Below are 273,191 nucleotides of genomic sequence, written 5' to 3'. Positions count from 1 at the left end.
TGCCCGATGACCGCTGGGATAGGCTCCAGCACGCCCGCGACCCCCGTGGGGACAAAGCGGTACAGAAAATGGATGGATGGATGGATTTAAAAACATTGCACATTTATATTTGTGAACGTTGAATAATGCTTGAAAAAATGTTTTTATTTAGGTTCAATTATCGTTTGGTTAATTTTAACATCAAAAGGTGTATTTATATCGGCAGGTAACATAAGTATGACTGAAACCTATTTCTGTATTAAAAAATGTCAACTTTCACACCCTGGACCATCACGAATCAAATGCATTTTCACAGCATCCTGGAACTACACAAAGGTAAGATTCACAGGTTAAATGTACTGAAGAGAACCTCAATGTTGAATAGATGTCTAAATGTTCAAATGATCACTAGCTGTTAGCGGTAATCGTGCTAATAGCTATTAGCCATCATTCGAACGTCTACTCAAACGTCTAAAAAAACGTTCACATTTAGACGTTTCATCGACGTCTGTCCCGTAGACGTCTAAAAGACGTCTAATAGACGTCTATGCCATAGACGTCTATAGCTAGACGTCTAATAGACGTCTGTGCTATAGACGTCTATAGCATAGACGTATATTTGTTACACTTTTAAACCATTTTTAGATGTGTTTTAGCCGAGACGTCTGGTTAGCATATAGACGTCTAATAGACGTCTATTAGACGTCAAAATGCTCGCAGGGATACTTTAAACATTTAACACCTTGTGTTCCCCAAGAATAACACAAAACCTTCGAAGCCATTCATCTGATACAACTATTCAAAACACACCCACAAGAAGTCAAAACAGAGCGCACAGCTCGAAAATCAGCAGAAAGACTGACGCTAATGCTATGAAAATGAGGGCCTCATAGACACGCAATGATATGAAAGTGAAATACAGTATTATTTTGTGTCATCTCAAGTTTATCACTTTACTGTGTCTTTCCATAGATTGAAGGAACTGAACTATAAACGTAACTTAAGTGTTTTGGCGAATCCCTTTCTATATTGACAAAAGATTTCTGAAACACTTGTCTTTGAACAAGCAGGACTTTGCCCTCAGATGTGGGAACACTGCTTGAAAAATGAAATTTAACCAGGCAGTTCTTTGAGGTTCTAATGCTTGGGTTAGCGCGATGAGTTGTGTGACTTGATGCATACAACAACGGAACATTTTGATCGCTCCACTTTGGTATCCTTGAGTTGTTTGGACTACAAAAGTCCCAGAGTAATAAAGTTGGTGTATTTGCGAAACCGTTTGTCCAAACCCATTACCTTGTTTGGTGATCCCGCCTCAAAGGATGTAACGCAATAGATAAAAATACGTAATAGAAAATGGAGTAAAAAAAATACCCCCCTCACAGTTCATAAAATAATCTCTGCAACACCTCGAGCCACCTTTACACTTTTCTACAATCTTGGGGACTCCAAGTGCACAATAAAATGAATATAAAAGCAAAAAATTTGGATTTTCCGTGATAAGTCTCAAAAAAAGAAGAGAGACATTTACAGCAGAAATGGTTGGCAGGTGGGTGGAGGGAAGGATAGATAAATGGGCGAGTGAATGGATGGATGGATGGATGGATGGGAGGATGGATTGATTAGACGGATGGACAGACTAGAGCAGGGTTCTCACTCATGTCTGGCCTGCATTAAGTATCAACGAACAGGCTCAAGTATTTAAAAATGAATACTTTTTCACAATCACTTTTCCAGTTAACACAATCTTATTTAAAGTTAAGTTATTCTTTTATTTGTCCCACATGAGAAAATACCAGTATACAGCAGCTATAATTTAAGAAAATGAAAAAGAACAAACAGTTCAGAACAATAACAGTTCTTCAGAAGGTGGGGTGACCCACACCTCTCTCATCCATTTTGCATACTCTACAGCAGGGGTGTCAAACTCATTTTTGTTGCGCGCCGCATCGTCGTCAGTTGCCTTCGGAGGGCCATTATGACTGTCAACCCAAATAAATGTATGAACGCCTCATATTATATACGGTATGAACGACACAACAAATCGATGAATAACTCATTTTCAAATCTGAAACAAGTAAAACATATTCTAATATTTTGAAAAGATAAATGGTTAAAAATGCTAGCAATATCTATTTTTCAAAAGTGAAGACAATTTGCAATTTTAAGCACTGACATGAATTTGATATGTCTTCGTGGGCCACATAAAAGGATGTGGCGGGCCATATCTGGACCCCGGGCCTTGAGTTTGACACCTAGGCTCTACAGCACGTCTAGTTGAGTAATAACATCTGATTTCTTGACCAACACAAGAAATCTAGTCATTCAAGACATGTTGGTATCAAGCTATTTCTAATGAGTGCTGGTCCAGCTTGATGGACAGGAACGGTTCAGGACACGAGGCCAACTCAGATTTTCCAAGTTTTATTCAAATTTCAATTTCAGCTACAGCAGAGCAGCCTTTAGCCTCTTTTCGTGTTATCATGTAGTACACCCTATCACTGTGGACTGCCGGTATTATTTTTGAAGATAGTCGATTAATGTTTCTGCTTTGAGGTTGAAAACCTTAAAAAAAATTAAGGGAAAAAAAATGGGAATTTTTCAACTAACTTGTTAAATAAGGATGGGTTTAACCCAAGATGCTCCATCTGAAGTAGAAATTGCCATATCACGAATAACAAATTTTCTTTACTTTTACTTTTTAACTTAAATGTAGAAATGTTTTGAAATAACCTTGGCATTTCTAAACACTTATTTAAATGTATTGAAAATCAAACATAACTCACCAACATCCCTGCACTTCTCTCGCTGCACTGAATGAATGTGCACACACCTGTTTTTATCTTGCCTGCCACCACACCTGTTCCAATTAGGCCAATTTGGGCAATTTCATGGGAGTATTGTGAACCAACTCTTATGTTGGAGCTTCATCTTATGCCAAATAAACATAAGAAGGGAAATGACTAAAGTGAAAGAGGTGATGAAAAGATATTTTTTAGCTTTTCCGCCTTTGGCAACACAGTTAGGGTGCCCCTATGCTCAACACCAACCAAAAAGCATTTTCACCTCTGTTTTTCTGGAAATTGGCCGTTCTTATCACCAAGCTTCGACTCCACCGCAAAAGACATGACTGGGACTAGGTGATAGGATATCTTTTCCTTCTGCTTGGTCTCACTTCAACTACATTTCGCTGTAAAAAGTCAGAAGCCAGCGCTATGGTAGACCATTAATGATTGAAACAATGACAGAAATGACAGCAAAAAACATGTGGGCCTCATATTGAACTTTGATGTCAACTAGGAGGCTGCAAAATATCACCCTGCATATGGCCTCCAGGCTGCAAGTTGGGGACTACTCCTCTGGAGCAAATACAATATTAAAGTGCCGATTGAGGTGTCTTAATGAAATTTACTTGTTTTAACGAAAACACAAATCCAGTGAATGTTTATTTATCTTTAAGGGAAATGGTGGAGAAAAGAAACAAGTGAGTCACATTTAATATTAACAAAGAAAAATATAGAAAAACTGACTTCATTTTGCATATGAAAAGCCATTAAAATGCTGAGTCAGTGTCTAGCATACCTATGATAGTTAAAACCGTCCAATCTGTAAAAATGAGCAATTACAAATGACATATTGGTAACCAAAAAACAAGACCCACTGAAACATTTGCAACACACTTGTGACATATTCAGCAGTCATTAGATTCGTAATCTGTTGAAACCCATTATTGCCATCTGGTTGAAGAATTGCAGCAGCTAATAGTAACTCCAGACAATCAAGCAGTTAGTGATGGCTGTGAGGACAAAATGATCATAGGACAGTCTACATCCTTTTCTATTGAGGATAACCTGAGAGAGACATCTTCAGTAGTTTTAGTCATTGGCCTAACCCAGTGCTTCCCAAATAGTGGGGCGGAACGGCGGAGAGAGACGGACATAAGAGAATTGAGTTACACGAAAGCTAAGACAAGGAAATATGACGAAGCGTATGTAGCGCTCGGCTTCAGTGTGACTATGATGGGAGACGAGGAAAGACCGTTGTGTTTACTGTGCCTTACAATGTTGGCAGCGGACAGTATGAAGCCAAATAAATTAAGACGGCAATTATAAAGTCATTGCACCCCAATCACGCTGATAAGATGCCAAAGGGTTTTCAGTGAAAACGGGCAGAATATTGCGAACAATCATCCCACTTTGTGAATGCTACTTCAGTCAATCAGCAAGCACTGTAAGCATCATATAAAGCAGCGTACCAAATTGCTCAGTGCAAAACAAAACACCATTGCAGAAGAGCTGATACTACCTCCAGCCGTGGATATGGTCTCCGTCATGTTGCCTCATTTTGATTAAAAAAACTGCACAAATGGTTTCATTAATTTTTTGTTTTGTAGGTTAAAATATTTTATGTATTGTGCTCCTGAATTAATATTGCTGATTACTTTGAATTTAATATTATTTATTGCTGTTATTTAATTTAATATTATGTATGTTATTATTTATTTTTTTTCAGCATAAAATGGCAGTTGGTCAAGAATGTTTATAGTTTAAATAATTATAATTTATTTTTTAATTTCAGGCAAAGTGATGCACTTTGAATCTGTTCTGTTAGACCAGTAGTTCTTAACCGGGGGTGCTCACACCCCCTAGGGGTGCGAGAATGCTTCCTAAGGGGTGCGAGGATACCCTGGGGGAAATTTACAATTTTTCAGGGATAATGGTCGGGTAACTGCAAAAAGTGAAAAATTCTGGAAATCAAGAAGTCATTGTGTTAATTGGCATTAGGGATAATGCTAATTAAGCCTTATAGCTGTAAAGTAAACCAATTATTATTATAATAATTATTCAGGGTTAGGGTTAGGGGTGCGAGAACTGGTTGGTGAATTGAATGGGGTGCGAACAAGGAAGAAGGTTAAGAACCACTGTGTTAGACTAAAAAACAATGGTAATTATAAAGGTGTTCTTCATTGTAAGTTGATCTTTATTTTTTATTTTTTATTTGTTTTTCTTTAATGTTAATAACATGGGGTGGGGGTGCGAAATGTTTTCTTCTCCCTAGGGGGGGGGGCATCACAGAAAACAAATGAGAAGCACTGCCTAACCCTTTCTTTGGTTCATCAATGACAGTAATTAATGGCCTAAAAAACATTTCTGATAAACAAATGAAAATGTTGGTTGCAATTAGTGCCTAACTGACGCATTGAAGATTGTCAGCTGTTTGTCAGCGTGTCCGTTTATAATAAACAATGGTTGCCACTAAAATTACTGATGCCACTAAGGTAACTGTCCTCCAGTGAGACCATCCACGGATTACACCTTCCTAAAATAAAAGACAGAAAAAAAGATTAATATCTAAATCAGTGCAGCAACATATTCATGATTACTACAGGTGTTAATGTAAGTATACTCACCCAGCCTCCCTGCTGAACAAGCCAAGAGTAGAGTTTCTCTCTGATAACCTGGAGTACCCAGCTGATTATAAGTCTGATGTTTTCAAGATGATTTGTGGTCAGTGCCTTTGAAATGAAACACATTTAAACATAATATACAATAAATAATTAATGGAATTAATAGAAACACATACATAGGGCAGCTCAGTGGACTAGTGGTAGAGCAGGTATGGGCAAACTACGGCCCGCGGGCCACATCCGGCCCGCGGGACCGTTTAATCCGGCCCACCAACCCTAAATAAATTGTATTATTAAACTTTTTTTTCCCCTCCGTGAGTCGTCACCTTATCGTGGTGGAGGGGTTTGCGTGATCCTAGGAGCCATGTTGTCGGGGGCTTCATGGTAGGGTCACCCATGGCAAACGGGGTCCTAGGTGAGGGGCCAGACAAAGCACGGCTCACAGAAGCCCCTTATGACGATTGAAATAAATGGACTTCGTTTTCCCTCGCCCGGACGTGGGTCACCGGGGCCTCCCTCTGGAGCCAGGCCTGGAGGCGGGGCTCGATGTCACCTCTCTGGCTGGAAAGGAGCCCGAGCTGGTGTGCGAGGCAGAAAAATTCCGACTAGATATAGTCGGACTAGCCTCCACGCACAGTTTGGGTTCCGGTACGAGCCCTCTCGAGAGGGGCTGGACTCTCTTCCACTCTGGAGTTGCCCACGGTGAGAGGCGTCGAGCAGGTGTGGGTATACTTATTGCCCCCCGGCTGGGCGCCTGCACATTGGGGTTCACCCCGGTGAACGAGAGGGTAGCCTCCCTCCGCCTTCGGGTGGGGGGACGGGTCCTGACTGTTGTTTGTGTCTATGCACCAAACAGCAGCTCAGAGTACCCACCCTTCTTGGGGTCCCTGGAGGAAGTGCTGGAGAGCGCTCCTTCTGGGGACTCCATCGTTCTACTGGGTGACTTCAATGCTCACGTGGGCAATGACAGTGAGACCTGGAAGGGCGTGATTGGGAGGAACGGCCCCCCCGATCTGAACCCGAGCGGTGTTCTATTGTTGGACTTCTGTGCTCGACATGGATTTTCAATAATGAACACCATGTTCAAGCATAAGGGTGTCCATGTGTGCACTTGGCACCAGGACACCCTAGGCCGCAGTTCGATGATCGACTTTGTAGTCGTGTCATCGGATTTGCGGCCGCATGTTTTGGGTGAAGAGAGGGGCGGAGCTGTCAACTGATCACCACCTGGTGGTGGGTTGGCTCCGATGGTGGGGGAAGATGCCGGTCCGACCTGGCAGACCCAAACGCTCTGTGAGGGTCTGCTGGGAACGTCTGGCAGAATCTCCTGTCAGGAAGAGCTTCAACTCCCACCTCCGGCAGAGCTTTTCCCACGTCCCGGGGGAGGCGGGGGACATTGAGTCTGAGTGGACCATGTTCCGCGCCTCCATTGTTGAGGCGGCCGACCGGAGCTGTGGCCGTAAGGTCGTTGGTGCCTGTCGTGGCGGCAATCCCCGAACCCGCTGGTGGACACCGGCGGTAAGGGATGCCGTCAAGCTGAAGAAGGAGTCCTATCGGGCCGTTTTGGCCTGCGGTACTCCGGAGGCAGCTGACAGGTACCGGATGGCCAAGCGGAACGCGGCTTCGGCGGTTGCTGAGGCAAAAACCCGGGCGTGGGAGGAGTTCGGTGAGGCCATGGAGAATGACTTTCGGACGGCTTCGAGGAAATTCTGGTCCACCATCCGGCGTCTCAGGAGGGGGAAGCAGTGCAACGTCAACACTGTTTACAGTGGGGATGGCGTGCTGCTGACCTCGACTCGGGACGTCGTGAGTCGGTGGGGAGAATACTTCGAAGACCTCCTCAATTCCACCTACACGCCTTCCATTGAGGAAGCAGGGCCTGGAGACTCTGAGGCGGATTCTCCAATCTCTGGGGTCGAAGTCACTGAGGTAGTTAAAAAACTCCTCGGTGGCAAGGCCCCGGGGATGGATGAGATCCGCCCAGAGTTCCTAAAGGCTCTGGATGTTGTGGGGCTGTCATGGCTGACACGCCTCTACAACGTTGCGTGGACATCGGGGACAGTGCCTCTGGATTGGCAGACTGGGGTGGTGGTTCCCCTCTTTAAGAAGGGGGACCGGAGGGCGTGTTCTAATTACAGGGGAATCACACTCCTCAGCCTCCCTGGTAAGGTCTATTCAGGGGTGCTGGAGAGGAGGGTCCGTCGGGAGGTCGAACCTCGGATTCAGGAGGAGCAGTGTGGCTTTCGTCCTGGCCGTGGAACAGTGGACCAGCTCTACACCCTCGGCAGGATCCTCGAGGGTGCATGGGAGTTCGCCCAACCAGTCCACATGTGTTTTGTGGACTTGGAGAAGGCGTTCGACCGTGTCCCTCGGGAGGTTCTGTGGAGGGTGCTTCGGGAGTACGGGGTGCCGAGCCAACTGATAAGGGCGGTTCGGTCCCTGTATCACCGATGCCAGAGTCTGGTCCGCATTTCCGGCAGTAAGTCGGATTCGTTCCCAGTGAGGGTTGGACTCCGCCAAGGCTGCCCTTTGTCACCGATTCTGTTCATAATTTTTATGGACAGAATTTCTAGGCGCAGCCGAGGCGTTGAGGGGGTCCGGTTTGGGGACCTCAGCATCGCGTCTCTGCTTTTTGCAGATGACGTGGTGCTGTTGGCTTCTTCAGGCCGTGATCTCCAGCTCTCGCTGGAACGGTTCGCAGCCGAGTGTGAAGCGGTCGGGATGAGGGTCAGCACCTCCAAATCCGAGTCCATGGTCCTCGATCGGAAAAGGGTGGAATGCCCTCTCCGGATCGGGGATGAGATCCTGCCCCAAGTGGAGGAGTTCAAGTATCTTGGAGTCTTGTTCACGAGTGAGGGGAGGATGGAGCGTGAGATCGACAGGCGGATCGGTGCAGCGTCGGCAGTAATGCGGACCCTGTACCGGTCCGTTGTGGTGAAGAGAGAGCTAAGCCAAAAGGCAAAGCTCTCAATTTACCGGTCGATTTACGCTCCTACCCTCACCTATGGTCACGAGCTATGGGTTGTGACCGAAAGAACGAGATCTCGGATACAAGCGGCCGAAATGAGTTTTCTCCGCAGGATGTCCGGGCTCTCCCTTAGAGATAGGGTGAGAAGCTCGGTCATCCGGGAGAGACTCGGAGTAGAGTCGCTACTCCTCCACGTTGAGAGGAGCCAGATGAGGTGGCTCGGGCATCTTATCAGGATGCCTCCTGGACGCCTCCCTGGGGAGGTGTTCCGGGCATGTCCCACCGGTAGGAGACCCCGGGGACGACCCAGGACGCGCTGGAGAGACTATGTCTCTCAGCTGGCCTGGGAACGCCTTGGGATCCCCCGGGATGAGCTGGATGAAGTGGCTGGGGAGAGGGAAGTCTGGGAGTCCCTCCTAAAGCTGCTGCCCCCGCGACCCGACCCCGGATAAGCGGAAGAAGATGGATGGATGGATGGATGGATGGAAAATAAAGCCTAATATGAACTTTCCAGTTTTCAAAATGTTTTCTTTTTATTGAGCAAACCGCAAGAAAATGAATAATCTAGCTCTAAAAATGCAATTGTGAACATAAACAGTAGCAATGTGCATCACTGAGGACAAGCGCAGAAGGCACGCGAGGCTGGCAGCGAGGGAATAGCACCAACCGATGCAGGTGTTGAAACGTGACAATATTACGTGCCTGTTCTTTTATTTACTGTAAAGGTACAATACATGCATTGAACTGTGTGGGAATGGTTAATAAGGGAATGGAAAATATTTATGTGGTGTAAAGGTATTGGGGAGGGTTTTGCAAAGCCTTAATATTGTGTAATCGACCACAAAGCAACAGGAGATTCATGCGCAACCGTGCCTCACTTTGGTTTGTCCCCCGGGTTAGTGAAGTGTTAATCCTGAAGGTGGACACTTTGCATTGCTTGACAAGGTAAACCACATGTACCCTCTAGCGGCTTTCATGAAACACTACATGAATTTCAATACGATGGTGTTGAAATTAATAAATAACAATACAGTAATCCCTCGCTACATCGTGGTTCGATTATCGCGGGTTCACTACATCGCGGCTTCCCCCCCCATATAAAAAATCACAATTTTAAAATAAACCTTCTAAATTGAGGAATTATGGCACGAAAGTTGCCCACACGCCGGCAGAAGGTAGGGAGTGTCCACACAATTGCAGTATGTACAATTGTACCTTTTTATAAAAAAAGTTATAAAAGTTATAATAATAAGAGTTCTACAAACATATTTACAGTATTGTACCTTGTTATAAAAATATATATAATAATAAAAGAGTTCAAAAACATATTTACAGTATCTACACTTGTACCTTGTTATAAAAAAGTTGTTATAATAATAAGAGTTCTAAAAACATATTTACAGTATGTATACTTTAGCTACATATAGTACGTATGTCTCACGCACACGCGCGCACGCACGCGGACACACACACACACACACACACACACACACACACACACACACACACACACACACGTATCATGTTTATATTTATATTATTTATACGTTATTTTCTGTATGTCATTTATACTACGTATTAATATAGTATTTACATACAAACTATTATTTAATGTTCTAATGACTTATATGGTTTAATATATACTTATTGATACACAAGCCGTGTGTATGTTAAAAAAAAAGGGTGACACTACTTCGTGGATTTTCACATATCGCGGGTGGTCTTGGAACCAATTATCCGCAATAAATGAGGGATTACTGTATATACCGTTTCTACTTCACGGATCTTTGTTTGTTGCGGGTGGTTCTGGAACACATCTCTCACAATTAAGAATCGGTGTACTTCAAATATGACGACCGAAACAAATTTAAGATTACAAAAAGTAAACCCTATAATACAGAGTACAAATACAACTTAAATATGATGAAAATACATAGATTTGGCTTTCACTTTTGACACCCACTGTGTGACAAGGAGATATTTCATGCATCACTGGCTTGTTACCTTGTAAATGAGTCTGTATGCTAGATGGAAGAGAGCCACAACACGACCCCAGTTGATGCCATCAGCAAAGATGTTCCTAGCCACTTTCATGAAAATATCCCGAGCACAGTTTCCTTGAACTTGGTTGATTAGTCTGAAAATGAGACAGATAAAAAGTAAAGACTTGCAATAAAATGAACGGTCAACAATTTTGAATATCTTTTATTTCACTTCCAACATCATACTCAAGAGGTCCAGGTCCACAAGTAAGTTTAAATAAAACCCCACTTCTTGCATTGTTCTTTTATTAATACCGTAAAGTGATTCCCATAATATGAGTACTACTCGTGGTAATTAAGTAAAGTACATTAAGTAAAGTATATTTGTATTTAGTATTTTCATTTCTGTTTAGTTTTACAAATATGAATTTATTAAATTCATACATTTAACTTTTGTGCAATGCAGTTTTAATTTAATCACTATTTAAGTACTATATTTAAACACCAGGTATTGTATGTTGAACTTCATAATGTTGCATTAGCTTACAATTATATCAAATACATTACATAATAATACATACATTAAAAATGTTTTTCTTGTACTCGAAGTTATTTAGGTACTATTTTCAGAAGGCTATCCTTTATTTTTGTTCTTTGTTTTAAATGTCTTTACTTCTTTTATTTTTAAATGCTTTTAAATGTTGTACAATGGAGCCTCGGTTTTCGAACGTCCCGGTTCTTGAACACGTCGGTATTCGAACCAAAAATTCGAGATGCTTCGGCTGTCGGACGAAATTCCGTTGGCGAGCCTCGCGAGAAGAGCCGAGAGGACCCGCATGTCAACTGACTCCGTTTGTTATTACAATCTCGTTACTCTGAGGATTGCATCAACTCTAATTATGCCTCTAAAGAAGCAAGTGGGAGCAGTAAAGCCATCCTAAAACACAAAGACGCTCTTAAAACAATGAGACAGTGAGCGCCCAGCGCGCTGCAGTTGCGCGATCGGACAAAATTAAGCTCCCTGCGCACTGAGGTACACTTAAATTTAGGAAAGTACATCTGGACTTTAAAAATATTTTCTAAATTTCAGCGACGGCTCTGTCACAATAATGCGACCATCGGTGCAATTGCGCGGTCGGCGACGCGCTACGGTTGCGCGTTCAGCGGTGCGCTGCAGTTGCGCAATTGGACAAAAATCCGTAAATGAAAAACTGCTTAAAAAAGGCTTTTTTTTTGGGCTTGGAACAGATTAAATTGTTTTCCATTATTTATAATGGGAAAACATTATTCGGAATTCGAACGATTCACTTCTCGAACAGCCTTCTGGAACAGATTGTGGTCGAAAACCGAGGCTCCACTGTACTTGAAATGATGCACTGTATAAATAAAGTTGCCTTGCCTATAATTCCAAACGTATTTAAAAAAAAAAAAAAATCAGTAAAATAACAATTTTGAATTTTCAAAACCAATAAAATATTAAACTTAAATTGTTTTAACGTACAAATATGGTTGACATAAAGCTAGTTATGGGAAAATGAAGCTTCAAATTTGATTCATGGACCTATTTTTTTCACTCCTCGAGATGCCACTCTATTCAACTGTGGGCTGAGTTGCGATTTCTTAAACCACTTTATTAAACAATCAGTTCTATCTAGAGGTGTCAGAAATACATCAACTGGTTCTTGAAGAAAATTTGAGCTTTCATTTTCCCTTCACTACACAGGGCTGGGAAGGAGCTAGTGGTGGGGTTGGATGAACATGAAGTGGTAGAAGGCAGGACAGGATTAACACCGCGGCTAGTAGAGATGAAAGAAATGGACAGCTTGTTAGTTGAAGGAACTAGCTTGCTTTATATGATTTGCATTTAAGAGACAGAATCAATTACAACTGCGTCTTAACAGAAAATTAAATAAAACCTTTGAGAAACATTGGACATGTGACCACATTAAATAAAGCAGGAACCAGTTAATCTGTTTAAAGCATACCGTTGGAGCTCTGCATTTCGGTTCAATTCATCAGCAATCTTAAGTAGTTGTTCCACAACTTCTTTGATTTGTGGATCCTGTTGTTCATTTGAACGTCCACCCAAATCCTCAGAAGTAACTTGTCGACAGGGGTCTTCTGTATTTATTCTCTCAATCACATACCTGTTATTAACAAAATATGTATAGTAAAAAGGTTAATCAATTGAATAGACAAATACTTGAGCAATAGAACTATTTCAAACAGTTACAAAAAACCCAGACTTGCATGGGTCTGCTAAAAATCTCCTTTACAAATTCCCCCAAAAACTGTCACACAAGAGACGTTACATTTTTTATTGTGTGAAGGCGATGGCCTTCACACATATGTTATTCTACTCCATTCACTTTATTATTATTATTGTGTGAAGGCCTTCACACATATGTTATTCTACACCATTCTCTATTATTGTGTGAAGGCGATGGCCTTCACACATATGTTATTCTACACCATTCTCTATTATTGTGTGAAGGCGATGGCCTTTACACATATGTTATTCTACACCATTCTCTATTATTATTAGTGTGAAGGTAAAGACCTTCACACTATTGTTATTGCTGTCCTTTATTATTATTATTATTAGTGTGAAGGTGAAGACCTTCACACTATTGTTATTGCTGTCCTTTATTATTATTATGGTGTGAAGGCGAAGCCTTCACACATTGTTATTCTTCTTTATTATTATTATTGTGTGAAGGCGAAGCCTTCACACATTGTTATTCTACTTTATTATTGTGTGAAGGCGAAGCCTTCACACATTGTTATTCTACTTTATTATTATTATTGTGTGAAGGCGAAGCCTTCGCACATTGTTATTCTACTTTATTATTATTATTATTGTGTGAAGGCGAAGCCTTCACACATTGTTATTCTACTTTATTATTATTATTATTGTGTGAAGGCGAAGGCCTTCACACATTGTTATTCTACTTTATTATTATTGTGTGAAGGCGAAGGCCTTCACACATTGTTATTCTACTTTATTATTATTATTATTATTGTGTGAAGGCGAAGGCCTTCACACATTGTTATTCTACTTTATTATTATTATTGTGTGAAGGCGAAGGCCTTCACACATTGTTATTCTACTTTATTGTGTGAAGGCGAAGCCTTCACACATTGTTATTCTACTTTATTATTAGTGTGAAGGTGAAGACCTTCACACTATTGTTATTGCTGTCCTTTATTAGCGTGAAGGTGAAGACCTTCACACTATTATTGCTGTCCTTTATTAGTGTGAAGGTGAAGACCTTCACACTATTGTTATTGCTGTCCTTTATTATTATTATTATTATTATTAGTGTGAAGGTGAAGACCTTCACACTATTGTTATTGCTGTCCTTTATTATTATTGTGTGAAGGCCTTGACACATTGTTATTCTACTTTATTATTATTGTGTGAAGGCGAAGCCTTCACACATTGTTATTCTACTTTATTATTGTGTGAAGGCGAAGGCCTTCACACATTGTTATTCTACTTTATTGTGTGAAGGCGATGGCCTTCACACATTTGTTATTCTACACCATTCTCTATTATTATTGTGTGAAGGCGATGGCCTTCACACATATGTTATTCTACACCATTCTCTATTATTGTGTGAAGGCGATGGCCTTCACACATATGTTATTCTACACCATTCTCTATTATTATTATTGTGTGAAGGCGATGGCCTTCACACATATGTTATTCTACACCGTTCTCTATTATTATTGTGTGAAGGCGATGGCCTTCACACATATGTTATTCTACACCATTCTCTATTATTGTGTGAAGGCGATGGCCTTCACACATATGTTATTCTACACCATTCTCTATTATTGTGTGAAGGCGATGGCCTTCACACATATGTTATTCTACACCATTCTCTATTATTATTATTATTATTATTATTGTGTGAAGGCGATGGCCTTCACACATATGTTATTCTACACCATTCTCTATTATTATTGTGTGAAGGCGATGGCCTTCACACATATGTTATTCTACACCATTCTCTATTATTATTATTGTGTGAAGGCGATGGCCTTCACACATATGTTATTCTACACCATTCTCTATTATTATTATTATTATTATTATTGTGTGAAGGCGATGGCCTTCACACATATGTTATTCTACACCATTCTCTATTATTATTATTATTATTGTGTGAAGGCGATGGCCTTCACACATATGTTATTCTACACCATTCTCTATTATTATTATTATTAGTGTGAAGGTGAAGACCTTCACACTATTGTTATTGCTGTCCTTTATTATTATTATTATTATTAGTGTGAAGGTGAAGACCTTCACACTATTGTTATTGCTGTCCTTTATTAGTGTGAAGGTGAAGACCTTCACACTATTGTTATTGCTGTCCTTTATTATTATTATTATTATTATTAGTGTGAAGGTGAAGACCTTCACACTATTGTTATTGCTGTCCTTTATTATTATTATTATTATTAGTGTGAAGGTGAAGACCTTCACACTATTGTTATTGCTGTCCTTTATTATTATTATTATTAGTGTGAAGGTGAAGACCTTCACACTATTGTTATTGCTGTCCTTTATTATTATTAGTGTGAAGGTGAAGACCTTCACACTATTGTTATTGCTGTCCTTTATTATTATTATTATTCTACTTATTCCGCTCACTTTTTTGTCCGTTAACTACTTCCACATACTTCAACCGATTGACTCCGTTCCACTTTTCACTTATTCCAAATATTCATGACATAGGTGCTTACATTTTTTTTGTTCGAAAAATTTTCCGTTTTCACAAAATTCACGATTTTGTGGCATTTTTTTCCCCATTCATTCTTAATGGCAGATTCAACATTTCACATTTTTGTTGTTCCAGTTTGAAATTCACTTATTTCAACACATTCAAATCACATTGGGGACATTCCCAAACTTGCCAAATTCAAAAATTTCACGTTTTCACTTTTAAAATTTGCACAAAATTTTGCAAAATTTCACAAAATTTAGTTTTTCACTTCTAGTTTCTACATTTTTCCACCGATTCAACTCGTTCCAACTTTCAACTGTTCATCTTTTGCCTACCTATTCCACACCTTCCCACTTAGCAAAATTTCCAAATTTTCAATTTTGAAATTCACACCAAATTTTCCCAAAATTTAGTTTTTCCCTTCTAATTTCTACATTTTTCAACCGATTCAACCCATTCCAACTTTATTCACTTTGTTCACCTTATGCTTACCATATTCACCCCCTTCACCCCCACTTCCACAATTCAACCCTTGACCCCCACTTCCAGAGTGGCGGCCATCTTGGATTGACCCTGAAGTGCCCCAATGAACCCGGAATGAACTGGAAGTGCCCCAAATCAAACCGGAATTGACCCCAAATGAACCGGAAGTGACCTCAGGTAAACCGGAAGTGACCCCAAATCAAACCGGAAGTGACCCCAAATCAAACCGGAAGTGACCTTTTTCAACCGGAAGTGACCCCAAATAAACCGGAAGTGACCTCAGCTAGACCGGAAGTGCCTCTAATCAAACCGGAAGTGACCCAAATAGACCGGAAGTGACCCAAATCAAACCGGAAGTGACCATATTTCAACATTAAGTGCCCTAAATACCTACATTTGCGCTAACTTTTGATAATTTTGCCCGATTAAACCCATTTCAACATTTTAACCCCAAAAGTGAACCTCCTAAAGCTGTTTTTTTTCCTTTTGTTCCAAATTTCAAAAAATTTTGGTGCAATTTTTTTTCTTTTAATTCCCATTCATTCTCTATTAGGATTCAAGATTTGCTCTAACTTCTACATTTTTTAACCGATTCAACTTGTTCCAACTTTGAACTGTTCTTCTTTTGCCTTCCTATTCCACAACTACCCACTTACCAAAAATTCTCTACAATTTTGTTTTTCTAATCTAATTTCTACATTTTTCAACTTATTCAACCCATTCGACCTTTCAACTGTTCATCATTTTCCTACCTATTCCACAACTTCCCACTTACCCAAAATTCCAAATTTTCAATTTTGTAACTCACACCCAATTTTCCCAAATTTCCTTTTTCCCTTGTAATTTCTACATTTTTCAACCGATTCAACTCTTTTCAACATCATTCTGCAACATTCCCCAAGTATTTATTCAACCTCTTCACCTTCACACGCAATTTCTTCAGGAATTGCAAATTCTAGTTAGTGTGAAGGTGAAGACCTTCACACTATTGTTATTGCTGTCCTTTATTATTATTATTATTATTATTATTATTATTATTCTACTTATTCCGCTCACTTTTTTGACGCTTAACTCCTTCCACATACTTCAACCGATTCACTCCGTTCCACTTTTCACTTATTCCAAATATTCATGACACGGCTGCTTACATTTTTTTTGTTCGAAAAATTTTCCGTTTTCACAAAATTCACGATTTTGTGGCATTTTTTTCCCCATTCATTCTTAATGGCAGATTCAACATTTCACATTTTTGTTGTTCCAGTTTGAAATTCACTTATTTCAACACATTCAAATCACATTGGGGACATTCCCAAACTTGCCAAATTCAAAAATTTCACGTTTTCACTTTTAAAATTTGCACAAAATTTTGCAAAATTTCACAAAATTTAGTTTTTCACTTCTAGTTTCTACATTTTTCCACCGATTCAACTCGTTCCAACTTTCAACTGTTCATCTTTTGCCTACCTATTCCACACCTTCCCACTTAGCAAAATTTCCAAATTTTCAATTTTGAAATTCACACCAAATTTTCCCAAAATTTAGTTTTTCCCTTCTAATTTCTACATTTTTCAACCGATTCAACCCATTCCAACTTTATTCACTTTGTTCACCTTATGCTTACCATATTCACCCCCTTCACCCCCACTTCCACAATTCAACCCTTGACCCCCACTTCCAGAGTGGCGGCCATCTTGGATTGACCCTGAAGTGCCCCAATGAACCCGGAATGTACTGGAAGTGCCCCAAATCAAACCGGAATTGACCCCAAATGAACCGGAAGTGACCTCAGGTAAACCGGAAGTGACCCCAAATCAAACCGGAAGTGACCCCAAATCAAACCGGAAGTGACCTTTTTAAACCGGAAGTGACCCCAAATAAACCGGAAGTGACCTCAGCTAGACCGGGAGTGCCTCCAATCAAACCGGAAGTGACCTAAATAGACCGGAAGTGCCTCTAATAAAACCGGAAGTGACCTAAATAGACCGGAAGTGACCCAAATCAAACCGGAAGTGACCCCAAATGAACCGGAAGTGACCTCAGGTAAACCGGAAGTGACCCCAAATCAAACCGGAAGTGACCTTTTTAAACCGGAAGTGACCTTTTTAAACCGGAAGTGACCACAAATAAACCGGAAGTGACCTCAGCTAGACCGGAAGTGCCTCTATTCAAACCGGAAGTGACTCAAATAGACCGGAAGTGACCCAAATCAAACCGGAAGTGACCATATTTCAACATTAAGTGCCCAAAATACCTACATTTGCGCTAACTTTTGCAAATTTTGACCGATTAAACCCGTTTCTACATTTTAACCCCAAAAGTGAACCTCCTGAAGCCGTATTTTTCCGTTTGTTCCAAATTTCAAAAGATTTTGGCGCAATTTTTTTTTCTTTTAATTCCCATTCATTCTCTATTAGGATTCAAGATTTGCTCTAACTTCTACATTTTTTAACCGATTCAACTCGTTCCAACTTTCAACTGTTCCTCTTTTGCCTTCCTATTCCACAACTTCCCACTTACCAAAAATTCTCTACAATTTTGTTTTTCTACTCTAATTTCTACATTTTCAACTTATTCAACCCATTCCACCTTTCAACTGTTCATCATTTTCCTACCTATTCCACAACTTCCCACTTACCCAAAATCCCAAATTTTCAATTTTGAAATTCACACCCAATTTTCCCAAATTTCCTTTTTCCCTTGTAATTTCTACATTTTTCAACCGATTCAACTCTTTTCAACATCATTCTGCAACATTCCCCAAGTATTTATTCAACCTCTTCACCTTCACACGCAATTTCTTCAGGAATTGCAAATTCTAGTTATTAGTGTGAAGGTGAAGACCTTCACACTATTGTTATTGCTGTCCTTTATTATTATTATTCTACTTATTCCGCTCACTTTTTTGACGCTTAACTCCTTCCACATACTTCAACCGATTCACTCCGTTCCACTTTTCACTTATTCCAAATATTCATGACACGGCTGCTTACATTTTTTTTGTTCGAAAAATTTTCCGTTTTCACACAATTCACGATTTTGTGGCATTTTTTTCCCCATTCATTCTTAATGGCAGATTCAACATTTCACATTTTTGTTGTTCCAGTTTGAAATTCACTTATTTCAACACATTCAAATCACATTGGGGACATTCCCAAACTTGCCAAATTCAAAAATTTCACGTTTTCACTTTTAAAATTTGCACAAAATTTTGCAAAATTTCACAAAATTTAGTTTTTCACTTCTAGTTTCTACATTTTTCCACCGATTCAACTCGTTCCAACTTTCAACTGTTCATCTTTTGCCTACCTATTCCACACCTTCCCACTTAGCAAAATTTCCAAATTTTCAATTTTGAAATTCACACCAAATTTTCCCAAAATTTAGTTTTTCCCTTCTAATTTCTACATTTTTCAACCGATTCAACCCATTCCAACTTTATTCACTTTGTTCACCTTATGCTTACCATATTCACCCCCTTCACCCCCACTTCCACAATTCAACCCTTGACCCCCACTTCCAGAGTGGCGGCCATCTTGGATTGACCCTGAAGTGCCCCAATGAACCCGGAATGAACTGGAAGTGCCCCAAATCAAACCGGAATTGACCCCAAATGAACCGGAAGTGACCTCAGGTAAACCGGAAGTGACCCCAAATCAAACCGGAAGTGACCCCAAATCAAACCGGAAGTGACCTTTTTAAACCGGAAGTGACCCCAAATAAACCGGAAGTGATCTCAGCTAGACCGGAAGTGCCTCTAATCAAACCGGAAGTAACCCAAATCAAACCGGAAATGACCATATTTCAACATTAAGTGCCCTAAATACCTACATTTGCGCTAACTTTTGCAAATTTTGCCCGATTAAACCCATTTCAACATTTTAACCCCAAAAGTGAACCTCCTGAAGCCGTTTCTTTCCTTTTGTTCCAAATTTCAGAAACTTTTGGTGCAATTTTTTTTTCTTTTAATTCCCATTCATTCTCTATTAGGATTCAAGATTTGCTCTAACTTCTACATTTTTTAACCGATTCAACTCGTTCCAACTTTCAACTGTTCCTCTTTTGCCTTCCTATTCCACAACTTCCCACTTACCAAAAATTCTCTACAATTTTGTTTTTCTACTCTAATTTCTACATTTTCAACTTATTCAACCGATTCCACCTTTCAACTGTTCATCATTTTCCTACCTATTCCACAACTTCCCACTTACCCAAAATTCCAAATTTTCAATTTTGAAATTCACACCCAATTTTCCCAAATTTCCTTTTTCCCTTGTAATTTCTACATTTTTCAACCGATTCAACTCTTTTCAACATCATTCTGCAACATTCCCCAAGTATTTATTCAACCTCTTCACCTTCACACGCAATTTCTTCAGGAATTGCAAATTCTAGTTATTATTATTCTACTTATTCCGCTCACTTTTTTGACGCTTAACTCCTTCCACATACTTCAACCGATTCACTCCGTTCCACTTTTCACTTATTCCAAATATTCATGACACGGCTGCTTACATTTTTTTTGTTCGAAAAATTTTCCGTTTTCACAAAATTCACGATTTTGTGGCATTTTTTCCCCATTCATTCTTAATGGCAGATTCAACATTTCACATTTTTGTTGTTCCAGTTTGAAATTCACTTATTTCAACACATTCAAATCACATTGGGGACATTCCCAAACTTGCCAAATTCAAAAATTTCACGTTTTCACTTTTAAAATTTGCACAAAATTTTGCAAAATTTCACAAAATTTAGTTTTTCACTTCTAGTTTCTACATTTTTCCACCGATTCAACTTGTTCCAACTTTCAACTGTTCATCTTTTGCCTACCTATTCCACACCTTCCCACTTAGCAAAATTTCCAAATTTTCAATTTTGAAATTCACACCAAATTTTCCCAAAATTTAGTTTTTCCCTTCTAATTTCTACATTTTTCAACCGATTCAACCCATTCCAACTTTATTCACTTTGTTCACCTTATGCTTACCATATTCACCCCCTTCACCCCCACTTCCACAATTCAACCCTTGACCCCCACTTTCAGTGTGGCGGCCATCTTGGATTGACCCTGAAGTGCTCCCAATGACCCTAGAATGAACCGGAAGTGCCCCAAATCGAACCGGAAGTGACCTTAGGTAAACAGGAAGTGACCTTAGGTAAACCGGAAGTGACCCCAAATCAAACCGGAAGTGACCTTTTTAAACCGGAAGTGACCTTTTTAAACCGGAAGTGACCCCAAATAAACCGGAAGTGACCTCAGCTAGACCGGAAGTGCCTCTAATCAAACCGGAAGTGACCCAAATAGACCGGAAGTGACCCAAATCAAACCGGAAGTGACCCCAAATGAACCGGAAGTGACCTCAAGTAAACCGGAAGTGACCCCAAATCAAACCGGAAGTGACCTTTTTAAACCGGAAGTGACCTTTTTAAACCGGAAGTGACCCCAAATAAACCGGAAGTGACCTCAGCTAGACCGGAAGTGCCTCTATTCAAACCGGAAGTGACTCAAATAGACCGGAAGTGACCCAAATCAAACCGGAAGTGACCCCAAATGAACCGGAAGTGACCCCAGGTAAACCGGAAGTGACCCCAAATCAAACCGGAAGTGACCTTTTTAAACCGGAAGTGACCTTTTTAAACCGGAAGTGACCCCAAATAAACCGGAAGTGACCTCAGCTAGACCGGAAGTGCCTCTATTCAAACCGGAAGTGACTCAAATAGACCAGAAGTGACCCAAATCAAACCGGAAGTGACCCCAAATGAACCGGAAGTGACCCCAGGTAAACCGGAAGTGACCCCAAATCAAACCAGAAGTGACCTTTTTAAACCGGAAGTGACCTTTTTAAACCGGAAGTGACCCCAAAAAAACCGGAAGTGACCTCAGCTAGACCGGAAGTGCCTCTAATCAAACCGGAAGTGACCCAAATAGACCGGAAGTGACCCAAATCAAACCGGAAGTGACCCCAAATGAACCGGAAGTGATCTCAGGTAAACCAGAAGTGACCCAGAATAAAACCGGAAGTGATCTTTTTAAACCGGAAGTGACCTTTTTTAACTGGAAATGACTCCAAATAAACCGGAAGTGACCTCAGCTAGACCGGAAGTGCCTCTATTCAAACCGGAAGTGACTCAAATAGACCAGAAGTGACCCAAATCAAACCGGAAGTGACCCCAAATGAACCGGAAGTAACCCCAGGTAAACCGGAAGTGACCCCAAATCAAACCGGAAGTGACCTTTTTAAACCGGAAGTGACCTTTTTAAACCGGAAGTGACCCCAAATAAACCGGAAGTGACCTCGGCTGGACCGGAAGTGCCTCTACTCAAACCGGAAGTGACCCAAATAGACCGGAAGTGACCCAAATCACCCCGGAAGTGAACTTATTTCAACATTAACTGCCCTAAATAGCTACATTAGTCGCTAACTTTTGCATTTTTTGTCCGATTGAACCCATTTCAACATTTTAACTCCAAAAGTGAACCTCCTGAAGCTATTTATTTTCGTTTTGTTCCAAATTTCAAAATATTTTGGCGCAATTGCTTTTTCTTTTAATTCCCATTCATTCTCTATGGAGATTCAACATTTGCTCTCACATCTACATTTTTTAACCGATTCAACCCGTTCCAACATTCAACTGTTCATCTTTTGCCTACCTATTCCACAACCTCCCACTTACCACAAATTCCAAACTTCAAATTTGAAATTCAACCAAATTCTCCAAAATTTAGTATTACACTTCTATTTTCCACATTTCTCAAGAAATTCAACTCATTTCAACATCATTCGCCATCATTCCCCAAGAAGTGATTCAAAGTCTTCGCCTTCACACGCAATTTCTCCAGAAATTGCATTTTCTAGTTATTATTAGTGTGAAGGTGAAGACCTTCACACTATTGTTATTGCTGTCCTTTATTATTATTAGTGTGAAGGTGAAGACCTTCACACTATTGTTATTGCTGTCCTTTATTATTATTATTATTATTATTATTATTATTATTCTACTTATTCCGCTCACTTTTTTGACGCTTAACTCCTTCCACATACTTCAACCGATTCACTCCGTTCCACTTTTCACTTATTCCAAATATTCATGACACGGCTGCTTACATTTTTTTTGTTCGAAAAATTTTCCGTTTTCACAAAATTCACGATTTTGTGGCATTTTTTTCCCCATTCATTCTTAATGGCAGATTCAACATTTCACATTTTTGTTGTTCCAGTTTGAAATTCACTTATTTCAACACATTCAAATCACATTGGGGACATTCCCAAACTTGCCAAATTCAAAAATTTCACGTTTTCACTTTTAAAATTTGCACAAAATTTTGCAAAATTTCACAAAATTTAGTTTTTCACTTCTAGTTTCTACATTTTTCCACCGATTCAACTCGTTCCAACTTTCAACTGTTCATCTTTTGCCTACCTATTCCACACCTTCCCACTTAGCAAAATTTCCAAATTTTCAATTTTGAAATTCACACCAAATTTTCCCAAAATTTAGTTTTTCCCTTCTAATTTCTACATTTTTCAACCGATTCAACCCATTCCAACTTTATTCACTTTGTTCACCTTATGCTTACCATATTCACCCCCTTCACCCCCACTTCCACAATTCAACCCTTGACCCCCACTTCCAGAGTGGCGGCCATCTTGGATTGACCCTGAAGTGCCCCAATGAACCCGGAATGAACTGGAAGTGCCCCAAATCAAACCGGAATTGACCCCAAATGAACCGGAAGTGACCTCAGGTAAACCGGAAGTGACCCCAAATCAAACCGGAAGTGACCCCAAATCAAACCGGAAGTGACCTTTTTAAACCGGAAGTGACCCAAAATAAACCGGAAGTGACCTTAGCTAGACCGGAAGTGCCTCTAATCAAACCGGAAGTGACCCAAATAGACCGGAAGTGACCCAAATCAAACCGGAAGTGACCTTTTTAAACCGGAAGTGACCCCAAATCAAACCGGAAGTGACCTTTTTAAACCGGAAGTGACCCCAAATAAACCGGAAGTGACCTCAGCTAGACCGGAAGTGCCTCTAATCAAACCGGAAGTGACCCAAATAGACCGGAAGTGACCCAAATCAAACCGGAAGTGACCCCAAATGAACCGGAAGTGACCTCAAGTAAACCGGAAGTGACCCCAAATCAAACCGGAAGTGACCTTTTTAAACCGGAAGTGACCTTTTTAAACCGGAAGTGACCCCAAATAAACCGGAGGTGACCTCGGCTAGACCGGAAGTGCCTCAAATCAGACCGGAAGTGACCCAAATCAAACCGGAAGTGATCTTATTTCAACATTAAGTGCCCTAAATAGCTACATTTTAGCTAACTTTTGCAATTTTTGTCCGATTAAACCCGTTTCGACATTTTAACCCCAAAAGGGAACCTCCTGACGCCGTTTTTTGTCCTTTTGTTCCAAATTTCAAAATATTTTGGCGCAATTGCTTTTTCTTTTAATTCCCAGTCATTCTCTATGGGGATTCAAGATTTGCTCTAACTTCTGCATTTTTTAACCGTTTCAACCCGTTCCAACTTTCAACTGTTCATCTTTTGCCTACCTATTCCACAACCTCCCACTTACCAAAAATTCCAAAATTCAAATTTGAAATTCAAACACATTCTCCAAAATTTAGTATTACACTTCTATTTTCCACATTTCTCAAGAAATTCAACTCATTTCAACATCATTCGGCATCATTCCCAAATAAGTGATTCAAAGTCTTCGCCTTCACACGCAATTTCTCCAGAAATTGCATTTTCTAGTTATTATTATTATTATTCTACTTATTCCGCTCACTTTTTTGACGCTTAACTCCTTCCACATACTTCAACCGATTCACTCCGTTCCACTTTTCACTTATTCCAAATATTCATGACACGGCTGCTTACATTTTTTTTGTTCGAAAAATTTTCCGTTTTCACAAAATTCACGATTTTGTGGCATTTTTTTCCCCATTCATTCTTAATGGCAGATTCAACATTTCACATTTTTGTTGTTCCAGTTTGAAATTCACTTATTTCAACACATTCAAATCACATTGGGGACATTCCCAAACTTGCCAAATTCAAAAATTTCACGTTTTCACTTTTAAAATTTGCACAAAATTTTGCAAAATTTCACAAAATTTAGTTTTTCACTTCTAGTTTCTACATTTTTCCACCGATTCAACTCGTTCCAACTTTCAACTGTTCATCTTTTGCCTACCTATTCCACACCTTCCCACTTAGCAAAATTTCCAAATTTTCAATTTTGAAATTCACACCAAATTTTCCCAAAATTTAGTTTTTCCCTTCTAATTTCTACATTTTTCAACCGATTCAACCCATTCCAACTTTATTCACTTTGTTCACCTTATGCTTACCATATTCACCCCCTTCACCCCCACTTCCACAATTCAACCCTTGACCCCCACTTCCAGAGTGGCGGCCATCTTGGATTGACCCTGAAGTGCCCCAATGAACCCGGAATGAACTGGAAGTGCCCCAAATCAAACCGGAATTGACCCCAAATGAACCGGAAGTGACCTCAGGTAAACCGGAAGTGACCCCAAATCAAACCGGAAGTGACCCCAAATCAAACCGGAAGTGACCTTTTTAAACCGGAAGTGACCCCAAATAAACCGGAAGTGACCTCAGCTAGACCGGAAGTGCCTCTAATCAAACCGGAAGTGACCTAAATAGACCGGAAGTGCCTCTAATCAAACCGGAAGTGACCCAAATCAAACCGGAAATGACCATATTTCAACATTAAGTGCCCCAAATACCTACATTTGCGCTAACTTTTGCAAATTTTGCCCGATTAAACCCATTTCAACATTTTAACCCCAAAAGTGAACCTCCTGAAGCCGTTTCTTTCCTTTTGTTCCAAATTTCAGAACCTTTTGGTGCAATTTTTTTTTCTTTTAATTCCCATTCATTCTCTATTAGGATTCAAGATTTGCTCTAACTTCTACATTTTTTAACCGATTCAACTCGTTCCAACTTTCAACTGTTCCTCTTTTGCCTTCCTATTTCACAACTTCCCACTTACCAAAAATTCTCTACAATTTTGTTTTTCTACTCTAATTTCTACATTTTCAACTTATTCAACCCATTCCACCTTTCAACTGTTCATCATTTTCCTACCTATTCCACAACTTCCCACTTACCCAAAATTCCAAATTTTCAATTTTGAAATTCACACCCAATTTTCCCAAATTTCCTTTTTCCCTTGTAATTTCTACATTTTTCAACCGATTCAACTCTTTTCAACATCATTCTGCAACATTCCCCAAGTATTTATTCAACCTCTTCACCTTCACACGCAATTTCTTCAGGAATTGCAAATTCTAGTTATTATTATTATTCTACTTATTCCGCTCACTTTTTTGACGCTTAACTCCTTCCACATACTTCAACCGATTCACTCCGTTCCACTTTTCACTTATTCCAAATATTCATGACACGGCTGCTTACATTTTTTTTGTTCGAAAAATTTTCCGTTTTCACAAAATTCACGATTTTGTGGCATTTTTTTCCCCATTCATTCTTAATGGCAGATTCAACATTTCACATTTTTGTTGTTCCAGTTTGAAATTCACTTATTTCAACACATTCAAATCACATTGGGGACATTCCCAAACTTGCCAAATTCAAAAATTTCACGTTTTCACTTTTAAAATTTGCACAAAATTTTGCAAAATTTCACAAAATTTAGTTTTTCACTTCTAGTTTCTACATTTTTCCACCGATTCAACTCGTTCCAACTTTCAACTGTTCATCTTTTGCCTACCTATTCCACACCTTCCCACTTAGAAAAATTTCCAAATTTTCAATTTTGAAATTCACACCAAATTTTCCCAAAATTTAGTTTTTCCCTTCTAATTTCTACATTTTTCAACCGATTCAACCCATTCCAACTTTATTCACTTTGTTCACCTTATGCTTACCATATTCACCCCCTTCACCCCCACTTCCACAATTCAACCCTTGACCCCCACTTCCAGAGTGGCGGCCATCTTGGATTGACCCTGAAGTGCCCCAATGAACCCGGAATGAACTGGAAGTGCCCCAAATCAAACCGGAATTGACCCCAAATGAACCGGAAGTGACCTCAGGTAAACCGGAAGTGACCCCAAATCAAACCTGAAGTGACCCCAAATCAAACCGGAAGTGACCTTTTTAAACCGGAAGTGACCCCAAATAAACCGGAAGTGACCTCAGCTAGACCGGAAGTGCCTCTAATCAAACCGGAAGTGACCCAAATCAAACCGGAAATGACCATATTTCAACATTAAGTGCCCTAAATACCTACATTTGCGCTAACTTTTGCAAATTTTGCCCGATTAAACCCATTTCAACATTTTAACCCCAAAAGTGAACCTCCTGAAGCCGTTTCTTTCCTTTTGTTCCAAATTTCAGAAATTTTTGGTGCAATTTTTTTTTCTTTTAATTCCCATTCATTCTCTATTAGGATTCAAGATTTGCTCTAACTTCTACATTTTTTAACCCATTCAACTCGTTCCAACTTTCAACTGTTCCTCTTTTGCCTTCCTATTCCACAACTTCCCACTTACCAAAAATTCTCTACAATTTTGTTTTTCTACTCTAATTTCTACATTTTCAACTTATTCAACCCATTCCACCTTTCAACTGTTCATCATTTTCCTACCTATTCCACAACTTCCCACTTACCCAAAATTCCAAATTTTCAATTTTGAAATTCACACCCAATTTTCCCAAATTTCCTTTTTCCCTTGTAATTTCTACATTTTTCAACCGATTCAACTCTTTTCAACATCATTCTGCAACATTCCCCAAGTATTTATTCAACCTCTTCACCTTCACACGCAATTTCTTCAGGAATTGCAAATTCTAGTTATTATTATTCTACTTATTCCGCTCACTTTTTTGACGCTTAACTCCTTCCACATACTTCAACCGATTCACTCCGTTCCACTTTTCACTTATTCCAAATATTCATGACACGGCTGCTTACATTTTTTTTGTTCGGAAAATTTTCCGTTTTCACAAAATTCACGATTTTGTGGCATTTTTTTCCCCATTCATTCTTAATGGCAGATTCAACATTTCACATTTTTGTTGTTCCAGTTTGAAATTCACTTATTTCAACACATTCAAATCACATTGGGGACATTCCCAAACTTGCCAAATTCAAAAATTTCACGTTTTCACTTTTAAAATTTGCACAAAATTTTGCAAAATTTCACAAAATTTAGTTTTTCACTTCTAGTTTCTACATTTTTCCACCGATTCAACTCGTTCCAACTTTCAACTGTTCATCTTTTGCCTACCTATTCCACACCTTCCCACTTAGCAAAATTTCCAAATTTTCAATTTTGAAATTGACACCAAATTTTCCCCAAATTTAGTTTTTCCCTTCTAATTTCTACATTTTTCAACCGATTCAACCCATTCCAACTTTATTCACTTTGTTCACCTTATGCTTACCATATTCACCCCCTTCACCCCCACTTCCACAATTCAACCCTTGACCCCCACTTCCAGAGTGGCGGCCATCTTGGATTGACCCTGAAGTGCCCCAATGAACCCGGAATGAACTGGAAGTGCCCCAAATCAAACCGGAATTGACCCCAAATGAACCGGAAGTGACCTCAGGTAAACCGGAAGTGACCCCAAATCAAACCGGAAGTGACCCCAAATCAAACCGGAAGTGACCTTTTTCAACCGGAAGTGACCCCAAATAAACCGGAAGTGACCTCAGCTAGACCGGAAGTGCCTCTAATCAAACCGGAAGTGACCCAAATAGACCGGAAGTGACCCAAATCAAACCGGAAGTGACCATATTTCAACATTAAGTGCCCTAAATACCTACATTTGCGCTAACTTTTGCAAATTTTGCCCGATTAAACCCATTTCAACATTTTAACCCCAAAAGTGAACCTCCTAAAGCTGTTTTTTTTCCTTTTGTTCCAAATTTCAAAAAATTTTGGTGCAATTTTTTTTCTTTTAATTCCCATTCATTCTCTATTAGGATTCAAGATTTGCTCTAACTTCTACATTTTTTAACCGATTCAACTTGTTCCAACTTTGAACTGTTCTTCTTTTGCCTTCCTATTCCACAACTACCCACTTACCAAAAATTCTCTACAATTTTGTTTTTCTAATCTAATTTCTACATTTTTCAACTTATTCAACCCATTCGACCTTTCAACTGTTCATCATTTTCCTACCTATTCCACAACTTCCCACTTACCCAAAATTCCAAATTTTCAATTTTGTAACACACCCAATTTTCCCAAATTTCCTTTTTCCCTTGTAATTTCTACATTTTTCAACCGATTCAACTCTTTTCAACATCATTCTGCAACATTCCCCAAGTATTTATTCAACCTCTTCACCTTCACACGCAATTTCTTCAGGAATTGCAAATTCTAGTTATTAGTGTGAAGGTGAAGACCTTCACACTATTGTTATTGCTGTCCTTTATTATTAGTGTGAAGGTGAAGACCTTCACACTATTGTTATTGCTGTCCTTTATTATTATTATTCTACTTATTCCGCTCACTTTTTTGACGCTTAACTCCTTCCACATACTTCAACCGATTCACTCCGTTCCACTTTTCACTTATTCCAAATATTCATGACACGGCTGCTTACATTTTTTTTGTTCGAAAAATTTTCCGTTTTCACAAAATTCACGATTTTGTGGCATTTTTTTCCCCATTCATTCTTAATGGCAGATTCAACATTTCACATTTTTGTTGTTCCAGTTTGAAATTCACTTATTTCAACACATTCAAATCACATTGGGGACATTCCCAAACTTGCCAAATTCAAAAATTTCACGTTTTCACTTTTAAAATTTGCACAAAATTTTGCAAAATTTCACAAAATTTAGTTTTTCACTTCTAGTTTCTACATTTTTCCACCGATTCAACTCGTTCCAACTTTCAACTGTTCATCTTTTGCCTACCTATTCCACACCTTCCCACTTAGCAAAATTTCCAAATTTTCAATTTTGAAATTCACACCAAATTTTCCCAAAATTTAGTTTTTCCCTTCTAATTTCTACATTTTTCAACCGATTCAACCCATTCCAACTTTATTCACTTTGTTCACCTTATGCTTACCATATTCACCCCCTTCACCCCCACTTCCACAATTCAACCCTTGACCCCCACTTCCAGAGTGGCGGCCATCTTGGATTGACCCTGAAGTGCCCCAATGAACCCGGAATGAACTGGAAGTGCCCCAAATCAAACCGGAATTGACCCCAAATGAACCGGAAGTGACCTCAGGTAAACCGGAAGTGACCCCAAATCAAACCGGAAGTGACCCCAAATCAAACCGGAAGTGACCTTTTTAAACCGGAAGTGACCCCAAATAAACCGGAAGTGACCTCAGCTAGACCGGAAGTGCCTCTAATCAAACCGGAAGTGACCTAAATAGACCGGAAGTGCCTCTAATCAAACCGGAAGTGACCTAAATAGACCGGAAGTGACCCAAATCAAACCGGAAGTGACCCCAAATGAACCGGAAGTGACCTCAGGTAAACCGGAAGTGACCCCAAATCAAACCGGAAGTGACCCCAAATCAAACCGGAAGTGACCTTTTTCAACCGGAAGTGACCCCAAATAAACCGGAAGTGACCTCAGCTAGACCGGAAGTGCCTCTAATCAAACCGGAAGTGACCCAAATAGACCGGAAGTGACCCAAATCAAACCGGAAGTGACCATATTTCAACAGTAGGTGCCTTAAATACCTACATTTGGGATACCTTTTACAAAGTTTGGCCGATTAAACCCGTTTCAACATTTTAACCCCAAAAGTGAACCTCCTGAAGCCTTTTTTTTTCCTTTTGTCCCAAATTTCAAAAAATTTTGTTGCAATTTGTTTTTCTTTTAATTCCCATTCATTCTCTATTAGGATTCAAGATTTGGTCTAACTTCTACAATTTTTAACCGATTCAATTTGTTCCAACTTTCAACTGTTCATCTTTTGCCTTCCTATTCCACAACTTCCCACTTACCAAAAATTCTCTGCAATTTTGTTTTTCTACTCTAATTTCTACATTTTTCAACTTATTCAAGCCATTCCACCTTTCAACTGTTCATCATTTTCCTACCTATTCCACAACTTCACACTTACCCAAAATTCCAAATTTTCAATTTTGAAATTCACACACAATTTTCCCAAATTTCCTTTTTCCCTTGTAATTTCTACATTTTTCAACCGATTGAAGTCTTTTCAACATCATTCTGCAGCATTCCCCAAGTCTTTATTCAACCTCTTCACCTTCACACGCAATTTCTTCAGGAATTGCAAATTCTAGTTATTATTATTATTATTCTACTTATTCCGCTCACTTTTTTGTCCGTTAACTACTTCCACATACTTCAACCGATTCACTCCATTCCACTTTTCACTGATTCCAAATATTCATGACACGGGTGCTTACATTTTTTTCGTTCAAAAAATTTTCCGTTTTCGCAAAATTCACAAAATTCCGGCAAATTCTTCCCCATTCATTCTTAATGGCAGATTCAACATTTCACATTTACGTTGCTCCAGTTTGAAATTCACTTAATTCAACACATTCAAATCACATTGGGGACATTCCCAAACTTGCCAAATTAGAAAATTTCACGTTTTCACTTTTAAAATTTGCACAAAATTTTGCAAAATTTCACAAAATTTAGTTTTTCACTTCTAATTTCTACATTTTTCCACCGATTCAACTCGTTCCAACTTTCAACTGTTCATCTTTTGCCTACCTATTCCTCACCTTCCCACTTACCAAAATTTCCAAATTTTCAATTTTGAAATTCACACCAAATTTTCCAAAAATTTAGTTTTTCCCTTCTAATTTCTACATTTTTCAACCGATTCAACCCATTCCAACTTTATTCACTTTGTTCACCTTATGCTTACCATATTCACCCCCTTCACCCCCACTTCCACAATTCAACCCTTGACCCCCACTTCCAGAGTGGCGGCCATCTTGGATTGACCCTGAAGTGCCCCAATGAACTCGGAATGAACCGGAAGTGCCCCAAATCAAACCGGAATTGACCCAAAATGAACCGGAAGTGACCTCAGGTAAACCGGAAGTGACCCCAAATCAAACCGGAAGTGACCCCAAATCAAACCGGAAGTGACCTTTTAAAACCGGAAGTGACCCCAAATAAACCGGAAGTGACCTCAGCTAGACCGGAAGTGCCTCTAATCAAACCGGAAGTGACCCAAATAGACCGGAAGTGACCCAAATCAAACCGGAAGTGACCATATTTCAACCCTAAGTGCCCTAAATGCCTACATTTGCGCTAACTTTTGCAAATTTTGCCCGATTAAACCCATTTCAACATTTTAACCCCAAAAGTGAACCTCTGAAAGCTGTTTTTTTTCCTTTTGTTCCAAATTTCAAAAAATTTTGGTGCAATTTTTTTTCTTTTAATTCCCATTCATTCTCTATTAGGATTCAAGATTTGCTCTAACTTCTACATTTTTTAACCGATTCAACTTGTTCCAACTTTGGACTGTTCTTCTTTTGCCTTCCTATTCCACAACTACCCACTTACCAAAAAATCTCTACAATTTTGTTTTTCTAATCTAATTTCTACATTTTTCAACTTATTCAACCCATTCGACCTTTCAACTGTTCATCATTTTCCTACCTATTCCACAACTTCCCACTTACCCAAAATTCCAAATTTTCAATTTTGTAATTCACACCCAATTTTCCCAAATTTCATTTTTCCCTTGTAATTTCTACATTTTTCAACCGATTCAACTCTTTTCAACATCATTCTGCAACATTCCCCAAGTATTTATTCAACCTCTTCACCTTCACACGCAATTTCTTCAGGAATTGCAAATTCTAGTTATTATTATTATTCTACTTATTCCGCTCACTTTTTTGACGCTTAACTCCTTCCACATACTTCAACCGATTCACTCCGTTCCACTTTTCACTTATTCCAAATATTCATGACACGGCTGCTTACATTTTTTTTGTTCGAAAAATTTTCCGTTTTCACAAAATTCACGATTTTGTGGCATTTTTTTCCCCATTCATTCTTAATGGCAGATTCAACATTTCACATTTTTGTTGTTCCAGTTTGAAATTCACTTATTTCAACACATTCAAATCACATTGGGGACATTCCCAAACTTGCCAAATTCAAAAATTTCACGTTTTCACTTTTAAAATTTGCACAAAATTTTGCAAAATTTCACAAAATTTAGTTTTTCACTTCTAGTTTCTACATTTTTCCACCGATTCAACTCGTTCCAACTTTCAACTGTTCATCTTTTGCCTACCTATTCCACACCTTCCCACTTAGCAAAATTTCCAAATTTTCAATTTTGAAATTCACACCAAATTTTCCCAAAATTTAGTTTTTCCCTTCTAATTTCTACATTTTTCAACCGATTCAACCCATTCCAACTTTATTCACTTTGTTCACCTTATGCTTACCATATTCACCCCCTTCACCCCCACTTCCACAATTCAACCCTTGACCCCCACTTCCAGAGTGGCGGCCATCTTGGATTGACCCTGAAGTGCCCCAATGAACCCGGAATGAACTGGAAGTGCCCCAAATCAAACCGGAATTGACCCCAAATGAACCGGAAGTGACCTCAGGTAAACCGGAAGTGACCCCAAATCAAACCGGAAGTGACCCCAAATCAAACCGGAAGTGACCTTTTTAAACCGGAAGTGACCCCAAATAAACCGGAAGTGACCTCAGGTAGACCGGAAGTGCCTCTAATCAAACCGGAAGTGACCCAAATAGACCGGAAGTGACCCAAATCTAACCGGAAGTGACCATATTTCAACTTTAGGTGCCTTAAATACCTACATTTGGGCTAACTTTTACAAAGTTTGGCCGATTAAACCCGTTTCAACATTTTAACCCCAAAAGTGAACCTCCTGAAGCCGTTTTTTTCCTTTTGTTCCAAATTTCCAAAAATTTTGGCGCAATTTTTTTTCTTTTAATTCCCATTCATTCTCTATTAGGATTCAAGATTTGCTCAAACTTCTACATTTTTTAACCAATTCAACTCGTTCCAACTTTCAACTGTTCATCTTTTGCCTTCCTATTCCACAACTTCCCACTTACCAAAAATTCTCTGCAATTTTGTTTTTCTACTGTAATTTATACATTTTTGAACCGATTCAACCCATTCCAACTTTATTCACTTTGTTCACCTTATGCTTACCATATTCACCCCCTTGACCCCCACTTCCAGTGTGGCGGCCATCTTGGATTGACCTTGAAGTGCCCCCAATGAACCCAGAATGAACCAGAAGTATCTCAAATCAAACCGGAAGTGACCTTAGGTAAACCAGAAGTGACCTTAGGTAAACCGGAAGTGACCCAAAATCAAACCGGAAGTGACCCCACATCAAACCGGAAGTGACCTTTTTAAACAGGAAGTGACCTTTTGAAACCGGAAGTGACCTCAGCTAGACAGGAAGTGCCTCTTACCAAACCGGAAGTGACCCAAATAGACCGGAAGTGACCCAAATCAAACCGGAAGTGACCATATTTCTACATTAAGTGCCCTAAATACATACATTTGCACTAACTTTCGCAAATTTTGCCCGATTAAACCCGTTTCAACATTTTAACCCCAAAAGTGAACCTCCTGAAGCCTTTTTTTTTCCTTTTGCCCCAAATTTCAAAAAATTTTGGTGCAATTTTTTTTTTCTTTTAATTCCCATTCATTCTCTATTAGGATTCAAGTTTTGCTCTAACTTCTACATTTTTTAACCGATTCAATTCGTTCCAACTTTCAACTGTTCATCTTTTGCCTTCCTATTCCACAATTTCCCACTTACCAAAAATTCTCTGCAATTTTGTTTTTCTACTCTAATTTCTACATTTTTCAACTTATTCAAGCCATTCCACCTTTCAACTGTTCATCATTTTCCTACCTATTCCACAACTTCCCACTTACCCAAAATTCCAAATTTTCAATTTTGAAATTCACACCCAATTTTCCCAAATGTCCTTTTTCCCTTGTAATTTCTACATTTTTCAACCGATTCAACTCTTTTCAACATCATTCTGCAGCATTCCCCAAGTATTTATTCAACCTCTTCACCTTCACACGCAATTTCTTCAGGAATTGCAAATTCTAGTTATTATTATTCTACTTATTCCGCTCACTTTTTTGACGCTTAACTCCTTCCACATACTTCAACCGATTCACTCCGTTCCACTTTTCACTTATTCCAAATATTCATGACACGGCTGCTTACATTTTTTTTGTTCGAAAAATTTTCCGTTTTCACAAAATTCACGATTTTGTGGCATTTTTTTCCCCATTCATTCTTAATGGCAGATTCAACATTTCACATTTTTGTTGTTCCAGTTTGAAATTCACTTATTTCAACACATTCAAATCACATTGGGGACATTCCCAAACTTGCCAAATTCAAAAATTTCACGTTTTCACTTTTAAAATTTGCACAAAATTTTGCAAAATTTCACAAAATTTAGTTTTTCACTTCTAGTTTCTACATTTTTCCACCGATTCAACTCGTTCCAACTTTCAACTGTTCATCTTTTGCCTACCTATTCCACACCTTCCCACTTAGCAAAATTTCCAAATTTTCAATTTTGAAATTCACACCAAATTTTCCCAAAATTTAGTTTTTCCCTTCTAATTTCTACATTTTTCAACCGATTCAACCCATTCCAACTTTATTCACTTTGTTCACCTTATGCTTACCATATTCACCCCCTTCACCCCCACTTCCACAATTCAACCCTTGACCCCCACTTCCAGAGTGGCGGCCATCTTGGATTGACCCTGAAGTGCCCCAATGAACCCGGAATGAACTGGAAGTGCCCCAAATCAAACCGGAATTGACCCCAAATGAACCGGAAGTGACCTCAGGTAAACCGGAAGTGACCCCAAATCAAACCGGAAGTGACCCCAAATCAAACCGGAAGTGACCTTTTTAAACCGGAAGTGACCCCAAATAAACCGGAAGTGACCTCAGCTAGACCGGAAGTGCCTCTAATCAAACCGGAAGTGACCCAAATAGACCGGAAGTGACCAAATCAAACCGGAAATGACCATATTTCAACATTAAGTGCCCTAAATACCTACATTTGCGCTAACTTTTGCAAATTTTGCCCGATTAAACCCATTTCAACATTTTAACCCCAAAAGTGAACTTCCTGAAGCCGTTTTTTTTCCTTTTGTTCCAAATTTCAAAAAATTTTGGCGCAATTTTTTTTCTTTTAATTCCCATTCATTCTCTATTAGGATTCAAGATTTGCTCTAACTTCTACATTTTTTAACCGATTCAACTCGTTCCAACTTTCAACTGTTCCTCTTTTGCCTTCCTATTCCACAACTTCCCACTTACCAAAAATTCTCTACAATTTTGTTTTTCTACTCTAATTTCTACATTTTCAACTTATTCAACCCATTCCACCTTTCAACTGTTCATCATTTTCCTACCTATTCCACAACTTCCCACTTACCCAAAATTCCAAATTTTCAATTTTGAAATTCACACCCAATTTTCCCAAATTTCCTTTTTCCCTTGTAATTTCTACATTTTTCAACCGATTCAACTCTTTTCAACATCATTCTGCAGCATTCCCCAAGTATTTATTCAACCTCTTCACCTTCACACGCAATTTCTTCAGGAATTGCAAATTCTAGTTATTATTATTCTACTTATTCCGCTCACTTTTTTGACGCTTAACTCCTTCCACATACTTCAACCGATTCACTCCGTTCCACTTTTCACTTATTCCAAATATTCATGACACGGCTGCTTACATTTTTTTTGTTCGGAAAATTTTCCGTTTTCACAAAATTCACGATTTTGTGGCATTTTTTTCCCCATTCATTCTTAATGGCAGATTCAACATTTCACATTTTTGTTGTTCCAGTTTTAAATTCACTTATTTCAACACATTCAAATCACATTGGGGACATTCCCAAACTTGCCAAATTCAAAAATTTCACGTTTTCACTTTTAAAATTTGCACAAAATTTTGCAAAATTTCACAAAATTTAGTTTTTCACTTCTAGTTTCTACATTTTTCCACCGATTCAACTCGTTCCAACTTTCAACTGTTCATCTTTTGCCTACCTATTCCACACCTTCCCACTTAGCAAAATTTCCAAATTTTCAATTTTGAAATTCACACCAAATTTTCCCAAAATTTAGTTTTTCCCTTCTAATTTCTACATTTTTCAACCGATTCAACCCATTCCAACTTTATTCACTTTGTTCACCTTATGCTTACCATATTCACCCCCTTCACCCCCACTTCCACAATTCAACCCTTGACCCCCACTTCCAGAGTGGCGGCCATCTTGGATTGACCCTGAAGTGCCCCAATGAACCCGGAATGAACTGGAAGTGCCCCAAATCAAACCGGAATTGACCCCAAATGAACCGGAAGTGACCTCAGGTAAACCGGAAGTGACCCCAAATCAAACCGGAAGTGACCCCAAATCAAACCGGAAGTGACCTTTTTCAACCGGAAGTGACCCCAAATAAACCGGAAGTGACCTCAGCTGGACCGGAAGTGCCTCTAATCAAACCGGAAGTGACCCAAATCAAACCGGAAATGACCATATTTCAACATTAAGTGCCCTAAATACCTACATTTGCGCTAACTTTTGCAAATTTTGCCAGATTAAACCCATTTCAACATTTTAACCCCAAAAGTGAACCTCCTGAAGCCGTTTCTTTCCTTTTGTTCCAAATTTCAGAAACTTTTGGTGCAATTTTTTTTTCTTTTAATTCCCATTCATTCTCTATTAGGATTCAAGATTTGCTCTAACTTCTACATTTTTTAACCGATTCAACTCGTTCCAACTTTCAACTGTTCCTCTTTTGCCTTCCTATTCCACAACTTCCCACTTACCAAAAATTCTCTACAATTTTGTTTTTCTACTCTAATTTCTACATTTTCAACTTATTCAACCCATTCCACCTTTCAACTGTTCATCATTTTCCTACCTATTCCACAACTTCCCACTTACCCAAAATTCCAAATTTTCAATTTTGAAATTCACACCCAATTTTCCCAAATTTCCTTTTTCCCTTGTAATTTCTACATTTTTCAACCGATTCAACTCTTTTCAACATCATTCTGCAACATTCCCCAAGTATTTATTCAACCTCTTCACCTTCACACGCAATTTCTTCAGGAATTGCAAATTCTAGTTATTATTATTATTCTACTTATTCCGCTCACTTTTTTGACCCTTAACTACTTCCACATACTTCAACCGATTCACTCCATTCCACTTTTCACTGATTTCAAATATTCATGACACGGCTGCTTACATTTTTTTCGTTCAAAAAATTTTCCGTTTTCGCAAAATTCACAAAATTCCGGCAAATTCTTCCCCATTCATTCTTAATGGCAGATTCAACATTTCACATTTACGTTGCTCCAGTTTGAAGTTCACTTAATTCAACACATTCAAATCACATTGGGGACATTCCCAAACTTGCCAAATTCAAAAATTTCACGTTTTCACTTTTAAAATTTGCACAAAATTTTGCAAAATTTCACAAAATTTAGTTTATCACTTCTAATTTCTACATTTTTCCACCGATTCAACTCGTTCCAACTTTCAACTGTTCATCTTTTGCCTACCTATTCCACACCTTCCCACTTACCAAAATTTCCAAATTTTCCATCCATCCATCCATCCATCCATCCATCCATCCATCCATCCATCCATCCAATCATCTTCTTCCGCTTATCCGGGGTCGGGTCGCGGGGGCAGCAGCTTTAGGAGGGACTCCCAGACTTCCCTCTCCCTAGCCACTTCATCCAGCTCATCCCGGGGGATCCCAATGCGTTCCCAGGCCAGCTGAGAGATATAGTCTCTCCAGCGCGTCCTAGGTCGTCCCCGGGGTCTCCTACCGGTGGGACATGCCCGGAACACCTCCCCAGGGAGGCGTCCAGGAGGCATCCTGATAAGATGCCCGAGCCACCTCATCTGGCTCCTCTCAACGTGGAGGAGTAGCGACTCTACTCCGAGTCTCTCCTGGATGACCGAGCTTCTCACCCTATCTCTAAGGGAGAGCCCGGACATCCTGCGGATAAAACTCATTTCGGCCGCTTGTATCCGAGATCTCGTTCTTTCGGTCACGACCCATAGCTCGTGACCATAGGTGAGGGTAGGAGCGTAAATCGACCGGTAAATTGAGAGCTTTGCCTTTTGGCTCAGCTCTCTCTTCACCACAACGGACCGGTACAAGGTCCGCATTACTGCCGACGCTGCACCGGCCGCCTGTCAATCTCACGCTCCATCCTCCCGTCACTCGTGAACAAGACTCCAAGATACTTGAACTCCTCCACTTGGGGCAGGATCTCATCCCCGATCCGGAGAGGGCATTCCACCCTTTTCCGATCGAGGACCATGGACTCGGATTTGGAGGTGCTGACCCTCATCCCGACCGCTTCACACTCGGCTGCGAACCGTTCCAGCGAGAGCTGGAGATCACGGCCTGAAGAAGCCAACAGCACCACGTCATCTGCAAAAAGCAGAGACGCGATGCTGAGGTCCCCAAACCGGACCCCCTCAACGCCTCGGCTGCGCCTAGAAATTCTGTCCATAAAAATTATGAACAGAATCGGTGACAAAGGGCAGCCATGGCGGAGTCCAACCCTCACTGGGAACGAATCCGACTTACTGCCGGAAATGCGGACCAGACTCTGGCATCGGTGATACAGGGACCGAACCGCCCTTATCAGTTGGCTCGGCACCCCGTACTCCCGAAGCACCCTCCACAGAACCTCCCGAGGGACACGGTCGAACGCCTTCTCCAAGTCCACAAAACACATGTGGACTGGTTGGGCGAACTCCCATGCACCCTCGAGGATCCTGCCGAGGGTGTAGAGCTGGTCCACTGTTCCACGGCCAGGACGAAAGCCACACTGTTCCTCCTGATTCCGAGGTTCGACCTCCCGACGGACCCTCCTCTCCAGCACCCCTGAATAGACCTTACCAGGGAGGCTGAGGAGTGTGATCCCCCTGTAATTGGAACACACCCTACGGTCCCCCTTCTTAAAGAGGGGAACCACCACCCCAGTCTGCCAATCCAGAGGCACTGTCCCCGATGTCCACGCAACGTTGTAGAGGCGTGTCAGCCTTGACAGCCCTACAACATCCAGAGCCTTTAAGAACTCCGGGCGGATCTCATCCACCCCCGGGGCCTTGCCACCGAGGAGTTTTTTAACTACCTCAGTGACTTCGACCCCAGAGATTGGAGAATCCGCCTCAGAGTCTCCAGGCCCTGCTTCCTCAATGGAAGGCGTGTAGGTGGAATTGAGGAGGTCTTCGAAGTATTCTCCCCACCGACTCACGACGTCCCGAGTCGAGGTCAGCAGCACGCCATCCCCACTGTAAACAGTGTTGACGTTGCACTGCTTCCCCCTCCTGAGACGCCGGATGGTGGACCAGAATTTCCTCGAAGCCGTCCGAAAGTCATTCTCCATGGCCTCACCGAACTCCTCCCACGCCCGGGTTTTTGCCTCAGCAACCGCCGAAGCCGCGTTCCGCTTGGCCATCCGGTACCTGTCAGCTGCCTCCGGAGTCCCGCAGGCCAAAACGGCCCGATAGGACTCCTTCTTCAGCTTGACGGCATCCCTTACCGCCGGTGTCCACCAGCGGGTTCGGAGATTGCCGCCACGACAGGCACCAACGACCTTACGGCCACAGCTCCGGTCGGCTGCCTCAACAATGGAGACGCGGAACATGGTCCACTCAGACTCAATGTCCCCCGCCTCCCCCGGGACGTGGGAAAAGCTCTGCCGGAGGTGGGAGTTGAAGCTCTTCCTGACAGGAGATTCTGCCAGACGTTCCCAGCAGACCCTCACAGAGCGTTTGGGTCTGCCAGGTCGGACCGGCATCTTCCCCCACCATCGGAGCCAACCCACCACCAGGTGGTGATCAGTTGACAGCTCCGCCGCTCTCTTCACCCGAGTGTCCAAAACATGCGGCCGCAAATCCGATGACACGACTACAAAGTCGATCATCGAACTGCGGCCTAGGGTGTCCTGGTGCCAAGTGCACACATGGACACCCTTATGTTTGAACATGGTGTTCATTATTGAAAATCCGTGTCGAGCACAGAAGTCCAACAATATAACACCGCTCGGGTTCAGATCAGGGGGGCCGTTCCTCCCAATCACGCCCTTCCAGGTCTCACTGTCATTGCCCACGTGAGCATTGAAGTCACCCAGTAGAACGATGGAGTTCCCAGAAGGAGCGCTCTCCAGCACTTCCTCCAGGGACCCCAAGAAGGGTGGGTACTCTGAGCTGCCGTTTGGTGCATAGACACAAACAACAGTCAGGACCTGTCCCCCCACCCGAAGGCGGAGGGAGGCTACCCTCTCGTTCACCGGGGTGAACCCCAATGTGCAGGCGCCCAGCCTGGGGGCAATAAGTATACCCACACCTGCTCGACGCCTCTCACCGTGGGCAACTCCAAAGTGGAAGAGAGTCCAGCCCCTCTCGAGAGGGCTTGTACCGGAACCCAAACTGCGCGTGGAGGCTAGTCCGACTATATCTAGTCGGAATCTTTCTGCCTCGCACACCAGCTCGGGCTATTTTCCAGCCAGAGAGGTGACATTCCATGTCCCAAGAGCCAGCTTCTGCAGCCGGGGATCAGACCGCCAAGGTCCCTGCCTTTGGCTGCCGCCCAGCTCACATTGCACCCGACCGCTTCGGCCCCCCCCCCACAGGTGGTGAGCCCATGGGAAGGGGGACCCACGTTTCCATTTCGGGCTATGCCCGGCCGGGCCCCATGGGCGAAGGCCCGGCCACAAGACGCTCGCCTTCGAGACCCGCCTCCAGGCCTGGCTCCAGAGGGAGGCCCCGGTGACCCGCGTCTGGGCGAGGGAAAACAAAGTCCATTTATGTTTTTCATCATAAGGGGCTTGGGTGAGCCGTGCTTTGTCTGACCCCTCACCTAGGACCCGTTTGCCATGGGTGACCCTACCAGGGGCATGAAGCCCCCGACAACATGGCTCCTAGGATCATAGGGGCACGCAAACCCCTCCACCTGTAAGGGAACGGACAGTACAGCCAAGTGCGTAGCGACGGACTTTATTGGAGAAGGGGATGATGGGAACAGCTGGCGCTGGAGCGGCGATCGGGCTGGAGAGGACAAACGATTCTGCGGGGGTTCCAAATAGTCAAGCGAGTCCGTATCTTCGGGACTGATGAGCAAAGCAGCATCAAGGGACAGACTGACACTCAGGTCTGCGCTGGCGGCGCTGATATAGCGCTGTCCATGAGCCCGTGGCAGGTGACGGCGATTCCATTGACAGGGGGGCGTGGTCCTGTCGCCGGTGGCACCAGCACGTGACAGAACCCCCCCCACAAGGGACGGCTCCCGACGTCCCCAGGAACCAAAAACAAAAAAAACAAAAAAACAAAAAAGGAAGGCAATTCCCCGGGCGACCAGGTGGGGGGGTCAGCACACCGCCGAAACGTCCGACACCTCGCCAGACGCAGGATCGACGGACGCGGGAGCAGAAGACCCCGGCACCGGCGGGCAAGACCTCCCCTCGTCCCTCCTCGGGCGCCCGCGCCGAGGACCCGGTTGGTCCAGATGGCAGCGATGGAACTCCGTGATGAGCGAACGGTCGAGTATCCAGCGGCTCGGAACCCAGGAGCGGTGCGCGTCGTCGTAACCCTCCCAATCCACGAGGTATCCGCGATCGGAGCAGGGAGCGGACAGCGTAAGCCGGGCCCCCATCAACGAGCTGGGGCGGCGGCGGCGGAACGGGCGCCGGCGCCAACGTGCTCTCATGGATGGGCCGCACACGGGACACGTGGAACGTGGGGTGAACCTTCATGGACTCTGGAAGGAGAAGACGGACTGCGGCCGGGCCAATCACCTTCTGAATAGGGAACGGTCCAACAAAGCGGGGCGCCAGTTTGCGGGATCCTGCTCGCAGCGGCAAATCCCGCGTCGAGAGCCACACACGCTGCCCCACTCTGTACTCCGGAGCCGGTGTCCGGTGCTTGTTCGCCTGGCGGGCGTAGCCTGAAACAGAGCGGAGAAGAGTGACCCGGCCCCTCGCCCAGGCGCGATGACAACGGCGGACACAAGCCTGGGCCGACGGGCACGCCGCACCACGCTCCTGGTGGGCGAACAAGGGTGGCTGGTACCCGAAGACGCAGTGGAAAGGCGAAAGTCCAGTAGCCGAGCTGGGGAGGGAATTGTGAGCGTACTCTACCCAGGGGAGCTGTTGGACCCACCCGCGCTGGTCCCCGGCGGCCATGCATCGGAGAGACCTGCCCAGTTCCTGGTTCAGGCGCTCCGCTTGACCGTTGGACTGAGGGTGAAACCCCGAGGAGAGGCTGGCCGTGGCGCCGAGGAGTCGGCAGAACTCCGTCCAGAAGGTGGAAGCGAATTGAGGTCCTCGGTCTGACACGATGTCTTGTGGGAGGCCGTGGTGGCGAAACACCTCCCGCACCATGATGGACGCCGTCTGCTTCGCAGATGGGAGCTTAGGCAGAGGGATGAAATGCGTCATCTTGCTAAAACGGTCCACCACCGTGAGGACCACCGTGTTTCCCTCAGAGGGGGGGAGGCCCGTGACAAAGTCGATCGACAGGTGAGACCAGGGACGCTGGGGGACCGGCAAGGGTTGAAGCAGCCCGGCCGGAGGACGAGTAGACGTCTTGTAGCGGTTACAAATTTAGCAGGCTCTGACGTAATCGCTGGTGTCCACTTGCCAGGTGGGCCACCAGAAACGCTGTGCCACCACGTACGTCGTGCGTGCCGCGCCGGGATGACAGGCCAGGCGTGAGTCGTGCGCCCATTGCAGCACGGACGACCGCAGACCTTCAGGGACGAACAGGCGACCCTCCGGGCAGTTGCTGGGGCCGGGTTGATCGCGTGATGCGGCTTCCACTTGGCGTTCGATCTCCCATGTAAGAGCCGCCACCCGAACTGAGCTCGGGAGGATAGTGGGAGGCGGACCCTGTCCCTCCTCCCCCCCAGGAAACAAACGCGACAGGGCGTCCGCCTTCGCGTTACGGGAACCCGGTCTATAGGAAAGAGAGAAATCAAACCGGTCAAAGAACAGAGCCCACCGTGCTTGTCTTGCGTTCAGCCTCTTGGCCGATCGCAGATACTCCAAGTTGCGGTGGTCGGTCCAGACGATGAACGGAGTGGTGGCGCCCTCCAGCCAATGCCGCCACTCCTCCAAGGCCAACTTGACGGCGAGGAGCTCCCGATTCCCGATGTCATAGTTTCGTTCCGAGGCCGACAGACGGCGAGAAAAGAAGGCGCACGGGTGGAGGCGATCGTCTTGGCGGCTACGTTGAGACAACACCGCCCCGACACCCACGTTCGAAGCGTCCACCTCGACCACGAACTGTCTGTCGGGATCGGGAACCCTGAGGATGGGAGCGGATGTGAACCTCCTCTTAAGCTCCTGAAATGCCCGTTCTGCCCGTTCCGTCCATTTGTACGGGGAGGCGGGGCTGGTAAGGGAGGTGAGGGGCGCGGCCACCGTGCTGTATCCACGGATAAAACGGCGATAAAAGTTCGCGAACCCTAAGAACTGTTGCAGTCGCTTGCGTGTTTCGGGAACAGGCCATGACGTGACCGCTTGCACCTTCCCAGGGTCCATCTCGATGAATCCCTCACGCACCACATAGCCGAGGAATTTGACAGAGGAGGCGTGGAACTCGCACTTCTCCGCCTTCACGTAGAGCGAATTCTCAAGGAGACGGCGCAGCACCGCCCGTACATGCTTGATGTGCTCAGGGAGCGAGCGGGAGAAAATGAGGACGTCGTCTAAATAAACGAACACGAATTTGTCCAGCATGTCTCGTAGCACGTCGTTAATCAGTGACTGGAAAACCGCTGGGGCGTTGGTGAGCCCAAACGGAACCACCAAGTACTCGTAGTGTCCGCTCGGGGTGTTGAAAGCCGTCTTCCACTCGTCTCCCTCCCGGATGCGGATCAGGTGGTAGGCGTTGCGAAGATCCAGCTTGGTGAAAATGGTGGCTCCCTGAAGGCTCTCGAAGGCGGAAGACAGAAGAGGCAGAGGGTATCGGTTCTTCACAGTGATCTCGTTTATTCCCTGGTAGTCGATACACGGGCGTAGCATGCCCTCCTTCTTCTTCACGAAGAAAAACCCCGCTCCCGCAGGTGAAGAGGACGGTCGTATGATACCGGCTGCCAGGGACTCCCGGATGTATTCCTCCATAGCCCGGCGCTCAGGAGCGGACAGGGAGTAGACGCGTCCTTTGGGAGGGAAGGTGCCGGGTAACAGCTCGATAGCGCAGTCGTAGGACCGGTGTGGAGGAAGAGAAGTGGCCCTGGCTTTACTAAAAACCTCCTTGAGTTCGTGATAAAACGCTGGGACATTGGGGATGTCGGGACTGTACCTCGGCGGGGCTCTGCTGAGTGGGCTGGTGGCCGCCCTCAGGCACACCTGATGGCAGCGTTCGCTCCACTGCCGAACAACCCCCACCTCCCAGTCCAGCACCGGGTTGTGCTGCCGCAACCAAGGGTGCCCCAGTATGAGCTGCTGTCCTGGGAGGGAAAGAAGAAAAAACTGGATGGTCTCGTGGTGATTGCCCGAGAGCAGTAACTTAATTGGTTCCGTCACGAAAGCCACCTCGCCGATCAGACGGCCATCAATGGCACGTGCGGGAATAGACGGGCTCAGAGGGAGGAAGCCGACACCCCACTTGCGTGCCAGGCTAATGTCCATGATGTTCCCCTCCGCGCCGGAATCCACCAAGGCCGCCACGTTCTGGTCGCCCGCCGCGAGCTGGACGCGTGCCTGTAGCGTGAGCGTGCTGGGGCTGGGAGAGCCGGTGCTGGTCGAGCTCACGCGGATCCCCCGACGCCGCGTGAGCTCCGGCCTCTTTAACGGGCACCCCGCTACCCGATGGCCCCCCTCCCCACAGTAAAAACACAAGCCCAGTGAGGGGCGTCGACGGTGCTCCTCCGAGGGAACCCGAGCCCCTCCCAGATCCATGGGCTCGGCGGGTGGTGTGGTTGGCGGGTCCCCAGCAGACGGAGGAATGTGACCACACGGGTTTCGCGGGGACCTCCTCTCCCGATCGCGCCGCCGCGTCTGGATCCGCCGGTCTACTCGGGCCGCCAAGTCCATTGCGCCCTTCAGGGTTCGCGGGCGATCGTACGCAACCAGTCCATCTTTCATGTACTCAGCGAGTCCGTTTAGGAAGGTGCTGACGAGCGCCGGCGTGTTCCATCCGCTGCTGCCGGCCAACGTCTGGAACTTAAGGGCGTACTCTGCGACCGATCGGCTACCTTGACGCAGCGTCGCCAGTTCCTTGGCGGCGTCCTAGGCGGCGGATCCCAGGTCGAACAGGCGGAGCAATTCCTCCGCGAAGGCGTCGAAGGAATCGCAAGCCGGGGCCATCCTTTCATATTCGGCCAGGCCCCACAGCCGCGCCTCGCCCGTGAGGTGGGTTAGGACGAACCCGACCTTGGCTGATTCCGACGAAAACGTGATTGGCTGGAGGCTGAACATTATGCGGCAGTTCGTCACGAATGCCCTCACGTGCTTGGGATCGCCGTTAAACTTCTCGATGTTGCCAAGGCGGGGCTCCGGGACGTCCACGAGCGTCCTGGCCTCGGCAGACGAGCGGTGCGGGGGTACCGTGACAGCCGGGGACGCAGCCACCGACAGTCTCTGGAGGGCTTGGGCCATCTCCTGCTGCTGTAGCTGTTGCTGCAGACCAACCTTGATCAGGTGCCGGATGTCGGCAGACAGGCTGCTGACGGCGGTCTCGGCTCGCTCCAGTCGACTCAATGCCGTCTCGTCGTTCGCTGGCTGCATAGCGTTGGTCAGTCTGTACTGTAAGGGAACGGACAATACAGCCAAGTGCGTAGTGACGGACTTTATTGGAGAAGGGGATGATGGGAACAGCTGGCGCTGGAGCGGCGATCGGGCTGGAGAGGACAAACGATTCTGCGGGGGTTCCAAATAGTCAAGCGAGTCCGTATCTTCGGGACTGATGAGCAAAGCAGCATCAAGGGACAGACTGACACTCAGGTCTGCGCTGGCGGCGCTGATATAGCGCTGTCCATGAGCCCGTGGCAGGTGACGGCGATTCCATTGACAGGGGGGCGTGGTCCTGTCGCCGGTGGCACCAGCACGTGACACCACCAAGATAAGGTGACGACTCGCGGAGGGGTAGATTGATTCCGGTGGAGTTAATTTAACTCGGGTCGTTAGATTACGGACGAATCTCCGAACCCGGCTAAGACAAACCCGTTACCGGGAAGCCGGGGGCACCTTATTGAAAGAGGTGCGTTTGACAGTGGCTAATGCTATAATGATAGCTGCTATACGCACGAGGCTATTTCGTTTCAAAATAGGCTGCTCCATTAATGTTTCGAGTAAATTTACGGAACAATATGGAAGAAAAACATAAGTAGGCAGTACCAATGTGTAAGATCGAACTTTAGTCAGTTCCGATCATTTTATAAGACATAGTTTGAGAAACGCGATTGTTTACAGAGGGCTCATTGGTTATTGCATACCGCAACCCTAGTCACCCTCAGTTTGTTGCAGTATAGCTTCTATTTTATGTGCCTTTTAATCCGGTGCACCATATATATGAAATGATTTCTAAAATAAAAAATTCAATGAGGGTGCGCCTTATAATCCAGTGCGCCTTTTGGTGCAAAAAATACGGTAATAGAAAATGGAGAAAACTGAACCGAGTAAAAAATAGCCCCCAAACAGATCATAAAAGTATCTCTGCAGCACCTGGAGGGATATATGACACAATAAAATGAATATAGATGCAAAAAAGTGGATTTTCCATATTTCAAGGGCTACTGTGCGCCCAGTAAAAATGAAGCCCTGTGCAATGATTAAAATGGCTGCTTGATACGAATTCTAAAACCTTTTGCCAGTGCAAAATAAAATGAATCATACAATGTGAGACAGAAAATCAAATCAACAAGACAAACATTTATTAAAAAGCAATGAAAAGGGTTTTGTTAAAACTTACCCTCTGAGGACAATTGCTCCCTGCTCTAGGATGGGATCATCAATGACATCTGTTAAAGATGACAGACACACCTTCAGTTTAACTACCCACAAAAGATGTGAACATATGGGTCTTACATCAACAGTTGTGGGAGTAATGTGTTACTTTTGGAACAATATATTACATTTAGGCAGTAACGATGGAATATAACAAGTTACTCAACATGTTTCTGTAATTACTACAGTAAATGTGTCACGCCCGTGCCACAGCACGCTCGGCCTGCACTTCACTTGGCCACACCCCTTTCGTTACCGTAATGTCTGTCACCTGCTTCCTCTTGTTACCCGGTGTATTTAAGCCCTGCCCGTGTGTTTCTCCCTGTCGGTGTCTACTGTTGTGTCCATTCCTGTTCGTGCCCAGTGTTCCTGTTCTTGTCATCTGGTTTTCCCTCGGTCTGTCTGAAGGCTCACGGTCAGAATTTGTCCAAGGGGACTTCATGTCGGTCAGTCTGTCTGTTTTGCTGGCCGTGAGTCTTCCTCCCGTCTGTGTCGTCGGTTCCCCACCTGCCTCCCTTCCAACTCCTTTTCCCTGCAATAAATCCTGGTTCAAGCTGCATTTGGTCGCCCTGGCTCAACTCATTCCTGACAAAATGAGTCCTGTAACACAAGGGTCCCCAACCTCCAGGCCGGTACAGGTCTGTGGATCATTTGGTACCAGGCCGCACAAGAAAAATTAAATAACTTGCATTATTTCTGTTTTATTTACCTGAATCTGAACAATCTTTTATTTTGAAAAAAATGGACTGGATTCTCTCCTACACCTCGGTGATGTGAACAAAGCATTACTCATGTTATGTTGTGGCCGCGATGTTATGAGGACGCTGTTAGTGAAGTTGCATAGGAATACACAGTGGATTCATGTTTATTATCATAATATACTGTGGTGTTCGCATGCAGAATTCACCCACGGAACTAAGGATTGAGGGGTGATTTGGGAACGTGGTGTTAATGTGGTAACGCACTTCTGTTGTTGTTCTTCCTATTCCTCATTTTACGAGTATGTTCAGTAGAGTCTTTTGCGACACACTTCCTGCGTCTCCTTTCCTTCGACACCACAATACCATTGTTTCTGCATAGGAAAAATTTTCAAGGAAATTCTGGTCCACCATCCGGCGTCTCAGGAGGGGAAAGCAGTGCAACGTCAACACTGTTTGCAGTGGGGATGGCGTGCTGCTGACCTTGACTCGGGACATCGTGAGTCGGTGGGGAGAATACTTTGAAGACCTTCTCAATTCCACCTACACGCCTTCCATTGTGGAAGCAGGGCCTGGAGACTCTGAGGCGGACTCTCCAATCTCTGGGGTTGAAGTCACTGAGGTAGTTAAAAAAACTCCTCTGTGGCAAGGCCCCGGGGGTGGATGCGATCCGCCCGGAATTCTTAAAGGCTCTGGATGTTGTGGGGCTGTCATGGCTGACACGCCTCTACAACATTGCGTGGACATCGGGGACGGTGCCCCTGGATTGGCAGACTGGGGTGGTGGTGGAGAGTGTATTCCAATTACAGGGGAATCACACTCCTCAGCCTCCCTGGTAAGGTCTATTCAGGGGTGCAGGAGAGGAGGGTCCGTCGGGAGGTCAACCTCGGATTCAGGAGGAGCAGTGTGGCTTTCGTCCTGGCCGTGGAACAATGGACCAGCTCTACACCCTCGGCAGGATCCTCGAGGGTGCATGGGAGTTCGCCCAACCACTCCACGTGTTTTGTGCACTTGGAGAAGGCGTTCGACTGTGTCCCTCGGGAGGTTCTGTGGAGGGTGCTTCGGGAGTACGGGGTGCCGAGCCAACTGATAAGGGCGGTTCGGTCCCTGTATCACCGATGCCAGAGTTTGGTCCGCATTTCCGGCAGCAAGTCAGATTCGTTCCCAGTGAGGGTTGGACTCCGCCAAGGCTGCCCTTTGTCACAGATTGACAGAATTTCTAGGCGCAGCCGAGGCGTTGAGGGGGTCCGGTTTGGGGACCTCAGCATCGCATCTCTGCTTTTTGCAGACAACGTGGTGCTGGTGGCTTCTTCAGGCCGTGATCTCCGGCTCTCACTAGAGCAGTTCGCAGCCGAGTGTGAAGCGGTCAGGATGAGGGTCCGCACCTCCAAATCCGAGTCCATGGTCCTCGGTCGGAAAAGGGTGGAATGCCCTCTCCGGATCGGGGATGAGATCCTGCCCCAAGTGGAGATCAAGTATCTTGGGGTCTTGTTCACGAGTGAGGGGAGGATGGAGCGCGAAATCGACAGGCGGATCGGTGCAGCGTCGGCAGTAATGCGGACTCTGTACCGGTCTGTCGTGGTAAAGAAAGAGCTGAACCAAAAGGCAAAGCTCTCAATTTACCGGTCGATTTACGCTCCTACCCTCACCTATGGTCACGAGCTATGGGTCGTGACCGAAAGAACGAGATCCCGGATACAAGTGGCCGAAATGAGTTTTCTCTGCAGGATGTCCGGGCTCTCCCATAGAGATAGGGTGAGAAGCTCGGTCATTCGGGAGAGACTCGGAGTAGAGTCGCTACTCCTCCACGTTGAGAGGAGCCAGATGAAGTGGCTCGGGCATCTCATCAGGATGCCTCCTGGACGCCTCCCTGGGGAGGTGTTCTGGGCATGTCCCACCGGTAGGAGACCCCGGGGACAACCCAGGACGCGCTGGAGAGACTATGTCTCTCAGCTGCCCCTGCGACCCGAGCCCGGATAAGCGGAAGAAGATGGATGGATGGATAATTGAACCTAAATTAAAAAAAATTCTAACATTATCCAACCATCACAAATATAAATGTGCAATGTTTTTAAATTACATGTTTAAAACTGTAAAAATATACATACAATATCAAAAAATGGGTGCAATTTTATAGAACAAAACTACTAAGTTACAATATAAATATATACATATTTTATGTAGGACATATCAAATAAAACAACCAGATTGGCGAAACAAAAGGAGGAAACAAAATAAACATCACTCTTGAGTGGGGTTTTGATAGCCCCCTTTGCTACTCAGCGCTGGAGCTTGTAGAATGTACTATGTAGAATGACAATAAAGGTTTTCTGATTTCTCTTCTGATTTCTGTTTTAATTTTAAAGCCATTGCGGTCCTTGTTTCATCATTCGTGACCTCTGTGCGTGTTGTCAACAGCTTCTACAAAGTAGAACTCGATGTACATCGGGCACCACCCATTGTAGACCTTGGGATTACTCTGTAAAAGAAATATGAATACGGTGGAAAAAAATGAACATGTAGCAATCGCACAGGAACGAGCAGACAGGTTTTTGTTTTCATTTACTAGCGCTATCAGAGCAGTGTTCCTGAGGGCCCTCCCTCTGCACGAGTCACACGAGCACGCATATTGAACGTTGTCATCGTCATTTGTGTAGAGTCAACAACAGAAAAAAAAATGTCAACATTGAGCACAGCCACCACATCGTACGCCCTCTCTGTTGTCTTTTTTAAATCTACAGTACAGATGTCAACAGGGATGAGAACGGCAAATGAAAAAAAACACTGAAAAGTAGCCGGGGTCTGGGAGCCGCATGCGAAGCCCCCCCCTACCGTAGCGCGTCGCCGACCGCGCTGGTTGCATTATTGTGACAGAGCCGTCGCTGAAATTTATAAAATATTTTTAAACTCCTGCTTTCCAAAATTCAAGTCGACCCAAGTGCGCAGGGAGTTTAATTTTGTCAGATCACGCAACTGCAGCGCACCGCCGAACGCGCAAAAGTAGCGCGCCCCCGACCGCGCAACTGCACCGCGCTGATCGCATTATTGACAGAGCTGTCACTGAAATTTAGAAAATATTTTTAAAGTCCTGATGTACTTTCCAAAATTGAAGTGGACCTCAGTGCGCAGGGATCTTAATTTAGTTCAATCGCGCAACCGCAGCGCGCCGGGCGCTCACTGTCGCATTGCTTTAAGAGCGTCTTTGTGTTCCGAGTTGTAAGATGGCGCTGCTTTCGAGCCATGCCCATCTGAAGCAGTTCCCGATCCCGTTCGACTTGCCCCCCCCCCATAGAAAAAAAAAAATAAATCTACACGGATCTACACGATTCACAAAAATGATCCTCCCGACGGAAAAAAACACGGAAATCCGCGAATCCGCGGAAGATTCTCATCCCTGTGTCAAACTAATCATACCTGTCCATGGTCTTGGAAACATGCAGGTCTACAAATCAGCAATCTTTATACAAGGAATTATGAACAGTGTCTCAGAAGAGTGGAATTAAGAGTAGACAAAATTGAATTGAGGACTTTTTTTTTTTTTTGTAAATCAAGCAAAAAAGTAACTGAAAAGTCAGTAACTTTGACAGTACAGCAATTAAACCAAACAGAACCCTCCAGGTTCCATTTGTAAGCCATCAATAGTGAGGGGGGGGGGGGGGGGGGGGACATCCAAAATTTTGACTAACCAATTCTAAGCTTAATCATTCAGTCTTGCATCCTGTTTGTCATTTATTTCCTTGGACATCATGTCAAAAGTCTCCAAAATAGTCATGGGCACCGTCCACCCTCCGTGTCACATTCTGAATGAGTTGAGGCTCCTCAGCCCAGGGATTGCCAGAAGGGACTCCATGATGACCTTCAGAAACTCTGAGAATAAAAAGAAATAGAAATAAAATACTCACTTAAATTACATCAGCTATGACCTCTTTTTAAATGACTAATGCCTACAAAAAAAAAAAAAACTCTTTACTTTTCCCTGTCATGGGCGTTTCACACTCACTTCCTAGCTGTGGAAGAATGAAGCAAATGTTAGCTGCAAGATTCAAATGAACCATTCTCCAATGATAAACTTTGCCCTGTTTGAAAAAAAAAAAAATGGCATTCTGTCTGTGCCTTTGAATGTGGTGCAAATTAATTTGGCTGTTGTACATATCCAATCATGTTATTTTAAAACAGTACTGATAAAATTGCTTGTTCTACAAGTTGTTATCCAAAAAATTTACAGGGTAAACCTGGGTTTTATTTTGCACTTTGACATCCGCCCCGGTTTTCGGAATGTGAAAAACAAGCCAATGACAAGTCATAAATGCAAGTTCCATATTGAATATTGCAATTACGCTTTTTGCATATGCTCGACAGTAGCTAAGCATACATAAGTATATTCAAACCACCAATAGCAGCAATTTCCAAAGATAACGCAATGCAGTTGTGATTACTTCTACAATCAAGAATAAATCAAAAATCAATCTGTACCTTGTGGAGTCCGGTCAGTTTTTAATCCAGATGCTCCTCTTTTCTCCAGGCTTGGAGTCTGAAGAAGAGGGAAAGGGAAAAAGAAGGTCTGATTTGACAATTCACCCATTAACCGCTGTTAATCACATACACAACGCAATTTTAACTTTTGAAGTGATCTGCCTTAGAGTTCCAAGCCCTGTTGAGAGCAAAACAAAGTTAGGTGCACATTTTAATGACATCAGAAGATGTAAAAACCTACCTTTTCACATGCCACTCCTTGAGCTAAATCTGGAGTCACAAATCACAACATGGGTAAAAAGCGAAATTACATCTTTGCTATGCCATCAGAAAATCTCAATTTTGTGATCTATACTTACTTTTTGATCTTGTTTTTGTTTTATAATAGCCATGGCGATTTTTGAAAGTGAGCTGCTGACATCTGCAAAAGCAATGCCATTATTTACATTAGTTTTGAATTCACATATGAATTGTAAATGCATACGGCAAAAACTATTGTCAAAAATAACATTTCCTTTTTAAATGTAGGCATTTATATGCCTTATATGTAGTTATAAACTTTCAAAAAGATTTTATTCACTTGAGATTTTATTTACTTAAGAAAACCACTACATACTGTACACTATGCATCGACATGAAACAAACTTTTTGAAATTTGAAGCAAATTCCCTTAAGCTAAAGTTAAAGTCCCAATGATTGTCACACACACACATCTGGGTGTGGTGAAATTTGTCTCTGCATTTAACCCATCCCCATGTGATTTTGATCCATCCCCTGGGGGAGAGTGGAGCAGTGAGCAGCAGCGGTGCCGCGCTCGGGAATCATTTGGTGATCTACCAAATCTACCATCAACGTTTAGCGACCATTAACGTTTGTGTCAGCTCTTCTCTTCACAAAGCAACTAGTCAAGTAGCGAAAACGAAGGACGAGCAGGCAAGCTCCAACTCAAGTCCAATTTTGAAATCGATTCATAATGAAATAGACAAACTTTGCAGGACAAAACAACAGCTCTTACTGAAAAACCTCGAAGACTCACCTGATAGCAGCATTCCTTTGTCTTTTTTTAATTTTGTCTTTAGAAGCAACAGGCTCAAACTCATCGGCCACTTGCGCTCCACACTTCTTCTTCTTCTTGGTCTTTTCGGTGGTGCACAATTTATGCACGTGACTGCCCCTAGCGTTTCGAACGAACCAATACAACATTGTTCATAGAAATTACAGCTGGTTTAGAGTTCAATATTTCACATTTGATGGATTTAATTTTGGCATCTATAGAATTGTCACGTCTCGTCCCCAGTTGTTTTATTATGTGCATGTTGCCATGATTTCTGTTCACATCGGTGTTCTGGCCCCTCCCTTCCAGTGTCTACTCACAATCAGTGTGATCACCCTTACCTGCTTCTCCTTTGCTGTCATGTATTTAAATCCTGTCTTCCCCGCACTCCCTGTCGGATTATTTCTTGTCTCTTTTTTCTTGTCTTACGTCTCTGTCAGTTCAGTTTTTTGTTTGCCAGCCCTGTCGGTCAGTCCCGTTGATATTTGTTAAGCCGTTAAGTTATTTTAGTTCGCCGATTCACTTGGCTTGTTCCCCTCATCCTCCATTCCAACTCCCCTTTTCCTTCAATAAACCCTGGTCCAAGCTGCATTTGGTCGCCCTGCTCCATTCCAATCCGTGACAGGAATAACGTAATATAGACTTCTATATCAGGTTACAGAAATAACCACACTTCACAGGGATCATTGATTGTTTAAAACAAAGCAATACAAATTATGTACATTATATATACAATTTAGGGTTTAGGGTTTAATATTTCATATTTGATGGTGTCCCCACCAAGCGGGATAGAAAATGGATGGATGGATGGATGGATGGATGGATGGATGGATGGATGGATGGATGGATGGATGGATGGATGGATGGATGGATGGATGGATGGATGGATGGATGGATGGATGGATTTAATTTTGGCCTCAGGTTACAGAAATAACCACACTTCACATGGATCAATGGTTGTTTAAAACAAAGCAATACAACTTCTGTAGATTATTTATACAATTTACAGCTGGTTTATGGTTTAATATTTCATATTTGATGGATTTTATTTTTGTTCGTCTATGTGTGCCCTGCGATTGGCTAGCAACCAGTTCAGGGTGCCCCCAGCCTACTGCCCGATGACTGCTGGGATAGGCTCCAGCACGCCTGCGACCCCCGTGGGGACAAGCAGTATGGAAAATTGATGGATGGATGGATTTAATTTTGTTGTCTATTTTAGGTTTGTCATGCGGTCACATTTATTTTCCGGATTTCTGTCTTGTCGGTGTCGTAACTTCACTTCCTGTTTTATTTTGTCATCCCTTCCGTTTCAGTTCGTGGTTCCTTCCTCTGTTTCTGTTGTCTTGTATTCCCTGATCCCGATTGTGTGCACCTACCACACAGGTGCTAATTGTCAGCACCTGTGTCCCAGCCCTTTTGTGTGTATTTAGTCCGTGTCTTCCCCTTGTCTTGTGCCAGTGTGTCTTGCCTCGTCCCGACCACCAGCGATTCCTTGACGTCCAAACTCCCAGTAAGATTCCTCCTTTTTGTCTCGCCACAGAGCGACGCTTTTTGTAAGTGCCTCGTTCTCCCTAGCTCTTTTTGTCTCGCCCGAGTGCGACGCCTTTTGTTTGGATTTTGCCGAGTGTTTCCCTCACAAGAGGCGCTTTGAGTTGTCTTTTTGGTCATCTTATTTTGGAATAAATCAGTGCAAAGAAAGACTCTGCATCCGAGTCCTCCGCCTTGTTCCCTGCCTGACAAGGTTATTCCATAGCCCTAATATCAGGTTACAGAAATAACCACACTTCACACTGATAAATGGTTGTTTAAAACAAAGCATCACAACTTCTGTACATTATTTATACAACTTACAGAATGGTTTTGGGTTAATATTTTATATTTGGATTTAATTTTGTCGTATATTTTAGGTTATTCCATAGCACCAATAACACTTTACACGGATCAATGGTTGTTTAAAACAAAGCAACACAACTTGTTTTGGGTTTAATATTATCATAATTGATGGATTTAATTTTGTCATCCATTTTAGGTTATTTCATAGACCTAAAATCAGGTCACAGAAATAACCACACTTCACAAAGCAAAGTTTAAAACAAAGCAACACAACTTCTGTACATTATGTATACAACTTATAGAATGGTTTTGGGTTTAATATTTCATGTTTGATGATTTAATTTTGTAGTCTATTTTAGGTCTGTGTAGACCTAAAATAGATGTCTATTTTAGGTTATTCTATAGACCTGAAACAGATGTCTAAATTAGGTCTATGTGTAGACCTAAAGTAGACGTCTAAATTAGGTCTACATATAGACCTAATATAGATGTCGATAAGGTTACAGAAATAACCACACTTCACCCGGATCAATGGTCGTTTAAAACAAAGCAATGCAACCTCTGTTCATCATTTATACAACCTACAGCTGGTTTAGGGTTTAATATTTCTTATTTAATGGATTTAAATTTGTCATCTATTTTAGGTCTATATGTAGACCTAATTTAGATGTCTATTTTACGCCTTTATATAGACCTAATTTAGACGTCTATTTTAGGTCTATAAAATAACCTAAAATAGACGTATGTATTAGGTTACAGAAATAACCAATTCACATGTACGGATCAATATGCTTGTTAAACACAAATCCAAACAACTTCTGAACATTATTTATACAATTTACAGCTGGTTCAGACTTTAAAATTTCAAAATATGATCATATTTGATGTTTTTAATTTAGACGTCTATTTTAGGTCTATACCGAGACCAATTTTAAACGTCTAAATTTGGTCTATACATAGACCAAACGTCTAATAGATGTCTATGGCTGACAGGGAGACGTTTGCAAATGTGTTGTCGTGATTACATACAAAGGAACATCTGTGTTTTCATGAATTACTGCAAGAATGGATGAATAATTTCTGTTAGAAAGCTGACATTAGAATATTTGAACTATTCGAAGGTAAAAATGTCTCTTAATGATTACTAGATTATAAAAATAGTTGTCAATTAATTTGATGAGATTACTTGTCAATTATTTGATTAAGTTCTACATTGTAGCTCAATTAAATTTTTGGGGCTAATATGCAATATTTATAAAATTTTATTATGCAGTGTGAACAGTACACTTCCCTTTTTTTCAAATGCGACCTGGGCCTCTTTCGTATGTGAATATAAATCTGATATAAATGTGATGCGCCAGCATTATGAATGCTCATCAGCACACATCCCACCTTGACATCCATCGACGGTGCTGTGGTGGAGAGGGTGAGCAGCATCAGATTCCTGGGGGTGCACATCAGTGAGGACCTCTCCTGGTCCGCCAACACCGCGTCACTGGTGAAAAAAGCTCAGCGCCGCCTGTATTTCCTGCGGAAACTCAGGCGAGCAAGTGCTCCTCCGGCCGTCATGACTACATTCTACCGTGGCACCATTGAGAGCGTCCTCTCCAGTTGTATCGCTGTCTGGGGTGGTAGCTGCACTGATTACAACTTGAAGGCCCTGCAGCGCGTAGTGAACACGGCTGGTAAGATTATTGGTGCTTCACTCCCCTCCCTGAAGGGCATTTACATCTCCAATCTCGCCCGCAAGGCGACCATGATTGTGAGTGATGTGAGTCACCCCGCTCACTCTTTGTTTGATCTTCTGCCCTCTGGGAAGAGGTACAGGAGCCTGAGCTCCCGCACCGCCAGACTCACCAACAGCTTCATTCTCCAGGCTGTTAGGATCCTGAACTCTCTTCCCCCTTTTGCGTAGCATCCTGTATTTATTTATTTTGTTATTTGTTTATTTATTGTTTATTCATCACTCTTATTTATTCATTGTTTGTGCCTTCTTGTTTTATTTTCTTGTGTTGTTTACTTGTATGTACATTGTGAACTATGTCTTGTCACCGTGGGATAGTGGGAACGTAATTTCGATCTCTTTGTGTGTCTTGGCATGTGAAGAAATTGACATTAAAGCAGACTTTGACTTTGACAAAATCAAAAACCTCTGCATGGGCGAGGAGAGAATGCACAGGAGACTACGTCCATGAATGTGCAGTTGTGCAGAGGTGAGCATTACATACCAGGGAGGGAACAGTCCGGACAGATGCCCATTTTGTGGACGAAGGCAGAGAAAGTTCAATAAAATAAAAACAAGACGGGCTGAGCATAGATGAAAATATTTTTTGTCTGTCCATGTAATCTACCGAATCTGGGTCAATCATACTTGCCCATTTTGGGTTGTGAAAAATAGGATGATTCTTTTTTAATCTGCGTGAAAAATAGAGATTTTTTTTGTGACGTATTGGCGCACGATTTCAGAGGGGCGGGGTGTTGTTCGTCAACCGGTTTCTTGCCTTACATGATACATACTTGCTTCCTTGGGTTGTGAAAAATAGGTTGTTTTATATTTATGGGGTTTTGGCCCCCACTACAGCGGTCTGCAACCACCGACCCGAGGCCTAGTGCCAGTCTGTGGACCACTCGATAACAGGCTGTAGAGAAATTCTTAAACAAAATTCACACACAGTTTGGACCATATCAAATTAACATAAAAATTTAATTTGGTATCAATTGTAGCATTTGACAGGAAATGCATTATTCTGCTGAGAGGAGAAAGTGTCATCTTGCAGCACGGCTAATAATGGAACATAATATCTGTCCGTGTAAACAAACAGATGAGACAAAACAAGTGTTTGTTTCTCTGCTGGTGTGCTGTTTAATTTTAGCTGTTAATGTGTAGAAAAGATGACAAACTGGCAGCGGGACTTTTATGTAACATTAAACACTTAGATCAGGGGTGTCAAACTCATTTTTTATCATGGGCTGCATCGTAGTCATAGTTTCCTTCCGAGGGCCATTATGACTGTCACTGTAAAATCGGGAGATTAGCGGGAGAAATAACAGATTGGGGGGCAGGCGGAAGACAGGGGTGAAAATTGGGAGTCTCCCGTCTAAATGGAGAATGTTGGCAAGTGTGCGAGTTCTGACTAAACCCTGTTCATTCGACGGACCGTTTTGGCACAGTAATATGGAAGCCTGCCACGGATAGGGGTTTCCATTTGGATCAGCACGATACTCATCGTCGTAAATTGTGTAGATGATCAATTTACTCTGAGTAGCGAGGAGGAATGACTTAGAAATGAGTTAGTGGTGACGTCTACTAGAAATGACGTCACGCCATTGCGTAATAAAAGAAGAGTGTATAACCAGAAATGTCCACTTTATGCAACTATTACTCAAAACATCTTCGCGGATTCACACAAATGTCAGTAGTTTCTCGATCACTCTCTCCCACTCCGAGGCTTTTGGTGACGTCTAGGTTGGTAATGTGCGGATAAGCGTTCATACTTTCGACACAGAGCATACATACATGTCCGATTTACCTTCACATACGAAAGAGCCCAGAGCGCATTTGAAGAGAAAAATTGGAACCGTACTGTTCACAGTGCATGAAAAAAATCTAATACGTATTGCATATAGACAAAAAAAAAAAATCGTAAGTGAGCTGCACTATTATCAGTAAAGAATCTATTTTTAACAATCATAAAGCAGCCACACTCCATAAATATATATTGTACTTTGCCTTATTGCTGACGTGATTACTCAAAAAATTACTCGGAGCTTCTTTATTTCATGACTCTTGCCTATACGTTTGCAGGTAGCGAACAAAGCTCACCTATGGCCTGTAAAACTTTGAAAACTAATTTGACATTTGTCAGACAAGCTTTAAACAACTTGCACACTGCTTTTCAAACTTGGAAAATGCGACTGTCGGTAAAATATTCTCATAAAAACTACCATATCAACTAACCCATCTGTTCAGGTTATCACTACGCATACCTTCCCCACCCGCGGCACCGAGAAGTTGTTGTTCTTCGTCGTTGTTCTCCTTTCCTTGGTTGTCAGACATATTCCAAGATTCTTATTGGCTCGTGGTCACGCAACTCGTGTGTGTGTATCTATCGATCGATCGGTCAATCGATCATCTCTCTCTCTCTCTCTCTCTCTCTCTCTCTCTCTCTCTCTCTCTCTCTCTCTCTCTCTCTCTCTCTCTATATATATATATATATATATATATATATATATATATATATATATATATATATATATATATATATATATATATATATATATATATATGAGAGAATGATTTGAATATCTAACGGAAGGTATACGTTGATAAAACGAACAAAATAATGTCTCCTTCGGACGTGCCAGCTACGTCAAAGGTTTGTGGAACGAGGAAGTGAAATGACATAAAGGTAACCTTCTGCAGTAACCGACAGTCTCTAGTTGACGTGCACAGGATGCAAGTTTTTTCTCCCGACTGAAAAGTCATAAAAAGTGCATTACTGCCTCCCCCTGATGTAAGAGTATAATAACAGTTCTATTTTATATCTTCCTACACAGTGCAGTTAACTGTAGGTCTCGTAAACTGAATTATACCATACAATACAACTTTATTTATATGGACACATTTGACTAAAGATGTAGCGTTAGGTTTAACAAAGGATTTTACATATAAGAAAATATTAATAACAACAATGCAACAACAAAGAGAGTGAAAACAATGAATGAAAACACAAATTAATGCTACCATTAGTAACACAAATAGAGTACAACAGATTAGAAAATGAGGAGAGAGCAACAGCAGTGTGTACATATTCTGTTAGGTTAGACAATCTCATCTACGTTTTCGTATTCATATGTGTGCAAATCTTCTCATTGTTGTATATAATCAGAACAATCAGAACACACACGCACACACACTCACATGCATAAGGGCGATAACCTCCCAATACACATAGGTATTAAATGGTCAGGTGATGCTTTCCCGCCTTTTCCAAACAGTATAAAACCTTGTGAACTGGAGAAGGAGACTGTTGTTTCATCTGCTGTAGTGCCAAGTGTACTGACCGCGGTCAAACAACCCAAGATCTTACCAATAAAGAACCAACTCTATACTCCTAATTTTCCTGGCTCAACAACGGACATCGCTCACAATACGCAACAAAAACAAGATAACGTCAGTCTCATGTTGGGTTGAATCAATCATGTTGGAATCATGTTGGTCAATCAAGGATGTAACTATATGCTGAAATTTATTATAAAAATATGTAGGCATCTCAAAACTAGTGGGCTATAGCCAAATTATTCACTTTGTCAATTTAGCAAATAACAACAGACTTATATTAGATAATGCAAGTTATAAAAGAATATAAGAAACGGAGTTTAAAAACAATACGCTTTGAATCTCTGATTGAAGTATTTAGAATTCTGTGGATAAAAGCTGTTTTAGACAAACCAGATTCTTTATGGTTCGAGGACACACTAAACCAGGGGTGCCCACACTTTTTCAGCTTGCAAGCTAGTTATAAGATGACCAAGTCAAAATGATCTACCGACAATAAATATGGAAAACACACATTTATTTATATATTTATATTTGACTTGTCATTATTTAAGTTATTATTATTACTGTTGAATATTATGTATTTTTTCCTTTTCCTTTTTCCCCTTTTAGGATAAGTAAAGTATTGTTTTAATTGAATTTGAACTTTGAAGGAATGAGGTCGAAATACAAAAAGTCCTGCCTAGCTACAAAAACAGATATGCTCAAACCTCATTGAATAAAGTACATAAGCAGACAAGCATATTCACATATTAAATAAATAAAAGAAACATTTTAAGCATATAATTATACCTACACACCAAATCAATAAAGAAGAGATAACTAGACATTTTTGCTAAGTGGTAATGAGAAAGGTTTTTATAACTTTATGATCTGATATATATTTCTGAGCACTTTGAAATAACAAATGTCTTTTGATATATTGCCTAAATAGCTTAATGACCCTTAAGGAACTGTGTAATGCATGCCTGATGTTTTTCTCTAAATCATGGACACGGCCAGAGCCGTCTTGACCGTTCAGTACTTGATTGTATCTTATGTTTTGACTAATGCTAGACGCCAGTTTTCAATTACTACTGAACGTTCTGGACAGAGGGAAATATTTTGCCTAACAAAGAAAAGATATGGTTAAAAGCATGATTAAACTAAGAATATGATGACGTAAGCAAGTACATGGAGATCAAAAGAACTTTAAACAGCGCAGTGGCCTAGTAGTAGAGTGTCCGCCCTGAGACTGGAAGGTTGTGGGTTCAAAACCACAGCCGGGTTATACCAAAGACTATAAAAATGGGACCCATTGCCTCCCTGCTTGGCACTCAGCATTAAGGGTTGGAATTGGGGGGTTAGATCACCAAATGATTCCCGAGCGCGGCACCGCTGCTGCTCACTGCTCCCCTCTCCCCCAGGGGATGGATCAAAATCACATGGGGATGGGTTAAATGCAGAGGACAAATTTCACCACACCCAGATGTGTGTGTGATGATGATCATTGGGGGACTTTAACTTTGCATAGTCAGGGAACAGTAATAGATTAATGATGTCACAGCCAAAAGCTAACATAATTTCGTACAAAAGTGAAGCCACGCAGATGCTGGCTGACCAGGTGACAGACATGGAGAAACTTCTACCAAATTCACTAATCATTGTTCTGGGTGATCTTAACAGGGCGAACCTCGCACACGAACTCCCCAGATACAGACAGCACATAACGTGTCCCACCAGAGGGGCACAGACACTGGACCACTGCTACACCGTAATTAAGGATGCATACCACTCTGTGGCTCGTGCAGCTTTAGGACTCTCGGACCACTGTCTAGTTCATCTGATCCCTGCCTACAGACAGAAACTAAAAACTTCTAAGCCTGGGATGAGGACTGTCAGGAAGTGGACAGTGGAGTCAAGGCAGGACCTCCAAGCCTGCTTTGACTGCACCAATTGGAGTGTTTTTGAAGCTGCAAATTCAGACTTGCATGAACTCACTGACACTGTCACATCATACATCAGTTTTTGTGAGGATCTGTGTGTGCAGACTAAGACCTTCTGCACGTACAACAACAACAAACCTTGGTTTACACCGAACCTTAGGAGGCTGCGCAAAGTCAAGGAGGAGGCCTACAGGAGCGGCGACCGGGACCTGTTCAAGCAGACCAGAAACACACTGAACCGAGAGGTCAGGAAAGCCAGGAGGTGTTACGGGGAGAGCCTGGAGAGACACCTCTCTGCCAATCCTGATCCCTCAACAGTGTGGATAGGCCTGCAGAGCATCACGGGCTTCAAGAAACGAACCCCCCGTCCTGTGGAGAGCCCAAGGCTCGCTGACCAGCTAAACAGGTTCTACTGCAGGTTTGATCGGTCCTCCCACACAACGGGACCTCCTGCAGCACAATCCACACAATCCACATACTCACCTCCCCCCACAACTGCTCTGTCCACACCTCCATCACCGTGGTCACCGACTCTCTCTCTCTTGCAGAGGCCGCGCCCGCACTCCAGATTCGCGAGGAGGAAGTGCGCCAGATGTTCCGGAGACAAAAGATCAGGAAGACACCGGGCCCAGACGGCGTGTCACCTTCCTGCTTGAAAGTCTGCGCTGAGCAGCTGGCGCCCACCTTTGCACGGATCTTCAACCATTCCCTGGAGCTGTGTGAGGTGCCCTCGTGCTTCAAGAGCTCCACCATCGTTCCAGTGGCCAAGAAGCCCGCCATCACAGGTCTGAATGACTTTAGACCTGTTGCACTGACATCTGTGGTCATGAAATCTTTCGAGAGGTTAGTACTGAACCACCTGAAGGATGTCACGGGCCCCCTGCTGGACCCCCTCCAGTTTGCCTACCGGGCAAACAGGTCGGCGGATGATGCGGTCAACATGGAACTGCACTACATCCTGCAACACCTGGACACCCCAGGAAAGTACGCCAGGATCCTGTTTGTGGACTTCAGCTCGGCGTTCAACACCATCGCTCCTGACATCCTCCAACAGAAGCTCATCCAGCTCGCGGTGCCTACCTCCACCTGTCAGTGGATCACCAGCTTCCTGACCAACAGGAGACAGCGTGTGAGGCTGGGGAGCATCACATCTGACACCCTGACCACCAACACTGGAGCCCCTCAGGGATGCGTCCTCTCCCCACTGCTCTTCTCCCTCTACACCAACGATTTCTCCACAAGTGACTCTTCCGTGAAGCTCCTGAAGTATGCAGACGACACCACTCTCATCGGACTGATCCAGAACGGTGATGAGACTGCGTACAGACAGGAGGTGGAGCGGCTGGTCCACTGGTGCAGCCAAAACCACCTGGACCTGAACCCGCTCAAGACCGTGGAGATGACAGTGGACTTCAGGCGAGGCCCTTCACCACTTTCACCCCTCACTATCCGCAGTAATACTATTCTCTCATCAGACACCTTCAAGTTCCTGGGAACCACAATCTCTCGGGACCTGAAATGGACCGGCCACATAGACTCTGTCCGGAAGAAGGCCCAGCAGAGGCTGTACTTCCTGAGACAGCTCAAGAAGTTCAACCTGCCGCGGGAGCTGCTGAAGACCTTCTACACTGCCATCATCCAGTCTGTCCTCTGCACCTCCATCACTGTCTGGTTTGGATCGGCCTCCAAACAAGACAAGCACAGACTGCAACGGACAATAAGGACTGCAGAAAAGATAATTGGAATCAACTTCCCATCTATCCAAGACTTGTACCTGTCCAGGACCAGGAAACGTGCAAGTCACATCTCAACAGACCCTTCGCACCCAGGTTGCAACCTGTTTGAACTACTCCCCTCCGGACGCCGTTATAGAGCTCTGTACACTAAAACCAGCAGACACAGAGACAGCTTCTTCCCCCAGGCTGTCGCTCTGATGAACTCACACCACTCTTAGAGTCTCAGAGTCATTACTGTGCAATAACATCCCGCTTTCCACACCTTTTTTGTCTACACTGTTTGTACTATGTGTCCTCTCTGCATCCATTGCAGCCTGGTCATCCTAGAAGAGGGACCCTCCCATCTGTGGTCTCTTCTCAAGGTTTCTCATTTCCCCTAGCTGGAGTTTTGAGTTTTTCCTTGCCCTCTTGGGAGTTTAAGATCAGTTTAAGATCAGGGGGTGTTTGAGAATATCTTTCGTTCTTCACATGTCCGAGTGTTGTTGTTAGTCACCTAAATGTTGAACAGAGGCTGTGATTTACCGAAGTCAAATTCCTTGTTTGGAACGCTCAAACATGGCGAATAAAAAACTCTTGAATCTTGAATCTTGAAAATGACCAAATTGAAAGAATGAGGTACGACAGTGTATGTCAAAGATTGGAGAAGAATGTTCACAGGAAGGTCACATGGAGATAAAAACAGCAGGTGCCAGAGGGAGCCAGCCAAGGACTCGGCCAAAGATGATCGCCAAGGCCGAAAGACGGGATGGAAGACAACAGCCCCCACACAGACCGAATCGCCCATAACCAGCACCCACTCCCATGGCGAACTTGCCCCACCCCAAAGACTCATCACCCATCAAACTCGGCCCATACTGGCATGTGCAGCTGATATAAGCTAACCAAAGAACCTTGAACGTTGCCTTTCTGACTTTCTGCTCTTGAAAGGCCCAGCGCTGTATTGTACTTTCCTGAAGACAGAGCTTTCTGAACAAGAATTGTGATTGAACTCAACCAACCTGTGTAAGTCTAATTTGTGCTTCAGTGTCTTAGCATTTTCCTAAATCTGAAGAAATCAAACGAGCACGCAGTGAGTAAATTGGATAACAGGTGATTGGCAATGGCTTTTGCCGTGAGGCGCAGATAATGCGCTCCCTAAATTGTGGACAAAATCCAACACCACCTTAAAGGGCTAGAGACACCAGTATATGTATAAATCGGTTTTAGTTAGCTTATGGGCTTATAAATATAAATTGACACTCGAAACAACGAAAAGGAAGCTGTTGCTCTGAAAAATATCATTTAAATTTGCCGCACAGACGAGTTTGACTGCACCGAGCCGCCAGCCGGAAGTGACGTCTCATGACGTCTCAAGTTGTACGCGTTTAGCTTCAGTGAATGTAAACATAAAGAGAAGAGGGGCCAGCACGGAGACGTCGGGCCAGGTTTGCGGCCAACCCAGCTCGCCTAGCCGTGCCTTCCATTATCCTGGCGTACATTCGTTCGCGGGACGACAAGATGGGTTGAGTTTGCCTGATAGGATCCACGAACCGGACAGTGCGTGCCTGCTGTGTGCTCGTGTTCACAGTGGCCTGGTTGACTGTCATCTTTCCGGACTCTGCTGTGCATCGGGAGCGGCTAGCGTGCTATCACTCTTATTGTTCATCTTCTTGTTTTATTTTTCCTGTGTTGTTTACTTGTATGTGCGTTGTGAACTCTGTCTTATCTTTCTGGACTCTGCTGTGCATCGGGAGCGGCTAGCGTGCTATCACTCTTATTGTTCATCTTGTTTTATTTTTCCTGTGCTGTTTACTTGTATGTGTGTTGTGAACGCTGTCTTGTCACCCTGGGATAGTGAAAAACGTAATTTCGATCTCTTTGTGTGTCTTGACATGCGGAAGAATTGACAATAAAGGAGACTTTGAGACTTTGACTTTGAAAAGTATGTCGAAGCGTGACGATATAACACAATTCAGAAAACGTGCTCAGCTCGTCGAAAAAATGCGATTTAAGAAATAAAATTAAAAATGCGCCTAAAACCTAAACCAAACACTGCAGATGTTCATTTCTTCATTCGCAGTGGTCAACTCGGCACTCTACTCTTTTTACTATGCCAACCTAACCACAGTGACGGGAGAGGCACAATTCAGAAAACGTGCTCAGCTCGTCGAGAAAATGCGATTTAAGCAATAAAATTAAAAATGCTTATAAAACCTAAACCAAACGTTGCAGGTGGTCATGTCTTCATGTGCCGAAATCAACTCGACACTCTAAAGCTCCCAAGAGCACATTTTACTATGCCAACCTAACCAGAGTGACGGGAGGGGCACAATTCAGAAAATGTGCTCAGCTCAGCCCAAGTGAACTGCTAGATTCATCATATTCTGCGTCAAAACAGGTTTCTGAATCGGATAAAATGATGCTAATATTGCCGCTAGAAACGGAGCTGTCGCTATCATCTGCCATGTTGTTTGGGTTTGTTGACATCCAGATGTACAACTTGTGACGTCACAGTAATGGCGCCGCCAGTTTGGCTTCGTGCGGGACCCGATTGATAAACTGGCATTTCATTTCAGCTTTATTCTTAGTAATCGGTGTCCATTTTTAATTTCCAATGCGGCAAATGTGTTCACTTTATACATTCTATCAAATTCCGTTCTAATTGAAAAAAAAAAGGGATGTCTCTAGCCCTTTAATGCAAGAAGCATCACATCAAAGCTTGATGAAATAAAAATACTCACTGAACAAGGCAAACCACATCTTCTCATCATTGCAGAATCGTGGCTTTCTCCTATCACACCAGACTCGTTTATCTCCATAGACAATTATCAACTACACAGAAGAGACCGGCCAAATAAACCTGGCGGCGGTATTCTATTATTAGTAAATAAATCATATGCACACACAGTAACCCCAATCACAACAGAAACTGAAACAATGCAACTGGTCATCAGCTTTACCAACCAACATGCAATCACAGTTATTGCCAGTTACAGGCCGCCAAACACAAACCCCACAGATTATATTAAAAATCTATCCAATATTATAAAACATAAAAACAAAGGAATATATGTTAATTGGCGACCTGAACTTAGACTACAAAGACAAATCATCCAAACCTCTAAAAAGCATGGCAGAAAAATTAGGACTCCACCAACTGATAAAAGAACCAACTAGAATATGTCACACTCACAGGTCTATTCTCGATCTAATCTTCACCAATCAACCCGCAAAATATAGCACATCAGGAGTCATCCACGTAGCCGTATCAGACCATTCTCTCATATTCACAGTTAGGAAAAACCCGAAACCTCAGAAAAATCATCAACAGTGCACTATTTCAAATATACCAAGATCTAAGCTACCACAGTATGAAACAGAAATAAAGAATATTGATTGGAGCAATCAACTAGCACTCACCAACCCAGAACAAATTTTAGCAGATTTCCAGAATCGTATAAAAGCCATACGGAAAAAATACACTACTACGAGAAAACTCAGTCTATGACAGAATAAATTACCATGGATAAACTAATCGCACAGAAAACCACTGCACTGAAATTGTTAAGGTCAATAAAAACTATTGAAAATAAAACAGCTCTCACACATCTTAGAAATAAATGCACCTTAGAGATAAGTAAGGCTAAAACCACTTACTTCCAGAAGCAATTCACTCAGGCCGCCACGAACCCCAAAATCCTCTGGCAGACACTAATATCCCTCACTGGGCAAACTCATGAAAATACAAACAACAACATACAAATATCTTTACAAAATACACTCACTACTGATCAGGAACAGATTGTAAATGCATTTAATAATTACTTCATCACCTCTATTAAAGAACTGACAGAACACTTTGATCCTCCGTCTCCATCCACACCTATAACTCCCTCATCAGACAAGCTAACTTTTTCTGAGATTACGCTCTCAGAGTTATCCAGTACTCTCAGCTCACTCAATAACTCAAAGGCCAAAGGCATATATGAACTCAACACAGACTTTTACAAAACCCATGCCAGTAGCTTCCTACCCCTAATCCTCCATTTAATCAATCTTTGCATAAGACATTCCATATTTCCGACTGCGTGGAAAAAAGCAAAAATTACCCCCATATTTAAATCAGACGACCGAACAACCCTAACCAACTACCGTCCCATATCAATCCTCCCACCTATATCAAAACTTTTAGAAAAAATCCTGTCAAAACAACTTATAGAACATCTTGAAACAAACAACCTTCTCAACAACTCACAATTTGGCTTCCGATCAGCTCGTTCTACACTATCTGCAGAGCTACTACTCACACAATATATACGCACTTCTCTTAATAAAGGCCACATCACAGGAGCAGTCTTTGTAGATTTCCGTAAAGCCTTTGACACAGTTAATCACTAAATACACCATAACAAACTAGCTTCCTTTCATCTCTCCCCCTCAGTGCTAACTATGCTCTCTTCATAGCTCTCGGATAGAATCCAGGTTGTTAATATTGGTCAGGCCACATCTACTCCATTACCATCTCCCACTGGTGTTCCCCAGGGCAGCATACTAGGCCCATTATTATTCATTATGTACATCAATGACATGCCTAACATATGCAAACAAACCCAAATCATATTATATGCTGACGACACAGTTATCTTCACCTCAGATTCGAACATCGAAACCATAAACTCCAAACTTACTTCTGATCTCCAGCTCCTACATGACTGGCTAAAAGTAAACCATCTGACGATCAATATAAAAAAAACTGAAATAATGTATTTCCACTCCCCTAGGAAAAACATCTCCATAACTGTCCCCATTACAATATCCGATCAAACTCTAGTAGTAACAAACACATATAAATATCTTGGAGTGCACTTCGACTCCCACCTCACCTACAAAAAACATGTTAACACTCTCACTAATAAACTCGAACAGAAAATGTATGTCGATAACAAGATCAGGCCATATCTCACCCATAATGTCTCAAATACTTATCTACATTCTATCATACTGTCTAGCATATCATACTGTCTTCCCATTTGGTCTCGCACCACAAAAGAAAATCTGGATCCCATAGCTAGACTATACAATAGAGCATACAAAATACATGGCAGACTATCAATCTGGACCCATCACTGCACGCCACTTGCACGCTCCAACGCACTAACCTTCCAGAATTACACAATTCTCATGGCAATAAAACTCTTCTATCAACTACACACAAATTCTCTCCCACCTATAGTTAATTCACTCATCCCAGGCCGTAATGAAAGACAGGCCCGCATCACCCGCTCAGTTACACAGGACCTCATCCAAACCCCAGCATACCAAAACAATTTTGGTCTGAACTCATTTATCCGCACATCTATTTTGATCTGGAATAAGATACCCCTTCAAATCAGATAAGCCACTTCTATTATGCAATTTAAACGGCTATACACATATTTTTTAATAACAAACCAAACTTGCACCCATTAACAATAATATATATATATATATATATATATATATATATATATATATTGTATATATTGTATTGAAATGTATGTAATGTTATAGGAACCTGCTGTAAAACAGTTCTTGAACTGAGTCAGGCCAGTCCATGAAACTTTGATGTTACATGTCGACCTTTCCTCTAAATAAACTTTAAACTTCAACAAGTTAGCGCAGATTAATGAGCATGCGTCAGATTGGCTGCCCTGTTTGTCAGTCAAAAGACAAATGTCATAGTGCAGATGGATCCCCTACTTTTTAATCTCATGCAATTTACCCACACTTCCTTCGTGATCGATAAATAGATCTCGATCGACGTATTGGGCACTCCTCCACTAGACTGTACCAAGTATCCAACCAAACTGATGTGTCATGGATCGGAATGGAGCAGGGCGACCAAGTGCAGCTTGGACCAGGGTTTATTGAAGAGAACAAACTAACAGACTCGGCAAACTGACATGACTTAACAAAACAATAACTTGACTGACTGATCGGGACATAAGACAAGTAAACAAAAGACATGACGACAACAAGACACTACGACAACAATGATCCGACAGGGAGTGACACGCAGACAGGACTTAAATACGAGACAGGTAATGAGAGCCAGGTGACTGTGATTAGTGCATGGATTGTGAGTTGACACAGGAAGGGAGGGGTGAGTACACAGACGGACAGAAACCATGACAACCTACAAATAATAACACAACCGGGGACGAGTCGTGACAGTACCCCCCCTCGAGGGACGGCTCCCGATGTCCCAAAAACCAAAACCCCCACGCGGAGAGCGGGGGGTCGGGGGGGGAAGCGCAACAGTCCAACTGACCTCACTGGTCTGTGCCAAAGTCTGAACCGCAATTGGCGGCAACTCTGGAACATAACCGCAATCGGCAGCAACTCGGGGACATGAACCGCAATCGGCGGCAACTCGGGGACATGAACCGCATTCGGCGGGAACTCGGGGACATGAACCGCAATCGGCGGCAACTCCTGGACATGAACCGCAATCAGCAGCAACTCGGGGACATGAACCGCAAACGGCGGCAACTCGGGGACATCAACCGCAAACGGCGGCAACTCGGGGGCAGAATCGCAAACGGCGGCAACTCAGGGACGGAACCGCAAAAGGTGGCAACACGGAAAGCAGAGCCGCGCACTGCGGCAAACGGAGAGTCTGAACTGCAAACGGTGGCATACGGAAAGTCAGAGCCGCAATCGGCGGCATTTGGAATTCCGGACCGCGATCAGTGGCATTCGGAAGGCGGAGCTGATGCAGCAGCAAGAGCCGCCACGCACCGCAGCAGTGGGAGTGGGGCCAGGGACGATCGCGGGTCCGGCGCAGCTGGCTTGAAATCTGGCAACGCCCGCGGGTCCTGCGATGCTGGGGTGGAGACCGATGGCGGCCGCGAGTCTGATGGCACCGGGAGGCTCTCCAATGGCGGCCGAGGGTCCGGCGTCGCGGGATCGAAGTCCGATGGCGGCCGCGGAGCCCATGGCACTGGAACAAGCTCGGACAATGGACGAGGATCGGGCGTCGCGGACGAGAGCTGGTGGTGGTGGAGGGTCCAAGCGTTGGTCGCTGTAGTGGTCAGATCATTCTGTCATGGATCGGAATGGAGCAGGGTGACTAAGTGCAGCTTGGACCACGGTTTATTGAAGAGAACAAACTAACAGACTCGGCAAACTGACATTACTTAACAAAACAATAACTAGACTGACTGACCGGGACGTGAGACAAGAAAACAACAGAACATGACGACAACAAGATATTACGACAACAATGATCCAACAGGGAGTGACACGCAGACATGACTTAAATACAAGACAGGTAACGAGAGGCAGGTGACTGTGATTAGTACATGGATTGTGAGTTGACACAGGAAGGGAGGGGCGAGTACACAGATGGACAGAAACCATGACAACCTACATATAATGACACAACCGGGGACGAGTCATCACAGTTTGCCAAGTCTGTTAGTTTGTGCTCTTCAATAAACCCTGGTCCAAGCTGCACTTGGTCGCCCTGCTCCTTCCAATCCGTGACAGAATGTTACATTTCAAAAATAAATCTGGATTCTTCAATTTAAACAATTACGTTTGATTTAAAAAATTCATACAAAATCCAACTTTTGTTATCCCAAAATCTAGTTTACTTCTAGGGCACAGTAGACCACCACCCTAGACATCTAACCTAAGTACTCTCACACAAACCTGGTGTATTTCAAAATAAATCTTCTCTGAATTGTGTGATTACAACCTTTACAAAATTAAACTTTTGTTATCCCTCAATTAGACCAGGACTTCAGTGCTCTGCTGCTTGCATGCTCACCAACACGGTACCCATTCCCATGCACACTTCACCGCAGTTCTCCAGAAGCTCCACTGGCTCCTTGTAACTCAACGCATCCATTTTAAAGTCCTCCTCCTCACCCACAAAGCCCTGTACAACCAGGCTCCTTACTAATTCTCCAACCTGCTCCATCACGACACTCCTTCCCATACCCTCTGCTCCTCATGCTGCTAACATCTCTGTCTCCACCTCTCAGAACCGAGCACCGGACCTAGGCTGACAGAGCCTTCTACATATCTGCTACATAATGTATTGCTTAAATATACTACATCTCTTAGTGTTAATCTGTAAAAGTATGCAATTCTTCTTTTTGGCTGTAGTTTGTAGAAGTCTCATTGTAAAGTTTCGTTGAGTCTCATGCAAAGTGCTTAAATACAATTTATTATTTTTATGGTTTCCCTTTTTATTGTGGTATAAAAGTGTATTTCTAAAAAAAGAATAAATGTGCTCTGCGCACACAACAGAAACACTTTGCTTAAAACTACCCCTAATAATGCAACAGAAAAACTTCCTCTCTAATTGGCTCATGAATTTTGTTGAGGTTTTGGGTGTGGTTGGTAAAATGACACTGAGGGCTTGCCTTTTTTCAAAAGAACAATGGACAGGATTGGTTAAACTCATTCAAATGCAGGACTCATTCCCGTCATACCAAAGCCAGGTGTTACTTTCAGAAATGGAAAACCTTGAATTTGCCAACATGACACCCAATAGAGAAATATTTTGCAAACAGTACGCCCTGTTTTTGCCCCTGCATGAGAAGGCACACATACCAAACATTGGCGCTGTGCTCTGAGTCACTGGTGATGAAGGCTAGCTGATGGTGTCATTCAGGTTGGTTGACTTTGCCTCCACTCAGTTACCCTGTACTCGACATGTTAATGTCACTATAATCTCATAAACATTATGAAAATGTATATTATAAAATGCATATAAAATGCATATACACTCTCGTGTGCTTTAAAAATGAATAAAACATGGTCAATGTCTTTATTATCCTATCCATCCATTTTACTGGACAGCTGTAGCCTCTCTCAGGTGGGCACAAGCAACACAGCTTGGACTAGTCGCCAATCAGTCTTAGATAACATATTGAGATTTACACATTGAGAGAGAGAGAGAGAGAGAGAGAGAGAGAGAGAGAGAGAGAGAGAGAGAGAGAGAGAGAGAGAGAGAGAGAGAGAAAGAGAGCTACCTGATTTCTGACTTTCAGTGGGGCAGTGGGGTATATGTTGCTTGGAAAAGGACAAAACATGCAACAGGTTCCAACACGCCTGTCAAGGAATGTCTACCTCACTCGGGACGCTAGAGTTCTGTAAAGTTGGAACAATCTTTTTACAATATAAACTTGTATAATTTTGCCAAAGAACAACAACTTTTACTTAAATGCATGTCATATTTTTATAATGTAAACTTGTGTAGTTTAGAATGGGTTTCAGTATAGTTCTATGCTTCTGGCCAATCAGCTACTCCCAGACAATGTGATGTACATATGTGGGAGGAGAAACTTTACCTGGGGAGATGAGAAACACTTCCTCCTCCACCCTGTCTGTTTCAGGTGAGAGGGGAGTGTGACAGACAATAACTGCAAATATTCTGTGAAACTTTCGATCGAGGAATCTCTTCTGGTGGTGAGAAGGTAAAGTCTGCGTGTACTGTTGTTTTCTGTGGATGCTAAATTTCTGTTTTCTTCACGCTTAAGCCTGGGATCCATAAATCGTAAGTTAATTTCCTGTATGTTTTTACAAAATATGATAATTCCATTTACAAATGAATGAATAAATAATATTCAAAAACAAATCTAACAGGAAAAGCGTTGGCCATATCTCGACTAGATGTCTCTGCTGAGGATTAAAACATAATGTAGCCACAACAGAAGGGAGAATTCACACATGCACTCTCTCTGTCCCATTGCCTTCTATGCACTACTATGTTGTTACATTTACTATAATGTTACATTTTGGGTGTTGAAGTTGATTCCATTTAACCACAAGCGTTGTCAATTGCCCATTGCTTGGTTATACCTTCACATTGTCCACTCGCGCTGCTACTTATTCACTCACAACGTTAAGATGCTTTTTCTGGATGTGTAGTCAACGTGAAAGCTTTTACATCTTGATGTAGGAAACACCCCCGCACTTGCTGGTGCGGTGTGGTGGTGGTTTCTTCGCTCCTTTATTCCTTTTTGCAAGTGGGCGGTACCGGCTGGACTGTTGAAGCTTCAGCAAATAGGCACTGCAGCATTCCATCAAATACGAAATAATATTGTTTATAAAATAGGATTCTTAATTGATGTTTCCAACGACAAAATAGGTGAATTTCAGACACGCCAAATCATATCTTCTGGAGGGTTTGGTTTTGTATTTGCCAGTATTCCTGTATTTATTTACTTTAAAATAATATTTATGAACCCCCAACACATGAATGAATGAATGAATGAATGAATGAATGAATGAATTAATTAATTAATGAAATAATTACAAAGCTTCAAGTAGTGTTACTATTCTACTTTGTGAATAGGGCAAATTCTGCCACGATGGGAATTCTTTTTCATATTATTTCCATTGCTACATTTCCCGATGTTATTATTATTATTATTATTATTATTATTATTATTATTATTATTATGACCGTCATTATTTTTCAACGTTAGTTGTTTGGCAGCATTGTATTGTGATTGGTGGCACCCCATCATGTGTGTCTCAGCAACAACGCAGGCGGTTACAAACCTGTGAGCACACACACAAATTACACACGACAGTTGAGGAATAGATCTGGTTGGGGTCTTTACCGTAAAGCTAAGAAGCTGATATGCGTAATGGAATGCCAAATGGTTGGGGGTTTAATTTTCCCAGAAACGGAGGATACTGGTAAGAACGCTTTTTTTTTTTTTTGCGTCTTTAATATTTGTGCGTGTGTCGTCACACACGTTTGGTTTAATACGCGTGTACATGTGATTCGTTAGTTTTAGGTAACTCATTATAGTTCCATCTATCTTGAGGACTCATCAACATCATCAACACTAATACTGAACAGATGCTCCTATCAACCGGTGCCCCGCATGCATTATGCCTTACAAATATATACATTTATTTAGGGTAACATTATTCTGTTTGACAAAATAGATAATGAGTTGGTAATATTTATAACATGGTGCTATACAGTGGTAGCGAACACAGCATGAGTCCATTCAATGAGATGAAGTACCAGTATTGATTCTTCATAGCAACTCCTTCGGGAAAGTGGTCCACCTCAGATCTTGTTTTGTTAAGTCGGTGCTGGATCCATACGTCTACAGCAGGCATGTCCAAAATCCGGCTCCCGGTCAGATTTCATATGGCCCGCAGCTTCGATCTAATAATGGATTATTTATGGCCCGCCTGCCCTGTCAAACTGAATAAAACAAAAATCATGACACTTGAAACTGTAATTCCTCCTATTACCATAAGGTGGCAGCACCACCCCTCTCCGCTCATTTTTGCCATGGCAATTGCAAAGAAAACGTGAAAAGTTGACATTGACGGCCGTCGCTTTCAAGAGAAATGAGAATTACATGACTTCTTCACCGAAAATCAAGGCAATTGTTTGTCTAATTTGTAAAGACAAATTTGTTAATGGATTTCCACCTAAAGAGACACCATCAGACTCAACATACGACAAGCTAACAGGGAGTGACCACGCTGATAAAGTGAAGCAGCTCCAAGATGAACTGGCATCACAACAGCAATTCATCACGTGTCACAAAAAAGGTTGGGGAACCCTGCTCTCGTTTGGCTTATTCATTATTTAATTTGAACGATTTTAATTAAAATCTCATATTAGCAGTCTTGGGGCCGTGTGGCGGTGAATTTATGTTATAGTTATTTGATAGATTTTATTTCGTGTAGCAACTTGTATATACTCGTTTTTTATCGTTACAGTTCAGTAGTTGTTGGCTCGTTGAACTCTTGTTTTGTTAAATAAAGAGCCACTTACCAAATCCACGTCTTTCCTTGTACTTTGTTAACGCTATAATATACTAGTTATATACTAGATCTGTGGAATAACGACGAGGCTGACGTCAGGACGCACGCGCGGCGTTGTTGACAAAGGACGAGGAATTTGATCGACGGATTTAATGATTTGGGGTGACACAGATGGTTTGATAATATTATTGCTTATATAATAGTTATTTGATATATAATTTATATATGGAATATTTTGAAGTGCAAGTCAGCGGCGCGCACCCAGCCGGCATTGTTGACATAAAGGACGATCGATGGATTTAATGATTTGGAGTGACACAGATGGTTTGATAATATTATTGCTTACATAATAGTTATTTGATATATAATTTATATATCTTTATATGGGCCTGTGGAATATTTTTAAGTGCAACCGCCGTCAGCGGCGCACACCAGGCCATTGTTGACATAAAGGACGATCGATGGATTTAATGAATTGGAGTGACACAGATGGTTTTATAAACGTGTTATTTATGTAATCGTTTTTTGAATAACTCTGAATGTTACGTCAGGCCCGTTCTCAGCTCTTCGCTTGTGTTTATGTCACGTTAGCATACCTATCGTTTTAGTCTGTTGTTGCTCGTTCATGTCTGTTCTTGGTGTTGGATTTTGATGAATACATTTCCCCCAAAATGTGATTTATACTCCGGAGCGACTTATATATGTTTTTTTTACGTTGTTGTGCATTTTATGGCTAATGCGACCTATATTCCGGAGCGACTTTTAGTCCGAAAAATACAGTAATATAGCCACAGTGTTTGAACACTTAAACAGCGACATAAAGACAGAGAGCAGTTCTGTCTAACGGCATAGCCTGTCAACATGGGCACCCGTGTGATTACGCAATCCTCAGAGGAGGCTAGACAGAAAGTTGGTTCCTCCGAGCGAATCGTCTTCGGTTTTAAAATAAGTATAAAAATTCAGCAATTTTGGTTCAAAATGATACAAAACTATTGAAATTAAAAGGAAAATGCCTATAATAAAAATAATTGATTTTTTTCCCCCCTTTTCATGATGGCAGGGGAGGCGTAGCTCTTCTCTGACCGCACGTCCCTGAATATTAAATATTACGAAGTGGCCATGTTAATACTGTTGATGTTATGAACCTGTAGACATGACACAAACGATTACTTCCTGAAAAATATTGTAAATGACAAGAGCAAAATTCACTTGTTTTAAGTTTTAATAATAACAGACAACTTTGCATAACTTTTAACCTGTTTAAAATGTTCATGAGGCAAAAATAATTTTAAACTCTTGTAAATTTAAGGTATTTCATACATTTTGTTCAATGTTATCTGACTCTTCAGATATGAATGAAAGGCAGAATTTGTGTTTTTAGAGTTGTTCACATCTGCCTGAGTGGCTTATATTTGGTTATTTTGTCATTTAAAAAATAAAGACAATTGGGACAATGAAATTAGTTTCATAACAATGTGTATTTGCATGAAATTTCTGTAGTTAAAAAATGTCCAAAAAAACTATTGGCCCCCAGGCCCCATCACTTTATCAAATCTGGCCCTCCTTGCCTAAAGTTTGGACACCCCTGGTCTACAGCCTCAGATTTGGTCGTCCCGCTTCATGTGGGAGAGGAATGGGGTGGAGAGAAGAAAAGCAGTACTAAAACAGCAACCAGCGTAAAAGTAAGTAAGTAAGTGTAAAAGTAAGTATTAGGTCAATATTTAAATATTTGTACTGCGGTTGCTGCTCAAATTTACTCGATGGATCATTTCAGAGTAGTGGAGTCGGAATAGAAAATCTTTTTTAACCTTCTTGTTTATTTTATTTTCGTAGTCTCCAAAAAACCTGTTGCGTGTTGCAAACATAGATTTTGGATGGATGTTGGCAAGATGGAAACGTGCTCAGCTAAGTAATGCAATATTTTATGAGTAAGTAACAAAACCTTTAAGTCACTAAGCAAGTGTATTGGGACGTAAGTAAGTTGGCCAGTATCAATAAAACTTTCTTTTCCTTGTGCCGATCCAGCATTTTTTACTAGCTGCAGGATTTTTATCCCAGAGATGGGAAGACCAGGAAGTAGCGCTTAGGGTGGCCGGGGTGAGATGTATACAAATGCTGAACAATAATCTCCGCTTCATTAGTGGATAGGATTGGTTGTATTTTAGTGAGATTGCATACATTAAAAAGTCTTAATAATATTCTTTAGTAAGCTCAGAATTTGTCTGCCTGCCTCTCCATCAAATCAACCAAACCTGCATTACACCAAATGAACTAAACCTTGACCTTGCTTTTAGCTAATCCAAAATTTTGCCTACTTTTGATTACCAAATTGCCAGAAGCGCCAGTGCAATATAACAGGCTCAAATGCCTATCAAGGCCTAGTGCAGTCTACCAAATTCACAAACATGCCCCAGCATGAACATTAAGCAACACGAGCCGCCAAACACGGTAAACTAGACCAGCCCCGACATTTTAACCCCGACTGTCTGTCTACAAAAATAGGTCACATTAACTTAATTAATTGTTAAGTAATATTCAAATGTAAACTGGTTCCATGCAAATGTATTGTGTACTTAATCATGCAACAAATTAATAAACTCATCCAATATTGAACCTCATGACTCTATCAGTCATTCAGATTTGTTCTCTTCATAGAGCATTTGTCAACTACATCTCCTACCCTTTGCACACTACTGAGTAAACTCCCTTTGCCATCGACAAATATACAAAATTAATTAGGGCTTTTGACTGAAGGAATGAGGCACTGCTACCTTTCTCTTTCTCATTAAGAAAATGTTGGGAAAGCAAAAATAAAGCCATACTTTTTATTGAGCAAATTTAATCTTGAAACGTTTTGGGCATGTTTTTCAAGTCCCTTAACAATACACAGTGATCCCTCGCCACTTTGCACTTCACCTTATGCCACTGCACTACTTCGCAGGTTTATAAGTGACTGGTTTAAACGGTGTTTAAATCCACGTTGACAGCGCGGACGTGCTTCTGAGCAGTGGAAAAAGCCTGGGGAGCTCGGCAGTCAGCCTGTCACGAACAAGACAGGACAACCATGTGCAACACGGACTATTTATTTAAGGAATGAGATAAGAGGAAAAGGGAGGCAAGAACACCAGCAGAGCGGGTGTCCGAGCGAGCTTCTGTCGTGCGTCGTGGTGGTACCTCGTTACACAGGGGATCAGGCAAACGGGAATCAGGTGGTAAGCGTGCGTGTGTTAAGGCAGACAACCAGCCAGGTGTACCGCTACAGAGTGGATCAGGCAAATGGGAATCGGGTGGCAAGCGTGCGTGTGTCAAAGCAAATGAAACAGCGTGGACTGACCGGCGAACAGCGTCTATATACACGCCCTAATCAGCGCATAACAAAGGCCAGGCGGTGGCGATCAGCGCTGATTAGCATGGAGAGAATCAACGGTTCCAAAGATGTTGCAAGATAGCGGCGCACTCTTACCTCTTCAGTTTGGTACCTGTTTTTCGTATTTTTCTTGTGTGCACTTTTTCATTTCAACAATGCAGGCGTTTCATATAGTCGCCAGAACCTTATCGACCTCGGCTGCAGGCACAGTTTGTCGGTTTCTGGTGATTATCACCATAAACACAACATCCCGGAGGACATAGCGAGACTGCTAGGGTCTCCGTGGATGCTCATCCCACCCGGCAAGCGCAAGAGGCGGCGGAGAGAGAGGAAGCAGAAGTGGGGACGCCAATCGGGCCCGGCTGCTAGGCTACGTAAACAACCCCACAGGTCAGCAGTACCGGGCCTCTTCCTCTCGAACGCTAGATCCATCACCCACAAAATGGACGAGCTGGAGCTACAGATGGCCCGACGACCTTTCTTGCGGAACTGCAGTATTATTTTCATCATGGAGTCGTGGCTTCACCCGCTGATTCCCGATACTGCAGTCGAGCTAGTAGGCCGCACGCTACATTGGCAGGACAAAAAACGGGACTCGGGTAAGAGCAGAGGAGGGTGTCTCTGCATTTATGTTCACAACCAGTGGTGTTGTAACAGCAGGAAGTCTAGCCCAGCAGGGCGGGAGCAGAGACGTGACACAGCCGCGCTGGAAGGAAAAATCCACCGCCGCGTCGAAAGAGTCGGGACAGTGGCAATGAGCGCCCATAGCGCGGCGCATGCCTCTGAGCAATGTGCTTCACTGAGGACAAGCGCAGGGTAGGAAAAAAAAGAAAAAAAGCACTATTGTCCAGGATCCGGGACAGCGGAAATGACCCCTGATCGCGCGGGGCGTGCAATGTACGTCACCGCGGACGTGACTGAATTCAAGCCCAGGAGAAGGCCGCCGTCCACGCGCACCAACCGGTGCAGAAAGAGTCGGGACATGTGAAAATATCACGTCTTTGTTCTTTTATTTACTGTAAAGCTACAATACATGCACAGAACAGTGTGGGAATGGTCATTAAGGGGATGGGAAAGGTTTATGTAGCGTAAAAGTATTTGGGAGGGTTTAAAAAGACTTTAATATCGTGTACTCGACCACATATGCAACAGGAGATTCATGCGCAACCGTGACTCTCTTTAGTTTCGGTACGCATGTGTTAGTGTTAGTGTAATGTGATATTTCTGAAGGTGGACAGTTTGCATTGCTTGGCAAGGAAAATCACTCTTCTAATTTCATCCTTTGAATATCTCGCTTTTTCCCTCCCTAACTCTACTACTGCTATTCTCATCTACCGCCCCTCAAAGTCACATCCGTCTTTTCATTCTGAACTCTCTGAACTCCTCACCATCAGTCTCCTATCGCCTCCTCTTCATCGGTGACTTCAACATCCACATCGACCAGCCAACTGCCCCACTGTCGTCCGACTTCATCTCTCTTCTGGACTGCTTCCATCTCACCCAGCACATCAACTTCCCCACCCACACAAAAGGCCACACCCTAGATATAGTATGCTCCTCCTTTCCACTCACATCCAACCCCCGTCCTCTCGCCTTCCCACTGTCAGATCATCTCTGCATCCTCTTCTCCGCCCCTCTACCCTCGCCTCATAATTCCACAAAACGCACCATCTCCTACCGCAACATCAAGACTGTAAACCTAATCTCGCTTTGCCAGCTTTTATCTTCTGCCCTTCCCTCCGACCCCACCCCTTCCTCCCCTGATGACCTCCCCACCATGCTCAACAACATCCTTTCTGACTCCCTTGATTCCCTAACCCCCTGGAAAACTTCCTCTGTTACATTCACTAACTCTGCCCCCTGGTACACCCCGGAACTCCGCTCAATGAAACACACTGGCCGTCATCTCCTCCTACCGTGATGCTCTCCTTGTTGCCATATCTGCTTACTTCTCATCTCTCATGAATGACACCAACCTGAACCCCCGCATATTGATCTCCACCATCAACAAATTGCTCCAGCTACCGGCCACCAACCCACCCTCCTCACCCGCCCTCTGTAACTCCCTCCTTATCAACTTTAACAACAAAATCGCCCAAATCAACAGTTCTCTGACCGCCACCATCAATAACTCCTCCACCCCCACCTCCCCTGCTCTCCTGGCCCCCTTCCAGACCTCCCGCCCTCCCCCTCTCTCATTGCCTTCTCCCTTGTCGACTCCTCCACCATCCTCGACATCTTCACAGCATCTAAGACAACCACCTGCTCTATCGGCCCCCTTCCAACGACCTTAACTAAGGCCTGCCTCCTTGTCCTCCTCCCTCACCTCACCGCCCTTTTTAATCAGTCTCTATCCCTTGGCCCATTTCCCACTGTCTATAAGCTTGCAGCCATCACCCCCGTCCTCAATAAGCCCACCCTGGACCCAGTCAACCTCTTCAACTACCGTCCCATCTCCAACCTTTCATTCCTTTCCAAAACCCTCGAACGCATTGTCTCCGCCCAACTCCACACCCATCTCCAGTCCAACGACCTCTATAAACCCTTCCAGTCCGGATTCCGCCCACTTCACAGCACCGAAACAGCTCTTGTTAAAGTCACCAACGATCTCCTCATTTCTGCAGACTGTGGTGCCCTCAACATCCTGTTACTACTCAACCTTAGCGCAGCCTTTGACACTGTGAACCACTCCATCCTCCTTCAAAGGCTGTGCCAACTAGGTGTTGAGGGCACTGCACTCGACTGGCTCACCTCTTATCTCACAAACAGAAACCAGTTTGTCTCTCTCTCCGGCCACATAGCCATCCTCTCCCCAGTTACACAAGGGGTCCCCCAAGGCTCAGTTCTTGGCCCCCTCCTATTCATCTGCTACCTCTTTCCCCTTGGTAATATCATCCGCAAACTCAATCTGGACTTCCACTACTACGCTGATGACACCCAAATCTATATACGCACCGCACCAACCAGAAACCCTCCCCTCACCCACCTTGAAACCTCCATCTCTACGATAAAAACATGACTGACCCACAACTTTCTCAAACTCAACAGTGACAAAACAGAGCTCTTCCTCATAGGCACTAAATCCTCCCTCAATAAAACTGGATCCATCACACTCACCATTGACTCCTCAACCATCACTCCCTCCTCTCTGGCACACAACCTTGGCGTTATTTTTGACCCTACACTGTCCTTCCACCCTCATGTTAGCTCAGTTGTCAAGACCTCCTACTTCCACCTCCGACGCATCGCCAAAATCCGACACTGCCTCTCTCTCCCTGCCACTGAATCCACGCCTTCATCTCATCCCGGCTTGACTACTGCAACTCCCTTCTCACTGGAAACACTGCTCACTCACTACATAGACTTCAACTAGTCCAAAACTCTGCTGCCCGCCTCCTTACCCACACCCCGTCCTGTGAACACATCACTCCTGTTCTCCACTCTCTTCACTGGCTCCCCATCAAGCAGCGTGTCATCTTCAAGATACTCCTCCTCGCCTTCAAAGCCCTTCACCATCTGGCTCCCCCTTACCTATCCGACCTCCTTATCTCCTACCGCCCCAACCGTCCCCTCCGATCCTCCACTACTTCATGGAGGTGGCGCACTGGTTAGCACGTCCGCCTCACAGTTAGGAGTGTGTGGGTTCGATTCCACCGCCGACCCTCCCTGTGTAGAGTTTTTCAATGTTCTCCAAGTGCCCGCGTAGGTTTTCTCCGGGCACTCGGGTTTCCTCCCACATCCCAAAAAACATGCTTGGTAGGCCGATTGCGCACTCCAAATTGCCCCTAGGTGTGAGTGCGAGTGCGGATGGTTGTTCGTCTCTGTGTGCGCTGCAATTGGCTGGCAGCCGGTCCAGGGTGTCCCCCGCCTATTGTCCGATGACCGCTGGGATAGGATCCAGCACGTCCGTGACCCCCGTGGGGACAAGCGGTATAGAAAATGGATGGACGGATTTTAGGTGTTGCATTTTCTGCCTACTCACATAAAATATCAAAATAAATTCAGAAAGCTAGATAAAGTTCAAAACTTTTACACTGGTGGCTATGCTGCCACTTAGTCCTGTTCTGTTTATCAGAAGGATATGGGTAGGGCTGTGCAGATCAATCCAAGTATCCAAGAATTCATACTACTGTGAGTATTGGTATTGCATCAATACCAACCAGCTAGTATCAATCCTTTTAATTTATTTCCATGATTTCAGTTATTTTCAAATAATTATTGTGTCCAGTGATGGATATTGTTGTGTTTTGCTTTGTTTAAGCTTTTCTATCCACCAGCAAGCTGTTTATTATTAAGGCACAACATAAAATATATTGTCAGAGTGAAAATAGCTTGACGTTAACTGCAAGTAAAGTACTTGCAAGCAGAGTGCACAATTTTTCCTTATCTTCTCTTTCATTGCCAGTAGAACGCCAGCGGAAAGAAAACCATAACAACGGTAAATAAGGTTGCACTCTTTCACTTAATTGATGAATCAAATTAAAACAAGCAAGAACAAGGTGTCTGGACTAAAGGAATTTAAATGTGTATTCAGACCTGACAATTTGGCTCACTTTAAGAGGACTCGGGATCGATTCTAATGCTGGTGCGGACCTTTTATGCAAGTGTGAATACACAGAAACAAATTCTGATGTGGATTCAAGAACCGGACCGAGACCCACTTTTTAAAGTGGTCTTGATTCACTTCCAAGCAAACTCTGGTGCGGTTCGCTTCAGGTGTGAATACAAACAGCGTAGATTCGAACCAACAGCACAAATATGCAGAGCAGTACTCACATGTTTTCCTCCATTTCCGGGTCTGTGATCTGTGTGCCTCTCTGGTTATTGCTGTCTAATGGGAGCACAGATCGTGTGTCACAAGTGTGAGTGCGTTTACAAAATATTCTTCACTTACAAAATGTACAGTCTGAATGGGAACCACACCAAACGAAAAAAAGCGCGCTTTTGGCCCGGACTAAAGGACTTTTCTGGTCTAAGAAAGGCAGAGATGAAGAAGATGCAGATTACGTACTAGTTGTATTGTAAGTTAAAACAACAATCCAGGTATGCTTCCATTGAAGACAGTATGTGGCGGTTAAAAACTCAACAAGAATGTTTAATTTGAACAAAATGCGTTATTTAATAAAACAAGCAATTTAAAAAATATATATTAACCTAAAAGTACTTGGTATCAACTATACTGCCAATTTTTACTTGGTATTGATCGATATCAAAACAGCTCTCCATTTGTGGCCCCTGTGAAGTAAAATCACTTTTTCAGGATTTGAGACTGTGTGATTGGGCTCACAGTCCGTGCAGTCCGTGCACTGGTTAGCACGTCCGCCTCATAGTTCAGAGGGTGCACTTTCGATTCCACCTCCAGCCCTCCCTATGTGGAGTTTGCATGTTCTCCCTGTGCCTACGTGGACTTTCTCTGGGTACTCCGGTTTCCTCCCACATCCCCAAAAACATGAATGGTAGGCCGATTGAGCACTCCAAATTGCCCGTAAGGTGTGAGTGCCGATAGTTGTTTGTTTCAGTGTGCCCTGTGATTCGCTGGTAACCGGTTCAGGTTGTCCCCCGCCTACTGCACGATGACTGCTGGGATAAGCTGGGATAAGCTATTGGGCTTGCTTGGATGTGTTCATTCTGCACTGACTGAAGATTAGTGGTAAAATTGCCTTGCCTTATACCATTTAAAATTTATGGCTACACCAATGTAAGCAATATTGAGATTAGCCAAACCTCCAATAATTTGATTGAGCATATCAATGTTGGGGCGGCTCAGTGGCGCACTGGGTAGCACGTCCGCCTCACAGTTAGGAGGGTGCGGGTTCGATTCCACCTCCGGCCCTCCCTGTGTGGAGTTTGCATGTTCTCCCCGGGCCCGCGTGGGTTTTCTCCGGGTACTCCGGTTTCCTCCCACATTCCAAAAACATGCTTGGTAGGCCGATTGAAGACTCCAAATTGTCCCTAGGTGTGAGTGTGATTGGTTGTCTGTCTCTGTGTGCCCTGCGATTGGCTGGCAACCAGTTCAGGGTGTCCCCCGCCTACTGCCCGATGACGGCTGGGATAGGCTCCAGCACGCCCGCGACCCCCGTGGGGACTAAGCGGTTCAGAAAATGGATGGATGGATGGATATTAATGTTGAACATGTCTGTCAAAGAAGCAGGTGTATGTTCCCATATACGATGTTACTGACATTAATAATATAACATTTGCAAAATTAAAAAAAAATCTATCCTTCTGTCTGTCTGTCCGCACAAATAAATTGTAAAATATGCATACAAGTATTCTTTATTAAATACATATTTATATTATTTCATGAAGCCTTTTTTTAATGTTTAAAAAAAAAAACATTAACTATTGGGCCACAAATAGTTTTATGAAGTGACAGTGACCTGTTGACTATTGACTATTTCTTTGTCACAACATAAAACTAATCCAATATTATCTTTAGTTCTTTGCATTGTATTTAACAAAAAAAAAAAATCAATCATATGACCCTTCGGTTTGTCTTCAAATAACGTGTAAATTTAGTATAGTTTAGTATATAGCATCGGGACAAGAGAATAAACAAGTGACTTGGTCAAATACAATAATCAAGCAATGTAAACATGTCTCTACATAGTGCAATCGCACCATTCATGGCCTGATGCTCTGAAACTTGTGCAGTCTCACCCCCTCATTAATGCTCACTTAAGCAGCAATGACAAATTCTTTGTCAAGAAGACAAGCATTTCTGCTCTGTCTGCAGTCAGTCTGTTTCGGTTGTCATTCACAATGTTGGAAACTGTGCTGAACAATCGCTCACTTTCCACACTGGTGCAAGGGGCACAGAGATACTTTTTGGCAGTAGCAGCAAGATCAGGTAGCCGATGTTTGTTGGCTTCCCAGTAATTGTATGGGCTGTCTGATGCAGTGATGGTTTTCTCAGCTAAATATTCATTCGGTTGAACTGCAGGGTTTGAGCTGCTTGCTGCATCTGCATCCTCACTCTCCTCCAGAATTTGCTCAAATGCTTCGATGAAACTGCTCCTGCTTGGAGCTGCTACTGCTTCTGCAGTCTCCATCCGAGGGGCCTTCTCTGGTCGCTGTGAAGCCTCCGCTGCTCCTGCTGTGCTGGTCAAGCCCCTGTCTTCAAGCTCCTTCAACAGTGCATCTTTTGCATGCTTGGTAGAGGTCTCACTTGTAAAGTATCTGAAACAGACATAGGTGTCTATAACTTTCATATTGCCATACTTGGTATCTGTTATATAAAAGCAATAGCTCACTTCAGACCGTGATATGTTGTGATTATATCACAGCTAATAGCTCACGGCCTGTTGAGTATGTTAGCTTAAAATGTTTTACCTGTCCTTATATCTTGGGTCCAACAAAGTGGCCAGAGCGTACAGAGGTTCATCTTCTACTGAGTCAAAACGTTGTTTGACACCTTGGAGCAGGGTCTTTTTCATCGTTTTAATGCCAGCATCTGCCTCGTCTTCCTTGGTCAGGATGCGCTTGAGGACAGTGATGGCTGGAATGACATCAGCAGTGGAGGCGGTGGATGAGCCTATTTTCCTGGTCAGCTCTTCAAATGGTTCCAAAACAGTGCTAGTTTTCTCCAGCAAGGCCCACTGGTTAGCAGTCAGTGTTATAGGCAGATCATAATCCACAACATAGGCACCTAGTACGCGCTTCTGTTCCAGCAGACTCTGTATCATGAATTAGGTGCTGTTCCATCTTGTTCTGACGTCTTGTTGTAAGCGTTTAGGTTGCATTTGCATCTGGAGTTGGACGTCATATAGCCGTGAATAAGCAAGTGGAGAATGTTTGAAATGTTTCACAATCTGTCAGCCGTTTGCAATCGCATCGCTCACACTTCGCTGAGACAGTAGCCCCTCGTTAACAACGAGCTGTAGTGTGTGAGCGAAACAGCCTAAGCTGCACACTCCCATCTTTTCAATGGCCTTTTTCATATTGCTGGCATTGTCCCTGAGAATGACATGCACTTTGTTGAGCGGAATATTCCACTTATCAAGCATTGCCTTAATGGCAGTCGAAATTGTGTCACCGTTGTGTGCTCCGGGGAAGTTTTTAGCCTGCAGCACGGCACTGCGAGGGGTGAGATTCCTGTCTAACAAGTGCACAGTTAAACTCAACATAGACATGGGGCACACCTCCGAGCTCCAGATATCAGTTGTGAAGCTCATGGCATCTACATCTCTTAATTCTTGTGACAAGTGTTCGCACACTTTCTCATACATTTCTGACAGTGCGGTCTATTATTGCGCGATGGCAAATTGTACCGTGGCTCCAGGTGCTCAAGTAAACGTCGGGAGCCCTCGTTTTCAACAACACTCATCTGTTGTCCATCCAAAACCATGAATTCCAGCACTTTCTCAGTAATTCTCATAGCATTTGCGCTATTGCCTGGGAATTTCTCCCGTCTTTGCAGTGCATCTGCTAACGTTAACTGCTGTGTCGGTCCACCTCCCGCTCACTTTCATCTGCTCAACTGCTGGAACTCCTGGTGCTCCGTTGCGTGGTGTTTCTGGAGATGCTTAATTAAATTGGTAGTACTATAACTGGCAGTACTACTACCACCCCTGGCAACATTAGCTTTGCAGACATTACAAACTGCCGTCGAGCTAGTTGGCGTGTTCAGTTTAAAGTACCTCCACACAGCTGACTCTTTCGTTCGCTCCATGTTTGCATTTGTTTAGAAAAGTCTCGTGGCATGCAGCACACGTGCTGCTGACGTATGATGTAGCCCGTGTCCCAATAGATTAAGGAAAGGATCGGCTCACAGATCGGCTGCATTTTCCGATACCCAATCCATCTATTTTGTTGATATCGGGGCCGATATCCGATCCAGATATCGGATCGGTGCATCTCTAGCAATGAGTGCCGCAGCCCCATTTTGCTACAGTCCACCCACTGCCATTTCCTCATTGTATACATTGCTCCAGGATCTGTACAAATTTTGTGGAAGCTGAAAACATTTCAGCTGTTACCACCATTTCAGCCTATTCAACAAACATGTCAAAAGTAGCTAGATAGATAAACGAAATAAAATGCTGAGTTTTCTTCCCCTTAACACCCTTGTATAATGCAAGTTTATTCATATCGCTCTGAGAGAGCTTCAAAGACCTACAGTTGACAAAGATTAAAAACATCCTGTGAACTAAACTTCCAGAATGGACAAAGAAAAAACTAATTTGGGAACAAAAGCTTAAACCTTGATAGGAACCAGAGGTGGAAGAATCCCTCTTCCATGATGACCAAGCTACAATAGATGCGGAGTTGGTAATATTTATCACATGGTGCTATACAGTGGTAGCGAACACAGCCTAAGAGTCCATTCAATGAGGTGAAAACTTGAAAACTTTAGGAACTTCAAAAATGCATGCTTAATATATAAGTGTTTAAATGGCCTGGCTCCTCCTCTTATGGAATTCATCCATAAAAAAGACTGCGTACGCAGTACTAGGTCAACATCCAGAGGTGATTGTGAAACTGAATATAGAAGAACTACTTTTGGTAAGAGCGTACTCAATACTGGAATCTACTCCCTGCCTCAATTAGAGAGATCCCTTCTTTTGATGTTTTTAAAAGGTGACTGAAACAGTGGCTAAAAAGCTCACAAACTTGTAATCACTTTTAGTAAATAGTCTGCTGGCACGGTTAGAATAGTTTTTCCACAGTGTAGATATAACCTTTTATACTATGTTTTTGTTTTTTTATCTCCTTATAATGTATTAGTCTGTATATCTGTATGTCTGCTCTGTCAGGCTGAGTTAATGTAATGTCTAATGTCTATTTGTCTGTCTGTCCTGTCTATGTTCTATGTCACGAGGACAATGGATGAAATTTAGCTTCGGCTAATTCCGACTGGTTTTACACTGGGATGTTTGTATATATGTCTATATCTTTAGTGTTCATCAAACTGGTACTGTCCTGTCTAAAAAAATAAATAAAATAAAAATAAAATGAAGTACCAGTATTGATTCTTCATAGCAACTCCTTCGGGAAGGTGTTCCACCTCAGATCTTGTTTTGTTAAGTAGGTGCTGGATCCATACGTCGACAGCCTCAGGTTTGGTCGTCCCGCTTCATGTGGGAGAGGAGTGGGGTGGAGAGAAGGAAAGCAGTACTAAAACAGCAACCAGCATGTAGTTAACTAAATGCTAAAGTGTAAAAGTAAGTATTAAGTCAATATTTAAATATTTCTACTGCAGTAGCTGCTCTAATTTACTCAACGGATCATTTCAGAGTAGTGGAATCGGAATAGAAAATGTTTTTCAACCTTTTTATTTTTTTTTATTTTCGTAGTCTCCCAAAAACCTTTTGCGTGTTGCAAACATAGGTTTTGGATGGATATTGGCTAAATGGAAATGTGCTCAGCTAAGTAATGCAATATTTTATGAGTAAGTAACAAAACCTTTAAGTCACTAAGCAAGTGTATTGGGACGCGTGCAAGTTGGCCAGTATCAGAACAATACAATAAAACTTTCTTTTCCTTGTCTTGATGCAGCATTTTGTACTAGCTGCAGGATTTTTATCCCAGAGATGGGAAGATCGGGGAGCAGTGCTTACAGTGGCCGAGGTGAGATGTATACAAATGCTGAACGATAATCTCTGCTTCATTAGTGGATAGAATTGGTTGTATTTTAGTGAGATTCCATACATTTAAAAAAAAAAACAGTCTTAGTAATATTCTTTAGCGAGCTCAGAATTTGTCTACCTGTGCCTCCATCAAATCAACTAATTGCATTACACCAATTGAACTACACCTTGACCTTGCTTTTAGCTAATCCATAATTTTGCCTACTTTTGATTACCAAATTGCCTGAAGCGCCAGTGTAGGTGCAATATAACATGATCAAATGCCTATAAAAGCCTAGTGCAGTCTACCAAATTCACAAACATGCCCCAGCACGAACATTAAGCAACACAAGCCGCCAAACATGGTAAACTAGACCTGCCCTGGCATTTTAACCCTGACTGTCTGTCTACAAAAATAGGCCACATTTACTTAATTAATTGTTAAATAATATTAAAATATAAAACTGGTTCCATGCAAATGTATTGTGTACTTAATGACACAACAAATTAATAAACTCATCCAATATTGATCTAAAAACCTCATGACTCAAGTCGCCTGGTGGCGATGCAAATGCTCTAGTTAGTTCTATACATAGCAACTGTCCCAGATGGGGTACACTGGAACGTTAATGGGTTAAGTGACGAAAAGAACTTGCCGGAAACATGTTTCAAAGCGCAACAACCACACTTACCGTATTTTCCGGACTATAAGTCGCTCCGGATGATAAGTCGCACCAGCCATAAAATGCCCCAAAAAGTGAAAAAAACATATATAAGTCGCTCCGGAGTATAAGTCGCATTTTGGGGGGCAATTTATTCGACAAAATCCCACACCAAAAACAGTCATGAACGAGCAACAACAGGCTAAACAATAGCAACAACAGGCTAAACGATAGGTATGCTAACGTGACAAATACAAACAAAGAGCTGAGAACGGGCCTGACGTAACATATAGAGTGATTAAGGACAACTATTACATGAATAAGATGTTTATAAAACCATCGGTGTCACTCCAATTCATTAAATAGCAACAACAGGCTAAACGATAGGTATGCCAACGTGACAAACACAAACAAAGAGCTGAGAACGGGCCAAATAATAATAAATAATAATAATAAATATAAGAGGAGCAAAAATAGAGCAAGTGTACATACAGCAGACAGTAGACTTGGATATGGTGCTTTAAAGTGTTAATTGCTTTATTTGATGTTTTCTCTATTTTTTATGTTTTGAATATGTTCAAGATAAAGATATAAAAGCATGTGAAGTGATCAACTATACTAAAAATAACATGGGAAGTGGTCAACTATACTTGTAAGTAAGTGATGTCTTAATGCTCAAGTAAAAATTTGTGAAATAAAACATATATAAGTCGCTCCTGAGTATAAGTCGCCCCCCCACCCAAACTATGAAAAAAAGCGCGACTTATAGTCCGGAAATTACGGTAAATGTTTTTGATGGTAACCAGACCCATTGTCCGTCAATTCATTCGCTGACAGTGCTTAATTTTTTACATTCCTGGAAGATCTGTGGAGTTTGTGGTGGTTGAAAAATAGTTACAAAAAGGGTGAAAGCACTGTTGCATTAAAGGTACAAACCTCTGTATGAGTCCCTGTAAAATTTAATTTTCAATAACAAAGGCAATAGTGGCAAGCTTGTGATGTGTTGGAAGAAATTTGATCATGATGCAAATAAATATCTCTGGTGTTGGGCAGAATCCTAGCATCGCCAAAACTATCAAATTTTTTTCAAGTTAAAAAAGGCATATTTGTTGCAACATTAAAGGAGCTGTATCATGCTATTTTAATATTTCAACTGGGATGTCAACTGGCATAGGCTCCATCACCCTCCGCAACACTGAACAAATGAGATCTTCACACAATGAAAGACCCATGTGAGGTCTGGCCAGTAGTATAGATTTGTGGAAAAAAATGTGAAATCAATCATATTTGCTTTTACCTTGAGACATTGACCTATGATGTCATTGCCTCAAGAGACAGTAGTGATTAGTCTCAAAAGATTTTGTATGTTTTTTAAAAACTGAAATTGTTTGATTTTGATTGTATAGTCAAGTACAACACACTTATTACAACTTTATTTCACATTTTGTTTTACATGGCTTGTTGAAAAGGGAATCGGGTTGAACCAATTCTGCTTATCTAGTCCCGTCACGATTACAACCAAGGTTTCACTGCCTGACACACAATCTACATTACTACAGTACTACTTATAATACTACCACAATCATGGAACGACAGAAACAAAAGAAAACAGAAATTTTAGCAGGATAATATATGCAATAACAAATAAAGTGAAAGTTTGAATATGAGTTGAATACAGCATAAAACGAGACGTTTGTATAACAATTGATATCAATTTGTTTTGAATACAGCAATGCCAAGTTGATTTAGTTATAATATGTTTTAACAGTTTGATTTGAATTCAACAGTGACAGTTTAATGAATTTCGAGAGAGTTAGAGTTACAATCCCGAAGGCATCGTCCTCAGCAACAGGCGACACCTGCCAACCGATCACACAGCGAATGTTCTCTCTGGCTGTTCTCCAGTAGCTTGTTTATAGAGTTCAGAGATATCAAGACGGAGCGTTGCCATCATCTGGCCCAGGGGTGGGCATACTTTTTGACTTGCGGGCCGAATTGGGTTCTAAATTTTGACCGGGGGGCCGAATCAGGAGCAGATGGATGTAGTGTTTGTGTGGAGTAATATAAACAACATGTAAAGGTCATTGCATAAAAGGTTTTGGCCATTAGTTGGTAGTAAAGCATGGATATTCAAAAAAGGGTTTTGGAAACAAATGCATTCATTAACAGCATTAAAAAACACATTCCACCAAAAAACTACTATCGCTGATTCTCATTAAATACGACATTGTTATTATGAATAAAAGTTTCCATTACTTCAACGCCTGCAGGTCAGATCTGAGATCAACCGGAGTCAAATTCCTTGTTTGGCATGCACAAACTTGGCCAATGAAGCTCATTCTGATTCTGATTATCTTATGAGGCGAAATCACATCAAACGGCAAACATTCTAAACAAATACATAATCTTGAAGATTGAGTGAAAGAATACATCTAAACAAAGTAATAAAGAAATCAAAACGGCACCACGGTGATGGATATCTGAAAATCAGACCAGAGCTTTAACTCACAAACACCTGGTGACAGAGGTGAGGAAACGGGGAACACTTCCTTAAAGTCGGCCTTAAAAACATAGTTAAGATCAGTCAAAAACAGGTGTTGCATCAAAAACTTGCCTCTGAACTTGACTTTTGATCCGCAGTTTGTCGGTAAAAAAAGTTTTGCTGAGTCTTCAAATTAGCTGTCAACCTCTCCGCTGTAGCCACCTGTTCATGTGTTGACTGCTAGTGTAGTTAGCATACTTCTTAGCAAAGTGATGACTTGAATGCTGCAACCATTTCTTGGCATATCAGATAAACTGGCATTGATCGGACTTCAGCGAAATAATATTTTGTTGTCCACTCTTTTTAAATACACTTTCTTTTCCTCGGGCCACTCATTTTAATGGAAGGATTCCAGGGGAAGGTTTGTGGGTGACTTTAGCGTAAAACTGTATCTGAAAGATCAGCGCGCGAATTACGAGAATGCTAACGTCACAGCCCACACTCGAAATTCGGCACTGATAAAAATAGAGCGCGGAGTGCGCCGGGTCCGTACTACTAAGTATGTTCACGCACTTGTGAGTGTGCATTGAGCTTTCTGACACAGCTTCCGGGAGTAAATGCGTGGGCGGGCATTTCCCCATCCACTGGGGAAACGCAGCCATTGCAGGGAAAATTACCCAGAAAACAATTTAATAATACAATTCATTCAGGTTTGGCGGGCCGGATTAAACGGCCCCATGGGCCGGGTGTGGCCCACGGGCTGTACTTTGCCCATGTCTGATTTGGCCTCTCTGCTCTCAGCCCGCAGAATGCTTTCCAAGACTGGAAGTCCCTCGTTTCCAAGGGCGCCAGACATTGTTCCTTTCGGCTTATTTTACAGGTGTCTGATCGTTTGCACTGAAAAGCCAGCTTAGGAGATTCATATTTTATGATAGAGTGCCTGTTACTGCCACTAGGAGATCTGCTCCCAGTGCGCCCTCAAGACTGCAACTCCCTCTCATTTATGTAATATACGCTCAGCAATTCCACATTATTGTTTATGTATTTCGGTATCACCATTTGACAACAGTGTTGAAGAGTTTTATACTAATATTTGAACACATCATCAGCACAGGCACCTGTCTGTATTGTAGACATAATACAATAGATTTCTGTTCCAATATTTGACACCAGCCACTGGTAGCGTGTAGCTACTGCTTATTTGTAGGTGTTCAAATATCAACAATTTTCTAAGCCCAAGGTTATTTTGTCTCAGTCCACAGTTTGGCTTTTGATTTTTTTTCTTCAATACAGAACCTCTGTAGGGTGTGTGTGCCATTTGTTTTCATAGTCACAGATAGAAAAAGGCTGATTTCGACTGTCACAAATTCACATACATTTTCAATCACCATTGATATATTCTGTAGTGTTTCAAAAACAATGTTTTCAATATAGATTTTGACTCCACCACCTGTTTTGTTGCTTCTGCATCTGTGAGCTTATTTATATACCGTATTTTTCGGACTAAAAGTCGCTTCGGAATATAGGTCGCATTAGCCATAAAATGAACAATAACGTGAAAAAAACATATATAAGTCGCTCCGGAGTATAAGTCGCATTTTGGGGGAAATTTATTCGACAAAATCCAACACCAAGAACAGACATGAACGAGCAACAACAGGCTAAACGATAGGTATGCTATCGTGGCATAAACACAAACGAAGAGCTGAGAACGGGCCTGACGTAACATTCAGAGTTATTCAAAAAACTATTACATAAATAACACATTTATAAAACCATCTGTCACTCCAATTCATTAAATCCATCGATCGTCCTTTATGTCAACAATGGGTGCGCGCCGCTGACGGCGCGTGCACTTCAAAATATTCCATAGGCCCATATAACGATATATAAATTATATATTAAATAATTATTATATAAGCAATAATATTATCAAACCATCTGTGTCACTCCAAATCATTAAATCCATCGATCAAATTCCTCGTCCTTTGTCAACAACGCCGAGCGTGCGCCTTAACGTCAGCCTCGTTGTTACTCCACACACTATATTGTAGCGTTAACAAAGTACAAGGAAAGACGTGGATTTGGTAAACGGCTCTTTATTCAACAAAACAAGAGTTCAACGAGCCAACATCTACTGAACTGTACCGATAAAAACATATACAAGTTGCTACACGAAATATCCATCCATCCATCCATTTTCTGAACCGCTTAGTCCCCACGGGGGTCGCGGGCGTGCTGGAGCCTATCCCAGCCGTCATCGGGCAGTAGGCGGGGGACACCCTGAACCGGTTGCCAGCCAATCGCAGGGCACACAGAGACACAGCGTGCGGCACTGTTGCGCTACTTTCGGGAATGTCTGCTGTACGCGCACTTGCTCCTTTCTTTTTCTGCTCCTCCTATTTATTTATTTATTTATTTATTTATTTATTGTTGTGTTATTTATTCATTATTTATTCAGCACGCTTTTGTTATACTTGTTTACTTGTTTGTCTGTTGTGAGCCATGTCTTGTCACCGTGGGATAGGGGGGAACGAAATTTCGGTTTCTTTGTGTGTCTTTGGCATGTGGAGAAATTGACAATAAAGCTGACTTTGACTTTGACTTTGACTTTGACAAACAACCATTCACACTCGCACTCACACCTAGGGACAATTTGGAGTGATCAATCGGCCTACCAAGCATGTTTTTGGGATGTGGGAGGAAACCGGAGTGCCCGGAGAAAACCCACGCGGGCTCGGGGAGAACATGCAAACTCCGCACAGGGAGGGCCGGAGGTGGAATCGAACCCGCACCCTCCTAACTGTGAGCCGCCCTGCTACACGAAATAGAATATATCAAATAACTATAACATAAATAGTTCACCGCCACACGGCCCCAAGCACCGGCGTGGACTTCCAGGCGTGTGGCGGCGTGGACTTCCATCCCCGGAGGTGGCAATTCCAGCCACGGAGGTGGAAGAGAGCTCCATAGAATAGGACCGGGCGTGCGTAGAAGCCATGTCCGAACCCCATCCACTGTCCCCGGACAGCCACCCGGCCGAGCGCCGGCCCCCGACTTCCATCCACGAAGGTGAAAGAGAGCTCCGTAGAGTAGGACCGGGCGTGCGTAAAAGCCATAATAGTTTTTCAAACCTTCTGTGTCACTCCAAATCATTAAATTCTTCAAACTCAACAAATCTTCGTCATCCCATGATTGAACCTTTGTCATTTATGTTAACAACAGCCGCGCCGCGCTGCTGACGTCACTTGAAATTCAAATTACAGTAATCCCTTGCTACATCGCGGTTCGTTTATCGCGGTTTCACTTGTTTTGTTTTTTTTATTTTGAAAATTTATGAAAAAATTCACAAATAAGTCGCTCCTCAGTATAAGTCGCCCTCCCACCCAAACTATGAAAAAAACGCGACTTATAGTCAGAAAAATACGGTACATCAAGGTGGAAAATCGTTGACTCTGTATTTTCTTTGATCCACGTTTTTGATATTGCAGTGACGTTGAGAGGTTTGTCCAATGTCTAAATAATGTCCTGTATTTTTCAAAGTTGGCATTTAACTCCTGTTAAATTGATCTTCCAAGTAGTATCCACATTTGTCTCTATTTGCGTATCTAGTTCATCCATTGTTTTGATCAGCGCTGTTTTCTGGGGATGATCCATTCGGCTTTATGTAAATTTTACAGTGCTCTTGTATTTTTCCTTGCTTATTCAGTTGGTGAGCTCCCCATGCAATTTTGACGTTTTCCTTGTTGATATTTTTGTTGATGTAAACCTTCGATTCTCTTAGATTCTTATCCTGTTTCAGTAGAGCAATTTTGTGCTTGATATTTGTAAATATCAGTAGTACCACATGAGTTTCACTCAACCTACCTCCAGTTGCCATCCTTTTGGGAAGAAATCGGCAGAAATCCACATTTGCCTTGTCCAGCTTAGTTTCCAGCTTGTTCAGTAGGGACGCCCAGACTTCCCTCTCCCCAGCCACTTTGTCCAGCTCATCCTGGGGGATCCCAAGGCGTTCCCAGGCCAGCCGAGAAACATAGTCTCTCAAGCGCATCTTGGGTTGTCCCTGGGTTCTCCTGCCGGAGGGACATGCCCGGAACACCTCCCTGGGGAGGGGTCCAGGAGGCATCCCGATGAGATGCCTGAGCCACCTCATCTGGCTCCTGTCAATGTGGAGGAGCAGTGGCTCGACTCCGAGTCCCTCCCGGATGCCCGAGCCTCACCCAATCTCTAAGGGAGAGCCTGAACACCCTGCGGATGAAACTCATTTTGGCCGCTTGTATCTGGGATCTTGCTATTTAGGTCACAACCCATAGCTTGTGACCATAGGTGATGGTAGGAGCGTAGATCGACCCGTAAATCTCTTCACCACAACGGACCGGTACAGAGTCTGCATCACAGCAGACGCTGCACCGATCTGCCCGTCGATCTTGCGCTCCATCCTGCCCTCGCTTGTGAACAAGACCCCAAGATACTTGAACTCCACTTGGGGCAGGATCTCACCCCCGACCCAGAGAGGGCTTTCCACCACCTGCCACTAAAAAGTGGTGTAGGAGAACAGAGACGCAGGCGAGACAGAGGCTCACGGACAGTGGGCAGGGAACAGAAGACCACTCGGACCAGGAACAGATACATGAAATGGGTACTGACCGTGAGCCTACACATGAGACCAAGGGAATGCACGACGGAACAGGAACAGCAGGTGCAGAAACAGACGGCCATTAATAGACTGGGAGAAACTCGCGGGCAGGGTTGAAATACAGAAGTTAAGAAGAAAGAGCAGGTTATTACGGTGATGACAGGGGCGTGGCTGAGGGAAAATTGCTGTCTGAGTGGCATGTGGCACGGGCACGTGACAATTTTATGTTAAATAATTTGTGTTTTGCATGTCTGTGTGTCTGTATGCCGTTATCTCTCAGTTTGTAGCAATAACCTTGAAAGCAGAACAAAAGCCTTTTACTCTTTTGGCTGCCTGAACTTGGAATGAACTGAAATGGTTCATTTCACTATTTTTAGAACACAGTGATTTTAAATTCTTCTCTCTGTACCTTTCTCTCGGCAGCCTGAACTGGAAAAAACTGAAATGGTTCATTTCACTATTTTTGGAATACATAGTGATTTTCGATTCTTCTCTTTGTGCTTTTCTAAGGTTCTCCCACACTGAGGACCAAAGGTGAGGAGCTCTGCAATATGCGAAGGAGTGAGAACTATTCGCCAGTTCCTTGGGAGAAGAACCTTGAAATGGACAACACCAAGGCATGGAATGACAACTCCATAGTAAGAAACGGCATCTGTCTTTTTATGCAAATAGGAATTTATACAGTGGTGTTTAGAATGGTGACAAATGTACATTAAGTGGTAGTTATGGGAACTACATAAAGTGGATTAAATTATAAAAAAACGTCAGTTGCAAAAAAATGTCTTTCTTCCCATTTGATAGTCATCAAAAACCAACACTAGAATACAATAAAACAGTAGACCAAAGGTGGCGTGCAGCGTTCTAGAAAACTATACAAGGATAAAGTTGATAAGCCACTCAATTAAGAAAGGAATGCGGAGGCTAGACTGATGACACAAGTGCATATTTGTGAGTAACTATGATTTGATGCCAAGGAGTACTCTGGATTAACGAGAGAATGCAATTTCTGGAGAAATTGCGTATGAAGGCTGAGAGGCTGAATGAAAACTTGTGGAATAATTGATTTTGAATGATGTGGAATGATATTGAATAACATAATTATATAGCAATACAATTACCGTATTTTTCGGAGTATAAATCACTTTTTTTTTTTCATAGTTTGGGTGGGGGGCGACTTATATGTGAAATTATTCACAAATTTTAAAAATTCAAAAATCTGCGATGTAGTGAAACCGTGATAAACGAACCGTGACGTAGCGAGGGATTACTCGCTAATTTGAACTGCAACTGACGACGTCAGCGGCACGGTGCACACGCGGCGTTTACACAAAGGACGAAGAATTCGATCGATGGATTTAATGATTTGGAGTGACACAGATGGTTTGACAAAGGTGTTATTTATGTTATAGTTACAGTCAAACCTCGGTTTTCGACCACAATCCGTTCCAGAGGGCGGTTCGAGAAGTGAATCGGTGGAATTCCGAATCTATTTGTTCCATTACAAATAATGGAGAAAATTTTAATCCGTTCTAAGACAACAACAAAAAAAACGCCTTTGTTAAGCACTTTTTCATTTGTGCATTTTTGTCCGATCGTGCAACTGCAGCGCACCGCTGAACGCACGACCGCGCAACTGCACCGCTCTGGTCGCATTATTGTGACAGAGCTGTCGCTGAAATTTAGAAAATTTTTTAAAGTCTTGATGTACTTTCCAAAATTTAAGTGGACCTCAGTGCGCAGGGAGCTTAATTTTGTCCGATAGTGCAACCGCAGCGCGCCGGGCCCTCACTGTCGCATTTCTTTAAGAGCGTCTTTGTGTTTTAGGATGGCTTTACTGCTCCCACTTGCTTTCTTTGGAGGCATGATAAGGGGTTAATACAATCCTCAAAGTAACAAAAATACAATAACGAACGGAGTCAGTCTGCATCCGGGCCGCGCGGTCGGGTTTTCTCAGGTCCTTTCGGCTCATCTCGCGAGGTTCCACCTCCGAATTTTGTTCGACAACCGAAGCAAAAAAAAATCTCGAATTTTTCGTTCGAATTCCGATTTGTTCGAGAACTGGGACGTTCGAAAACCGAGGTTTGACTGTATTTGGATAACTGTTAATGTTACGTCAGGCCCGTTCTCAGCTCCTCGTTTGTGTTTGTCACGTTTGCATACCGTATCGTTTAGCCCAGACATGGGCAAACTACGGCCCGCGGGGCCGTTTAATCCGGCCCGCTAAACCTGAATACATTGTATTATTGTATTATACATTGTTTTGGGTCATTTTCCCTTCAATGACTGCATTTCCCCAGTAGATAGAGAAACGCCCGCCCGTGCATTTACTCCCGGAAGCCGCGTCAGAAAGCGCGGTGCACACTCACAAGTGCATGTACGTACTCAGTAGTACGGACCTGGTGCACTCCGCGCTCTATTTCTATCAGTGCCAAATTTCGAGTGTGGGCTGTGACGTCAGCGTTCTCGTAATTCGCGCACTGAGCTTTCAGATACAGTTTTACGCCAAAGCCACCCACAAACCTTCCCCTGGAATCCCTCCATCAAAATGAGTGGCCCAGGCAAAAGAAAGGTGGACACTGATAGCCGAGTGTTTAAAAAAGAGTTGACAAAGTATTTTTTCGATCAATTCTGTTATGTCTGATATGCCAAGAAACGGTTGCAAGGAGTACAATATTAGCCGTCACTTTGATACGGAGCATGCTAACTATGCTAGGAGTCAATACTTGAACAAGCGGCTACAGTGGAGAGGTTGACAGCTAATTTGAAGACTCAGCAAAACTTTTTTCACCAACAAACTGCGGATCAAAAGTCAAGTACAGGGGCAAGTTTATGATGCACCATCTATTTTCGACTAATCTTAACTTTTAAAGTTTTTAAGGCCGATGTTAAGGAAGTGTTTCCCGTTTCCTCACCTCTGTCACCAGGTGTTTGTGAGTTAAAACTCTGCTCTGATTTTCAGTAAATCTGTCACCGTGTTGCCTTTTTGATTTCTGTATTAGTAATTTCTATATTAGTACTTTATTTAGATGTATTGTTTCACTGATTCTTCAAGATGATGTATTCGGTCAGAATGTTTGCCATTTCAAGATTCAAGATTCAAGATTCAAGAGTTTTTTATTCGCCATGTTTGAGCGTGCCAAACAAGGAATTTGACTTCGGTAAATCACAGCCTCTGTTCAACATTTAGGTGACTAACAACAACACTCAGGACATGTGAAGAACGAAAGATATTCTCAAACACCCCCTGATCTTAAACTCCCAAGAGGGCAGGGAAAAACTCAAAACTCCAGCTAGGGGAAATGAGAAACCTTGAGAAGAGACCACAGATGGGAGGGTCCCTCTTCTAGGATGACCAGGCTGCAATGGATGCAGAGAGGACACATAGTACAAACAGTGTAGACAAAAAAGGTGTGGCAAGCGGGATGTTATTGCACAGTAATGACTCTGAGACTCTAAGAGTGGTGTGAGTTCATCAGAGCGACAGCCTGGGGGAAGAAGCTGTCTCTGTGTCTGCTGGTTTTAGTGTACAGAGCTCTATAACGGCGTCCGGAGGGGAGTAGTTCAAACAGGCTGCAACCTGGGTGCGAAGGGTCTGTTGAGATGTTACTTGCACGTTTCCTGGTCCTGGACAGGTACAAGTCTTGGATAGATGGGAGGTTGATTCCAATTATCTTTTCTGCAGTCCTTATTGTCCGTTGCAGTCTGTGCTTGTCTTGGCCGATCCAAACCAGACAGTGATGGAGGTGCAGAGGACAGACTGGATGATGGCAGTGTAGAAGGTCTTCAGCAGCTCCCGCGGCAGGTTGAACTTCTTGAGCTGTCTCAGGAAGTACAGCCTCTGCTGGGCCTTCTTCCGGACAGAGTCTATGTGGCCGGTCCATTTCAGGTCCCGAGAGATTGTGGTTCCCAGGAACTTGAAGGTGTCTGATGAGAGAATAGTATGACTACGGATAGTGAGGGGTGAAAGTGGTGAAGGGCCTCGCCTGAAGTCCACTGTCATCTCCACGGTCTTGAGCGGGTTCAGGTCCAGGTGGTTTTGGCTGCACCAGTGGACCAGCCGCTCCACCTCCTGTCTGTACGCAGTCTCATCACCGTTCTGGATCAGTCCGATGAGAGTGGTGTCGTCTGCATACTTCAGGAGCTTCACGGAAGAGTCACTTGCGGAGAAATCGTTGGTGTAGAGGGAGAAGAGCAGTGGGGAGAGGACGCATCCCTGAGGGGCTCCAGTGTTGGTGGTCAGGGTGTCAGATGTGATGCTCCCCAGCCTCACACGCTGTCTCCTGTTGGTCAGGAAGCTGGTGATCCACTGACAGGTGGAGGCAGGCACCGCGAGCTGGATGAGCTTCTGTTGGAGGATGTCAGGAGCGATGGTGTTGAACGCCGAGCTGAAGTCCACAAACAGGATCCTGGCGTACTTTCCTGGGGTGTCCAGGTGTTGCAGGATGTAGTGCAGTTCCATGTTGACCGCATCATCCGCCGACCTGTTTGCCCGGTAGGCAAACTGGAGGGGGTCCAGCAGGGGGCCCGTGACATCCTTCAGGTGGTTCAGTACTAACCTCTCGAAAGATTTCATGACCACAGATGTCAGTGCAACAGGTCTAAAGTCATTCAGACCTGTGATGGCGGGCTTCTTGGCCACTGGAACGATGGTGGAGCTCTTGAAGCACGAGGGCACCTCACACAGCTCCAGGGAATGGTTGAAGATCCGTGCAAAGGTGGGCGCCAGCTGCTCAGCGCAGACTTTCAAGCAGGAAGGTGACCGTCTGGGCCCGGTGTCTTCCTGATCTTTTGTCTCCGGAACATCTGGCGCACTTCCTCCTCGCGAATCTGGAGTGCGGGCGCGGCCTCTGCAAGAGAGAGAGTCGGTGACCACGGTGATGGAGGTGTGGACAGAGCAGTTGTGGGGGGAGGTGAGTATGTGGATTGTGTGGATTGTGCTGCAGGAGGTCCCGTTGTGTGGGAGGACCGATCAAACCTGCAGTAGAACCTGTTTAGCTGGTCAGCGAGCCTTGGGCTCTCCACAGGACGCGGGGTTCGCTTCTTGAAGCCCGTGATGCTCTGCAGGCCTTTCCACACTGTTGAGGGATCAGGATTGGCAGAGAGGTGTCTCTCCAGGCTCTCCCCGTAACACCTCCTGGCTTTCCTGACCTCTCGGTTCAGTGTGTTTCTGGTCTGCTTGAACAGGTCCCGGTCGCCGCTCCTGTAGGCCTCCTCCTTGACTTTGCGCAGCCTCCTAAGGTTCGGTGTAAACCAAGGTTTGTTGTTGTTGTACGTGCAGAAGGTCTTAGTCTGCACACACAGATCCTCACAAAAACTGATGTATGATGTGACAGTGTCAGTGAGTTCATGCAAGTCTGAATTTGCAGCTTCAAAAACACTCCAATTGGTGCAGTCAAAGCAGGCTTGGAGGTCCTGCCTTGACTCCACTGTCCACTTCCTGACAGTCCTCATCACAGGCTTAGAAGTTTTTAGTTTCTGTCTGTAGGCAGGGATCAGATGAACTAGACAGTGGTCCGAGAGTCCTAAAGCTGCACGAGCCACAGAGTGGTATGCATCCTTAATTACGGTGTAGCAGTGGTCCAGTGTCTGTGCCCCTCTGGTGGGACACGTTATGTGCTGTCTGTATCTGGGGAGTTCGTGTGCTAGGTTCGCCCTGTTAAGATCACCCAGAACAATGATTAGTGAATTTGGTAGAAGTTTCTCCATGTCTGTCACCTGGTCAGCCAACATCTGCGTGGCTTCACTCGCACGTGCGTGTGGTGGGATGTAAACAGCCGCCATGACGATCGAGGAGAACTCCCGTGGTGAATAGAACGGCCGGCAGTTTATGAAAAGTGTTTCTAGGAGAGGGCTGCAAAACTCTTTCAACACCATGACATCGGTACACCAACGTTCATTAATGTAGAAACAGAGACCACCTCCCTTTGATTTTCCGGAGAGCTCCGCGCTGCGATCTGCACGCGTTAGCCGAAACCCAGCTAACTCTATGGTGTGGTGGGGGGTTCGTTCGCTAAGCCACGTTTCAACAAAACACAGCGCGGCGGATCTGCTGAAGTCCGTGTTCCTTGAAGTGAGGAGCAGCAGTTCGTCCATCTTGTTCGCCAGGGAGCGGACATTCGCCAGATGAATTGACGGTAGGGCAGAACGGAACCCTCTCTGCCTCAGATTTACGAGGGCTCCCACTCGTTTTCCGCGTCGCCGCCGTCGCGCTAGCTTGTATAGCACCGCCGCTCCGGCTAAAATCTCCGACAAACAGTCTGAGTCAGAGAGAACAGGAGAGAAAATACCAGAAGAAGACTGACCAATGTTTAACAGTGCTTCTCTAGTAAAAGTGATCCGGGATGGACAGCAGAAGACACAGAAAACACACAAAATAAGACAAAGAAACAGAGAGCGACTCACCGTGGCAGCCATCCGCGGCGCCATCAGATGACGTAGATCTGATGTGATTTCACCTCATTAGATAAACATCTTTCATAAGTTTGACCTGCAGGCGCTGAAGTGATGGAAACTGTTATTCATAATAACAGTGTCTTATTTAATGAGAATCACTGATAGTAGTTTTTCGGTGAAATATTTTTTTAATGCTGTTAATAAATGCATTTTTTTCCAAAAAGCGTTTTTCTAATATCCATGATTTACTTCCCTACTAAAGGCCAAAACCATTTAAGCAATGACCTTTACATGTCGTTTATATTACTTCACACAAACACTACATCCATCTGCTCCTGGTTCGGCCCCCACGGTCAAAATTTAGAAGCCAATTCGGCCCGCAAGTCAAAAAGTTTGTCCACCCCTGGTTTAGCCTGTTGTTGCTGGTTCATGTCTGTTCTCTATGTTGGATTTTGTCAAATAAATTTCCCCCAAAATGCAACTTAAACTCTGGTGCGACTTATATGTTTTTTTTCCTCTTTATTGTGCATTTTATGGCTGATGCGACTTGTACTCCGGAGCGACTTTTAGTCCGAAAAATACGGTAGATCTAACCCACCAGGAGAAAACATCCAAGAATAAATTATTATTTCCTGTATCATTCAAGTTCTTTCTCTTTCTTTCCTTTAGCCAATGAAAAGTCTTAATGCTGAAGACAGAGCACCATTGTGCCCTCAGTTAGGCCCTTACTTTGCTGATGGCCAACGGCGCGTGGACTATGTGCTTGCTTACCACATCCAGAAACCCGGCAATGTTTGTCGAAAATCACCCAAGTTTGGAGACGACAACTTCATTCGCCGGCTTCGACGTAGTTTGAGCTTAAGAAGCAGTCGTGCACCTTTACAGCCCAAAGAAGACCCAGAGATTCCTGCTCAAGAGCAACAAACTGACTATCATGAAAATGACAAGCGATTCAGACGAGAAGAGTTTGAAGAAAATCTCATAGAGATCGGGTTGGAATTGGAAAAGACTGATGAGGTAAGATAACTCATTTGAATGAGGTGCCAATTTGTGTATTAATTAAATAAAGGGACACTAAACAGGAGTTATATTATAGGTCGGTATTAAAAAAAAATGATGTCAATACAGTGGTGCTCTACTTACCAACGCCCATACTTATGAACTTTTCGAGATAAGAACCAGAGCCTTGCAATTCTTTTGCATCTACTTACAGACCAAACTTCAACTTCCAAACGGGTGCCCCAGACCCCCCTGCCCCCACACACACCTATCTTATTTGCTCGTCCATTCCGTTCGTCTTGGCACGTTAGCAATGTAAAAAAAACAGTAGTGAAGTTGAGTATGTCTCCTAAGACTATCGATATAAAACTCGAAATCATAAAGAAGCATGGCAAAGGCATGCATATTGTCAAGCACGCGAGGGAGTATGGCCGGTGCGTGCCAAAGTAGGTACCCCGTGAAAATTGGTACGCCCTGCCATGGAGCGCGCATGAATTGATGCATGCAGATTGAGTGGAAGGCGGAAGCTGTTGCCGTGCGACAGACAGTACCAGCAGCTTGTTTTCAATAAAAACAGGAAGAACACACTTTTTTAACTTTTAACTTTGGATGCAGCAGTTCATGTCAGTATGAGGTGCATAGACACAAAGCCACTTCACTTCGCAATTAATTTCACTGAATGCACCCCTACTAATTTTGCGCAGCCACCACAGGATAATTTAACCTAACGTAACCTACATCTACCCACAGTGTAGAGGACTAAAAGCACCCCAGAAAAATAAGGATATAGATATGTGATTTAATATTTACCATATGTGATTTATGAAATAAAAATAGAATTGAAAAATTAAAAGAAGACAATAATAATGATATAGGACAATAACATATGTCTGTCATGTAACTGTCACTGGTTTATGCCTTTATGTCTTTGAAAATCTAAACAGTGTAAGATACCTGGAATTGGTTTTCTGAAGATCCATGCCCCATGGAATGTCCTGTGTCGAGAGGCTGAGTTCATGAAGCTTAAGATGGCAACAAACAAGGTACACAAAGTTCATACTTAAGTGCTTAATGCTTATTTACACTGTGAGAAAAGCCACTGTTTGGTCTATTTCTAAGTCAAGTCACGTTTACACATATATAGCCCTTAATCACGAAGGACTTCACATGCCCACAGTTGACAAATATTAACGACATCCCCCAATCTTAAGCCCCAGGAGGGCAAGGAAAAACAAAAAACAATGGGTAAAAATAAGAAACCTCGAGAAGGGACCGCAGATGGGAGGATCTCCCTTCTTGGACCTCTGGGTTCAGGAAAAGGGTTACAGCGCTGGACTGCATTCTATCTGCCAAGGCTCACACTGGCGTACGAGCTGAGTGAGAAAAGCGGTGTCTAATTTCTATGGTCCTCATGTTTATATTTGCCAGTCAAGGTCACAACTCCAAAAAACAGTGTGGCGCCTCTCCCCATGCCGGCCGGCCGCCGTGCTCCTCCAGTCACCAAGGCAATAGCTTTCCATCAACATGCACCTCTCCTTCAGATATCTGGCAAATATCTTGGCCAGTCCTTGTAAACATGCAGCTAGAGATCCAATTCCACATTCATGAAACTGATTTCCTTGTGTTCTTTTGCCTTCTAACCATTCAACCATTCAGAATGTTTACTGCTAATGTTGCCTTAAGTTCAGAATATATGCACACAAAATATTAGTTCATGCTTATAAATGTAAAAAAAATACGTGGTGCCCTTAATATACTGCAGGCAGTAGAATTTGACCACCATTAATTAAATAACTAATTAATTTGAGGTTTTTCATCTGATGTAGAAAGAATACAGATACATTATTTCCCTCAAGCCCAAGTATGACGGTAATAAATTCTACCGTTTTACGTTTTACTCATTTAGTTGTGGTCTCTATAAAGTGGAACAATGATGCTTTTGTCTGAATTCCTCGTTTTGATACCTTCACAGGTCTCTCTTTTCTACTTGTTCTGAGGTACGGCTCAGAGCAAGCTGTTTTGGTGCGGTCTCTTTAAAGGCAAATGAGATACTTCGCACCTCCCAGGCCGCAAGATGTGCGCCTCCCTTTCCGGTCAACATATTTTTAGCTTTTTTAGCAGAGGTAGCCTTTACTTGCGCCGCAAACGTTTTGATTGATTAAAAGATATCAACGGCAGAAGACTTGTCCATACAACCATACATAACATGTAATAAAATAAATCCCCTTAATATTTATGAACGTATTGTAAACAAGCACTGCAGTCACGCTACGAAGTAAGCTAATGCTAGTGTTAGCGAGAAGCTAACGAATGCAATTAACACATTGTGTGTTCCCCGTTGTGTTCCCCAAGAATAAAACATCACCTTTGATGCAATTCATCTGATACAACTACTCAAAATACACCCAAATACACCAGAAGTGAAAACAGAGCGCACAGCTCTAAAATCAGCAGAAATACTGACACTAATGCCATGGAAATGAGTGCATCATAGACACGCAATAATATGAAAGTGAAATACAGTTTATTTTTGTGTCATCTCAAGTTTACCGCTTTACTGTGTCCGACGTTTCTATAGATTGAAGGAACCGAACCATCAATGAAACAAAGTCTTTCGGCGAATCCTTTGCTATACTGACGAAAGATTTCTGAAACACTCATCCTTTGCAGGACTTTGCCCACAGTTGTGGAAACACTGCTTGAATCTTCTCTGATGCTGGGGGACGGTGCAATGAGTTGTGTGGATTGATGCATTTTGATGTCTCTACTTCGGCATCCTTGAGTTGTTTGGACTACAAAAGTCTCTGAGTAATAAAAATGGCGGATTGTAATAAACATGGCGGACTTACGAATCCGCCATGTTTATTACTCGGATTGCCCTTTGGCAACACCCATTACCTTGTTTGGTTTGTCCCGCCCCAACGGATGTGATGTAATAGATAAAAATACGTAATAGAAAAGAAAGAAATCTGAACCGAGTAACATATAGGCCCCCTAACAGATCATAAAATTATCTCTGCAGCACCTGGAGGGATATACCGTATTACACTTTTCTACACCCCTGGAGACTCCACATACACAAGAAAATTATTTTAAAACCAAATAAGTCGATTTTCCATGATATGTGTTGCTGGAGAAGGTCAGGGAAGGTCAGAAGACGCTGCATCGTGTTTTTGTTGCTCGAGAGCAGGGGTGTCCAAACTTGATCCTCAAGGGACGACTGTCCTGCCTATTTTCCATGTCTCCTTGCTGTAACACGCTTGATTCAAATACAATAATCAGGATTGTTAAGATTTTTCAGAGCTTGTTGATGAGCTGAAACAAGGAACATAGGCAGTGCAGCGATCCTCCAGGACTGTAGCTAGACATAACTGATCTAGAGAAAGCAAAAAAGTTTCCATTTCTTAAATTTGCATTGTGTATAGTCGGAAAGTAAGATGCTTTGTCCATTAAAACCCCAACGTCCGCTGTACTTACACGTTCATCGGTAGACTTGAGGTTCGTTCAATGACTGCTTACAAAGTATATACCATAATTTCTGTACTATAAGCCTCACCTGATTATAAGCCTCACCAGCAAAAATTAGGGGGAAATCTTGTTTTTATCATGCATAAGCCGCACCGTACTAAAAGCCGCATGTGCCCGCGCGTTATTTACAAAGACAGACGATACTCAGAAAGAATTTTCAAAGTTTTAATAACATACCCTAAATTTTCTTCCAAACAATGCCCGTGATGTGGCAGTAACACAGCAGCAACACGGAAGTAACACAGCATTAATAGGGCTGGATAAAAAAACATCGGTAAAAGTCACTGAGACGCGGCAGCAACACGGTAGCACAGCACTAACAGGGCTGGTTAAAAAAAATGCCAGTAAAAGTCCCTGAGAGCCGTCTTCATCTTCCTCCTGTGCACTGAAACCATTGAAGTCCTCCTCCTCAGTGTTGGATTGGAATAACGTCAGATATACTTCACCACACACTTTCTCAGTCTCTCTTTTGTTGTTGCTTTTATGCATTTCTTCTAGCATTTTCCATGATGAGGGTCTGTTCATGCTAATCTTATTCATGCACAAAGCGTTAAGTTACATTAAACTAGCGAGCTACATCTATAGCTCCAGAGTAGACTGTGACCGGGAAATAAAGAAAGAAAAGGGTGACGCAACAAGATGTCATCAACAATAGCCCAGTGCCCCCTAGTGACCGGAAGAAACTTCTAAAGTGCATGCATGAGCAGCTGTAGTTCTTACGTTGAGCCAAATCGACTGCCTTTAACTTAAAAGCAGCATCATATGCATTTCTTTTGTCCCCCATAATGAGGGTTCATGTATAAAAGCTTCCTTACTTCAGTAATGTCCGTCTTGATCACGTTCTGTCTTTTCTTTGTGTCAGTTTTATGGCACTATTTGCCTGGCAGATGGACATGCGATCAACACGCCACTCTTGTCCCCAGTGACCGTGTCACATATCCCGCACAACAGCGGTCCACAGCCTTTTTACGAGTGTATGAGTGTATTAGTCATCACAAAAATATGCCACACTGGACGACAAGCCGCAGGGTTCAAAGCTTGTGCAAAAAGTAGCGGCTTATAGTTTGGGAATTACGGTACTTGATTACAGGAAAAAGTTTACAATTTATTTACCGAAATCAGAACAGCCGCATGCCAACTCAAGTTCCAGGGATAGCTGCTGTGAGAAACTGGGCATGGTTGTTTAGTTTGCAGGAGCGGTATGGGGAACGCTCCGAGATGAGTGAACGGAAGGAAACATCACTTTGTGGGTGGTTTTTATTTCTGAGAACTCAAGATTTTAACATGGCTAAAAGCTCCAAAAAGTTTATTTAGTATTGTATGGCCTCTTTGATTGCATAAAAAATTCTGCGCAAAACATTGAAAGTAACATTGTGTGTGTGTGTGTGTGTGTGTGTGTGTGTGTGTGTGTGTGTGTGTGTGTGTGTGTGTGTGTGTGTGTGTGTGCGTGTGCGTTCATGTGCGTGTGTCTGCGTATGCGTGTGTGTGTGTGTAATATATTGATGATGATGATTTATTCATCCCACAGCGGGGAAATGTACTTGTCACAGCAGCGTACAAGAGTGCAAGAATATAAGTGCCAAATTTAGAAAAGGATAAATAACAGACAAGGACAAAGACAAGTGCCAATAGTAGCGGTAGAGACGAAACACAATTTTATCAGGCGCCATGCATGTTGTAGAGTATGACAGCAGTGGAAAAGAAGGACCTGCGGAATCTTTCCTTCCTACACCGTGGGTGTAATAGTCTGCTGCTAAAGGGGCTGCTCAGGGACCGCAAAATGTCATGGAGGGGGTGAGAGGTGTTGTCCATGATGGATTTCAGTTTAATTAACGTCCTCTCACCCACAACCTCAATGGAATCCAGGGGTCAGCCCAGGACAGCTCGCTCTCCTGACCATCTTATTTAGTCTCCCCCTGTCCCGGTCCGTACTGCCCCCACCACAGCAGACCACAGCGCATGTGTGTGTGTGTGTGTGTGTGTGTGTGTGTGTGTGTGTGTGTGTATATATATATATATATACGTACCCGCTCTGTGGTATGGATACTGATGGGGCCTGAATTTCCCCACCCCCGGGATCAATAAATGCAATCAATCAATCAATCAATCAATCAATCAATCAATCAATCAATCAATCAATTGAATACACTACAAAGACAACATATTTAATGCTCAAACTCATAAACTTTATTTTATTTTTCAAATAATAATTACCGTAATTTTCGGACTATAAGTCACACCGGAGTATAAGTCGCACCAGCCATAAAATGCACAATATAGTGAAAAAAAACATATATAAGTCGCACCGGAGTATAAGTCGCACTTTTGGGGCGAATTTATTTGTCAAAATCCAACACCAAGAAGAGACATGAACCAGCAACAACAGGCTAAACGATACGGTATGCTAACGTGACATACACACAAACGAGGAGCTGACAACGGGCCTGAGTAACATTCAGAGTTATTCAAATAAGTATTACATAAATAACATGTTTATCAAACCATCTGTGTCACTCCAATTCATTAAATCCATTGATCGTCCTTTATGTAAACAATGCCGCGTATGCGCCACATATGCGCCGCTGACGTCGGACTCGTAAGTTGCATTTCTAATTATTCCACAGACCCATATAACGATATATAAAGTATATTTCAAATAACTATCATATAACAACAATATTATCAAACCATCTGTGTCACTCCTAATCATTAAATCCATCGATCAAATTCCCCGTCCTTTATGTCAACAACGCCGCGTGCGCGCCGCACAGATCTAGTATACAACTATATTGCAGCGTTAAAGTACCAGGAAACACGTGGGTTAGGTAAACGGCTATTTAACAAAACAAGAGTTCAACGAGCCAACAACTACTGAACTGTAACGATAAAAACATATACAAGTTGCTACACAAAATAAAATATATCAAATAACTACAACATAAATACGTTTTTCAAACCTTGTGTCACTACAAATCATTAAATCCTTCAAACGTGGAGCCCTTCGTCATCTTCATCATCCTGTGATAGAATCCTTTGTCCTTATGTAAACAACCGCTGCGCTGCTGACGTCACTTGCAGGTCAAAATCCCTTGCTACATCGCAGTTCGTTTATCGCGGTTTCACTACATCATGGATTTTTGAATTTTGAAAATTTGCGAAAAAAATCACATATAAGTCGCTCCTGAGTATAAGTCGCCCCCCCCACCCAAACTATGGGGAAAAAACGCGACTTATAGTCCGAAAATTACGGTAAATGACATTTTTCACTTAATGTTCGTTTGTTGGTACAACAGTTTTTTGCTGTCCTCGAATGGTAAAAATGACTGAGCTATACTTAAAGACCAAGTGTGAAGTAATTTTAGAAAATGTCGAATGTGATCTTTTCATGTCACAGTAATTAAACGATACAAAAAATAAAGCATGGAAATGTCTCAGTGGTATATTTAATAAAGTAATCATTTTCCCGAAGTGAGATCTTGGTGAGTGACAAACCCGACAATGTGCCTTCATTTAAAGCTCAACTTGGCAGAGCTCAACATGGAAAATGTACAAAGCCAGTCAGAAATTGACTCAGAAAGCCATATATCAAGCTTTTTCATTGGGTCTAAGAACCTGCGTGGGTTGCCTTAAAAAACTAACTAGTATGCATAAAATAGTTTCAGCTTTTAGCATTACTCAATTTTTTTTGCCAAATTTACTTGTCACTTGGTCTGTAAACAACTGATAAAAACCCAAGATCTTACAATACATCTTTATACTGAGCTGTTGGATTTTGTCCACAATTTAGGGAGCGCGCTATCTGCGCCTCACGGCAAAAGCCATTGCCAATCACCTGTTATCCAATTTACTACCTGCGTGCTCGTTTGATTTCTTCAGATTTAGGAAAATGCTAAGACACTGAAGCACAAATTAGACTTACACAGGTTGGTTGAGTTCAATCACAATTCTTGTTTAAAAAGCTCTGTTTTCAGGAAAGTACAATACAGCGCTGGGCCTTTCAAGAGCAGAAAGTCTCCATTCAGAAAAGGCAATGTTCAAGGTTCTTTGATCAGCTTATATTAAGTTGCACATTGTGGGCCGAGATTGATGGGTGATGAGTCTTTGGGGTGAGGCAAGTTCGCCATGGGAGTGGGTGCTGGTTATGGGCGATTTGGTGTGTGTGGGGGCTGTTGTCTTCCATCCCGTCTTTCGGCCTTGGCGATCATCTTTGGCCGAGTCCTTGGCTGGCTCTCTCTGGCATCTGCTGGTTTTATCTCCACGTGACCTTCCTGTGAACATTCTTCTCCAATCTTGGACATACACTGTCGTACCTCATTCTTTCAATGTCCATGATTTAGACAAAAACATCAGGCATGCATTACACAGTTCCTTAAGGGTCATTAAGCTATTTAGGCAATATATCAAAAGACATTTGTTATTTCAAAGTGCTCAGAAATATATATCAGATCATAAAGTTTATAAAAACCTTTCTCATTACCACTTATCAAAAATGTCTAGTTATGTCTTCTTTATTGATTTGGTGTGTAGGTATAATTATATGCTTAAAATGTTTCTTTTATTGATTTCATATGTGAATATACTTGTCTGCTTATGTACTTTATTCAATGAGGTTTGAGCACATCTGTTTTTGTAGCTAGGCAGGACTTTTTGTATTTTGACCCCATTCCTTCAGAGCTTTCACAACAGCTATCACTGTAACAGAGAGCATTAGAGAAGATACAACAATACAACAGAACACATAAAACATCGGCAATAATAACAACAACACCAGGGTGCTCTCCATCCCTGATGAGCCTGGCCTTTTGGCTTCACTGCACAAGAGACTGGAAAAGGTACAGCTTGTCTGCAATAAAGGTACAGCTTATCTTGGGGTCAGACAAGTTGGACTGAGTTGTGTACTGAGAGTGTTTGACGCCCCTGCCCTAAATCCTCCCGTTATTGAATTAACAATGGTTGAGGATGGCTGGTGTCATGATTCCAACACCTTTTGGCAAGATGTTTTACAAAAACTCGAAAAATAGAAAAAAATTTGGTTGAAATATAAAAACGAATCACCGGTGCAGAACAAGGTAAAATGTGCTGGAAATAGCCACAGATGGCTTGAATTCTGACACTGGTATGGCAACACTCTAAACAAAATTGGACTCTGTGTTTTTACAATACAATACCTTCACATGTAGTCAATGGTCGCGTTGAGATAAAAATTTCAATTTCTGAAACATTCCGAATAACCTGTTTACAGGACAATTAATAACTTGCTGAGGCATGGCCATTGTGACGAAAATGGATGTCATTTACACTGTTAATTTCCATGTCAATACAACACGTTAAATTCATATGAATCGTCACAGGAATAGAGCAGTGACATTTTTCTCCTCCCTTCAAAACTGTGGCTTTATTGGCGCCAGTTTTACTTAGGCAACACGCGTACTAAAGTTGGAACGATGCAGAGAAATTTCCTAGCTCCGCCATGATTGTTTTGCTCTGCTTGTGTATCTCCAGCAAATTGCATGCTTGATGCATGGACTTTCTGTACACATTGCCTTTTTCTCCGTAGAGATGAAAAATAATGTCAAAACACTGCAGAAAAACTAATTCAAATTAGACTCACTATGGTAAAAATGTTGACTTCGTGTATAACAAACACCAACATTCCTTGCGCATTTCCAAGCTCCGCCATGATTTTTTTTTGGTATGGCGCCATTGTGAGTGGCAGCCTCCCAGCAGTGTTCTCTCTTTTCCACTTTATCTCCTTCTTTTCTCCTTTCTCTTTCTATCTATTTGTCCATTCGGCGATGCCGGTGCCTTCTACCACCTCGGCGTGCGGTTCAGATCATACATTTTTTTTCCGAGGATGACTGCGCACATCGGTCGGGACCGGCGCGACTCAACGACAATCATCCTGCTCGTCCGGCTCCCGCGCCTTGGCCTCGCAGCCACGACCCCTGTGAGAGGTCCGCTCCCTCGTGCTCGTCCGAACCAACGACTTTTGCTGTGCCTGCCCCTTAGTGACCATCTGCCCAGAACGCTGCTCACACGTTTTCCTGTTTTGTGATGTTTCAACGATTCACAACCACGGTCCATTAGGCACCGTTGAACTTAACTGCCCTTACACCTGTTTATGGATCCCTGCTGACGTCACTTGCAGGTCAAATGACAGTAATCCCTTGCTACATCGCGGTTTCACTACATCACGGATTTTTGAATTTTGAAAATTTGCGAAGAAATTCACATATAAGTCGCTCCTGAGTATAAGTCGCCCCCCCACCCAAACTATGAAAAAAACCACGATTTATAGTCCGGAAATTACGGTAACTTTGAATTTCATGGCTGCAACACGTGCAGTAGATGTTGGGAAAGGGCATGTTTACCACTTCGTTACATCATCTTTCCTTTTAATAACACTCGATAAATGTTTTGGAAGAGAGGAGACTAATTCTCTTATCTTTTCATGTGGAATTCTTTCCCATTCTTGCTTGATGAACCGCTTCAGTTGTTCAACAGTCCGGGGTCTTCCCTGTTGTATTTTACGCTTCATAATGCGCCACACATTTTCAATGGGAGACAGGTCTGGACTGCAAGCGGGCCAGGGGAGAACCTGGACTCTTTTACTTTGAATCCACGCTGTTGTAACATGTGCAGAATGTGCCTTGGCATTATTTTGCTGAAATAAGTAGCAAGGTCCATGCCGCTTGGATGGCAGCATATGTTTCTCCAAAATCTGTATGTACTTTTCAACATTTAGTCAAAGTCAAAGTCAAAGTCAAAGTCTCCTTTATTGTCAATAGCTCCGCATGTCAAGACACACAAAGCGATCGAAATTACGTTTCTCACTATCCCAGGGTAACAAGACAGAGTTCACAACGCACATACAAGTAAACAACACAGGAAAAATAAAACAAGAAGATGAACAATAAGAGTGATAGCACGCTAGCCGCTCCCGATCCACAGCAGAGTCCGGAAAGATGACAGTCAACCAGGCCACTGTGAACACGAGCACACAGCAGGCACGCACTGTCCGGTTCGTGGATCTTATCAGGCGAACGCAACCCATCTTGTCGTCCCGCGAACGAACGCCATAAAACCCACTTCCGCCGATGTTGAGCAGAACATGCCCGCCGCACTAGTAGCACGACGTATCACACGAGACGAACATACATAAAATTGCCGGACATTTATGTAGGTCACCCATGCCATGGGAACTAATGCACCCACATACCATCACAGATGCTGGCTTTTGGATTTTGCTTTGATAACAGTCCGGATGGTCCGCTTCCTCTTTGGTCCGGAGGACACGACGTCCAGTGTTTCCAAAAACAATTTGAAAAGTGGACTTATCTGGATGTTGTTCATAAACGGCTTTTGCTTTGCATGGTAGTTTTAACCCGTGTTTACTGATGTAGTGACGAACTGTATTTACAGACAGTGTTTTTCTAAAGTTTTCCTGAGCCACTTTGGTGATATCCTTTACACACGGTTTTTAAGGCAGTGCCGTATGAGGGATTGAAGGTCCCGGTCATTCAGTCTTGGTTTTCGGCCGTGGCGCTTACATGCAGTGATTTCACCAGATTCTCTGAACCTTTTGATGATATTATGGACCGTAGATGTTGAAATCCCTAAATTCCTTGCAATTTTGCTTTGACAAATGTTGTTCTTAAACGGTTCAACTATTTTCTCACGCAGTTGTGGACAAAGTGGTGAAACTCCCCCCATTCTTGCTTGTGAATGACTTAGCATGTTTGGGGATGCTCCTTTTATACCCAATCATGGTACCTACCGGTTCCCAATTAGCCTGATCACATGTGGGATGTTCCAAATAGGTGTTTGATGAGCTTTTCTCAGCTTTCTCAGTATTTTTTGCCACCTTTCCCAACTTCTACTGGACATGTTGCAGCCATGAAATTCTAAGTTAATTATTATATGGCAAAAAACAATTAAGTTGATCAGTTTGAACATTAAATATGTTGTCTTTGTAGTGTATTCAATTGAATATGGGTTGAGAAGGATTTTCAAATCATTGTATTTTGTTTTTATTTACATTTTACACAATTTCCCAACTTCAACCAAATCCGGTTTGTACAATGGAGGATTACATATCGAAACGATTTTCAACTATGGATTTTCGGTTGAAGCAGGAGGTCATCAGTAAAGGAAGACCAACTCCGGAGTTAAAAGGTTTGATTCGGACAATGGGACTTCGGAACGGAGTGGTACGCATGAACGAAAACAAGTTTTTGATTTCATGTGCTTTATTGAGTGTTTTTATAATAATAATAATAATAATAGATCGGTTGCATATAGCACTTTTCTAAATACTCAAAGCCGCTTTACATAGAAAATTCACACACACACACACACACACACACACACACACACACACACACACACACACACACACACACACACACACACACACACACACACACACACACACACACACACACACACACACATACACACACTCAAAGAGTTAGGGGTTATATGCAGAGTTGAAGAGGTGGGTCTTGAGATGGTGTTTGAAGGAGTGCAGGGAGTCAGCATTATGGATGGTCAGTGGGAGAGAGTTCCAGAGAGTGGGGGCAGCAATGGCAAAGGCTCTGGTTTGGCAAAGGTTTGAGTTTTTGATTAAAAATGGCAGCGATGCCGCCACCTCTGCCCTCAATGCGTGGGCTGTCCAAGTAAGAGTATCCTGAAGGGGTGGTTTGATTTAGTGAGAAATCGTCCAGGGGCCGTTGGGGAGGTGATTGGGATTGTCAAGAGGTTGAAAAGGTTCACAGAGGACAAGTTCTGATGACGTGGGTTGGTGTGATGATGTAAGGAGGAAGTGTGGAAGCCGTTGTGTGAGCTGCGGTCAGCCCAAATTGTTAGAATGCAGTTTTCAGTATTTGAAGTGTAAATACATTTTCGGCGAGATCCGCGGTGGATGTAGGGGGGTCGGCGTAGAAGGGCAAGGTCTTGGAGTGCGGTAACCAACTCCCCGGAAGGAGGAAGCGCGGGAACGAGTCGGCGAAGCTCGGCGGGCGTGTAATGGAGTACCATGACGGACGTGGAGAAGTGGCGGATCCTGGAGATGAGTGGAGGCGTTAGCCGCAGCCGAAAGCCAGATGGTGAGAAGCGCGAGCGGCAACGACGTCGTCCTCGACGGCGTCGTTCGACCTCGACGGCGTCGTCGTCCTCGACGGCGTCGTCGTCCTCGTCGTCCTCGACGGCGTCGTCGTCCTCGTCGTCCTGCCCTGGGGGCAGGAAGCCGCGGCGCCGCCGGCTGGCGATGCGGGGCCGCCAAGGAGCCCACCACATCCAGGTCGCGTCGATGGCTCCCACGCCAAGCCTCACGGCACCAACAAGTCCAGCCAGCACACAGCAGACACAGATCACGCCGAGGTTTTTGAAACTGTAACCTCTATAGTGGGCCGTCAGAGCCTGCAAAGCCTTCTCTGCTGGCCTAAAAGTATCTGACTCACAGACTGATGTTAACTATATTTTGTCCATGAATACGTATTAAATCATTCCAAATGCTCTGTCCGCTACCTTTCATTGGTAGCCCACCGGTTGTGCTGCTTCCAGATGTGTATTTTCATATTTAAGCATTTAACCAATCACATTTCAGCCACTATTTGTTGACAGGGTCAAAGAGATCTGCCTGGAGGCCTTCACAATCAGTTCTGCGGGCCCTGTAGCATCAAATTAATGTTGATGAAACTGTTGCTTCAACCAATCAGATTTTGAGTTGGTGACACCAAGGCCCTCTTGCAAGCGTGCGGAAACGTCAGCATATTCACACACTTTGATTGGATAGTCAGAGAGTGTACTAGCCAGAGCTAGCAAACTGCATCTGTAGTGGGCTGCACAAGCAAAGAAATTGTTGTGTTGATTTAATAGCTGTTTTGTCAACCCACAATGGCTGAAGGAAGAGAAGAAATGCATTTGGTTGTGACCATCCCCATATCCACTGCTTCTGTTGAACGGACATTCTCAGCCCTAAAGCGAATTAAAACTTATGCCAGAAATATGACAGGGCAGGCTCGACTTTCAGCATTAGCTTCGATGACAATAGAAAAAGGACTTGTTGATGGAACTGAAACGCACCAATAATCTGCACAACAGAGCAATTGAAATCTTCTTGAGGAAAGAAAGGAGGATGGATTTTGTGTACAAATAGTCAGGATTTTTGGTGAGTAAAATGTTGTTAAATTCCTAATGAAGGCATAGGTGTGAAATGCACTGATATATATATATATATATATATATATATATATATATATATATATATATATATATATATATATATCAGTGGCATGCGGTGAGGTTCATGACTGGGGAGGCACTGACGTTTTGTCCGGCACCTAATCGTGTCACAAAAAAGGTTGGGGAACGCTGCTCTAGTGTGGCTTATTTATTATTTAATTTGAACTATCTTAATTAAAATCTCATATCAGCAGTCTTCACACATAATCAAGCATGCATTTATCAACCATGCGTGAGGACGCGTGCGCACCTGGCTGTCGCTTCTCACTGCTCCGATTTCGTCAGATTTCTACCTCGATCTCAAACCGGATTACCCGCCGAAATACCGATATATATATATATATATATATATATATATAACTTTCAATGTGTGTGCGCGTGCGTGTGCGTGCGTGTGTGTGTATGTATGTATATATGTACAGTGGACCCTCGGTTTTCGACCACAACCCGTTACAGAAGGCTGTTCGAGAAGTGAATTGTTCGAATTCCAAATCATGTTTTCCCATTACGAATAATGGAGAAAAATGTAATCCATTCCAAGCAAAAAAACGCCTTTTTTAAGCATTTTTTCGTTTGCGCATTTTTGTCCGATCGCGCAACTGCAGCGCACCATCGAACGCGCACCCGTAGCGCGTCGCCGACCGTGCAACTGCACCGCGCTGGTCGCATTATTGTGACAGAGCCGTCGCTGAAATTTAGAAAATATTTTTAAAGTCCTAATGGACTTTCCAAAATTGAAGTGGACCTCAGTGCGCAGGGAGCTTAATTTGGTCCGATCGCGCAACCGCAGCACGCCGGGCGCGCACTGTCGCATTGCTTTAGGAGCGTCTTTGGGTTTTAGGATGGCTTTACTGCTCCCACTTGCTTCCTTTGAAGGCATTATTAGAGTTGATGCAATCCTCAGAGTAACGAGAACGTGCTAACGAACGGAGTCAGTTGGCATGCGGGTCCTCTCGGCTTAGACAGACAGACAGACAGACAGACAGACAGACAGACAGACAGACAGACAGACAGACAGACAGACAGACAGACAGACAGACAGATAGATAGATAGATAGAGAGCGAGAGAGAGAGAGATACATACATACATACATACATACATACATACATACATACATACATACATACATACATACTGCAAAGGTAAAGGTGCAAAGCCCAAAACAATTACTAAAACAAGACTGGGTTTACATCAACTGAAGTCTCATTGTGCTTTCTTCACTCCTCTCAGCACACAGCACATTTTGATTACGCACGTGCCGTGTGACTGATTGTGGCCGGGATTCCAAATTGTCTTTCCCCGCATAAGCCTTGTTTAAAGTGTGTTTAGCTAGGTTTTATTTTGAAGTCTAAGAGAGAATACCTGGCAAACCGCTCAGTGGCCCCAGAATGAGCGCGTTCACAAAAATGTTCACAAAGCATAAATGCGCTACGTTCAGTTCACATTCGTCCAAAATATGATCAGGTTCATGAACTTTCATTCATTGAAGGCACTGGTCACATTAAATGAAATATAAATAATTTAAACACAACCAATTTTCAGTTCGAATTAACACTATTTCACTCCTCTTGTGCCCCTTTTAGGTTTTTGAAGTTAAACAAGGAAGTAATATTGTGGAAAAGATCCGACTGTTCATTCACAAAGTCACATCTCCATTGCACCCAAAAGTGGACACCAACAAGCCTAAAAGTGTGAAATCACTGTTACACCCATTTTCCAGAGAGAAGGCACACCTGTGAGTAAAATCTTCACCTGACTTAAAACACTGGTTGTATCCATAATAACTTTGTGTCAAACATCTCTCATACAGCCAACAATTGTAGTGCCATCTGCAAACGTCTGCATATATATATATATATATATATATATATATATATATATATATATATATATATATATATATATATATATATATATATAAATGAAATTGTTATTGTTGCCAAGAGTAAAAAGTGTCTAACATTAGATTTGTTATGGGGTTTCGTCTCTAGATTCGATCTGTCTGACAGAGATAATTTCTTTGACAGCAAGACAAGGAGCTCAATTGTAAGTATGATTATGATTAACTTCAAGGAGTGCAATATGAAGAGATGTATAATGTGTAATGTGTGTATTTCCTGTTTTGCCAGGTGTATGAATTGCTGAAAAGGACAAGATGTACCAGGGCCTTGTACTCATTGGGTAATAGATTTTCACATTACCCTAATTCTAAGGGATTTTTTTTCACGTTATTGTGTTATTTTGTATTATTCATGCAATGTAAATATCTGCTGCACACCTGACAAAAAAGACCCTCAGAAAGTATTACTGATAAGGTGGTGTGTTGACCAATTATAAAATATAACACAAGAAGAGCATGCAGTCAGTGAAAACAGAAGGGTATTCCAGCTATGAGGTTGCCTTAAAACATTCAACACATTTTAAATTGAGGAATTATGGCACGAAAGTTGCCCGCAAGCTAGCAGAAGGCAGGGAGCGTCCACATAATTACAGTACGTACAAATTTTACAAAAAAGTTTTTCCAATGTCTTAAAAGTAAGCCTGTTGCATTTTTTTGGACACAAGTTCTCCCGCCGTTGAAAACAGCCACTCACACGGCACAGATGAGGCTGGAGTGCAGAGTAGTGGGTCTTTGATTGTCCCAGTCTCTGACTTGGGGACTGCAAAAGATCAGATATTGTTTTAACAGATCCATCCCGTTGACAATGCGCTTCCTTTACCAGAGCTTTGGCGCGCTTACTTGATAGACTATACTGCTGCTCGTTCGGTCACGTGACTTTTTTAAAGCGATACGCGCACCCACTCAGGGCTTCACTCTATGAGCTCAACACGTGCGCCGACGCATCGGTGTCGCCTGACCCATCACTAGAATTTGGTAAGAATTTGGGGTGAAGGGGGTGAATATGGTAAGCATAAGGTGAACAAAGTGAATACAGTTGGAATGGGTTGAATCGGTTGAAAAATGTAGAAATTAGAAGGGAAAAAACAAATTTTGGAGAATTTGCCTCAATTTTAAATTTGAAATTTTGGAATTTTTGGTTAATGGGAAGTTGTGGAATAGGTAGGCAAAAGATGAAAAGTTCTAAAATCTGTGGAAAAATGTAGAAATTAGATGGGAAAAAACGAAATTTTGAAGAATTTGACGTGAATTTTAAATTTGAAAATTTGGAATTTTTGATAAGTGGGAAGTTGTGGAATAGGTAGGCAAAAGATGAACAGTTGAAAGTTGGAATGGGTTGAATCGGTTGAAAAATGTAGAAATTAGAGGAGAAAAAATGAAATTTTGTGAAATTTTGGGGAAATTTCAAAATTAAAAATTTGGGGTAAGTGGGATATTGTGGAATAGGTAGGCAAAAGATGAACTGTTGAAAGTTGGAGCGGGTTGAATCGGTGGGAAAATGTAGAAATTAGAAGGGAAAAACGAAATTTTGGAGAATTTGGCGTGAATTTCAAATTTGAAAATTTGGAATTTTTGGTAAGTGGGAAGTTGTGGAAAAGGTAGGCAAACGATGACCAGTTGAAAGTTGGAATGGGTTGAATCGTTTGAAAAATGTAGAAATTATAGGTGAAAAATGAAATTTTGTGAAATTTTGTGGAAATTTAAAACGTGAAAACGTGAAATTTGTGAATTTGGCAATTCTGGGAATGTCGAGAATCTTCTCGAATGTGATTCGAATGTGCTGAATGATGTGAATTTTAAACTGGAACGACGTAAATGTGAAATGTTGAATGTGCCATTAAGAATGAATGGGGAAACGTGTCGTAAATTTGCGAATTTTGCAAAAACGGAACATTTTCGGAATGAGAATAATGGAAGCGCTCATCTCGTGAATATTTTGAATACATAGAAAAGTGGAATGGAGTGAATCGGTTGAATTATGTGGAAGAAGAAGAAGGACAAAAAAGTGAGGAGAATAAAAAAGTATCCTTCACCTTCACACTAATAATGTGAGTACAGTAGGTTAACAGTAGAATAAAGAACTCACTGTCTAGCTCCCGTCACATTCTTTTTTTTGTTTACCGTAAGTCATGGCATGGATGCACCCTATAATGCGGTGCGCCCTATGCGTGGATTAAATACAAAATAGACTCCGCAATTGAGTCTGCACCTTTTCACCCAAACCGCCTTATGGTGCAGAAAATACAATACTTTGTCACCATTCATCACAATTTCATTTCATCCACTGAACACATGACTTGCTGATGAAGCAATTTTGCTTATCTAGTTCCGCCCCGATTTCAACCAGCAAATTGCTGCATCATGCACCTCAATAATTACACATTCTATATGTTTCTCTTGCTAGTGTGACATTCTAAGTTGTATACAGCAACAACATGGTGGTCCACATTTTTTTTTTTTTTTGGCCCAATAATCGGAATTCTTCAAAGTTCATGATCAGAATTCTTGAGAGTTCATAAGAGTTTTTATAATACACGTTTCTGAAATTGCAATGGAGTCTTTTTGTCTCGGGCTGCTTGGAATGTTAGCCATAATATAAGCAGATGATAACTCAGGGTACATTTCATCATACCAGTATTGACATGTCAACACTGGTATTGTTTTGACAATGAACTCTTCACTTTTTTTTAAGGCCTTCAGATGCAGATATTATTTCAGTGGGGAGATCTCCACACAGGGAGGCAACATGTTTATATTGTACATACGAAGAGGCGCTGATGGTAGGTGTACATGCACCTGATTTGTGTGCGGGCAGTGTTGGATCGATTCCCACTCAGTGATGGTGTGCATGTGGGTGTGGATGGTAGTTTTTTGCAGTTTTTGCAACTGGCTGGTGCAAAAGGTGGTTTAGGGTGTAGTCTTTTGCCTAATGTCAGCTCGAGCATCCCCCCCGCCCCCCCCCCCCCCCCCCCCCCCTCCGCAACAAGGGTTGTCTCTTTCACCAACCACCTGCTTTTTAGTGGATTGCCATATTGCTTGCCTATGGATGGAAATATTTTTAGAATTTGAAACAGAATGTAGATCAGGCGGCGGCTCGGTGGGGCACTGGGTAGCACGTCCGCCTCACAGTTAGGAGGGTGCGGGTTCGATTCCACCTCCGACCCTCCCTGTGTAGAGTTTGGATGTTCTCCCCGGGCCAGCGTGGGTTTTCTCCGGGCACTCCAGTTTCCTCCAACATCCCAAAAAACATGCTTGGTAGGCCGATTGAGCACTCCAAATTGTCCCTAGGTGTGAGTGCGAGTGCAAATGGTTGGTTGTCTCTGTGTGCCCTGCGATTGGCTGGCAACCGGTTCAGGGTGTCCCCCGCCTACTGCCCGTTGACGGCTGGGATAGGCTCTAGCACACCCGCGACCCCCGTGGGGACTAAGCGGTTCAGAAAATGGATGGATGGATGGATGGATGGATGGATGGATGGATGGATGGATGGATGGATGGATGGATGGATGGAGATCAGGCATCCCCCAAATCCGGCCCATGGGCCAAAACAGGCCTGTGCCTAAATTTAGACAGGCCCGAAGCATTGTGTCATAAAACCAATAATATGTGGCCCGCTTGCATGTCGCGGGGACCTGCGCGCCCCGGAGCGAGCCACAAAAGTGAAACGCGTACGAACGGGAACGCGCACATGAGTGAGCGCTCATGATCGAGTGCAAGTGAGTTCTTCCCTGTCCCTTCCCAGTTTATGCGCACACAGGTGTCTGTTTGCAAGATAATCAATGATTCAGATGATTCAGACACTTCCTCATTCAAATGTTCGCACCCCAAGAACTTAAGCGGCGCTAAGATCAGATCAGATCTGACACTGCACAGGGAAAATCAAAATAATCCACAGACTACTGGTGAGAGCTCCGTCTACTTGCTACTAACTCTACAAACCCCTTTACCATGGTCTGCAATCTATCTCGGGCCATGGTAAAGGGGTTGATCGGAAACCAGCTGATGGGGACAAGGACTGAGCGGATGAACACAATCTGTTCTTCAACAGATTTGTCTCCGCCACCTTCAACCCCAGCGCCAGCTCACCAACCCCCTCTCAACCTCTCGGAGTCACCCCATCACCCCAGTCTTCCAACACCCCCCTCTCCTTTACAGATCTTCAGGTGAGGAGTCACCTCAGAAAAATCAAGGCAGGGAAGGCCCCGGGCCTAGACGGCATCTGTCTGAGGCTGCTCAGGGACTGTGTGGCGTGGTCATGTACCTGTTCAACCTGAGCCTGAGCCTGAACAAAGTTCCAGCCTTGTGGATGACCTCCTGCGTGGTCCCCGTACCGGCCCCGGGCCTAGACGGCATCTGTCTGAGGCTGCTCAGGGACTGTGTGGCGTGGTCATGTACCTGTTCAACCTGAGCCTGAGCCTGAACAAAGTTCCAGCCTTGTGGATGACCTCCTGCGTGGTCCCCGTACCGGAGGTGCCGCGCCCCAAGGAGCCTACCCACTTCAGGCCTATTGCCTTGACTTCCCACCTGATGAAGACTATGGGATCATCCTGGGTCACCTGCGTTCACTGGTGGGAGCGCAGCTGGACCCCCTGCAGTTTGTTTACCGGCCTGGTGTTGGGGTGGATGATGCAGTGATTTATTTACTGCACAGAACACTGCTTCACCTGGAGACCATCGGGAGCACTGGGAGGATCATGTTCTTTGATTTCTCCAGCTCTTTTAACACCATCCAGCTGTTACTGCTCAGGGTGAAGATGGAGAAGGCGGGTGTGGACCAGCGCCTGGCTGCATGGACAACAGACTTCCTCACTGACAGGCCGCAACATGTGAGGTTACATCGCTGTGAGTCTGACGTGGTGCACTGCAGCACAGGTGTCCCCCAGGGTACGGTGCACTCTCCTTTCCTGTTCACCCTGTACACTTCGGACTTTACCCACGACACCGCACACTGCCACATCCAGAAGTTCTCCAATGACACGGCCATTGTTGGATATGTTTCGGAGGGGAACGATCTGGAATACAGGACGGCCATCAAGGACTTTGTCAGCTGGTGTGAGCTCAATCAGCTCCGGCTGAACACCGGCAAGACAAAGGAGATGATTGTGAGCTTCGGGAGGACAGCACCCCACTTCACTCTGGTGAACATCCAGGGATCGGACATTGAGGTAGTGGAGAACTACAAATTCCTGGGTGTTCGCCTTAACAACAAACTGGACTGGACTGATCACACCCACGCCCTGTACAAGAAGGGCCAGAGTCGCCTCCACCTGCTGAGGAGACTGAGGTCCTTCGGTGTGTGAAGGGCTCTCCTCAGGACCTTCCATGACTCTGTGGTGGCCTCTGCCATCCTCTGCACTGTGGTCTGCTGGGGTGGGGGCAGTATGGACCGGGACAGGGGAGACTGAATAAGATGGTCAGGAGAGCGAGGTCTGTCCTGTGTTGTCCCCTGGACTTTATTGAGGTTGTGGGTGAGAGGAGGACATTGATTAAGCTGAAATCCATCATGGACAACACCTCTCACCCCCTCCATAACACTGTGCGGTCCCTGAGTAGCTCCTTTAGCAGCAGACTATTACACCCATGGTGTAGGAAGGAATGGTTCCGCAGGTCCTTCATTCCCTCTGCTGTCAGACTTTACAACATGCGTGGCACCTGATATAAATTGTGTTTCGTCTCTACTAGCGGCACTTGTTTTTGTCCTTGTCTGTTATTTATCCTTTGTGAAATTTTGGCACTTGTTTTCTTGCACTCGTATGCGCTGCTGTGACAAGTAAATTTCCCCGCTGTGGGATGAATAAAGTTCTATCATCATCACCATCATCAAACACTACTGCGTGCCCGCGCCGCCAACTCACAGTGATCTCAAACAACAAAATTACTGTTATTATTTTGTGATTATGAAGTAGTTGTGTATGAAGGTAAAATAAAAAAATAAAACAGAGAATGATTTAATTTGAATAAAAAGTCTGGCATGATACAACCTGGCCTGTTTACTGCCGTCGAAACACCAATATTATCCTTCTCGTTAATACAACAATAACAATAATAAAACAAACTCAATACATGTAATATAAAAACATTCAACTGTCATAAAATCATTCATTTGTATTTAATTTATTATTATTTTAATCTTTAACTAGCCTGGTAATGCAATAGACAGTAGATTCTCATTTGCAGTATCAACCTATCTGTAGACAGCAAAGGATATCGTTACATATTTACAAGATCATTTACAATGGTAATGGGTCGAGGAATGTCAGTTCGTATTAGCTGACTAAAACATACATACATACTATACATTTTCATTTAAACAAATCTGGCCCTCTTTGCAAAACGTTTGGACACCCTTGATTTAGATGTTTGTTATTTTGACACCTCGATAATGTTGCACAGTAGTGGTACGGTTGAGGTTTGACTCTGGGGACATCACAGTACAAGGCTAAGATTTCAGAAACACGAAACAAAATCTTTCTTTGTTTAGACATTGCTGTCATTTTTGTTCAATTATATTAGGTGCTGTTGATCGGCTCTGGCTACACTACAAGGCTAGTGATATCAGAAACTTGAACTTGGCACTTGGTTGAATGATTATCATTTCATTTTATTCCTTTTTGTGTTTTTAATACAATATTGTCTTAAAACAGGATACACACATTTGCACATCAGCTGAACTGCTCTGCTGGTAGGTCAAACAAATCTGCAGCACAATTCCTACATGAACACCACTGGAACGGTTGTCTGTCATGTTTGTGTCTGAATTTCGCTGCAGATGTGTGTTGTGAAGATTTTGACCTACTGTATAGAAAAAATATCAAATTCTGGGACAGTTTCAAGAAATCTAATGTCAGCAAAATACAAGTAAAAAAATAGAACAGTTTGAATTAAAAAAAAAAAACTATTTTCTGAATTTAAAATGACTATACTTAAAATTGTAACCCCTCCAAAAAATACTCAAATTTCAGTTTCTATTTTGCTACAGGGTGGGCCAAATGTTTCCCTACCCATTGTTTTTTTTATCTAATTTTTTTGGGTTTCAGATACCAAAAATGTATGTCATTAAAAAATACTATGTTGGAAACATATGGTCCAATTTCTATCCTACATTTCCTTTTTCCTTTACTCGCTTGGATGCGAATTTGCATATTTGCTGATATTTAAAAAAAGGAGGGGGGCACATTGAAGCACATCAGCGTTTTTCTGAAGGATTTTGAACCTTTATAACAAAGAAAATCATTACCATGTAATGAAATAAAGCTGCATCCCGCAAGCCTGAATCATTGCTGCATTTTTAGATACCGTACTGGAAACTTTTACAAGGGTTATGCAGCACTTATGTATGTTTTACAAACTGAAATTCTGCCAGTAGAATAGTATTTTCTATGGGTATCCTGAATGTTCTGTTTATGATATTGATTTTCACAGGGTTCACCAGTCTGCTTGCCAATGGTGTTTATACAGCTGGTTATCCGCCTCATGATGTGAGTATCAACATCAATGCTCAAATAAGGCTTGAGAACATTTAAAGTACAATAATGAAGGCTCCATGAGTTGCATAATTTTGCAACTATTTTATGTGATATTTGCAACCTCAAACAAAAAACTGCTAAATTCTGTGTTGGTGTGCTTAAGATATTGAATTTACCAGTGTTTAAATGTTACAGGGGGAGATAGGAGTCAATGCCAAACCCAGTGACAGAAAGGTAACCAAAACTGACTAATGTAAATAATTTTAATCAGTTTAATTACTTGATACATGTTAGTTCAAATAAATATTAAAAACAGACAATGTAAGGAATATTTGCAAATTTGAGCTTGTTTCACCAGTCAATCTTTTCCGTAGATGTGCATACATACAAAGGACCTTGCTTTAGTAGACTGACACCCGTGCGCTCGGTGTGACTTAATTTTCGTGCCAGTGCAAGTTTGGTCTAATGTGTTAACGGGGTTCTGGGTATCATCTACACTAGTGGTCCCCGACCTTTTTTGCTTCGGATGTCGGACGAAATTTCGGTTGTCGAATCTCGCGAGATGAGCCGAGAGGACCCGCATGCCAACTGATTCCGTTCGTTATTACATTCTCGTTACTCTGAGGATTGCATCAACTCTAATCATGCCTCCAAGGGAAGCAAGTGTGAGCAGTAAAGCTGATCATGGATCAGTGGCCCAGTGGTAGAGTGTCCGTCCTGAGACTGGAAGGTTGTGGGTTCAAACCCTGGCCGGCTCATACCAAAGACTATAAAAATGGGACCCATTGCCTCCCTGCTTGGCACTCAGCATTAAGGGTTGGAATTGGGGGGTTAGATCACCAAATGATTCCCGAGCGCGGCACCGCTGCTGCTCACTGCTCCCCTCTCCCCCAGGGGATGGATCAAAATCACACGGGGATGGGTTAAATGCAGAGTACAAATTTCACCACACCCAGATGTGTGTGTGACGATCATTGGGACTTTAACTTTGACTTTTTAACAAAGAGGAAAGTAGTGCACAAAACGGTTGAATTTAAAAAATAATTAATCGCAAAATATGAGTCCGGTGTGCGTGTGTCAGAGTTGGCGCCAGAGTTTTGCATGGCAAAATTGACAATAAGCTCGATCCTGAAAAACAAAGACTTTGATACAATATGTATACTGTATTTTGTCTTTCATTAGAATTTCTGCATTTATTTATGTTTTTGTTTTTTGAAGTTAAGAAAACGTTTTTGCTGTTTACTTTCACATGATCTTTGAAATGTTGTCTTTCATTGGTAAAAGAAAAATGTTTTGATGTGTTTTTTTTCCCCTATTAGATTAAAACACACAAGCGAGTTGCTAAAGACGGCAATACATTCCCCATCCTAGCCTACTCTATTAATTCAGTTTATTATTTATATTATTTATTTATACATTACCTACTCACTTATTTATGCAGTTTATGGTGTAAAATAATGAAAAAATGCTTTAAAAAAGCGTTTTTGTTTTTGGTTTTTTTGCTTAGAACGGATGAAAAAAAATCATTTTTAATGGGAAAACACGATTCGGAATTCGAACGATTCACTTCTCGAACAGCCTTCTGGAACGGATTATGGTCGAAAACCGAGGCTCCACTGTAATACGTTTATATAAATAAATAATACATTTATAATAATTATATAAATACAAATAAAATAAATAAAATAATAGAAATAAAATGACATGACTGGCATAAAAACAAGTTCAAACGACTTAAAAATAAACCTCACCATTACGTTGAATTAGTGGGAGCACTGAGCTTGTTTCTCAGAAACGAGCCGGTCCCATCTAGGCGACACCCGAAGCGGTTAAGGTTTGTCTTTTAATGCAGGATGCTTGGTCTTCGTGTGCCGAAGCAGTTTTGAAGGCTTCTTTGCCTCGTTAGCTAGCCTATCGCCGCACCGGTGGCGATAAATCCATATTTTAAGTAGGACTCGAGAAATTTTCTTTTAAATGGAGCTTTCCTTTTCTTAGAAGTCGTAGCCTCTTCTTCTGTCTCCTCATTGGGCTTTTTTCCCTTTCCGAAGAAGCCTTCCAAACATCTGTTTCTTGCTCATTTTTGCTTGCTTCGCGGGCTCGACTGGGGAAACATGTCACGTGACCGGGACGAGCATCTTGACCTGAATTAATTGATCGTCGATAAAAAAAAAAAAAAAAATTCTGTGCGTCTTGGCGGCCCGGTACCAAGTGACCCACGGACTGGTACCAGTCCGCGGACTGGGGGTTGGGGATCCCTGATCTACACAACATCCCTTCATCCAGTCTCTTTCCTACAATCACTAGACCCACGAGAGTAACTTCGCAGAGTGCTGCTCTGATAGATAACATATTCACCAATATAATAGAAAACAGGATAACAAGCGGGTTATTAATTACTGATATTACTGACCACCTTCCAGTGTTCACAGTATATGACAATAACTTCAAATCTGAAATTGAGGTGTATAAACAACAAAGAAGAATTAGGACAGATGAGACAATTGCTACTCTAAAACATGAATTAATGGAACAGAACTGGGATGCAATATATAAAGAAAAAGATGTAAATAATGCATACCATAAATTGATGACTATATTCACTTCATTATATAATAAGCATTGTCCAATCAAGGAATATAATAAAAAAACTAAATATAAGAACAGTCCATGGTTGACGAAAGGCTTAAGAAATGCCTGTAAAAAGAAAAACTTACTCTATAGGAATTTCATAAAACAAAGAACAGAAGGCGCTGAAGATAAATATAAGAGATATAAGAATAAATTAACCAATATTATAAGATTAAGTAAGAAAGAATATTATAAGCATAAATTAGAGGATAACAAAAATAATATTAAGGGGATATGGACTCTCCTAAACCACATTATTAGAGAAGGTACCGAACAACACAAATTACCAAAATATTTTGTTATAAATGATACTGAAAATTATAATATGGAAGAAGTAGCAACCAGTTTTAATCAGTTCTTTGTAAATGTTGGGCCTCAAATTGTCAGGGTCGGTTGTGGAGCATGGAGCAGGACGACCAAGTGCAGCTTGGACCAGGGTTTATTGAAGCAACTCAAAATACAGACTCGGTAAACTGACATGACTTAAACAATAACTTGACTGACTGACCGGGACGTGAAACAAGAAGACAGCAGGACATGACGGCATCAAGACCGTACGCCAACACCGAACGACAGCAACCAAAACCAAAACCAATACCAATGATCCGACAGGGAGTGAGGGGCAGACAGGACTTTTATACACGACAGGTAACGAGAGGCAGGTGGGAACAATCACACTGATCATGGGCACACAGGAGGGGAGGGGCGAGCACACAGACAGAAACCAAGACAACAGACACATAGTGGAGCAGTTGGGGACGAGATGTGACAGAACCCCCCCCACAAGGGACGGCTCCCGACGTCCCAAAAAAAACAAACTAGGGGAACCAAACCGCACTCGGGCGGCGACTTGGGGAACCGAACCGCACTCGGGCGGCGACTTGGGGAACCGAACCGCACCACGCTCGGGCGGCGACTTGGGGAACCGAACCGCACTCGGGCGGCGACTTGGGGAACCGAACCGCACTCGGGCGGCGACTTGGGGAACCGAACCGCACTCGGCGGCGACTTGGGGAACCGAACCGCACTCGGGCGGCGACTTGGGGAACCGAACCGCACTCGCGCGGCGACTTGGGGAACCGAACCGCACTCGGGCGGCGACTTGGGGAACCGAACCGCACTCGGGCGGCGACTTGGGGAACCGAACCGCACCACACTCGGGCGGCGACTTGGGGAACCGAACCGCACTCGGGCGGCGACTTGGGGAACGGAACCGCGCTCGGGCGGCGACTTGGGAAACAGAACCGCGCTCGGGCGGCGACTTTGGGAACAGAACCGCGCTCGGGCGGCGACTTGGGGAACAGAACCGCGCTCGGGCGGCGACTTGGGGAACAGAACCGCGCTCGGGCGGCGACTTCGGGGACAGAACCGCACTCGGGCGGCGACTTTGGGGACAGAACCGCACTCGGGCGGCGACTTTGGGGACAGAACCGCACTCGGGCGGCGACTTCGGGGACAGAACCGCACTCGGGCGGCGACTTCGGGGAACAGAACCGCGCTCGGGCGGCGACTTGGGGAACAGAACCGCGCTCGGGCGGCGACTTGGGGAACTGAACCGCGCTCGGGCGGCGACTTGGGGACAGAACCGCAATCGGCGGAAACACAAACATGAACCGCTCTCGGGCGGCAACCCAAACATAGAACGCATTCGGATGGCGACTCTGGAAGTCCGTACAGTAATTGGCGGCGATTCTGGAAGTCTGTACCTCGATCGGCGGCAACTCTGACAGTCCGTACCGCGATCGGTGGCATTCGAAAGGCGGGGCTGTGCGCGGCGGCAAGAGCCCTCACGCGCCGCAGCAGTGGGAGTGGAGCCAGGGACGATCGCGGGTCCGACGCAGCTGGCTTGGATGTCTGGCGACGTTCGCGGGTCCTGCGACGCTGGGGTGGAGCCCGATGGCGGCCGTGAGTCTGATGACGCCGGGGGGCACTCCGATAGCGGCCGCGGGTCCGGCGTCGCGGCAACGAAGTCCGACGACGGTCGCAGAGCTGATGGCGCCGGGGGGGAATTCCGATGGCGGCCGTGAGTCTGATGACGCCGGGAGGCACTCCAACGGCGGCCGTGGGTCCGGTGTCGCGGCACCAGAGTCCGATCGCGGCCGCAAAGCCGCTGGCGCCAGAAGCACTCCGATGGCGGCCGCGGGTTCGGAGTCGCGGGAGCAAGTTCGACGGCAGCTGTGCCCACGGCGATGGAACCTGCTCAGACGTGGATCGGGCGTCGCAGCGGGAGCTGGTGGTGAAGGGTGGTCCAAGCGCTGGCCGCTGTGATGGTCGGATCATTCTGTCAGGGTCGGTTGTGGAGCATGGAGCAGCACGACCAAGTGCAGCTTGGACCAGGGTTTATTGAAGCAACTCAAAATACAGACTCGGTTAACTGACATGACTTAAACAATAACTTGACTGACTGACCGGGACGTGAAACAAGAAGACACCAGGACATGACGGCATCAAGACCGTACGCCAACACCGAACGACAGCAACCAAAACCAAAACCAATACCAATGATCCGACAGGGAGTGAGGGGCAGACAGGACTTTTATACACGACAGGTAACGAGAGGCAGGTGGGAACAATCACACTGATCATGGGCACACAGGAGGGGAGGGGCGAGCACACAGACAGAAACCAAGACAACAGACACATAGTGGAGCAGTTGGGGACGAGCAAAAAACATACCGATTCCAGCGCCAGATGTAGGCAACAGAGATAAATTAATAGAAAGGAATCCTCACTCAATGTTTTTAAAGGCAGTTGATGAAAATGAAATCATTAACATTGTAAAGCAATGCAAAAATAAAACATCTACCGACTGCAATGGGATTGATATGATGTTAGTTAAACAAATCATTGAGGGGATTTCAAAGCCACTTGTGTACATCTGTAACTTGTCATTTTTAACTGGTACATTCCCAAAGAAGATGAAAATTGCTAAGGTCATTCCTCTTTATAAAACTGGGAGCAAACACATTTTTACAAACTACAGACCTATCTCAATATTGCCACAACTCTCAAAAATATTGGAAAAGCTTTTTAACAGTAGAATGGATGAATTTTTGGAAAAACATAAATTATTTGCAGAGAACCAATATGGTTTTAGAGTAAACAGATCAACAGCACAGGCATTAATGGAATCAATCGAGGAAATCACAGATGCAATAGATAACAAACGACATGCAGTGGGAGTTTTCATTGACCTCAAAAAAGCTTTTGACACAATTAATCATAATATACTTTTCAATAAATTAGAAAAATATGGGATAAGGGGAATTGTATTAGACTGGATAAAGGATTATCTGCGAGAACGGCAACAGTATGTAAAGTTGGGTAATCACTGCTCTGGATATTTGGACATAGCTTGTGGTGTTCCACAAGGGTCAGTTTTAGGCCCTAAATTATTTATTTTGTATATAAATGACATGTGCAAAGTCTCTAAAGAACTAAAACTCATCAATTTTGCAGATGATACAAATATCTTTTGTTCAGGTGATAACATCCAACAAGTGGAATCAGTGTTGAATGAGGAAATGAAAAAAATAAAAATGTGGTTCGACTGGAACAAATTATAATTAAATGTAAGTAAGACCAATTTTATGGTATTTGGCAAAGCGAACATAAAGATACGAATAGAAATAGATGGGACTGAAATTGAAAGAGTGCAGGAAAACAAATTTCTTGGGGTTATAATAGATGACAGGCTGAGTTGGAAGCCACACATCAAAAACGTAAAGTCTAAAATTTCAAGAAGCATGGCAATCATATACAAAGCAAAAGAATTACTGGATTATCATTCACTTCGTACACTTTATTGTTCTCTTGTCTTGCCCTATTTGCATTACTGTGCTGAGGTTTGGGGGAATACTTATAAAACTTCACTACAGCCACTTATCATTCTGCAGAAAAGAGCAATAAGGACTATTCATAAAGTCAACTACTTGGAACACACAAATCCACTTTTCATACAATCCAAACTATTGAAATTCACTGACATAGTATCTTACCAAACAGCAATCATCATGTATAGGGCAAAAGCAAAACAACTACCAGAAAATATCCAAAACTTATTTAGGAATCGGGAGGGAGGTTATAAGTTAAGGGGGAATCACAACTTCAAAATCTTAAACATAAGAACAACCTTAAAAAGTTTCTGCATCACTATAACTGGAGTCAAACTATGGAACAATCTAAGTGAGGAACTCAAGCAAAGTCCAAATATCCACCAGTTTAAAAGAATGTACAAAAATATGTTGTTTAGCGGGTACAAAGGCTAAAAGTGCCAAAGGGCTACACACAAGTTAAAATGAAACAGAAAAAATAAGTGTGAAAGTGTATCTACTTGTGTTCTGTTGTAGAATTACAATATATGTTGAATCATTGGTTTAATGGATAAAGTGAGAAAGGGGTAGGAATCTAAAAAGCTATGCTTCTTCCTACTCCTTTTTGAGCATTCTTTATTGATTTATTTACTTATGTATTATTATGGGCGGCTCGGTGACGCACTGGGTAGCACGTCCGCCTCACAGTTAGGAGGGTGCGGGTTCGATTCCACCTCCGGCCCTCCCTGTGTGGAGTTTGCATGTTCTCCCCGGGCCCGCGTGGGTTTTCTCCGGGCACTCCGGTTTCCTCCCACATTCCAAAAACATGCTTGGTACGCCGATTGAAGACTCCAAATTGTCCCTAGGTGTGAGTGTGAGTGCGATTGGTTGTCTGTCTCTGTGTGCCCTGCGATTGGCTGGCAACCAGTTCAGGGTGTCCCCCGCCTACTGCCCGATGACGGCTGGGATAGGCTCCAGCACGCCCGCGACCCCCGTGGGGACTACGCGGTTCAGAAAATGGATGGATGGATGTATTATTATTATTATTATTTATTCATGTATTTTTTTTTGTTTGTTGGTTTATATTTAGTTTGTTTGTTGTATGGACTTATATCTGGCACTTTAGAGTGTGATTTGTTTTGTTTTTTCATTTTTGTTTTGGATGTTCGAAATAAAGATATCAATCAAATCAAATCAAATCCTGAACCACAACATATCCTCACGAGGGTCACGGGCGTGCTGGAGCCTATACCAGCTAACTTCGGGCAGTAGCGGCCATTTGCACTCACACCTGCAGAAAATTTGAAGTGGTCAATTGGCCAACTATGCATGTTTTTGGAATGTGGGAGGAAACAGGAGCACCTGTAGAAAACCCACTTAGGCACAGGGTTAATATAGAATATGCAAAAGGTGCTTATGAGTGTCAATGGTTGGTTGTCTATGTGTACGATCGTTTCAGGGTGTACCCGGCATACAACTCAAAGACTGCTGGGACATCTTAGTCCTGTTAAAATATAATAATCAATTTTGAGTTGTGCCTGCATTTGTAACGTGTTATGAGATTCAGTAACTCTAAAAATATTAAGAAAACATAAGATATAGTACGTATCTCATTATATTACTTTGTTACTGCTTAGGTGTAATATATTACTGTGCTGCGTAACTTTTGTACGGCATTACGCCAAACACTGGTCTGCACCGGGTAAACGTGGGAAACACTGCAGCTATCACGTTTTAGTTCTTGGAGCAGATAAATTTGTCATAGATCGATCGACGGATTTAGGATATTACGACCAATCACAAAATTTTCATATAATGCAAAATATCAACGAATCTGATCAAGCCGAAGAGATGAAGACTGTTTCATCTCTACATTTGTCACGTGCCGTGCCAATGGACGCTCAGCCTGCAACTTCCCTCAGCCACACCCCTTTCATCACCGTAATGTCTTGTCACCTGCTCCCTCATGTATTTAAACCCTCCCGTGTGTTTCTCCCTGTCGGTGTCTACTGTTGCTTTCCGTCCGTGTCCGCGCCGAGTGTTCCTGTCCCGCTCGTCCATTTCCTCTGGTTGTGTGTGGAGGCTCACAGTCAGAATCTGTTCCAGAGTCCTAGTGGACTTCCTGTCTGCTGTCCGTGGGTCCGCCTGTGTCTTTGTTCGCCAACTTCCTTCCCTTCAAAAAACCCTGGTCCATATCGTCAGGTGCGGCTTATAGTCCAGAAATTACCATATTTCTCAACAGTCAGTAGGTTTAAAAGACTGAATTTAATTACCATTGGTCAGCAGGTATTGTAAAATTGCTTAAGTGACTGTTTCAATTGTCAAGTTAATTTAGTGCATAATTATGTTTATTTTCCAAATAGTTGGAATGCTCACTGACTGTTTCTCTTCCCAGACACTATATGAGGAATGGGCCAGCTATAGTGTCTTCTACAAGTACCAGCCCATTGGACTAATTAGGTGAGATTCATTGTGCGGTTAAAATAAGGTAGAAATCATCTGGTAAACAGTTTGCACCTGAAATCTTTACAGGCACATCAGATCAAAGATGCCAGTGTGCATTTGCTTTCTTATTTATGTATTGTCGTGGTTATTTTTTTTTTCCCAGAATGGAGCAGTGCTAAACACGACTCAAGTAACATTACAAACCATCGTTCTTTGTTTTCAAAACTGCAAAAGATGATAATGACGTCTTAATATTTTCCAAAAACCAAAATGAAAACAAACAAACAAAAATGACTCATTTTCCAATTTGTTGCACAAATAGAAAATTGAGGAAACATACATTTTACAATGGTCAGTGGAATTCAATCCTTTGTGTTTCGTGTCTCTCCTTTGAAAACAGAAACAAGTTTGTCTGAAAATCAATATTAGTTTCTAACTTAAATCAGAGTTTACTATTGCAGTGTCAACGTTTGTACAGTAGAACAGAAGGAGTGTTGAGAAGTGAAGCTGTCAAGTGCCGTAGCAATTTCTCTAATCTTGTCTAAACTAGTACATAAAACCACGAAAAAACCTGAAAATACAGTACAGTAAAAACTTGGTGCACAGCCTTACGCGGTCCATATGCGGTGCTTGACACGTCCGACATTTAAAAGACAAATGCACCTAAATCTCGATTTTACTTGATTTGATCTTACCCGACTTTCTGTCTAAGGCTCTTTGGTCATGGACCTCAATTTTGTTTTGTCATAAATACATTTTCAAGTAGTATTTTAAATGCACGACATAAGGACCGTACGAAGCTAAATGAGTAGCGCGTAAATCTTAGCACTAATGATTTGATACCTGTGACCAATTTAAAGGCGTTAGATAATAAGAAGTCATTGTTTGATCTTTATGACTGCTTTAATACAGTTTACGGATAGCTAGGAGGATAGCTAGGATTGTTTTTAATTCGGAAAGGAGGAAGCTCACGGAAGCACCCATCCACAGAGTCACTCAGAAGTGAAAGAGCATGGCCGGACACAGTAGTAGAATAAGTGGCTGCTTTCTTCTCTCTTCCATCCAATTCACATAGCATCAAAATGATGCCTGATAATGTCATCTGCGCATTGCTTCTTTTTTAATACAATGTCAAAAGACATCGATGTGTGTGCAGCAAACATTATCAGTTCAGCTGCTCAACAACATGGCTGACATAAATTAACGCAACATGGGACCTCTTCGGCTGCCTAAAAAAAAGGCTTTCCAAAAAAAACAAGATTTATACATCACGCTTTTGGGATTAACGCGATTCCCAAATTCTGGACGCCAAAGCGTGTAAAATCGTGATTTAGGTGTAACGAACTCTAAATAAATTAAACATACCACAACAACACTATTTAAACACGAAACACGTTTACCCATGGTAGAAGAGCCAAATTCCCGGAAATAATGTCCTGAAAGTGAATCAATGTGAACTAAAGGATGGCCATTTTTTACACAGTAGCTGTCTTTTTACACAGTTGTTATTGTGTCAACTCTTCAGCGCGAACCCCTGTGGTCTTGTGAGTGCATTGTTCAGCCCACAGTTGAGCGTGACAACGATTTAGAACCTGCAAAACAACAACTCCAACTAACGTCAGATTCCAAAGCTTTGTTCGAGATCAGAGGCAAAGATTTCCCGAGATTTCACGTTGAATTTGTTGAGTACCGAGGCGGTTGAGATCCGGGGTTCTACTGTATTATAATACAAACCATTAGTAAATTATGAATTTGTCGTTTGTTTATTATTATTTTACTTAATATTCTTTTTTTGCCCACAGGAAATATTTTGGTGAGAAGGTTGGACTGTACTTTGCCTGGCTTGGAGTCTACACACAGATGTTAATCCCTGCTGCCATTGTTGGAGTAATTGTATTCCTCTATGGCTGTGCCACTATTGATGATAATATACCAAGGTAAAGTGGAGATTCGATTTGTAACAATTTTTATGCACAACTAAAATTGTAACCTTACACGGCCCTGATAAAACAGTGTATGATACATTTATTGAACTTGAAAACAACAACAAATTATGCTCCAATTCTTCCTCCTTCCAACTCTGCTGCGTTGTAAATTTAAAAATTGTATTAATTTTAAAAAGATATTCATTTATTTAACAATTGTTTTTCTTTTCTTTGATTAAGACAATTAGAAAATTCAAACAATTTTGCATTTATCTGACTAGTCATGGTGTGCTCTGCCGCCTTCTGTAGAGGTTGTCAGCTCAGCACTGTGATGTGTCTTCTTTCGATCAGCTGATTACTTTAAGTACTCAACAAAGGTTGGATTACAAAAAAACTTTTTTTGAAAAAAAAGCACCCAAATAACCTTACCTTTTGAGAAAAACAATGAGAAACACGTGAAAAAGGTGCCTATGCTTTGAGCAGCTGCATGTCCAGATAATTTAGATTTTTCCTGCTCTCTCCTATTTTCTTCCCTTTTCCTTCTCCTCTGTGAATTCTTGGCTCATTCAGTCAATGACTCATACACAATTAGTAATTGGCACTTATGTGCTGGTTCTATCAAGTGAATGTGAGAATGGCTCTGAATACATATCTTTACTTTTGACGGTTGGCTATTAAGTCTCAGTTTTTGATGTTCAGTATTTACTATTGAAGCTCAAAACATTGAATTTGACACTAAAATAGCAATAAGAAACCGCTTATTTTGAAGCCTTTCACACATTTTTTAATCCTACCTCTGGCTCTCTGAGTCTGAGTCACCCATGTGGACGCTTTAGGTTTGTGCGGCTATGTCTCATCGAGCCACATCCAACAGTGTATGACGCACATCTGTGTAACACTCTTACCCAGAGCCCTGAGCAAAAAAATTACTGCCTTCTCCTAACCCTGGAACCTTACCTCAACCTTACCTCAACCGTATTTTTTGGACTAAAAGTTGCTCCGGAATATACGTCACATTAGCCATAAAATGCACAATAAAGTGAAAAAAAAAAAAACATTTCTAAGTTGCTCCGGAGTATAAGTCGCATTTTGGGGGAAATGTATTCGACAAAACACCAAGAATAGACATGAACGAGCAACAACAGGCTAAACAATAGGTATGCTAACGTGACATAAACACAAATGAAGAGCTGAGAACGGCCCTGACGTAACATTCAGAGTTATTCAACTAACTATTACATAAATAACACGTTTATCAAACCATCTGTGTCAATCCAATTCATTAAATCCATCAATCGTCCTTTATGGAAACGATGCCGCGTATGCGCCGCGCCGCTGATGTTGAAATATTCCACAGACCCATATAACGATATATAAAGTATATATCAAATAACTATCATATAAACAACAATATTATCAAACCATCTGTGTCACTCCAAATCATTAAATCCATCGAAGTTGCCGAACTGGAGAAAGTCCTGCAGGGCCTGAAATGTGGAAAGGCAGCAGGATATAACATCTCTCCAGAGTTCATGAAACACCTCGGCCCCCGAGCCCAAACCTGGCTGACACGATTCTACACTAGGATTGTAAAAACAAACTCGATCCCGAAGAAATGGCGGACAGCAAAAGTTATTGCCATACCAAAACCTGGCAAAGACCACAAACTGCCAGCTAGCTACCGCCCAATCTCCCTACTCAGCGTTCCTTTCAAAATCTTGGAACGACTACTTTTACAACGTATTTCGCCAGGAGTAGAGGAACTTCTTTGTGTGGATCAGGCAGGTTTCCGCAAGGGCCGCAGCACAGGAGAACAAGTACTGGCCCTATCCACCTTCACTGAAAATGGTTTCGAGAGCAGACTGAAGACAGGGACTGTGTTCCTCGATCTCACAGCCACCCATGATACTGTCTGGCACAAAGGCCTCCTACTCAAACTCACAAAAGCGCTCCCTGCCTGGGCAACGGCAATAATACAAACTCTGCTGACAAACAGAAGGTTCAGAGTTCACCTCGGTCAGAACACGACTGCACGGAGAAGACAGGCAAACGGGCTACCACAAGGCTCAGTCCTAGCTCCAACGTTGTTCAACCTCTACATAAATGACCTACCCACCTCCAAATCCCGGAAATTCATCTATGCAGATGACATCTGTCTGGCATTTCAAGCACCAGACTTCGACCAACTGGAACGGGTGCTCATAGAAGATCTTGTCAAACTGGACCAGTACTGTAAAACCTGCCGCCTAAAGCCAAGCCCAGCAAACACTGTATCCAGCGTATTCCATCTCCATAACGCAAAAGCTGCCAGAGAACCAAGCATCTACCTGGGTGGACTCAAGCTGAAGCACGCCTCCAACCCAACCTACCTTGGAGTGACCATTGACCGGACCCTATCTTTTAAGGAACACCTAAAGGGGACGGCAGCCAAAGTTAAATCAAGGAACAACCTGCTCTGCAAACTCGCTGGTGTGAAATGGGGGGCAGTAGCATCCACACTGCGCACCTCGGCACTGGCCCTTGCATACTCTGCAGCTGAATATTGTGCCCCTGTCTGGTCAAGGTCCACCGACACTCACTATGTGGACATCCAGCTCAACACAACCATGAGGACCATAACCGGGACTGTCCGCTCAACACCACTCCCCTGGCTTCCTATCCTATCAAACATCAAACATCCCCAATATCCGGCGAGAAGCAGCCACTCATAAGATGCTTCAAAAGATCAAAGACTCTTCCCATCTACCGATCTATACAGACATCTACAACCCACCCACTGCTCGACTCCCGTCCAGACGACCAATCTGGAAGAACACCCTGCCAATCGACTTCACCATCCAGTTGGCTTGGAAAATGGAATGGGAGTCCAAGAAGGTCCCAAACAAACACTTGGTGCCAGCCCCCAACCATCAGGTTCCTGGCACCAACCTCTCAAGAAGCCAGTGGTCCACACTCAATCGTTTCAGGACTGGACATGGCCCCTGCTTGGCCAGCCTTCACAAATGGGGCAGTAGCCCCACCCCACTGCGTGTTTGTGGAGAGGAGCAAACCATGGAACACATCATAGAAGTTTGTCCTCTCCACAGATTTAAAGGAGGGTTAGTCAGCCTCCATACAGCAGACCAGGAGGCAACTGCTTGGCTTAGGAACTTTGCATTCACAAAATAAATAAATAAATTAATTAATTAAATCCATCGATCAAATTCCTCGTCCTTTGTCAATATACTAGATCGTTATTCCACAGATCTAGTATATAACAATATTGTAGCGTTAACAAAGTACCAGGAAAGACGTGGGTTTGGTAAACGGCTTTTTATTTAACAAAACAAGAGTTCAACGAGCCAACAACTACTGAACTGTAACGATAAAAATATATAAAAGTTGCTACACGAAATAAAATATATCAAAATAACTATAACATAAATAGTTCACCGCCACACGGCCCCAAGCACCGGCGTCGACTTCCAGGCGTATGGCGGCGTGGACTTCCATCCCCGAAGGTGGCAATTCCAGCCACGGAGGTGGAAGAGAGCTCTATAGAATAGGACCGGGCGTGCATAGAAGCCATGTCCGAACTCCATCCACTGTCCCCGGACAGCCACCCGGCCGAGCGCCGGCCCCCGACTTCCATCCACGGAGGTGAAAGAGAGCTCCGTAGAGTAGGACCGGGCGTGTGTAAAAGCTATAATAGTTTTTCAAACCTTCTGTGTCACTCCAAATCATTAAATCTTTCAAACTCTTCATCCTCCGTGTCACTTACAAATAAAGCCGCTAATGATAGTACGGCCCTTCGTCATCTTTGTCATCCATCCTTCCATCCATCCATCTTCTTCCGCTTATCCGGAGTCGGGTCGCGGGGGCAGCAGCTTTAGGAGGGACTCCCAGACTTCCCTCTCCCCAGCCACTTCATCCAGCTCATCCCGGGGGATCCCAAGGCGTTCCCAGGCCAGCTGAGAGACATAGTCTCTCCAGCGCGTCCTGGGTCGTCCCCGGGGTCTCCTACCGGTGGGACATGCCCGGAACACCTCCCCAGGGAGGCGTCCAGGAGGCATCCTGATAAGATGCCCGAGCCACCTCATCTGGCTCCTCTCAACGTGGAGGAGTAGCGACTCTACTCCGAGTCTCTCCCGGATGACCGAGCTCCTCACCCTATCGCTAAGGGAGAGCCCGGACATCCTGCGGGGAAAACTCATTTCGGCCGCTTGTATCCGGGATCTCGTTCTTTCGGTCACAACCCATAGCTCGTGACCATAGGTGAGGGTAGGAGCGTAAATCGACCGGTAAATTGAGAGCTTTGCCTTTTGGCTCAGCTCTCTCTTCACCACAACGGACCGGTACAGGGTCCGCATTACTGCCGACGCTGCACCGATCCGCCTGTCGATCTCGCGCTCCATCCTCCCCTCACTCGTGAACAAGACTCCAAGATACTTGAACTCCTCCACTTGGGGCAGGATCTCATCCCCAATCCGGAGAGGCCATTCCACCCTTTTCCGATCGAGGACCATGGACTTGGATTTGGAGGTGCTGACCCTCATCCCGACCGCTTCACACTCGGCTGCGAACCGTTCCAGCGAGAGCTGGAGATCACGGCCTGAAGAAGCCAACAGCACCACGTCATCTGCAAAAAGCAGAGACGCGATGCTGAGGTCCCCAAACCGGACCCCCTCAACGCCTCGGCTGCGCCTAGAAATTCTGTCCATAAAAATTATGAACAGAATCGGTGACAAAGGGCAGCCTTGGCGGAGTCCAACCCTCACTGGGAACGAATCCGACTTACTGCCGGAAATGCGGACCAGACTCTGGCATCGGTGATACAGGGACCGAACCGCCCTTATCAGTTGGCTCGGCACCCCGTACTCCCGAAGCACCCTCCACAGAACCTCCCGAGGGACACGGTCGAACGCCTTCCCCAAGTCCACAAAACACATGTGGACTGGTTGGGCGAACTCCCATGCACCCTCGAGGATCCTGCCGAGGGTGTAGAGCTGGTCCACTGTTCCACGGCCAGGACGAAAGCCACACTGTTCCTCCTGAATCCAAGGTTCGACCTCCCGACGGACCCTCCTCTCCAGCACCCCTGAATAGACCTTACCAGGGAGGCTGAGGAGTGTGATTCCCCTGTAATTGGAACACACCCTCCGGTCCCCCTTCTTAAAGAGGGGAACCACCACCCCAGTCTGCCAATCCAGAGGCACTGTCCCCGATGTCCACGCAACGTTGTAGAGGCGTGTCAGCCATGACAGCCCCACAACATCCAGAGCCTTTAAGAACACCGGGCGGATCTCATCCACCCCCGGGGCCTTGCCACCGAGGAGTTTTTTAACTACCTCAGTGACTTCGACCCCAGAGATTGGAGAATCCGCCTCAGAGTCTCCAGGCCCTGCTTCCTCAATGGAAGGCGTGTAGGTGGAATTGAGGAGGTCTTCGAAGTATTCTCCCCACCGACTCACGACGTCCCGAGTAAACAGTGTTGACGTTGCACTGCTTCCCCCTCCTGAGACGCCGGATGGTGGACCAGAATTTCCTCGAAGCCGTCCGAAAGTCATTCTCCATGGCCTCACCAAACTCCTCCCACGCCCGGGTTTTTGCCCCAGCAACCGCCGAATCCGCGTTCCGCTTGGCCATCCGGTACCTGTCAGCTGCCTCCGGAGTCCCGCAGGCCAAAACGGCCCGATAGGACTCCTTCTTCAGCTTGACGGCATCCCTTACCGCCGGTGTCCACCAGCGGGTTCGGGGATTGCCGCCACGACAGGCACCAACGACCTTACAGCCACAGCTCCGGTCGGCCGCCTCAACAATGGAGGCGCGGAACATGGTCCACTCAGACTCAATGTCCCCCGCCTCCCCCGGGACGTGGGAAAAGCTCTGCCGGAGGTGGGAGTTGAAACTCTTCCTGACAGGAGATTCTGCCAGACGTTCCCAGCAGACCCTCACAGAGTGTTTGGGTCTGCCAGGTCGGACCGGCATCTTCCCCCACCATCGGAGCCAACCCACCACCAGGTGGTGATCAGTTGACAGCTCCGCCCCTCTCTTCACCCGAGTGTCCAAAACATGCGGCCGCAAATCCGATGACACGACTACAAAGTCGATCATCGAACTGCGGCCTAGGGTGTCCTGGTGCCAAGTGCACACATGGACACCCTTATGCTTGAACATGGTGTTCATTATTGAAAATCCATGTCGAGCACAGAAGTCCAACAATAGAACACCGCTCGGGTTCAGATCGGGGGGGCCGTTCCTCCCAATCACGCCCTTCCAGGTCTCACTGTCATTGCCCACGTGAGCATTGAAGTCACCCAGTAGAACGATGGAGTCCCCAGAAGGAGCGCTCTCCAGCACTTCCTCCAGGGACCCCAAGAAGGGTGGGTACTCTGAGCTGCTGTTTGGTGCATAGACACAAACAACAGTCAGGACCCGTCCCCCCACCCGAAGGCGGAGGCAGGCTCCCCTCTCGTTCACCGGGGTTAACCCCAATGTGCAGGCGCCCAGCCGGGGGGCAATAAGTATACCCACACCTGCTCGACGCCGTGGGCAACTCCAGAGTTGAAGAGAGTCCAGCCCCTCTCGAGAGGGCTTGTACCGGAACCCAAACTGTGCGTGGAGGCTAGTCCGACTATATCTAGTCGGAATTTTTCTGCCTCGCACACCAGCTCGGGCTCCTTTCCAGCCAGAGAGGTGACATTCCATGTCCCAAGAGCCAGCTTCTGCAGCCGGGGATCAGACCGCCAAGATCCCTGCCTTTGGCTGCCGCCCAGCACACATTGCACCCGACCCCTTTGGCCCCTCCCACAGGTGGTGAGCCCATGGGAAGGGGGACCCACGTTTCCTTTTCGGGCTATGCCCGGCCGGGCCCCATGGGCGAAGGCCCGGCCACCAGACGCTCGCCTTCGAGCCCCGCCTCCATCTTTGTCATCTCGTGACCGAATCCTTTGTCCTTTATGTAAACAACCGCCGCGCCGCACACGTCACTTGCAGTTCAAACTACAGTAATCCCTTGCTACATCGCGGGTCCACTTTTTATTTTATTTTTTTTATTTGGAAAATTTGTGAAAAAAATCACATATAAGTCGCTCCTCAGTATAAGTCGCCCCCCCGCCCAAACTATGAAAAAGACGCGATTTATAATCCGAAAAATACAATGACAATAAAGGTTTTCTGATTCTGATAATATTAACTTCAACGATACACTCCGCTGGAAACATATGTATGTTACTGCACCATCCCACTGATTTCTTTGTAAAGGACACCTTAACTTTATTTAACTCAAGGCCCGGGGTATAAATTCGGCCTGCCACATCATTTTATGTGGCCCGCGAATGAAAATTAGGCATCGACTTCTTGTGTCAATAACGAAACTGTAAATTGTCTTCAGTTTTAAAATAGAGATATTGCTAGCAATTGTTGTTACCATTCATTTTTTTTAAATATGTGAACAATTTTACTCGCCTCTGATTTCAGAACTATATATATATATATATATATATATATATATATATATATATACATATATATATATGTGTGTATACATATATACATATATACATGTACCGTATTTGCCGGTGTATTAGTCGACCTTTTTCGATCCAAAATCGACCGAAAAAAATCGACCTCGACTTATACACCGAGTCATGAAATTTAACTTCGTATTCATCGCTTCAAATGTGATGGTAACCAAGGCCGTTTCTCATGCATCTCATTGTGCGTGGGTGTGCATCCGTCAGGCTCATCAAACAGCGAGAAACGGAATCATTATAAAGCGTTCGTCGCATTAACACGCATCCTCAGCAACAATTTCAAATATTCTCACCTCAATAACGGACATCGAAAGCCAGGCAGCGACGATGACTGCTAGGGGGAAGTACTGGGTATTGAGCGAATGTGCGAGTCATCGCGCGTCAGGCAACGACAATAACTACCGGTACGTAAACATTCAATCGCCATGTTTAAATAAATGTCGTTGGCACTTAGAAAATATTCGCCAAACTTGGCCAGACTTCCAGGGGAAGAGGCCGAATTTTCACTTGTTCTGGCCAACCGGAGGAACCAGCCGAGGCGGACACTTTACGGCGGTTGAGTCGTTGGCACTTAGAAAATATTCGCCAAACTTGGCCGGACTTCCAGGGGAAGAGGCCGAATTTTCACTTGTGGTGGCCGACACGGGGAACCAGCCGAGGCGGACACTTTACGGCGCAAGAGCCGTTGGCACTTAGAAAATTTGAATCGGGCGGCGTGCGCGAGTGCGCGGCCCGCTGGAAGTCGAATGAGGCTCCGCGATTTCATCCGCGGTGCTTATAAAGTGCCGATCCGCCGGCCGGAGCTATTTTCGGCCACCCGGCACGTGTGCACAGCCTCCCGGCTGTGCCGGGCGGCGTGCGCGAGCTCGCCGGCTGCTGGAAGTCGAATGAGGCTCCGCGATCTCCTCCGCGGTGCTTATAAACAGCCGATCCGCTGTGCGGGAGCTATTCCCGGCCACTTGGCGCGTGCGCACGGCCTCCCGGATGTGCCGGGCGGCGTGCGCGAGCTCGCCGGCTGCTGGAAGTCGAATGAGGCTCTGCGATCTCCTCCGCGGTGCTTATAAAGAGCCGATCCGCTCGGCCGGAGCTATTTCCGGCCACTTGGCGCGTGTGCACGGCCTCCCGGTGGTGCCGGGCGGCGTGCGCGAGTGCGCTGGCCGCTGGAAGTCGAATGAAGCTCCGCGATCTCCTCCGCAGTGCTTATAAAGTGCCAATCCGCTCGGCTTGGAGCTATTTCCGGCCTCCCGGTGGTGCCGGGCGGCGTGCGCGAGCTCGCCGGCCACTGGAAGTCGAATGAGGCTCCGCGATCTCCTCTGCGGTGCTTATAAACAGCCGATCCGCTCGGTTGGAGCTATTTCCGGCCACTGCGCATGCGCCCGGCCTCCCGGAATTTGAACACATTTCGTCTATAAATTTCGCATATTTCTGATTGAATTTTGAATATAATGCAACAATTGAGCTCGACTTATACAAAGGATATATCATAAAATCGTAAATTTCCGTCGAATTTTAGGGGGTCGACTTATACACCGAGTCGACTTATACACCGGCAAATACGGTATATATATATATATATATATATATATATTATATATATATATATATATATATATATATATATACACATAAATACAAATATACATATATATACATATATACGTATACACACACACACACACACATACACACACACTTTTTTTATTCTTAGTGCTTTGTGAAGCAAACCATTGTCGACAGAACCTCATAGACATCAGTCAGAGGTACAATTTGGCTGTTATGAGCGACTTCCACTGGAAACAACATCCCAGAGGACATAACGAGACTGCCGGGCTCTCCATGGATTCCCAGCCTACCCAGCCAGCAAGCCGAGAAGGCGGCGGAGAGAGAGAAAACAAAAGCAAGGATGCCGGTCGGGACCTGCTACCAGGCTACGTAAACAACCTCACAAGCATACATTACCGAGCCTCTTCCTTTCAAATGCCAGGTCCATTATCCACATAATTGATGAATTGGAGCTACAGATGGCGGCATACAGTTTTGTGTGGAACTGCAGTGTTATGGTCATCACAGAGACGTGGCTACACCCGCTAATCCCCGACGCTGCGGCCGAGCTAGTAGGATGCCCACTCCATCGGCAAGACAGAACCGGTGACTCGGGTAAGGGCAGAGGCGGAGGGCTCTGTGTTTACGTGAACTGCGAGTGGTGCTGTAGCAGCATGATCATTGATTCTCACTGTTCTCCTGATTTGGAAATTCTGGCAGTCTCATGCAGCCCTATTTATTTTCCAAGGGAGTTCATGGTAGTCATTGTTTACATCCCTCTTGGTGCTAACGTTAGCACGGGCCTTAGCATCTTGCTAGCCTGCATAAATAAACTGCTGCTGGCTCACGCGGATAGCATCTGTATTGTTGCTGGGGACTTTAACCACGCGTGTTTAAACACTGTGGTCCCAAAGTGCTTTCATTACGTGAAGTGTGCCACCAGAAGGGAAAATACTTTGGACCATGTTTATTCAAACATAAAACATGCATACAGAGTCACTCCCCTCCCCATCTTGCTGGTTCTGACCATCTTTACCTGGCCCTCGCTCCTACCTACAGCCCCCTGCTGAAATAGACAAAGCTACACCGAAAAGGAATTCAAACCTGGCTTGAGGAACCCCTCTCTCAGGGAGAAGGAGCCCTCTCTCAGCTCCAGGACTGCTTCTCCCTTATGTAATGAGTTATTTTCCAGCCGTGACCTGCAGGAGTACACTCACACCGTACTCTCCTTCATCCTGCATCGCTGTCTCTCTCACCTGGACAAGAGGATCGACCGACCAACCTGTCTCTGTCACAGGCCACCATTCCACCCTGCCTTAAATCCTCCATCATCATCCCAGTACCAAAGGAGCCAGTAGTGGAGAGCATAAATGAATACAGGTCGGTTGCACTCATACCAGTGGTCATGAAATGCTTGAAAGACTGGTTTGTCAGCACATCAGAGTCGGTCTGCCTCCCACTCTGGACACTCATCAGTTCACGTACAGGCCAAATCGCTTAACAGAGGATGCCAACGACACAGCACTCCACAATGAATCAGTCATCTGGAGCATGGGTCCCCAACCCCCGGGCTGGGGACCAGTGCCGGTCGGTATCAGTACCAAGCTCCTCTGTTTCACTGGCAGAGGAAGAGGGCAAGGGTAGATCTCTCACTGAGGGCGCAGTCTTAAGGTAGAGGGTGCAGCACACAGGCAGACGTCGGCCAGGCCATCACATGCATCTAACACATGTAGCAGTGCTGGCCTGAAAACCCGACAAGGCACTGCAGACATTGGCTTAGGTGGTCACCTGCGTCCAACGCACAGCTGGCCGGAAAATCCGAGGCAAGCTGGACCTGACTAAGGCGTGCAGCTATCCTGACGGCTAGGGCCAGGCTCAGGATGCAACGTTGAGGAGCGGATGGATCAGAGAGGACGGGCCGGGGGGCTGGCTCGGATGGTCCTGAACGTAGCGTGCAGCCCTGAAGGCTCTGAAAGCCTGACTCAGGGGGTGCATGCTGAGGCACGGGTGGAAGGTTCAGGGCGGCGTTGAGTGGATGGGCAGGAACGCATGCTGCGTTTTGAGCCTGACTGAACATCATCCTGTGAGCGGACAATCATGGCGGAGCAGGCGGCCGTGCCTTGAGCGCGTCCAATGGAGAAAATGCACAACTGTTCCTAGTGAAGGTCCGCTACAGCCATCCGTGAATGGCAAAAATTAATCTGTCTGCTTCACATCGTGGTGGGGCCACATCATGTCGGAAGTGAGGAACAAATCTTTATTACATGACTGACTGCCAACAACTATGGCTAGAGACAAGTCATCAAAGCAACAAAGAGAACATGACATTACAAAAGACATGTATATCACCCCTAACTGCTGGCCTGTTGGGTGAGAGGCCTGGTACTGAAGTCTGCCACAATGTGAACATAACATTAATCATGTTATGTTGTTGGCACAATGTTATGAGGAGGCTGTGCATAGTGGATTCACGTTTATTATTATATTATATTATACTGTGGCGTTCACATAAAGCATTCACCCATGGAACTAAGGGTTGAAGGACGTGTTGCGAACGTGGTGTTTATGTGGTAATGCACTTGCATTGTTCTTCCTATTCCTCATATTACGAGTATGTTCAGTAAAGTCTTTTGCGACACACCTGCATCTCCTTTACTTTGGCTCCATAATACCATTGATTTTATGCCAGTCGTATCATTTTATTTTGTCGTATTTATCCACCACATATTATAAGTTGGCGTAGGTACCACATCCACTTGGTGTTCAGATCACTTTTGAAGACATGATGCTGTATGATCAGCTGGAAGGACAATAGGCTGACGTTTAAGATTGTGGTTGGTTGGTCTGTTTTGCCGAAATGGGATTGTAGTTCAAACATGGACGGAACAGACAACAGAAAACTTCTGAAAACAGTGTGCAGTCCATGATTATTTCATTTATTGATACTTTCGACATTTGATTTGATTAGTTTTTTCTTGAATGACTTTTAGAAGTTTCCATCGCAAAAATCATGACATCATCAAACACCGGCCGGTGAAAATATTGTCTGACAATAAAATGGTCCGTGGTGCTAAAAAGGTTGGGGTCCACTGATCTGGAGCATAGGGGGAGTTATGTAAGGATGCTCGTCCTCAACTTCAGCTAAGCTTCCAACCACATCATCCCAAAGATCCTGTTCCAGAAACTCATTCACCTGGGCATCTCCTCCCCCATCTGTCAGTCGATAAACTTTCTCACAGACAGTCCACAGTCTGTGAAATTAGGACCCCTCCTCTTCGCCACTGTCACACTTAGTACCGACTCCCCTCAAGGCTGTGTGTTGAACCCTCTCTTATGCACCCTACATACTCACGACTGCTCGCCGACCCATCCCTCGAACTCCATCGTAAAGTTTGCGGATGATACCACCATGGTTGGGCTCATCTCAGGAGGAAAAGAGTCTGATTACAGGGATGAGGTCAACCGACTGACAGTATGGTGGTAAGCAAACAACCTGCCACTGAACACCACAAAACCTAAGGAAATAATTCTAGACTTCAGAAAGGGCAGTGCTTACCCAGCCCCGCTTTACATCAATGGGGACTGTGAGGGGTCAGTTTCATAAGGTTCCTGGGAGTACAGATCTACGATAGCCTCTCCTGGTCTGCCAACACGACAGTGGTGGTAAAGAAAGCACAGCAGTGACTCCACTTCCTGAGGGTACTAAGGAGGAATAATCTGGAGGAGAAGCTGCTGGTGTTGTTCTACAGAGCCACCATCGAGAGCATCCTCGCATATGGCATCACAGCATGGCACAAGAGGTGCACAGCAGCAGACAGAAGAGTGCTGCAAAGAGTGATAGACATGGCCCAGCGAATGGCTGCTCCCTGTCCAGCCTAGAGGACATTGCCAGCTCCCGCTACCTCAGCAGAGCAGCCAGCATCATCAAAGATTAATCCCACCCCAGGAGCCACCTGTTTGACCCATTACCCTTAGGTCGACAGTATAAGTCACACAAAACCCGGACAATTAGCTCCAAGGATAGCTTCTTCCCCGGAGCCATCACGGTACTGAACAGAACTCTGAAATACAAAGTAAAATAACTGTTGTAAGATCAAACATACAATATTTTCCAGTACAATACAAACATGTGCAATATTGCGTCATATTAATGTGCAACAATCTTCAAGTGCAATAACTAAACGTGCAATATTTCCCAGATTGGAAAACCCTTGCTCACACATATATTCACGTTCCTGCATCACCTGACTTCCAGTCAAGCCCCAATCAATAAATTGACAGCACCTGCTACAGCTTGTTCGGTCCACTACTTAAACTCTGTGTATTCTGCCAGTGGTTGTCAGTTCGCCTACTGACCCTGCCCGTGACACCACTGCCTTTTTGTCCACTGTACGAGCTCTGTTGCCAACTACTTGTGTAAACTGACCGACCACGCCTTGATCGCCGCCTGCCCCGACTACTTGCTCCTCCTTTGACCACGCTCCTGATCGCCGCCTGTCTCGACAACCTGCCTGCCTCCGACTACGACTACGAGCTGTGCTTTGCTGCTCAGCCACGCCAGACCGCAAGTCCGGCGTTCCACTTCCCCTTTCCCCCTTTTCAATAAAGGATTGTGCGCACTTGGTCATCCCGTCTCTGTTCCGTGACACATTTTTTTCTTATTTATATTGTTGAGATATCTACTGCACCATACGACTTTACATTACGTCTATTTTACGTTTCATTTGTATGCACTTTGCAAGCACCTCTTGGAGTTGCAACCAAATTTTGTTATAATGTAAAGTATAATGACAATACAGGCGATTCTTAAAAGAAAATTAGTGACCAATATAGCCAACATTCTTTTTAATAACAGTTATACGACTTCCATCCATGAAGTCTGTAAGCTTCTTAAGTTCTTAAGGTCCGTTGATGATTAACTTTTTGTGATTAACGTTTGTGCAGCAATAACCACAGCTTCTCAGACATTGTTCAGAGGTGTATTGTTATCCTTCAGTGTGGTGGGGTCGCCACAGCAGTTTTTTTCCTGATGGTTGGCATGAGAGGTTTTTGGCACAGTTTTTACGCCAGATGCACTCCCTGACGCAACTCTCTGTGCTTGAGCCCCCTTATGGCTGCCCTATGTCTAAATCTGGTTTCGTGACCGGGAATCGAGCCCAGTCCGCGGCGGTGAAAGCGACGCATCCTAACCACTAGACCATCAGGGAATTGTTATCCGTCAGCGTAAATCTCCCGTTTAGGAAGGGCCCACCAGTTCTCAATGGAGTTTAGTTCAGGTGAAGAAGGGGCCATGTCTTTATTCTTTTGTAGCAGTATTAAACACACGCAGCTGTCTTTTCAAACACGTCTTAATTCCAAAACTTCCAACAAGATACTGAACATGAAACATCACATGAAAGACAAAAGCACACATTGCATGATACAAGTACAGACACACTGTCAGGTTCAGAATCAGCAAAAGGATCAGCAGACAAAACCAGTGAGGCAGAATGTTGAGTCTTTTCTCGCGAGGAGTGCAATCAGACTTACAGCAGTCCCGAAATACACTAAAAATCTGTTTTACACTCCTCGCTCTTTTTATTTGGAATGCCCTACCCACAGTGTGAGACGATTAGCCCTTAAGGGGGGGGGGGGGGGGGAGAGAGATTGTGGCTTCGTCTCGTAAGAAACAAAAAGTAACGCACAAAGTGTTGCGTGCAGATATGGCTATATCAGAAAAACAGTTTAAGCGATATTCTGAGAGATAAAAAGAGAAAGTGTCGTTCTTTAACAAAGATCAGAAGGTTCATGACGCATTGTTTGACGTGTTGTTTTCACGATCTGTTCTGGTGGACGCTGAGCTGTCAGCAGCATCTTGTTTGACACAACCGTCATCTCGCCCCTGACCCAGCCGTAATCCTTCTGTTCTGTTGTACAAGATAAGAATAAGCAAGGCAAAGCAGCAAGCATACTGAACAGTAATATTGTGAATAAGTACTCATTAGAGAACGCATGATAACATATATATACAATTTTTCTAACACACACCCCAACCGCATGCCTGCTGGGTGAGAGGCCTGCTCCAGTGTCCGGCCACACTATCACCTTTAAGGCCTTTACCGGAGGGCTACACAGTGGAGTACTTTGATGCATGTGATGGAGTATTGTCCTGCATAAATATCATGGTCTTCTTGAAAGATGCAGACTTTTTGGTTTTAGAGTGTCTTCTAAAAGTATGTTACCGTATTTGCCGGTGTATTGGTCGACCTTTTTCGATCCAAAATCGACCGAAAAAAATCGACCTCGACTTATACACCGAGTCATAAAATTTAACTTCGTATTCATCGCTTCAAATGTGATGGTAACCAAGGCCGTTTCTCATGCATCTCATTGTGCGTTGCACTTAGAAAATTTGAACCGGGCGGCGTGCGCGAGTGCGCGGCCCGCTGGAAGTCGAATGAGGCGCCGCGACCACCTCCGCGGTGCTTATAAACAGCCGATCCGCTCGGCGGGGGCTATTTTCGGCCACTTGGCTCGTGCGCACGGCCTCCCGGATGTGCCGGGCGGGTGCGCGAGCTCGCCGGCCGCTGGAAGTCGAATGAGGCGCCGCGACCACCTCCGCGGTGCTTATAAACAGCCGAGCCGCTCGGCGGGGGCTATTTTTGGCCACTTGGCTCGTGCGCACGGCCTCCCGGATGTGCCGGGCGGGTGCGCGAGCTCGCCGGCCGCTGGAAGTCCAATGAGGCGCCGCGATCTCCTGCGCGGTGCTTATAAAGTGCCGATCCGCTCGGCTTGGAGCTATTTCCGACCTCCCGTTGGTGCCGGGCGGCGTGCGCGAGCTCGCCGGCCGCGATCTCCTGCGCGGTGCTTATAAAGTGCCGATCCGCTCGGCTTGGAGCTATTTCCGACCTCCCGTTGGTGCCGGGCGGCGTGCGCGAGCTCGCCGGCCGCGATCTCCTGCGCGGTGCTTATAAAGTCCCGATCCGCTCGGTTTGGAGCTATTTCCGACCTCCCGTTGGTGCCGGGCGGCGTGCGCGAGCTCGCCGGCCGCGATCTCCTCCGCGGTGCTTATAAAGCGCCGATCCGCTCGGCTTGGAGCTATTTCCGACCTCCCGTTGGTGCCGGGCGGCGTGCGCGAGCTCGCCGGCCGCGATCTCCTCCGCGGTGCTTATAAAGTGCCGATCCGCTCGGCTTGGAGCTATTTCCGACCTCCCGTTGGTGCCGGGCGGCGTGCGCGAGCTCGCCGGCCGCGATCTCCTGCGCGGTGCTTATAAACAGCCGCATGCGCACGGCCTCACGGAATTTGAACACATTTCGTCAATAAATTTCGCATATTGAATTTTGAAGTTTAATATAATGCAACAATTGAGCTCGACTTATACAAAGGATATATCATAAAATCGTAAATTTCCGTCGAATTTTAGGGGGTCGACTTATACACCGAGTCGACCTGTACACCGGCAAATACGGTAATTTTAATTAATTTTTCTTTTAAATTTAGAGTTAATTTTAAGTCCATCTTTAACTCAAAATGTTCCAAGTCGCTCATCTTTAATAATACCAGCCCATACCATGCCTGTGTGGTTTTTCTACAGGTACTCTGGTTTCATCCCACATTCGAATAAAATGCATGGTAGCTTAATTAAACACTTCTGATTGACCTCAAGTGTGCTTCAGCTGGTTCAAATACCTTTCAATAGGTTTTCATGAATGAAAACTTTCCTTATTATGCCTTTGTCTGAACAAAGCCAGTTTCTTTATAAGTAAATTACAAGTTATTTACCAGTTAAACGATTGTCTTGAAATGTCCAATGGTTTTGATCCTTTTCCAAACATTTGACCATTTCATGCAAAAAAAGAAATCGGTATTGCTTTCTATACTGCAAAGAAACTGTATACACAAAATGAAAATCCTACATGCATAATTATTTGGAAAACACTGTACCAAAGGACTGGCTGTTTTAATTTCACATTATATAAATATTTTGGTTTGTTCTAATTTTGTTCTCTGTTGTCCCCCTATAGTATGGAGGTTTGTGACCCAAGGAACAACATCACAATGTGCCCACTTTGTGATAGTGCTTGTAACTACTGGAAACTCACGACAGCATGTGGTACTGCCAGAGCCAGCCATCTCTTCGACAACGCAGCAACTGTCTTTTTCGCCATCTTCATGGCCCTGTGGGGTAAATACAATGAATGGAAACTCTAATATTAGTATGCATTTTCAATGTATTATGACCGCACAGCTTTCTCCACTTGCAAAGAAGGGCTTGACTCGGGGACGTGGTTTCACTCAGTTTATTTCGTCAGGTGAAAAACCTTCAAAGGACGAAATTACAAACAATAATAAATTGTTAGTCTTAGATCATAAAATCATGCACTTTAACACACAATAATATATATAATAATACTAATTACTTAATGCAAGATTTTTCCCCGAATTAAATCATTTTATTTTTACTTTAACTTCATCCACATGCAACAAAACACTTAAATTTGGGAAAGTACATTAGGACTTTAAAAATATTTTCTAAATTTTAGCGACCACTCTGTCACAATAATGCGACCAGCGCGGTGCAGTTGCGCGGTCGGTGGCGTGCTATGGTTGCATGTTCGGCGGTGCGCTGCAGTTGCGCGATCGGTCAAAATTAAGCTCCCTGCGCACTGATGTCCACTAAAATTTTGGAAAGTACATCTGGACTTTAAAAATATTTTCTAAATTTCAGCGACGGCTCTGTCACAATAATGCGACCAGCGCGGTGCAGTTGCGCGGTCGGCGACGCGCTACGGTTGCACGTTCGGCGGTGCGCTGCAGTTGCGCGATTGGACAAAAATGCGCACATGAAAAAATGCTTAAAAAAGGCTTGGAACGGATTAATTGTTTTTCCATTATTTGTAATAGAAAATATGATTCGGAATTCGAACTATTCACTTCTCGAACAGATTGTGTTCGAAAACCGAGGCTCCACTGTAATAGAAAATGGAGAAAACTGAACAGAATAAAAAATAACCCCCCAAACTGATCATAAAAGTATCTCTGCAGCACCTGGAGGGATGTATTACACTTTTCTGTATCCCTGGAGACTCCAAATACACAAGAAAATTATTTTAAAACCAAAAAAAGTCAATTTTCTACGATAATTGTCCTTTAAAGGTTCTGTTATTTGTGTTTAGAGCTTTACAAAAATAGTCAAGAGTTACAAAAAAATTTGCTTAAGCCATCAGAGCAAAATTGAAATAGGCTTGAATGACATGTTACCTTGGATGCGTTAATCATTCCATACATGTCATAATTACTGATGACAGCTCTATCGATACAGTATCATGTTAATTAAGTAATTACCTGTAGGTAAACACTCGAATCCCACAACTCCTGTAAACGGGTTTTAATACTTGAAGGTCAAAACAATTGGACAATTACTTGGTTAGACAGTCCAAATACTGTAATACCTCGTTTATAGCAGATAATTAGTTCCAAAAACCACCCGCGATAAGTGAAATCCGCGAAGTATGGTCACCCTCTCATCTGTACAATTTTTGTGTCAATAAATGTACCGTATTTTTCGGACTCTGTGTCACTTCAAATCATTAAATCCATCGATCAAATTCCTCGTCCTTTGTCAACAACGTCGCGCGTGCGCCCTGACATCAGCCTTGTTGTTATTCCACAGATCTAGTATATAACTATATTGTAGCTGTTAGGTTCAAAATCAGCAAAATGATCAGCAGACAAAACCAGTGAGGCAGAATATTGAGTCTTTTCTCGCGAGGAGTGCATTCAGACTTACAGCAATCCGACTACACTAAAAATCTGTTTACACTTCTCGCTCTTTTTATTTGGAATGCCCTACCCACAGTGTGAGACGATTAGCCCTTAAGGGGGGGGGGGGGGAAGAGATTCTGGCCTTGTCTCGTAAGAAAAGAAACAAAAAGTAACGAACAAAGTGTTGCGTGCAGATATGGCTATATCAGCAAAACAGTTTAAGCAATATTCCGAGAGATAAAAAGAGAAAGTGACGTTCTTTAAGGAAGATCAGAAGGTTCATGACGCATCGTTTGACGTGTTGTTTTCACGATCTGTTCTGGTGGACGCTGAGCTGTCAGCAGCATCTTGTTTGACACAACCGTCATCTCGCCCCTGACCCAGCCGTAATCCTTCTGTTCTGTTGTACAAGATAAGAATAAGCAAGGCAAAGCAGCAGGCATACTGAACAGTAACATTATGAATAAGTACTCATTAGAGAACGCATGATAACATATATATATATATACAATTTTTCTAACAATTCCCCCCTGTTTATCATAAGTTCTCGGGGACTAAACCAGCTCAGTGGCCTAGTAGTAGAATGTCCGCCCTGAGACTGGAAGGTTGTGGGTTCAAACCCCAGCCGGGTCATACCAAAGACTATAAAAATGGGACCCATTGCCTCCCTGCTTGGCACTCAGCATTAAGGGTTGGAATTGGGGGGTTAGATCACCAAATGATTCCCGAGCGCGGCACCGCTGCTGCTCACTGCTCCCCTCTCCCCCAGGGGATGGATCAAAATCACATGGGGATGGGTTAAATGCAGAGGACAAATTTCACCACACCCAGAGGTGTGTGTGACAATGATCATTGGGACTTTAACTTTAACTTTTAACTTATCACCCATATGGCCACTTCAAAAGATTTTCAGCCAAGGGATCACATTTCGCAAGAACTACCTTACACTTGGGAGGAAATTGAGTCTTAATCGTCAAAGCCAGAGTCAGGAAACAAATCGGACAGGTTTACCACAATAGATTCGCTGACAGAATCGTCACTAGAGAAAGAACTCCCGTCGATCGAAAGGTCATCCCTTTGGAGTAACGGAAAAGTCTCAGCTGGTGGAGAGATAGCAGTTGTAATTAGCTTATTAATTAAGGATCGGAGACAAGGAATGCAGCAACATCCACACAGGGTCAAAATGGCAGAGAAAACGGCAATGGAGACCAGGACCGAGGAAACCAGGGTGCGGTACTTTCCGAACACGTTCAACCAGTCGGTCCAAACCTCCGTGTTCACCCCACTGTGTTCCTTCATCCTCCCATTCAAGGTCCGCAGACCCTCAAGGGCCCGGGACAGGCTTCCGTCGGCTGCAGTATTATTTGGAATAAATGTGCAACATTGCTCACCAAACATGGCGCAGACACCGCCCTCTTTTGAGAGTAGCATGTCAAGGGCCATTCGATTCTGGAAAGCCATGAGGGAAGTAGCGGCCAGTTGGGAGTGGACCGCCTTGAAACCCGTCTCGGTCCAGTTTCCAAGCCTCTGCACGTTGTAGTGGATGTAGTTAATCCTGTCAACATTTTTGTTAAGAGTACACCACCAACACAGGGCGGATTCAAAACCAGCTGCTATCTAATTCACCAGCTTATACTCATCCGGTACTCCTCTAGGAACACCAATGGCGTCTATGTAAATTGGATAAGCTGCGCCCTGCCATTCGGCGTTTCGCTTCATTCTCGGCCAGTATTCGGGCACTACGGACTTAGCAAAAGATGTTAGATCATAAGAGGACATTGGTATCAAATGAACAGGAAACAATAGGGTTACCAAAGCGCAAATTCCAGAGCTGTTTAAAGGCAACTTATCATAAAGTTTGTTACTATTACACCAAAACCAAATATCACTACGAGCAATGGGCAAAAAAGGGGCAGTGTCATTGGTCATAGACTCACACCATGGAGTAGGTAGGGCGCCGAGCTTCTCACCAGTACCAGGTAATCTAATGCATGTAAAATTACCCTTAGCTACATCGGACGAAAAAAGGGGTTTATATTTTGTCATAGAGGCAACAGGGTAAACCTTATCCCATTTAAAACAATCATGAGTGGGTGAAATTGATGGGTTTAACATTAAACCAACAGCACACTTAGGAACAATATTTGCAGGTATGATTTTCAAAAGAGGTCTTGGACCCATGCATGCAATGCAACTGGTGTTAGCCATCTTTGCGGCTTGCTCAGCCATAAGAAGCCAGTTGTTGGTTTGACCGCTTATTCCTGTGGAGGCTACAAAATAGCTGTCTACATCAGTGAGGAGCATACTCGTGATTTTTTGCTCCTGCTGACAGGGTGTAATTATTTGTAACGGGGCGGTCTGCGATCGACATTGTTTTATTAAGGCAAATTGCAATAGGAAAGCGAGGATCGATTCCAGAGGACCAGGCCCACAGTTGAAAACCCCAACAAGAAGTGTCAAACAAGGTGGAATTTGGAGGACGAATTTGACCATCAGGGAGTGTAAGAGTCAAAAGGAGGCTTGTGCCATGATTCTTCAAAGTCACTCGTTTAGCAAAGAACACAGCCTCTTCACTGGAACCAGAGAGCGGGGTGACCATTTCGAAACCTTTCAAACTTTTCATAGGTAAAATAATAGAAGAAGATGTATTAGGAGCCACAGTAAACATTAATGAGTTATTGTAAGTCCAAGACAAAAGCCATGGTACGCAAGTTGGAACGCGGACGGTTTCTGGAATACAAACAACCTGATCAAAAGGGGATTTGGTGTCGCGCTTATGTCTAGCAATTTTTTCCCCATGAGCCATAGCGATTAGAATTAGCGTTGGTAGCTGCCTGAGAGAAGAATGTTCGAGGCTCATGGTACTCTATCCATACAAATAAAATAACCCCCGAAAAAAATATAATGGTAACACAAACCAGCAAAAGCAACCAAAAACACATGGTAGACTTTGCGCAGGGTACAGCCCGATTAAAGTACTCACCAAATGTATGGTCACCCTCTCATCTGTACAATTTTTGTGTCAATAAATGTACCGTATTTTTCGGACTCTGTATCACTTCAAATCATTAAATCCATCGATCAAATTCCTCGTCCTTTGTCAACAACGTCACGCGTGCGCCCTGACATCAGCCTTGTTGTTATTCCACAGATCTAGTATATAACTATATTGTAGCGTTAACAAAGTACAAGGAAAGATGTGGGTTTGGTAAACGGCTCTTCATTTAATAAAACAAGAGTTCAACGAGCCAACAACTACTGAACTATAATGATAAAAACATATACAAGTTGCTACACGAAATAAAATATATCAAATAACTATAACATAAATAGTTCACCGCCACACGGCCCCAAGGACCGGCGTTGACTTCCAGGCTTGTGGCGGCGTGGACTTTCATCCCCGGAGGTGGCACTTCCAGCCACGGAGGTGGAAGAGAGCTCCATAGAATAGGACTGGGCGTGCGTAAAAGCCATGTCCGAGCTCCATCCACCGTCCCCGGACAGCCACCCGGCCGAGCGCTGGCCCCCGACTTCAATCCACGGAGGTGAAAGAGAGCTCCGTAGAGTAGGACCGGGCGTGCGTAAAAGCCATGTCCGAGCCCCATCCACCATCCCCGGATAGCAACCCAGCCGAGCGCCGGCCCCAGACTTCCATCCACGGAGGTGAAAGAGAGCTCCGTAGAGTAGGACCGGGCATGCGTAAAAGCCATAATAGTTTTTCAAACCTTCTGTGTCACTCCAAATCATTAAATCAAACTCTTCGTCCTCCGTGTCACTTACAAACAAAGCCGCTAATGATGCCGGTAGTGGGGCCCTTCGTCATCTTCGTCATCCCGTGATCGAATCTGTGTCCTTTTTGTAAACAACCGCCGCGCCGCGCTGCTCACGTCACTTGAAATTCAAATTGCAGTAATCCCTTGCTACATCACAGTTTGTTTATCGCGGTTTCACTTTTTTTATTTTTTTTTTATTTTGAAAATTAGTGAAAAAATTCATATATAAGTCGCTCTTATGTATAAGTCGCCCCCCCAATCTATGAAAAAAAAACGTGACTTGTAGTCCGAAAAATACGGTATATGAAATCCTTTAAGTGCATATTTTATAAATAGAACATTAAATAATTGTTTCAAACATGTAAATAGTACATAGATAGTATAAATAACACAGAAGATTTTGTATAAATACTGAAAATATAAATATTATACTACGTGTGCGCGTGTAACATGTTAACAAGAAATTCTGGGCAAGCTAACGAGTTAGCGGAAAGATGCTAATTCGCAATCGTGCTAACGCGAAAACGGACCTCTAAAGGAATGTAAACGAACATCTGGAGCAATACTACATTATCCTAAAGGTTAGGTACATGTGATCGTTCATTTCTCTTGTTAGGAGACCCACTTACATCGTCAATGACTGCTGTATCACTGTAACTGACATGTACACGAACGTGAAACATGCAGTGGTATTGCCTGAAAATGGCCTTCGAAATAAAGCACCCTACTTTAAATCAAAGCACGGCTGAATAACATAAATAACATGGATAATTCTTAACACATGCTGTAAATATTTTTTTAGAACAGCTGTCCATACTGTAAATATGTTATTAGAACTATTTCGTTATTATAAAAATGTTTCTATAACAAGGTACAACACTGTAAATATATTTTCAGAACTCTTATTATTACAACTGTTTTTGGTTTATTAAAAAGTACAAATGTATGCACTCCAATTGTGTGGGCACTCCCTTCCTTCTGCTGGCGTGTGGGCAACTTTCGTGCCATAATTCCTCAATTTAGAAGTTTTATTTTTAATTTAAATTTTTTTTTTAGTGTTGGAAAAAAAGTCCGCGATGTAGTGAAACCGCGATAAACGAACCGCGATGTAGCAAGGGATTACTGTAGATACTTGTAGCTTGGTCGAGTCACCATTAGTAAGCATGCATAAGGCGGCCTGACAGTCATGTGCTATCCACGGGCCATCCTGAGGAGAAATGACACCGTATGAAGATTATAAATTGCGCTTATCAAGGACTATGATTTCGAGATGAATTTCTAGCATACGTCATTTACAAGGTTCCAACATAAGATACTAGTTGAGTATCTATCCATGTATCCATCTTCAACAATCTATGAATCTGTTCATGACTTTCCTCCACCAAGTTACTTTTTGCTGTTCATCCTTGGGAATCCCAAGAGCTTCCCAAGGTAACCAGAAGTCAGACGCTGAATATCAATTCTTTATTTGTAACCTACTCTGCCCTCAACCCTGGTTCCTATCTTTAAATGGTAGCATCACCCATCCACCAGAATTTTTAGTCTAAGACACCAACAAAGGAGTGAGGTGGGACAAATGTTGGGAGAAGCAAAACGTTCCCTCTTCTATGTTGTCATTTAATGTAGACGTTATTTAAAGTTGTCCCTTTATGAGTCTGAAATATTACCACCATTAAAAGAGGACAGACATGATGAAATGACAGTTAACACACTGTGTTCAAAATTATTTTGTTCATAGGATTTGCACTAAAAGTCGCCTGACTAATGTGCGGGCAGCGTGGGATCGAGTCCTGGTGTACATGTGGGTGTGACTGTTTGCCTGTATATGCCCTGCAACTGGCTGGCCACCAGTTCAGGGTGTCATTTGCCTTTCGCCCGATGTCAGCTGGGATAGGCTCCAGCACCCACCCACGACCCTGAACAGGTTAAGCGGTGTTGAAAAAGGATGGATGAACACTTTTTTAGTAGTTACAATTACAATGCAAGGTGGTGATTAATCCGAATCAGAATTAATTGAATTAACATGAAGTTTATTGATTCTCTTGTGTTGTGTTGCCGTGCTTGTCTACTTTATTCATGTTTGTCAATACTAACCTATGTGTTTGTAAAATACTTTGTAACTGCATGTTTTTAAAAGTGCTATTGAAATATAACCCGACTACCTCTTGTACGTATGTCATTAAGGTCATCAGTAATAAGTCTACAAGACTTTCAATTTATTAGTTTTGAGTTAAACACCTGCAGTTATGCAACCCTTATCCGTGAGTTTTACATTTAGCTGTGTATGCTTTATTATATAGCCGTTCTCTTCATGGAGCACTGGAAGAGACGACAGATGCGACTTAACTATGTCTGGGACCTGACAGGCTATGGAGAGGAAGAGGAGGTGAGCTGAAGCATAATACATATTTTAAAAAAGTTGCCCAGAATTTTAAAAATCTCTGTTTGGGTTTAGATTCTTTTTGCACCAATTTTGTATCATTTACAGTCATGTGACAAAAAAGATTCCATAAAATATTAGGATTATTAGTTCATTTACATAATTTTGTAAACAGTAAAAATCTATGAAGAAATTTGTTTGTAATTGGTTCTGATAGCATAATTGTAACAACGAGACAGCGTAGCCTTCACATGCCTCGACAGCAGTTAAAGCAAGGGGTGCTTGTTTTGTATGTTGGTTTTGAGACACTTAAACTGCCTCATAATTGTACCAACATTCAACATGGTGAAACAGTAAAATGAAATTATAAGATGATTCAAAATTATAAAGGTGTTAAGTAGAATATACATTGTGTATATTATTTGGGAAATGAACAAATTATATTCATAGCACTTGTGTGCTATGAATGTGCCAAATGTGCTATAAAACAGTGTAATGCCTAATTTATTAATTCAAGACTACTTAGTATTCATACTATATGAGTAGAAATGTAGTGTTTAAAATCAATGTAGTGTGTAATTCCAGGGAGAACACCCAAAAACCTTTTTCAGAGAAAGTTGCAAAATATCACCAAATGTTACCCACTACATCAATATTTTTTGCCACAACTGTATTTCTAAAACAGTTGACTAATATAATGTATGAATTACTATATAATCATACAAACAATGGCTGACTTGTTGTCCCTTTTCTGTTTATGGTGTACTTTACAGGAGGAACACAAGGTTTGACTTGCTTTACATTTTACCATTATAAACACTTTTTAGTAGTCAGTCATCATTGCAAGTTTTACTACTTTTGTGATCTCTATGTTATCTGCTTCCTTTCCGACAATGCTTCCCAACCTTCTTTTAACTTCTTTATTGGAGCATTATTTTCAAATTTTGGATTTCTTATCCCTGCAGTTTTTGCTTTTCACTTTCTGCTTTCCATTTGTTACTGCAGACTGCTACGTGGGTGCATGGCTTCATGTAAACCAGTGGTTCTTAACCTTGTTGGAGGCACCGAACCCCACCAGTTTCATATGCGCATTCACCAAACCCCTCTTTAGTAAAAATAAAAAAATAAAAATTCAAGACAGATTTTTTTACCGATGCACAAAATAAGCCATGCATGAACATCACTTTGTTCAAAGAACTAAACCAACACAATGCATGAACTCACAAAAAATTGCATACCAGGAAATAAGTGTGACTTCTTCATCATCACAAATTTACACGACATACGGGTGTGTTCGGACCTCCGCAGTGGAGGCTCCGCCAAACCCTTGAGACCGACCTACCGAACCCCTAGGTTAAGAACCACTGATGCAAACATTAAGTAAACATGGAATATTAAGTAAATATTATTTTGGTTTCAGCAGATACATTTCAGCAAAATGATGTTATATATATATATATATATATATATATATATATATATATATATATATATATATATATATATATATATATATATATATGTGTGTGTGTGTGTGTGTGTGTGTATATATATATATATATATATATATATATATATATATATATATATAGGCCCGAATATAAGACGACCCTGATTATAAGATGACCCCCTCTTTTTCAAGACTCAAGTTTGGAAAAAAGACTTTTTGAACACTAAATTTAATTTTTATACAGAAAATAATTATAGTACATCTGAAACAAATGATTATAACAAAATATTCGAGAAAAGAAGCATGTTATTTTGCCTCGTTCAAATCATGCAAAAACTGTCTATCACATCTTAATATCTGAATATTTAATTATGTAAACTAAAGTGCAATCACATTAGTAAATCTCCAGATTGTCGCTACGTTTCTCCATTTTCTGTTATCGCTTCTCTTATTTTCTTCTGTTTCCTTACTGCTATTTTTTATTTTTCTTCGTGCTCCCGCTATTTTTATTTTTATTCTTCGTGACAGGGGTTCGCTTTGGCCTGGGGAGTTAAATACAGCATTCGCTTTAAATATATCTGGCGCCATCCCGCGTTGTGAATGGGTATAATGTCAAGACCCTTATTTCAACGCAAAAAAAAACGTCTTATATTCGGCTCAATACAGTGTGTGTGTGTGTGTGTGTGTGTGTGTGTGTATATATATATATATATATATATATATATATATACGGGGGGGGGTCCTACCGGTGTGTTCGGCCATCCGTGGACGGGGGGGAGTGCTATCGGTGTTTTCGGCCATCCGCGGACGGCGGGGCGGGGGCGGGGCAATGACATACCAGCTCTGCCGAACGCCTGAAGCCAACTCACCGAACCCCTAGGGTTTGATTGAACCCAGGTTAAGAACCACTGTTCTACAGATAGGCGCATGAAGCATCCCGGGATCACTAGAACCCCCTGCCATAAGGCTGAAGAACTTTTTTTCGTAGCCTCCGTAAGGTCTCTTTTCAAAGCCGTTTTGTTCATCTAAAGAAACACAACATTACAGACAGATGACAAAAATCACACTATATACACCAGTTTAACTACGGAAATTAGTTAATATAGCCAGTGTTTGAACACTTAAACAGCGACATAAAGACAGAGCAGTTCTGTCTAACTGCCTAGCCTGTCAACATAGGCAGCCGTGTGATTACGCAATCTTCAGAGGAGGCTAGACAGGAAGTTGGCTCCTCCGAGCGAATCGTCTTCAGTTTTAAAATAACTATAAAAATTCAGCAATTTTGGTTCAAAATGATACAAAACTATTGAAATTAAAAGGAAAACGACTTTATAATAAAAATAATTGAATTTGTTTTTCCCCATTTCATGATGGCAGGTATCACAGCCTTCGAAGTTAATGAACATGATTAACTGATGTCTTTTTCAGGACCACAACCGAGCCGAGTATGAGCTCCGTGTCATGCAAAAAGCAAAGAGACTGGAAAATTCCATGGCTAAGGTAGAGTAAATGTGAATAAATGTTTCCATTTCCATCAATCTATAACAGATTAAATGCTATAATGTCAAAGATGTCCCGCGACATCATTTGTAGTCTACTCATGTGTAATGCTTATTCTATTTAGGGTCATAAGCTAGGTCTATCCCAAATAACTTTGAGCGAGAGGCAGGATTCATGCTGCAATAGCCACCAATCAATCATAGGGCTCATGGAGAGAAACAATTCTCACATAGTAGATGCACATCTAGGGGCACAGTAAAGACACAGTAAACCCAAAACCTTTTGACTGTGAATCAGACTTGATAAACACTACCCCATTAAAACTTTATGCGCAAAATCATTGATGCTCCTCTCCTATTGAAAGAAAAACCCACTGTGGTCACAAAAATAACTTGTTAATCACAAAATGTTTAAATATGAAAATTAACCAATGCAAGTAAAATATGATGGTACCCCTAGAAAACATGGAAAATATTTTTAGCATAGAGAGATATTCAACCGAGGTGTGCCCTCTAATTAGCATCATGTCTTTAAACTTGTCATCATTGTTAGAGATTTGCTCACTCCAACTTATTTTGCAAGAACCACACGGGAGACAAGCAAGTTCTTTTAGACACCTGCAGGTGGAGAGTTCACTCGCTCCAGGAATGAAGTCTGAAAACCCTCCCAACTGCAAGGACATATTTATTAAGAGAAAGAGTGGGGGCTGGTGTAGACTGAATAGGAAGCCCAAAACATATCAGGGGGAACTTTTACGACCTTGTGTAGGATGAGACAAGGTAGGTTATTTATTACCGGTTGCATTCCAACATAATCATACGATAAGGATAATCTGAAAAACCCTAACAATCATCATCATCGGCGGTCACTCGGCACGAGTATTACTGTCTTCTTCTCGGGGTCATCTACTTGTGGGTCCGCAGGTGGGCATAGAGGCCGATCCGGGATCCACATATTTTTATGCAGTGTGGGCAGGGGAAAGTGCTGGTGGGTTGTGGTCGTGCTGGAGCCTGTTTTTGTCTTTCCTTATGGAGTTGTTGTTTGGTTTCTGCGACACGGCCGAGTTCCTTTTCGTGATGTGCTGCACCTTCTTGCACCGCTGCCCTCCAGCTGTTCCTGTTCAAGGCGATGCACTCCCAGTCCTGAGATGTTATTTGGAATTTCTTGAGATTGGTCTTGAGGTTATTCTTGAAATGTTTCTTTTGCCCACCTGGGGCTCGCGGACCTCTCTCCAGCTGGGAGTATAACATCTGTTTGGGGAGGCGGGTGTCAGCCATGCGGATGAGATGTCAAAGTCAAAGTCAAAGTCAAAGTCTCCTTTATTGTCAATTCCTCCGCATGTCAAGACACACAAAGAGATCGAAATTACGTTTCTCACTATCCCAGGGTGACAAGACAGAGTTCACAACGCACATGCAAGTAAACAACACAGGAAAAATAACACAAGAAGTCAACATCAATGAACAATAAGCGTGATAGCACGCTAGCCGTTTGCGATGCACAGCAGAGTCCGGTAAGATGACAGTCAACCAGGCCACTGTGAACACGAGCACACAGCAGGCACGCACTGTCCGGTTCGTGGATCCTATCAGGCGAACGCAACCCATCTTGTCGTCCCGCGAACGAACGTACGCCAGGAGAATGGAAGGCACGGCTGGGCGAGCTGGGTTGGCCGCAAGCCTGGCCCGACATCTCCGCGCTGGCACCTCTTCCGCTGCCTCGCAGCCCCGCTGCCGACGCATCCCAACAATGCTCCAGGACAGAGCAGTCCGAGCTCACGACGCAGTCCAACCGGGGGAGGAAGAGCAGGCCAGTCCGGCGTCGCTCCATGACGAAGCAGTCCGAGTGCCCTTAATCTCTCCGCACCAAAGTCCAGAACGCCATAAAACCCACTTCCGCCGATGTTGAGCAGAACATGCCCGCCGCACTAGTAGCACGACGTATCACACGAGACGAACACACAAAAAACTGCCGAACAAACACTCAGTAAACACTCACAAAACACCGAACGGGACAGAGAGTGGCCGCTGCGTGTGCACGCGCCGCCATCTTGAACCATAAAAAAAAAAAAAAAAAAAAAAAAATCGGTGTTGGTGCTGCATTATTAAGGTGGTGATGCTCGGTATCCTGGCTTCCTCCAGAATGCTGATGTTTGTGCGTCTGTCCTCCCATTTGATCCTGAGTATTTTCTTCAAGGTTCTCTGGTGATGTTGTTCAAGAGCTCTTCGGTGCCTGCTGTAGGTTGTCCATGATTCTGCCCCATAAAGTAAGGACCACAGCTTTGTAAACCAGGAACTTGGTGTCAACCCGGAGGTCTCTGTCTTCAAAGACTCTTTTCCGGAGTCTGGCGTAGGCTCCACTGGCACAGCTCAGGCGATGGTTGACCTCAGAGTCAATGTCCGCTTTGGAGGAGAGAAGGCTGCCGAGGTAGGGGAAGTGGTCAACATTTTCAAGTGCAGTGTTGTCCACATTTATGATGGGCGGAGTAGATGGCTGGTTGGGAGGGGGTTGATGTAGCACCTGGGTCTTCTTGATGTTCACGGTCAGACCCAGGGCTCTGTATGCCTTAGCGAAGGAGTTCAGGATGCCCTGGAGGTCTTCTGCAGAGTGTGCTGCAATGGCATTATCGTCCGCACACTGGAGCTCCATGATCGTGGTGGTTCTGATCTTGGTTTTGGCTTTGAACATGTTAAGGTTGAAGAGCCTGCCATCAGTTCTGTACCAAATTGGGATTCCCTGTGGTAGAACTTCGTCAATGAGGTGGAGTATGGCGGCAATGAAGACAGAGCAATGATGCATCCCTGTTTGACCCCTGTCTCTACAGTGAAAGGCTCAGTCAAGGAGCTGTTGTTGAGCACTGTGGCTGTCATTCCGTCATGTAACACTCGCAGTATTCTGACGTATTTATCCAGGCACTGATTAAGGCAAAGGGCTACCAGTTTGACACACACTTCTGATATAGATAATTTGCTCAATTTGGCTTTCACTATGTGTGTTATTATTGTCATTTCCAGTTCACATGTAAGTGTGATTTTAACAAGAATAGCAAAAATACAGTCAAACCTTGGTTTTTGACCACAATCCGTTCCAGAAGGCGGTTCGAGAAGTGAATCGGTCGAATTCCGAATCTATTTTTCCCATTACAAATAATGGAAAAAAATTGTATTCGTTTCAAAACAAACAAACAAAAAAACGCCTTTGTCAAGCATTTTTGTATTTGCGCATATTTATCCGATCGCGCAACTGCAGCGCACCGCTGAACGCGCAACCGTAACGTGTTGCCCACCGCGCAACTGCACCGCGCTGGTCGCATTATTGTGACAGAGCCGTCGCTGAAATTTAGAAAATATTTTTAAAGTCCTGATGTACTTTCCAAAATTTAAGTGGACCTCAGTGCGCAGGGAGCTTAATTTAGTCCGATCGCGCAACCGCAGCGCGCCGGGCGCTCACTGTCGCATTGCTTTAAGAGCGTCTTTGTGTTTTAGGATGGCTTTACTGCTCCCACTTGCTTTCTTTGGAGGCATGAGGGTCAATACAATCCTCAAAGTAACGAAAATACAATAACGAACGGAGTCAGTCGGCATCCGGGCCGCGCGGTCGGGTTTTCTCGGGTTCTCCCGGCTCATCTCGCGAGGTTCGACCTCCGAATTTTGTTCGACAACCGAAGCAAAAAAATCACGAATTTTTTGTTCAAATTCCGATTTGTTCGAGAACCGGGACGTTTGAAAACCGAGGTTTGACTGTTAAATAAAAAGATGCAGCTCACTGACAAGTGCCGCTATTTGAGCTAATTTTAGAACAGTCCTGCGGGCGACTCATGCGGTTCTCACGGGCGACCTGGTGCCCGCGGGCACCGTGTTAGTGACCCCTGCTCTAGATGGATGAAAACCGCACTGCGATTCTGGGAGAACTTTCTCAGACAGTGGCAGTAGGCGATTGGCAAGAACACGAGCAAGTACTTTGCCAATTGTTGAAAGGAGTGAGATGCCCCTATAGTTTCCGCAATCCGCTTTGTCCCCTTTCATGAAAATGGTCACTATTAGAGCGTCCCTGTTCTCCGAGGGGAGTACTTCTTTTTCCCAGACCTTCAGAAGGAGGGCATGGAGGTGGCGCTGGAGCTCTGGTCCACCTTCCTTTAGGACTTCAGCTGCGATCCCATCTACCCCAGAGGCCTTGTTGTCTTCATGCTCCTGATGGCATCTTGGACCTCTGTGGGAGGTTCACCCATGTCTTCCCTGATGGGACTCTGAGGGATATGACTGAGGAAATCTGACTGAGTTGTGCTGTCACGGTTGAGGAGTTCCTGAAAGTGCTCTCTCCACCGGTTGATTATGGACTCATTGTCCTTCAACACCTCCTGCCTGTCCTTAGAGCGTAGGGTTTTTTGGCTGTGATGGCTTGGGCCGTAGACAGCCTTAATAGCACTGAAAAAGCCTCTGGTGTCACCAGAGTCTGCCAAACTCTGGATTTCCAGTGCCCTTTCTGTCCACCAGGAGTTTTTAATCTGCCTCACCCAGCTCGGGACGTCAGCCTTGGCTCTCGAGTGAGCCTGTCTCTTTGCTTTGCAGGTGATGTAATTTTGCCAGACACGAAAGGTTTCCCTTTTCTTGGAGATGAGCTGTTCTGTCTCTGTGTCGTTCTCATCAAACCAGTCCTGATGCTTTCTGGACTTGTACCCGACAGTGGCACTGCAGGTATCAAGGATGGAAGACTTGAGCAGGCTCCAGTGTTCTTCAATGTCCTCAGGGTATTCCTGATTGAGGCTTTCTCCAAGAGAGGCCTAAAGCAGCTGCAGAGTGGCAGTTTCGTTCAGGCTCTCAAGGTTTAGTCTCTGCCGGCTCTGCTTCTTTTGCAGCCTCCTCTTCCTCTTGAGTTTGATGGACATCGTGAATCGTATCTGGCGGTGATCTGTCTAGCAGGCCTCTGAATCCATCGTGGCTTTTGTGATGCTCACGTCGCGCTGATCCCTGGCTCTGACAATGACATAGTCAATAAGATGCCATTGTTTAGAGCGAGGGTGTCTCCATGAATCTTTGAGTTTGTTCTTCTGGCGAAAGATGGTATTGGTGATGGTAAGGTTGTATTGAGCGCATTTGCTAAGAAGCAAAACCCCGTTGGAGTTGATGTTTCCAATGCCTTCCTTTCCAATGGTGCCCTTCCAGAGGTGGTGGTCTCGGCCCACTCTGGCATTGAAATCTCCCAACATAATGATCTTGTCCTCCTTGGGGATTTTTGACAATACCTCATCCAGACAGTCATAGAAGGTCTCTTTTTCTTCCTCATTGGAAACGAGGGTAGGTGCATAAGCACTAAGAACTGTTGCCGTCTGGTTGTTGGCCAGCACCAGACGGAGGGTCATCAGGCGCTCACTGGTTCTTGACGGCAAAACCAACCCCATGGATCCTAGACTCATCTGTGGCCTTCCCTTTCCAGAAGAAAGTGCATCCACCCTTTTCCTCCTTCAGATGACCTTCCTCTGCCCGTCGGGTTTCTGAAAGAGCAGCTATGTCAATCCGGCATCTTCTCTGTTCCCTGGCAATGACAGCGGTTCTCCTCTCTGGCCTATCACTGGTTACACTGTCCATTAGTGTGCGCACATTACAGGCTCCAAAATTCATGTTTCTGTGTTTTTGACCGCATATTGGTGATCCCTCTGAATGCAGTAATCCAGTCGGGAGGTTTGAGGCAGGCTATGTTTAGGGCACCTTTTCTAGCCCCTTCCCCATCAGGGGTGAGCAGAGTGAATCCTAAAAAGGGCTGCTCAGTCGTGGATGCAGCTACCTAAGAGCTCTTTCTGCCTCGGTCCAAGAGCTCAACGATCATCTAACATCTACCACCTGATGTGCCAGCTTGTGACTAGGGGCCTCCAGACTTCACAATCCTGCCCCCGTTGCCACTTACTGGTCGCCACAGAACTTTAATCCGGGATGTAAGGTGGATTCCCTGAAAAAGACGCCTGTGCGTGACTTTGTTTAAAGTGGGGAGACTGGTGCACAGACACCCACCACACTGTCCTTGACAGAGCGGGGTCAGAATCCAGTGGCATGGAGACCAAGACGACAAGTGACCCTTTTCTTCTGCAGCCTTCATCCGCCTTCTCAGCCGTTGTGACGCCTCCCCTTAGGTCAGCCATCATCCTCCGCCTGGTCCACCATTGAGGTCTTCACTATTTACCCATAGCTGGAGCTGTTTACCCACAGCCGGGACAGTGGTTGATGGGCAGTAGGGCGTGTCCACACACCGGTGGGCCTACATGCCGCATCTCTGGGGCCCACTGCTGCTCCGAGATCCTGCACAATTTAGCCTGGGACCGCAGGGTGCCAGTTGCCGTGTGTGGCCACGAGGAGGCGTGTGCAAGTCTTGGCAATGGAGAGGCTGTGTATCGGCTGAGGAGGCTCATGCACTCGGCTCCTCTTTTCACCCCCGGAAACAGAGGGCAAGCCGGTGGCGGTAGCTGAAAGCAGAAAAGTCGCAAGCAGAGGCAGCATGCAGCATGCACAAACTACAGGCATTACTACTCCAACACTACTGCACTGACGCATCACATGCCCTGTGTGCTGATAGAAAACACACAGACACACTTAAACTTGTAAAGTGTAACAGGCACTGTGATGTCATTTACAGTTGACAGCAAAAAAAGTATGACGGCTAAATAAATACGAGGGGAATTTATCTGGACAATTAACAAATGCATATGAATTGGAAAGCCCTGTTGAGATTAGTGGGGATGCATAGTACATATTATTGTTGTAAAGTAAATGTTTGACTTTATTCATTTATTCATTTATTTATTTATTACTTTGGGGTTTTGTGTCCACTGTGGGTTTTCTTTCTTTAACTGATGGACCAACCATTTTGTCCACGGTTATGTATACAATGTACTTTATCAACTTAAACAAAGCATATTTGACTGATCAAAGAAAAGTTAATAATCATTATTTCTACAAAAAAAAATGAAGAAAAAAAATAACCTTGAGGATCTTCAGATGAGACATATACTTTGCATAGGGAATCAGGAGGTGAGACAGTATTTTCAGTAGTTTCAAGTAATACAATAATTTCATTACTTTACTACATTATTTTCATTACGATTTTCATTACAAGTGCAAGTCTAACTGTGTGCATGGGTGGAGTTTTCTTTGTTTTGGTATTTGACTAGACTTTAAGCCAAAAGAATAGGGCATTGCGGGGTATTTGTGCCTGTGTGCGCTGTTGTGTGATGGTGACTGGGGGCTATTCACATATTCCTAAAATAATAATAATTAAATTAGTGGATTGATTTCTGCAATGATTCAGAGGGAGTCTCCCATGCTGATTCCACATTTGTTTAAATTGTAATTAGCTTGTGTGCGTGTGTGTGTGTGTGTGCGTGTGTGTGTGTGTGTGTGTGTGTGTGTGTGCGTGTGTGTGTGTGTGTGTGTGTGTGTGCGTGCGTGCGTGCGTGTGTGCATGCGTGTGTGCTTGTGTGCGTGCGTGCCTGTGTATACAAAATATTGGGAATTTAGCATTCACTCTCTGTTTTTGAAGAAAACTGTGCCACTGTCCCCTGACCCATTTTTCAGTTGGCTCTGCTATACTCTAGTTGGCTCTACACGGTTGCTTGAGGCTGAATTAGCTATGCTCCAAAGGAGACACATAGTGATCTGTATGTGCACTTTTGTATATTTGAGAACTGTGTGTTTAAAATCACACACAGCATTTATTTTATACATATTTTCAACATTTCAGTAATCCAGTCAGATCCAGATCCAGATCCAGTGTTTTTATGTTGCTGTGTTTTTACTCTATGTATGTTTTTATGTTAGGATGAGAAAGTGAAGCTGACATGTACTGACAGGCTGCCAGCTTACTTGACTACTATAGCCATGATGGCTTTCATGGTGAGTAACGCATCTCTTTCTATTAGACTCTTTAACAGCCTTATTTAAAGAAAGATTTTAACAACGCCCAAAAAGGCAGAAAAACTAACTTTTTAATGTGCAACTAATTCATACAATTCATTGCAAATATTGCTCTGCTTAAAAGAGTTAGATTAATTGTTTGCAAGCTCCAAACGCCTGCGTTAACCTTGGCTATCACTTGTCAAATTAAAAGAGCACCACAGCGGATTATTTACAAGGTCAGCGACGAAAAACCTGGTCAACTCTGTCTTGTCTGTAATGTTTGCAACACTGACAATTATTTCTCCAATATAGCAGTTTATATTGTTGACTCAAACACAGTACACAAGCCAGTTCTTATTGCATGCACATTTCTTGTCAAATCTACATGGGTCTATGGATAAATACAATAAGGAAATAAAATCAGGAAATGAACTAAAGATCTAAGTAAAAATAGAGCTCCAAGCTCTAAAGGTCTCGATACTGGCCTTGTTGTGGTAGTAGCACATTGGTAGGCATATTAATATTTGATTATTTTTTTTACGATAAACAACAGGCCTGATGTTTGTGCAAAGTTTAATGAGTTTTTGCACACGTTTACAACCTCATCAGTGGTGACCTCTCAGGTTTTCTCCTTTGTCCCCAAAATGAAATTATGAGTGCTTATTTTCCCGGTGAGGGATTTGGTTCCAGAGATATTGTGTCACGTGCCGTGCCAGAGACGCTCGGCCGGCAACTTTCCTCAGCCACACCCCTTCTTTATCGTAATGTCTGTCACCTGCTCCCTCTTTTTATCTGATGTATTTAAACCCTGCCCGTGTGTTTCTCCTTGTCGGTGTCCACTGTTGTCTCCCATCTGTGTCCGCGCCTAGTGTTCCTGTCCTGCTCGTCTATACACCCCCGGTCTTGTCTGGAGGCTCACGTTCAGAATCTGTTCCGTGTCCGAGTGGATTTCTGTCTGTCTGTTTGCTGGCCGTGAGTCTGTGTCTTCGTTTCTCCACCTACCTCCCTTCCAACTCCCTTTCCCTTCAAAAAAACCTAGTTCAAGCTGCATTTGGTTGCCCTGCTCCAAACATTCCCGACAGAAGACACCGACCATCACAGCGACCAGCGCTTGGACCAACCTCTGCCACCAGCTCCCGTCTGCGACGCCGGACCCACGGGTGCCATCGGGACCCACCTCGGCGCCGCCGGATCCGCGGCCGTCGCCGGACTGCGTCCCAGCGGTGCCGGACCCGTGGCTACCGTCGGAGTGCGTCCCAGCGCCATCAGACCTGCGGCCGCCGTTGGACCTTGATCCAGCGGCGCCGGACCAGGATCATCACCCAACCCCCGTTCCCACGGCTACAGTACGTCTTGACTCCTGCCGCTGCGCACAGCTCGGCCTCCTGAATGCCGGCGATTGCGGTTCTGACTCCCCGAATGCCGCTAATTGCGGTTCTGACTCCCTGAATGCCGCCGATTGCGGTTCTGACTCCCCGAATGCCGCCGATTACGGTTGTGACTCTCCGAATGCCGCCGATTGCGGTTCTGTTTCCCCGATTGCTGCTGCGCGCGGTTCTGTTACCCCGTTTGCCGCTGTGCGGGGTTCAGACTCTGTTGCTGCCACCTCGGACTTTGCCATAGACCAGTCGGGGGTCGTTGGGACTGGTGCGCCTCCGCTAACCCCCCCACCCCCACACGCAAACACCGTGTGGGGGTTGGCTTTGGGACGTCGAAAGCCGTCACTTGAGGGGGGGGTACTGTCACGTGCCGTGCCAGAGAGGCTCGGCCGGCAACTTTCCTCAGCCACACCCCTTCGTTATCGTAATATCTGTCACCTGCTCCCTCTTGTTATCTGATGTATTTAAACCCTGCCCGTGTGTTTCTCCCTGTTGGTGTCCACTGTTGTCTCTCGTCTGTGTCCGCGCCTAGTGTTCCTGTCCTGCTCGTCTATATTCACCCGGTCTTGTCTGGAGGCTCACGGTCAGAATCGGTTCCGTGTCCGAGTGGACTTCTGTCTGTCTGTTTGCTGGCCGTGAGTCTCTATCCCGTCTGTGTCTTCGTTTCCCCAACTACGTACCTCCCTTCCAACTCCCTTTCCCTTCAATAAACCCTGGTTCAAGCTGCATTTGGTCGCCCGGCTCCACTCTTTCCGTATTAGTCCGTATTAGTCAAAGTCAGCTTTATTGTCAATTTCTCCACAGGCACACAAATAAACCGAAATTTCGTTCCCCCCTATCCCACGGTGACAAGACATGGCTCACAACAGACAAACAAGTATAACAAAAGCGTGCTGAATAAATAATGAATAAATAACACAACAAATAAATAAATAAGAGGAGCAAAAAAAAAGGAGCAAGTGCGCGTACAGCAGACATTCCCGAAAATAGCGCAACAGTGCCGCACGCTACGCAGAAGGGGGTAGCGAGTTCAGGGCCCTAACAGCCTGGAGAAATAAGCTGTTGGCGAGTCTGGTGGTGCGGGAGCGCAGGCTCCTGTACCTCTTCCCAGAGGGCAGAAGGTCAAACAAAGAGTGAGCCGGGTGACTCACATCTCTGGCAATCGAGGTTGCCTTGCGGGCGAGATGGGAGGTGTAAATGTCCTTCAGGGAGGGGAGCGAAGCACCAATAATCTTACCAGCCATATTCACTATGCGCTGCAGGGCCTTCAAGTTCTGTTCAGTGCAGTTACCACCCCAGACAGCGATGCAACTGGTGAGGACGCTCTCAATGGTGCCACGGTAGAATGTAGACAAGACTGCCTGAGGAGCGCATGCACACCTGAGCTTCCGCAGGAAGTACAGGCGGCGCTGAGCTTTGTGTCGAGGTGTTTGCGGACCAGGAGAGGTCCTCACTGATCTGCACCCCCAGGAACTTGGTGCAGCTCACCCTCTCCACCACAGCAACGTCGATGATCAGCGGCAGGTGTGTTGTGTGACCCTTCCGGAAGTCAACAACGATTTCCTTGGTCTTATTGACGTTCAGCAGGAGGTTGCTGTCCCTGCACCACCTGGTCAGAAGGTCAACTTCCGACCTGTACCGAGTCTCGTCGCCCTTCGTGATGAGACCCACCAGAGTCGTGTCGTCAGCAAACTTCACTATGCGGTTGTCGCTGTAGGTCGCAGTGCAGTCATGCGTCAGCAGGGTGAAGAGCAATGGACTGAGCACGCAGCCCTGGGGGGGCCCCCGTGCTCAGCGTGATGCTGGCGGAGATTTTGTTGCCAACACGCACCACCTGAGGCCTCTGACAGAGGAAGTCCAGTAGCCAGTTGCAGAGGGAGGTTCTGAGGCCCAGCTCGTCGGGTTTGCAGATGAGTCGCTGCGGCACAATGGTGTTGAAGGCAGAGCTGAAGTCCACAAACAGCAACCTCACATATGAGTCCTTTCTCTCCAGGTGGGTGAGGGCCGAGTGGAGGGCAGAGCAGATGGCATCCTCAGAGGACCGCTTGGCACGGTACGCAAACTGGAAAGGGTCAATGGTGGGGGGGAGAACGGACTTGATGTGCTCCATGACAAGCCGCTCAAAGCACTTCATGATGATGGGCGTCAGTGCCACGGGGCGGTAGTCATTGAAGCAGGACGGTGCAGGTTTCTTCGGCACAGGAACGATGGTGGCAGCCTTGAAACATGAGGGGACGATGGCCTGCTGCAGGGAAACGTTAAAGATGTCCGTGAAGACACCTGACAGCTCCCCAGCGCAGTCCTTCAGCGCTCGACCCGGGATGTTGTCAGGGCCCGCCGCCTTACGGGTGTCAATAGCGGCAAGCGCCCTCCTCACACCGTCGGCAGAGAGACGCAGGGGGCTGCTCGTGTGCGGGGGGGAGTGGTCTTCAGCGGGCAAGTGCTGTTCTGGGCGTCGAAGCGAGCAAAGAAGCGGCTCAGATCGTTCAGCAGACGGACGTCGCCCTCACAGCTCCTCGGCACGGGCTTGTAGTCCGTGATGGTCTGAATGCCCCGCCAAAGGCTACGTGCGTCTTTGCTGTCCTTGAAGTGGGTGGAGACCTTGCACGAGAACGCCTTCTTCGCTTCTTTGATGCCTCAGGACAGGTCGGCCCTCGCTGTCCTCAAGCCAGCCTCATCCCCCGCTCTGAAAGCCTTGTCCCTGGCCCTCAACAGTCTGAGGACAGCCCCCGTCAGCCACGGCTTCCAGTTCGCGAGTGATATGACGGATTTCCCGACATATTGCCAATTTCTATGTCTTTATGATCTGGTTTGGCAGGCTAACACAATATGTTTTTGGCAGGCCTAATGTGTGTGCAGCTTTTAATTAAGTTTTGCCATGTTTAGACCTTCAAAAACATATGCTTCTAATGAATTACAGTATAGGCCTTTCCTGTTAAATTGCCCATCCAGTGAGTTAGGGCATGGGGGTCGGTAAATATTGTTTCATCAGGCAGAATAAACTTTTCGAAGTAACATTTATGGTCGTGGAGAGTTTACTTTACTCAAATATTTACTCAAATGACTGTTTTTCCGATCCATTCTCATGTAAGCATTCTGTTGAAATATGCTTCCCGGCGTTTTTAGGAGGCCGCGCTAGATGTTTTACTTTGCAGGGGTCTAAGACCTCTAGACGTCACCTGACTATTCCTGTTTACGCAGCCACATTGGCTGTAAAGTAGCGCCAGCATACCAAAGACTACAAGAGCGTAGCGATAAAAGCAGTGTCTATCCGTCTACATTCTGTCCAAGTGAATTCACGTCTCACTTGGTGGATGAGGTACGCAAGCTGGACAGAATATTGGATATCATTGATCTATCAAGCAGCAGGAGTGCTTTTTTCAACTATGGCGACAGTAGATAGGCAGACAGATTGTCAGTACACCACTTTCAACAATTTTCCTTCTCACTATGCAAGTGAGTGCTTGCAATCATACAAAGACTTGGCATGTTACAAACTTAAAGGTGTGTGTACTTAAGACTTGGTTTAATTTTTTAGACAAGTATAATGTTGCTGCCAGGATCAGCGAGGTACTCTCGAAGTCAGCTGTGGTCTAGCTGTCTGGTGGGAAGCATCACATGTAGCTGCTTGTTTCGTTGGCAGTTGAGTACTAGCTCAGTGGCCTAGTAGTAGAGTTTCCGCCCTGAGACTGGAAGGTTGTGGGTTCAAACCCCGGCCGGGTCATACCAAAGACTATAAAAATGGGACCCATTGCCTCCCTGCTTGGCACTCAGCATTAAGGGTTGGAATTGGAGGGGTTAGATCACCAAATGATTCCCGAGCGCGGCACCACTGCTGCTCACTGCTCCCCTCTCCCCCAGGGGATGGATCAAAATCACATGGGGATGGGTTGAATGCAGAGGACAAATTTCACCACACCCAGATGTGTGTGTGACGATGATCATTGGGACTTTGGGGGGGACTTTAAAACTCTGGCTGATTAGACACTCCCTTCTCCCCTTGAACGCCACCGTAACTGCCACTATGAGAAGAATCCCACTTAGGGTCTTGTTCTTGGCCCTTTTTATGGCTGCTATCCATTTATGTATGACACATTCGTTGTCGTTTTGGTGGTCTGTAGAGTGGTCATCACTTTTTTTGCTTTTGCACAGTGATCTTTCTCAAAATGTGGTATTTGCGTTCACTCAAAGGAGCGACATGTTCTCTATACTGACAAAGCAACTACTACAGTTGGCACAGTGCATTGTGGGATGCGTGATGTCAACGTCCGGAGCTCTGTGGGCCTCAAAATTCATATTTTTACTTATGTCAACTCCCACATCATCAATGGACAACTAGTGAGCCTGTTCCGTTGGGTATACCTACATTCTCCAGTATAATTCATACCTTTTTGAAGAAAAATGCTTAATTCACTTTTGTTGTTTCACTGCAAGTTGCTGTGAAAAGCGTTTTAGGACTATTTGAAGGCAAGAGGTAAGAATCCTGGGAATTGTTTAAAATTGTGAAACAAATGCATTATCTGTCTCCTTGAAAATGTAAACGTTTTATAACCATATATTCTGAATTTATCAAGAAAAGCAATGATATGGTACATCAGTCCTTTACTGGTTACTGTTGTGAAATGTGAAATTTCATGTTTTCTTTCTCTTTACTTATAGATCACAGTGACATTTGTTATTGTCTTTGGGATTGTTCTCTATCGGATTAGCATTAACGCAGCTTTACAAATTAATAACTACCCTGGAGCACGGTACAATGTCCGAGCCATCGTCAAAACAACGGCTGCCATCATCAGCCTCATCGTCATCATCGTCTTAGATGAAATCTATGGTGCTATCGCACGCTGGCTCACTATACTTGGTAAGAAAAATAATCACTCAAAAAACAGACCAGGGGTGATTAGAGAAAAATATTAGTCTCTAATGGAATTGTGTCTGTGATGCATAATTCTCATAGAGCCATATTTGGTTCATTTTAGTATTCAATAGCATTAAATGCTTTTTTTCCCAATCTTTTGCAGAAGTTCCAAAAACAGCTAAGAGCTTTGAAGAACGGCTTATCTTCAAGACGTTTGTCTTAAAATTTGCAAATGCCTTCACGCCAATAGTTTATTTGGCTTTTTTTAGGGGGAGGTAAGAAAACACCCACAAGATTTTCATATCTGCACTTATTATTATCAAATCTGTTAATTAATTTGTACTATCACAACTTGCACTGTCACTGTATTTGTGGGTTCTCATTAAACCTTATTGAAATGTTTTGTTCAGTTTTGCTATATTTGGCATCTATTGCAGTGAATAAAATTGGATTTCAAATGAGATAAGGGATCAGACAAGAGGCACCCAAAACACATCAGATACAAAGTTCCCAAAAGCACATCAGATGCAAAGTTTCTCAATATCAAATTGTTGCAAATAAGGTTTTACTGTATTTAGTGTTTGTGCGTGGGTTCTTGTGTGTGCGTGCGTGTGTTAAGTGAATGTATATAAAATATTCTTTTGCTCCATAGACTTGTTGGGCGGCCAGGAAACTACCTGTATGTTGTTGGGTCATACAGAATGGAAGAGGTAACAATTGTGTTTTGAATTAAAATGTATTTCATACATATTAAGATAACAGATTAGATTTAATATTTTAAAACCGGATGAACCTTGATTATTTGGGTCCAAACACGCAGCACTTTGCATCCTCTTTTTCCAGTGTGCCGAGGCAGGCTGCCTAATGGAATTATGCATCCAGTTATGTATCACCATGCTTGGGAAGCAGTTCATCCAAAACAATCTATTTGAGATTGGCGTACCGTAAGTGATAAACGTCATAGACCTAGTTGATTTTAGCCTGGCAAGCCAGACCCACAAAGAAAGTATAGATCTGGGGAGGACGCCATTCATCGGCACTCGGCTCAGCTCAAAATGAACCAATAAATCAAATTCGTTTACTTGCTTTACCCTATACACGGTCATTCTTTTGGCAGAAGTACATCCTCACAACATTCAAAATGGCACACGAGAGAGATGATCGTTTGTTTAATTCAGCATTAAACTCGATAATTTAAAGTTAATTCTCCATTAATCTTCTGGTTCTTCTATTCCAAACAATGTTTTGTGGTTTCTATTTTCCTAGCATGTCCTTTCACCTTCATCACAGTGCCACGAGATGGTGTGTGACATGTCTATCACCTGATTTTCTAAGACAAAATCTGCCAGGCGGGTTCCGCCTTATGTGTCACCATACACATGGAAGACCCACTGTCAGCCATCACGTGCATTTTTTGTCATGGAAGATCTGGAACCAAAAGCACTTAGAACAACCCCAGAAAAATACAGACTCCATCATTACGGAAACAATACGTCGAAGACATTTTGGAAAAGGTCTAAACAAGATACACACAAACTCACAGATGACCTGAAAACCATAGACACCACTGGCAGTATTTAATTTATACATGAAGAGGATACCAACAGATCCATAGCCTTTCTGGGGATTCAGCTCATGAACAACGGGGACATCAAAATAAAAGTACACAGGAATCAGAATCAGCTGGCCCATGATGCTCTGCAGGCCCTTCCACACTGATGGGGGATCTGGATTGGCAGAGAGGTGTCTCTCCAAACTCTGCCCATAGCTCCTCTTAGCTTTCCTGATCTCTCAGGTCAGTGTGTTCCTGGCCTGCCTGAACAGGTCACGGTCCCCACTCCTGTAGGCCTCCGCCTTGGCTTTGCGCAGCATCCTGAAGTTTGGTGTAAACCGCGGTTTGTTGTTGTTGTACATGCAGAAGATCTTGGAATAGAAAAACATAAGAAACTCTGAAAAATGCCAGTACCCACAATGGCTAATAACAAAAGAAGCACGACAGGTCAAACACAAGAAAAACACAACAAAAGGGAGGAAGAAAATTCAGCAAATAAACAAGAACACTTAAGAATAGTAATGCTTCCATACATAAGAGGAGTCATCCAAAGAGCAAAATACATTACACTCGTAAAACCACACATAACACCCTGTCAAATACTGGTTCATCTCAAGGATGGTATCCACCCATAAGACAAACACATACATGAAATACCATGCCAATCGTGTAATACCGTATTGGCCTGAATATAAGACCAGTGGTCCCCAACCACCGGTCCGTGGGTCACTTGGTACCAGGCCGCCAAGCCGCACAGGAAAAAAAAAAAAAAAAAAATTTTATCGACGATCAATTAATTCAGGTCAAGACACTCGTCCCGGTCATGTGACATGTTTCTCCAGTCGAGCCTACAAAGCTAGCAAAAATGAGTAAGAATTTATTTTGAAAAATATTAAAAAAATTGGCGATTCTCTCCCAATTACATCCGTCGGTTCAGGTCAAGATGCTCGCCACGGTCACGTGACATGTCATCTCAGTCGAGCCCGCGAAGCAAGCAAAAATGAGCAAGAAACAGAGATGTTTGGAAAGCTTCTTCGGCAAGGGAAAAAAGGCCAATGAGGAGACGGAAGAGGCTACGACTTCTAAGAAAAAGAAAGGTGCATTTAAAAGTTTAAATTTCAGGAGTCCTACTTAAAGTATGGATTTATCGTCACAGGTGACTCTGACGCGCCATGCCCACTCTGCATAATATGTGGCGACAGACTAGCTAACGAGGCAATGAAGCCTTCAAAACTGCTTCGGCACATGGAGAACAAGCATCCTGCATTAAAAGAAAAACCTTAACCACTTCGGGTGTCATTGTCTTTTAAATCATTGTTACACCTAGATGGGACCGGCTCGTTTCTGAGAAACAAGCTCAGTACTCCCGCTAATTCAACGTAATGGTGAGTTTTATTTTTATGTCATTTATACTTGTTTTTAACCAAGTCGTATCATTTTATTTCATCGTATTTATATATTGATTATAAATGTATTATTTATTTAATAAAAAAGGTTGAAGATCACTGAGACGACCCTGATTATAAGACGACTCCCTCTTTTTCAAGACTCAATTTTGAAAAAAGACTTTTTGAACACCAAATTTAATTTTTATACAGAAAATAATTACAGTACATCTGAAACAAATGATCCTGTCGAGCTCTCGAACGCGGCCGCTCTGAGGACCACGGAAAGCTTTTCTCTGATTGTGAGCATTTTTTAAGGCGATCTTTTTGAGCTCTCCATCTCTGTACGTTGTGGAGACACCATATTTCACAGCCGCTTTGCAATTGTTTGAAGACTCTGCCTCATTTATCACCATCATCTTGAAGTTTGCATCATAACTTCTCCTAGGCTGCCGGTTAACCTGGCCAATCTTCGACCCACTTTTCTCCAGATTGTCTCTACGTTTCTGTTGGGGAGCCTGAGGGGTTGTATAGGGGGTTGGCTCGGAGGGTTATGCTCTTTTCGCCCCCGGGTGTCGGTCAGAACACAGGAGGGAAGACGTGGTTCAGTTTTGATTGCTTCACTGAATTATTGGCAAAAAAGTAACAGGCACTGTGGCTCATAGGGGCATAAAGGCAAACTGGCAAAAGGGTATAGACACACGTTTGGTCGCCAGGATGTGAGAGCAGGTGCGTGGAGTGTACATGGGTGAGTGTTTGGGTGTGTGAATGTGATTCTTGTGTGTGTGATTAATGTATGAAGCGTGTGAAGGGTGTGTAGAGTGTGTGTGTGGTGTGTGTGTGGTGTGTAGTTCTGCAACAGACAGAAATATAGCACGTAAGTCAACGCTCAATTTCTGACTGTCATTGTTTTAAAGATTGTTTTGACCCACATGCAGAAAACCAACTCGGAAGTCCAGAATTGAGTAAGGAGTCTTTAATGCAGGTGATACGGTGAAGGGTGAGCGGGAGGAGCTGAGCCAGGAGCACGGAGTGGGAGCAGCGATGACGGAGCGTGAGGAGTTCGGCCAGATGGTCCGTGGAGGAAATCTAAGAGCGTGGAACACACAATATTTGGTCAGTTAATTCAATGGCGAGAACTAGGAGCGAGATCAAGGAGCTAGAGGCACAACCGAGGAGGAGATCATATAGGCAGACACTCAGGCGATGAGCCGCTGGCAGCACGCTCCTTAAAAGCCTTCCCCTAATGAGCCTGATGAGCCGCACCTGAGTCCTCCGCCACTCTGCTAACGGCTGCCATCTGTGGACCTGAAAAGAACACCTCCCTGGACCCTGACACCCCCCCCCCTCCCCCCTTAACGGCCGTCCCCTGGCGGCCCAGAAGAGGAAGACGGGAGCGATGACCAGTAGTCAGAGATAAGGGAGGGATTACAGATGTAGGAACCGGGCAGCCAAGACCGGTCCTCGGGACCGTAGCCCTTCCCAGTCAACGAGGTACTGCTACCCACGGCCCCGCCGACGGGAGTCCACGATCTGTTGGACCGGGTAGACCAGGTCCCCATCAGGATCCCGGGCAGGAGGCGTGGGCACGGCCGGGGGAAGGAGCGCGCTGGACCCGACCGGCTTAGTCTGGGAGACGTGGAAGGTGGGATGAATCCAGAGGCTTGGAGGAAGACGGAGACGGACCGCCGAGGCACTGATCATCGCTAGGATCTCATACAATGAAGCGGGGGGACAGTTTCCGCGACACGAACTTGAGGGGAACGTCCCGAGACGAAAGCCAGACCTTCTGACCTGGGGAATAAAGCGGGGCGGGCGTGCGTCGTCGGTCGGCATACTTGCAGTTCTGCTCGACAGAGCAGTGAAGGGCCTTAACAATGTTGGACCAGATGTTCTTGCAGCATCGTATGGAGTGACGAACCGAAGTGACCGAGATCTCCCTCTCGTCGGCCGGAAACAGCAGCGGTTGATAACCTAGCGTGACTTCAAACGGAGAGAGTCCTGTGGCAGCGGAGACATGAGAATTGTGTTCATACTCCACCCATGGAAGATACTTGTTCCACTCAGCCGGGTTATCGGAGTTAAGGCATCGGAGCGCGGCCTCGAGCTCCTGGTTCATGCGTCCGGTATGCCTGTTCGTCTGGGGATGGTAGCCCGATGTCAGGGAGACTCTCGTGAGGGCTGAGCAGAACTGTTTCCACACTTGGGATAGGAACTAGGGACCTCGATCGGACAGGATCTCCTGCGGGATGCCGTGGAGACGGAATACGTTTTGACGAGAAGCTGAGCTGTCTGGAACGCCGAGGGGAGCTTTCTGAGCGGTACAAGATAGCATGACTTGGAGAAGTGGTTGACGACGGTGAGGATGGTGGTCATTCCCTGTGATACGGGCAGGCCTGTCACAAAAGCTAACGCAATATAGGACCAGGGACGTTTGGGTATGGCGAGAGGCTGTAAAAGTCCAGCGGGACTGGATCGGGTTACCGAAGTTGAGCCTGAACAAGCCCCTCGACATCCCAGGAGAGGGAGCCTACGATGCAACTGGGGGGGAAGTATGGGAGCTGGTTCCTCCACTGACTCGCCGGGAGCGAATTGTCGGGACAAGGCGTCTGGTTTCGTGTTCTGGGAGCCTGAGCGATGAGAGATGGACGAATCGGTTCGAGAGAAAAACAAGGACTAGCGAGACTGTCGGGAATGCAGGCGTTTCGCGGACTGTAGCTAGGCTAGGTTCTTATGGTCTGACCAGACCAACACGGGTTGTTCGGTGCCCTCTAACCAATGGCGCCACTCTTCGAGCGCAAGCTTGATGGCCAGAAGTTCTCTGTCCCCTACGTCGTAATTCCTCTCCGCTGGAGATAAACGTCGGGAGAAGAATGCATAGGGGTGAAGCTTTCCGTCAGTGTCTGATTGTTGTCTCTCTTGGGATCCGGATGTACGAGTATAGGTGCCTGAGAAAACTTCTTTTTAAGAGTAATGAACGCGGCTTGGGCTTCTTGATTCCAGGTGAACGTTGTCTTGGTTGATGTCAGTGCTGCTAGGGGAGCGGCTGTCTGGCTGTAATTACGGATGAAAGGGCGATAAAAGTTGGCAAACCCGAGGAAGCGTTGGACTTGGTTGCGGGTCTCAGGAACAGGCCAGTCCAGGACGGCTTTGATCTTATCAGGGTCTGGCCGAACCTGTCCACTCTCAAGGATGAACCCTAAGAAGGTGACGGATGGATTGTGGAACTCCCACTTCTCTGCCTTGATGTACAATCGGTTCTCCAGGAGGCGCTGTAGCACCAGGCGGACATGACGGCGGTGTTTGGAGGGGTTGCGCAAGTAAATGAGAATGTCATCCAGATAGACAAACACGACTATGTTGAGAAAGTCCCGGAGGACATCATTGACTAGGGCTTGAAAAACTGCGGGGGCATTGCAAAGTCCAAAGGGCATGACGAGGTACTCAAAGTGGCCTAGCGGAGTCTTGAAAGCGGTCTTCCACTCATCTCCCTGGCGGCTCCTGACCAAATGATCTGTGTTTCGGAGGTCGAGCTTGGTGAAGATGATGGCTTCCTGGACTGGTTCAAATGCTGATGAAATGAGAGGAAGGGGATACCTGATCTTGACTGTGATGAGGTTGAGGCCACGGTAGTCAATGCAAGGGCGGAGAGTTTTATCCTTCTTGCCCACGAAGAAGAATCCTGCCCCCAGGGGTGAGGAGGAAGGGCGAATGATGCCAGCGGCCAGTGATTCATTAATGTATGTTTCCATAGCTTGTCTTTCTGTGCCTGAGATGTTGTTGAGCCTACTGGACGGTAGTGGGGCTCCGGGAAGAAGCTCTATGGCGCAATCGTAGGGGCGATGAGGTGGTAAGGACGAAGCCTTGCTCTTGTTGAAAACCTGACTTAGGTCATGGTATTCTCCGGAAACATGTGAAAGATCGATCAAAGCCGGTTCCTCGGGTGTCACTAGGGGCGGGCGAGATGACACGGCAGACTGAAGGCAAAACGATAAGCACTTGGTGGACCAGGACTCGATATGGCGCTCTGACCAGTTGATCTGGGGGTTGTGACTCTGGAGCCAGGGGAACCCAAGGACAAGGGTTGACTGTCCGATTGGAAAGACAAAAAAATAAACAAGTTCTCGATGGTTGCCAGAAATGAGCAGCTCCGCGGGTTTGGTGCGTTGGGTCCCCTCCCATCCAGGGCAGAGACAGAGAGAGGAATTGAGAGAGGTTCCGTCTCAATCTGGGCTCAGGAGACGAATTCCTGGTCGATCAGGTTTCTTTCACACCCCGAGTCGACCAGCGTGGATAGCTTGTAGCTATGGTTGTGGACAGAAATCATGGCGGGTAGGGAGAAGCGAGGAGACTTGATACTCGGAGGATGGTCCGGCGGTCCTCCCCTCACAACCGTCGGACCCTCTCTTTTGGCCGAATCGGACAGCTGGTGACGAAATGATCCGGGGAGCCGCAGTACAGACATTGTCGGGACTCTTGGCGCCGCTGCAGTTCCTCCGGAGATAGTCGAGCCCGGCCAATCTGCATGGGCTCGGGCTCTGGAGAGGACTGGCAAGGCGATCGCCCCGGCGGACTGGGCCTGGCTAAAAAGGACTGTGATCTTCTTCTGTTCGCTCCCATCGGGAGCTTCTCCGTCTCTCCCTAATCCGATTATCCAAACGAATGGCCAGGGGAATTAAAGTGTCTGGTTCTTCCAGGACTGCCAATTCGTCCTTTAAGGACTCATCCAAGGCTTGAAAGAACGCCGTTTTCAAGGCTACAGGGCCTCACCCGGACGCGGCTGCTAGCGTACGAAACTCAATGGAAAAATCTGACACAGGGTAGTTCCCTTGCCTAAGCCCCCATAACGGGCGAGACACACCAGTCTGATCGGTCTCGGTCGAAAAGGTCTGCTTAAATTCCCTCAAAAATTCTTCGTAAGAACAGCCAAAATGCCTGTAGTCAGTAAAGTCAAAGTCAAAGACTGCTTTATTGTCAATTCCTTCACATGTCAAGACACACAAAGAGATCGAAATTACGTTTCCCACTATCCCACGGTGACAAGACAGAGTTCACAATGCACATACAAGTAAACAACATAAGAAAAATAAAACAAGAAGGCAACATCAATGAATAAATAAGAGTGATAGCACGCCAGCCGCTCCAGATGCACAGCAGAGTCCGGAATGATGACAGTCAACCAGGCCATAGTGAACACAAGCACACAGCAGGCACGCACTGTCCGGTTCGTGGATCCTAGCAGGCGAACGAAACCCATCTTGTCGTCCAGCAAACGAACATACGCCAGGAGAATGGAAGGCATGGCCGGGCAAGCTGGGTTGGCCGCCAGCCTGGGCCGGACGCCTCCGCGCTGGCCCCTCTTCTGCCTCTTCGCACACCGCTTTCGACGCATTCCAACCAGGGGAGGAATAGCAGGCGAGTCCGGCGATGCTCCAGGACAGAGCAGTCCGAGCTTTCGACGCAGTCCAACCGGGGAAGGAATAGCAGGCGAGTCCGGCGACGCTCCAGGATGGAGCAGTCCGAGCGCCTTTAATGTCTCCGCACCAAAGTCCAGAACACCACAAAACCCACTTTTGCCGATGTCGAGCAGAACCTGCCTGCTGCACTTGTAGCACGACGTATTACGATGAGACGAACACATAAAACCTTCGGACAAACACTCATTAAACACTCACAAAACACCATACGGGACAGAGAGTGGCCGCTGCGTGTGCACGCGCCGCCATCTTGCAAAAATCGGGCTTCTGCCCATCTTAGCGCCTTGCCCATGAGGAGTCCCAAAATAAATTAGATCTTTGCTCCGTCGTGGGAAAAAGACTGGGGAGAGCGCAACTACCACCCTCTCCGGAGAATTTCTCCGGATGAGGGGAACGAACCTCACCGAAGTGCAGACTCTGCTGCGAGACTGAGGTGCTCGCGGCGCCAGCTGGCGGCGAGGGGGTTTCTCTGACCTGGGTATCTTGAAGCAATCTGGTCGCTTGTTCCAGACGAAGGTTGGTTCGTTGCTGCTGCTCCAGGAGGGCTTTGAGAGTGGACTTGTGGGACTGGAGTTTACATTGCTGCTCTGCGAGGGCTCGGCTGAGAGGCTCTGCTGAGTCTGATTGGCCTGATTGTTCTGTCATTGTTTTAGCGATTGTTTTGACCCACATGCAGAAAACCAACTCGGAAGTCAAGAATTGAGTAAGGAGTCTTTAATGGAGGTGATACGGTGAGCGTGAGGAGCTGAGCCAGGAGCACGGAGCGGGAGCAGCGATGACGGAGCGTGAGGAGTTCGGCCAGAGCGGAGTGGATCTTGGCGATGGTCCGTGGAGGAAATCTAAGAGTGTGGAACACACAATATTTGGTCAGAGAATTCAATAGCGAGAACTAGGAGCGAGATCAAGGAGCTAGAGGCACAACCGTGGATGAGACCACATAGGCAGACAATCAGGCAACAAGCCGCTGGCAGCACGCTCCTTAAAAGCCTTCCCCTAATGAGCCTGATGAGCTGCACCTGAGACCTCCGCCACTCTGCTAACGGCTGCCACCTGTGAACCTGAAAAGAACACCTCCCTGGACTCTGACACTGATGTCACGCAACACTAGTAGACGGCACACATTACATAACTAACTGCACGTAATGGGTCCGTACTCTTGGCAACACACCAAACATAAGTCATCGAGCAAGACAACAAAATACATTTGCTGGCGACCGTTAGTTAGGTGAAAGGATTCTGCTGAAACATATCAGATAAATAGAAACCAGGGACGTGCGGTCGGAGGAGGCACGCCTCCCCTGCCATCATGAAAAGGGGAAAAACAAATTCAACTGTTTTCATTATAAAGTAATTTTCCTTTTAATTTCAATAGTTTTGTATCATTTTGAACCAAAACCGCTGAATTTTTAGTTATTTTAAAACCGAAGACGATTCGCTCGGAGGAGCCAACTTCTGCCTAGCCTCCTCTGAGGATTACGTAATCATACGGCTGCCTATGTTGACAGGCAATGCAGTTAGACTGAACTGCTCTCTGTCTTTATGTCGCTGTTTAAGTGTTCAAACACTGTGGCTATATTAACTAATTTCCGTAGTTAAGCTGATGTATCTAGTGTTTTTTGTCATCTGTCTGTAACGTCGTGTTTCTTTAAATGAACAAAACGGCTTTGAAAAGAGACGAAAAAAAGGTTCTCCAGCCTTATGGCAGGGGGTGCTAGTGATCCCGGGATGCTTCATGCGCCTACCTGTGGAATAAGAGATCTCCAGTTCAAATTTACAGTGAACAACTGAGGAGCAGTCGTCCATTTATTTCGTTTTAAATTCCTTTTTTTTTTCTTCTCTGTTTTTACATTATGTTTTACAATGGAGGATTACATATCCAAACGATTTTCAACTATGGATTTTTGGTCAAAGCAGGAGGTCATCAGTAAAGGAAGACCAACTCCGGAGTTAAAAGGTTTGATTCGGACAATGGGACTTGGGAGCATTAAATTAAATAATGAATAAGCCACACTAGAACAGCGTTCCCCAACCTTTTTTGTGACACAGTTAGGTGCCGGACGAATTGTACCGGGGGGTGACGTCATGAACCTCACCGCACGTCACTGATAGAAACCACAAAACGTTTGAGTTCAAAGAACCAGATGATAAGATTTAACTAATCTGAATCACATCATTAAAATCCCAGCATCTGACAGCATATTTATTTTTAAAAAAAGCTTGGATTTTCCTTTTTGCTGATTAGTTCCTTCAAACTTTGTTTATTCAGGTTTACCCCACCAGAGAATTGCGCTTGATGGAACTACCTACCAGACCAAATCACTGGTACAGCATTGGGTCTGGCTTGCTAGGCTAAGACGATTTGGTTTATGATATGGAATTTCGTTTAATGATTTCGCTGTGTGTCCTTTGTGCGTCTTTTTGCTTAGGTTGTTGTGTACATTAGCACTAGTTTTCCAGCTCAGTGGCCTAGTAGTAGAGTGTCCGCCCTGAGACTGGAAGGTTGTGGGTTCAAACCCCGGCCGGGTCATACCAAAGACTATAAAAATGGGACCCATTGCCTCCCTGCTTGACACTCAGCATTAAGGGTTGGAATTGGGGGGTTAGATCACCAAATGATTCCCGAGCGCAGCACCGCTGCTGCTCACTGCTCCCCTCTCCCCCAGGGGATGGATCAAAATCACATGGGGATGGGTTAAATGCAGAGGACAAATTTCACCACACCCAGATGTGTGTGTGACGATGATCATTGGGACTTTAACTTTAACTTAACTAATCACTCGTGTTACCCAATCAGCTCCCTCCAACCCATTGTGTTTTGTCCAGGTGTTCCTTGTTGTCTCGTCAGTTTGTTTTTATTTATTTTACCTCGCTACATCGTGGTTCAGTTATCGCAGCTTCAGTACATTGCGGAATTCCCCCCCCCCCCCAAAAAAAATTCAAAAACTCTAAACAAAAATTCTAAATTGAGGAATTATGGCTCGAAAGTTGCCCACACGCCAGCAGAAGGCAAGGAGTGCCCACACAATTGCAGTACGTACACTTGTACCTTGTTATAAAAAAGTTGCTTTAATAATGAGTTCTAAAAACATATTTACAGTGTTGTTATTGTACCTTGTTATAAAGGAATTGTTATAATAATAAACGAGTTCTAAACACATACAGTCAAACTTCGGTTTTCGAACGTCCCGGTTCGAGATTTTTTTTACTTCGGTTGTTGAACAAAATTCGGAGGTCGAACCTCGCGAGAAGAGCCGAGAGGACCCGAGAGGACCCGAGAAAACCCGACCACGCGGCCCGGATGCCGACTGACTCCGTTCGTTATTGTATTTTCGTTACTTTGAGGATTGTATTAACCCCGAATCATGCCTCCAAAGAAAGCAAGTGGGAGCAGTAAAGCCATCCTAAAACACAAAGACACTCTAAAAGCAATGTGACAGTGAGCACCCGGCGCGCTGCGGTTGCGTGATCGGACCAAATATTGTCATAAAGTTCTTTATTTTCTGAAATGCAATTAAAAAAACAAAAATGTCATACATTCTGGACTCATTAAAAATCAACTGAAATATTGCAAGCCTTTTTGTGTGAAGGCGATGGCCTTCACACATATGTTATTCTACAGTGTAGAATAACATATTCTACACTATGGTGTAGAATCTACACCATTCTCTATTATTATTGTGTGAAGGCGATGGCCTTCACACATATGTTATTCTACACCATTCTCTATTATTATTGTGTGAAGGCGATGGCCTTCACACATATGTTATTCTACACCATTCTCTATTATTGTGTGAAGGCGATGGCCTTCACACATATGTTATTCTACACCATTCTCTATTATTATTGTGTGAAGGCGATGGCCTTCACACATATGTTATTCTACACCATTCCCTATTACTATTATTATTGTGTGAAGGCGATGGCCTTCACACATATGTTATTCTACACCATTCTCTATTATTATTGTGTGAAGGCGATGGCCTTCACACATATGTTATTCTACACCATTCTCTATTATTGCGTGAAGGCGATGGCCTTCACACATATGTTATTCTACACCATTCTCTATTATTATTGTGTGAAGGCGATGGCCTTCACACATATGTTATTCTACACCATTCTCTATTATTATTATTATTGTGTGAAGGCGATGGCCTTCACACATATGTTATTCTACACCATTCTCTATTATTATTATTATTATTGTGTGAAGGCGATGGCCTTCACACATATGTTATTCTACACCATTCTCTATTATTATTATTGTGTGAAGGCGATGGCCTTCACACATATGTTATTCTACACCATTCTCTATTATTATTATTGTGTGAAGGCGATGGCCTTCACACATATGTTATTCTACACCATTCTCTATTATTATTGTGTGAAGGCGATGGCCTTCACACATATGTTATTCTACACCATTCTCTATTATTATTATTGTGTGAAGGCGATGGCCTTCACACATATGTTATTCTACACCATTCTCTATTATTATTATTGTGTGAAGGCGATGGCCTTCACACATATGTTATTCTACACCATTCTCTATTATTATTATTGTGTGAAGGCGATGGCCTTCACACATATGTTATTCTACACCATTCTCTATTATTGTGTGAAGGCGATGGCCTTCACACATATGTTATTCTACACCATTCTCTATTATTATTATTGTGTGAAGGCGATGGCCTTCACACATATGTTATTCTACACCATTCTCTATTATTATTATTGTGTGAAGGCGATGGCCTTCACACATATGTTATTCTACACCATTCTCTATTATTGTGTGAAGGCGATGGCCTTCACACATATGTTATTCTACACCATTCTCTATTATTATTATTATTGTGTGAAGGCGATGGCCTTCACACATATGTTATTCTACACCATTCTCTATTATTATTATTAGTGTGAAGGTGAAGACCTTCACACTATTGTTATTGCTGTCCTTTATTATTAGTGTGAAGGTGAAGACCTTCACACTATTGTTATTGCTGTCCTTTATTATTATTAGTGTGAAGGTGAAGACCTTCACACTATTGTTAATGCTGTCCTTTATTAGTGTGAAGGTGAAGACCTTCACACTATTGTTATTGCTGTCCTTTATTATTATTAGTGTGAAGGTGAAGACCTTCACACTATTGTTATTGCTGTCCTTTATTAGTGTGAAGGTGAAGACCTTCACACTATTGTTATTGCTGTCCTTTATTATTATTATTAGTGTGAAGGTGAAGACCTTCACACTATTGTTATTGCTGTCCTTTATTAGTGTGAAGGTGAAGACCTTCACACTATTGTTATTGCTGTCCTTTATTATTATTATTAGTGTGAAGGTGAAGACCTTCACACTATTGTTATTGCTGTCCTTTATTATTATTATTAGTGTGAAGGTGAAGACCTTCACACTATTGTTATTGCTGTCCTTTATTATTATTAGTGTGAAGGTGAAGACCTTCACACTATTGTTATTGCTGTCCTTTATTATTAGTGTGAAGGTGAAGACCTTCACACTATTGTTATTGCTGTCCTTTATTAGTGTGAAGGTGAAGACCTTCACACTATTGTTATTGCTGTCCTTTATTAGTGTGAAGGTGAAGACCTTCACACTATTGTTATTGCTGTCCTTTATTAGTGTGAAGGTGAAGACCTTCACACTATTGTTATTGCTGTCCTTTATTATTATTAGTGTGAAGGTGAAGACCTTCACACTATTGTTATTGCTGTCCTTTATTATTATTATTATTATTAGTGTGAAGGTGAAGACCTTCACACTATTGTTATTGCTGTCCTTTATTATTATTATTATTATTATTATTATTCTACTTATTCCGCTCACTTTTTTGACGCTTAACTCCTTCCACATACTTCAACCGATTCACTCCGTTCCACTTTTCACTTATTCCAAATATTCATGACACGGCTGCTTACATTTTTTTTGTTCGAAAAATTTTCCGTTTTCACAAAATTCACGATTTTGTGGCATTTTTTTCCCCATTCATTCTTAATGGCAGATTCAACATTTCACATTTTTGTTGTTCCAGTTTGAAATTCACTTATTTCAACACATTCAAATCACATTGGGGACATTCCCAAACTTGCCAAATTCAAAAATTTCACGTTTTCACTTTTAAAATTTGCACAAAATTTTGCAAAATTTCACAAAATTTAGTTTTTCACTTCTAGTTTCTACATTTTTCCACCGATTCAACTCGTTCCAACTTTCAACTGTTCATCTTTTGCCTACCTATTCCACACCTTCCCACTTAGCAAAATTTCCAAATTTTCAATTTTGAAATTCACACCAAATTTTCCCAAAATTTAGTTTTTCCCTTCTAATTTCTACATTTTTCAACCGATTCAACCCATTCCAACTTTATTCACTTTGTTCACCTTATGCTTACCATATTCACCCCCTTCACCCCCACTTCCACAATTCAACCCTTGACCCCCACTTCCAGAGTGGCGGCCATCTTGGATTGACCCTGAAGTGCCCCAATGAACCCGGAATGAACTGGAAGTGCCCCAAATCAAACCGGAATTGACCCCAAATGAACCGGAAGTGACCTCAGGTAAACCGGAAGTGACCCCAAATCAAACCGGAAGTGACCCCAAATCAAACCGGAAGTGACCTTTTTAAACCGGAAGTGACCCCAAATAAACCGGAAGTGACCTCAGCTAGACCGGAAGTGCCTCTAATCAAACCGGAAGTGACCCAAATAGACCGGAAGTGACCCAAATCAAACCGGAAGTGACCATATTTCAACATTAAGTGCCCTAAATACCTACATTTGCGCTAACTTTTGCAAATTTTGCCCGATTAAACCCATTTCGACATTTTAACCCCAAAAGTGAACCTCCTAAAGCTGTTTTTTTCCTTTTGTTCCAAATTTCAAAAAATTTTGGTGCAATTTTTTTTCTTTTAATTCCCATTCATTCTCTATTAGGATTCAAGATTTGCTCTAACTTCTACATTTTTTAACCGATTCAACTTGTTCCAACTTTGAACTGTTTTTCTTTTGCCTTCCTATTCCACAACTACCCACTTACCAAAAATTCTCTACAATTTTGTTTTTCTAATCTAATTTCTACATTTTTCAACTTATTCAACCCATTCTACCTTTCAACTGTTCATCATTTTCCTACCTATTCCACAACTTCCCACTTACCCAAAATTCCAAATTTTCAATTTTGTAACTCACACCCAATTTTCCCAAATTTCCTTTTTCCCTTGTAATTTCTACATTTTTCAACCGATTCAACTCTTTTCAACATCATTCTGCAACATTCCCCAAGTATTTATTCAACCTCTTCACCTTCACACGCAATTTCTTCAGGAATTGCAAATTCTAGTTATTAGTGTGAAGGTGAAGACCTTCACACTATTGTTATTGCTGTCCTTTATTATTATTATTATTATTATTATTATTCTACTTATTCCGCTCACTTTTTTGACGCTTAACTCCTTCCACATACTTCAACCGATTCACTCCGTTCCACTTTTCACTTATTCCAAATATTCATGACACGGCTGCTTACATTTTTTTTGTTCGAAAAATTTTCCGTTTTCACAAAATTCACGATTTTGTGGCATTTTTTTCCCCATTCATTCTTAATGGCAGATTCAACATTTCACATTTTTGTTGTTCCAGTTTGAAATTCACTTATTTCAACACATTCAAATCACATTGGGGACATTCCCAAACTTGCCAAATTCAAAAATTTCACGTTTTCACTTTTAAAATTTGCACAAAATTTTGCAAAATTTCACAAAATTTAGTTTTTCACTTCTAGTTTCTACATTTTTCCACCGATTCAACTCGTTCCAACTTTCAACTGTTCATCTTTTGCCTACCTATTCCACACCTTCCCACTTAGCAAAATTTCCAAATTTTCAATTTTGAAATTCACACCAAATTTTCCCAAAATTTAGTTTTTTCCCTTCTAATTTCTACATTTTTCAACCGATTCAACCCATTCCAACTTTATTCACTTTGTTCACCTTATGCTTACCATATTCACCCCCTTCACCCCCACTTCCACAATTCAACCCTTGACCCCCACTTCCAGAGTGGCGGCCATCTTGGATTGACCCTGAAGTGCCCCAATGAACCCGGAATGAACTGGAAGTGCCCCAAATCAAACCGGAATTGACCCCAAATGAACCGGAAGTGACCTCAGGTAAACCGGAAGTGACCCCAAATCAAACCGGAAGTGACCCCAAATCAAACCGGAAGTGACCTTTTTCAACCGGAAGTGACCTTTTTAAACCGGAAGTGACCCCAAATAAACCGGAAGTGACCTGAGCTAGACCGGAAGTGCCTCTAATCAAACCGGAAGTGACCCAAATCAAACCGGAAATGACCATATTTCAACATTAAGTGCCCTAAATACCTACATTTGCGCTAACTTTTGCAAATTTTGCCCGATTAAACCCATTTCAACATTTTAACCCCAAAAGTGAACCTCCTGAAGCCGTTTTTTCCTTTTGTTCCAAATTTCAGAAACTTTTGGTGCAATTTTTTTTTCTTTTAATTCCCATTCATTCTCTATTAGGATTCAAGATTTGCTCTAACTTCTACATTTTTTAACCGATTCAACTCGTTCCAACTTTCAACTGTTCCTCTTTTGCCTTCCTATTCCACAACTTCCCACTTACCAAAAATTCTCTACAATTTTGTTTTTCTACTCTAATTTCTACATTTTCAACTTATTCAACCCATTCCACCTTTCAACTGTTCATCATTTTCCTACCTATTCCACAACTTCCCACTTACCCAAAATTCCAAATTTTCAATTTTGAAATTCACACCCAATTTTCCCAAATTTCCTTTTTCCCTTGTAATTTCTACATTTTTCAACCGATTCAACTCTTTTCAACATCATTCTGCAACATTCCCCAAGTATTTATTCAACCTCTTCACCTTCACACGCAATTTCTTCAGGAATTGCAAATTCTAGTTAGTGTGAAGGTGAAGACCTTCACACTATTGTTATTGCTGTCCTTTATTATTATTATTATTATTATTATTCTACTTATTCCGCTCACTTTTTTGACGCTTAACTCCTTCCACATACTTCAACCGATTCACTCCGTTCCACTTTTCACTTATTCCAAATATTCATGACACGGCTGCTTACATTTTTTTTGTTCGAAAAATTTTCCGTTTTCACAAAATTCACGATTTTGTGGCATTTTTTTCCCCATTCATTCTTAATGGCAGATTCAACATTTCACATTTTTGTTGTTCCAGTTTGAAATTCACTTATTTCAACACATTCAAATCACATTGGGGACATTCCCAAACTTGCCAAATTCAAAAATTTCACGTTTTCACTTTTAAAATTTGCACAAAATTTTGCAAAATTTCACAAAATTTAGTTTTTCACTTCTAGTTTCTACATTTTTCCACCGATTCAACTCGTTCCAACTTTCAACTGTTCATCTTTTGCCTACCTATTCCACACCTTCCCACTTAGCAAAATTTCCAAATTTTCAATTTTGAAATTCACACCAAATTTTCCCAAAATTTAGTTTTTCCCTTCTAATTTCTACATTTTTCAACCGATTCAACCCATTCCAACTTTATTCACTTTGTTCACCTTATGCTTACCATATTCACCCCCTTCACCCCCACTTCCACAATTCAACCCTTGACCCCCACTTCCAGAGTGGCGGCCATCTTGGATTGACCCTGAAGTGCCCCAATGAACCCGGAATGAACTGGAAGTGCCCCAAATCAAACCGGAATTGACCCCAAATGAACCGGAAGTGACCTCAGGTAAACCGGAAGTGACCCCAAATCAAACCGGAAGTGACCCCAAATCAAACCGGAAGTGACCTTTTTCAACCGGAAGTGACCTCAGCTGGACCGGAAGTGCCTCTAATCAAACCGGAAGTGACCCAAATAGACCGGAAGTGACCCAAATCAAACCGGAAGTGACCATATTTCAACATTAAGTGCCCAAAATACCTACATTTGTGCTAACTTTTGCAAATTTTGACCGATTAAACCCGTTTCTACATTTTAACCCCAAAAGTGAACCTCCTGAAGCCGTTTTTTTTCCTTTTGTTCCAAATTTCAAAAGATTTTGGCGCAATTTTTTTTTCTTTTAATTCCCATTCATTCTTTATTAGGATTCAAGATTTGCTCTAACTTCTACATTTTTTAACCGATTCAACTCGTTCCAACTTTCAACTGTTCAATTTTGGTTTTCTACTCTAATTTCTACTTTTTTCAACTTATTCAACCCATTCAACTTATTCAACCCATTCCACCTTTCAACTGTTCATCTTTTTCCTACCTATTCCACAACTTCCCACTTACCCAAAATTCCAAAATTTCAGTTTTGAAATTCACACCCAATTTTCCCAAATTTCCTTTTCCCTTGTAATTTCTACATTTTTCAACCGATTCAACTCTTTTCAACATCATTCTGCAGCATTCCCCAAGTATTTATTCAACCTCTTCACCTTCACACGCAATTTCTTCAGGAATTGCAAATTCTAGTTATTATTATTATTCTACTTATTCCGCTCACTTTTTTGTCCGTTAACTACTTCCACATACTTCAACCGATTGACTCCGTTCCACTTTTCACTTATTCCAAATATTCATGACATAGGTGCTTACATTTTTTTCGTTCAAAAATTTTTCCGTTTTCACAAAATTCACGATTTTATGGCAATTTTTTCCCCATTCATTCTTAATGGCAGATTCAACATTTCACATTTTTGTTGTTCCAGTTTGAAATTCACTTATTTCAACACATTCAAATCACATTGGGGACATTCCCAAACTTGCCAAATTCAAAAATTTCACGTTTTCACTTTTAAAATTTGCACAAAATTTTGCAAAATTTCGCTAAATTCAGTTTTTCACTTCTAATTTCTACATTTTTCCGCCGATTCAACTCGTTCCAACTTTCAACTGTTCATCTTTTGCCTACCTATTCCACACCTTCCCACTTAGCAAAATTTCCAAATTTTCAATTTTGAAATTGACACCAAATTTTCCAAAAATTTAGTTTTTCCCTTCTAATTTCTACATTTTTCAACCGATTCAACCAATTCCAACTTTATTCACTTTGTTCACCTTATGCTTACCATATTCACCCCCTTCACCCCCACTTCCACAATTCAACCCTTGACCCCCACTTCCAGAGTGGCGGCCATCTTGGATTGACCCTGAAGTGCCCCAATGAACTCGGAATGAACCGGAAGTGCCCCAAATCAAACCGGAATTGACCCCAAATGAACCGGAAGTGACCTCAGGTAAACCGGAAGTTACCCCAAATCAAACCGGAAGTGACCCCAAATCAAACCGGAAGTGACCTTTTAAAACCGAAAGTGACCCTAAATAAACCGGAAGTGACCTCAGCTAGACCGGAAGTGCCTCTAATCAAACCGGAAGTGACCCAAATAGACCGGAAGTGACCCAAATCAAACCGGAAGTGACCATATTTCAACATTAAGTGCCCTAAATACCTACATTTGCGCTAACTTTTGCAAATTTTGCCCGATTAAACCCATTTCAACATTTTAACCCCAAAAGTGAACCTCCTAAAGCTGTTTTTTTTCCTTTTGTTCCAAATTTCAAAAAATTTTGGTGCAATTTTTTTTCTTTTAATTCCCATTCATTCTCTATTAGGATTCAAGATTTGCTCTAACTTCTACATTTTTTAACCGATTCAACTTGTTCCAACTTTGAACTGTTCTTCTTTTGCCTTCCTATTCCACAACTACCCACTTACCAAAAATTCTCTACAATTTTGTTTTTCTAATCTAATTTCTACATTTTTCAACTTATTCAACCCATTCGACCTTTCAACTGTTCATCATTTTCCTACCTATTCCACAACTTCCCACTTACCCAAAATTCCAAATTTTCAATTTTGTAACTCACACCCAATTTTCCCAAATTTCCTTTTTCCCTTGTAATTTCTACATTTTTCAACCGATTCAACCCTTTTCAACATCATTCTGCAACATTCCCCAAGTATTTATTCAACCTCTTCACCTTCACACGCAATTTCTTCAGGAATTGCAAATTCTAGTTATTAGTGTGAAGGTGAAGACCTTCACACTATTGTTATTGCTGTCCTTTATTATTATTATTATTCTACTTATTCCGCTCACTTTTTTGACGCTTAACTCCTTCCACATACTTCAACCGATTCACTCCGTTCCACTTTTCACTTATTCCAAATATTCATGACACGGCTGCTTACATTTTTTTTGTTCGAAAAATTTTCCGTTTTCACAAAATTCACGATTTTGTGGCATTTTTTTCCCCATTCATTCTTAATGGCAGATTCAACATTTCACATTTTTGTTGTTCCAGTTTGAAATTCACTTATTTCAACACATTCAAATCACATTGGGGACATTCCCAAACTTGCCAAATTCAAAAATTTCACGTTTTCACTTTTAAAATTTGCACAAAATTTTGCAAAATTTCACAAAATTTAGGTTTTCACTTCTAGTTTCTACATTTTTCCACCGATTCAACTCGTTCCAACTTTCAACTGTTCATCTTTTGCCTACCTATTCCACACCTTCCCACTTAGCAAAATTTCCAAATTTTCAATTTTGAAATTCACACCAAATTTTCCCAAAATTTAGTTTTTCCCTTCTAATTTCTACATTTTTCAACCGATTCAACCCATTCCAACTTTATTCACTTTGTTCACCTTATGCTTACCATATTCACCCCCTTCACCCCCACTTCCACAATTCAACCCTTGACCCCCACTTCCAGAGTGGCGGCCATCTTGGATTGACCCTGAAGTGCCCCAATGAACCCGGAATGAACTGGAAGTGCCCCAAATCAAACCGGAATTGACCCCAAATGAACCGGAAGTGACCTCAGGTAAACCGGAAGTGACCCCAAATCAAACCGGAAGTGACCCCAAATCAAACCGGAAGTGACCTTTTTAAACCGGAAGTGACCCCAAATAAACCGGAAGTGACCTCAGCTAGACCGGAAGTGCCTCTAATCAAACCGGAAGTGACCTAAATAGCCCGGAAGTGCCTCTAATCAAACCGGAAGTGACCTAAATAGACCGGAAGTGACCCAAATCAAACCGGAAGTGACCCCAAATGAACCGGAAGTGACCTCAGGTAAACCGGAAGTGACCCCAAATCAAACCGGAAGTGACATTTTTAAACCGGAAGTGACCTTTTTAAACCGGAAGTGACCACAAATAAACCGGAAGTGACCTCAGCTAGACCGGAAGTGCCTCTATTCAAACCGGAAGTGACTCAAATAGACCGGAAGTGACCCAAATCAAACCGGAAGTGACCCCAAATGAACCGGAAGTGACCTTAGGTAAATCGGAAGTGACCCCAAATCAAACCGGAAGTGACCTTTTAAAACCGGAAGTGTCCCCAAATCAAACCGGAAGTGACCTTTTTAAACCGGAAGTGACCCCAAATAAACCAGAAGTGACCTCAGCTAGACCGGAAGTGCCTCTTATCAAACCGGAAGTGACCCAAATAGACCGGAAGTGACCAAAATCAAAACGGAAGTGACCCCAAATGAACCGGAAGTGACCACAGGTAAACCGGAAGTGACGCCAAATCAAACCGGAAGTGACCCCAAATCAAACCGGAAGTGACCTTTTTCAACCGGAAGTGACCCCAAATAAACCTGAAGTGACCTCAGCTAGACCGGAAGTGCCTCTAATCAAACCGGAAGTGACCCAAATCAAACCGGAAATGACCATACTTCAACATTAAGTGCCCTAAATACCTACATTTGCGCTAACTTTTGCAAATTTTGCCCGATTAAACCCATTTCAACATTTTAACCCCAAAAGTGAACCTCCTGAAGCCGTTTTTTTCCTTTTGTTCCAAATTTCAGAAACTTTTGGTGCAATTTTTTTTTCTTTTAATTCCCATTCATTCTCTATTAGGATTCAAGATTTGCTCTAACTTCTACATTTTTTAACCGATTCAACTCGTTCCAACTTTCAACTGTTCCTCTTTTGCCTTCCTATTCCACAACTTCCCACTTACCAAAAATTCTCTACAATTTTGTTTTTCTACTCTAATTTCTACATTTTCAACTTATTCAACCCATTCCACCTTTCAACTGTTCATCATTTTCCTACCTATTCCACAACTTCCCACTTACCCAAAATTCCAAATTTTCAATTTGGAAATTCACACCCAATTTTCCCAAATTTCCTTTTTCCCTTGTAATTTCTACATTTTTCAACCGATTCAACTCTTTTCAACATCATTCTGCAACATTCCCCAAGTATTTATTCAACCTCTTCACCTTCACACGCAATTTCTTCAGGAATTGCAAATTCTAGTTATTATTATTATTCTACTTATTCCGCTCACTTTTTTGTCCGTTAACTACTTCCACATACTTCAACCGATTCACTCCATTCCACTTTTCACTGATTCCAAATATTCATGACACGGGTGCTTACATTTTTTTCGTTCAAAAAATTTTCCGTTTTCGCAAAATTCACAAAATTCCGGCAAATTCTTCCCCATTCATTCTTAATGGCAGATTCAACATTTCACATTTTTGTTGTTCCAGTTTGAAATTCACTTATTTCAACACATTCAAATCACATTTGGGACATTCCCAAACTTGCCAAATTCACAAATTTCACGTTTTCACTTTTAAAATTTGCACAAAATTTTGCAAAATTTCACTAAATTTAGTTTTTCACTTCTAATTTCTACATTTTTCCACCGATTCAACTCGTTCCAACTTTCAACTGTTCATCTTTTGCCTACCTATTCCACACCTTCCCACTTAGCAAAATTTCCAAATTTTCAATTTTGAAATTCACACCAAATTTTCCAAAAATTTAGTTTTTCCCTTCTAATTTCTATATTTTTCGACCGATTCAACCCATTCCAACTTTATTCACTTTGTTCACCTTATGCTTACCATATTCACCCCCTTCACCCCCACTTCCACAATTCAACCCTTGACCCCCACTTCCAGAGTGGCGGCCATCTTGGATTGACCCTGAAGTGCCCCAATGTACGCGGAATGAACTGGAAGTGCCCCAAATCAAACCGGGATTGACCCCAAATGAACCGGAAGTGACCTCAGGTAAACCGGAAGTGACCCCAAATCAAACCGGAAGTGACCCCAAATCAAACCGGAAGTGACCTTTTTCAACCGGAAGTGACCTTTTTAAACCGGAAGTGACCCCAAATAAACCGGAAGTGACCTGAGCTAGACCGGAAGTGCCTCTAATCAAACCGGAAGTGACCCAAATCAAACCGGAAATGACCATATTTCAACATTAAGTGCCCTAATTACCTACATTTGCGCTAACTTTTGCAAATTTTGCCCGATTAAACCCATTTCAACATTTTAACCCCAAAAGTGAACCTCCTGAAGCCGTTTTTTTCCTTTTGTTCCAAATTTCAGAAACTTTTGGTGCATTTTTTTTTCTTTTAATTCCCATTCATTCTCTATTAGGATTCAAGATTTGCTCTAACTTCTACATTTTTTAACTGATTCAACTCGTTCCAACTTTCAACTGTTCCTCTTTTGCCTTCCTATTCCACAACTTCCCACTTACCAAAAATTCTCTACAATTTTGTTTTTCTACTCTAATTTCTACATTTTCAACTTATTCAACCCATTCCACCTTTCAACTGTTCATCATTTTCCTACCTATTTCACAACTTCCCACTTACCCAAAATTCCAAATTTTCAATTTTGAAATTCACACCCAATTTTCCCAAATTTCCTTTTTCCCTTGTAATTTCTACATTTTTCAACCGATTCAACTCTTTTCAACATCATTCTGCAGCATTCCCCAAGTATTTATTCAACCTCTTCACCTTCACACGCAATTTCTTCAGGAATTGCAAATTCTAGTTATTATTATTATTCTACTTATTCCGCTCACTTTTTTGTCCGTTAACTACTTCCACATACTTCAACCGATTGACTCCGTTCCACTTTTCACTTATTCCAAATATTCATGACATAGGTGCTTACATTTTTTTCGTTCAAAAATTTTTCCGTTTTCACAAAATTCACGATTTTATGGCAATTTTTTCCCCATTCATTCTTAATGGCAGATTCAACATTTCACATTTTTGTTGTTCCAGTTTGAAATTCACTTATTTCAACACATTCAAATCACATTGGGGACATTCCCAAACTTGCCAAATTCAAAAATTTCACGTTTTCACTTTTAAAATTTGCACAAAATTTTGCAAAATTTCGCTAAATTCAGTTTTTCACTTCTAATTTCTACATTTTTCCGCCGATTCAACTCGTTCCAACTTTCAACTGTTCATCTTTTGCCTACCTATTCCACACCTTCCCACTTAGCAAAATTTCCAAATTTTCAATTTTGAAATTGACACCAAATTTTCCAAAAATTTAGTTTTTCCCTTCTAATTTCTACATTTTTCAACCGATTCAACCAATTCCAACTTTATTCACTTTGTTCACCTTATGCTTACCATATTCACCCCCTTCACCCCCACTTCCACAATTCAACCCTTGACCCCCACTTCCAGAGTGGCGGCCATCTTGGATTGACCCTGAAGTGCCCCAATGAACTCGGAATGAACCGGAAGTGCCCCAAATCAAACCGGAATTGACCCCAAATGAACCGGAAGTGACCTCAGGTAAACCGGAAGTTACCCCAAATCAAACCGGAAGTGACCCCAAATCAAACCGGAAGTGACCTTTTAAAACCGAAAGTGACCCTAAATAAACCGGAAGTGACCTCAGCTAGACCGGAAGTGCCTCTAATCAAACCGGAAGTGACCCAAATAGACCGGAAGTGACCCAAATCAAACCGGAAGTGACCATATTTCAACATTAAGTGCCCTAAATACCTACATTTGCGCTAACTTTTGCAAATTTTGCCCGATTAAACCCATTTCAACATTTTAACCCCAAAAGTGAACCTCCTAAAGCTGTTTTTTTTCCTTTTGTTCCAAATTTCAAAAAATTTTGGTGCAATTTTTTTTCTTTTAATTCCCATTCATTCTCTATTAGGATTCAAGATTTGCTCTAACTTCTACATTTTTTAACCGATTCAACTTGTTCCAACTTTGAACTGTTCTTCTTTTGCCTTCCTATTCCACAACTACCCACTTACCAAAAATTCTCTACAATTTTGTTTTTCTAATCTAATTTCTACATTTTTCAACTTATTCAACCCATTCGACCTTTCAACTGTTCATCATTTTCCTACCTATTCCACAACTTCCCACTTACCCAAAATTCCAAATTTTCAATTTTGTAACTCACACCCAATTTTCCCAAATTTCCTTTTTCCCTTGTAATTTCTACATTTTTCAACCGATTCAACCCTTTTCAACATCATTCTGCAACATTCCCCAAGTATTTATTCAACCTCTTCACCTTCACACGCAATTTCTTCAGGAATTGCAAATTCTAGTTATTATTATTATTATTCTACTTATTCCGCTCACTTTTTTGTCCGTTAACTACTTCCACATACTTTAACCGATTCACTCCATTCCACTTTTCACTGATTCCAAATATTCATGACACGGGTGCTTACATTTTTTTCGTTCAAAAAATTTTCCGTTTTCGCAAAATTCACAAAATTCCGGCAAATTCTTCCCCATTCATTCTTAATGGCAGATTCAACATTTCACATTTTTGTTGTTCCAGTTTGAAATTCACTTATTTCAACACATTCAAATCACATTTGGGACATTCCCAAACTTGCCAAATTCACAAATTTCACGTTTTCACTTTTAAAATTTGCACAAAATTTTGCAAAATTTCACTAAATTTAGTTTTTCACTTCTAACTTCTACATTTTTCCACCGATTCAACTCGTTCCAACTTTCAACTGTTCATCTTTTGCCTACCTATTCCACACCTTCCCACTTAGCAAAATTTCCAAATTTTCAATTTTGAAATTCACACCAAATTTTCCAAAAATTTAGTTTTTCCCTTCTAATTTCTATATTTTTCGACCGATTCAACCCATTCCAACTTTATTCACTTTGTTCACCTTATGCTTACCATATTCACCCCCTTCACCCCCACTTCCACAATTCAACCCTTGACCCCCACTTCCAGAGTGGCGGCCATCTTGGATTGACCCTGAAGTGCCCCAATGTACGCGGAATGAACTGGAAGTGCCCCAAATCAAACCGGGATTGACCCCAAATGAACCGGAAGTGACCTCAGGTAAACCGGAAGTGACCCCAAATCAAACCGGAAGTGACCCCAAATCAAACCGGAAGTGACCTTTTTCAACCGGAAGTGACCTTTTTAAACCGGAAGTGACCCCAAATAAACCGGAAGTGACCTGAGCTAGACCGGAAGTGCCTCTAATCAAACCGGAAGTGACCCAAATCAAACCGGAAATGACCATATTTCAACATTAAGTGCCCTAATTACCTACATTTGCGCTAACTTTTGCAAATTTTGCCCGATTAAACCCATTTCAACATTTTAACCCCAAAAGTGAACCTCCTGAAGCCGTTTTTTTCCTTTTGTTCCAAATTTCAGAAACTTTTGGTGCATTTTTTTTTCTTTTAATTCCCATTCATTCTCTATTAGGATTCAAGATTTGCTCTAACTTCTACATTTTTTAACTGATTCAACTCGTTCCAACTTTCAACTGTTCCTCTTTTGCCTTCCTATTCCACAACTTCCCACTTACCAAAAATTCTCTACAATTTTGTTTTTCTACTCTAATTTCTACATTTTCAACTTATTCAACTCATTCCACCTTTCAACTGTTCATCATTTTCCTACCTATTTCACAACTTCCCACTTACCCAAAATTCCAAATTTTCAATTTTGAAATTCACACCCAATTTTCCCAAATTTCCTTTTTCCCTTGTAATTTCTACATTTTTCAACCGATTCAACTCTTTTCAACATCATTCTGCAGCATTCCCCAAGTATTTATTCAACCTCTTCACCTTCACACGCAATTTCTTCAGGAATTGCAAATTCTAGTTAGTGTGAAGGTGAAGACCTTCACACTATTGTTATTGCTGTCCTTTATTATTATTATTATTATTAGTGTGAAGGTGAAGACCTTCACACTATTGTTATTGCTGTCCTTTATTATTATTATTATTATTATTATTATTATTCTACTTATTCCGCTCACTTTTTTGACGCTTAACTCCTTCCACATACTTCAACCGATTCACTCCGTTCCACTTTTCACTTATTCCAAATATTCATGACACGGCTGCTTACATTTTTTTTGTTCGAAAAATTTTCCGTTTTCACAAAATTCACGATTTTGTGGCATTTTTTTCCCCATTCATTCTTAATGGCAGATTCAACATTTCACATTTTTGTTGTTCCAGTTTGAAATTCACTTATTTCAACACATTCAAATCACATTGGGGACATTCCCAAACTTGCCAAATTCAAAAATTTCACGTTTTCACTTTTAAAATTTGCACAAAATTTTGCAAAATTTCACAAAATTTAGTTTTTCACTTCTAGTTTCTACATTTTTCCACCGATTCAACTCGTTCCAACTTTCAACTGTTCATCTTTTGCCTACCTATTCCACACCTTCCCACTTAGCAAAATTTCCAAATTTTCAATTTTGAAATTCACACCAAATTTTCCCAAAATTTAGTTTTTTCCCTTCTAATTTCTACATTTTTCAACCGATTCAACCCATTCCAACTTTATTCACTTTGTTCACCTTATGCTTACCATATTCACCCCCTTCACCCCCACTTCCACAATTCAACCCTTGACCCCCACTTCCAGAGTGGCGGCCATCTTGGATTGACCCTGAAGTGCCCCAATGAACCCGGAATGAACTGGAAGTGCCCCAAATCAAACCGGAATTGACCCCAAATGAACCGGAAGTGACCTCAGGTAAACCGGAAGTGACCCCAAATCAAACCGGAAGTGACCCCAAATCAAACCGGAAGTGACCTTTTTCAACCGGAAGTGCCCTTTTTAAACCGGAAGTGACCCCAAATAAACCGGAAGTGACCTGAGCTAGACCGGAAGTGCCTCTAATCAAACCGGAAGTGACCCAAATCAAACCGGAAATGACCATATTTCAACATTAAGTGCCCTAATTACCTACATTTGCGCTAACTTTTGCAAATTTTGCCCGATTAAACCCATTTCAACATTTTAACCCCAAAAGTGAACCTCCTGAAGCCGTTTCTTTCCTTTTGTTCCAAATTTCAGAAACTTTTGGTGCAATTTTTTTTTCTTTTAATTCCCATTCATTCTCTATTAGGATTCAAGATTTGCTCTAACTTCTACATTTTTTAACCGATTCAACTCGTTCCAACTTTCAACTGTTCCTCTTTTGCCTTCCTATTCCACAACTTCCCACTTACCAAAAATTCTCTACAATTTTGTTTTTCTACTCTAATTTCTACATTTTCAACTTATTCAACCCATTCCACCTTTCAACTGTTCATCATTTTCCTACCTATTCCACAACTTCCCACTTACCCAAAATTCCAAATTTTCAATTTTGAAATTCACACCCAATTTTCCCAAATTTCCTTTTTCCCTTGTAATTTCTACATTTTTCAACCGATTCAACTCTTTTCAACATCATTCTGCAACATTCCCCAAGTATTTATTCAACCTCTTCACCTTCACACGCAATTTCTTCAGGAATTGCAAATTCTAGTTATTATTATTATTCTACTTATTCCGCTCACTTTTTTGTCCGTTAACTACTTTCACATACTTCAACCGATTCACTCCATTCCACTTTTCACTGATTCCAAATATTCATGACACGGGTGCTTACATTTTTTTCGTTCGAAAAATTTTCCGTTTTCGCAAAATTCACAAAATTCCGGCAAATTCTTCCCCATTCATTCTTAATGGCAGATTCAACATTTCACATTTACGTTGCTCCAGTTTGAAATTCACTTAATTCAACACATTCAAATCACATTGGGGACATTCCCAAACTTGCCAAATTCAAAAATTTCACGTTTTCACTTTTAAAATTTGCACAAAATTTTGCAAAATTTCACAAAATTTAATTTTTCACTTCTAATTTCTACATTTTTTCACCGATTCAACTCGTTCCAACTTTCAACTGTTCATCTTTTGCCTACCTATTCCACACCTTCCCACTTACCAAAATTTCCAAATTTTCAATTTTGAAATTCACACCAAATTTTCCAAAAATTTAGTTTTGCCCTTCTAATTTCTACATTTTTCAACCGATTCAACCCATTCCAACTTTATTCACTTTGTTCAACTTATGCTTACCATATTCACCCCCTTCACCCCCACTTCCACTATGCTTTCACAATTCAACCCTTGACCCCCACTTCCAGAGTGGCGGCCATCTTGGATTGACCCTGAAGTGCCCCAATGAACCCGGAATGAACTGGAAGTGCCCCAAATCAAACCGGAATTGACCCCAAATGAACCGGAAGTGACCTCAGGTAAACCGGAAGTGACCCCAAATCAAACCGGAAGTGACCCCAAATCAAACCGGAAGTGACCTTTTTAAACCGGAAGTGACCCCAAATAAACCGGAAGTGACCTCAGGTAGACCGGAAGTGCCTCTAATCAAACCGGAAGTGACCCAAATAGACCGGAAGTGACCATATTTCAACATTAAGTGCCCTAAATACATACATTTGCACTAACTTTTGCAAATTTTGCCCGATTAAACCCGTTTCAACATTTTAACCCCAAAAGTGAACCTCCTGAAGCCGTTTTTTTTCCTTTTGTTCCAAATTTCAAAAAATTTTGGTGCAATTTTTTTTTCTTTTAATTCCCATTCATTCTCTATTAGGATTCAACATTTGCTCTAACTTCTACATTTTTTAACCGATTCAATTCGTTCCAACTTTCAACTGTTCATCTTTTGCCTTCCTATTCCACAACTTCCCACTTACCAAAAATTCTCTGCAATTTTGTTTTTCTACTCTAATTTCTACATTTTTGAACCGATTCAACCCATTCCAACTTTATTCACTTTGTTCACCTTATGCTTACCATATTCACCCCCTTGACCCCCACTTCCAGTGTGGCGGCCATCTTGGATTGACCCTGAAGTGCCCCCAATGAACCCAGAATGAACCAGAAGTATCTCAAATCAAACCGGAAGTGACCTTAGGTAAACCGGAAGTGACCTTAGGTAAACCGGAAGTGACCCCAAATCAAACCGGAAGTGACCCCAAATCAAACCGGAAGTGACCTTTTTAAACCGGAAGTGACCCCAAATAAACCGGAAGTGACCTCAGCTAGACCGGAAGTGCCTCTAATCAAACCGGAAGTGACCTAAATAGACCGGAAGTGCCTCTAATCAAACCGGAAGTGACCTAAATAGACCGGAAGTGACCCAAATCAAACCGGAAGTGACCCCAAATGAACCGGAAGTGACCTCAGGTAAACCGGAAGTGACCCCAAATCAAACCGGAAGTGACCCCAAATCAAACCGGAAGTGACCTTTTTAAACCGGAAGTGACCCCAAATAAACCGGAAGTGACCTCAGCTAGACCGGAAGTGCCTCTAATCAAACCGGAAGTGACCCAAATCAAACCGGAAATGACCATATTTCAACATTAAGTGCCCTAAATACCTACATTTGCGCTAACTTTTGCAAATTTTGCCCGATTAAACCCATTTCAACATTTTAACCCCAAAAGTGAACCTGCTGAAGCCGTTTTTTTCCTTTTGTTCCAAATTTCAGAAACTTTTGGTGCAATTTTTTTTTCTTTTAATTCCCATTCATTCTCTATTAGGACTCAAGATTTGCTCTAACTTCTACATTTTTTAACCGATTCAACTCGTTCCAACTTTCAACTGTTCCTCTTTTGCCTTCCTATTCCACAACTTCCCACTTACCAAAAATTCTCTACAATTTTGTTTTTCTACTCTAATTTCTACATTTTCAACTTATTCAACCCATTCCACCTTTCAACTGTTCATCATTTTCCTACCTATTTCACAACTTCCCACTTACCCAAAATTCCAAATTTTCAATTTTGAAATTCACACCCAATTTTCCCAAATTTCCTTTTTCCCTTGTAATTTCTACATTTTTCAACCGATTCAACTCTTTTCAACATCATTCTGCAACATTCCCCAAGTATTTATTCAACCTCTTCACCTTCACACGCAATTTCTTCAGGAATTGCAAATTCTAGTTATTATTATTATTATTCTACTTATTCCGCTCACTTTTTTGTCCGTTAACTACTTCCACATACTTCAACCGATTCACTCCATTCCACTTTTCACTGATTCCAAATATTCATGACACGGGTGCTTACATTTTTTTCGTTCAAAAAATTTTCCGTTTTCGCAAAATTCACAAAATTCCGGCAAATTCTTCCCCATTCATTCTTAATGGCAGATTCAACATTTCACATTTTTGTTGTTCCAGTTTGAAATTCACTTATTTCAACACATTCAAATCACATTGGGGACATTCCCAAACTTGCCAAATTCAAAAATTTCACGTTTTCACTTTTAAAATTTGCACAAAAATTTTGCAAAATTTCACTAAATTTAGTTTTTCACTTCTAATTTCTACATTTTTCCACCGATTCAACTCGTTCCAACTTTCAACTGTTCATCTTTTGCCTACCTATTCCATACCTTCCCACTTACCAAAATTTCCAAATTTTCAATTTTGAAATTCACACCAAATTTTCCAAAAATTTAGTTTTTCCCTTCTAATTTCTACATTTTTCAACCGATTCAACCCATTCCAACTTTATTCACTTTGTTCACCTTATGCTTACCATATTCACCCCCTTCACCCCCACTTCCACAATTCAACCCTTGACCCCCACTTCCAGAGTGGCGGCCATCTTGGATTGACCCTGAAGTGCCCCAATGAACTCGGAATGAACCGGAAGTGCCCCAAATCAAACCGGAATTGACCCAGAATGAACCGGAAGTGACCTCAGGTAAACCGGAAGTGACCCCAAATCAAACCGGAAGTGACCCCGAATCAAACCGGAAGTGACCTTTTAAAACCGGAAGTGACCCCAAATAAACCGGACGTGACCTCAGCTAGACCGGAAGTGCCTCTAATCAAACCGGAAGTGACCCAAATAGACCGGAAGTGACGCAAATCAAACCGGAAGTGACCATATTTCAACATTAAGTGCCCTAAATACCTACATTTGCGCTAACTTTTGCAAATTTTGCCCGATTAAACCCATTTCAACATTTTAACCCCAAAAGTGAACCTCCTAAAGCTGTTTTTTTCCTTTTGTTCCAAATTTCAAAAAATTTTGGTTCAATTTTTTTTCTTTTAATTCCCATTCATTCTCTATTAGGATTCAAGATTTGCTCTAACTTCTACATTTTTTAACCGATTCAACTTGTTCCAACTTTGAACTGTTCTTCTTTTGCCTTCCTATTCCACAACTACCCACTTACCAAAAATTCTCTACAATTTTGTTTTTCTAATCTAATTTCTACATTTTTCAACTTATTCAACCCATTCGACCTTTCAACTGTTCATCATTTTCCTACCTATTCCACAACTTCCCACTTACCCAAAATTCCAAATTTTCAATTTTGTAATTCACACCCAATTTTCCCAAATTTCCTTTTTCCCTTGTAATTTCTACATTTTTCAACCGATTCAACTCTTTTCAACATCATTCTGCAACATTCCCCAAGTATTTATTCAACCTCTTCACCTTCACACGCAATTTCTTCAGGAATTGCAAATTCTAGTTATTATTATTCTACTTATTCCGCTCACTTTTTTGTCCGTTAACTACTTCCACATACTTCAACCGATTCACTCCATTCCACTTTTCACTGATTCCAAATATTCATGACACGGGTGCTTACTTTTTTTTCGTTCAAAAAATTTTCCGTTTTCGCAAAATTCACAAAATTCCGGCAAATTCTTCCCCATTCATTCTTAATGGCAGATTCAACATTTCACATTTTTGTTGTTCCAGTTTGAAATTCACTTATTTCAACACATTCAAATCACATTGGGGACATTCCCAAACTTGCCAAATTCAAAAATTTCACGTTTTCACTTTTAAAATTTGCACAACATTTTGCAAAATTTCACTAAATTTAGTTTTTCACTTCTAATTTCTACATTTTTCCACCGATTCAACCCGTTCCAACTTTCAACTGTTCATCTTTTGCCTACCTATTCCACACCTTCCCACTGAGCAAAATTTCCAAATTTTCAATTTTAAAATTGTCACCAAATTTTCCAAAAATTTAGTTTTTCCCTTCTAATTTCTATATTTTTCGACCGATTCAACCCATTCCAACTTTATTCACTATGTTCACCTTATGCTTACCATATTCACCCCCTTCACCCCCACTTCCACAATTCAACCCTTGACCCCCACTTCCAGAGTGGCGGCCATCTTGGATTGACCCTGAAGTGCCCCAATGTACGCGGAATGAACCGGAAGTGCCCCAAATCAAACCGGGATTGACCCCAAATGAACCGGAAGTGACCTCAGGTAAACCGGAAGTGACCCCAAATCAAACCGGAAGTGACCCCAAATCAAACCGGAAGTGACCTTTTTCAACCGGAAGTGACCTTTTTAAACCGGAAGTGACCCCAAATAAACCGGAAGTGACCTCAGCTAGACCGGAAGTGCCTCTAATCAAACCGGAAGTGACCCAAATCAAACCGGAAATGACCATATTTCAACATTAAGTGCCCTAAATACCTACATTTGCGCTAACTTTTGCAAATTGTGCCCGATTAAACCCATTTCAACATTTTAACCCCAAAAGTGAACCTCCTGAAGCCGTTTTTTTCCTTTTGTTCCAAATTTCTGAAACTTTTGGTGCAATTTTTTTTTCTTTTAATTGCCATTCATTCTCTATTAGGATTCAAGATTTGCTCTAACTTCTACATTTTTTAACCGATTCAACTCGTTCCAACTTTCAACTGTTCCTCTTTTGCCTTCCTATTCCACAACTTCCCACTTACCAAAAAATCTCTACAATTTTGTTTTTCTACTCTAATTTCTACATTTTCAACTTATTCAACTCATTCTACCTTTCAACTGTTCATCATTTTCCTACCTATTCCACAACTTCCCACTTACCCAAAATTCCAAATTTTCAATTTTGAAATTCACACCCAATTTTCCCAAATTTCCTTTTTCCCTTGTAATTTCTACATTTTTCAACCGATTCAACTCTTTTCAACATCATTCTGCAACATTCCCCAAGTAGTTATTCAAACTCTTCACCTTCACACGCAATTTCTTCAGGAATTGCAAATTCTAGTTATTATTATTATTCTACTTATTCCGCTCACTTTTTTGTCCGTTAACTACTTTCACATACTTCAACCGATTCACTCCATTCCACTTTTCACTGATTCCAAATATTCATGACACGGGTGCTTACATTTTTTTCGTTCAAAAAATTTTCCGTTTTCGCAAAATTCACAAAATTCCGGCAAATTCTTCCCCATTCATTCTTAATGGCAGATTCAACATTTCACATTTACGTTGCTCCAGTTTGAAATTCACTTAATTCAACACATTCAAATCACATTGGGGACATTCCCAAACTTGCCAAATTAAAAAATGTCACGTTTTGACTTTTAAAATTTGCACAAAAATTTTGCAAAATTTCACAAAATTTAGTTTTTCACTTCTAATTTCTACATTTTTCCACCGATTCAACTCGTTCCAACTTTCAACTGTTCGTCTTTTGCCTACCTATTCCACACCTTCCCACTTACCAAAATTTCCAAATTTTCAATTTTGAAATTCACACTAAATTTTCCAAAAATTTAGTTTTTCCCTTCTAATTTCTACATTTTTCAACCGATTCAACCCATTCCAACTTTATTCACTTTGTTCACCTTATGCTTACCATATTCACCCCCTTCACCCCCACTTCCACAATTCAACCCTTGACCCCCACTTCCAGAGTGGCGGCCATCTTGGATTGACCCTGAAGTGCCCCAATGAACTCGGAATGAACCGGAAGTGCCCCAAATCAAACCGGAATTGACCCAAAATGAACCGGAAGTGACCTCAGGTAAACCGGAAGTGACCCCAAATCAAACCGGAAGTGACCCCAAATCAAACCGGAAGTGACCTTTTTAAACCGGAAGTGACCCCAAATAAACCGGAAGTGACCTCAGCTAGACCGGAAGTGCCTCTAATCAAACCGGAAGTGACCTAAATAGACCGGAAGTGCCTCTAATCAAACCGGAAGTGACCTAAATAGACCGGAAGTGACCCAAACCAAACCGGAAGTGACCCCAAATGAACCGGAAGTGACCTCAGGTAAACCGGAAGTGACCCCAAATCAAACCGGAAGTGACCTTTTTAAACCGGAAGTGACCTTTTTAAACCGGAAGTGACCACAAATAAACCGGAAGTGACCTCAGCTAGACCGGAAGTGCCTCTATTCAAACCGGAAGTGACTCAAATAGACAGGAAGTGACCCAAATCAAACCGGAAGTGACCATATTTCAACATTAAGTGCCCAAAATACCTACATTTGCGCTAACTTTTGCAAATTTTGACCGGTTAAACCCGTTTCTACATTTTAACCCCAAAAGTGAACCTCCTGAAGCCGTTTTTTTCCTTTTGTTCCAAATTTCAAAAGATTTTGGCGCAATTTTTTTTTCTTTTAATTCCCATTCATTCTTTATTAGGATTCAAGATTTGCTCTAACTTCTACATTTTTTAACCGATTCAACTCGTTCCAACTTTCAACTGTTCAATTTTGGTTTTCTACTCTAATTTCTACTTTTTTCAACTTATTCAACCCATTCAACTTATTCAACCCATTCCACCTTTCAACTGTTCATCATTTTCCTACCTATTCCACAACTTCCCACTTACCCAAAATTCCAAATTTTCAGTTTTGAAATTCACACCCAATTTTCCCAAATTTCCTTTTCCCTTGTAATTTCTACATTTTTCAACCGATTCAACTCTTTTCAACATCATTCTGCAGCATTCCCCAAGTATTTATTCAACCTCTTCACCTTCACACGCAATTTCTTCAGGAATTGCAAATTCTAGTTATTGTGTGAAGGCGATGGCCTTCACACATATGTTATTCTACACCATTCTCTATTATTATTATTATTGTGTGAAGGCGATGGCCTTCACACATATGTTATTCTACACCATTCTCTATTATTGTGTGAAGGCGATGGCCTTCACACATATGTTATTCTACACCATTCTCTATTATTATTATTATTATTATTATATTTTATTCTCCACACTTTTTTGTCCCGCTTCTTCTTCCACATAATTCATCCGATTCACTCCGTTCCACTTTTGACGTATTCCAAATATTCACGAGATGAGCGCTTCCATTTTTCTCGTTCCGAAAATTTTCCGATTTCGCAAAATTCGCGAATTTACGACAAATTTTTCCCCATTCATTCTCAATGGCAGATTCTACATTTCACATTTACGTCATTCCCCTTTTAAATTCACCTCATTCAGCACATTCAAACCACATTCGGAATGATTCTCGACATTCCCAAAATTCCCAAATTCAAAAATTTCACGTTTTCACGTTAAAAATTCCGACAAAATTTCACGAAATTTCGTTTTTCACCTCTAGTTTCTACATTTTTCAACCGATTCAATCCATTCCAATTTTCAACTGTTCATCTTTTGCCTGCCTATTCCACAACTTCTCACCTACCAAAAATTCCAAAATTTCAAATTTGAAATTCAACCAAATTCTCCAAAATTTCGTTTTTCTACATTAACTTCTACGTTTTTCAACCGATTCAACCCATTCCAACTTTCAACTGTTCATCTTTTGCCTACCTATTCCACACCTTCCCACTTACCAAAATTTCCTAATTTTCAATTTTGAAATTCAACCAAATTCTACAAAATTTGGTTTTTCTACTCTAATTTCTACATTTTTCAACCGATTCAACCCATTCCAACTTTATTCACTTTGGTCACCTCATCCTTACCATATTCACCCCCTTCACCCCCACTTCCACTATGCTTACAAAATTCAACCCTTGACCCCCACTTCCAGTGTGGCGGCCATCTTGGATTGACCCTGAAGTGCTCCAAATGTACCTAGAATGAACCGGAAGTGCCCCAAATCGAACCGGAAGTGACCTTAGGTAAACAGGAAGTGACCTCAGGTAAACCGGAAGTGACCCCAAATCAAACCGGAAGTGACCTTTTTAAACCAGAAGTGACCTTTTTAAACCGGAAGTGACCCCAAATAAACCGGAAGTGACCTCAGCTAGACCGGAAGTGCCTCTAATCAAACCGGAAGTGACCCAAATAGACCGGAAGTGACCCAAATCACCCCGGAAGTGCCCTTATTTCAACATTAACTGCCCTAAATAGCTACATTAGTCACTAACTTTTGCATTTTTTGTCCGATTGAACCCGTTTCAACATTTTAACCCCAAAAGTGAACTTCCTGAAGCTGTTTTTTTTCGTTTTGTTCCAAATTTTAATTATTATTTTTTCTTTTCATTCCCATTCATTCTCTATGGGGATTCAACATTTTCTCTAACTTCTACATTTTTTAAACCAATTCAACCCGTTCCAATATTCAACTGTTCATCTTTTCCCTACCTATTCCACAACCTCCCACTTACCAAAAATTCCAAACTTCAAATTTGAAATTCAACCAAATTCTCCAAAATTTAGTATTACACTTCTATTTTCCACATTTCTCAAGAAATTCAACTCGTTTCAACATCATTCGGCATCATTCCCAAAGAAGTGATTCAAAGTCTTCGCCTTCACACGCAATTTCTCCAGAAATTGCATTTTCTAGTTATTATTATTATTATATTTTATTCTCCACACTTTTTTGTCCCGCTTCTTCTTCCACATAATTCATCCGATTCACTCCGTTCCACTTTTGACGTATTCCAAATATTCACGAGATGAGCGCTTCCATTTTTCTCGTTCCGAAAATTTTCCGATTTCGCAAAATTCGCGAATTTACGACAAATTTTTCCCCATTCATTCTCAATGGCAGATTCTACATTTCACATTTACGTCATTCCCCTTTTAAATTCACCTCATTCAGCACATTCAAACCACATTCGGAATGATTCTCGACATTCCCAAAATTCCCAAATTCAAAAATTTCACGTTTTCACGTTAAAAATTCCGACAAAATTTCCCGAAATTTCGTTTTTCACCTCTAGTTTCTACATTTTTCAACCGATTCAATCCATTCCAATTTTCAACTGTTCATCTTTTGCCTGCCTATTCCACAACTTCTCACCTACCAAAAATTCCAAAATTTCAAATTTGAAATTCAACCAAATTCTCCAAAGTTTCGTTTTTCTACTCTAACTTCTACGTTTTTCAACCGATTCAACCCATTCGAACTTTCAACTGTTCATCTTTTGCCTACCTATTCCACACCTTCCCACTTACCAAAATTTCCAAATTTTCAATTTTGAAATTCAACCAAATTCTACAAAATTTGGTTTTTCTACTCTAATTTCTACATTTTTCAACCGATTCAACCCATTCCAACTTTATTCACTTTGGTCACCTCATCCTTACCATATTCACCCCCTTCACCCCCACTTCCACTATGCTTACACAATTCAACCCTTGACCCCCACTTCCAGTGTGGCGGCCATCTTGGATTGACCCTGAAGTGCTCCCAATGACCCTAGAATGAACCGGAAGTGCCCCAAATCGAACCGGAAGTGACCTTAGGTAAACAGGAAGTGACCTTAGGTAAACCGGAAGTGACCCCAAATCAAACCGGAAGTGACCTTTTTAAACCGGAAGTGACCTTTTTAAACCGGAAGTGACCCAAAATAAACCGGAAGTGACCTCAGCTAGACCGGAAGTGCCTCTAATCAAACCGGAAGTGACCCAAATAGACCGGAAGTGACCCAAATCAAACCGGAAGTGACCCCAAATGAACCGGAAGTGACCTCAAGTAAACCGGAAGTGACCCCAAATCAAACCGGAAGTGACCTTTTTAAACCGGAAGTGACCTTCTTAAACCGGAAGTGACCCCAAATAAACCGGAAGTGACCTCTGCTAGACCGGAAGTGCCTCTAATGAAACCGGAAGTGACCCAAATACACCGGAAGTTACCCAAATCACCCCGGAAGCGACCTTATTTCAACATTAACTGCCCTAAATAGCTACATTAGTCGCTAACTTTTGCATTTTTTGTCCGATTGAACCCATTTCAACATTTTAACCCCAAAAGTGAACCTCCTGAAGCCGTTTTCTTCCTTTTGTTCCAAATTTCAAAAAATTTTGGCGCAATTGCTTTTTCTTTTAATTCCCATTCATTCTCTATGGGGATTCAAGATAACTTCTACATTTTTTAACCGTTTCAACCTGTTCCAACTTTCAACTGTTCATCTTTTGCCTACCTATTCCACAACCTCCCACTTACCAAAAATCCCAAACTTTCAAATTTGAGATTCAACCAAATTCTCCAAAATTTAGTATTACACTTCTATTTTCCACATTTCTCAAGAAATTCAACTCATTTCAACATCATTCGCCATCATTCCCCAAGAAGTGATTCAAAGTCTTCGCCTTCACACGCAATTTCTCCAGAAATTGCATTTTCTAGTTATTATTATTATTATATTTTATTCTCCACACTTTTTTGTCCCGCTTCTTCTTCCACATAGTTCATCCGATTCACTCCGTTCCACTTTTGACGTGTTCCAAATATTCACGAGATGAGCGCTTCCATTTTTCTCGTTCCGAAAATTTTCCGATTTCGCAAAATTCGCGAACTTACGACAAATTTTTCCCCATTCATTCTTAATGGCAGATTCGACATTTCACATTTACATCATTCCACTTTTTTCTACATTGTTCAACCGATTCAACTCATTCCAACTTTCAACTGTTCATCTTTTGCCTACCTATTCCACAACTTCCCACTTACCAAAAATTCCAAATTTGAAATTCAACCAAATTCTCCAAAATTTCGTTTTTCCACTCTAACTTTTACGTTTTTCAACCGATTCAACCCATTCCAACTTTCAACTGTTCATCTTTTTCTAACTATTCCACAACTTCCAACTTATGAAAAATTCCAAATTTTCAAATTTGGAATTCAACCAAATTCTCAAAAATGTTGTTTTTCTACTCTAATTTCTACATTTTTCAACCGATTCAACTCATTCCAACTTTCAACTGTTCATGTTTTGCCTACCTATTCCACAACTTCCCGTTTACCAAAAATTCCAAATTTGAAATTCAACCAAATCTTTCTAAATTTCGTTTTTCTACTCTAATTTCTACATTGTTCAACCGATTCAACTCATTCCAACTTTCAACTGTTCATCTTTTGCCTATCTATTCCACAACTTCCCACTTACCAAAAATTCCATATTTGAAATTCAACCAAATTCTTCAACATTTTGTTTTTCTACTCTAATTTCTACATTGTTCAACCGATTCAACCCATTCCAACTTTCAACTCTTCATCTTTTGCCTACCTATTCCACAACTTCCGACTTACCAAAAATTCCAAATTTGAAATTCAACCAAAATCTACAAAATGTCATTTTTCTACTCTAATTTCTACATTGTTCAATCGATTCAACCCGTTCCAACTTTCAACTCTTCATCTTTTGCCTACCTATTCCACAACTTCCCACTTACCAAAAATTCCAAATTTGAAATTCAACCAAATTCTCAAACATTTGGTTTTTCTTCTCTAATCTTTACATTGTGAAACCGATTCAATCCATTCCAACTTTCAACTTTTCATCTTTTGCTTACCTATTTCAGAACTTCCCACTTACCAAAAATTCCAAATTTGGAATTCAACCAAATTCTCAAAATTTTTGTTTTTCTACTCTAATTTCTACATTTTTTAACCGATTCAACTCATTCCAACTTTCAACTGTTCATGTTTTGCCTACCTATTCCACAACTTCCCGTTTACCAAAAATTCCAAATTTGAAATTCAACCAAATTCTCCAAAATTTCGTTTTTCTAATCTAATTTCTACATTGTTCAACCGATTCAACCCATTCCAACTTTCAACTCTTCATCTTTTGCCTACCTATTCCACAACTTCCCACTTAACAAAAATTCCATATTTGAAATTCAACCAAATTCTCCAACATTTTGTTTTTCTACTCTAATTTCTACATTGTTCAACCGATTCAACCCATTCCAACTTTCAACTCTTCATCTTTTGCCTATCTATTCCACAACTTCCAACTTACCAAAAATTCCAAATTTGAAATTCAACCAAAATCTCCAAAATTTCGTTTTTCTACTGTAATTTCTACATTGTTCAACCGATTCAACCCATTCCAACTTTCAACTCTTCATCTTTTGCCTACCTATTCCACAACTTCCCACTTACCAAAAATTAAAAATTAAAAATTTGAAATTCAACCAAATTCTCAAAAATTTTGTTTTTCTACTCTAATCTTTACATTGTGCAACCAATTCAATCCATTCCAACTTTCAACTTTTCATCTTTTGCTTACCTATTTCACAACTTCCCACTTACCAAAAATTCCAAATTTGAAATTCAACCAAATTCTGCAAAATTTCGTTTTTCGACTCTAATTTGTACGTTTTTCAACCGATTCAACCCATTCCAACTTTCGACTCTTCATCTTTTGCCTACGTATTACACAACTTCCCACTTACCAAAAATCCCAAATTTGAAATTCAACCAAATTCTCCAAAATTTCGTTTTTCTACTCTAATTTTCACATTGTTCAACCGATTCAACCCATTCCAACTTTCAACTCTTCATCTTTTTCCTACCTATTCCCCAAATTTCCACTTGCCATAAATTCCACATTTTAAGATTTTAAACTCAACCAAATTCTCCAAAATTCTGAAATTCCACCAAATTCTCCAAAATTCCGTTTTTCACCTCTATTTTCGGCATTTCTCAAGTAATTCAACTCGTTTCAGCATAATTCGCCAGCATTCCCCAAGAAGTGATTCAAAGTCTTCGCCTTCACACGCAATTTCTCCAGAAATTGCATTTTCTAGTTATTATTATTCTTCTATTTTATTCTCCACACTTTTTTGTCCCGCTTCTTCTTCCACATAGTTCATCCGATTCACTCCGTTCCACTTTTGACGTGTTCCAAATATTCACGAGATGAGCGCTTCCATTTTTCTCGTTCCGAAAATTTTCCGATTTCGCAAAATTCGCGAACTTACGACAAATTTTTCCCCATTCATTCTTAATGGCAGATTCGACATTTCACATTTACATCATTCCACTTTTTTCTACATTCTTCAACCGATTCAACTCATTCCAACTTTCAACTGTTCATCTTTTGCCTACCTATTCCACAACTTCCCACTTACCAAAAATTCCAAATTTGAAATTCAACCAAATTCTCCAAAATTTCGTTTTTCCACTCTAACTTTTACATTTTTCAACCGATTCAACCCATTCCAACTTTCAACTGTTCATCTTTTTCTAACTATTCCACAACTTCCAACTTATGAAAAATTCCAAATTTTCAAATTTGGAATTCAACCAAATTCTCAAAAATCTTGTTTTTCTACTCTAATTTCTACATTTTTCAACCGATTCAACTCATTCCAACTTTCAACTGTTCATGTTTTTCCTACCTATTCCACAACTTCCCACTTACCAAAAATTCCATATTTGAAATTCAACCAAATTCTCCAACATTTTGTTTTTCTACTCTAATTTCTACATTTTTTAACCGATTCAACTCATTCCAACTTTCAACTGTTCATGTTTTGCCTACCTATTCCACAACTTCCCGTTTACCAAAAATTCCAAATTTGAAATTCAACCAAATTCTCCAAAATTTCGTTTTTCTAATCTAATTTCTACATTGTTCAACCGATTCAACCCATTCCAACGTTCAACTCTTCATCTTTTGCCTACCTATTCCACAACTTCCCACTTACCAAAAATTCCATATTTGAAATTCAACCAAATTCTCCAACATTTTGTTTTTCTACTCTAATTTCTACATTGTTCAACCGATTCAACCCATTCCAACTTTCAACTCTTCATCTTTTGCCTACCTATTCCACAACTTCCGACTTACCAAAAATTCCAAATTTGGAATTCAACCAAATTCTCAAAAATTTTGTTTTTCTACTCTAATTTCTACATTTTTTAACCGATTCAACTCATTCCAACTTTCAACTGTTCATGTTTTGCCTACCTATTCCACAACTTCCCGTTTACCAAAAATTCCAAATTTGAAATTCAACCAAATTCTCCAAAATTTCGTTTTTCTAATCTAATTTCTACATTGTTCAACCGATTCAACCCATTCCAACTTTCAACTCTTCATCTTTTGCCTACCTATTCCACAACTTCCCACTTACCAAAAATTCCATATTTGAAATTCAACCAAATTCTCCAACATTTTGTTTTTCTACTCTAATTTCTACATTGTTCAACCGATTCAACCCATTCCAACTTTCAACTCTTCATCTTTTGCCTACCTATTCCACAACTTCCTATTTACCAAAAATTCAAAATTTGAAATTCAACCAAAATCTCCAAAATTTCGTTTTTCTACTCTAATTTCTACATTGTTCAACCGATTCAACCCGTTCCAACTTTCAACTCTTCATCTTTTGCCTACCTATTCCACAACTTCCCGTTTACCAAAAATTCCAAATTTGAAATTCAACCAAATTCTCCAAAATTTCGTTTTTCTAATCTAATTTCTACATTGTTCAACCGATTCAACCCATTCCAACTTTCAACTCTTCATCTTTTGCCTACCTATTCCACAACTTCCGACTTACCAAAAATTCCAAATTTGAAATTCAACCAAAATCTCCAAAATTTCGTTTTTCTACTCTAATTTCTACATTGTTCAACCGATTCAACCCATTCCAACTTTCAACTCTTCATCTTTTGCCTACCTATTCCACAACTTCCGACTTACCAAAAATTCCAAATTTGAAATTCAACCAAAATCTCCAAAATTTCGTTTTTCTACTGTAATTTCTACATTGTTCAACCGATTCAACCCATTCCAACTTTCAACTCTTCATCTTTTGCCTACCTATTCCACAACTTCCCACTTACCAAAAATTAAAAATTAAAAATTTGAAATTCAACCAAATTCTCAAACATTTTGTTTTTCTACTCTAATCTTTACATTGTGCAACCGATTCAATCCATTCCAACTTTCAACTTTTCATCTTTTGCTTACCTATTTCACAACTTCCCACTTACCAAAAATTCCAAATTTGAAATTCAACCAAATTCTGCAAAATTTCGTTTTTCGACTCTAATTTGTACATTTTTCAACCGATTCAACCCATTCCAACTTTCAACTCTTCATCTTTTGCCTACGTATTACACAACTTCCCACTTACCAAAAATCCCAAATTTGAAATTCAACCAAATTCTCCAAAATGTCGTTTTTCTACTCTCATTTCTACATTTCTCTACCGATTCAACCCATTCCAACTTTCAACTCTTCATCTTTTGCTTACCTATTCCACAACTTCCCCTTACAAAAAATTCCAAATTTTGAAATTTGAAATTCAACCAAATTCTCCAAAAATGTGTTTTTCTACTCTAATTTTCACATTGTTCAACCGATTCAACTCATTCCAACTTTCAACTCTTCATCTTTTTCCTACCTATTCCCCAAATTTCCACTTGCCATAAATTCCACATTTTAAGATTTTAAACTCGACCAAATTCTCCAAAATTCTGAAATTCCACCAAATCCAAATTTTCACCTCTATTTTCTACATTTCTCAAGTAATTCAACTCGTTTCAGCATAATTCGCCAGCATTCCCCAAGAAGTGATTCAAAGTCTTCGCCTTCACACGCAATTTCTCCAGAAATTGCATTTTCTAGTTATTATTATTTTTCTATTTTATTCTCCACACTTTTTTGTCCCGCTTCTTCTTCCACATAGTTCATCCGATTCGCTCCGTTCCACTTTTGACGTGTTCCATATATTCACGAGATGAGCGCTTCCATTTTTCTCGTTCCGAAAATTTTCCGATTTCGCAAAATTCGCGAACTTACGACAAATTTTTCCCCATTCATTCTTAATGGCAGATTCGACATTTCACATTTACATCATTCCACTTTTTTCTACATTGTTCAACCGATTCAACTCATTCCAACTTTCAACTGTTCATCTTTTGCCTACCTATTCCACAACTTCCCACTTACCAAAAATTCCAAATTTGAAATTCAACCAAATTCTCCAAAATTTCGTTTTTCCACTCTAACTTTTACGTTTTTCAACCGATTCAACCCATTCCAACTTTCAACTGTTCATCTTTTTCTAACTATTCCACAACTTCCAACTTATGAAAAATTCAAAATTTTCAAATTTGGAATTCAACCAAATTCTCAAAAATTTTGTTTTTCTACTCTAATTTCTACATTTTTCAACCGATTCAACTCATTCCAACTTTCAACTGTTCATGTTTTGCCTACCTATTCCACACCTTCCCACTTACCAAAATTTCCAAATTTGAAATTCAACCAAATCTTTCTAAATTTCGTTTTTCTACTCTAATTTCTACATTGTTCAACCGATTCAACTCATTTCAACTTTCAACTGTTCATCTTTTGCCTATCTATTCCACAACTTCCCACTTACCAAAAATTCCATATTTGAAATTCAACCAAATTCTCCAACATTTTGTTTATCTACTCTAATTTCTACATTGTTCAACCGATTCAACCCATTCCAACTTTCAACTCTTCATCTTTTGCCTACCTATTCCACAACTCCCGACTTACCAAAAATTCCAAATTTGAAATTCAACCAAAATCTCCAAAATTTCGTTTTTCTACTCTAATTTCTACATTGTTCAACCGATTCAACCCGTTCCAACTTTCAACTCTTCATCTTTTGCCTACCTATTCCACAACTTCCCACTTAACAAAAATTCAAAATTTGAAATTCAACCAAATTCTCAAACATTTTGTTTTTCTTCTCTAATCTTTACATTGTGAAACCGATTCAATCCATTCCAACTTTCAACTTTTCATCTTTTGCTTACCTATTTCACAACTTCCCACTTACCAAAAATTCCAAATTTGGAATTCAACCAAATTCTCAAAAATTTTGTTTTTCTACTCTAATTTCTACATTTTTTAACCGATTCAACTCATTCCAACTTTCAACTGTTCATGTTTTGCCTACCTATTCCACAACTTCCCGTTTACCAAAAATTCCAAATTTGAAATTCAACCAAATTCTCCAAAATTTCGTTTTTCTAATCTAATTTCTACATTGTTCAACCGATTCAACCCATTCCAACTTTCAACTCTTCATCTTTTGCCTACCTATTCCACAACTTCCCACTTACCAAAAATTCCATATTTGAAATTCAACTAAATTCTCCAAAATTTCGTTTTTCCACACTAACTTTTACGTTTTTCAACCGATTCAACCCATTCCAACTTTCAACTGTTCATCTTTTTTCTAACTATTCCACAACTTCCAACTTACGAAAAATTCCAAATTTTCAAATTTGGAATTCAACCAAATTCTCAAAAATTTTGTTTTTCTACTCTAATTTCTACATTTTTAACCGATTCAACTCATTCCAACGTTCAACTGTTCATGTTTTGCCTACCTATTCCACAACTTCCCGTTTACCAAAAATTCCAAATTTGAAATTCAACCAAATTCTCCAAAATTTAGTTTTTCTAATCTAATTTCTACATTGTTCAACCGATTCAACCCATTCCAACTTTCAACTCTTCATCTTTTGCCTACCTGTTCCAAAACTTCCCACTTACCAAAAATTCCATATTTGAAATTCAACCAAATTCTCCAACATTTTGTTTTTCTACTCTAATTTCTACATTGTTCAACCGATTCAACCCATTCCAACTTTCAACTCTTCATCTTTTGCCTACCTATTCCACAACTTCCGACTTACCAAAAATTCCAAATTTGAAATTCAACCAAAATCTCCAAAATTTCGTTTTTCTACTGTAATTTCTACATTGTTCAACCGATTCAACCCATTCCAACTTTCAACTCTTCATCTTTTGCCTACCTATTCCACAACTTCCCACGACAACAGAGGGCAGAGAATTAATGACCACACTTTGTCTGGTAATGACTGAATTGAAAAAAATATATATCTACAACAGTGTCCTCTGGACGAGGACAATTAAACTGTGCCCTCTGAGATGACATCTCAGGAAACTGCGCTGCACCTCGCATGGGGAAGTTATCTGGGGAAATTGAAAGAAAACATCTGTGTTGGGGTCTGATGGCCATCCTGTATTGGCTGTTAAAAACACAGAGACATTGCAAGTATTTCATTTTACCAATTGCGCATTTAAAATAAATGCAATAATATTTGAATAAACAGTTTTTACTTGTCTCTAATTTTAAATCATAATCATAATTCCTAAGGTTGTTGTGTAGCCAATATCTAATAGTAGATGCTTTCATTTAATGTCATGCTTATATTGTTTTTCTGTAGCAAGCTGAAAAAACTGCTACGTAAGAAAAAGTCTGAGATGGACCCAAAGCAACAAGAAGAGCTGACCAAGACCTTGCAGCAACACGAGAAGGACCATTTCCTCCTTCCTTTTGTTGGTCTTAGCCCAGAGTACATGGAAATGAGTAAGTTGATTTTTAATGTTGTTTTGGTAGCACAAAAAAAACATTCTAATAGCGTCACCAAAATATTTAAAGTAAAGTTAAAAGAAAAAATAATCTAACCAGTATAGTTTTTGCCATTTTACTAAGTATCATGTGTCAAAGATTGTATTACTTTAGAAACCGATGCCTGACAACAGTTTTACATGATTTATGTTTTTTTTTTTTTTGTTTAAGTATTCCACACCATCTCCAGCAGGGGTGCCCAAACTTGGTCCTAGACGACCGCTGTCCTGCCTGTTTCAGGAAGCATCGTTATCAAGCTTCTTCAGAACCTGCTGGTGTGCTGATCATTTGAATCAAAATTGTTGCAGCCTGGAGTCATGGAAAACGGGCAGAACAGCGGCCCTCTTGGACCGGAGTTGGACATGCCTGAGCTAGTACAGTAATGAATATTCTTACGTTTTTAAACCTTTTCTGTAATTTAACAACAAAGACTGTTTTGTATTTCTGTAGTCATCCAGTTTGGGATGGTGACTCTTTTTGTCGCCTCATTTCCTCTGGCCCCACTCTTCGCTCTTCTGAATAATGTCATTGAGATACGTCTGGATGCCAAAAAGTTTGTTATGGAACTCCGAAGGCCGATTGCAGTCAGAGCCAAAGACATTGGTGGGTGTTCTTCCCAAGACACTAACATTAATAAACACAAAAAGGTAGAAAAACAGCCTTATTCTTCAGAAAAGAGATTTTCTTTTTAAAATATTTTTAAATGGCATTCACACCTCTGTTAATGAACCTAAATGAAAATGCATCTTAGCTGATTCTACCTGATCCAATGAACGTTTGAGTGGTGATATGGTGCCGTACAATGATTGCGTATTCCTAATATCAAGACACAGTAATTGTATGACCGGTGTATGGTGGTCGACTGGTGAGCACATCCGCCTCACATTCCAGCCTTCTTGTGCATGTTCTCTCCGTGTTTTCCCGGTTTCCTCTGGATATTCTGATTTCCTCCCACATTCAAGTGTCCTTGGGCAAGACACCTCCCACACCTTGCCTCCAGTGCCCCTCACACTGGTGTATGCCTGGATATGAATGTTTGGTGGTGATTGGAGGGGCCGTAGGTACACACTGGCAGCCTTGCTTCTGTCAACCTGCCCCAGAGCCGGTTCAGATCTCCTGGGGGCACTACGCCAAAATATGTCAAGCGCCCCCCCCCCCAAATAAAAGACCACAGAGTCAAATTTTGACTCACTATAATTAAGTTTATTATGAAAAACATGAACAATTCCTCAGTATTATATATAAACAGTTGCTCCACCTCCTACTCAGTAACAGGCTCTACACAAGTGTAAAAATACAACAGGTTAGTACAGACATGGGCAAACTACGGCGTGCGGGCCACATCTGGCCCACGTGGCGTTTATCCTGCCCACCAAACCTGAATAAATTGTATTAATTTGTCATTTTCCCTGCAATGACTGCGTTTCCCCAGTACATAGATGGGGAAACGCCCGCCCGCGCATTTACTCCCGGAAGCCGTGTCAGAAAGCTCAGTGCACACTCACAAGTGCGTGTACGTACTCAGTAGTACGGACCCGGCGCACTCCGTGCTCTATTTTTATCAGTGCCGAATTTAGAGTGTGCACTGTGACGTCAGCATTCTCGTAATTCGCATGCTGAGCTTTCAAATACAGTTTTACACGTGGGTGGCTTTAGCGTAAAACTGAAGCCTTGCTTTTCCTTGGGTCACTCATTTTAATGAGTGACCCAAGGAAAAGACACTGACACTGAGTGTCGAGTGTTTAAAAAGAGTGGAAAATCTGGCTCGACCGACGTGTATGAGCAGACGTTCAGCCACGTGAACATTAACAAAGCCCCGTCACAGATCTCGGTTAACAGACACCTCGGCTCTATCCTAAGAATCTCCACAACAAATTTTACTCCAGACTATGATGCACTAGGAAAAGAAGGGAGACCAACAATACTGTTCCCACTGAAAAGGAAGGGGGGTTTCTCTAGTTTGTTGTAAAAAAAAATGCATTTTGAAAATAATTTGTACAAATAGCAGGGATTGAAACTAGCGACCATTCTCATTTTCAAACAATGCAGGATGCTCAAGGACATTGATGCACCACCTGTTTGCGACTAATTATAACTTCTAAAGGTTTTAAGGCCGACTTTAAGGAAGTGTTTCCCGTTTCCTCACCTCTGTCACCAGGTGTTTGTGGGTTAAAGCTCTGCTCTGATTTTCAGATATCCATCACCATGTTGCTGTTTTGATTTCTTTATTACTTTATTTAGATGTATTATTTCACTCATTCTTCAAGATGATGTATTTGGTCACAATGTTTGCCGTTTTATGTGATTTCTCCTAGTAAGATAATGATCTTTTATAAATCTGACCTGCAGCCGCTGAAGTGATGGAAACTATTATTCATAATACGTAACAGTGTCGTATTTAATGTGAATCACTGATAGTAGTTGTTTGGTGAAATATTTTTTTAATGCTGTTAATACCGTATTTTCCGGACTATAAGGTGCACCTAAAAACCTAAAATTTTCTCAAAAGCCGACAGTGCGCCTTATAGTCCGGTGCACCTTATATACGGACCAAATTCCTAAATTTAAATTGGCCTAAAGCATTGTGTCAGGAAATCAATCATAAGTGGCCCGCTGAAGACTATGAATCATGAATCAAAAAGACAATGGATCATTATTATGTGATTATAAAGTAATTTGTTGCGTCTGAAGTTGAAATAAAAAAGATAAAATGGAGAATGATTTGATTTGGATTAAAAATCTGACATGATGCATCAATGGTCCGCCTTATAGTCCGGTCCACCTTATATAAGGACAAAGTTTTAAAATGGGCCATTCATTGAAGGTGCGCCTTAGAGTCCGGTGCGCCTTATAGTCCGGAAAATACGGTAAATGCATTTGTTTTCAAAAAGCTTTTTTTTTCAAATATCCATGCTTTACTACCTACTAAACAAAATATTTTATGCAATGACCTTTACATGTCATTTATATTACTTCACACAAAGACTACATCCATCTGCTCCTGGTTCGACCCCCCAGTCAAAATTTAGAACCCAATTCGCCCCGCAAGTCAAAAAGTTTGCCCACCCCTGGGTTAGTAGATAGGTAAATAGGGGTAACAAATTGGCTGCACAGAAATTTACCGTATTTACTCAGTTAATAGACTGCCCCCTAATAGTAGTTTGCCTTTTAGTAACCTAATCTAAATATTTCTTATATCAATTTATATCATTCCAAGATGGCGGCGCACACGGACGCAGCGGCTTACGGCTCTCCACGCCAGTGCTCTTTTTTCTTTGCCTATCTTTTTTTATTTTCACTCTTTGGCACACTCTGTACTGGGAATCCCAAATACACTTTCCACTCGCTCATGGACATTGGATACCAATCACGGATACCTATTTCAAGTGACTTTCACCGCAAGCACAACATCCCAGACGAGATTGCGAGACCGCCGGGGTCTCCGTGGATTGTTGTCGGGTCTGGGAGGCGACGCAGGCGAAGAAGAGAGAGGAAGCAAAAGCGAGGCCGTCGGTCTGGCCTAATGCTAAGGCTACGTAAACAACCGCACAAGCCGCCTCTCCCGAGCCTGTTTCTCTCCAACGCCAGATAAAATGGATGACCTGGATCTACAGCTCACGGGAAACCACTACGTCCGGGACTGTTGTGTGATTATTATAACCGAAACCTGGCTGCGCCCGGATATCCCTGATGCTAGCATGCAGCTAGCAAGCCGCTCCCTGCTACGCGCGGATAGAACATTGGACTCCGGTAAACGCAGGGGTGGGGGGCTTTGTATGTATGTGCACGATAACTGGTGCAACAATGCGACCATCGTAGGCAGCCACTGCTGCCCGGACCTCGAGTACATGGCAGTCAGGTGCCGGCCTTTTTTCCTCCCGAGGGAGCTAGCTGTTGTTATCCTCATTGCTGTTTACATTCCACCCGACGCTGACGTAAGCACGGCACTCTCTCTCCTGCTGAGAGCTGTGAGTGAACAACAACGGGCTCACCCTGATGGCTTCCACATTGTAGCGGGGGATTTTAACAAGGCCAACTTAAAGACTGTACCGCCGAATTTCCACCAGCACGTAAAGTGTGCTTCACGGGGTGAGAACACCCTGGACCATGTCTACACCAACATCAAACATGCATACAGAGCTATCCCCCTTCCCCACCTCGGGCAATCAGATCATCTGTCCCTCCTGCTCTTCCCTGCCTACACCCCCCTCAGACGCAAACTCAGACCCACCTTAAGGACCATCACCTCCTGGCCTGAGGATGCACTCCACAAACTCAAAGAAGTTTTCAACGGACAGACTGGGACCTGTTCGACCACCAGGAGCTGGGGACACACACAGACACAGTTCTGGGCTACATCTAGTTCTGCACCAGCAATGTGACTGTGACCAAAACCATCCGGGTCTTACCTAACCAGAAACCCTGGATGTGCAGCCAGGTCCGCTTTCTCCTCAGAGCCCGCGACACCGCCTTCAGGTCAGGAGACAGAGCTCTGTACAGCGCTGCCAGAGCTGAGCTGAGGAGAGGAGTCAAACGGGCGAAAGCGGACCACAGACAACGCATGGAGTCCCACCTGTCCAGCAACAACGGCCGTAAGGTGTGGCAGGGCATCCAGGAGATCACCAACTTCAGGGGCAGTGCCGCTCAAGTCGAAGACCAAGGCGCACAGCTGGCAGAGGAGCTAAACAGCTTCTTTGCTCGGTTTGGAACATCCCAGCAGCACTCCCCTGTCCCTGCCCTGCCCCCTCCCCCACCCAGCTCTGACATCACTCCACTCACTGTTCAGGAGCACAAGGTCAGAAAGGTGCTCCTTGCAGTGAATCCCAGAAAGGCCGCAGGCCCGGATGGGGTCCCCGGCAAGGTGCTGAGGGCATGCGCTGAGGAGCTCACCCCCACCTTCACCACGATCTTCAACCGCTCCCTGGCCCTAGCAACCGTCCCGCCCTGCCTGAAAACCTCAACCATCATCCCAGTGCCGAAGAAGTCGGCCATCTCTAGCCTGAATGATTACCGACCAGTGGCCCTCACTCCGGTGATCATGAAGTGCTTTGAGAGGCTGGTTCTTCAGCACATCAAGGATTATCTTCCCCCGCACCTTGACCCCCACCAGTTTGCATACCGGACCAACAGATCCACAGAGGACGCCATCGCCGTAGCCCCCAATTGTGCGGTGAACCACCTGGAGCAGCAGCAGAGCTATGTCCGGATGCTCTTTGTGGATTACAGTTCGGCATTCAACACCATCCTCCCGGACAGACTCACCACAAAGCTGGACACTCTCGGACTCCCCTCTCTCACATGTGCCTGGATTAATGACTTTCTGACCAACCGACTCCAGGCTGTGAGAGTTGGCTCCTGCCTCTCCTCCACCCGTACGCTGAGCATCGGCTCCCCACAGGGCTGTGTGCTGAGCCCCCTCCTCTTCTGCCTCTACACTCACGATTGCAGACCGGCTCACAACCACAACCGGATTGTCAAGTTCGCCGACGATCCCACTGTGGTCGGTCTCATCTCCAATGGCGATGAGGTAGCCTACAGAGAGGAGGTCCTGGAGCTGGTCGACTGGTGCTCAGAGAACAATCTCGCTCTGAACACCAAGAAGACCAACGAGATCATCATAGACTTCAGAAGGCACAGCCCTGAGCCAACTCCCCTCTTCATCAACGGCGAGCAGGTGGAGAGGGTCCACAGCACCAAGTACCTGGGCGTCCACATCTCTGACCGGATCTCCTGGTCAGAGAACATCACCAACATCGTCAAGAAGGCTCAGCAGCTTTTACACTTCCTGAGAGTCCTCAGGAGGTACAACCTCAACACCGACCTGTTGCTGACCTTCTACCGATCTTCCATTGAGAGTCTACTGACCTACTGCATCGTAGTATGGTTCGGCAGCTCCACCGCCGCTGACAGGGAAAAGCTGCAGAGAGTGGTGAAGGCAGCTCAGAGGATCATTGGCCACCCTCTCCCCTCCCTTACGGACATCTACACTACCCGCTGCCTCAGCAGGGCTAAGGCCATCTCAGCGGACAGCTCCCACCCTGGCTCCGCCCTGTTTGGCCTGTTGCCCTCTGGAAGACGCTACAGGCAAATGAAGACCAGGACAAACAGACTCAAAAACAGTTTCTTTCCCCAAGCCATAGCCACCCTCAACTCCAGCCGACACTGATGACACTTTCCTCCTGCACTACTACTGCACTTTGTCCGCACTACTGTTTCCGATTATTCATCTACTTTTCTATTAGTCGTTTACTTGACTATGTTACTTGTATCTACCTCATGTACTGGATGGAGGTCTCCAATTTCATTGTACTGTGTAGAATGACAATAAAGGTTTTCTGATTTCTGATCTGATTTCTGATTTCTGAATTAATATGTTAAGAAGTCAATGTAAAAAAAATAATTAATGGCAATGGGTAGCCTAACCATAAAAAGAGAGGGGCTACGTTTCCTTGCTTACCTGACTGCTGTTGTCTTTGCTCATTGTCATGAAGACGCCTCTTTCTTTTTTATTCATCCATCTTCTTCCGCTTATCCGGGGTCAGGTTGCGGGGGTAGCTGCTTTAGGAGGGACTCCAAAACTTCCCTCTCCCCAGCCACTTCGTCCAGCTCGTCCGGGGGATCCCAAAACAATCCCAGGCCAGCTGAGAAACACAGTCTCTCCAGCGCGTCCTGGGTCGTCTACGAGGTCTCCTGCCAGTGGGACATGCCCGGAACAGCTCCCCAGGAGGCGTCCAGGAGGCATCCTGATGAGATGCCCGAGCCACCTTATCTGGCTTCGCTCAACGTGGAGGAGCAGCGGCTCTACTCCAAGTCCCTCCCGGATGACCAAGCTTCTCACCCTATCTCTAAGGGAGAGCCTGGACACCCTCCGGAGAAAACTCATTTCGGGCGCTTGTATCTCATTCTTTCGGTCACGACCCATAGCTTGTGACCATAGGTGAGGGTAGGAGCGTAGATCGACCACTAAATTGAGAGCTTCGCCTTTTGGCTCAGCTCTCTCTTCACCACGACAGACTATTACAGAGTCCGCATTACAGCCGACGCTGCTCCGATCACTCTGTCGATCTCACGCTCCATCCTGCCCTCACTTGTGAACAAGACCCCAAGATACTTGAACTCCTCCACTTTGGGCAGGATCTCATCCCTGATCCGAAGACGGCATTCCACCCTTTTCCAACTGAGGACCATGGACTCAGATTTGGAGGTGCTGACTGTCATCCCGACCGCTTCACACTCGGCTGCGAACCGTTCCAGCGAGAGCTGGAGATCACGGCTTGAAGAAGCCAACAGCACCACGTAGTCTGCAAAAAGCAGAGATGCAATGCTGAGGTCCCCTAACCGGACACCCTCAACGCCTCGGCTGCGCCTAGAAATTCTGTCCATAAAAGTTATAAATAGAATCGGTGACAAAGGGCAGCCTTGGCTGAGTCCAACCCTCACTGGGAGCAAATCCGACTTACTGCCGGAAATGCGGACCAAACTCGATGATACAGGGACCGAACCACCCTTATCAGTTGGCTCGGCACCCCGTACTCCCGAAGCACCCTCCAAAGAACTTCCCGAGGGACACGGTCGAACGCCTTCTCCAAATCAAATCCGCAAAACCCATGTGGACTGGTTGAGCGAACTCCCATGCCCCCTCGAGGATCCTGCCGAGGGTATAGAGCTGGTCCACTGTTCCATGGCCATGACGAAAACCACACTGCTCCTCCCCGAATCTGAGGTTCGACCTCCTGACGGACCCTCCTCTCCAACACCTCTGAATAGACCTTACCCAGGAGGCTGAGGAGTGTGATTCCTCTGTAGTTGGAACTTCTTAAAGAGGGGAACCACCACTCCAGTCTGCCAATCCAGAGGCACCGTCCCCGATGTTCGCGCAATGTTACAGAGGCGTGTGCCAGGACAGCCCCACAACATCCAGAGCCTTTAAGAGCTCTGGGCGGATCTCATCCACCCTTGGGGCCTTGCCCCCGAGGAGTTTAGTTAACTGCCTCAATGACTTTGACCCCAGAGATTGGAGAGTCTACCTCAGAGTCTCCAGGCCCTCCTTCCACAACGGAAGGCGTGTCGCTGGAATTGAGAAGGTCTTCGAAGTATTCTCCCCACAGACTCACAACATCCTAAGTTGAGGCCAGCAGCACACCATCTCCACTATAAACAGTGTTGACGGTGCACTGCTTCCCCCTTCTGAGAGGCCGGATGGTGGACCAGAATTTCCTCGAAGCCGTCTGGAAGTAATTCTCCATGGGCTCGCCAAAACTCCTCCCACGCCCGGGTTTTTGCCTCAGCAACGGCTGAAGCCGCGTTCCGCTTGGCCATCCAGTACCTGTCGGCTGCCTCCGGAGTCCCACAGGCCAAAACGGCCCGATAGGACTCCTTCTTCAGCCGGTGTCCACCAGCGGGTTCGGGGATTGCTGCCACGACAGGCACCAACCACCTTACGGCCACAGCTCCGGTCGCCTGCCTCAACAATGGAGGAACGGAACATGGTCCACTCGGACTCAATGTCCCCTGACTCCTCCGGGACGTGGGAAAAGCTCTGCCGGAGGTGAGAGTTGAAGCTTTTCCTGACAGGGGATTCTGCCAGACGTTCCCAGCAGACCCTCACAGTACGTTTGGGTCTGCCAGGTCGGACCGGCATCTCCCCCCATCATCAGAGCCAACCCACCACCAGGTGGTGATCAGTTGACAGCTCCGCCCCTCTCTTCACCCAAGTGTCCAAACATGCAGCCGCAAATCCGATGACACGACTACAAAGTCGATCATCGAACTGCGGCCTAGTGCCAAGTGCACACATGGACACCCTTATGTTTGAACATGGTGTTCAAGTCCAACAATAGAACACCGCTCGGGTTCATATCGGGGGGGCTGTTCCTCCCAATTATGCCCTTCCAGGTCTCACTGTCATTGCCCACGTGAGCATTGAAGTCAGCCAGCAGAAAGATAAAGTCCCCAGAAGGAGCACTCTCCAGCACTTCTTCCAAGGACTCCAAAAAGGGTGGGTACTCTGAACTGCCATTTGGTGCCTCGACACAAACAACAGTCAAGACCCGTCCCCCCACCCGAAGGCAGAGGGAGTCTACCCTCTCGTTCACCGGGGTGAACCCCAATGTGCAGGCGCCCAGCCGGGGGGCAATAAATATGGCCACACCTGCTCAACGCCTCTCACCGTGGGCAACTCCAGAGTGGAAGAGAGTCCAGCCCCTCTCGAGAGGGCTTGTACCAGAACCCAAACTGTGTGTGGAGGCAAGTCCATGTCTAGTCGGAACTTTACGGCCTCACACACCAGCTCGGGCTCCTTTCCAGCCAGAGAGGTGACATTCAATGTCACAAAAGTCAGCTTCTGCAGCCGGGGATCAGACCGCCAAGGTCCCCGCGCTTGGCCGCCACCCAGCTCACTATGCACCCGACCGACCCCTTTGGCCCCTCACACAGGGGGTGAGCCCATGGGAAGGGGAACCCACCTTCCCTTTTCGGTCTGTTCCTGGCCAGGCCCCATGGGCGAAGGCCCGGCCACCAAACGCTCGCCTTCAAGCCCCACCTCCAGGCCTGGCTCCAGAGAGGGGCCCCGGTGACCCGCGTCCGGGCGAGGGTAAACTACGTCTATATAATTTATTCTTCATAAGGGGTGTTCTGAGCCGTGCTTTTTCTGGCCCCTCACCTAGGACCCTTTTGCCATGGGTGACCCTACCAGGGGCATGAAGCCCCAGACAACATGGCTCCTAGGATCATAGGGACACACAAACCACTCCACCATGATAAGCTTAATAATGACAAGCTAATTCAAATTCTCGGCACACCCCGTCATTCCAGTGCCCAGCTTCCAACTCAAACGAGAAACCTTCGAATGGGAATTCAAGGTTCTTTTTTATTACCTGATTTTAAAATGCCGCATCATGTTTGCGGCTACGACACGCTACTGCAAGCCATACAGCGCAACTAGTATAGACAAGTTACAACATGTGACGGAATGATGACGTCACACGAGTCCTAACGCTAACTGCGTAGTGCGCGTATTGGGCGCGCCAGTACTGTGTGGCTATTTACATAGTTTACCACCACCAGAGTAGAAATGTGTGAATAATGTATCCACTGTAAAGCGTTTTTGAGTGTCCAGAAAAGCGCTATATAAATCTTATGCATTATTATTATTCCAAAAACATGCATGGTAGCCCGACTAAACACTCCAAATTGCCGGTAGGTGTGAGTGCGAATGGTTGTTTGTCTATATGTCACCTGCCACATGATAAGCAGGTCTGCTTCACCCCATTTCTTATTTCAACAAGTCATGCGTTTGCAGTCGATGTAATTGAATAGTGATGAAGTGTGGTAATGTACAAGCAAACAATAAACGTTTACCTTACGTTTTACTTTGTCTGGACGTTGGGTACTTGGCCATTCCTCTAGAGCCAGGCCTGGATGTGGAGCTCGATGGCGAGCACCTGGTGGTCAGGCCTGGACCCATAGGGCACAGCCTGAAAAGTAAATGTGTGTCCCCCTCCCCATGAGCTCACTATCTGTGGGAGGGGCCAAAGGGGTTGAGTGCATAGTGAGCTGGGCGATGGCCAAAGGCTGTCCGATCCCATCCATCTATCCATCTATTCTCAACACCGCTTATCCTGTTCAGGGTGACAGGGGGTGTTGGAGCCTATCCCAGCTGACATCAGGTTAACTGCAGATTATGCCCTGAACTGGCCGCCAGTAAGTCACAGGGTACAGGTCTGATCTCCAGCTGCAGATACTAGCTGTAGGGGCATGGAATGTTAGCCTGTTAGCCACCTCAGTACTGTGAGGCAGATATCCTAACCAATCACCCACCATACTGCCCGAGGTAAAACCAAATTGATCGTAATATTTTTTAGTACTTTTGCAATTGAATTAAAAGATAAATGAGTATTATTTTTCTTCAACTATAGACACATTTCCACCAAAATGTAATCTCTTCAACATCATAAGTGTCACGTGCCTGCATCACCTGCCACCCAGCCACTCCTTTTCCTCAACATCATCACTCTCAGCCACGTCCCCAATCAAGCCAATCACTAGCACCTGCCACTGGTCATTAGGTCAGCCTTTCTTAAACCCCGTGAATACAGCCAGTCGTTGTCGCGTCGTCCTCTTACCCTGCCTGTGACGCCACCACTGTGCTCACTTTCTGCCTGAATGAATCATGTTGCCGACATTGCCCGTGTACTGACCACTTACCCATCCTTGACTACGCTCTGATCGCCGCCTGCCTCGACCACCTACTTGCTCCTGACCACGACTACGTGCTGCATTCCATCACCTGGCGCGCTTGCTCTGCTGCTTTCTCCGCTAGGTTGGTTCCTGCCATCAGCCAGCTTGTCGCTCCGAGGCCAGCACTCTGCTGCGAATCTGTCCCAGTCATCTGCCGGTTCCCGTTCCGCTGCCCAGTTACACCAGCCAAGCTGGCTGTCCAGCCTTCCACTTTCCCTTTCTCCTTTTTCAATAAAGATCTGTGCTGTCCTTGTTCTTGACAAAAAGTATTTCGGATTTAAACGTTCTTGTGGTGTGAACCAAAGTCATGTGATAAGCTTTTATGCACTGACTCACAACAGAGTAACGTACCGATTTGCCACCTTTAAAAAAAACGACATTCTTTGATGCTTCCACCTACCATGGAGCTGGCAACTGTAGCTTTTGCTCTCTCAGTCTCGCACTCTCGCACTGTCTCTCCCTCTCTGTGTCTCTCACACACACTCACACCCACTCACTGAAACCCCAATAGCATCCTCATAGCAATCCCAGATAATTTCCTTAATGAATGTTCTTGTCTTATGTTTGTAGGTATCTGGTACAACCTATTAAGAGGTCTCAGCAAGGTGGCTGTCATCGTAAATGTGAGTTTTCAAGTCAGTCAACAAATGTCCTTGCAAGACATGGTACAAGCTAAGAATGTTCTCCATGGCATCTCATCCTCATTTCCAGAGGTGGGCACGTCAGTAAAGGCCAGGACACGCATCCGTCATCATCAGTCCATCATTTTTTTCAAGCCAAAGCAAAACTTTAATTGTCAGTCTGTTACTCCATCATAGTTATTTAACCATACTTTTGTCATTGCTAAATTCCAGTTCGTCGACACTCTTTTAGGACCGACATAGATCTTCTATGACCACCCTCAGGAAAATGACCGGTTACTTAAGACTGCGCCACGAGCTGCGCTCTCGGTAGTAACTTGGCTGACCGCCTTTTGTGGGTTTTGCTCAGGTTACGTTCGGCTCCAAAAGACGATCTTAAAACACAGTGGCGCACTGGTTAATACCTCCGGCCCTCACTGTGTGGAGTTTGCATGATCTCCCCATGCCTGCGTGGGGTTTTCTCTGGGAACTCCGGTTACCTCCCACATTCCAAAACCATGCATGGTAGGCCGATTGAGTACTCCAAGTTGCCCGTAGATGTGTGCGTGTGCAGATGTTTTTTGTCTCTGTGTGCCCTGCAATTGGCTGGCAACCAGTTCAGGGTCTCCCCGTCTACTGCCCGATGGACTGTTGGGATAGACTCTAGCTCGCCCGCGACCTCTGTGGGAATGAGCGGTATAAAGATGAATTGATAGATAGGTAATTTAAGTGGACATTTGTGGCAATAGTAGTTATTCTATCACACAGACGGTGCATTTGTGACATGCGTAAATGATGTGACGACATCCTCGGTAAACGTCTCCATAAAATTACACAGTGGTTGTCTCATTAACCCGAAACATTTGTACCCGCCCTGCTCCATGTCAGTCTTCTCCTTCCTCAAGGACATTGCTCATAAGTGGCATGTAAACAGAGGAGTAAAGACATAGAAATGTGCAATTAGATGAATTAGAGAGCCCAATGTGGTCATCTTGACAAAGTATCCTCACCCTTGTGAACGTACACATAAGGCATGTGTCGCATTTCAGTCAGTCGTCAGCAAAATGAGATTAAAACTCTGATGGGAATAAAAATCCTTAATATACACACTCCAATATACACTTGATCGGATCATGCCCATTCCGATCAAGTTTTTACTCTGGATGAGAGGGGTCGATTGGTAATCCAATCAATACGTATGAAAACACATCCCAAAATGTCGGAACGAATAGTCTTTATCGCATGTGTCTGTGACAACAGTAGTCATTATGTACTTTTCTGTTGTTGACAGAAGCTAGTAGAAACAGAGCAAGCGAAAGACATGGCAGGTACAAGAGTTGCCCTCCTGGTGGATACATTGCAGCCCCACTTAGAATTGTTAACTCAGCATAACAGCTCATACTAGAAAAATCCGCGAAATAACGCAAACGTTTAAGCTAGAAATGGACGCAGTGATATTTTCATGACTCAAAAGTCGCTACGGATTTCTTCTTCTCCTACTATTTCCGATATATTTTGTCAATCTGCGCATGTCAGAAGGAGTTCCGTCCCAAAAGTGTGATGGATTGAAAAAATGTCCATGTAAAAGTAGCCAGTGACTGACTGAGAAGGTCCGCTGGTACCGCTCAGGTTACTGACAATTTTAGTGATGGGAAAACACACTTCCGGTGATGCTTAGTCCGTCATATTTTTCTTTTTATCAGTTTTCCATCATTCGTTAGCAATGCAGATGTCCATCAGTGACGGATTGACAGACCTTCCATCAGTACTGACAGGATGCCCACCTCTGCTCATTTGTTGAACACAGTAGTAACCAGTGTTTTATTTATTTATTTATTTATTTATTTATTTATTTATTTATTTATTTATTTATTTATTTATTCATTATTTATTTATTTACTATTTAATCTGGTGTTGCACACGGTGGTCCACCGTGTGCGCAGGGACCTTGTGTGTTTGCATGGACACTTGAAAAATTAGAGGGAACACTAGTAGTAACCCATAGATTTTGGTTCCCAGGCCTTTGTGATCTCCTTCACATCTGACTTCATCCCACGGCTTGTGTACCAGTACATGTACAGTCCTGATGGCACCCTGCACGGCTTTGTCAATCACTCTCTGTCTTACTTCAACGTGAGTGACTTTGCGCCAGGCACAGACCCTGCGAAGCCATTGATCCTAGGCTATAAAGTAGAAATATGCAGGTAAGGTTATATTTTACAGCTAGCTAATTTTGCATTATACTCAATGTCTATATAGCATAAGTAAAAATGCGACCTTCTGATCATTATAATTTTTTTTTTTTTCTTTTTAATGTCTGAATTAGGTATAAAGACTACAGGGAGCCTCCCTGGTCCAGCACACCATATGATTTCTCCAAGGAGTTTTGGGCAGTTCTTGCTGTTCGCCTGGCTTTTGTTGTGGTCTTTCAGGTTTGTAACAACTAATACTCGTCGATGATAAGAAACTGATTTTGTGCATCGAGGATACAGAATTCATACGACCTAAATTCTATCAAAGTGTTCTCAAAATCGCGATAAAAATGCTGATTTCAAAGCCACTCATGATTAAAATTTCATTTTTCTTCATTCTATTCGGCAATGTATCTGAACATTTAAAATGGCAATATCAATGGCAAACAGTTTTAGCCAAATGAGTGTCAAAATAATGACATACCCTATACACTACCATTTTTTACCTTTTTACTTAATCATGTGTTCCGTGCTGTAACATGTTTCTGATCTTGATTTTAGCTGGAATATCAGGACAGTCCTGATACATCCTCTGTTTAAAAGGTTAAAACGTTTAGGGTTTGTTTGCTGGTGTTTAATGACAAAGTTACCAGAAAGGGTCAAAACGAGTTTACGAATTCTATTGTCCCAAAACATATATCATAAGTTTACAAAGGTCCTGACTGTTGTTTGTATCGATGCACTAAACCAAAAGTACCCACCCTTTTTGGAGTCCTTGAAAGAAGTGCTGGAGAGTGGTCCTTTTGGGGACTCCATTGATTTGCTGGGTGACTTCAATGCTCATGTGGGCAATGACAGTGAGGCTTGATTGGCCGTGATTGGAAACACCACCCCTCGATCAAAACCCGAGCGATGTTATATTACTGGACTTCTGTGCGCGACATTGATTGTCCATAATGAACACCATGTTCAAACATAAGGGTGTCCTTGTGTGCACGTCATCAGGACACCCTAGGCCGCAGTTCGATGATCGACTTTGTGTGCATGTCATCGGATTTGCGGCCGCATGTTTTAGAGACTCAGATGAAGAGAGGGGCGGAGCTGTCAACTGATAACCACCTGGTGGTGGGATGCCTCCGATGATGGGGGAAGATGCCGGTCTGACCTGGCAGACCCAAACATACTGTGAGAGTCTCCTGGGAATGTCTGGCAGAATCCCCTGTCAGAAAGAGCTTTAACTCCCACCTCTGGCAGAGCTTTTCCCACGTTCCGGAGGAGGCGGAGGACGTTGAGTCCGCGGAACATGGCTTCAGCGGTTGCTGAGGCAAAATCCCGGGCGTGGGAGGAGTTTTGGCGAGGCCATGGAGAATTACTTACGGAGAATTACTTACGGACGGCTTCAAGGAAATTCTGGTCTACCATCTGGCGTCTCAGGAAGCAGTGCACCCTAAACTGTATTTCATTTTCATATTATTGCATGTCTATGATGCACTTGTTTTCATAGTCTTTCTGCTGATTTTAGAGCTGTGCGCTCTGTTTTCACTTCATGTGGGTGTAGTCTGAGTAGTATTCGATGAATTGCATCAAAGGTGCTGTATTATTCTTGGGGAACACAAGAATGTGTTAGATGCATTTGTTAACTTCTCGTAACGCTAGCATTAGCTTACTGGTTAACTTGACGGCAGTGCTTGTTTACAAGACGTGTTTATAAATATAGTGAGGGGGTTTATTTTGTTACAGTGCTTGTTTACAAGACATGTTCATAAATATTGTGAGGGGATTTATTTTGTTACGTGTTATGTATGTATGGGCAAGTCTTCTGCCGTTGACATCTTTTAATCAATAAAAAGGTTTGCTGCGCAAGTAAACGGTACCTCGGCTAAAAAACTACAAATATGTCCGACCAGAAAGGCTGGTGCACATCTTGCGGCCTGGAGGGAGTGGGGTGTGAAGTATCTCATTTGCATTTAAAGAGATCGCACCAAAACGGCTCGCTCTGAGCCGCATCTAGGAACAAATATAAAAGAGGGGCCTGTGATGCGATCAAAACGAGAAATTCAGACAAAAGCTTCGCTGTTCCACTTTATATAAACCACAACTGAATGAGTAAATCTTAAAACGGAAGAATTTATAAATGTGATACGTAAGCTATAAGACGTAGGAAATTGAGAGAGATCCATTATTTTATCTCAGTAAAACATGCCTCAAAATTACAACAATCCCATGGATTTGTCATAGATTCAAAGCGTTTATTGTCATGTGTGCAAAAGGAAAGCACTTTTTCTTTCCATCCATCCATCCATCTTCTTCCGCTTATCCGGGGTCGGGTCGCGGGGGCAGCAGCTTTAGGAGGGACTCCCCGACTTCCCTCTCCCCAGCCACTTCATCCAGGTCATCCCGGGGGATCCCAAGGCGTTCCCAGGCCAGCTGAGAGACATAGTCTCTCGAGCGCGTCCTGGGTCGTCCCCGGGGTCTCCTGCCGGTGGGACATGCCCGGACCGGAACACCTCCCCAGGGAGGCGTCCAGGAGGCATCCTGATAAAATGCCCGAGCCACCTCATCTGGCTCCTCTCAACGTGGAGGAGTAGCGACTCTACTCCGAGTCTCTCCCGGATGACCGAGCTCCTCACCCTATCTCTAAGGGAGAGCCCGGACATCCTGCGGAGAAAACTCATTTCGGCCGCTTGTATCCGGGATCTCGTTCTTTCGGTCACGACCCATAGCTCGTGACCATAGGTGAGGGTAGGAGCGTAAATCGACCGGTAAATTGAGAGCTTTGCCTTTTGGCTCAGCTCTCTCTTCACCACAACGGACCGGTACAGGGTCCGCATTACTGCCGACGCTGCACCGATCCGCCTGTCGATCTCGCGCTCCATCCTCCCCTCACTCGTGAACAGGACTCCAAGATACTTGAACTCCTCCACTTGGGGCAGGATCTCATCCCCGATCCGGAGAGGGCATTCCACCCTTTTCCGATCGAGGACCATGGACTCGGATTTGGAGGTGCTGACCCTCATCCCGACCACTTCACACTCGGCTGCGAACCGTTCCAGCGAGAGCTGGAGATCATGGCCTGAAGAAGTCAACAGCACCACGTCATCTGCAAAAAGCAGAGACGCGATGCTGAGGTCCCCAAACCGGACCCCCTCAACGCCTCGGCTGCGCCTAGAAATTCTGTCCATAAAAATTATGAACAGAATCGGTGACAAAGGGCAGCCTTGGCGGAGTCCAACCCTCACTGGGAACGAATCCGACTTACTGCCGGAAATGCGGACCAGACTCTGGCATCGGTGATACAGGGACCGAACCGTCCTTATCAGTTGGCTCGGCACCCCGTACTCCCGAAGCACCCTCCACAGAACCTCCCGAGGGACACGGTCGAACGCCTTCTCCAAGTCCACAAAACACATGTGGACTGGTTGGGCGAACTCCCATGCACCCTCGAGGATCCTGCCGAGGGTGTAGAGCTGGTCCACCTTTCCACGGCCAGGACGAAAGCCACACTGTTCCTCCTGAATCCGAGGTTCGACCTCCCGACGGACCCTCCTCTCCAGCACCCCTGAATAGACCTTACCAGGGAGGCTGAGGAGTGTGATTCCCCTGTAATTGGAACACACCCTCCGGTCCCCCTTCTTAAAGAGGGGAACCACCACCCCAGTCTGCCAATCCAGAGGCACTGTCCCCGATGTCCACGCAACGTTGTAGAGGCGTGTCAGCCATGACAGCCCCACAACATCCAGAGCCTTTATGTTTTCCGGGCGGATCTCATCCACCCCCGGGGCCTTGCCACCGAGGAGTTTTTTAACTACCTCAGTGACTTCGACCCCAGAGATTGGAGAATCCGCCTCAGAGTCTCCATGCCCTGCTTCCTCAATGGAAGGCGTGTAGGTGTAATTGAGGAGGTCTTCGAAGTATTCTCCCCACCGACTCACGACGTCCCGAGTCGAGGTCAGCAGCACGCCATCCCCACTGTAAACAGTGTTGACGTTGCACTGCTTCCCCCTCCTGAGACGCCGGATGGTGGACCAGAATTTCCTCGAAGCCGTCCGAAAGTCATTCTCCATGGCCTCACCGAACTCCTCCCACGCCCGGGTTTTTGCCTCAGCAACCGCCGAAGCCGCGTTCCGCTTGGCCATCCGGTACCTGTCAGCTGCCTCCGGAGTCCCGCAGGCCAAAACGGCCCGATAGGACTCCTTCTTCAGCTTGACGGCATCCCTTACCGCCGGTGTCCACCAGCGGGTTCGGGGATTGCCGCCACGACAGGCACCAACGACCTTACGGCCACAGCTCCGGTCGGCCGCCTCAACAATGGAGGCGCGGAACATGGTCCACTCAATGTCCCCCGCCTCCCCCGGGACGTGGGAAAAGCTCTGCCGGAGGTGGGAGTTGAAACTCTTCCTGACAGGAGATCCTGCCAGACGTTCCCAGCAGACCCTCACAGAGCGTTTACGTCTGCCAGGTCGGACCGGCATCTTCCCCCACCATCGGAGCCAACCCACCACCAGGTGGTGATCAGTTGACAGCTCCGCCCCTCTCTTCACCTGAGTGTCCAAAACATGCGGCCGCAAATCCGATGACACGACTACAAAGTCGATCATCGAACTGCGGCCTAGGGTGTCCTGGTGCCAAGTGCACACATGGACACCCTTATGCTTGAACATGGTGTTCATTATTGAAAATCCATGTCGAGCACAGAAGTCCAACAATAGAACACCGCTCGGGTTCAGATCGGGGGGGCCGTTCCTCCCAATCACGCCCTTCCAGGTCTCAATGTCATTGCCCACGTGAGCATTGAAGTCACCCAGTAGAACGATGGAGTCCCCAGAAAGAGCGCTCTCCAGCACTTCCTCCAGGGACCCCAAGAAGGGTGGGTACTCTGAGCTGCCGTTTGGTGCATAGACACAAACAACAGTCAGGACCCGTCCCCCCACCCGAAGGCGGAGGGAGGCTACCCTCTCGTTCACCGGGGTGAACCCCAATGTGCAGGCGCCCAGCCGGGGGGCAATAAGTATACCCACACCTGCTCGACGCCTCTCACCGTGGGCAACTCCAGAGTGGAAGAGAGTCCAGCCCCTCTCGAGAGGTCTTGTACCGGAACCCAAACTGTGCGTGGAGGCTAGTCCGACTATATCTAGTCGGAATTTTTCTGCCTCACACACCAGCTCGGACTCCTTTCCAGCCAGAGAGGTGACATTCCATGTCCCAAGAGCCAGCTTCTGCAGCCGAGGATCAGACCGCCAAGGTCCCTGCCTTTGGCTGCCGCCCAGCACACATTGCACCCGACCCCTTCGGCCCCTCCCACAGGTGGTGAGCCCATGGGAAGGGGCACCCACGTTTCCTTTTCGGGCTATGCCCGGCCGGGCCCCATGGGCGAAGGCCCGGCCACCAGACGCTCGCCTTCGAGCCCCGCCTCCAGGCCTGGCTCCAGAGGGAGGCCCCGGTGACCCGCGTCCGGGCGAGGGAAGTTGAAGTCCATTTATTTCAATCATCATAAGGGGCTTCTGTGAGCCGTGCTTTGTCTGGCCCCTCACCTAGGACCCGTTTGCCATAGGTGACCCTACCAGGGGCATGAAGCCCCCGACAACATGGCTCCTAGGATCATAAGGGCACGCAAACCCCTCCACCACGATAAGGTGACGACTCACGGACTTTTGTACTTGTTCTTTGTACAATGAAATTCTTTCACTGTCCGTTAAAGTGCCAGACAATTTAAGGAAGATTAAAAGATTAAAAAAGTAAGAAACACAAAATAGAAAAACCACAATATATGCACATATATACAACTACTAAGGTGAGGGATGTGCAATATAAGCAAGTGCAAAAATGGCATTGTGCAACAGTTGTGAGAGTTCTAGTGAATGTACTGTTAAACAGGGGAGAATGCAGTGCAAAACAAAGTGAGTGTAAACAATGTACAATATAAAGTGCAGGTCAGTGAACAGTCCATGTTGGGGGTGGGTGGGGTCTTTAAGGATGGAGGCCACTCTCCTGTGGACCCTACGGTGGTGGATACTCTGCAGAGAGGGCAGCGGAGTCCATATATAATTGGGTGTCATCTGCATAACATTGAAAACTAATGTTGTATTTACGCACAAATTCCCAAGGCGGAATCATATAAATACTAAACAATATAGGTCCGAGTACCGATCCCTACGGGACACCACACATAACATTAATGAGATCGTGTTGCAGTGGGTCCTCTCAGAGAGATAAGAACTAAACCAACAATGTGCTGACCCTAAAATGCCAACACAGGTTTTAAGGCGCTCTTATAAAATGTGATCTACAGTGTCAATGGCAGCACTAAGATCGAGTAATAATAGTACCGATGAGTCCGTCACTAAGAGGAGATCATTGGTCACTTTAGCAAGAGCTGTCTCAGTGGTTAGTTCTAAAAACCAGACTGAAACGGTTCAAATCGATTTTTAGCAACCATGTAATCATTAAAAACAGGAATGAACAGGAGATTTGAAACAGGCCTATAATTACTGAGACGGTCCGAGTTTGGTCGCTTAAGTACCGTATTTTTGGGACTAAAAGTCGCTCCGGAATATAGGTCGCATTAGCCATAAAATGCAGAATAACGTGAAAAAAAACATATATAAGTCGCTCCGGAGTATAAGTCGCATTTTGGAGGAAATGTATTCGACAAAATCCAACACCAAGAACAGACATGAACGAGCAACAACAGGCTAAACCAGGGTTGGGCAAACCTTTTGACTGGCGGGCCGAATTTGGTTCTAAATTTTGATCGCGGGGGCCAAACCAGGAGCAGATGGATGTAGTGTTTGTGTGAAGTAATAGAAATGACATGTAAAGGTCATTGCATAAAAGGTTTGTACTTTTAGTGGGTAGTAAAGCATGGATATTCAGAAAAAGCTTTTTGAAAACAAATGCATTCATCAACAGCATTAAAAAAATATTTTACCAAAAAACTATCAGTAATTCTCATTAAATACGACACTGTTATTATGAATAATAGTTTCCAACACTTCAGCGCCTGCAGGTCAAATTTATGAAATATGTTTATCTAATGAGGCGAAATCACATCAAACGGCAAACATTCTGACCAAATACATCATCTTGAAGAATCAGTGAAAGAATACTTCTAAATAAAGTAATAAAGAAATCAATAGTATTGTTGGTCTCCCTTTTTTGCTAGTGCATCATGGTCTGGAGTAAAATTTGTTGTGGTAATTCTTAGGATAGAGCCGAGGTGTCAGTCCGTTAACCTAGAGCTGTGACGGGCTTTGTTGACGTTCATGTGGCGGAAAGTCTGCTCACACACGTAGGTCGAGCCAAATTGTCCTCTCTTTTTTTTTTTTTTACACACTCGGCACTCAGTGTCCACATTTCTTTTCCTTGGGCCACTCATTTTAGTGGAATGATTCCAGGGGAAGGGTTGTGGGTGGCATTAACGTAAAACTGTATCTAAAAGCTCAGCGCGCGAATTACGAGAATGCTGACGTCACAGCCCACACTCGAAATTCGGCACTGATGGGAATAGAGCGCGGAGTGCACCGGGTCTGTACTACTTAGTGCGTACACGCACTTGTGAGTGTGCACCGAGCTTTCTGACGCGGCTTCCGGGAGTAAATGCGTGGGCGGGCGCTTCCCCATCTAATGGGGAAACATACTAATTGCAGGGAAAATGACCCAAAAAAAAGTTCAATAATACAATTTATTCAGGTTTGGCGGTTCGGATTAAACGGCCCCGTGGGCCGGATATGGCCCACGGGCCGTAGTTTGCCCATGTCTGGGCTAAACGATTGGTATGCTAACGTGACATAAACACAAACAAAGAGCTGAGAACGGGCCTGACGTAACATTCAGAGTTATTCAAATAACTATTACATAAATAACACGTTTATAAAACTATCTGTGTCACTCCAATTCATTAAATCCATCGATCGTCCCTTATGTCAACAATGCCGGCCGGGTGCGCGCCGCTGACGGTGCTTGCACTTTAAAATATTCCACAGGCCCCCAGGCGATATATAAATTATATATCAAATAACTATTATATAAGCAATAATATTATAAAACCATCTGTGTCTCTCCAAATCATTAAATCCATCGATCAATTTCCTCGTCCTTTGTCAACAACGTGCGCCCTGACGTCAGCCTCGTCGTTATTCCACAGATCTAGTATACAACTATATTGTAGCATTAACAAAGTACAAGGAAAGACGTGGGTTTGATAAACGGCTCTTTATTCAACAAAACAAGAATTCAACAAGCCAACAACTACTGAACTGTAACGATAAAAACATATACAAGTTGCTACACGAAATAAGATATATCAAATAACTATAACATAAATAGTTCACCGCCACACGGCCCCAAGCACCGGCGTCGACTTCCAGGCGTGTGGCGGTGTGGACTTCTATCCCCGGAGGTGGCGCTTCCAGCCACGGAGGTGGAAGAGAGCTCCATAGAATAGGACCGGGCGTGTGTCAAAGCCATGTCCGAGCCCCATCCACCCTCCCCGGACAGCCACCCCGCCGAGCGCCGGCCCCCGACTTCCATCCACGGAGGTGAAAGAGAGCTCCATAGAGTAGGGCCGGGCGTGCGTAAAAGCCATAATAGTTTTTCAACCCTTCTGTGTCACTCCAAATCATTAAATCCTTCAAACTCTTCATCCTCCGTGTCACTTACAAACAAAGCCGCTAATGATGCCGGTAGTATATGGGGCCCTTCGTCATCTTCGTCATCCCGTGATCGAATCTTTGTCTTTATGTAAACAACCGCCGCACCGCGCCGCTGACGTCACTTGAAATTCAAATTACAGTAATCCCTTGCTACATCGCGGTTTGTTTATCGCGGTTTCACTTGGTTTTTTTTTTTTAATTTGGAGAATTTGTGAAAAAATTCACATAGTCACAAATTCATAGTCGCTCCTCAGTATAAGTCGCCCACCCCCATCCAAACTATGAAAAAAAACGCAACTTATAGTGCGAAAAATATGGTAGTGGTTGAATAATAACGGTCTTAAAGGCTGTTGGCACACTGCCAGAGGAGACAGACAGATTAATTATATTTAAAACGGATAGTCCTAAAATCTGAAATTATCATTTAACGAGTTTGCCGAGTTGAGTAATCACATTGTCTGTTTAGCCGCGCTAACCAATTGTGTAAGGCTTTCAAGGGACACGTTTTTAAAATTTGAGAGGGATATCGCATGATTGTCAGCTTCCGTAATCGGTCCCAAATTATAAACGTTTTCTGGTTCTTCAGGCAAATAAATTAGGAAATTATACATTCACTATAAATGAAAAGATAGTTAAAGCAAATATAATGTTACTTTAAATGTTTTGCAATTCATTTGTACGTTCTTTGTTTCCTACCTCAGTCTGGCACCTACAAATTGTATTTGTGAGGATTAATTTTGTTTTCAAAAAACTACAATGCTCTCGGGCAAGCAAAATGTGAATTAACACCAAGCTTGAGCATTTAAAATAGTGAAAGTGAGATTCTGGCTTTCTTTGGAAGATTTCTGTGTGCGCAATTATTAGGGAACTTTTAGTGTGCAGAATTATTATACAACTACAGTAAAAATGGAAATGTTCCCATCTCACTTGTATATTTTCCATTTATTAAAGTGAGAATAAGAAACAAAACTATAAGTGTACATATTAACATTTAAAAGAAAATTATCCATCCATCCATCCATTTTCTGAACCGCTTAGTCCCCACGGGGGTCGCGGGCGTGCTGGAGCCTATCCCAGCCGTCATCAGGCAGTAGGCGGGGGACACCCTGAACCGGTTGCCAGCCAATCGCAGGGCACACAGAGACAGACAACCATTCACACTCACACTCACACCTAGGGACAATTTGGAGTCTTCAATCGGCCTACCAAGCATGTTTTTGGAATGTGGGAGGAAACCGGAGCGCCCGGAGAAAACCCACGCGGGCCCGGGGAGAACATGCAAACTCCACACAGGGAGGGCCGGAGGTGGAATCGAACTCGCACCCTCCTAACTGTGAGGCGGACGTGCTACCCAGTGCGCCACCGAGCCGCCCTAAAAGAAAAATTAGTGACCAATAAAGCCACCCTTCTTTTTAAAAATATTTAATAATAGTTATACGACTTCCATCCATTGAGTCTATCAACTTCTTGATCTTTTAACGATTAACTTTTTGTGCAAGAACAACCACAGCCTCCCAGACATTGTTCACAGAGGTATACTGTTTTCCTTCAGCGTAAATCTCCCATTTAGAAAGGCGATACACGTTCTCAATAGAGTTCAGGTCAGGTGAAGAACGGGGCCACGTCTTTAAGTAGTAGTTAATCATTTTTAAGGCCTTTACCAAGGAGCCACACATGCATGCGACAGAATATTTTCCTGCATAAAAATGGGTTTCTTGAAAGATGCAAACCTTTTACTGTACCACTGCTTGAAGAAAGTGTCTTCTAAGAACTGGCCGTAGGTTCATTTTAATTAACTTTTGTTTTGACTTTAGAGTAAATTTTAAGTCCATTTTAACTCAAAAAGGTCCAAGCAACTCATCTTTATTAATACCAGCCCATAGCAGTACCCTGCCTCCACCTTGCTGGTATCCTATTTCAAGTGGAGCTCTGTGGCCATAACTGATCTAGCCATGGTGTAACTGGTCCGTCAAGGGTGACTCTCATTTCATTAGTCCGTTCGTGACAATTTGGGATTGCAGGGTGATAGCTTCACCTGGGTACTAGTGTGAATGGAATGGTTAAAAATGCCAATATGCCAGAGGTTAACAGCTCGAGGCAACCTTTTTTTAAATCGCGGGAAGAGAAATACTTTTTGGACATTTTTGGAACAATGATATATTTTCAGTCAAGAACAATGAACTGAACTAGTTCATTTTAAAAGTTACAAACTGAACCGTGAAGTAGTTCATGTAGAAAATTAACTTTCCCAACATTGGTACAAATAATTCAGATGAGATACAAAGTAATTTGTATCAAATAAAATGACACAACATACAAAACAAAGCAAAGCTATACTGACAGGACCAACCACCGACAATAAAATTTTCTGACCCTTTCTGGTGGTGAATTTCTAATACATTTTTAAATCCTAAATCCATAGCTGTTGTTTGGGATTTTACATGCGTGACAAAACACGAATGGATTATAGACAGTAAAGAAGGCCACAGACAGAGCGCTAGATCAATTGTACACCTCAAAGTGACAGTGAAAGTTTCTTTTTCAATTGTTGATTTTGTTGAAATTGTGTAAACCATAACTTTTGGGATAAAACATGCAAGAAGACACAATATGTTATGTTCTTTGTTTGGTTCCGATTCCGACTTTGGGTTGTGTTCCTTTTGTTCATTGTCATGTTTTCCCTGTGTTCATCTTCAATGTCTGTCTCGTCAAGTAATTGTTTCCACCTGTTCTTGTTAGCCACACCCCGTTGTGTCTTCCAATCAGCTCCCTCAGCAACTTGTGACGTGTCCAGGTGTTCCTCGTTATCTTGTCAATTTGTTAGTATTCAGTGTCCTCCTTTTTGTTCAGTGTTTGTTGGGTCATTGTCATCTGTCCTATGTGCTTAGCCAGGTGCTTTGTCGACTCCCAAGCCGAGTCCAAGTGTGGTTTGTTCATATCTGTTTGTTACTTTGTTGCCTGTTGTTTTCCCCAGTGATCACCAAAGTGTCCACAGTCCTCAAACAGCAAGGCCGGTGGGTGTCTTGGATGGCAGACAAGGGGTGAGGGCAGCCGCAAGGCTTGCGCCGCCGTAATGTTGGATGGTGGCTAAAGAACGTGCATCGCCAGAGCAAGGTCAGATGGCGGCCTCAGCACTTGCGCCACCAGAGCAAGAGGAAGAGGATCAGAGGGCGGTCGCAGGGGTTTAGCTGCCAAATGAGGACTTTTGTGACCCCATGTCGTGCGCCGTTAGATCACTGTCTGATGGCGGCTGAAGTACATGTGCCGCCGGAGCAAGGTCAGGTGGTGGGCACAGAACTTGCACCGCCAGGCTGCAGAGCTTGTGCCTCCAGAGCAAGAAGAGCAGGACCGGAGGGCAGCCGCAGGGCTTGCGCCGCCAGAATGATATCCGTTAGCGGCTGCACAACGTGAGCCGCTGGAGCAATGTCTGGTGGCGGCTGTACTGCCGGAGCGAGGTCGGGTGGTTGTTGCAGGATGTGTGTGTGAGAGAGAAACTAGGACCTGGAGACATGGAGGAAGAGGCAGGGCATACTCCGAAGGTTCAGGGGTTGTCAGCAGGCTGAGCGCAGAAGGAGGCAGATTGATGACATCATAAGGGTCGTTGTGTGCTTCCTGCTGGGTGCAGATTTTGTTGGGTGATTCTGTCAGGGTTTAGGACCTAAATGCAAGGTAACAAGGCGGGAGTACAGGTAAGGATTAATTTGATATAAAAAAAATAAAAGGCAAAACAAGGTACTACGGGAGATGTAAAACTTAAACAGAGCTCTAAACAAAGTAATAAAAAAAAATAAACATTAGCAAAAAGTTTTGGACTTCACATGGACGGGAGCAAGACGTAACAGAAACAAGATGTGACAAACGGGGCTGGACAAGTGGCTGAAGGAAGTGATTGGAAGAGACAAGAGGCGGGGCTAACGAGAACAGGTGGAAACAAGGATCTAACGAGACAGAAAAGAAAAGAAGCACAAGGAAAACATAACACTGACAAAAGCAAAAATAAAAACAAACCAAAGTCCAAATCAAAACCAAGCAAACTAAGAACATGACAGAACTGGTAATTCTTTGGTTCATTTCGATGTTCAGAAGAGTGTTTTTTTTATGTACATGAGCTAAGATTGGTGGGCAGTAGTAAGTTGCCACTTCCTTCTTAGAAATTTATACTTCCTTCTTAGAAATGCAAGTTTGGGTCAGCAGTAATGATTGGGTACCATTTGTGAGCAAACGTTTTGGACAAAGTAACCAGAGTGAGAGTTGTCAAGCTGTTTGCAACTCACTTCTGCCTAACACTTGGATTCTCTCTGCACACGTAGTTGCAGAACACAGTAGTGCCCGTTTTGCTTTTCGAGGTATCTGGAAGCATAAATTTACTGTCACACAGGTCAATACCGGGGTTGTTATGCAACTGGGCAGTATATAGTTTTGGGGCACTTTTGTCACTGCTTTAAAGACCGTCTTCAATGTCTGATAGACGAGTAACGTTACGCCGACCTATGTCATTTCCCATGAGTGTTTCCACACCGCCAATGAGCAACTCAGTGCAAAAATTAATCGGAAAACAGCCAGTAATAAGTTCTAATTTCACATACACAAAATGAACAACATAAACGTCCCATCTCAATTACCCCTCGGACAGTTTCATACCCACAAAACGATTCAGAAGAAAATGGCAAGGCACTGGCTAAAATTACTGATTTCAAAGCACTAGTGTCCCTGAGAATGCAGATTGGACACATCGGTTGCGATGCCAGAGAGATTTGCCACACAAAAATCAAGGGCTTAAAACAAGAGTTAGAATTTTGGCTGGCATTGAGGGTTGAATTCTGTGGGTCAGAAATTATTAATTCGATGCTTTTTTCGGGGTGCAGACGTTTCTGCTTTCGTTTCAAGGCGGTGCAGAACGCGATGACAAGTCCAGGTTTATGGTAATGGAAACACTCTTTGTTATCATTAGCTGGCCTAAGAGGGGAAGTGTTCACAAATGGAGGAATACAAGACCTTTTAGCCAGGACAGTAAACACATTTCTCTGGGTCAAGACAAATCCATCCGATAACAGCATCTTCAGCTAGAATTTTTACTTTCTGTTCATTGTCTATTTCCCTGTTGCCTTTCGTCACGTGACCTACCTTAAAATTGAGCAGAAGTGAGAAGCATAAGTGAAGGAAAGTGGAGGGGCAAGAAAATTTGGCCTGATAATGTATACACAAATCTACAGTTTACAATACTGTATTTATCGGGTTTATAAGAGGTCATAAATGTATTATTTTACTTCACTGTCTAAATTGTAGTAGCGCTTTCTCTCGTTAATCAGTATCACGTGTCACATATCCCTCCAATCAGCACCCTGGACAGTTCTGTCTTTCTCCTCCTACCCCTCATGTTCTGTGATATACATTGCCCTCAGCCATGCCCTCCAAGTAATCAGCACTGATTGCCTGACACCTGTTTATCACCACACCTGCTCCTGGCTTGCTAACTCTGCTATTTAAACCCTGCACTCCTGTCACTCATGGTTGGTTCGCCTGGCTTGCTCCCTCTCGGTTTGTTACTTATTTGTGCTCTCTGCCTGTTACCTGTTCTGACTCTTGTTGTCGACCTATCTTGCCTGTTCACCCGACCAGTCCTAAACTCTGTCCGGCCTGACTCTCTGCCTGTCCCTGACCACGTTCAGCTCTACATCCTAGCTGCCGGTTTGCTCGCTCTGTTTTGTTCTCTGCCAGACCTGATCTGCTGCTCGTCTCTGTCTCCCACTTCCCTTTTCCTTAAATAAAGAAGTTTGTGATACACATAGTTTCCCTACCTCGTCCATGACCCAATGAACCAACCAAATATGCACACGTACTCTGCCTCGAACCTCTCTGACCACGCTGGGTTTCTGGTGAACACACTGCATTTTTACCCAGTTCGCCCAGCAGCAACTACAGCGGCAGCACCAGGAGCTCCAGCAACAGCAGTCCCAAGAGCTGGCCCGAGTTCTCCAGCGTTTAGGCCACCCATTCACCTCCCCTCAACCTGCACAACGCCTGCCTGGACCTGACGCGCTGTCTTCAATGGCTCCGTCCTCAGTTCCTAGACCCCGTCTTCTCGACTGCTGCAGCCTCTGGTCACGTTCCCACAACAGCTGCAGCTTCCTGTCTCGCTGCTTCAACAGCTGTAGCTCACTGTCTCGTTACTGCGATAGCTGCAGCCTCTGGTCTTGTCTGCTTGACACCTGCACCCTCTGGTCTCGTCTGCTTGACAGCAGCAACCTCTGGTTTCTTGCCTTTGACAGCTACAGCCTCTGGTTTTGTCTCTGCAACAGCTGTAGCTCTAAGCCCCGGAAGAGGAAAAGGTTGGCTACGAGTGTCAATAACGTTTGTGTGGAGCACACCTAAGAACGCAAGTGGAAAAGGTTGAAAGTTGCAGCCCAAAGTCCAGCCTTAAATCAGCACCTTAGACAGTTCTGTCTCTCTGGTCCTGTCTTCTGTAACTTGTTTGTTACTTGTTTCTGCTCCCTGCCTGTTCTGACTCTTGTTGCTCACCGAGCTTGCTTGTTCACCCGACCATTCCTGAAAGCTGCCCAGCATGGCTCTCAGCCTGTCCCTGACTATGTCTCAGCTCTACGTCATGTCTGCCGGTTTGCTCGCTCTGCTTCATTCTCTGCCAGACCTGATCTGCTGCTCATTTCAGTCTCCCACTTCCTTCCTTAAATAAAGAAGTTTGAGATGCACATGGTTGCCCTGCCTCATCTGTGACAAATCTGGTGCATTTGTCACTTAAAATATTTTAGCTGTCCTTAGCAGGACCGGTTAGACTTGTTTTATTCTCTTACTTACTGGATGGAGTAACAATGTGGATTATTTAATTACACAACTGATGTTAATGAGTATAGCTGTTTATGTATGCCACAAATAGTTGTTGATATAAAATAGACACATTAATAGCAAAGCAGTATTCCAATCTTAATAGTAAATTTGGATAAATACATTTAAATATAAATTTGGATAGGATAAAGATTAACCAAAGTAAAAATTATATATGTAAAAAAACACAGTTTAGTTGAAACATTTCTACTCTAATGAAGACTATTTCAATCCAAAATTACAATCCCAAAAAGAGGTCAGCCAACAAAGGTTCTGATGATAAGAGCTATCAACTGCTCAAAAAAGAAAGGGTAGGAATACTTTTGGTAGAAAGTCCTTTTTGGTTGGATAGATGAGTAATCAATTCACCTGTCCACAAAAGCCTAATATTACAAACTAAAAACATTTAGTCAGTCAGGCTTCTCTGTTAGAACGTAGAAAGAATGGAATAGCATTCCTTAAACAATTTGAGAAATCAATGACTTTAAGCATTGATTGCCTGAAACCTGTTTCATTCCGTTTGCAATTAAAATGCTGGCTTGTTGACAACCACACCTGTCAGCACTGAGCTTCTCTCACTACCATCTTATCTTGCATGTGATGTTTGTTGTATTTTTGGTTCATTCCCACACTTTATCTACCTTTTGTAAATATTTTTTGCTCTGCATTAATTGCTTGTTTGTCTGTTTGATATTAGTCATACTTTACTGCTTGTAACTTTTTTAGTGTGAGCAGTGGGCACTGTATTAAGACGTGTAGTCCTTCCAGGGTGCCACTGTAAATCTGGCCAAGAACTGCAGATAATAATTAGACTTTTGGCTGGCTCTGGCATATTTTACAGTTATGCTGTTATGTTAATATGCATGGGGTACACAAGTTGAAGAAGGTGTTCAGCTCCATTGGAGAGAAGGTTCGTGATAAGGGGATTTGATAGAGCATGCTTCTACGAGCCAGGCTGTTGGTGACACTTGAGGGTCAAACATGGATCTTTTTAAGCACCTGTCGCTGTGTCCAAATTCACAGGCTGGTTCCTCCAAGGACAGTTTGAAGGCTCGGTCCTTCGCAGCCTTGGAAGGCCCCCCCACCGTGAACCGCATAAACTTTGGAGCACTTGGACAGGCGGCATAGCTGCATACAAATGAATAGGCTGTGTTTTTTCACGCACAATAAAGGCACGACATGACGTCATTTCTGGCGCACCCAGACCACACTGCCAGTGTCCAGCCTTTGAGAACCAGCCTTCAAATCTGGCCTAGTTTCCTTGGGTAGTGGGTTAAGGCTATGAAAAAGCAGCCGTCGTAGCCTTCAATGCTTCACTCTTCTTTACCTCTTGTTTAGACTTAGCAGTTTTCTCTCAATATTAAGTGTTTGTATTTAAACCTAAAACACTTATACTATAAGACACGTTGGGCAAACAGCAATTGAGTCATTTATATCCTGACAAAACGATTTTATTTGCTATATCGTCCAAGCTGGCAACCAAGTAATGTCCTCGACATCCTGTATTTTTGTTTTCGGGTAATGAAATCTGGCCTAGGCAGAATTAAATGACAGAGAGCCGCAACTTCTTAAAAGCGGCTCTTCATATTAGCATTTTTTTAACCTTTCCTCATTAGGGGGCAACGATCCTACCGCTCTATTAATGAAATTATGGACAGTGAAGGAAGAGACAAAGTTGTCCGCAGCCACGTATTGCAGGAAAGGACCATTTTTGAGACAAAGAACATTTGACAGCGTATAGCTGATTGTATAGGGGGCTCTGGAGAGAGATAGTACCTTTGATGGCTGACTGCTGATTCCCTTGGGATTGTCAGGCTCACTGGTTCTCCTCCATCTCCTAATCTCTCACACGTGGCTCTAAGCGCCATACCCCAGTCACTCGCTTCAGCAAGCGTGCCAAACCGTGTGAGGGGGTGATGTTAACACAACATCACTGGGCGAATCCCCCTAGTGGGGGCGAACGGCCAAGGCGGAAGAGGATCCAGGAGGAATCCAACGGCTATGTGTTTGGGACCAGGGCGAGCCTCCGAGTGGGAGGACATCGGCTGTGGTCTGGCGTGGAGAGGGATGGGCTCCGCCACACGACAATGCCCAAGACACACCGCAAGAGAGAACGACAGTTACAAAAAATTCCATACCGGCTCGGTCGTCGCCCGGGTTAAAAAGGACCGCCTCTTCCGTCGAGGGCTGTCAGGGTGGGAGTGGAAAATATGCTACTGATGGATCAAATAAGAGCATCCGTGCCAGGAACAACATCGTCATTGGCACATGGAATGTGCGGACCCTCAGGGGTATTGGGAAGTTGGAACAACTGGACCATGAAATGAAACGATACAGATGGACCATCTTAGGTCTATGCGAAGTGCGCTACAAGAATTTTGGAGAAAGAACCACACCAGAGAATCATAAACTCTATTTTAGTGGCAGAGAAGACCGCCATGAACATGGAGTAGGGTTCCTTGTTAACAAAGAGGTCACAGGGGCAGTAGTTGCATGCCGACCCATCAACAGCCGGATCATAACCATACGATTGAAATCACTGCCTTTCAACCTCACCATAATACAAGCGTATGCACCAACAACAGACCACCCAGATGAAGAAGTCGAAGACTTTTACCATCAACTACAAAAAGTAATTGACGAAACACAAAAAAAAGACATATTAGTCGTGCAGGGTGACTAGAATGGAAAGATAGGAAAGGATGCCTTCAACGACTGGAAAAGTACATGTGGACCCTACTGTAATGACATCTCAAATGACAGAGGGCAGCGGCTTCTTGAATTTGCCAGCTTGAATGAACTTAAAATCATGAACACTCTGGGGCCACACAAGAAATCAAGAAGAATGACCTGGCTCAGCCCAGGAGGACTTTACCAAAGCCAAATTGACTATATCATGATCCAACAACGCTTCAAATCTAGTGTAAACATCGCAAGGACAAGAACATTCCCAGGAGCAGATATTGGAAGTGACCACAGCCTCGTAATGATGACCTTTTCCCTACGTCTGAAAAAGATCCAGAAAGCTGGGGGCACCAGACTAAAATTCAACCTAGAAAAGCTGAAAGATCCTACCATTTTGTAATCCTTCAAGGCCAACATCGGAGGAAAATTTGCACCACTACTCGCATTGAATGAAGATGTAGATGTAGAATCCTTAACACATTCCTTTACCTCAGCCATCACTGAAACAGCTAGTGACATTATCGGAAAACACCGCCCGAAGAAGAAACCATGGATAACTGACGAAATGCTGGAGCTATGTGATAAACGCAGAGAGCTGAGATGGAAAAAGAACACAACAGAGGGCCTGACACAATACAGAAAGACCAACCTACGAGTTAAAAAAGAAATAAACCAAGCTAGAGAAGCGTGGATTGGAGACCAGTGCAAAGATATTGAAGACAGCCTGTTAGAGATTTGCTCACTCCAACTTATTTTGCAAGAACCACACGGAAAACAAGGCAAGTTCTTTTAGACACCTGCAGGTGGAGAGTTCACTCGTTGAAGGAATGAAGTCTAAAAGTCTCCTCCCTGCAAGGGCATATTTATTAGGAGGAACAGAGTGGGGGTGGGAGTGGACAGGTTTGGTGAACCCCCGGCCTCTGATAAGATCAGAGCAGGGGGTGTTTTACACTATTGTGGGAAACAGACTCTGCATTGTGAGGGCCAGACGTGATTGATTTAATTATTACATTGTGAGGGCCAGACGTGATTGATTTAATCATTACAGTCTACATTCCAACATAATCATAGGATCAAACTAACCTGAAAACCCTAACATCTCCCTCCTGATTTATCATATGATTATGCCACCCCAAACAACAACGATAAGCAAGAGAAAAAAAAACATATATACGTATAATGAAGAAAGTAGAATGGTAAAAATAAAAACAACAAACAATGATAGCAACACTTTCCAGTGAAGATGAGGCATTACCTCAAACTTATTGTGTAAGCGAAAAACCTGCTGGCCAGATGTTATTAGCAGGAAAATTCTTACACGGTCCCTTTGCCTAAGACGACCAGAATGCTATCAATAAAAAACAAAAACACAGAAACAGTACATCATTGTATCCATCACTTGTGAAGCATTTTCGATGGTCAAATCATCAAGTTTCTGTAAAACATGCTCAACAGAACAGCATCTACGCAATCCACGTCTCATTATCATTATCACAACTGTCACGTCTAAGAAGTTGTATATGTGCCCGTGTTTTCGTCAGCTGATGATGTTCTAGTCTGTAGGTGAGGTCTGTCACACACACCGGCGCACACACTCTTGTCCAGTTGGCAGGCAGCATCGGACAACTCCTGTGACCACAAAACCATGATCCGTACTGAACAGGCACGTGCACTCATAGGATGCAGGTGGGGCAGTGCCTCTGAACTTCTGGCTGAAGTAGGTCCCGTCCGATGGTGCAGCCATGTTGGTAGTAGAGCCCTTACACCTTGAAAACGGCTCTCTCATCCTGGCACACAGCGGTGATGTCCAAAGCTCCCATCCAGTTTCCTCCTGGAGAGCAGTCGTCGTTAATGCATTTGTGGGTCCTGCAACCTTGGATGCAACATGTGTAGTCAGCAAGACTTGGAATGGTCCCTCCCGTCGTGGCTGGCCCAGTTCCTTCTTTTGATGACCTCGATGTAGACCCAGTCTCCTGGATTGATGGGGTTGTCGACCTGTGAGGAGGAAAGATCAAGCAGCAGTAAATTTGTCTTTGACACAGTTTGAGCGTCCTGATCATATAATCTGCCAAGGACTGCTCTTCATCTGTTGTTTGCAACTCTCGTAGTCAATTGTAGTGCCCATTTAACTGGCAAATAGGAATGTTTGCGGGAAGAGTTTGAACACTTCCTAATGATTCCCTTTAACCAAAAACTATTTATGACAGGGGCGTTCCCATTTATTGCCTCCTGGTTTAAAAGAGATTGTCTTATCCATGTCTTCTTTGTCCTCACACGCTCGCACCCACACAGGGTGTACACACACACACACACACACGCACACACACACACACACACACACGCACCCACGCAGACAAAGAGATTCTAATCCATCTCTCATGTAGCTTCTCTTGATAGAATCTCCTATTGGTAACTGTATAGCAGACGTTTTAGCATATAATCCCATACTCTGCTCTCTCACTTCTACTTTTCCATGTCGGTGCAGTCGTAGGTGGCCCCTATTGCAGTCATTGTCTTGTTAACTGTCGCCTTGTGACTCCTATGCATGATTGTGTGAATGTCAAAAATTGTACCTAACTTTCTGACCATCCAACCTCCACTGTGGTATAAAAAACCTTACTATTGTATTGAGTAGGTACATTGAGCAACCTAGCTTCCTCCTGACTGCCAAATGTCCTGTTCTAAAATTTATATAACTCGACCTCTACGTCTTAAGCTTGATGAGCCAAAATATAAGATCTTGCTCTTGTTTCCTACCGTTTTAGCCTATTTGTTTTATCCAAATCCGTTCAATCTCTGATTATAATCTGTAGCCCTACGTATTTTTCAAATTTTTTATTTATTTATTTATCAAATCTCCTCAGTTCTGTCAAACTCAGTGCACAATGAACCTCCCTTCCACTTTGAACCAAGCTTCACCAAATTTGGGAACGCCGTAGCAAGGAGTGCGATTTGGTTGTCAGACACTCCAAGTCCATATCTTTTTGCCGCACTTCACCCTATCAAGTTGGTGTTCTTTTGTTGTTGCTTCAGAGCGACCCCATCCATCACTCTTGAATGAGTCCATTGTTCAAATGAGTCAATTTTCATCATTGTGAGTTCCTCCGCTTTCCACTGTCTTTTCTCGTCCCCGAGGATATTTCCTCTGGAGTGTACTTGTCCTCCTCCAAGCACAACAGCAGTCTTTTCTTGTCCTTCGCCAAAGGTCAAAGGTGCTTCAGAGCCAGGCACCATTTTGTGGTTGTTCACGGCTGCAGGCGAAGACTCGGATTGGGTTTCAGGGGCCCTGACACTGAGAATGACAGGCTGGTTTGAACACTTGTAAGACTATCTCCAAATGTAGCTGCTTCCATCAATTTGCTGGTAATGTTTGTTTACCAAACTTCAAATTCTTCTAATAACAGAGGTCTCGTTTTTATATCGTAAATCCTGCAACTCATCCTATTTTTTTTTTTTTTTTTTTTTTTTTTTTTTGAGCTACATTTTATCTATCTATAGTTCCAATTTAATCGGACAGTATGTTGTCTTCAGTATCATTATTGAAAATCAACTCATCGAGGTCTGCTTTCCACATCAAGCCCTGATCTGTATGTCTTGACCTATCACATGTTATTGTCATGCTTGCTCAAAAATGTGACTTAGAGTATGGTGCTGTGAATTCTCAATCTCCCCAATGAAATTGGATCTCCCCTCGTAGTTCTTATCGTTCTCATGTTCCTGTTAGCCTGCAATTGTCCAAATCAAAAATGTTTTCTTTTAACTGTCTTTCTTTTGAACCTCTAAATCTCTCGTGTTGCTAACCTATCTACACCAGAACAAAAAATTTACCACAATATAACACCAAATGTATTCGAAAATTCATTGTCATAAAGTGTTGTATTATTACTATCTTCCACTATCTGTCCTACTCACTCCCCCCCTTTTTGAGGCCTGGCAACGCCCATGCCTCACACCTTGACAAACTTTTTGGGAGAATGTGTTCTTTACTACATACGATTCCATCATTATTTAATTTGACTTACTTTCCAAAACGCTTCTCAATTTCTCAGTTCACACATCTTCTACATGTGTTACTGGTTCTCCATTTTTTTTCTAGTTAATTATCAATCCAAAAGCTACGCGTTTCTTCCTAACATTCAACCTGCTCAAAATCACTCTTTCATCAAAGTCGCTCTACTAATTCTCTATAGTAGTCGCCAACGACTTCAACCATTCAACCTGTAATTTCTTTTCATTCAGGCTATCATTCATCAATGTTCATTTGCATCTCACACGCAGTCTCCAAAAAGGAGTCTTTCTATCACATTGGTCCCAATTCATCCAAGCTCACCACACAACATTCATATATCATTTTCAACTTAGCTTTCCTGGTAGAACAATCCACCAATTCAAAAAAAAACTTAACTGAAACAAACAACTGGCAAATTAATCTGAATTTTTTCTTTGTTTTTAAATTTGAAGAACTCAATCTCTCAGATTTAGCTTGCATTTAGAATTTTGTATAATCTTATAACACAACCAATCAATTATTCCTATTAAATGTAGCATTGCAAAATCTTAAATTCACAGTTTAGCTTCTTCCAATTCCTGAAAGCATGTTCTGTCATTTTTTTTTTTTTTTTTTTTTTTTTTTTCCGAATTTCTCATGTGGGCTCGACACTTAACATGCACTAGTGTGGATTAGTTTCTGCTTGCAAACAGATTTCTCTCTTTTTCCTCTCATTTTTATCTTCCAAAATCATTTCTGTTCTGCGGTGCAAATTGGATAGACCACAGTCTAGCAAATTTTTTTTATACTAAAACTTTAGCCAATGTTCATCATTTTAACATATACGCACACACATGCACAGCTCTCGCATGCAAAAGGTAGTTCCCAGCAACAATGATTCGTCACAGGCTGGCCATTTCCTGTGGTCGATCATGAGCTGGTCCCTCCCATGCACACGAGGACAGCACATTCTAATTTTATTTATTTATCTTCTAGAAGCAAGTTGCATTTCTTTACCACTTGATTTGCATATTTTAACTTCAGTGTAACACAATTTGAGCTCTAGTCATTTGTAATTTGGGCATACAAACAGCATTGTCATACTTCTTGGATGGACAGGACTTCTAATAATCTAAAAAAAATTCTAATAATCTGACAATGACATGTTTTGCTGTCATATGGGCATCTATTCTTTCTTTCTCTGTATGAGCATAAGCGGTCAAAGAGGAGGAAGCTTGTCATGCTAAACATTTGGCTTCTCCTCTGCTCTTTCCTCCACCCTTTGATTGATATTGTTTTGCAAAACGACACACTCTTGCTAAGTGTCCTCGTTTCCCACAGTTCCAACAATTGTCAGAATCTCGTGGGGGTTTTGAATTATATGGCGGCCTGCGACCTTGTTGGCCTCTACCTCTCCCTCTAACCTGCTGGGACCCTTGGAAGAAGACTGTTGTATCTTCATCTAGTTCATCATCATCATTATCTAGATGAAATACATCAGAACTTTTGCCTTTTTTTGATCACTTTTCCAGCATGTCTGGCCCATTGCATAGTTGTTGTCACACTTGCAACATCCACTTCCACCAAATGTTTCCTCACCAAGTTGCCTATTTCAGGGCGGAAATTAGTGAGGAGCGCATTTTTGAGCTGTTGTTGATAAGCACCCTCAGCTGTATCATTGAATGGGATGCCACTATGCACCCTGAATTCTTTTTCAAATCTCAATTGAATGGCGGCCTCATCACTTTTCAACTTTCTATCTTTTGTCTTTTGGATTTGTTCTCTTCTTTCTTGTGAAGCTTTCAACCACATTTTAGCACAATCCACTTCTTCCACATTTCAAATTTCCTTGTACTCCATACATTTTCTTCCACTTCAGCATGTATTGCATACAATTAAGAAATCTACTTGCCATGAACTTCTCGTTTTAAAGAAGAGCAGAGCAAGAGATTTACCGTTCTTATTTCCCATCTTAATTTTAGTAGCTTAAGGTTTTACAATTTTTTTTTTTCAATTTTTTTTTCTTTGAGGATCCTCAATGCAGGTTTAAATTGACCTTTCAACAAATTACTAGCCTGTATTATTGCCGTGGATCAATGCTAGAACTGCTTCTTAGTCAACTTATCCTACCAGTCACACACTCAATCACACAAACTCCAGCGCTTTTTTAGGCCTATCTAGGGATGGGTGTAAAACCCTCCCAAACAGCTTTGGAAAAACGGACAAAAGAAAAAATCTACACCCTTCTTCAATTAAGAAAAAGAAGCTCTGTTTTTCTTAGCCCGTTTCTTCCACTGGGACTTGAACCCAAGCTATTCTTTGGCTTGGAAAAACATACAAAGAAAAATCTACGCCCTTCTTTGATTAACAAAAAAGAAGCTCCGTGTTTCTTAGCACGTTCCTTCCACTGGGACTTTAACCCAAGCCAGATCCCTCAGCTCGGAAAAACAGACAAAGAAGAGTCTACACACTTCTTCGATGAACGAAAAAGAAGCTCTGCCTTTCTTAGCCTGTTTCTTCCACTGGGACTTGAACCCAAGCTATCTCCCGTGCACCTCTATGTGTTACGCGTTTAACAACACAACACAATTTCAAGAACTTACTTGTCCCCTGGTTCGTTGCACTGCCGGGTCCCGTCAATCCACCTCTGTCAGACGAAGGCAGACCTAAGATGCTGGCCCAGCGAAGAATTTCCTTCCCAGGTCTTTCTTTACCAGGTCCGGCTAATGGACGCTGGCCCGTCGACGGTGTACAGCGCGTCGTCCTCCGTCAGCCAGATGATGGGTATGAGGGTCCCGGGTTTCGGCACCAAAATGTTAGAGATTTGCTCACTCCAACTTATTTTGCAAGAACCACACGGAAAACAAGGCAAGTTCTTTTAGACACCTGCAGGTGGAGAGTTCACTCGTTGAAGGAATGAAGTCTAAAAGTCTCCTCCCTGCAAGGGCATATTTATTAGGAGGAACAGAGTGGGGGTGGGAGTGGACAGGTTTGGTGAACCCCCGGCCTCTGATAAGATCAGAGCAGGGGGTGTTTTACACTATTGTGGGAAACAGACTCTGCATTGTGAGGGCCAGACGTGATTGATTTACTTATTACATTGTGAGGGCCAGACGTGGTTGATTTAATTATTACATTGTGAGGGCCAGACGTGATTGATTTAATCATTACAGTCTACATTCCAACATAATCATAGGATCAAACTAACCTGAAAACCCTAACACAGCCTACTCAAAAACAATAGTAAAAAGGCCTTCCAGACAATCAAAGACCTCACCTCCACAAAGCAATCAAGGACCACAATAATACAAGACTCCAAAGGGAATTGCTTGACCGAAGAAGCACAACTGAGAAAGAGATGGACAGAATACTGCTCCGAACTATACACACATAAAATAAAAGGCAACCCAAAAGTCCTTACTGCCCCTGCAGCAACAAACAATCACAAGGACCCTATACTGCGAGAAGAAATAGTTACAGCAGTACAGTCACTAAAACCAGGAAAATCACCAGGCGTGGATAACATCACAGCGAAACTGATCAAGGCGGGGGGTGACCCGATCATAGATGCACTTTTACTTATCTGCAACAAAATCTGGACAACAGGCGAGTGGCCAACATCATGGACACAATCACTTATTATCACCCTTCTCAAAAAAGGCAATATCCAGCTCTGCCAAAACTACCACACTATCAGCCTCATCAGCCATCCCAGTAAGGTAATGCTAAAAGTTATATTAAGAAGACTAATGCCCCAAGCCGAAAAGATAATAGCAGAAGAACAGGCTGGATTCAGACCAGGTCGCAACACCACAGAACAAATATTCAATGTTCGGATACTGTGCGAAAAGTACCAGCAACACCAACAGGATCTCTACCACGTATTCATCGACTTTAAGAAGGCATTCGACCGCGTGTGGCATGAAGCGCTTTGGGAAACCATGAAACTCTATAACATCAATGAGAATATAATTGCAGTCATTAAGAAATTATACAAGACAGCCACAAGCGCGGTGTACCTACAAAACAACATAGGAGAGTGGTTTAGGACAACAATAGGAGTGCGTCAAGATTGCTTGCTATCCCCCATGCTCTTCAACATCTTCCTTGAAAGAATAATGACAGAGGCCCTTGAACAACATGAAGGCTCAGTGAGCATTGGAGGCAGAAAGATCACCAATATCCGCTTTGCAGATGATATTGATGGTCTTGCCGGCGACGAACAAGAACTAGTCGACCTGATCCACCGATTAGAAGAGACAGCCACAGACTATGGCATGGAGATAAGTGCAGAAAAAACAAAACTAATGACCAACAACCCCAACGGATTCACCGGAGACATCAAGATTAACAACCAGACCCTAGAGGTAGTCAACAACTTTAAATACCTAGGTGCTGTGGTCTCAGATGAAGGATCTAAACCCGAAATACTTGCCAGGATTGCCCAAACAACAAATGCAATGACCAAGCTGAAGACCATCTGTAACAACAAAAATATCTCTACCAGCTCGAAGATCAGACTAATGCGCTCCCTAGTAATCTCAATCTTTCTATATGCTTGTGAATCCTGGACCCTAACAGCAGACACTGAAAAGCGAATCAAGGCACTGGAAATGCGATGCTACAGAAGACTCTTTGGAATATCTTACAAAGACCACATCACAAACGAAGAGGTAAAATCATGTGTAAAGAGTGCAATTGGACCATACGTCGACCTACTAACGACAGTCAAAAGGCGGAAACTGGAATGGTACGGCCATGTCACAAGATCAACAGGACTTGCCAAGGCGATCCTGCAAGGCACAGTGAACTGAGGCAGAAAGAGAGGGAGACAGAAAAAGAGATGGGAGGACAACATAAAGGATTGGACAGGCCTAAAAAAATACGAGCTATTGAGAACAGCGGAGAACAGAGAGGAATGGAGAAAACTGACTGTCAAATCCTCAGCGGTGCCCCAACGGACAAAGGTCTAAGGGATTGGAAGTGGAAGTGGAAGAAGCTGATTTCAATATCTAATGACATGTTTTTTTTCCTTACTGTAAATTAAAATGTTGTATTTATGGTAATATCCATTTCCCTATTTTTATAGCTATCACAGCCAGTCCTCCTACTCTAGACCAGTTGCTGCTATTCTCAAATGCAACAATCATGTCACAGGAGGACTAAACTGATCAACTACAAAAAACTAACTAAGTAAATGAATCACTCTTTTTCGTATTAACCTAAGTGTATATCACACACTGTGACGAGGCACAGACATGTAGGCAGGTAGGTGATAGGTAGATACTTTATTGAAAACATTAACAATGAACTAAGTTAAAACTTTGTTGATCATTGACACATGAATCTAAAACTGTATAAACTGCATATTATATTATATAAATACCAGGGTTTCTCGTTGAAATCTTTGCTTTTTTTTTTCATTTATCTGCATGCATTTGTGTTAATGTACTACCTGACCATCCTAGAAAAGAGGCAGCCATCAGCAGCAATATGTGGTTAATCACAGGGTTTATTCTCCCTTTAATGAATAAAGTCATCATTTAGAAACCACATTTTGTATTTGGTTGAATTGTCTTTGTGAGATATTAAAATCAAAAGGGTGAAATAAACCACTTATGTATAAAGCGCATTATATTCCTTTGTTGTTTCAATAGACCTACACGACAATATTTGTCACTCGCCCTTCCTCTTCTCACATTTCTAATCTTTGCCCATTTTCTGCCTTCCGCCTTTTCAGAATGTGGTGATGCTCATGAGTGACTTTATCAGTTGGTTGATCCCAGACATACCCAAGGACATCAGCCTCAAGATCCACAAAGAAAAGGTCCTCATGGTTGAGCTCTTCATGAAAGAAGAGTATGGAAGAAGGCTTGGTGTCGCTGACAGTCACAACCGTAACATTTGTCCTTCCCCGTCCTCTTCAAATCAGAGCCCACAACAACCACGATCCCGGGCTGCGCCAAACACAAACTTGTGTTAAACTGTTAGCTGTATGATTCTGAAAAATGAACACGTAAACGTAATACAGGGTTGTCCTTCCTTTCCCTTGTAGAGGATAAAATATATTTTAAATTAAACAAAGGTTTTAGGGTATCCGGAACATAAATTACCTATTAAAATTATATGAATGGAAATTGTGCACTATGAAGCCTTATTCTCTTTTCAACCTCTATAGCTATAAAATGGTATGCAATTAGATGACAGTAGCTTTGCGATTCTGCATTCAGGGTTTTAAGATTATTATCAATGTCATTGCTGTGGAAGGTTTTGATATTTTTTCTTTGTTTTGTATTGGTTTTCCATTGTTAAGACAATTTATTTTGAATTGCTTTTGTCTTAGTTAATCATTACATTGTTTGGTGTAAGACTTTTCATGAGGATTTTATAATGAGGCAGCATGTTGGGCAGGTCAGGCCTTTCTTTACCTGCTCTGTGTTTGCTCTCACGAATTGTCTCCAGGTGCTCTAACTTTATTGAACAGTGCAAGAAATTGCACGTTAGGTTAAGACAAACCGCTATATGTCCATTGGAGATAATATACTTTGTGTGGCTGTGTGCGGGTGGCAAAATAAATGCATTCAAAAGTTAACATTTAATGCAAATATTAATTTGATTCCAATTAATGCGTGCCCGTTCCTTGGAAAGACACTCCCAGCCCCAGACTCCTTAAAAGCTAAGAGTCCTGGGTATGCCCATCTTTTCACTTGCTCACTTGTCACTAGCTTTTTAAGTCCCCATCGCACTAAGGAGCAAACAATTGCGAGATTTGCGTCTGTTGGATTTTTATCAGGGTTTGTTCAAAATTTCAAATGATCACCAAACGGTCGCCAGACATTCACTTGTACTTTTCTTGTTGCAAGGGAATTTTCAACATGTTCAGAACGTTTGGTGAATGATTCACAGGGATTATCCCACACTATTGTCATATTTATGAATGAAATCCAATAAAATCTGCAGACCACTCAGTATGTCTGCCTGCTTCTCGACAGGACAATCTCACATTGCATTGTGACCAACTGTACAATCTGGGGCAGTCATTGCACTTTTTAGTGTTGCGCAATTGAGATAAATGGTCCTCGCAGCAAACGCTGGATGGGTTAGCTTGTTGGGAGAGACTTGCCGATGCCATAGATACACAACAGCTGGTGTTTATGTTTGACTCCAATAGAATTCATTGAATTGATCTCTATGCCGTTATATGTACCTGATCAACCTCAGTGGTCAGTTCGCCACTGGGGGCCTGTGCTTGTTGATTATTTTTTACCCAGGGCAACTCCATCAAATTAGAATTGGAAGATGCTCAGATTTACTGTATACTCGTTATTGTAATTGTCATTGTAATACTGAGAATAAATGTACTATAATATTGACAGTAATATTGATCATTGTAATTTGATATTGTCCCTCAATAAAGAAAAGTCAGGATGTGTTCTTGTTTTTTTTATTAATGCAATTGCTCATTCAACTGACATCAAGGATTGAACATTTGTACATTTCTAATACAGAGATTAAAAGCTAACTGTACTGTGATAATGAGATATTCGTTTTTTTATTAAAAAATGTACTCAGGACAGATGTCTATTAAAAAAAAAGCAAAAAGTATTTACACTGCTGGGAACATCTGGCAGAATCTCCTGTCAGGAAGAGTTTCAACTCCCACCTCCGGCAGAGCTTTTCCCACGTCCCGGGGGAGGCGGGGGACATTGAGTCTGAGTGGACCATGTTCCGCGCCTCCATTGTTGAGGCGGCCGACCGGAGCTGTGGCCGTAAGGTCGTTGGTGCCTGTCGTGGCGGCAA

At 43.4% G+C, this 273,191-nt stretch overlaps 2 protein-coding genes and 3 long non-coding RNA genes across 22 annotated transcripts; 3 read left to right on the top strand and 2 right to left on the bottom strand.

Moving 5' to 3' along the window:
- Positions 1-2,387: 2,387 nt before the first annotated feature.
- Positions 2,388-59,823, bottom strand: zgc:153993 (uncharacterized protein LOC767645 homolog). Of its 6 annotated transcripts, XM_068650551.1 has the most exons (12): positions 59,625-59,783; positions 53,787-53,924; positions 53,110-53,171; positions 52,992-53,020; positions 52,751-52,808; positions 51,964-52,144; positions 50,675-50,756; positions 47,545-47,593; positions 12,322-12,483; positions 10,359-10,491; positions 5,390-5,494; positions 2,388-5,298 (listed from the first exon to the last, which is right to left on the bottom strand). In XM_068650551.1, the coding sequence occupies exons 7-12, from the start codon at positions 50,721-50,723 to the stop codon at positions 5,200-5,202; spliced, it is 597 nt and encodes a 198-aa protein (XP_068506652.1). In that variant the 5' UTR covers positions 50,724-50,756; positions 51,964-52,144; positions 52,751-52,808; positions 52,992-53,020; positions 53,110-53,171; positions 53,787-53,924; positions 59,625-59,783; the 3' UTR covers positions 2,388-5,199. The 6 variants fall into 6 exon arrangements, with proteins under 6 accessions (XP_068506652.1, XP_068506653.1, XP_068506655.1 ...); XM_068650552.1 differs by lacking the exon at positions 52,992-53,020; XM_068650554.1 differs by lacking the exon at positions 50,675-50,756 and having other exon boundaries at positions 59,625-59,782.
- A 13,822-nt stretch (positions 59,824-73,645) lies between these two features.
- ano1a (anoctamin 1, calcium activated chloride channel a) lies at positions 73,646-272,819 on the top strand. 13 transcript variants are annotated; one of them, XM_068650431.1, is made up of 28 exons: positions 73,678-73,806; positions 73,870-73,886; positions 98,358-98,485; positions 104,910-105,257; positions 106,184-106,282; positions 120,597-120,748; positions 121,005-121,059; positions 121,143-121,194; positions 128,333-128,388; positions 128,572-128,610; positions 136,923-137,018; positions 137,212-137,276; positions 139,064-139,198; positions 156,247-156,407; positions 164,061-164,146; positions 164,914-164,925; positions 167,019-167,090; positions 174,896-174,970; positions 181,012-181,213; positions 181,374-181,485; positions 181,863-181,920; positions 182,054-182,154; positions 228,993-229,135; positions 229,628-229,780; positions 240,986-241,128; positions 243,055-243,239; positions 243,362-243,467; positions 271,132-272,819. In XM_068650431.1, exons 3-28 carry the CDS (start codon positions 98,399-98,401, stop codon positions 271,372-271,374), a joined length of 3,036 nt encoding a protein of 1,011 aa, XP_068506532.1. In that variant the 5' UTR covers positions 73,678-73,806; positions 73,870-73,886; positions 98,358-98,398; the 3' UTR covers positions 271,375-272,819. The 13 variants fall into 13 exon arrangements, 12 of the variants coding, with proteins under 12 accessions (XP_068506531.1, XP_068506532.1, XP_049573375.1 ...); XR_011086715.1 differs by lacking the exons at positions 73,678-73,806; positions 73,870-73,886 and adding exons at positions 74,861-75,037; positions 254,853-254,919 and having other exon boundaries at positions 271,132-271,176; XM_068650430.1 differs by lacking the exon at positions 73,870-73,886 and having other exon boundaries at positions 73,646-73,806.
- LOC137840213 (uncharacterized) lies at positions 87,755-95,815 on the top strand. The gene is made up of 2 exons (XR_011086717.1): positions 87,755-89,889; positions 89,997-95,815. It is a non-coding gene; the product is annotated as an uncharacterized lncRNA (long non-coding RNA).
- On the bottom strand, positions 212,546-228,693 carry LOC137840212 (uncharacterized). Its single transcript, XR_011086716.1, has 3 exons — positions 225,288-228,693; positions 215,801-225,001; positions 212,546-214,258 (listed from the first exon to the last, which is right to left on the bottom strand). It is a non-coding gene; the product is annotated as an uncharacterized lncRNA (long non-coding RNA).
- On the top strand, positions 243,476-245,100 carry LOC137840214 (uncharacterized). The gene is made up of 2 exons (XR_011086718.1): positions 243,476-244,412; positions 244,482-245,100. It is a non-coding gene; the product is annotated as an uncharacterized lncRNA (long non-coding RNA).
- Positions 272,820-273,191: the final 372 nt, after the last annotated feature.

The sequence above is a fragment of the Syngnathus scovelli genome, chromosome 4 (genome assembly GCF_024217435.2).
Source record: "Syngnathus scovelli strain Florida chromosome 4, RoL_Ssco_1.2, whole genome shotgun sequence".
In the NCBI taxonomy this organism is placed as follows: domain Eukaryota; kingdom Metazoa; phylum Chordata; class Actinopteri; order Syngnathiformes; family Syngnathidae; genus Syngnathus; species Syngnathus scovelli.
The sequence above is the reverse complement of the archived record's forward strand: the minus strand, read 5'-3'. Positions and strand labels throughout refer to the sequence as shown.

Bases quoted from the DNA above. Each gene is read 5' to 3' on its own strand.
- zgc:153993 (XM_049717536.2), bottom strand. From the start codon at position 59,694: ATGTCTGACAACCAAGGAAAGGAGAACAACGACGAAGAACAACAACTT. The intron at 47,594-59,624 runs GTATGCGTAGTG...CATCTTTAACAG, and splicing joins CGGTGCCGCGGGTGGGGAAG to ATGTCATTGATGATCCCATC. The intron at 5,495-10,358 runs GTAACAAGCCAG...TTCATTTCAAAG, and splicing joins CATACAGACTCATTTACAAG to GCACTGACCACAAATCATCT.
- ano1a (XM_068650427.1), top strand. From the start codon at position 74,986: ATGGAATGCCAAATGGTTGGGGGTTTAATTTTCCCAGAAACGGAGGAT. The intron at 128,611-136,922 runs GTAACCAAAACT...AATCTGTTCCAG, and splicing joins CCAAACCCAGTGACAGAAAG to AGTCCTAGTGGACTTCCTGT. The intron at 137,277-139,063 runs GTGAGATTCATT...TTTTGCCCACAG, and splicing joins CAGCCCATTGGACTAATTAG to GAAATATTTTGGTGAGAAGG.